The sequence below is a fragment of the Micrasema longulum genome, unplaced genomic scaffold (genome assembly GCF_059751315.1).
Source record: "Micrasema longulum isolate JH-2025_06_02 unplaced genomic scaffold, ASM5975131v1 h1tg000248l, whole genome shotgun sequence".
Taxonomy (NCBI): domain Eukaryota; kingdom Metazoa; phylum Arthropoda; class Insecta; order Trichoptera; family Brachycentridae; genus Micrasema; species Micrasema longulum.
The window spans coordinates 75,393-363,750 of NW_028277453.1; the positions used below are offsets into that span (position 1 = coordinate 75,393).

A 288,358-nucleotide genomic window follows, 5' to 3' on the forward strand; every position below is an offset into this window, starting at 1 on the left:
AAAAGAGAAATAATGAAAATTGGACCTTGGATTAAACAACTTTGTTGTAGACATTTGACCGACATTATCTTCACAACATCAAATATTATTTAACATGATATAAAAATATCCGTTTTATGTAAAATAAAATTTGTTTTTTATTTTCAGTTTAAAGTTCGTTGATTCAATTACTCTTATTAAATGACCCTTTACTTATCTACTCTGTTGTGTCAATCAATATTTCCGAGTGCACAATAAAATTTTAGAGAAATTAACAGATTGCTTTTTTTTACCTTACATTTGTGTTATGATTTTTTTTTTCTCATCAAGCAACATTATGCGGCGACGTCACGAATGCGCGTGGCAAAAGTAGGGCATAGTGGGGGAATTATTGGACACAGTCCGATACATTCAAATATGATTCTACGCTCCTTCTGGACTATTCTTAATTCTATGCCATAGACCTAATTAGTTTGTATTTCCAACTTTTAAAAATTATTCGCTATAGTATGCTTAAATTTTGAAGAACTCTGGTGAAAAAATAATATTTTCATGCAGTACTTGTAAATCAGGAAATAAATTTTAAATACGTTTACGATTTTATTTGACATTTGAAATATATTTTTATTAAAAATCTGGATTGTATACCTACATGAGTGTATTTTTATAAAAGGATCATTGTTACATTTCCTTACATCCTGCCCGTGTCCTGAGAAGGACGTGTATATTGTATATCTACCTTCAGTTGCGCCATTGTGTTTCGTCTGTAAGGATCGAAACACGACGGCGGGAAATTTGAATTTCAAATGGATCGTCATTTCCGCGGGAAAACGACACCGGGTGGCTCAAAATGGCGCCTACGGAAAAATAAACTTCTCTACCATATCTAAATTCACAGATTTCCGGAACCGTCTAACGAACCCAAACTTTAACTGGTAATTGGAAAGATTGTAGCGGAAAAAATCGCACCCCCAGAGTACCTATGCTGTCGTGAGTCTAAATTTGACTGTTTTGAGTTATGTTTTTTGTTAACAATGTTTTAAGTATGTCCAAATGTTAGTACGCAGGCGAGGTTTGTTCTAGGGGGTTATAAAGATTTGAATTAATTTCAACATTTTTTTTTCCTCTCTGTTGCAAAAACTTTCAATCTATTATGTTGTCGGTGTCCAGGCGGATTAAGAACACAATTCTATGTGTGTCGAACCGAAATCGAACCGGAATCCTGAACGAGTGTTTTCGAGTCGATGGCTGCTCTCAGGTAAAAATCCTGAATATACAAATCGTGTGGAGATAAGTCTGCCTTGTTGTATATAGTGTGGGCTCGCTAGCCTAGAATTCTCGGGGACCTGGATTCGAATCCTGCAATATTACAATGTTCCTGGACTGGCACATGAAGCGTAAGGCTGACCACCTTACCCTAATTAAACAGATACTCGGTAAAAACCGCATTTGCTTTTTGATTGCAAAATTTGGAGCGGACAAGGATTATGATAATGGTGAGTAAAAGCCAGTTGCATAAAAAAAAAAAAAGTAATTGTGAAAAATTAAAGTTGAAGGCGGACAAAAGGGTTTGCACGAAAAAGTGAAATAGAACTACGCATTTTGCACATTTTGTCAAAAAATTAGGAGTTATTAATATATTAAAACAGACATGAACTTTACGAATTTACTATTATGCTCAATGTTTGTTTTTGTAAATTTTATTGATAATTTTAAGTTGCCGGAATTTCACTCGTCCATGCACTTTGTAGCTGCAAGACGATTAGTAATCTAGCTTCAATAGGTAAATGTTTTCAACAATCAAATATCCAAATCTAGTAAATGAGTTCTAGAATCCCAACCGTCCATGCGCTTTGTAGCTGCAAGACGTGGTGGGATATTTATTTATCGTACAGCGCCCTTGAGGTGATTTTCACAAAAACGGCGCTGTATAAATTATCCAAATATATATATATGAAGAACATTTAATGGAAGAGAATTTAGAAGTCTAGGCATTTACACGGCTTAAGACGTGTCATTGACTGGTTTACGTGACCACTTTACACACTGTGTAACATTTACCATTCTGTCTATATTTGAACATCTTTATTCTTACAATTCTTCCATCTGTCGATTTTTGTGAAGTTAACGAGCTGAAACGCTTATTGACGCGGGTAAGATTCTGGCCGAAGATTTAAGTAATGACATACTTGAAAATCTTTTCCTAGTAAATAGTTTCTACCGTTACGTACTAAAAGGCTAAAAGTGTTCCCCATAAAAGATTTCACAAGTGACTTAGCAATTTATATAACTTATCACTTTAGAAGTATCATTAAGTTTAAGTTCCGCTGTCAACTACACTCTGGAACCGGCCAATACACCACATTTCTAGGTTAAGTTATCATATTGAGGTCACTAATCCGTCTGTATTATCACAACAATGCTTTCTGTCTGAAAGTGCTACCGTTGTAGGTGGAATTCTGTAATAAAAGCTGGCAATACTACTCCGAAGGAAGATAAGGGGAAATATAGAAACGTAGAAACATGGAAAGAATATGAAACTAGAGAAAGAAAGGATATGACGTAGAACCATAATGGATATCTCGCTAAATAAACCGATTTCTTTATATCCAGGGGGGCTATTCTGAACCTTCTAGCGGGGATGGAGAAGAAAAAATTAAGGATTTTTATTATTTGCATGTGACTTCACCAATCAATCAATACCGTCGCATGAAACCAAATACGATGATTTTTTATAAATTTTATTTTATTTTAAAACATAAATTATGAAGAATTAGTACTTTGGCGGAGCTTTCGCTAAAAGCAATATATTCTAGACATAAAGAAAAGAAACTGGTCAAAAGAAGAGTTGGTCAAAATTTTTTACTAAAAAACGAAAATATGTATCAAAAAGATAAACGCATAAAATGTATATTTGGAGAACTAACTAATTAGCTGGTTATACAATAATAATAATAAAACATTTCTTCTTTTTTATTATTATTGTTTTATATTTTTTCTACTGACTGGTTTCAAAGCTTCACCAAGTTTCTTTATTAAAGTATAATTTAATAATGAATCTTCATTTGAGATAAATTTCATTAAACATTATTGCGGCCAAAAGCATAACCAAAAAAACTTAATTAGGTTGAATTGATAAAACCATACAAGTTTTTTTGGGTTTTTTCAACTAATTTAAAATGTCGAACAATGAAATATCAATTATAATTTTAGGCGTTGCCAAGTATGTGAAATAATTCAGTCAGATAAATCTCTTCACAACAATAAAGGTTTTGGCTCTTTAACTTGACTAAAATCAACAAATGGAAGAATTGAAAAAATGTGGATCTTCAAACAAAGGCAAAATGGTGAATGTTACACAGTGTGTAAATGGCCACTTAACTTTACAATTTTTTTTCCCATTCCATAATTTTTCTTTACTGCCTTATACAGAATTGAATTTTGTGACTTCGACTCTTATCTAAATAGGAGTCTGATTTTTAACTTAACAAGCATCAGCGGACGAAGAAATTGAAGGAATGTAGATGTTCAAATGTGGGCGGTATGGTGAATGTTACCTAGTGTGTAAGATGGCCGCTTAAGCCAGTCAATGACAGGTTGTAGGCCCTGTAGATGCCTGGACTTCTATATTACCTTATCTAAAATGTTTTTCATCTCTGTTTCAATATTGGCGGCTCCCAGGGAGTTGAATCCAGTCCTTGTCGACAAAAATTTGGACAAACTCGAAATATTATTGGTAAAGATATATTCATGGATATAATTGTATTCGTATGTAAAATACCTTAAATCAATATTATTACTCAATGTGAAAAGGGAATTAAGAGGAAAAGGAATGGAGGAGAGATTAAGAAAGAGAAAGGAGATTTTTCTTTAGACGTTATTTAAACAGAGATACGGCACTAGTGGATGGTAGATAATTCCACAGTCGAGTCACATCAACACTATTGAGATAGAGAAGAAAGAGGAATTGTGGATGGGTATTAAGAGGGTGCTTTGAGAGTTAGAACAAAGAGGTAAACTCTAAACTAATAAGCGTAAAATTTTTACGTAGGTTTATTAGAGCGTTAGGACTATGAAGTACAGTGAATGGAAGTGACAAGGAGTGATAGTCTTTCCGCTATCTAATTTTGAGCCATTTCAGTTGCCTACGAAAATCAGAAATGTGGGCATATTTCCTAAGACTAAAAATATACCATATATTCTGAAGTCCTGATTTACCTTGATGATGATTTTCAAGCATACACTCACAAGTTAACGTTTCTGGCTAATATATTATTACGTTTATATTATATCTATATAGGACATTCTACCAGATATTTGGAAAACAGTTTAAGGATTTCTAAATAATGTTTATTTTAGACATACATACCATCATATCGGCCTTTTTTGTACAAAAGATGTAAAATTTACTAATATTTATGTTTTTGTTGATATTTCTTGATAAAACTCCATAGTTAATGATTATGATAAAATAATAAATAAACTTATCAATGAAACTACTTGGTTTAATTTTACTTTGTATTGTAAAATATACGCTTGTAGGTTTGTAGAGAAACGAATTTAACGCCTTGACATTAGTAATGTTGATCATTCATTAACTAATTAGAATATTTAGTTATGTTATGCCAATTGATCAATGATTGATTGAATCCAAACAGATTTTAGTCAAGTGGGATTATTATCACGATCAAAATGATGTGGGAAAGCACTCGACGCGTGAGTCAATACAACGTGTACACAATACGCATAATGGATGACTAAAATATAATATAAATCAATACAATTCCTGTTTAAGTGGACCAGTTCCCACAGGATTTCGGGTAGTATCCTATTTGATCTCCGATCCTAATTGAAACTCAAGAGCCGAGGGATTGACATTTCTCAAAGCAAATTATGAAACTGGTATCGTATTTACATTGACATTATTATATTAAGCTACGAAAATAACTTTAATTTGTGGATACATGTATACATATGGCTAGCAACTTATTAATTTGCTTAAATAAAAACGCTGTCTTTCCGTTTGGAAATCTTGAAATTTATTGCATGACCTTTATACGGACTTACTATTTGGTATAACTATAACAAAATGGCGGCTTACTTCACCGGGGCCAATATTCAAATGGAGGAACTGAACAGCGCGTATTCGGCGATACCAACGCAAGAAACCCAATATTATAATAAATCCAGTGAGCAATACAAGAAACCAAATATAATAATAAATCAGTTCTTAATTAGTCTTAATAAAAACCCAACCAAAGACTAAGGATATATATTAATTGATTTGATGTTTATTTTGTAGAACTCCATGTTTAAACTTATAAAAAAATCAAACACTGATTTGAGTCTACTGAACACTTTATTTCATTTTTACAAATATAAAAACAAACATTTCGTGACAATTGTTTCGCCTTAAAAGGGCATTTTCAAACGAATGTGAAGATTAAATGGATTGAATTATAATATTGATTTAAGTTATACAATTCAAGGTACTAAAGTAACATATAAAAATAATCTTATGAACCATACCATGTACATCAACATAATTGCGGGGAAAACCAATAGTTAAGGGAAAGGCTAAGTGTTTAATAGGTAATGGGGAATTTAGGTATTTATATTTGAATTTCGGAAAAAAATTATAACATAGTAAGTATTTATTGACATACATGAATGTATTGTAAGATAACTAAGGCTATCTTTACCTCATTAAAATGTCATTATATTTCATTCTAAGGCGCGTAAGAGTATGTTAATTTTTATTAAGTAAGAGTTAAACCTATATTGATGTAACTCCCTTCAAGTAAAACAATACGAAATGGCTCTTAATGCGTTCTCCATAACATAAGTACCGGCTTAAACCCTAAAGATAAATATGTGTATATAAAAATTTAAGAAATACGGATGTCTAAAGGGTTAGTTATACAGAACGTAATTTCTTTCGACTAGGAAATAATAGGTAATAAAAGACCAATAAATTTAGAGACATCCATATTCACTTCTTTAACAGGTTCTCTCTACTATTTAAATATTCAACGACCATCATTAATTCGTATTCGCAATGCAGACTTTCTTTAAAATGGTTTCAGGATTTATCTCATTTATGTTTTACAATAATTCGCTCCTCGAGAGTAAGCCCGTAGTATGCGCAAATAGTGTAGTTCAAAAATAGAGGCGTTTGAAAATTTCACTTGGCTTGAAAAGATGGGTTTTTTAAATACCCCTTTTTTTGTGCGTCAATGTTTTAATTTAAACTTACTTCTCTTTTACACTTCAAGTTTGTGACAAATGTGATTATTTTGCATTTAAACCTCAAAAATGAGATATTTACACACTAGTTTAACACTCACGTTGAGAATGAATGGAAAAATAATCATAATACTTGCAAATTAATGTATGAGAATTTAGTGTCTTGCTTTTCCTCTACTAACTGAACTAAAGCCGTGTAATTTAATAATCGCGTAAAGCCCCTTACTTGTTTGAAAGCTTCTTGTCATCTATTACCATAATATAAGCTGTTCGTTCATCTCCTTATCACACCTGTGCTCCTGGAAAATGATGTGCATACACAACCATGGCAGAGAAGACATTATTTTTTAAAAATGTAGTTGGTTTAATATAATTATTATTTTCCTATCTGCACCCAGTGGTGAATTAGGCACTACATTTACAGTCGAATTGAAGCGCCTCAGTATCATTTTTATTAAATGGGAGGTAAGACTATCAATCTTACGTTTAGGTGTCAGTTCAGGAACAATTATTTACTGCAGTTTTAAACCACATTTAAAACCAGTATTTTACATCCAAACCGACAGAAAATGAACCCATGACTTCTAGCATTGTCGTGTTAACCACTGCTACACAACGAGTTGAACTTATCTCCACTCGATTATGTATACCTGAGAGAAGCTAGGATGTACGAGTAATGAAAAACACAGTAGTTATCCGTGTGAAAAAGAAACAAATCTCTATAGCTCGATCACAAATAACTATCAACGTGCTGAAAAACATGCTAACCATTTGAGCGATCACAATGAACAATAATGAATATGCTTAAGTTATCGCAGTCATAAGTCAACGCGTGTGTAACCTCTAATCAACGCTCGTGTTGGTTTGTTTTTTGTTTTCCTCGTAAATAAATACAGTTCATTTGCAAAAAATCGGCGTTTACTATGAAAAATAATGCAATATATTGCATTTGCAAAATAGGAAAGAGTATCTAATACAAAAATCTCTTAGATGTGCTTCATCTCTGTTGTAATATGTTAATCTAAACAGCTCCCAAGGAGTTGAATTCAGTCCTTGTCTACAAAAATTTGGACAAAGTCAAAATATTGTTGATAAATCCACTTGGTCCATGAAGAAGTTTAGAAATTGAAAAAATTATATTTTCAGGCGTTGCCTAGTATGTAGGTAAAATAATTCACTTAGATAAATCTCACCCGCATAAATAAAGGTTTCAGCTCTTTAACTTCATAAACATCAACAGATGAAAGAATCAAAGGAATGTTCAAATGTGGACAGAATGGTGAATGTTACACAGTGTGTAAAGTGGCCACATAAACCAGCCATTGACAGGTCATAAGCCCTGTAGATGCCTAGACTTCTACATTACCTTCTCTTAAATGTTCTTCATCTCTGTTGTAATATGTAAATAATACAATAAAGTCGCACGGTATCACCCAAAAAAGAAACATAATGCAAATATTATTTTTTTAAATGATTAATTATTTTTTTCAATTTATAAAGTCTTGAGGTTTTAATGTTGGTTTTAAAGGACTCGTTAAATTTTTCCAGTGTCATAACCTTCATTTCATACAACACAATCATTGAGTTATTGGTGATTATCATAGTCGAGTAAATTATTGAAAAAATGATGATTACCTACAATAATAGTTACTTTCACCACTTCTGTTACAGACTATCAGCTTTGAACAAAGGTCTTGTTAATTTTAAATTAAGGACTCCCAAGTTATCAAAGGTGGACTGGATGAGACGATAGTATTTGTGAATTCTGTTTGCTGAGCAATATTAATTTTACAAAGGTGGTGATCGCTTTTATAATTAGGATTTTGAATAACTAATAAAGCGATGTTTTCGTATTAATGCCCTAAGGTCGTTTGAGTTTATTTTATAGAACAAGATATTTAAGGTAACAATGCCATTTGTTTAAGTTGTATTGCTTGCTTATGATTTACCCAAATATATCAATTTTAGAAGCCATTTTTAATAACTCACTAGTAGAAAACGTGTTTTATTATAAAAAAAAGGTGCAGTGTCGAGGTTGATGAAGAATAAAGTTATTTGTGTGAAATACACAGTTACCCATGCGCTCTGTAGCCGCAGGACATTTAATCTAGATTATTTTGTAAACTATTATTTATAAATTAAAAACACTTCTTGTGCATTTTTTTGCGCAATGTAAATGGAGGTAGATTTTTAAACAACCGTGCGCTATGTACGTGCAAGACGTTTTGTTTGAACCGGGTTGTGGTCTAGTGGTAGTATGGTGAACTCACGGGCCAAAGGTACGAGGGTCAAATCGCACCTTACTACAACTCGATTTCCATTTTTCCAGCACAAGTTATTTACGACTTATAGGAATTGGTCTGAAATTTTTAATATTTTAGTAAATGATAAGAACTCAAGTATTTCTCTTTTAAAAAAAAAAGTATAAATATATATCTCTTATATTTATTGTGATTACAACTTTATCTTCATCCCAACCTTCTACGAGCTCTGTAGCTACAAGACGTGTTGGGATGCTTATTACACAGCACCCTTCAGGTGATATTCACAAAAATTGCGTTTTATAAATTATCCTAAATGAATAAACAACCAAAACATGTAAAATAACGATGCTTCAGCATGTTTGCTGCCGGTTGCTATATCTTGAAATCTATTCTATCATTCTAGAAATCCTAAAATTCCAAAATCATTCTTTAAATCCTAGAATTCCACTCTCCTATGCGCCTTGTAGCTGCTCAACGCGACGCGACGATTGGTAATCTAGCTTCCATACGTAAATGTTATAAACTATAAAATACTTTTATTTTGTAAATTGTGTCTGGGATTCTTACCTTCTATGCGCTTAGTATCTGCAAGACGTGTTGTCATCTTACTCTTTTTTTTTTTTTTTTTTTTTAAATTTTATTTCGTTAATACACTGAACGTCACTGTCAGTTTTAAAAATGTGTAAACGGGTGCTAGATTTCGTACCGTCTATGCGCTTTGTAGCTGCAAGACGAGCTGCGATATTTATTTCTTTTACAGCGCCTTTGAGGTGATCTTCATAAAAATGGCGCTTTATAAAATTATTCAATTATATATAAATATATAAATGGTAACACTGTCCAAACAAAGCGTCAAGAAACTGACACAAAGAGTCATAGAAAGAGCTATGTTAGGGATAAACTTGAAAAATAGATATATATGTAGTAGAATTTTATTTTTTCTGTAGATATGAATTTAAATTTTCGATTTACTTTGTTTTATTTTTTATCTTGTTTTGATTTGGTACATTTATGAGCAGACACTATTTATATATGTGTTTAATTGTTTTTCTTATATTTAAAATATATTCAAGTAAATTTCTATTCTTTAATATGAATTATATTATTTTACTCTATTTTCTTACTTTAAAAAAAATTATTTCTTTAAACTATTTTTTATGTTTATTATTTTATATGAATACAGTATTATGTCTGTACTCTTTCTATTTGATTATTAATTGAAACTTATGTCTGAGTACCCGATGACAAACTATAATTGAATACAATATTTGAGTTTGTCCAAATGTTTGTACACAAAAGACTGGATTTCACCCCTTTGGGAGTCATTAAGATTAATAAATTACAACAGGGATGGAGAATACCTTAAATAAAGGAATATTGAAGTCTAGGCATTTACAGGGCTTATGACCTGTCATTGGCTGGTTTAAGTGGCCACTTTGTTACACATATTCCCTTATTTAAGGTATTCTCCATCCCTGTTGTAATTTGTTAATATTATTGAATAGTTTATCGGGACAAAATATATTTTAATACTTTGTTTTCTTTATAATGTATTAATATTGTCATAATGTGTATATTTTATTGAATAAAGACTCAATGAAAAAAAAACAAGAGATGAGAAGATGACATTCACCGCATAGCTATCATAAAATGGCAATGGGTAGGCCGCGTAGCCAGAAGCTTGGACGAGAAACGGGAAAAAAGCCTTTTGACTTGGGAGACCTCTAACAATAAATATAAGTTAGGGGCGGTCACAACTAAAAAACATAGACTGTTATGTCGAAGTGACCTGGATACAGTCTGCAAAGAACAAGACGTCATTGAGGAGAATGGAGAAGGCCTTTGTCCAGGAGTGGATGGAAACAGGCTAAGAAAGAAAAAGTTTTTTTTTTTTCATTCGTTTATTTTTCCATTATTTACATCGAAATATAATTACGAAAATACATTTTGGAAAAATACATCTTAAAATTAAGCTACAACATAAATTGGAAAAAATGCCCACAAAGACTTTAGCGTCTGAGCGCGGGCCATTCCTTTTTTAATTATAAAAAGTTTATAGCATACAAACATGGTATGACATGACCATGAAAAGAAAAGAAAAGAAAAAGAAAAGAAAAACCAAGCTCACATATGCTGATATTACGAAAACATGATTTATTTACAGTATGCATTTTTTTTTTCTTCAAAGAATGTGATTTAATGTTTTGTGGTTCCTTAGTTAAATTGCATTCGATCGAGTTGTACCATCCGCACGTGTACAATCATTGCGTTATTTAAAAAGTACGAAGATATGTAATTTGTAAGTGTACTGTATTAAATACTGCTTTAGAATCTACTGCTATTGTGTCATAAAACGACAAATGACATTGTTTTAAAATGAGTAAACTATGCCGATTCCAAATGCAGCTATTAACGAAAAGTAGAATGCTAACTTCAACAAAGAACAGAGATGAAAAAGCTTCTAAAATTAAGTCAGAGCTCGACATCGCTTGATTTTTCGATGCCGAACAAAACAAGCTACACGTAAGCCGGCTGTTTATAATTTGGAAAAAAGAGAAAAGCCAAATTCATCTGAGCAACGAAACGCGTGACATTTTACGACTTTGGATATTACGACAAATAATAATTATTTAACTCTCGACGCTGCCGAAATCCACTGTTTTAAAATTCCCCTTTCATATGTTTGAACCGTGTTTATGTTTCTTTTAATTATTTTTTATGATTAGTCGAATGCATTATCCGAATGGAGCAATTTTTAATGGTAGGTAGTTAAAAAGTTAAATATTATGCCATGAAATTTGTTTTATAATGATGTATTCTAATGAAATACAAAGGCTTAGTAATCGAAATATATTTCTGGGCTTTTAAAAAATAATATAAAATTAGTGTTGGAATTGTAATAAATGTTTAAACCAATCGTTAAATTGTGTTGCTTTATTTTACATCACCTTTTTTATTGTAGGCCGTTTTAGTGCGTTTTAAAGAATATTTAGTTTTTCATAGCTGAAATCATTAAAGTTATAATATGATCCTTTTTTAAATACATATACGTGTATCATCCACAACTTAGTTTACTTTAAAAGCCAACACCACTTACCTTAAATTGATATATTAATATGTTATCATTTTTCATTTATTATGTATTTTTACTTACCACAAAAGATAGATATAAAATATACAAAAAACAAGCTCTCAAAATTCTAACCCTCCGTCACTAAACATATTTTTAAGTGAGTTTCACAAATAATTAGTCTGACCACTTAATAAATTACAATAATATCTATGAGTCTGACAGACTAAGGAATCAAAATTTCAAAACTAATTATTTGAAAAGTGTATGTTAAAAAGTGTGTAGTGAAATTCACCTGTAAATTGTTCTAACGCGATCTAGGGTAATAATTTGCACACATTGCAAACTGAAACGGAGTTTTCGCCAAATATGGCCTAGCAACAGAAGTGACACTATATATTTTGTGCTTTTGGTAAGAACAAAACTGTCCAAATTTATTGCAACAGAGAGGGGAAACATTATTGAGAAGGGAATATGGAAGTCTAGGCATTTACAGGGCTTATGAACTGTCATTGGCTGGTTTAAGTGGCCACTTTACACACTGTGTAACATTCACCATTCTGCCCACGTTTAAACATCCACATTTCCTCAACTCTTCCCTCTGTTGACTTTTGTGAAGTAAAGAAGCTGAAACCTTTATTATGTGGGTGAGATTCATCCGGCGGAACCAAATCAAGGTCATAAGCCTTGTAAATGCATAGACTTCCATATTCCCTTCTCAATAATGTTTTCCCTCTCAGTTGCAATAAATTTAAACATTAATAACTCCCTAGGGAGGAAATTTAGCCAATCTGCAAGCATTTGGACATACTCAAACATTGTTGACAAAACTGTTTGACTACATTTGAGGCGAAACAACTTGAATTTTCACGATATCTTCAATACTGGATTCGATATTCCTCCTCAAAGTTAGAGTATTTAAACTATCCCCAATCATGGCTAATAAGGGAATCAGCCAATTTTTTTGAAAATATTTTACGTTTTAAAGTTTTTTGTCTTTGCCTTACCATATAAGATACATAAATCATTCTAATTTGCTCATTTATTGAGGTACTGATCATGTACATCGAGAACACACTTCGGAGGTATGTAGTCTATCAGACTAGTGATCTAAGGTTAAGCCTTTAGTTTATTTGATATAAGAGTTATAATGCTGAATTTCCACTTGAAAATCAAGGTCTAGATATAAGCTTAAATTCGTAATCGAGATAAGCCACGGCGGAAGTGATATTCTGAGAAGAGCGAAAACGTTAACGCTGGAAGATAAAATAATAATGTCTAAAATATAGCATCCACGTGCCGCGACTTAACATAATAACGCATCGAAATGGGGAAGTCTAGCTCAGAATAAGCTCGTCAGAAAACAGTTACATAAATTCCGCATTTACGAGCACTATGAAACGTAAATTTTTGTATTGTTTAATATTCATTGTTTAATTTTTCTTTTTCGAATAGAGATACTCGTTTATAAATCTAATAAGGGCCAGTACAACCGAATAACTAAAATTAAATTTAGTTACTGGTGGGAAATTAAAGAAAAAGGTTAGTGGGTAAAAACAAGGTATTCTTAACAAATTACAACAGGGATGGAGAACGTTTTAAAGAAGGGAAGATGGAAGTCTAGGCATTTACAGAGCTTGAAAGGCACCTGAAAACAATTTTTCAATTCTTAAACTTTTTGGACCAGTTGGTTTTATAGCAATATTTTGAGTTTGTCTTAATGTTTGAAGACAAAATACTGGATTTCACCCCCTAGGGAGTCATTTAGATTAACAAATTACAACAGGGATTCGTCTACATACATTTGGACAAACTCAAAATATTGTAACAAAGTATTTTTGATGTAATTTCAATTTTGTATTTGTAACCACAAAATTACTTCTTCTAATTTATTTTTGTAATTTAAATCCATTTGCATTTTGTAATGGAATCACTGGCCTTGCAATTGTTATTTATTTCAAGAAAAAGAGATGGGAAATTCGATACATACAATCAATACTAATGAAATTGCGGGAACTTGTCAAAATCACATCCCAAATTGAATGACATGTGTCACCTTCATTTTATTAATTGATTAGCTATTTGGTAATGCGATGTGACTTAATTCTTTATATAGCTTCTATATATGCGCCTATGCATTATAATTTGACAAACGTATTAATTTACACAAGACGTAGATATAATAAACGACAAATAAAAATGTAATAAAAAGCTTAACAATAGTTATTTCATTGGCAAATTCAATTAATTTGGTAATATATTTTTTTGAGACGGCTGACAAATAAAAACAAACAAACCATCACATCGTTTCCCCGTGGGTTTAGGCAGAAAATAAAGGTGAAATCACCAAATTAAATATTATACAAGGCAGTAAAAAAATATGATATGAGAAAATACATTTACGAAGAAAATATGACAAAATTCAAGCTAAAAGGTGAAGATATGTGTTAAACAATTTATAAATGAAATATAATATGTACATTTTAGACCACATATAAGAATGTGTTTATTATTATTATTATTGTGGATATAACTTATAAAGCGCAATTTTCGTAATATAATACCTTAAGGGCGCTTTACATAGTGATTCTATTGTTAAATAAATTTAATTGAAGCTTTTAAATTTGTAATTTAACTAAAACAATTTATTTTGTTGTCACGTGCTACGGATTTATTCGATTGATTTTATTTCAAGATTAACAATAAAAATAATTAAAACGTCACGCTAGAGACTATATTTACACAGGGCTGCTATTCGGAATGTTGTCTATTGAGTTTTTTATTTGCTGATTGATTTTTATTGCATGCGAATACACTTTGCTTGCTATATGGCATCACCGATGACTAAACGCGGAATAAATACGAACGATGATATTCCTTTAGAACATCCATCATCATCATTTCCTTTCCACGCCTGATGGTGCATAAGGCACTGCATCGCTAGACCAATTGCAGCGTATCTTGATATTTTTTGTTACATGAAGGCAAGATAGTCAATTAATCAAGGTTACGCTTCAGATACTAGTCCAGGGGCTATGAAATATTCTAGTGTAAAAACAACGTTTAAAATAAATATTTAATATCAACCACGTCAGGAATCGAATCCGAGACCTCTTTTATGGTCGGCAAACGCGCAGACCATTACACTACGAGGCCGACAACGGAAAAATTATGAAAATCACTGTGACCCAAATCATTACACTTAATTAAGTTGAATTGACTAAACCAAATTCGTTTTTCTCCCGTTTTTTAAACAGTTTCATACATCACTTGACGTTAAATCATCAGTGTGGCCATATATGAAGCAAAGCGTAGTCGCATGCAAAAAAAAAACACAAATTAATCACTCTCTACGGGGTAGATAATATTCAGAATAGCAGCCCAGGTGTCGCTTTCTCTACATTTAAACATGTTTTTATCAACCACGTTTATCTGTCTTCCTTTCTTCCTGTATCCATTATTCGCACCATAAATTATACTCGTATTAGACGTTCTTTCGAATAAAAAAAGTTGCGCACTTTTACACAATATGTGCAAAAATTTAAACAAAATGAAATCCCGCTTTTTTCTTATACTGTAAGGGCAGCTTTTTGGAAAAGGGGAAGATACACAATTCATTTATATGTAATTATTATGGACTAGAGTTGGACACATCAAGAAAGAATAATACGTACATCGCTATAATCGTTACAAAGCTATTTCCAGTACCTGTTTTGAAAAAATCCATAAGACATAAAAATGTCGATGTCATAAAAGTCATAAAAGAAAACAAAAAATAAAACAAACAAGGAATCATTAAAATACTTCTTCATATTTTTACTCTCTTCCGCTGTATCCATCCGGCTACTAATGACTTCTCATTTTACTATTCCTAATGATTCTGACGTGTGGTTAACTGCTGTAAGTTGTCAGGATAATATTTATCAAATTTAATTGTATTAATTATTATAACGCTTTCATAAAACGAAACTTGTATGTAAATAAATTTAAAAAATTACTTCATACCGAAGTAAAAAAATGTTTACAAGTTTTTTTTATAAAGTGAGACAGTTCATTTTGGACATTTTTTACAATTTATTTGAAATCAAGTCATCTTTCATGTCATTTACTTTAGAATTCACATCCTTTAATGCACAAAACTCTTAAAGTTTTAATTTTTTTTTTTTTTTTTTCAACTATTGGTATATTTATTTCTTCAAAATATTATAAATAATCCCACTTCGCCTGTTTATCTGAGTGAGCTCTTATATCCTTTGTCACAACATGGACTATGACTTCGTTCTAGTAACGAGAGAATTTTTTTACTCTATCACCGCTCTAATTTTCTTACCTCCTCTTTCACAGTTATAGCTGCTCAATTGTAGAATAATCTACCCACAAATGTTAGAGACGCCCCTTCTTTATTTACATTTAAATCTTGATTGAAATGTCACAATCGAAATATTTGAGTTGTTCCTTTCTACTTCTTATTTCTTTTCCATCTCCTCTCTTCTCTTCATAGTATGGTCTTTTTTTTCATGTTGTTTTTTTTTGTTAATTTTTATTCTTTATTTTGAATTAAATTTTAAGATTCAGTATAATTCCTTAGAATATGTCCATGTACTTGTAATTTTCTCAAACTTAACGGTTTAGGTAGGTAGGAAGAAATTTTTTTTTTTTTAGAAATTACCGTAAGACAATATGCCCGCCCTCATATGTGTATATATTGTAAATGTATATTATGGGTTAAATAAATATTTAACAAGCCCCTTCATTTATTTAAAAATAAATAACGACTCATTCTATCTGGCTGCGATACACGCCCACTTGCTTTTTAATGAAGCACACGCTTACACACACCTGAACACTTACTCTCACACAGATACACAAAACCACACCCTTTTACATAATATATATACATACGCATGTACACATTTAAGAATGTATGAATGTATAATTTAATATGAATGATTATTATTTCTAAACTTCGCTGATCTGTCTTTCAACCTTATCTTTATTATGTAATTTAACCGTTGTTGACTGTATGTTTCAATAAAATAAATTAATAAATAACCACAAATATTGAAAGGACAAGATGAGTAAAATATGTCGTTCGTCGTTAGACTAAATAATGATAAAGAAATTGACTAAATATATTGTTCATTCAGTTAAGCTAGGGTTTCCTAGGACAGCGGTGCCCGTATTTTAACGGCCGTAGTGAACGGTGATGCAGTGGACAGCCGTCGTAACGGTGACTAAAGTGTGGTTTTCTAGGAAAACGGTGTTATCAACACCATTTAACACCGTTTTCCTAGGAAACCACTCTCTAGTCGACGTTACGACGGCTGTCTACTGCATCACCGTTCACTACGGCTGTTCATACTATCAAATAGACAGTAGACCTATTAATACACATAAATGCACTCTGAGCCCTTAAAAATGATGACACTTGACTGATGTCCAACGTCGTCAACGATTTAGTCGTTCTTCGACCGCCGTGCCGGCCGGGTGTGACGTGAGCTTCACGTTTAGAATGTGTAATGATTTTACTTTTCATTTAGAAGTATTCGTTTGTAAATGATTGACAAAGCTTTAAATAATTCATATCTAAATACAAGAATTATTTATTTTAAATGTCAAATTACGCCTAGATGGACAAAAAAGAAGCCAATCCTTCTCACTAGGTTGCACTTATTATATTATTTTAGCATTCGGTAATATTTCATAAAAAGTAATAATGGATAGAAATTAAACATTTTTTAAAAAATATTTAAATACAAACTTTTTTACACACTCAAAGTGGTTATACTCTTAGTTTGTGTAGTGTTTGCATTCTCGTCAAATGCATCCCCGGTGCAAATAAACTCAGTAATTATAGGTGGGTTTTTAAAATATTTTAGTCCATAGGGCGCGTCTATGTGTATTTATATTTTATATTTCAAATTGGAATAATTGGTCGTTAGATAAATTTATTGAAATGTATGAAAAAACGAGAAGCTTAAAATGCGTTATCATTAAAAATAATGTTTACTTCGGTGTCAAAAAAATAAAAAAAGAGTCAGTAAGTTAGTAAGTCAAAGAAAGACACAAAAGAAAAGCTGATCGTTAACTTTTCAGATTTGAATATATTCAAATTATCAATGGAACGGGCTGTCATTGGGGAGAGTGTTGCCATGATTCCAGAACGTTCTGATTTGCAAACAAATTTACGCGGGAAAGAAATCCAATTTAAAACATGTCGCATTAAAAACGTGTCCGCGCTTCTCTACGCGAGGGTCGATAAATATTTGCAAGGATGATTGTTTTTTTACGCCATTGCGAAAATAACAAAGCTTTCCCGAGGAGGGTAAAAGTGAAATCGGGGGAAAGAATGAATCAAAATATAAATATATGCATGTACTTTGAATGTAAGCGATGAAAATCCCTTTGGACGTTTCTTAAAAGCTTTTCATGCAGCTATATTTTATGTCATTTTTTTATGAGCATTTCTCACACTCCATAAATCTCGGGTCTAAAACGTCATTTTTTCGTCAATTTGTTTAGATACTTCACTATGTGTTTTATTAATTTATTTGTTTATACACACAATCAATAGCACAAAAAAAACACTGACCAAATTTGTTTGTTCTAGGAATAGGCCCAGTATACGAAAGGTTTGGAAAGCCAGAATGATTGTTATGACTAAAGTTGCAATTAGATTCTCTAAGGCCATAATTTTTTAAATATTTTATTTTATTTTAAAAGGTAATTCAACAAAGATACATACTAGAAAACATACAATTTAAAGCATTCGTCAATACAATTTTACATGCATATATATCTTCAATTATAGAATTACACAAAATAGATTTATATATTAAGATGTAATACATATTCTAAAATATTTGTTTTATGCAGGATACAATGCAATAAAAAATAAGTTGTACGTGTGAACTTATTAAATAGGATTTATTCCTAAGAGATTATTCACAAAAGCTGAGAGAATATCATGAAAAATGACAATTTTATTGTTCCGGCAGTATATATTATATTCCCGACACATGCGGACCATAGGTGTGTGGTATTGTAGCATTATTTGAAAACAAAGGCAGATTAAATATTTCCCGATGTCTGAGTGTTCTCAATCTCAAACCCGCATCTTTTTGTATTTTATTTAGGTGGTTAGTATATACTTTATAGTTTAATATTTTTTACAGAAATTTAATATCGAAAACAACGCGGCGTTTTAGTGGATAATTTAAATAAAAAGGGTTAGAAATTGCTCGTTATTTGAATTTGAACGTAGGTTAAAAATTTGGAACTTATACAAATGGTACTTTAAGAAATTTAAAAAAATAAATATTTTTTTTAACATAAAGAAAGAAGATTAGGACTAGGGTGGGCCGCACTCAGCAAATTATCTAATATTTCGAAATCTAGAAGTATCCCCAATACACCTGAAGAAAAAAATTGTTCGAAGCATGCATACTCCCTACGCTCACCTATGGGTTCAAAATATCTTCCATTGATAAAATAATCCTACATTAACTTAAGGTGATACAAAAACCGATGGGAAAAAAATATTAAACATCTCCGACGAATCAGTGGATCAAGGAAAGTACCAAAATTACGGAAGTGGGACAAATAATTGCGCAACTGAAGTGAAATTGGGCGGGTCATGTTTCTCGGATGTCAGAGTGATAGACTGGAGGATAAAAACAGGACGCAGAGGCATAAGGAGACCCCAGACAAGATGGGCCGACATCATCAGAAAAGTTGAAAGTTCAAAGTGGCAAAGGATGGCAGCTGAGAGGGAATTGCGGAGGTCCAAACGATAGATAAACGATTGAAAATAAAATATTAAAATTAGACAACTTAGAAATCTTAGAAATTAAAAAAGCGATTCATAATAAGAAAACAATAATTAAAACCAAATAAACAATATTTCTTTTAGTCCTCTCCTGTCTTACTTCGAAAATAATGATATCAGATTACCACCCGTGTAAGAGAAAAAAAAAACACTTGATTTATTGGGTCCACGTGTAGTATTTAGTGAACATGATAGAAATAAAATAAAAAGGAATCAATTCATTAGTTACGTAAACCTTGACAAATAAGCTTGTTTGCTTTGAAACCGGTCGGTGAAAAATAAAAATTAGTGGTTAAAAACAAAGTTGTTTTATTTATTTTATTATGAAGTTTATAAGTTTGATATTTTGGGAGATTTGCGTATTTTCCATTAAAGTTATCTAGACGCGAAACGACATAAGCATTTACAAGAGCTTTAGTTGCATCTATAGGAATATTTCTCCGCACGGATTTGATCTGTCGGAGATGGAAGAAACCAGCACTTACCGTTTTATTGACCTGAGTATGAAGAGAAAGATCTGAATCTAAACATACAAGTCTTCTTACACACCTCTCATTGAAAGATATCCTAAATTATTTCATCGTCATCATTAAACCCTTATCCTCACCTGATGATGCATAGGGCACTACACTAGAACACTAAATTCAGAGTTTGTCGATTATCTGTTACATAACGGTAAGGTCATCAGTCACCACAAAAATTTCATTTCGACTCTACCAGGGATCGAACCCCGGACCTCAAGTGTGGATTATTATACATAGCTACGAATATACATGTAATAAAAATACGACATACAAGTGGACCATATTTCGTTATAAAATATTAATTCCGTGAAGATTCAGCTTTGTACAGAGAATGTAAACAGTTTTCAGCAGAGTAACTATTTATGTGAATTTATGTTAGAGTAAAAATGATGCTACAGTATTGTGTGAATTAATGCGAACACAGGCGGATGTATCTTAAATTTACTTTTTTAAAGAAAAGACGTATTTTTCGGTGTTATTCAATAGGATATTCTCGTATGTCAACACGCCTGAATTGATCCTTCAATCACCTTAACGTTTACTATTTAATACATTTTAAGCAATCAAGCCTTTAGCTTTAGCCCTAAGATTTTAGGCGAGACACCAGTTAAATGAAAAAGATCCATCTCAATGTTCTTGAAATAGCTCAACAAATTCTCGATAACATTTAATGATACTACATCATACTGGACGGTAAGTACAATTATTTATTTATTCATTAAAATATTTATATTACAATAATAATATTAATAACGTATCCCAAACTTTATAAGGCCAAGAGTCCTGTGTTGAGTTGGAATATAAAAAAAATTCCCTTGGCGAAACAAACATTTATACAAAGAGGGCCCGTACGCATGGCAGTAAAAAAATAAAATAAGCTTTCCGATAAAATTCAGGAAAAAAAATGCAGGAGTGTTAAAAGTGTTTCTAATAAATAAATGTTTCTATACTATAAATGAATATTTAGAAGATGCAATCGAATATATTAAATTGTATTAAATATAATAAATGGAAGCAACAGACACAATAAGATTGTATAATGTAATAGCTGTTTGTGTTTTTTAAACTTTTTTATTAACTTGCATATTCAAATGTTTATTTTATTCTTTGATTTTTATTTTTTATATTAATATTTATTGCATTTTTATTTAGTTTTGGTTAGACTGTAAGAAACTGCTTGTGGCAATAAGTTCGCCATTTATACCTTTGTTATTATTTTTGTATGTATGAAATTGTTTATTGTGGTTAATAAAGATTTATTATTATTAATATATATACAAAATAACGTAGAGTGGATGAATGTACATTATTAAACAAACAAACAAACATTTGGAATATTCAAATATTGTAATAAAACCAACAGGTCCAAGAAGAAGATTAAAAATTAGAAAATTGTTTTCAGGCGTTACTTAGTATGTGATATAATTCAGTCAGATGAATCTTTTCACAACAATAAAGATGTCAGGTCTTTAACTTCACTAATATCAACAAATAGAAGAATGAAATAAATGTGGATATTCAAACATAAAATAGTCAGTGTGTAAAGTGGCTACTAAAACCAGCCAATGACAGGTCATCGGGTTATGAATCGGGTTGTGGTCCCGTGGCTAGTGTCTCGGACTCACGGATCAAAGGTTCGTGGTTCGAATCCCACTCTACCCTAACTTGATTCCCATTTTCTAAAAGTGATTTTTGATTTTTGAAAATTAGATATTTGCGATAATTATTAGAACGCAAATATTTCTTTTATAAAAAAAATATTAAAAAAATAAGCCCTAAATGCCTGGACTTCTTTATTCCTTTCATTAATGTGTTCTCTTTCCCTGATGTAATTTGTTACACAAACAAACATTTGGCAACTAAACCTTGGTTTAAAAGAAAATTCATTACAGATGTTCACGTTATTTCGCACAATACTGCATTAAGCCATGAAACTAATACTTTCACTGCAGGACGTACAGCCATGGGAAATTGTGAAACTTAAATTAACATTTCGTGGTGCGGAGATTTATGGCAAAAGATGCAGAATTTCGCACATAAATATAATGCATACGATTTACATCTTTAATAAGGGGATGATTTATTAGACTGCCGTATCTCTTGAAAACGCAAAGCAGAAGACAGATGAGAAACGTAATCAGTAAACATTAAAATCATAATTTCAATTAAATTTCATTATCTGTGTCCAGGTAGACAAAGAATACAGTTCTGTAAGTACAATAGAACCAGAGCCCTGGACATGTGTTTTCGACTCAAAGATTCTTTCGGGTAAAAATCTTCAAAAGGAAAATCGAGTAGACACCAGTGGCGAGCGGTGATTTATTTTAAAGGTAATCTACAAAAAATGATAATTTATTTTTACGTACATTTATGTATTTCTGTCGGCCTCGTGGTGTAATGGTCAGCGCGTTAGCCTGCCATGCAAGAGGTTTCGGGTTTAATTCCTTACATGGTTGATGTGATTTAAAAAAATAAATAATTTGTTAATAAATTTCATAAAAGATACATGTTTTAAAAAAATTCTAAACAGATCTACTTTTATACATCTAGTAAATGTTATCATTGTAACTTTTCAAAAAAAGAGACTAACTCTTGTGCTTGGAGAGTGACTGAAATATTTATTTAAAAGGGTGTTTTCACACTAGGATATTTCATAGTCCATGGACTGGTACCTGAAGCATAAGACTGGTCGTATTATCTTCATGTAACAAAAATGGTCAAGATAAGCTGCGATTGGTGTAACAATGCAGTGTCCTATACACCATTAGGTGCGGAAAAGGAATGATGATGATGATGATGATGATGATGACAAATATGTACATAATACGCATGTAATATAGAAGATGAAGATGCCCATTAGAGGGTGAAAGCGCTAATTGGTCAAAATAAATAAGCGGAAGTGTACCAAGTATTTTTTAATTAATAAATTATATGCAAATATTAGTTATTACACCATTACAATGGAATTAAATCAAGAATTGTCAGTTAATAATTTAAATAAAAAACCAAATGTTTTAGTTTTAAATTATCATCCCTTATATTCCTTATGTAATGTTGCTACATAGTATATTGTGTAGTGTTCAAAAACGATGGAGATATTTTTTGACAAATTAGTATGGATGTCTAGGCATTTACAGGGATTACGACCTGTCATTGACTAGTTTTACTCTTTGAAGCACTGTGGTATAAAAAACGTACCATATTATGTTTAATGAAACTGTGTTACAAAGAGTTAAGTGACGTCACAATTATACTCTGCCATTTTTTAAATGTCTGCATAAAAATAGATCCAGATGCTCAAATTAATGGTCGGTAAAAATGAAAACAACGGTTATAAATGGAATGACATTAAGCAAACAAACAAACCAACACGTCGTTTCTCCGCAGGGTAAGAAATATGATATTATGCCACTTTAATATATGTGCAGACCCCGCTTCTTCTACATCGATACATCTCTCATGCATGTACGACGATTATTCGGACTTTCGAATTGTCTACCTTCGAGTCTTAGATGAATCTGATCATGCAAAGCACTAATAATTACCAAGTCTCTTACGGCGTACAAGAAGATCTAAACCTTTTATCAGCTTCTCGAATCGCGCTGACTGCATATTATTGGGAATATACATAAATTTAAATTGAGCCGGGGGGTTAAAGTGCACAAATAAATATTTAAGCTTGTGCCTTAGTCAATTCGTAGTGCGCCCCCCTTACTAGACAGGGAGTAGGAACTGAAATGTGTGTGCGGCACGAGCAAGGGGATTGCAGCCGCAGGGCATACCTGTCCCATCGCAATGGAATATAAATTTAATTATTTCAACAAAGCGCATTTGACAAAAGACTTGAAACGCACAATACCGTCTACGCAGAAAACGTTATTACGGTAGCTTTGTAATCATTTCATATTTCAAACTAAGAATTATTTTACGAAATAATCATCATCATTACGTGACCACAACTTCCAGGCCGCATACAATACGTAAATACCTGACGCGTTATCTATTCGGGATGCTTCGGTATCTTTCGGATATACATTTCCCATTCGGGATATTTCAGAATCCTCGGTTGCTCGTTATTAGTTAGCTTTGTTCCATTTCGTAACGCCACTAAATCGCCCCTAAGTAGCGCCTGCTAACGTCACACAACATAAACATTCTCGTTTTCATTGTAGTATCATGGCTACGCCATAAATGTCTTATAACTATTTTTTTCACATCTAAGCATGATTTTCATTCTTTATTTTAATTCTTATTAATTACTTATACATTTATTTTTTTCATTTTTAATATTATTTTCATTTGTGAATAATAATTAAAAACTTTTAAATGACTTTTTTTTACTTTAATTTTAATTTTTAAACCACTAACATTTAAGTTTTTTTTTCCTTCACTTTTTGGTACTTTTATTGATAACTTTACATATAAATATTATACAATATGGAAACTTCACTAATCCACTAGAGATAAGTCTAATTGTGTAAAATATAAAACTATGTAACCGTACTGTGTGTTTCCTGAATAAAAGAAAATAAATTAAAGAAAATTGAAATAAATAAAAATTACAGAATTTGTTTTGATTCGATTATTACTATCGCCATCCGACACGTTAGCTATTTCATAATTTTATTGAATATTTCATTTACAGAATTGATTAAAACTCGATTTTGAAAGGTTTCATCCTTATTAACATACCTTATTAGAAACCATAGTTCATAGGATACTGTGTTGGACCACTAAATGCAGTGTATCTCAATCATCTGTTAGATGAATGTAAGGTCAAGATATCCAGTCGAGTGCCGGGATTATGAACGCTATCTAATTTACCCAATTATTTTGTTTCTGGGGATATTTTCAGCGAATTGTAGGTACTTGTAAATAACTCACTCTTAAAAAAACAGGAATCAAGTTGAGGTAGAGTGGAGTTTGAACCTTGGACTTCTGATCCGTGAGTCCGCGACACTAGCCATGGGACCACAACCCGATTCATAACCCGATGACCTAATAATTTTACTTTGTAGATAATTTTTTTAATAAATGTTTACTTTCCTTTGAAATACGGGCCCAGAGATATTAAAATATTTTTGGATGTTAGACCACCTTTAAAACAAATATTTCTAGTCGACCTAGTCAGAAATCCGACTCTGAATCTCAAGCATAGAGCATGGTAGCGTGAGCACTATACAAGACGGACTTATGTGTCTCCACTTGTTTTTTTTTTACAATTTCACCTGAAAAAAGCCATTAAGTCCAGATCAATTGCTTTGAAGAAATATATATCATATCTACTGCAATCGATAAAACGTACTAAATTTCTTACAAAAGTGAAGGTAAACATTTTTGAAAAGATAACATGTGTGTCACTTCACACATTGTGGCCAATTTAATCAGCTAATGACAGGCATAAGCCCTGTAAATACCTAGACTTCCTATGAAAATTAAAGAACATTAAAAAACTTTGTTATTTGTGTTAATTTTTTTTTATTCTTTTACAACTTAAGATAACTATCCATTTATATGCATAAAACTAAGATAAGTGGATAAAACCCCTCAGCTCTAAGTTTCACAGATTAATTTGTTTATTCTTTGTTCCTGTTAAATGCATACCAAAATAAAACAGAGACGAGTTTGAGTTTGAGTTTGGGTATCGTTTATTGTCTTGTTAACCTAAATAATAAGTTATGCAATGCTACCTTCGTTTAGTTTTTTTATATTTTACTTTTTGTGCTGTTACATGTTCACTTAATGGCCATACTTACTAGTTCTTTGCTCAATGTATTATTATTGTGTTTTTTTAATTATTTTTTATTATTAATTTTTTTTAATCATTCTTATGTTGTTGAAATTCTATTTGTCGATGCGTTTTGAAGCTGCAAGACTTTTTGTGATGTTAGCTATCATATTATTTTTATCATATTACGTAAATGTTATCAACTATCAAATATCTAAATTTATTAAATGGGGTCTAGAATTTCAACCGTTCAGTAGCTGCAAGACTTGTTGTTATCTAACTTCTAATTTTATAAATTTTCTTTTTATTTCGTTTTTAAAATATCACTTAAACTCTAAACTTCATTGTCAAATATTTTTTTAAAAATAAAAATGTAAATAAGGGCTAGATTTCTTATTGTCCATGCGCTCTGTAGCTGCAAGACGTTCTGTTATCTAGCTCATATATATCATAATTGGAGACGAGGAACTAGAATCCCAACCGTCTATGAGCTCTGTAGCTGCAAGACGTGTTGGGATATTTATTTATTGTACAGCGCCCTTGAGGTGATTTTCACAAAAATTGCGCCATATAAATTATCCAAACATTATTATTATTAAATTCTATGACATTGTGAAAAATATTCTGTGTTTACTATATTAGTTTTATATCACCCATCGATGGGAGGAGTGCTCTCCCAAAACTCTAGTAATCCAGCCTGTCTACAAACATTTGTCCATACTCAAAGCATTTTTGATAGTAAAAAAACACTTAAAAAACTTTTAAAAAAATAGTTTTTTCAATTTGTCCGATATATATAGACGATTGCAAAGCTAAAATGGTTAATTGTCTTGAATGCATTAAAGCTGGTTGTTTGAGCAATCCCCTATTAACCGGAGTAATAGCATAATCCACCTCGTTTCAAAGTTAATTGATTTCCCCGTTTAGGAGTAAAGAGTGAGTTTCAACAAGACTTGGGTTATTCAAAGTACTCTTTGTTTCTTAAACTATTATCTCAGTTCACAGATGCTGCGTCATTGAACGCGAATTTCAATTTCACTCGGATGGGGAAATCATGAAGTCTGAAGAGAGCTTCCTTCATCTGACATTTGCATGGTCTGATTTAAATCATATTTTCCAAACACAAACGAATATTTTTCAAAAAACACTTATGTCGTTTTGTATTCACATATCTTGTAATATGGAAAAAGACTCTAAAAAACACGTGGTTCCAGTTATGTTCAGTTTGTTGCCAACCGGTCTTAGAAATAGTATATAATATATGGATTTTTATTTAATTTTTTATTTGCTATTTCTATATTCCTAGCATTTATCAAATTTTAAATAACTTTTATTTTAATACCTATAATGTACTTAACACAAATAAACAAACAAACAAACAAACCATCACGCCGTCTCCGCGTAGGGGTTAGGAGAGGATAGAACACCACATCACTCTATCTTTGCATACATATCTCGCTTCCTCTGCATTCATTCATCTTCTCATGCACGCACGCCGATTATTCCTACTCTTGAAATGTCCTTCTTCAAGTATTTGATGGACTTGATCGTGCCATCTCTTTCTCGGTCTTCCTCGTTTTCTGCATCCATCAACATTCGCATCGTGGATCCTTTTAGCCGTTCTTTTGCTGTCCATTCGCTCTACATGTCCAAACCAACGCAGCACCCCTTTCTTGATTATGTCGGTAATGCATGTCACAGCGTTACACAGTTCACGGATCTCGACATTTATGCACCTAGCATACATCATTTTACCACACATTTGCCTGAGAGATCTTATTTCGACAGCATTTAACGTACTTTCATCATCATTTTTCTAATTCCATATTTCGCTCCCATACATTAGAGTCGGCACTAGAACTCCATTGAGAACTGCTAGTTTAGCCTCCTGCGATAAACATTTGTTTGCCAAAGTATTTCATCAACAGCTTTACATTGACTGTTTTTATAAATTTAGTTTATATATATTCTTATTTTATTTATATATGTACATAAATAAATAAACAACACCTATGCTTAAAATAAATCATATTTTAGCTATTGTGATCTCACGAGAATCGAACCCGGAACCCGTGCGAGAAGAAAGCATCTTAAGGCATGTGGGCACTACACCACGGAGTGCAAATAATATATTGGTTTTAATTATTACAAACACATAAATATTCATTTGTTTCTGCATAAACAAACATTGGGCCAATTCGTTTTAGAAAATTTGATTTATCAGTTTATTTATCCGTTTTTTTACACTACAACAGGCCAGAAGACCTAACTACAATAGTAAATTACACCACAAAACACTCAGGCTTTGTAGTGAATCGAACCCGGAGCCTTCTATGCATGAGTCAAGCGTCTTAGCCATTACACTACGGAGGCCGCACAGCAAAATTCCAAGAGAACTGATGGCATTAATTTTTAAGTTCTACGGGAATATGAATGTAAAAATTATTTTCTTACGCGCGGTAAAAATTAAAACATTTAATTTTATTGCAAAGTTTCTCTAAAACGAATAAAAAAAACAATAAAAATGAACTTCTTTAAATAAGGTTACAAGTTCTTTTAAATCGTAATGGTGTAATAACTTATATTTACATATAAGTTATCAATTTAAAATTACTTGGTACACTTCTTCTTCTTCTTCAGCCTTATTCTATCCACTGCTGGATAAAGGCCTCTTCCAAACGTCTTTATTCCTTCCTATCACCCGCTTTCATCATCCACGTTTTACCGGCAATAGAGGCAATGTCGTCGACCCATCTTTTCTGTGGCCTTCCAACACTTCTTTTGTTTGCCCATGGTCTCCACTTTATTATTCTGGGTGTCCATCTGCCATCATTTTGTCTCGCCAAGTGCCCTGCCCACTGCCATTTCAATTTCACTGCACGATCCATGATATCTACGACTCCGGTTCGGCGCCTTATTTGTTCATTTCTTATTCTGTCTCTTAGACATACACCGAGCATTTGTCTTTCAACGGATTGTTGCGTGCATTTTAATTTCTTGCTACTTTTTTGTGTTATAGACTTTGTACACTTCCACGTATTTATTTGACCAATTAGCGCTTTCACCCTCTTATGGGCATTTTTAGACTGGTGAATATTATACAGTGTAAGGATAATTTATATAAAACTAAATATTATAGTTGAAAGAGATACAATACGCAATATTTCAATGGAACAGAGTAAGACAAATTATTGAAAATTATTGTAATTACTGTAAAATTATTGTACTTTAGAGAAGATTCTAGTATATGAAAAATATTTAATGTTTTATTACAATGTACAGGGTCCAACTAAGGGGGCTAATAAGGGTGAGTTTTTTAATCTGCTGATTTATTAAAATTCTATCGCTATTATTTTTTTATTCTATTTATTTCTAATCTATATAACTTTTGACCGTTATGTTCTACATGTAAAATTTTTATGTTTTTTATTATTTTAAATCAACCAATGATCGAATATTGTGAAAGATTTCCGGTTTTCGTGAAAGAGAACTAGTGATGTCGCCCGCGGAGTAATTAAAAATGAAAATACCTTTAAAAAATCACAGCGATGATAAAACGATACATATTTTTTTCGCATAGTTTGGTGATCACTGAACTTTTTCGTTACAAGACAGAACACCGGGGGTTAAGAAAAATCACATTTAATTTTTTAAATTTCACCGGGAATCAAGTCCGGAACCCTCTGAGCGTGAAGCAAACGTCTAAGTCATTACACTCGCCTTTGTTTGTTTGTACTATATGACTAAAAGATACATTTTATTACTGTATGACAACGTATGCTAATGGATACACTAAGGACAAGAGACATTAAGAAAACGAAAGCATTATTTAATTCAAAACCTTTTTAATCTTATACAAATATTAACCTGTTTAATTAACTTAAATAACGCATGAGAATACAAGCAGATGTGGGTGCATCTTTATCTGTGAGACTTCAAATATCTTATATACATCTTTAGCTTATGTGAGGCTTGTGTCAGGAACATTGCGGAGACTAACTGCCTCCTTAGGGGGTGGAATAATTTCCTACCCCCGAGAGGACTAACCCAATGCCTGCGAAGTTTAATGGCCGAATCGAATTGCAACGATAATTTCCATGTATGGAGAAATAAGATCCCTTATGCACGAAACTGTGGTAAGCTTGAGTTAGAAGGAAAGAAATGTGTATCTGTGTTGTCAAGACTTATAAATGGAATATCATTTTGTTATATTCATTTATCAACAAGTATATTCTGATTTGGATAACATGAAATTATTTCAATAAATCACAGATAGTGGCATCAATTGAAAAAATGAAAATATACATTAACTTTTTGCGAAAAAAAACCATGACTTGAAAACACGAATTTCTCGTGAGAAAATTTAAAAATTGACATAATATATACCTATTTTAATAAATATTTTAAATACTTGATGCAAACAACCAGTATAACGATACATAAAATATACATTTTTTAATGTTATTATATAAAAACAGAATAAATACTTACATAAAAACAATCCAAGCTGTGAATATTAAATAACAAAAAAAATACAGTTTTATTGAATTACTTAAACAAGGCACCCAAGCATCTTTGCACCAACAAGCCACAAAAAGCAGCTTGGTGGGATTTAGTTTTTTCAAATGTTATTCCACATTTGCTCTGTTTGAAAATGTACGTTTAAATGCTAAATAATAACAATGAAAATTGGCAAAAGAAAAAAAAAGAAATTCTTTTTCTGCACGATATAATTGAGTGTCAAAGAAAACTGGCTTATATTCATTATTTTGGTAGAGCCAACAAACTGCCGAACGTGACATGTGACATGAATAAAAAATATGATAAATAAAACGATGCAAACAAACGAACCATCGCGCCGTTTCCCCGTAAGGATACGCAGAGAGGATAGAACGCCATATTACTCTGTCTTTGTATACGGTTCCCGCTTCCTCTACATTCATACATCTACTCGCGCATGCGCGCCGATTATTCTGACTTAAGACATGTCCATCTTCAATTATTTGTTGAATTTGGTCATGCGACGTCATTCTCAGTCTTCCTCTATTTCTTCATCCCTCAACATTCGCATCGTAAATCTTTTTGGCCGTTCTTCTGCTGTCCATTCGCTCTACATGTCCAAACCAACGCAGAGCTCATTCCATGATTTTGACGATAATGCTTATCTCAACCATACATGATGTACGGATCTCGATATTTGGGCATCTATCTACATAGTTTTACCACACATTGCCTGAGAGATGCTATTTCGACATCGTTCAACCTACTTTCATCCCTGTTACAAATTTATATATATAATTATATGTCAATGAATTTCTAAGTATTAGTAGGTAAATAACATGTCTACATTCTAACTTTTTTTTAACAAATTAACACTCGGGCCTTTTCGGAAATGAAAACCTTAAGCACGTGCTTTTTCTTCTTCTTCTTCAGTCTTATTCTCTCCACTGCTGGATGGCGGCGTCTTCCAAACGTTTCCTTTCCTTCCTATCCCCGCTTTCATCATCAATGTTTTACCGGCAATAGAGGCGATGTAATCGATTCATCTTTTCTGTGGCCTTCCAAAACATCTATTGTTTGCCCATGGTCTCCACATTATTCTGGGTGTCCGCCTGCCATCGTTTTCCCTCGCTGAGTGTCCTGCCCACTTTAATTTCAATTATGCTGCACGATCCACGATATCCACGACTCCGTTTCATTTTTTACTCTGTCTCTTAGACACACACCGAGCATCTGTCTTTCCATGGATCGTTGCGTGCATTTTAATTTCTGGCTACTTTTTTATGTTACAGACATGGTTTCTAGTCCGTATGTTGTCACCGTCAATATGCACGATTCATATACTTGTCTTTTAAAGCATAAGCACGTGATACGAATAAATAAATATGTATTTGGGAGAAAGCTATAAGCATGATGTTTTACTAAATAAATTCATTTAAAAAAGAAAAAAAAAATTAACAGTCGATTGTGAACATTTTATTTAGTATGTACTGTCATTTTTTTTAAAGAGGAATAACCCGCTTAGCCTTTATATTGAGACTTGTCAGCAAGGATAGAGGTGATATGAGAGAAGGTAATGAAAACTACACCATAACACCCAGACCAATTGAGAAAAAAATCTTTCTTGCAACTGGCGGGAATCGAACCCGCGACGCAAATTTCACAGTTGGCCGTCTAACCAACTGCGCCACGGCGTCTGTCCATTCTGTTCATAATTATGAGAACTACGGTTCATATCATAAACAAAGCAATATTTAAATAAATAAATTAATGACATTAAATTTTGGAACCTTACAAATAATCTTGCAGGTTGAACGTTCTGTGGGTACCTCGCATAATATGAGGGTAATTACGATTAACGACCGTCACGTTGGCATCGTTCGAATCGGCACATTAAAGGTTTAAAATTTCCAACATTAAAATATTTTAAGTGTCAGACGAAAGAAAAAGTTGAAAATTAAAACTCTTTAAAGAATTTAATATACAGAAACATTGTATAGGAAAAAAAACTAAATATTATTTAACAATACTTTGGGTATGTCCAAATGTTCGCAGACAGGCTGGATTTCCTCCCTAGGGAGTTGTTCAGATCTTAATAAATATGTACATTTCCCTTCCCCTCCTTATCCTCTCTTCAAGCATTCTTGTCCTAATCCCGCCCAATTTACAGAAACTTAATGTTCGTAAAATAAATATTTTAAAAATATTTGATTATTGAAAAATATTTACGAGTACATGAAAATAACATTTTTATATGTACAAACTTATATGGATTTGTTTGATTTGTAATATATGTTCTTTACTAACTTTGTATACTTTGTGGAAATCTGTTATTAGTTCTGAGTTTATACACTATATCTGTTTGTTTACTATAAATATGTATGTAGAACTGTTGATTTCCCAAATAAAATAAATGAATAAGTTTATTGCAACAGAGGGAAAACATTTATGAGAAGCGAAAATGGAAGTCTACTGCAAAGAAACAAAGTAAGTTTATAACCCTTATAACTAAATATAGCCCAACAATATATGAGCCAAAAAACTTTTCTTAGCCAAGCAAAATATATAAAACGCTTTCAAGAACGAAGGAAGTAGTAAATCTAGAACTAAGAGAGATAAGGTCGTTAACATCACATGCTACGCAGACGGTGCATGACAATGCAGACATGAAAATTCCTGATGATTTGAACGTATAAAAGTTAAAATATTTTTTTATTAATTCTTTTGTCTGAGCACCCAATGACAAACTGTCGTTTTATAATATTTCGAGTTTTTCCAAAGTGTTGAGAAAAACTGGATTAGAGAGTTATTATCATTATTTTCAGCATTTCCTTTTCCGCACCTAATGGTGCATAGGGCACTGCATTAGTACACCAACCGTATCGTATCACGCAGCGTATCTTGATCATTTTTGTTACATGAAGGAAAGATGGTCATTTTTGATCATTTTTGTTACAGGGACTATGAGATATTCTAGTGTAAAAGCACCCCTTTAAATAATATTTCTTATCGACCATGTCGGGAATCGAACTTGAGACCTCTTGCGTGTGTATTTTGTATTTGTAACATTTATTGTTTAAAGCTAAAAAATATGTAATAATAAATTATTTGAAAAAATAAATGTGGATGAACCATTGTGTGAATGTAAAAAAGTTTTAGTTAAAAATCATTTCAAATGTGTCAAACTGTGCCTGTCATTAAAATGTCTGTACAATAATTGAAAACATAATGGGACCTATGTAGGCTAGCCACGTGTGAAACGTTACTCCTAAGGGTAGGAAACAATTACCCCCATATACCTCAAGGGTGAGAACGTTAAGGGATGAAAAGAAACATAAGGACTGTCATAAGAATAACAAATTGCCACGTGCGAAAATTTGCACTTTAGCATCTGGGACGAAAGACTTTTATTGCGTTGACTGTCATTCAAAATTAATAAACAATTATATTTGTTTAATCAACAATTCTACTAATAAACAATACATTTGCAACCACTTTAAGTTCAGTCATACGTCGACCGGTTTCGAGGTTATCTCTTCATCATCGGGACTTGAACTAACTTAATTACTAGCGTTTCCATTTATACTGAGAATATTGCACGAAAGAAACAGGAGAATGAAAGAAAGAGACAGAAAAATTATAAAATCAATTATAACGGGATCAACGGGACTCGAAGTAAAATTTTATTGATAATTTATGATAAGGAGTTTTCTTGGTTAATGGCTGAACTTACTTTTAATCTTTCTATATTGTCTAAACGAAGACCATTTTTATTAATATGTCAAATTTCTTCAACCGTTTCTTAATTAAAATAACGGTTTTCGGATATAAAATGATTTGAAAAGTCTGAGAAGTTTTTATTGCTGAGACATTTTTTTATTTTTTTTAGTTCTAATTTTAAATTTAAGTTATTCTAGTAGAAAAATTTGAGCAATTTCATCAAATTAATTAATAAATTCAGGAATAATTCAATTCAACATCCTTATTTTAACAATTGTTATTATGAGTATAAAATGCTGGCCTAATAATGTTTCATACCATATTTTTTAATTTGAATAGTCCTAATGATGAGGAAGTTATTTCGAAACGTAACTCTAAGGTTAAAGTGGTTTATGCAAATTTATAAATTAGTATGTGCAAAACGTCATACCATTAAGTGAAAAATGTTTTTGCTGTTGAAAAAAAATACTAGTTGTTTATAAAAATCTGAAGGGTTCGTAATTTTCATTATTTATAGAACATTTTGAGCTCTGCGCCGATTTGGATATGTAGAGCGAATGGACAGCGAAAGAACGGCTAAGAATATTTACAATGCGAATGTTGATGGATGCAGAAATAGAGGAAGACCGAGAAAGACATGACATGACCAAATCCAACAAATATTTGAAGATAGTCGGAATAATCGGCGCGCGTGCATGAGAAGATGTATGAATGTAGAGGAAGCGAGATATGTAAGCAAAGATAGAGTGTTGTGGCGTTCTATCCTCTCTGCCTACCCTTTCGGGGAAACAGCGTGATGGTTTGTTTGTTGTTTTGTACAATAATTATATTACCATATTGATGGCTTCTTGCCAAAAAGCAGCTTTTTCGCCAATATTATTAAAATGTTTTTTTTTAAAAAACGTTTAATATTATGGGACAGTTGAAATTCAGCAATTTGAAATCCCCGTATATACAATCGTGTCAACTTTTCTTGAAATCCAACCCGGTATCTCAAGCATGATAGCCAAACGCGCTAACCAGTACATTACGAGGCGGACGTTTTACACTCGACCTGAATTCTATTTCGCAAACCGTTTTTTTTTTATTTAAATTTAATTTTATCAAGGGTTAAAAAGATTTATGATGCGAATTTCGATGGATGCAAAAATCGAAGGAGACCGAGGAAGACTTGGTATGAACAAATCCAAAAATAGGGATGGACACGTAAAGTCGGAATAATCGGCGGCCGTGCATGAGAAGATGTGTGAATGTTGATGAAGCGAGATACGTATGAAAAAACAGAGTGATATAGCATATGGCGTTCTATTCTCTCTGCCTACCGTTTTTTCGGCGTTTTGGTTTGCTTGTTAGTATTTTATTCCATTTCTTTCCTGGATCCCCTTCCCGTCTCCTTCCAAACTCGTAACCTGATCCAAGATTTTTCTACATATGTGTATATCAAAAATATTATTATGATAAACATATATCATCTATGTAGATATTTATTTGCCCACTAAAAAAATAGCTGTAATTCGAAAATAAATATGAACAAGTATTTTTTTCTGTTTACGTACAAGTTTTGAACAATTTACTTTTAAGATATTCTGTTCTTTGGGTAATTGAATTAATTCTGTTCTTTGGTGGTTTGCTGGTAGATATTGCTTTTAGCAATAAGCCCGCCAAAGTGCGTTTATTTATGTACATTAAGTTTAAAGAAATATAAATAATTAAGTAAAGTAGTTTATTTTTCATTCGACAAGACAGAATCAAAATATTTATTTTATAATCCTGTTATATTTTACATGTTACGTAATGTTATTTTGATGTATTAGAACAGTAATATAACCCTTTCGTACCAGAGAATCTCCCTCTAGTAATTATAGCACGTTCACGACCACCAGCAAGCCACGAATCCATTCTATCTGCGTTTGGTAAAGGAAGGGTGATTAATTATCTGACATATTAAAAATTCTCCCGCGCTTTTAGCCCGGAAGCTTTTGAAATACGACGCTACGCGGCGCTCATCAGTTCCAATAAAAGAAAAAGCATTTCAAAAATGGAATACGCGTGCTATAGCGTATGAGTCATACTCTAACTGACAGAAGTCATTTTGAAATGTCGTCGTTCTGTATTATTATTTCGAAAAAATTCTAGAACCACTTTGAAATAAACTTCTAGTCTAATTGGAATAAATTGTGATCACGGTGATTAATTTAATGGCAATTCATCATATATTAAAATTCCCTTCAAAATTTATTTCATACAATACAGTTGATTTTAATGTGTAATGTTTTTTATTTTCTTTTATTGAGGAAACATACTGTACAATTACATAGTTTTATAGAATATGCAGTTAGACTTAAGTTAGAAAAAAAAAACGTAAACGGAAGTAGTTTAAAAATTAATATCAAAGTAATCTTGTTTTTAATGTTTGTATATCTACTACTAACGTATTTACATAAATGGAAATAACATAAGAGTAATTAAAAGGTAAGAATTAAATTTAATAGGAATAAAAAAACATCCATAAATGCAACAAAAAAAACATTTAAAAAAATGTGAAACATGCGTACGTACATATTTTAAGGGATTTAAAGAAGAAACAATGAGAATAAACTTTAAAAGAAATAAAAGACAATAATTTTAAGTTAATTTATTTTAAATCTTTAAAAATGATGACACATTATAGTAAGAAAAGTAGAATTTAATTTTTAGAAGCAATTCTAAAAGTAATTAAAGCTAGTTTAAAAGTATAAAAACATGTCAAGCGTAGCTGAGAAAAAAGATGTATACTTCCACGTCTAAATTTAATTGTGCTGTTGTTTTGTGTCAAATTAATGGATAATATAGCTACACAATATAATATGTCACAAAATTACGTCGTTTGAGTTGATTTCATATATGAGAGTTGTTGTATCACACAAAACCACATAAAAAATAGCAATTTATAGTAAACAAACATTATATTATGTACCTACTATGTAGGTACAGGTAATTGATATTTTTTTATAGCTTACCTCTAAATAAAATCACCGTTTGCGACTGATAAGTTGGAATGTACTATGAAAATATTATTTGAATTTGTAAATCACGTGCGCTTGAACATTTTCTGCGATAATTTTAAGAATATTTATAGATTATTATTTCCAAATATTCAAAGGATGCAAATTATAGCATATACTTATAGCAAAACAAAAATATACTTAAAATAATGATTTAACTGCTACTTTATCCCTTTCAAATACTTTTCGTGTCCACTAATTTGCCAAGTGTAAAACGGCTTTATGTCAGGGCGGGGCGGTTCTAACTTAAATATTTATTCAAAATAACTTAATTTTGTATAGATGCAGTACACCGGCAGCTTAAAATCAAAATAAAGTACGAGAAAAAATATTTGATAATCTTCCAGAAATCTAAAAATTAATCCCAAATATTAACATTTCAATTAAAATAAAAAATCGCACATGAGACTTGCCTTGTTCTGAACTCCATACAACAGAAAATTATGTTTCTTGTAGAAAATAATATCTCAATTTCAAGGAAGTTTTTAGAAAATAAATAAATACGTAAAACGCAGAGAGAGGTTTTTTTCGGTCGGTTTTACTCGTGCAGTAATGGTAAGTGCGTTCGCCTACCATGCAAGAGGTCTCGGGTTCAATTCCCGACATGGTTGATATGGAATATTTATTTGAAAGGGTGTTTTTTCACACTAGAATAGTGTAAAAACATAGTCCCTAGACTGGTACCTGAGGCGTAAGACTGATCATCTTACCTTCATATAACAAAATTGATCGAGATACGCTGCAATTGGTGTACCGATGCAGTGTCCTATGCACCATTAAGCGCGGAAAGGGAATGATGATGAGAATAAGAGAAGTAGAAACGATATTATAATTTTAAAACCTTACGTAATTTTATTCCTATTCTGTAAAATAAAAATAAAAACCTTTGTATTTTTATTCATATTTATATGTTATTTGATTAAATAGGTAGTATCCTGTGACTCTCTTTAATGCAGCTATATCCTCGATGTTTGAGTATGTCCAAATGCTTGCAGACTGGCTGGATTTCCTTCCTAGGGAGTTGGAGCTCATTTACTTCACAAAAGTCAAAAGATGGAAGAGTTGAAGAAATGTGGATCTTTTAATATAGGCAGAATGGCGAATGTTACACAATGTGTAAAGTGGCCACTTAAACCAGCCAACGATAGGTCATAGGCCCTGTTAATGTCTAGACTTCCATATTCTCTTCTTAAAAATGTTTTCCCTGTTGCAAAAAAAATAATCTCAACAGGTCCCTAGGGAGGAAACCCAGCCTGTCTGCACGCATTTGGACATACTCAAAACATTGTTAAACAAATATTATTTAACTTTTCGTATAAATTTTGAAATAATTCCGTTTTATTAAATTGTATCATGTCTAATTGATTTTGTTGCAAATTCTTATAAATCAGTCAATATTATTTACGTTGAACATTGTTATGAAATAAAAACTTAGATTTTTATACATAAGTATTCTTTGTTTATACTTTTCGTACAAAGTTTTGAGTATTGTGTCAAGAGGGCAATTTCTTTTTAAAATTCTTCTTGCATCTCGCCTTATGTAAGTTTATTTGTATACGAAGGATACTCCAGACTTGAGACAATATAGGAAACAGCTGTTCAAGCGTAATATTGTTACTTGTTACAAGATAATCTTTTTCTCGGAAAATGTGTATGATACGAGCCCGTTTAGAATTTGATTAAAAAGTAAAATAATGAAGTTAAGTAATAAAAAATGATAGAAAGAATTTCTTTGCTGTGGCAATTTTGACGATGTTGACACTATTTTTTTTATTTCAAATATGTTTTCTACCACCAAAAGCCTACTTGGCTCTTCTTAAACCTAAGTTGCCTCTTCTTTAAATCTGCGGACTCGCGCCGATAAGAGGCAAAAAAAATAAAAAAATGCTCAGTGGAACAAAATGTTTATCACATTGTATACGTAGATATTCGTACTGTAGGGTACTTGAGCTCTTGGTATATATCGATGTACCTACCTCAAAACTTAAAGATGAAGGGTCGGTAGTGTATCTTCGCAATCGCTCGGAAAAAATATCTTCAACGTTACCATCACAATGAAGGTAAATCACTTTAGTGCTTAGACATGTGTATCGTCGCAGCTTTAGGACGAAAACGACTAAAATCTAAACTTTTCGGGAAATTGCAATAGAAGAATGTAAATTGTAACTGAATCAGGTTGTGGTCCTGTGGCCAGTGTCTCGGACTCACGGACCAATGGTCCGTGGTTCGAATCCCACTCTACTCCAACTTTATTTCCATTTTCAAATAGTGAGTTATTTACAACTCGTTGAAAATGGCCCTAAAAATTAAATATTTGGGTAAATCATAAGAACGCAAATATTTATTTATTTCATCGAAAAAAAAATTGTAACTTTCGTATTCTTTTATCTTTTTCGAAGTAAGAACCAAATTTTGGGTAAAAAATTATACCGATGGCTTTTAGCAATAAATATACTTTTTTTTACAAATTCTACAAATTTTTACTAGTTTAAACAAGACATTTAATTAATGAGTCATTATAAGAATGAAAAAAAACAAAAAAAAGCACTTTGATAAATAAGATGATTTTTATTAGGTCGGATCAGGTCACCAAACACATGTTTTTATTTATTCACAAAATGACATAAACGTAAATAAATCACTAAGATTATCGATAATTGAAATAATAAAATGACATCAAATTAAATAAGGCACTAAGATTATCGGTAAGTCAGAAAGAATCAATCACAAAGCCAAATTGGTCGTTTTAATATTTTAAAAAATAAAGTAAACATTCCATTAGTATCAGAATAAAATCCTCTCAACCGGTTTTCAGTCACTACATGTTTGTCTGCGTTGCGTCCTTCACACAGCAATGTAAACATATCACTTATTGCGTCGCTTCCGTACTGACACGGAATCTAAATTCCCCGAGTAGTAAAGAAACCGGTGTAACGGTTTTGTCCTATTCCCACCCGAATGTTGCGTTTTTAATGCAGAAAGATGGATAGTGTTCATTGAAGTCGTTTTATGATCTAAGTAATTTTTTAGTTGAGTCGTTTTCGTCCTACAAGTGCGACGTGGCCCTTCGTAGATATCGATGTACCTACCCAAAACTTGAAGATAAAGGGACGGTAGAGTATATTTGTAATCACTCGGGAGAATTTATCTTCAACTATACCATCATAGTGAAGGTATGACTTCCTTATCTTCGGATTGTAATTGCCCTTCCGGTTTTATTTATTTCATAGGCAGAACTGTATTTTTTATCCATCCGAATAAACAATAAATATTAAATACACGGTCACTCATTACGCCGTTTCTACCGGAAGGGATAAGCGGAGTTTCCTTCCAACTATCTTAACAATATGCAATAACTGTCTGGAATATTTTAATAACCGGCATGTTGCGATTTACGGCAGTGGAGATTTCCAACCATTTCCAACAATTTCCAACCAAAGTTTTCCTTCTCGCGAGGGGAGTTGAGCGAAACTGCTTTATGGTAATTGGTCTGGATGGAAAAATAAAAGTTTAAATATGGAAAACTTAACCGTCCCATCGTCAGGACTAAGGGTTAGTGGGGTGGGTGGGGGAAGGGGTAAAATTTACGATCAACACGCGCAGTGTAAAAATAGACAGAATGTCTCTCGAACTTTGAGAGACTATTTTTTTAAAGATTTACCGCCATTCCTCTAGTTTTACAGATTTCTCTTACATGTTGGTATTACAGCAATTTATTTCTAATTCAAAAAGGTACTGCGATATTTATTTAATTATTTTTTTCATTAGGTAGGTACGAGTGTATACAAAGAACTATATTGTGCACTCATTTAGTTTATTCTATCATTTATTGAATCGTTAATAACTTTTCTTAATTAATATTAATTTCCAACATTTTTTTGTTTTGTTTTATCGATAAATTTTGTAAAAAATTAGATTCTGTTATTTTAATGATAACCTTAACACGTTCACTGCCAGCCTAAAATATTGAAATCTAAAAAAAAAACGTGTTATTAGCAAATTGGCTCGAAGATCAAATAAGAAAAAAAAAATAAGGCCAAAAACATTGTAAATATTTTAGTGGAAAAACGTAAAAATAATAACTCCGCCAATAGGCGTTGGCCTGTGGATTAAAATCTGCTTTGTTAATTTATACTATTTGTTTAATGTTCCAATTATTATCGTTTTCTATTCATTTTAATTTATTTTATTACTTCAATGGTAAATGTTGAACTAATTTTAAATTGTAAATTTATTTAGAACGTTGTTTTCACACTAGAATATTTCATACTCCCTGGACTGGCACCTAAAGCGTAAGACTTGTCATCGCTCCTTCATATTACAAAAATGATAAAGATATGCTAATACTTACTATTATGATAAACGCTCAAGAAATCCTTGTTATTGCTGCACAAATAATAAATATATTTTTTTTTTAATTTTTCATTGATAAACCCTTACGGGTAACACACATTTGACGGAATATTTTTACATTTAAAACTCACATTCTACTGTTAATAATAATATTTTTAACATCTTTTGTAAAGGTTGTCTGAGTCTTTTGTTTAGTTTTGTCTGGTAGTTTATTGTATGATTTCATTCCATAGTTTATTAGTATTTTCTCGTTTTAAAATATTGTATGTGATATTTTTTTGATATTCTCGTATTGTGTTCATGTTTACTAGTTTTTTTCAAGTTTTAATTCTTCGTCTACAATTACATCAGTGGCTAATTTATGAATAAATTTTAAGGATTCTAGTTTAAAGAGTTCAGTTACATTTAATTGTTTAGTTCGTTTAAAAAGTTCTTTAGTTGCTGTTAGATAGGGTAGGTCATATGCTAACTTTAATATTTTATTTTGCTGTCTTTGTAGTCTGTTTATGTCATTTTGATTTCCTGTTCCCCATAGTAGTTGCATATAACATAGGCTTTACATAGGCTTCATACATTTTTTTTCCTTTATTGGAACAAAGTTTTTGATTAAATAAAAAGACTCTATAAAGTCGCCACTTTGCGAATTAAATTGTTGATATAAATTGTCCATGTCAATTGTTTGTCTATTGTTAGTCCTAAGTATTTAACATGTTATATAAGTTTTTTTTACGAGACAAATGCTGTGTTTACATATAATTGATAGGCAACATCTAAACATAACAAGTTGTGATTATTATACCAAAGTCTTATGTATTGTTTGTGAACCATAATAAATAAAATAAATAAATAAAACTCATTATAATGTACATATACCCACATTTGATCTGAGCAGACATAACATGAGTAAGGTCTATAAATGAGTAAGATAGCGTTTTATGGTTCATTGTTTGCCACATACGAAGATGCAATTTGAAAATTAATTACCGCAGAGTACAATTAAACACCGAACTTAATTAAATTTTATTATTTTAGTCCATATCTTGGTTCTCAAATGACTAGCAACGAACCGCGTGGAAGATACTCGCAATACAAAACATTTTTACCCTGCTTTAAGTCCGGGCGGAATTAAAAATACGTTATACGTGTTAAATATAACCTGAACCTTTGACGAGAGTTTTTTGATTTCATAACAAGTACTTGTTTTTAGCAATATTTGTGTACGAATTAATTAAAATCAGTACAAGTCCTCATTAGGAAAGGAAAATTAAGAAACAGGAAAGGTGGAGAGATAAAAGAAGAGATAGGACATGTTTCTCTGGGCGTGGTTTAAACAAAGCTACTGTAGAAAACCTTTTGAGCGGCGAATTCATGATTTTTTTGTTCCTACAACAGGGCTTAACTATGTGTTTATTTTAATTTTATGCTCACATGTTTAAATATTTACTAAAGCAATTTACATTTATATATACAATAGGTATAAAATTAAGAATAGTCCAGAAGGAGCGTAGAATCATATTTGAATACATCGAACTGTGTCCAAAAAACCCCCCACTATGCCCAACTTTCAGCGCGCGCATTTGTGATTTCGCCGTGTAATGTTGCACGATGGGAAAAAATACAATCATAACACATGTAAGGTAAAAAAAAAAAAAAAAGCAATCTGTTTGTTTCTCTAAATTTTTTTTGCGCACGCGGAAATATTGATTGACACAACAGAGTAGATAGGTAAAGGGTAATTTAATAGAAGTAATTGAATTAATGAACTTTGAATTTAAAATATAAAACTAATTTTATTCTACATAAAACTGATATTTTCATAGCATGTTTAATAATATTTGATGTTTTAAAGATAATGTCGGTCAAATGTCCACCACAGAGCTGTTAAATACAAGGTCTAATTTTCATTAGTTCTCTCATTAGATTAGAAATGTACGCTAAAAAAATTTACTACCCTGGCAACACTAACGGAATGTCCATTTTGATATATTCGACAACCTGACAGATGGAAAAATGATTGAATTTTTAAGTAATGCATTTGCTACTTACACATGCATTTGCTAATTACACATGAAATGTGATCCCACCCTGTTTCTTGGCGATCCAAGCAGTATTTCTACACTTTAAAAGGACACAAAACGGCATAGTTGAATTCAAATCAGGAGTTGCGTACTGAGCGACGTCTACAAAGAAACGAATGGGTCAAAACGTAAAACTATTCATTTATGAGTAGTTAAGTCGCCTTTTTTTTATGCTCGAATGCGATTTCCGGACTTTTCTTAATTCTATGACAATAGGTTAAATAAGTACATAGCATTCAAACATATTTTTTAAATATTAGTGAGTAATTTAAACTGCCTAACTAAAGATAGATTCCCCTTTTTTAAGACGGAAATTTATTTTTTTTAGAATCTGTAGTTTTTAACATTAATATTATCCACTATTTTTTTTAATCCTTTTTGTTAGTTTTCCCATTTTGATTGATTTTCAAAAACAAATTAGATTAACACATAATGTAAAATAACAAATATTAAATTTAAAAATTTGAAAAATGGTCATAAATTTGAATAAAATTGTATAGTAATAAATTAGGTAAAGGTTTATCCCAACGAATCACAACAGTCCAAAAACTGCGTACGCGCATCTCACTGAGGCCGACTTGACTACTTATAAATGAGTAGTTTTACGTTTTAGCCATTAGATACTCTGTAGACGTCACTTAGTTCGCAATTGCCGATATAAATTCAATTATGCCCTGTTGTGTCGTTTTTAAGGATCAAAATACTGCTGCGATCAAAAGAGAATAGGGTGGGATCACATTTCATGTGTAAGAATTGAATTAACAAATAATATTATTTAACAATTCGATTATTTTACCATCTGTCAGATTCTTAAATAAAAATTAGGTAGACATTTTGTTAGTATTGCCAGGGTAGTCGAATTTTTTACACGGTTTTCTATTAATAAGCTTTAGTATAGTATTAAACGGTGTTCATTTGCTTACTTACTCAATGAATATTTAATGATTTTATTACGTTTGCCTTGTGAAAGTACCTATTTTTTTTATAGTCTAGTCGGTAAAATAGTTTTAACAACATTACGCGGTCATTTCACGTATGCGCGCAGGCGGGATGTCAAGTAGAGGGAGGACTTTTAGACACAGTACGATGTATACAAACTTGGTTCTACGCGCCTTATGGTATATTATAATTCTATGTTTCATTCATAGCATATCAAAATTCAGACTTAAAATTAGGGCACATGTGTAACATTATTTACAAATGAGATTTATGTTTACAAAATATTATTATTATAATTTCATTATGTGTGCCGTTTCTCTATAATACTTCGTTTTAATGTAATATTTTTTACATTTCTAATGAAATAATTTAATATTGCTAACGCTTTGAGGAGTACAATCCAGTCAATGTGTACAAATATCTGGATAAACTCAAAATGTTGTTGATTATGTAGTATCCTTTTTTTTCAAATCCGTACCGTTCCTTGTCCCTTTTTTAACACTCCTGCCTTTTCGTCCCCGTCATAATATTTATTATGGCCGGCGGAATTTGACGCAAAGTGCAACTGAGTGGCAGCCGCATTATGCATGCAAATTGAGGCTTTTGTAGTGATCGTGGCTTAGTCGTGAGCAATTACCATTCACAACAAGAGAGCTGTTGATTACACAGAGGAGGAGAGAACGTAACACGACACAGGTGGGGTTGCTCGAATTAGATAAGTGAAGAGAAAAGAAAAAATACAAATAAATCAAATTTTAAACTCACGAATCAGAAGACCGAGATTCTCACTCCGCTAATATCATAACTTTATTTATAAAAACGAAGAAACTTTTTCAACTTATTCGTTCATATAGAAATAATAAAAATAATAAGGTATATATAAAAATAACACATAATTGTTAAACACACTTGTTAAAACTAACTGAGAGAAGAAAAATTATAGATATACTGAATTTATTTAAGATTGTCAACTTTACATGGGACTGCCCAAATCTATTAGCGCTCATTAACTTCAAGGTACCTGAACGAATGACTCGTCAAGTACCTCCGTTTAGTTGCAACAATTCACGTACCGTATACTTGTATAATGCTATTCTGAATCGACTCCATGTTCTCGGCAATAACTATTCCGACGTTGCTGGTATTTTTCACTTAAAGTATGGCTTATATAAATTAACGCTATTCAATCATTTCAAAGATGATGAACGTAATTTACATTTTTTAGATTATAGTGCTTTCTATGTTTACTTTTGTATGGGTACTATTGTGTACCATATTTACGTGTATACTTATTTTTTTAATTACTTTAATTGTCATTATTATTATTATATTTTATTTTTTTTTTGATATAAAATAATTTTACTGTATTTAATATACTTATATTTTGTACCTTTTAAAGAAAAATATACATAAATTATTTTCCTTTTAAAATGTTAGTTGCACACATTGTTTAATTATTTTTATATCTTAATATGTTTTTTTTATACAAAACTGCTGTGTTATATATTTAGTATTTATGTAAAATAATACTTTTATATTTCATTTTTAAGTTTTTACATTATATTATCTTTTTAAGGTAAAAGGCACTACGGGCCGTGTATGTTAATAAATAAATTCATAATATCCAGAGAATAATATGTTTAAAAAGTAAGAGAATCAAGATTCTCTTACAAGTAACGAAAAACTCCCCCAGAGACGTAAAAAATGACAATGTCAAAAGTAATACTGTTCAACATAGAGATAGCCCTTTCAACAGGCATAAACATTGGAAGGTTGGTCCTGTATATTGGAATGTGAAACAGTCTATGCTGACGCTGTCTAAGTTAATTATTCGGAATATAAAAGCTAATGCTCCGCATAATTTCAGGGTTGTCAATAATACCGCGCAACAATCGAAAGAAGTGCGTAGTTAAATATACATTAATTCCGGTCTTCAAACTGCTGTAACTAAGCATACCATGGAGGAACTCAGTGGGATAAAGCCATGGATAATATCCGCACTCCCTCATGTAGGGAAATCGAAAAAAAATCTTCTGAACCCTCTCCACCATAAACGAGTACTTCAACTCACACGGTCCCCAAATCATCGAGCCACTCTCGAGTCTACTTCGCACCAACGAGTTATATAGAATTCTCGGTACTCGTGTATTACCAAAAACCCTAGCAGTACGCAAGACGAACCCTAACATCTTCAACGACGTACTACAAACTGTTTCGATCTGATCATGAAGTGTCAGGAAACTCACAAAAGTGATGCCTAGATCTTTAATCTTCGAAGTCCGCATGAGATTCTGGTCATTCATTCCATAGATGAAGAAAAGCGTTTTGTGGGCCCCGGTGAAAGAAATAACTGAGCATTTTTTAATATTAAACAATAATTTATTTCGTCTTCTCCATTTAGATACGTTTATTATATACGCCTGGAGAGCGCGAAAATCATTCAAAGTTTTAACCCTCAAAAACAGCTTCAAGTCATCCGCGAATAATAAAAAACGCGAATTGACTACAACCTTTTAAATATCACTTTAAATGTTCATGCAAATATATTTATTTTCGTACACAGATATCGGATTTTCTTTATAGGCAGTCGAAGATAACTCTGTAACTAACTACCCATTGTAATCGGGACCCAGATCGGCCTACCTTCCATTTTCCTTTGACAATTAATTTGTAAAAAACAACCAACGGTAAATTAAAACGTGGTTAAGGTGGTAATTTCGCAGACGTCCAATACTCGAAATGCAAATCGGCTTCTTTTTTCTAGTACAGTTGTTGCAGAAAAGCTTGCAAAAATATGTTTTTTTTACACAAAAACTCAATACAAAATAAAAAACAATAAATTTTAATTTCTTACCTATTTATATGCTGCGTCTGTTTATTTTCGGGGTTCAAAATCTGAAAAATAAAGCACGTGATTAGCATCAATAATGTGACGATATTTTCGTGATTACGTAAGCATAATTTAATGAACCTTTTCATATTTGCAACACACAACATTCAAGACGCTATTTATCATTATGTGTTGGTAAATATAAATAGTACGAGACTTAAAAAATTGAATTACAGAAACTTTGAGGATAGTTGGAAGAAAAACTTAAAACAAAATACTTATTTTTTATTATTATTATTTATTTATTAACGGACATTGTCCATGTATACAATTTATAGGGTTTAAATATTACAATAAAAGAATAGTTTAAAACATGAAAAAAAAAAAGAAGCATTGACAAACATAAGGGACATCGAGACAAGATCTGGACTATTTATTTAGTACTCGTTTAAATCGTTGTAAACTTGAACCAAAAAAGTCCAGATCTTGTCTTGAGTTAACAATACGACAAAGACATTGGAGAATTAAGGCCATAGTTTGTTCTATGCTGATCGATGAACAGTACTTCATTGTTTCTCAATCTACGAGTCGGAATATAGAATTTTACTTGTCCCAGTAATGATGGAACATCGATTATACCATGTAGTATGCCGAACATATATATAGAGTCAATATTAGTTCTACGTTTTTGTAGACTAGAAATATTTAACATTGACTCTATTTTAGCATAAGAATAATTATCTCTCTCTAGTCCGAGCATCCACGCTATTTTTCGAAGCAAGCGATGTTGGACTGATTCAATGCGATTTATGCGATTGACATAGAATGGAGACCAGACCACGGAGGCACATTCTAGAAGAGGGCGAACAGTTGAGCACAAAGAGTTTTGATTGTACGGACATTAGTAAAATCAGAGGATATTCTGTTAATGAAGCCAAGTAATTTCAGTGATTTATTTACTGTATTATCTATATGCTCGTTGTATGTCAGTTTATAGTCCAAAACAACTCCTAAATCTCTGATGGACTTAACTACATCAATTTGTGAGTTTTCTAATAGGTACTCGAAGAAAATTGGTTGTTTTGTTTTATGAAATGATATTATTTTGCATTTTTTAATATATAGTTCTAATTTATTGACTTTACACCATCGGTTAAAAGAGTTCATGTCTGAATAAAGAATAAAGCAGTCTTGTAAAGTTTGAATTATTTTAAGAATTTGGTTGTCGTCCGCGAAGAGCCATAAACGAGAGTAAGAGAATGATTTAGCAACATCATTAATAAACAAATTGAAAAGCAGGGCTGCCAAATGAGCACACTTATTTAATTAGTCCTTGCTATGGTTACGAGTTATAAAAAAAAATATTCTTCTCAATAAAACGTTTTCACGTGTATCGTCATTTAGTTTGATTATTTCGGGTTGCTGAGGGCAACGTAATATTTGCTACATATAACATGCGGTAAGTAAGGCAATAACGTGTATTTTTTTATGTAAGGCACAGATTTTAGTCCGGTCCAAGGGGAAAAACAGTAAAATAAAAAAACAAACTTTGCAATATATATCGTTTTTTGTGTAATTCCGTGTGGGTTCGATTTGTTCCGACGTTCGCTAGCTTTGCAGGAGCAAACTTCAGGAAACAAATGGGTGGTGTGCAGAAAACCATGATTTTTTCATAAACTAGGAGTTTGTACCGTGTCGCAGTTGGCAGTAGGTACACATTCGATAGGTTAAGATTATTATTATTATTTTCCACACAAACAGAGTTTATCCTAAAGATAGCGCCTATTATTATTATTATTGATAACTTATATAGCGCCATTTTCATAATAAAATACCTCAAGGGCGCTTTGCATAGTGATTCTATTGTTAAATTAATTTAATTGAAGCTTTTAAATTTGTAATTTTATTAAAACAATTTATTTTGTCGTCACGTGCTACGGATTTATTCAAATGATTTAGAAAACAAGTGGGTTTTAAGTTTTTTCCGAAACATCACTTCACTTTCACAGCCTCGCACCGACCTCGACCGCAAATGCGCGTTCACTAAATTTAGTGCGCTGTTTGCGTAGAGGTATAATAACTTTTCCTCTCACCGTAGACATAGCTGATCTAAGCGTGAGACGCCTGTCAGCTAGTTCATCTGGAATGCATAGTTCCCTTAGATATTCCGGAACAGAGTTGTGCAGTGACTTATACATAAGCCAATAGAGTTTGTATTCGACCCTAGCCAGTGTAGTTTCCGAAGTAGTGGATTGATATGACTGAACTTAGAGATTCCGAAAATACTCCTACAACTGTACCGGAACGTCGGAACGAATCGAACCCACACGGGGTCACCCAAAGAAGACAAAACATGTTGATAATTGTGAGTGTGATAATCTGAGCACCAATTTAACATAACATTATACGTAAAATTTATCAAACACATAATTTATTTATTTATTTCACATAATACTTTTTTTTTTCTTTTCCATTTTGCGTCTTAGGTATTTGTTACGTTTTTCTTTATTTTCGTTCACGTTTATTCCTGTGGAATATAAGACGATCACTTTCCCAAACACATTAACTGACATAATATGCATATGAGCCAACAGCCCTTAAACCGAAATAGGGCCTCAGGGCGGAAACAGAGAGCAGAAGGGGGTAGTTATACGTTATACGGGATAGGCAGTACACAGCGACAGTAAATAACCGATGATAATATAACTAATTTACTTCACCACCCGAGCCCTCTCTTGGTCCTTGGAAAATTGTTGAAATTCTGGGCTTTAAAAATGAAATGAAATTACGTAGACTAGTCGCAGTTTTGAAAATAAAATGATTAAAGAAACCGATTTTTATAACTTAAGCACATACAACGTGGGTTTTCAATACAATATCTTTCCTTTCACGGAGCTGCGAATTTTTATTTTATTTATTTTTATACAAATATAGATTTTCCTCAGTCGACGATATGAGTAATAAATTAATTAATTGTATGGAAATTACATTATTAATTCGTTTTTACAGGTTTAATATACCGACGCCGACGGTAGAAAGGCAAAATTCAAGATGCGACACGTAGCCAACTCTTCACAAAGGAGCCAATATATGTTTTTTTTGTATTCAAAAAGATGTGGGAATCATACCAATATAAAAGGTTTATCAGAGATTTAAAAAATGTATAAAATAAAAAAATAAAAAACTTGGCTCTTCTGTAAAGTTGCTACATGTCACTTAGGAAAATTTGCCTTTCCACTGTAGTTATATAATTATTTTTATACAGCCACTTTGTATTTGTATACCACTTTTCTATGTCTACCGTTTTTGAGACGTACCCGTCTCTTCGTTAAAACACCAACTAAACCTAATCGGGTTGTGATCCCGTGGCTAGCGTTGTGGACTCACAGATCAGAGGTCCGAGGTTCGAACCCCACTCTACCCCAACTAAATTTCCATTTTCAAATAGTGAGTTATTTACAACTCGTTGAAAATAGACATCAAAATTGAAATATTTGGGTAAATTACAAGAATGCTAATATTTCTATCTTTAAAAAAAACAAACAAACAAAACTATGACAAACAATAAATCACCTAATTATTTTTGTTATTACAATCTCATTAAATAATATAAGTTTTCTCGATTCTGTTTTTATTGAGATACTAACCATATGGCTGCCACTTTGGTGGTCTTAACTGATGAGAAAATTTGATTCAATTCATGCAGAAATGTGACAAAATTTTAAAAGTAATATTGCATGATTACTAAGATTGAATTTCATGTGCAAAAAAGTAGATAAAAAACGTTAGCATTTTTATGATTTACATGAATATCTCAATTTTGGGGCCATTTTAAAATAAAAGGGAAGCCTGCAAAACTGCCATGGGACCATATTCCTAATTCAAATCAAGACGCTTGACTCTCCCACGGAAGGTTCCGGGTTCGATTCCCGGTGAGAACACAAAAATTCAAATGCGATTTTCCTCGACCTTGGTTGTTCTTGTAATTCATTACTGTAATTGGGCCTGTTTGTTTGGTTTAGGTGGCCACACGGTGCGAAAGTGGTCACTTAAACCAGCCGATGACAGGTCTTAAGCCCTGTAAATGCCTAGACTTCCGTATTCCCTTCTCAAAAATGTATTTCCTTTCTGTAGTAACAAATTTACACACAGTGTGACCACTTAAACCAGCAAATGACAGGTCATAAGCCTTGTAAATGCCTTGACTTACGTATTCTTTTCTCAAAAATATTTTTCCTCTGTGTCGTTACAAATTTAGATTTGAATAACTCCATAGGTAGGAAATCCAGCCTGCCTGCAAACATTTGGACGCACTCGTAATATTATGGACGAATATTATTATTATATTAAAATCAAAGAGACTAAGCGACATTCTACTCTTTCGTTTAACGTTCATTCAACGAACGGCCTAGCCATTCAGTTGATGCATTGCCTCTTTTTCAGCTTTCAAAGGCAAAATCTGGAGGCACGATGCAGAAGCCTAGGTGAGGATCTACGCAACATCCCATCGGTGATATGTAATAAAGAACTCACACGATATTGAGTATCATACATGGTCAATATAGTGCAGGCAATTGATAAAATAAACCAAAGTAGGGAAGAAAATGCCGAACACTCCTCTAGTGGAACGGAAGGCCTGTTGACTACTGCCAACAGGCCAGCTTCTCCTGAAAAGTTTCAAGTGGTTTCCTCTCCACATGAGCAAATGCTGAGAAGTTCCCGATTGGTCCACATAAGTATATCCCTCCTGATCCTAACAGTTTAGATAAATTTAAAGAAATTTCCTTGCTAAAAAATCCACCTTTTTATATATAAACCTTGTATATTATAAGCAACGTCAATAATAAAGCAACTCCCATATTAAAAAAATTTTAAAAAGCCCCGATGAACGAAGAATAAAACATTTACGGTTTATTTTTTGCTGTACTAAACAGATTGAAGATTTTAAAACCTATTAATATGCCCATGACAAAGTTCATCATTTTGCTTAAAACCGCACGTAAATCGGTCCAATTTAGTATATCGAGGACATACGAACATTGCCTTTTATATGTAAAGATTGAAATAAAAAAGATTTTTTTTTTTTTAAAAAGCCATTCAGTTGAATGCCGGCATTTAATTAATCGTTTAGAGGATAGGTGGAGTGCGCTGATATTTGGCAGCGACATACATAACGTTGTTCTTGTAGTTACAGTTTAATGGCTATATGTAATAGACATAACACTGCAAGTGTTGAATGTTCTTGGAGAAGTAACTTCAAACATTAGTACTAATTATACAGAATAGCATAACTTCCGGCAGATAAACCAAATAGTTACTCCTTTACAAGCTTTATTACTCAAAACATCCCTAAAATATCATCCCTCACAATAATAACAGTAAATATAATCTACAGAATTACAAATCTTAAAAATTATGTTTCCAGATATCGCTGGCCCAAAGCAACAGTGAGACAAACAAGAAACTTTTGATTTTGACCTACACGTGCAGTTATGTTAATAAATAAATGTTTTTAAATAATAAAACATCGATGTTAGAAATTGAACCTTTGTGAAAATACAGTATTCATAATTAACTTCAAATCATTTAATTCAGCAGACTCTTTGAACACCTCAAAGTCCGATTATCTCAGAATATGTTCTTTGGAGATAATATTATCAATAATAATAATAATATCTGGCTGATTTATATAGCGCCATTTTTGTAAAAAATTACCTCAAGGACGCTTTACAATTGTATATCTAAACTTACATTCTAACTAAATTGAAATGATATATTATATATCCAGATTTAAAATTAAGGGTATGATAGTTTAAAGAAGTGGGATTTTAGTTGGGATCTGAACTGACTGTTGCTTTGGGCTAGTGATATACACAGCTTTTCAGGGCCAGACCGCAAAACTTCAGAGGAACATTCCTTATAGTAAGCTTTAAAAAAAAAATCCAACGTCATTAAAAAAAAAAAAAAATGTTATCTCAAAATATAGTAAATCCTTAATTTCTCGGAAAAGCAGTTCCTTCACAAACCTCTACCCCTCCCCTACCCAGTCGCTTCCCTTGTCATCTTCTGGTGCGCATCGCTTTGTTAGTCAAATACGTTTTTATCTAAAAAAAAAATTAGGAGGGGAAGGGTAGAGGTTTGCGGAAAAGATGCTAGTCCTAGAAATTAAAGATTTACTCCATTTTGAGATTATAAAAAAATATTTAAAAAAAAAAACTTTTTAGAAATATTTTATAAGGATTTTTTAATAGCTTACTGTGAGGAATGTTCCTCTAAAGTTTCGCGGTCTGGCCCTGAAAAACCGTGTATGTAATACTATGTATGTAATACTTTGACACATCTACTTGTAAACGAAGATGGATTGTGGTCTCGTGAATAGTGTCGAGGTCTCCGGATCCGGAGGTCCCAGGTTCGACCCCCGCTTTACCATAAGATGTTTCCAATTTTAATTTTAACAATGAATTATGAATAATTTTCAGCAACCGCGTCGAATCAAATAACTATTATTGACTGATTTCAAATCCGGATAATCTTTACAACAGCAATAAAAAAAACAAGTCGAGCAAAAAAATGCATAAAAAATAGAGTAGATAGTTTGTAGACATTGAAAATCGTGTTTTTATTATTGAGATTTCATACATTTGGATACGATTTGAAAATTAGTCTTGCGTTAGAAAAATACCTGCACATTTTCTTTAGGATGAAGGTGGTCAGAGAACATAATTTAATTAATTTCTAGTGAAAATTTACGAAAAGCAAATTATCTTATTTATTTTTGAAGCTTGTAAATTATATTTTGGATAATTTTATACCGATTTGGTAGAACGTCCGTAAGCTCTGATTAAGCTTTGACATAAAGCGGAAGTTTCCATAGTGCGGTTACGCCTAACCAATTCATTTATTTGAACCTTTTTCGGCTTTTCGGAATGAATTTAAATACATTTTGAAGGGTGAGTGATTTTAACACGTCCCTTGAGAGTTTTTTCATTTCACCTTTTTTGATACTCATAGTTTTAGCATTGATGTCTGATTTGAATTTCAAATGTTTCGACGCTTTATAAACAAGCCGAACGATATTCTGGGCAGTTTATATGAGAGTACATTACTCCTACTTTGAATTTTCGGTTCAAAGAGACTTTTCAACCTTTGCGTCAAAAGCTTTATTTTAGGTGAAAAGCGTTGAATTTTATAAACAATATTTTTTAAACAGATTTTACAAGAATGCTTTTTAATTCCTCAGCGCATTATGCAAACTTGTTATTTAACGAACACTGTACTTCATATTGCTTTTTTTTTATTTTTTAATGAAATTTCAGTGAAATGAATTGAAGTATACCTAGCATGTATTAATTTAGAACCAGATCAGGTTTATCTTCAATTTACGAGGGTTGAAATTAAATTTTAAATGTCACGTATTGGACTAACTTATTGATAAGTAATCTTTTATTATTTTTAGTACTAAATACAGCCCAGCACCGAAAACAGAAAAATAATTCTGTGACGCTTGAATATTTTTTTTACCGTCTGTTAATACGTTTACAAGTTTGATTATAATGCTTTCACACTTATATACATATTATGGAAGACGGGAAGAACAGGGAAGTAAAAGATTTTATAAGTCAAATAAATAAGTGGAAGTGTACCAAGTATTGAAAATTTATAACGTGTATTCAAATACACGTTATTATATAATCACAATGGAATTCCATCAAGAATTGTCAACAAACATCCTAAATTGGTTTGTAGGATGTTAAAAAAATTAAGATCGAATTTAAAGCTAAAACGTCGTGAAGAGTGACTTAAAAACATACCCTACAAGCGATCTAAAAATAATTATTAAACTAATCGGACGATGCGGTTACATAAATATGTAAGCTTATTTTACTAGCAATATTTTGAGTTTGTCCAAATTTTTGTAGACAAGGACTGGATTCAACTCCCTGGGAAGCTGTTTATATTAACATATTACAACAGAGAAGAAAAACATTTAAGAGAAGGTAATATAGAAGTCCAGGCATCTACAGGGCTTATGACCTGTCAATGGCTGGTTTAAGTGGCCACTTTACGCACTGTGTAACATTCACCATTCTGCCTATATTTGAACATCTATATTCCTTCAATTCTTCCATCTGTTGATGTTTGTGAAGTTAAAGAACTGAAACCTTTATTTATGCTGGTGAGATTCATCTAATTGAATTATTTCACCTACATACTAGGCAACGCCTGAAAATGTTATTTTTTCAATTTTCTTCATCTCTGTTGTAATATGTTAATATAAACAGCTCCTCAGGGAGTTGAATCCAGTCCTTGTCTACAAAAATTTGGACAAACTCAAAATATTGTTGATAAATTACCTGGTCCATGAAGAAGTATAGAAATGGAAAAAATAACATTTTCAGGCGTTGCCTAGTATGTAGGTGAAATAATTCAATTAGAAGAATCTCACCAGCATAAATAAAGGTTTCAGCTCTTTAATTTCACAAACATCAACAGATGGAAGAATTGAAGGATTATAGATGTTCAAATATAAGCAGAATGGTGAATGTTACACAGCGTGTAAAGTGGCCACTTAAACCAGCCATTGACAGGTCATAAGCCCTGTCGATGCCTAGACTTCTATATTACCTTCTCTTAAATGTTCTTCATCTCTGTTGTAATATGTAAATTATTTTATTAGTATTCTATCCTTTTGGCTCTTTTTTTTTCTTCAATGTTGGAATAATTTACACGCTTATTGAAAGTCAATATATATATATATATGAATAAACAAAACAACACAAAGAGATGGTCCAGTTTCAATAAATAAATACACATTCTAAAAATAATCAAATAAAACAATATTCTCAGTTCCATATAATGCTGTCTTCCATGAGGCCTTTTTTAGAAGTACGCCTTTTATAAAAAAAAAAAATATTGTCCGTCATGATTGAGAAATTGTCGGGTATTCTATTGTAGAAGCGTACGCAGTGCCCCACAAACGATGGGCTTACCTCACTTGGCTTTAATTTCGGGACTACTAATTTGTCTTTACTTCTTGTATTTTAATTACGTTTATCATCTTTTTTTTTAAAGAGACATATATTTTTACGCACAAACTTAATATTCTCATAAATTTACTGACATAATGTTTATTTTTTTAAAAAGCTTTTTTAATTTTTTTTTCGATAACTGTACGTAAAATATGTTTCTTTCATTAAATATTTTTTTCACATATTAAACATTTTATATACGCTGTACAATATGCCCATGTAATTTACGTATTTTATTTCTAAAACTCAACTTTTCTCGCTCACTATGTTCTAATACTGCATTCCTACCATTCTCTTTCTAATTGAGAGGGAAAAGGTTATTCGTGTATTCTAAATTTGGACCAAATTAACTTAAAACAAAAAACGGTTCATTGCTAAGTCGTATGACATGACAAGTACAACTTATGGTTAATTACTCTGGATAATATATAAACAGAAGAATTTTACCGAAATAAAAACCGATACCTTTAATTGAAAGAGAGTAAAATAAAATGTTCCATAATAATGAAAAAACCAATATAATATTCAGCCCAAAAAATAACTCTTGAAATCTAAAAGATATCAGTATTTCTGTATTAGACAAGCATCATATTATGATTTTAAATATTTGAATTTAGCTAGCATCAAATTTTGGTACAGTTCTTGTTAATAAATGATAAATACATGATAATGATGTAATAACTTATAATTACATATAAGTTATTAATTTTAAAAAATCTTGGTTCACTTCCACTTCAGGCTTTTAAAAAGTTTTGTAATCATTTCGGCGAATTGATCATGTCCAATCAATTTAATCCCAGTCAGTGAAGAATTCACTTCCCTCTCTTCTCAATCCAATGAAGTACATATGATGATCTTCTGGATTACTTTCTTTCAGCACTAAGATGCTAAGGCTACCAGATTTCAGAGAGCTCCTTCGGGCAGCTTTTCTCGTTTGACAATGAGCAAATTTTCCGTGTATGTGGTGACCGCCAAGGAGACATGTCCTCAGATGCGGTGTGCGGTATGTGGTGGGCAAGCTGGTACACTTCCACTTATTTATTTTGACTTTTGTTCCATTAAATTATTGCGTATTGTATCTTTTTCAACTTATTTTTAAATGAACCTACACTTAAGATAATATTTAGTTTTATATAAATTATCCTTACACTGTATAATATTCACCAGTCTGAAAATGCCTATTAAAAGGTGAAAGCGCTAATTGGTCAAAATAAATAAGTGGAAGTGTACCAAGTATTTTTTAAATTTATAACTTAAATGTAAATAAAAGTTATTACAGTATTACAATGGAATTCCATCAAGAATTGTTAATAAATAATTTCAATGAAATAATAAATAATAACACAAAATACTATTGCAACATATAGTACTTGAGTAAACCACCAAACATATGCCAAAAAATAACGTCAAGATCAAAAAAAGCGTCATAGACATTTTCTTATTTAGTAAAAAATTATTACAGGTACAATTATTAGAATATCTTTACAAGTCGAGAATGACGTTAAAAATATAAAAAATAATATTCACGATTATAATGGTGTAACTCACAATGTATATTATTTCACACAATGTATATAATGAATAGTATTCAAAAGTAGTTTTCATTTATGATTTTCGGGTTTAAACATGACAACATACAAAACGGCTCGCAGATGGGATCACGTCACGCGTTATGATCGCCGACTGCGCTTCTAATTAACATTGCGTACAAGTTTGGTGCCAAAACGACATACGTGCCGTTTTCCGGTAGGCAATTTAAAACAGGCATATTTTAAACCATTTTAAAAAATTTATCCGACGTCGCACGAAAAAAATATTTGTACAGTGGCTATCGTATTTTTTTGTTTATTTTTTTAAAAAAGGGGACCATTTTGTGACATTTTTGTCTCATAGACAAAATGATGCGAGTAAAAAAAAACTGGTTAAATACGCCTTTGATTTTAGTTCTTTTAGTTTTTTTACTTAGTTTATTGAAACTTTTACTCGTACCTACAATACTAAGACAATAAATAATAGTATTGGTGGCTGGCTTCTCGGGAGCCAAACTTTTAATAAGTTTATATTTCTTATTCAACTTTTTGTATGTAATGTAGATAAATTGCACATCGTTTATTTTATTGCTAAATGGAAATGTCTTCCAACCAACCAATAAAATAAAAATATATTTTTTAAATTTAATTTACAGAACGTATTCAATAGAAAATAAAAAAAAACTATATTTGTAAATAAATTACATTTAATCAAAACTATTACTCAATGGGAAAAGGGAATAAAGAGGAAAGGGAGATAGATAAAGGAAGAGAAAGGAGATTTTTCTTCAGACGTGATTTAAACAGAGATACCGTATTAACAAGTGGATGGGAAATGATGCCACGGTCGAGCCGCATGAACACCATATGAGTTAGAGAAGAAAGAGGAATTGTGAGTGGGTATTAAGAGGGTGTTTTAAGAATAAGAACGAAGAGGTAAACCATGAACTGATAAGCGTTCGTTTAATAAAATATTCTTTTAGTGAAATGGAGAAATACGTAAGAGCGCAAAATGCATAGCGCGTGGTAGGTATATATCTACAGTTACATAGATCTGAATACAGCGATTAATTCAGTATATATAGCATAGAAAAATAATCACAAATAATAAAAATTTAAACTACTTAATAAAAACCCTAAAAGTAGCCATCGAGTCAAAAACCCTTATCCAGGGTTATGGTTCCATTTGACAGACAGAATCGTATTTTCCCTCCGTCTGGACGAAGACTTCTTATTTGTTTCCATATCCGCTCGTAAGTGGAGCATGTGGACATTACCAGTTGCCTCCAGGAGATCCAATTGTCAGCCAGCACTCTCGCCTCCTCCCACGTCAAGCCAGAGCCCCTTAGTTCCTTCAAATAAAGTCGACAGATCGTCATCGACGGCTTTCCAGGACGGCACGAACCCGCAGGCTTAAAAAACATGCAACTTGAATTTAGGATCTCCTGAGGCATGCGTAGTACGTGTCCAAGCCAGGTCCATTGCTGCATCCCGAAGATGCTCATTATAAGAGGCTACTGCGTCCGTACTTGGACTTCAATGTGAGTTATAAAATCAAACCACCTTATGCACAATAATCTCATCAAGCGCTTACTCTTAAAACTCAGAAGGTTGGTGTTCTGAGCTTTAGTAAGGTTCTAAGATTCGCACCTATATAAGAGGTACTGGCATTATACAAGAATTGAATATAGTCATTTCTGCCTTAGAACGGGGACTGCCTTAGAACGGGGAAGCTATCCCTAGTTAGGCAGTTTAGATGAACCAACAGCAAAAATAAAAAATATGTATGCTTACTGTTACTACTGAATTAATTTGTTGTATAAATAATTACTTGTATATTGCTGTAATAAATATGTAAAATAATAAAAAAACAAAATAAATAAAAAAATAAATTTGTGAGTTTCAGACAACACGCATTATGTTAAAAGTTGCACCAGCAATTCCTAGGCGGGTTGCGAACTCTTTGTGCATGCTTCCGTTCTCAGTTATGTGAACTCCCAAGTATTTAAAGATGTCAACTTTCTCAATCTTCTGCCCATTATTAAAGAAAGGCTGATTGGGTCAGGACAGGATTTGTCCCACATTATCTGAGTTTTTTTGGTGTTAACATTAATACCCAGTCTAATAGAGTTTTCCCGCAGTTTGACAACAATTTCCTGAAAATTACCGACGGACTTGTCAATAAGAACCGCATCGTCTGCATACTCCAAGTAAGACAACATTGGGGAGGAGGGTTCACTTCTATACCTCGATCAGGTGGTATTGATTTGCATAAGATAAAATCCAATTTAAAGTACACACATGGACACAGACAGAAAAACAATATAAAAATTAAAACAATTTACATAAATCTAAAAAATGGTTTTTAATGCGGAAAATATGTTTACTTGAATATGCAAATGTCAACTCAACAAAAAACGACGGCCTAATCCCGTCAACCCTCGTCCAAAACTACCGAGATGGGTATTGTAACAATACGAAAACAAAAAGACCCATTTAAGACTATGAACTAAAAATGTCAACTGTCATAAAATGTTCCAAGCTAAACGTTTGAGTCCCGAAATGCTTTGGATAGCTACAATTCCCCTTCTAAAATATGTCAACTCTCTTTTGCAAAGTGAAGGGCATGAGCGGTACCTTATTACGAAGGATCATATTTGTGAAACAACGTTTTCTTTTCATAAGGGCCGGGAATATATTGAGTGTCATAAATGGCTGGAGGGTGAAATTGCATTTCTCAAAGATAGTGTATTTCTTACTCGAGGCTAGTTTTTCCCCTTCCGTTTATAAAAATAACATATTTATTTTTAGTTGTACTGCATAAATTTTTATTTTATTTTTTTATTGTATAAAATATTTATTTAAATTATGAACACGTTGATTTTCATTCTGGATAGGCACCTGAAGCGTAAGACCGATCACCTTACTTTAATGCAACAGATGGAAACTATGTTGCATTTGGTTTATCAATCCAGTGCTCTAAGCACCACTGGGTCCAAAAAGGGGGATGATGATGATAATAAATTAGATTAATTTACAATTTTTAATATAAAAGTAGTTAAAATGTATATTTTGAACGGGCACAACATGATTATTTATTGTCTTTTTCGATAATACGGTTTTTTTTGTATAATTATTATTTGTCAAATATTTCAACTTTTGGGGCCATTTTCAACGTCAAAAACTCACTATTAAAAATTGTGGCAGAGCAGGGATCGAACCTCGGACCTTTGATACGTAAGTCCGATTACGGAACCAAATCTCTGTTCAGAAATTGGTGGATTTTTACGAAAGTCTTTAACGTACATTTTAATTGTTTGGATAATTCGATATCAGATGCTTTTTAACAAATTTATGTTTCATTACAGCAGTTTAAAAAAAATAAAAATATTATGAAAATTTTATACAAAAAACAAAGCAGGTAATTTTATCGCTACAAAACTAATGATAATGGTGAAAAATGTGTTTCGTGTATAAAAACAAAAAGGTATTAAAATTACGAAATTCTAAACGTGCATTTGTAAGTCTATAAATAATTTAAGTTCTTGGCCTTAGTGGCGAGCGTTTGCGGCGTGGCGCGGGCGCGGTACGGGGGTCTCGCCGCACACGCGCGCTTACTATGGACACTACACACGTTTACCATACGTTTGAGTTTACTGCGCCTGCGCCGGCCAAGACCTTCTCATTAGAAGCAAAACGATATTAAAAAAAATATATATTTAGAAAACATAGTCATATATATTTCATATTAAAAACAAAGATTTAAAGACCAACAAAATTTTCATAAATTTAGTAAAAGTAATAATTAAATGTGACATAAAAAAAAATAAGAAAAAAATAATCGTTAACTTTTACGTTTTCCCCTGATATATTAATTTTGCATTTTTATTAGCAAGCAACAGAAATAAATACCTACAAATTCAAACATAAGTCAACAATAATGTGAGTTTGTCCAAATGTTTGTAGACAAGGACTGGATTCAACTCCCTGGGGAGCTGTTTATATTAACATATTACAACAGAGATACAGAACATTTAAGAGAAGGTAATATAGAAGTCTAGGCATCTACAGGGCTTATGACCTGTCAATGGCTGGTTCAAGTGGCCACTTTACACACTGTGTAACATTCACCATTCTGCCCGTATTTGAACATCTATATACCTTCAATTCTTTCATCTGTTGATGTTTGTGAAGTTAAAGAGCTGAAATCTTTATTTATGCGAGTGAGATTCATCTAATTGAATTATTTCACCTACATACTAGGCATCGCCAGAAAATGTTATTTCTTCAATTTCTATACTTCTTCATGGACCAGGTGGATTTATCAACAATATTTGGTGAATAGTGAATGTTACACAGTGCGTAAAGTGGCCACTTAAACCAGCCATTGACAGGTCATAAGCTCTGTAGATGCCTAGACTTCTATATTACCTTCTCTTAAATGTTCTTCGTCTCTGTTGTAATGGCGGCCTCCGTGGTGCAGTGGTCAAGATGCTTGACTCACACACGGAAGGTTCCGGGTTCGATTCCCGGAGAGAACACAAAAAAAAATTGTGATTTTTCACAAGCCTGGGTGTTCTATGATGTAATTCGCCACTGTAATTAGGCCTCCTGGCCTATTGTGGTGCAAAAAATGTGTAATTGCTGATAAGACGTTTAAAAAAATATATATATAGATATCAAACATAAGTACTTGAAAAAGAATCAATTATATAATAAACACGTGTGTTTACTTTTAGTACGTTTCAAAAAGATTGCAGCGTCGCGAAAAATTGAACAAAATACGTATTTTGTATTGAAAAACTGTGCCTTTAATATAATAAAGCGGGAAATATGATATCTATGGGGTTGTATTATGTGAGTAATTAAATTTTACGGTGCATTGCACACAGTTTGTATGCATTTCTGAGGCTTGTTTCTAAGGGAACAACGAAGTTAAGTGTTGAGAGCGATGTAAAAACTCGCATCAACTCACCCAATGGTGATTGGATAATTTCAAGTTTTTATACCCATAGTCACACAGTATTGTTTTACTAATAGAAAAAACTATTTTTACAAACATGGCGGGTAAATTTTTATGGTCACTGGTTTTTTTTATATTCATAATGTTTTTTGGTAAACCCGTATAGGTAAAATACATAGTTTACTTTAAAGGTAAAACAAGAGGTAAAAACGTTAAATCAAATTAATTTTACAAAGATCTACACAAAAAACATCACACGTATTTTTTTAAACATGTTTTCACAGAGAAGCATTTTATTAGTAGGGTTTTTTTTATTTTATCCTTTTTTATTCAGAAAACATACAGTTATACAATTTCTTATTTTTTCATCATTCATTTGAGCATGACATTATTATAATACTAGCGTCATTCTTATAATAATAGTGTTTCCGTGTACCTGGTCGACATACCCTTGAGGTGATTTTCACAAAAATGGCGCTATATAAATTATCCAACTATATATATATACCTGCCACAGATCTCCTTTTTGCTCTGCAAGTTCTAGGACCAACTATCACATGCACTCGCCTATTCCTAGGCTCTACATATATGGCAGTATGAGGACAAGGCTGATATATTTGGTTCTGGACTTGATAATTATAAAACGAGTGTGATTTCTTTTTTACTCTCGCAATATTATTTTTAAACTTTTCTTTATTTTTGAAAATGTTTTCCTTTTTTGTTTTTTCATATTTATGTATTTATTTCGTTAATATTTTTGGCTGCTTATGTGTATTTATTGTATTTATTTATTTATTGTTATAGTTATGCAATTTTTTGTTATGTATTTATTTATGTTTTTTTTTAAATATTTATGATCAATATATGTTTAAGACAATTTGTGCTCTTTATGTAAAAAAATAAAATAAATAAATAATACTGTTCTCTCCGGTCACGCAGATATTTTTCATCTCTCCTATATGAAATATAGAAGATTCATTATAGTCAGTACACCTGTTTAATTATACGATGTCAGTAATTATGTTTGTATTCATATGCTCAATATAATATTTTGTATCTTTTACATTATTTTATAGAACTTTTTTCTTTACTTATTCTTTAAATTTAAATTTATCTTATTTCTATTTACTTTATTTTTTTTATTTATAAATAAATGTATTTTTATTTTATTTATAACAATTTTTTATTGTTAAATTGCTTTTATTTTGATGCTGATAATGTACTTGATAATCAATAGCTTACATCACTGTGGAAAATTTATATTGACTATTTTCACAATTTTCGTTAATATCACGATATTCTTATTTTCTGTAAACAATATATGTAAAAACTGATGTTTTTTTCCCAAATGAAAACAAATAAAAAGTATTAAAAATAACGATTTTCTAACATAAAAAGACCAATGAAGTTTTCGTAAATTATGCAAAAGATGTAAACATTAAATGTGACAAAAAAATAATAAATAAGAGACTCAAGTGAGAAAAGAATCATTGTTAACATTTGCGTTTTCCATTGAAGTTTTAATTGGTAATAAATAAAAATACCAAATGTACACTCCGAGACATCCATGCACACACACATGAACGCACATATAAAACATACACAAACACATACATTACATGCGGTACATACACAGATATATTGTGTACTAACTATTCAGTGGGTACATATACATAGCATAAAACACTCAAGATGTACACTCAGCAACTATCCTAAATAATCAACTTCATGAAGAAATTTTCTGTATAAATGCAACGTACAGTTAAAAATCTCAACATCAATACCGAGTCCATTAAAATTGTTACAGATACGTCTAATGTCTTATAGAACATAATATTTATTAATTATCCAAGCGGTTTTTGACCTCAGAACAACCGTGTTTGTAAATGTATCACGTCTGAAACCACTGACAATATTTTAAATAGGTACAAATCATTTCGTCAATTACAAGGTTTAACCCTCGAGGAATATTATCGAGATTAACAAATATATTTCATTATCAATATTTAATATGTTCATATACAAGTATTCAACTATTCTGATTTGACTAGTATTTACTGAGCTATTATATTGTAAGCTATCGGGAAATCAACCCTTCACCCTGGTATCGTATGCGAATATGTTATATATCTGCAATCTACACACTGTTTAGTAATACGTAGACATTATGTAGCTACACGGTGACCGTAAGTTATGCGCTGGCTCAGGCGGGTCAAGCGTGCAATCCCTTGTCCCTGGGGGAGATAAGCTGCTGTGCATTGAATCAGAATAAACAAGCGCCATTTTGCTTTTAGAATTACTATAAAAACTTTAATAATGTTCGATACTAAATAAAGTTTGACTGAATCAACACCTATTCCCCTCTATAGATGCGAATCGCGGCACCTTATCATCATCATCATAAGGTCGACAGCCTTGGGTGGGCCTTGGCTGAATTCAAGAGTCTCCACTACTCTTGCCGATCTGTTGCCCAGAAGGGCAAGAGAAGAAAAAGAATCTCTAATCTCTAGAGAAGAATCTCTAGTTCTTCACTTCCAACATTGTCGTATCTGCACTGATGCAGTCCAACTATCTCATTTTGGATCTTCCTGGTCTTCGTCGTCCTTATGTCGCAAAGAGAGTTTAGCGTTTTATGGAGTTTTTATCGTCCATTCATATAATATGGCCAGCTCACCTCAAGCGCCCCACCTTGTTGATTACATCTGGCGCTCCTTAGGTTTCATACAGCTCCCTTATATAGCGACGACGCTAATGGTTGTTTTCTCTCACAGGGTCATAGAAAACTCTGAGGAGTCTTCTTTCGAGAGTTGCAATGGTTCCCTTAATATTTTTTGTCATAACCCAGGTTTCGAAAGGAATATGTCAGGATTGGTTTGCTCAGAGTTTTGTTTAGTATTATCTTAGTATTTTTTTGTATTAGTTTAGACAGTAATTCTTGTTGGCAGCCATTACTCTCCTGATTTCTTTTTGTGCATTGTTATCACTGGTAACTGAGGAACCTGGGTATGTAAAAGCAAATTATGACACCTCATTAGGGCCCAAACAGAAAAATACTGAGTTGTGAGAAAAGATGACTCAGAAGAATCTTGGGTGTGCGGTGGTAAGACTTTGTACGGAATGAAATAATAAGGACTATGGGGACCAGAGAGTGAGGGTATGAATGTTCCTGTCTATGCGCGTGGTGCCCAATGAATCTATATAAGAGCATGCAACACGTCACTCGCCCTTCTCTGCCTCCACCAGCATTCAGATCGACGACAATCCTTTACTCTCTGGTCCCCACAATAGCAAACTCCGGTTACAACTGTCATCAAGCGAAAGCGACACGGTTGGCTGGGCCATATGCGTCACTGCGCGGCACTACACGGCGCGTCGCAGCAACAGGAAATATAATAATGTTTGAGAAAACATTTTTGAGAAGGGAATATGGACGTCTAGGCAAAGAAGAAGTATAAAAATTGGAAAATTGTTTTCAGGCGTTGCCTAGTAGGTGATTTGGTTCAGCCGGGTGAATTTCACCCACGTGATAAAGGTTTCAGCTCTTTAACTTCACAAAATTCAACAGATCGAAGAGTTGAGGAAATGTGGATCTTTTAATATGGGCAGAATGGTGAATTTTACACAGTGTGTAAAGTGGCCACTTAAACCAGCCAATGACAGGTTATAAGCCCTGTAAATGCCTAGACGTCCATAATCCCTTCTCAAAAACGTTTTCCCTCTCTTTTGAAATAAATTTGAAAAGGAAATATGTTTTGGATTAAAAAAACAGCACTACAGCTGCGCTACATTGCTCGGCACTCCATACAAATTTCGCGTAGCAAAGCGCCCCTGAGGTAGTATATTACGAAAATGGAGCTATATAAGTTATCCATAATTATTATTACTATAGTGCAGTGACGATATAGTGCGGTTTAACCTTGACCAGGCTTGCCTTTACAAGTCATCAGGTCCTCGACGTCCTGAACGTCCGCTGCTGACTGTTCGTCGGCAGTTCATATCAGAACTATGGGACGCGAACCTGACTTGACTTGACTTTGGAAAATGCGTAAGAACGGGCGGATATGGAATGATGATGATGGTAAATTAACCTCTTCCGTTTTTCTATATCGTCCGATGGGCCGATTTGCTAATATTTTGCAATGTTTATTTATTTATTTAACACTTTATATACATATATACATTTATATACATATATACTTTATATACATTTATATACATATACATAAAGAGAGACATTTACCCAAGCGTCAACCACAACCATAATACAAGATACTCTAATAGGGATCTGATACTAAGTGAAGGGGTCAACACTGTTCTGGCATCGAGACAACACTATAACGTAGGCAAAAAGGTTCATAACCTTTTGCCAGAATCGTGGAAAGACGGGAGTGTTGTCAAGTTACGGAAGGTGTTGACCTCGCTCTTTCATGACATTGGTCGTAGGGAGTCAGAAAAGTTGATGCATGCCACGTATTGGAGAACCTTACTGGATGTCAAAAATAAAATATAAAAAATAAGGAATAATTTTAAAAATATATATTTATAGATGACAACCATGAAGTTTCGCATAAATAAATTGTCTATGTTTTTATGAATGTATGTATTGTGTATGCGCATGGATGTATGTACGTGTGTGCGTATGTACATGTGTATATATGTATGTGTATATTTATATATACATGTGTGTATATATGTGTATGTCTGTATGTATATGAATCAAAATGTGTATCCGAATAAGTTTATATTTTGTTTGTCTGTGCTCTATATTAATTTGTTAAGTATTATAATATATTAAAATGTAATTGCCTAGCTTGGAACGGGGTATGTACCCTTGTTAGCTGGGCAAAGTGAATATGGAATTGTATTCTGATAAAGAGTGTGAATAAATAAATAAATAAAAATAAATAAATATACAATATATATACAAATCAGGGCAGGCATATTGCCTTAAGGCAATTTTTTCCTACCTACCCAAACCGTTCAGTTTGAGAAAATTACAAATACATGTACATGGACATATTGAATCTTACAATTTTATACATTTTTATATTTTATAATTTTATAGTATTTTTACAAGTACATGGACATATTGAATCTTACAATTTTATACAAAAATTAAAAACAAAGATTGACAAAATAAAAACATATAAAAAAATTAACACTATACTATGAAGAGAGGAGAGGGGATGGGAAGGAAAGAAGAAGGATAAAGGAACAATTCAAATATTTGGATTAAATGTAAATAAAGAAGGGGCGTCTCTAAAATTAGTGGGTAGATTATTCCACAATCGAGCGGCTACTACTGTGAAAGAGGAGGCAATAAAATTATAGCGATGACCAGGTATTAAAATGGTTCTCTCATTACAAGAACGAAGAGATAGTTCGTGTTGTGAAAGAGGTTGGAAGAGCTCCTTCAGATAAACAGGCGAAGTGGAATTATTTAAAATATTGTGAAGAAGTGATAGAATGTGAATGTTTCTTCTATGCCCGATACTGAGCCAGTGTAGTTGCGAGAGATACTCGGTTATGTGGTCGAATTTGCGAAGATTAAAGATGTAACGAATAAAAATATTCTGCAATCGTTCTAACTTATCAAGGTAATAATAATAACACTTTATTATCCATCAAGGACTTTGTACCCATTAACTAAAACTTTAAAGATACTGTAATTACATATTTGCAATTATTTTACGGCCAACATATGAACATTATTCAAATGGTATTGACATCAAGTAACGTTTAGTCCCGCCCGTATTGCATATTAAAATTTGCAGAAGATTCTCTGCACGAGCGAGGAATAATAATTGATTAAATAAAAAAAAATATAAAATTACTCATGTCATGCATTGAAACTTGTTTTCTCAATTTTACATAAAGTGGCATGGTGGGATTTTGATATTACGTGTAGTATTTCGTATTTTCTTTACGACCTGTCTTAAATAGAAAACTCACAAACTACTCGATTCACTGATTTGATTTTTAAAAGAAAATTAATACACATCCAGCAGTTTGATAGCAGGTGAAGCATTATTATTTAAAATTGAACTGTGTTATGAATTAAAAACATATTTAAATTTATTTCAACAGAGAGGGAAAACATTTTTGAGAAGGGAATATGGAAGTCTAGGCAATTACAGGGCTTATGACCTGTCATTGGCTGGTTTAAGTGGCCTTTTTACACACTGTGTAACATTCACCATTCTGCTCATGTTTAAACTATCACATTTCCTCAACTCTTCCATCTGTTGTCTTTAAAAAAATAATTTAAAAAATGGAAGAGTTGAGGAAACGTGGAAGTTCAAATATGGGCAGAATGGTGAATGTTAAACAGTGTGTAAAGTGGCCACTTAAACCAGCCAACAACAGGTCATAAGCCCTGTAAATGCCTAGACTTCCATATTCCCTTCTCAAAAGTATTTCCCTCTCTGTTAAAATAAATTTAAATATGAATAACTGCCTAGGGAGGAAATCCAGCCGGTCTGCAAGCATTTGGACATACTCAAACATTGTTAAAAACATATTGTTTGACCTAAGCAAACTATTGTTATTATGTATTGGACGGATTTTACGTCGCATCAGAGAATTTCCAATTTTCAAATTCCCTAATTTCTGAATGTATTTATTAATAGAACCAACATGCTCATCTTTCTTTCTCGATTCTCCAGACCAAAAAGATGTCTATGTGGAGCAGAGAAAACAAACCATACATATGTGTTTTCATCAAATCAATTATTTTTGTACTTTAAAGGAAATAGTTAAGCGGCCCGAGTTCTGAGCCCTCGGGGATTCCTGTAGAAATTCCTTGTTAATTATGTGATTTCTGGTATGTTTGAACTAAACCACGTATATTCCTAATTGAAAAAGCCATAAATTTTCTTGAAGCATTAAAAAAAACACTTTGATCTAAAGCGAATGCAAAATCACAATAAAAAAATATTTTAGCATATTGAGAAGCTTTTGTCGGCCTCGTAGTGTAATGGTCAGCGCATTTGCTACCACACAAGAGGTCTCAAGTTCGATTCCTGATATGGTTGGCATAAAATGTTTATTTAAAAAGGTATTTTTACACTTGAATATTTCGTAGTCCCTGGACTGGTACCTGAAGACTGATCATCTTGCCCTCTTATAACAAAAATGATCAAGATACGCTGCTATTGTGTGCCAACGCAGTGCCCTATGCGCCATTAGATGCGAAAAGGGAATGATGATATGATATTTAGATGAATCTTGTTCAAATTTTAAGAGCGATATTGAAAATGACTACAATATAAATATGATTAGTATTTATACGTATCTACAATTATTGAATATAATAATAATGTCAAGGATAATTTTAAATATAAATGGGGTGTTTTTGTAAAAATAAACTAAAAAAAGCTCGCTTTTTCTAAATTTGTAAAAGCGAATAATTAAATAATTTAAACAAAATTTCGATAAACATAATATTGTTTTTGGAGTTCTACGGAGCAATATCTCACCATAAAAGCCAAATAATTCATATTAATCCTAATATATTCATATAATATGGTACCAAAGCCAACGGAGCGTGCGGTGTGTATTTAACATATGGGGATGTGGGATGTATTACATATGGGAAAATATTTATTGGTTTAGCAAAATATATCATCTCCTTGCAGTGGTAAAGGGCAGATTACAGTGGCGGTTCTCCGTGAAAACAAATATTCCGCGAGTGTATAAAATTTTAAATAACAATTATAAAAAAGTTTGTAATTTACCTGAATGTTAAAATTTTAGATCTCTCGCTTCCAATCTGTCTGTGTTGAAGTATAGTAAATAGCCGATATTTTTTAAGAATTGTGATCTCACAAGGAATGTAACTTTAAGCCCACATGCGAGAGGCAAGAGCCTTACACACTAAATGGCGCCTTTTAATTTGACTTTGCATTGATGATGCGAAGTTGCTGATATTTTTTAGCGCAAAGTATAGTTAATATAAATCAACTAAATTTAATCATTTCAAAGATGGTGAAAAGTAATTTACATTTGTTAGATGATTGTAATTTCTGTATTTACTTTTGTTCCGGTACTGTATTTACGTGTATACTTCATTTTTCTATTGTTTGAATTATTTTATTTTTTTATTATTTTTCGTTTGGGATTACAAAGAATTTTTTGGTCTTTGTATTTAATATATATTAATTATATTTTATACCTCTTAAAAAATTTTTAAAAATCCTTTTTTCTTTTAAATTTTATATGCACACATTGCTTAATTTTTTTTCGTTTATTATAATCTTTGTTATATTTTTTTATAATTTATGTAACATAATACTTTTTTTCGCATTATATTGAATTGTATATATTTTATTAAATACATTTTTTGTAAAGTAAAAGGTACTGCGTGGCGTGTATATTAATAAATAAATAAATAATAATAATTTAAACGATAAACAAGTACACACAGGTGTTTAAATTAAAGAATTATAACATTATTACTTATTATTATTTTTGCACCACAACAGGCCAAGAGGCCCAATTACAGTGGTGTATTACATCACAAAACACAAAGGCTTGAGAAAAATCACATTTAATTTTTGTGTTCTCACCGGGAATCGAACCCGGAACCTTCCATGTGAGAGTCAAGTGTCTTGACCACTACACCACGGAGGCCGCCAACATTTACATTTAATATCAATTATTTTTTTATTTGATTTATATTGTTTATTGACAATTCTTGATGGAATTCCATTGTAATGATGTAATTGGCGCTTTCACCCTCTAATGGGCATGTTCAGACCGGTAAACAGTGTACTTAATTATTATTTTTAATTAGTTACATATATTTATTTATTTATTTATTTACAGTCCCATGAACCTTGTACATAATAACAATAAATCCAGTGGAAAAAAATATAACAAAAAATAACATTAAAAAAAAAAAGAACAAAAACATCGAGAAAAGTATACAATGGTAAACAGTATTTATATATAAAAAAAAAATATTACATCTGTGACAAATATAAATATTTATATTTATAAATATATATAAAAAAGGTAAACAAAAGAAAATATCAGATTTTAAAAAAGAGAAAGAGAAGAGAAAAAAGAAAGTGCTTTAAAAGGAAAGTTAAAAAGTTTACTTCATTGTTTACATAAATATTAATATTCAACAACAATAAATTTAAAAAAATAATTATACACGCAAGAGTAAAGAGTTTAAACAAAAGTGAAAAACTAATCATTATTTGAATTTTTCATTGTTAATTCTTTTTCAAAACACAATATTTAAATATAAGTTATTACATCATCACTAATTTAATTTTAAGTATTATAGCGTGTTCACTATTATTTACTAGTGTTTTTCCATGCTGGTGAACCCTTGTACGCTACTGATAAGATTGGTTTATTTCTACTCACCCAACCGCTGAAACCCGTTCGCGAACATTTGCTGCGGTAGGTATAGAGAAATGCTGTTAATATTACTAGCTTAACCGACAACAGTCTTTATAATAGTAACTATGTATATTATAATGCACGTACTTCCGTTTTCAATTTGGCTTAATACAGATATTGAAATTCGTTCAAGGAAATAATTACTAGAAAACCTTCCGAGAATAATGCTCACCTCAATGGGACATAATACGAGCACTAAACTATTTGAGATATCGTTGAATGCTAAAAGACTTGATTTTCCAGATTATTTTTCTTGCTGTTCTATTCATTCAATAAATTTGTTTGGTTTCTTATGATCTTTTTGTCGGCTGCCAACTTATATAGGTGAGTCGTAGTACGAGAGGATCTTCAAAAGTAATCTACCTAGCTCTGATAGATGCGTAGTGTGGGGTTGAGCAGGCTGTTGCAAGCTGCGACATGTCTTGTCGCGTCAAGCAACTTCAGTTTAGTTCAGTCGCGCGTAAGCTCTTGGAATAATTGGTTGCTGAGAGCATCAAGGTGCGGTAAAAATGGATAAAACGAGTTTAAAGCATTGTGCCGTCATTTAATTTTTAGTACAGGAAGGGAATGGACCAAAGCAAATAATTGAGCGTATGATCGCAGCATACGGTGACTCTTCACCTTCTTATTATTACACAGAAAATATTGGTCCAAGCAGTTTAAGTGGGGTCGTGAGTCCATTGAAGATGACCCGCGCAGTGGAAGGCTGGTTGAAGCAACATCGCCCGAAATAGTGGCAAAAATATCTGACTTCTTCCTAATAAAATAATTAAAACAACGGTACAAAGATGCAGCCCTGACGAAATCCGATGGTGACCTCAAACCGTTAATTCTAGTCTGGCATTCGCTGTTCGAATGACAAGCTTTGGAAATCACGGCTAGTTTTATAGACACTCAATATACTTTCATTTTATTCTGGTGTTTGTCTGTGCGGACTTTCAAACGCTTTTTTAAATGCATTTATGACTCATTATCTTCTTGTTTTGCATCTTAAGCAAGATGTTTTATTCGAAAAGGGAATTTAAATGTTTACGCATTTACAGGTCTTGAGACGATTACTTTATTCATAAATAACGTGATTGAAAATGGAAAACAAGTTATGTTACTAGTTTCGAACCTCAGGCCTACTGATCTGGAATATATTATAACACTTTTAATCAACAAGAATTTGTTACAACTATATTTTCATTCAAAGCACCACTGTTATGACATATGTTTTCTAAGTTCTACGAGCTCCAACTAATAAAAGGATCTTATAATATCATCATAAAAATACATCAGTCTTTAAAATATCATCGCCGTTCAAACTTTAATTCCCATGGTGGCGAGTAAAAACACGAACAAATTCCTAATTAATAAGTCTTCTTATATTAGTGAGGGTGCGGGTGGTCGAATAAAAAAATTAAGCCCCACGCGTGACGAGCGCCTAGCATCCCCATCCTTACCTACCCCGTACGTCAAGCCCCATAGACAGATGGTTTCGTTGTCACCATGGAAACACCCCATGGATTGAGGGGGTGGAAATATTCATTCTCATAGCTAAACCATAGACCGAAACGTCATTGTGATGGTGTCAGCGGGTCGTTTATTGTTTTTTTTTGCGTTGTTAATGAATCATAATATTATGTTTGATGTACATCATATTTCAAATTAGAGTCAGCTTAATTGCCTTTAAAAATTGCCTAGACCTTGAGAGTTGAGTATTTTTCTGCTGCCATCGTATTTATTATATCATTATACTGAATTAGAGGCTGGAACATAAATTAAGACTTGTTTTTGGTTGGCCGTATTTTAAAAAATCGGTAGGTATTTCTTATATTTTAAACACCTTTTTATACACCTTTTAAAATATTTATATGTAATAAATTTATGTAAGCATATAATTTATTTGAATTATTATCGAAATCTCGTCTTTGACAAAAAATACGAGGTACAAGAATAAAGTTTGCCACCACATACCGCACGCCGCATCTGAGGACTTAAGTCTCCTGGGCGAAGCCCACATACAAAGAGAAATTACACGCTGCCGAACGAGAAAAACTCCCCGAAGGTGCTCTCTGTAATCTTGTAGCCTTAGCATCTTTGTGCTTAAATAAGGATATTCGAAGTACATAATATGTACATCATTGGACGTGATGTAAGGGTAGTATTAAAAAATAAGACCAATTATATGAACATTTTGAACATCTCAAAAGTTAAATCTACATAATGTTTTAATATTATGTTTATCGACAATAAAAATTCTTGATCAATATTTTACAAGTTCATGAAATTTATTTGATAATTTTGATGCAAAATTTCACAGTTTCATTTATTTATTGAGCAATGAGCGCTTCCGATCTGTCGTTGGCCGATGTAAGTGATCACTTTACACGCTGTGTATAATTCATAATCGGATTTTGAGTATTATTCGATTAAAATCTATAACCTACTTCCACTATCTATTAAAACAATTAGTACCGAGAAAATGTTCAAAAAGGGTATAAAAAATGGATAGTGAAGCTAGGTAGAAGTAAAATGGATTGTTTCATTTGCCCAAACCAATATTGAATCAACTGCTCCACAAATGTATAGCTTAAGTTATGTTTTTGTTTTTTCATTGTGCAATGTGTAATGTAAATAATTTAGATGTACATAAATTAATTATTAACATAAATACGTAGTGTTTAAAACTGTCTGAACATTTTGTTAATTATTTATGTTTATTAAAGCTTTGTTTATTATCAAATGTAAAAGTATCTTTAAAAAATTATTCACCTTATTTTTATTATAATTCATAGTTTAAAATGGAAAAAAATATGAATTAATAAATAAATCAAATAAAATACACACACCTTATGTTTGTGATTTCCACAATTTTCAGAAGTTGTATATTATAACCAATCAAAGCAGGAATGTTTTCACACTATTAGATACGTCGTAAAAAGCGACATATGTTGAATTTTCTTTCGTAAATTTCTGGAAATGCGAAATTCACATTAATATAATGTCTGCCTCTGTTCAGATATCGGTGTCTTTAGGAGTATTTTCGATGGAGGAAGTATCCTGGTGCTAGGGCGTGGTAAAACAGACTTCTTTAAAGTAGGGTAGTTATATTAAGATTTTAAACGGTGTGTGCTGAGCATATTGATGGGAATAAATGCCTTCACGATCTTTCTAGACCTCTCTGGAATTCCGAATTGGAAAAAGAAAAATCCGTGTAGCCCTTCCTAGCTTCGCCCCTAAAATGTACACCGAACATACGGCATAGAATATTTTCACGTAAGTTTTAAATGCATTTTTATTCTGTGCACGGGTGGATGAAAAATTTCTGGTTGTATTTCACACAGTTTTGAGTGTGAAATAGCAAAACTTCTGAATAAGAAAATCGAGTGAAAATAAGTCCAACTCAGAGTATAGTGATTGACAAGCTTGCATACCATCCTTGAGGTCCTGGTTTCGATCTCTGCAAGGATGGACGTGAAATTAAAGTTTTTAAAGGTGGCTTAAACTGCCATTTTTTTTGTACTTAGACTGGCACCTGAAGCATAGAAATAATAGCCCAGTTTTCATGTAACAGATGATCGAAATACGCAGCATTTTGTTTTGCAATACAGTGCTCAGGGTGCGGAAGGAAATAATGATGATTTAAACCTGCAGTGGTCGCGCGGGAAACATATGTCACCCACTAGCATAAAAAATAGAATATCTCGAAATCAATGTGGGTGTGTAACTTAAAACTCCGTGTACTCGTATATCATAAAAAAATTAATGAGGTTCTGTGCTCGGGTGCATGTACATAACAACCTGTCGGAACTTTTCAGCACGTCCACAAACAGTGACGCTGCGGCTACATCTTGTACACACCTCGTATTTAAAAAAGAACATCCGTGTTTACTGCAAATGTACATATGTAAGCCGCGCCACCTGTTACGTAAGCATTTTCACAATCTTATATGTGTGTCTTAGATGTTTATATTCTAAAATTAAATGTAAAGAGTACATCTGTAAAAAATACTAGGTTATATAGATTGTAAATCGGCTAAAATAAGTGTAAATATTGAACAGTTAGAATATTATTAATTAGGATAGTAAATGTTCAATAGTGATAAATAATGTTAGAATAAGTATATATGTAAATATTGCGTTGTAAATATATATTAGACTTTTTTATCATAGAACTAAATAAAATAAATAATTTTAAAAAAATATTCATTGTTTGACGTTACATAATGATTGCATATTGTACAATATACATTTTGTAATTAATGTAGACGTAAATTATTATTCATAAATAACACTTTATGTGCAGTGACACCGTGGATAAAAGATAAAAAGCTAAAATCGAACCATGACTTCGTGAATCGGACAACGAGGGACGTTATTTAGAGGATTCGAGGTCTGATGATGAGCAGAATTTTCTCGAAGAATAGGATTTTCAATCCAAATCAATGCAAGAAGCCGATGACGCAGGTAAAGTAAACTCAGCTAGTGCCGATAGGCAATTTTTATACGGCCGTCGACAGTACCTTTTGACCAAAGAACGCATCATCAAAAAGAGGAAACACTCTTTGACGTATTATTATTATTCTGGATAATTTACACAGCGCCATTTTCGTGAAAATCACCTCAAGGGCGCTGCATAATAAACATTCCAACAAGTCTTACAGATACAGAGCGCATTGGTGTTTGGGATTCAGTTCCCCGTTTTACATAAAATTTTAGTAACATACAGAACTTACGTTGCAAAACGTCTTGCAGCAGCAGAGCGCACGGATGGTTAGAAATCTAGCCCTCATTTACATTTTACGAATAAAGTGACTTCCGTGTTTTAACAGATAAATTCTAGATTACTTCATACCCTGCAGCTACAGAGCGAACGGATAGTTTCAAATCTAGACTCTATTTTTACAAAATAAAAAAATGAAACAGATTTGTTTTTAACCACTTTTTTTCTTTATACCAAAGTTTTCTACCAAAATTTAAAAGCTATACAAGCCTCTTTATCAAGGTATACTTAACTAATAAATTCTAACCTATTTTATTATCGCAGTATTATGGTACAGATATGGAACTAATAAATAAAGTCTTTTTGTCTTTTAAGGAGGGGAAGCGTAATTTGAGATGAATACGCTCAAAACTAGACAGGAGTGGACTAAAAGAAATATTGTTCATTTGGTTTTTTATTATTTTTTTCTTAACACTAAAAAAACTATTTTTTTTAATGAAAAGTTTATGTTAGAAGATTGCTACTGAGAATTTTATATTGTTTAGTTAGTTAATTTATATAATATTAAAGCTTATATTACCAAACGTCTTGCGGCAACTAAGCGCATGGACGGACGAAATTCTAGCAAGCAAAGAATGATTTTTTTAAATTAGGTACATTGCGCAAAGTAATAAGTTTAGCAATTGTACTCGTAAATAGACGTTTGCACGAAAAGTATACAGTAAGAGAAATTAAACAAAAAGGGGCATTCCTTAACATAATTTATTGTTAGAAACATCAAAATATACTTTCTTTACTAAACGAAGAAGCGTTTCTGATCTGTCTTTCCTCTTCGAAAATTTAAACAATTTCGTCGAGAGTCCATATCTCTTAGAACGTATTTTAATCAATTGTCCCGTAAAATCAACACAAGTTAATTTTTTTAATAATCAATTCCACAAAATAAATTATGTTTAAAGCTCGTAGATTTATCGTAGCTGCCCCAAATTAAACTAACTTTGTCCCCATTTAGACATTTTAAAGGGAAAATTTTGTGACTTAAAAAAAAATCTTTTTGAAACACTGTAAAATGAAACATTTGTCAGTGAGTAGTAAGTTTATGTTCCTTTAATCATGTTCATGTTACTTTCATATCAAACGTTTGAATCGGTCAACTATATTATGAAATCCCTCTCCTTCACTCCTCCACTCTATTTCCTCATCTCTAAACCTTCTTACGTGCTCTTTTTTCTCTTGTCTTATATATTATATATATATTAAAAGATAAGAGAAAAAAAACAAAGATGTTACTACAGTATGTCTGTTTAAATGGCGTCTGAAGAAACATCTCCTTTTTCTTCCTAAATCTCTCCTCCTTTATTTTTTTTCCGTTTTTCCATTGAGTAATGGTAATTTAAGGTAATTTATACACAAATACATTTATTTTCTTGAATTATAAAAATAAAACTTTTATTTTATTGGTTGGTTGGAAGAAATTGCCCTTTGACAATAAGCCCGCTGATGTACAATTAACATTATGTACAAAAAGTTAAATAAATAAAATATATTATTTTTTCTCATTACTGTGTAATATGTTCTCTTATTATATTTGTAAAAAACTTTAACTGAATGAATGAACTATTTTTTTACATTTTATATTCTCACACATAATGACAACTGTTATTTTTCCTAAATAAATAAAAGCGATGATCAATAAGAGTGACTATTGGAAGTGGTCCAGCGTCCGATACCCTTTGATCATTTTTAGTCACAAATCAGCGTCTAAAAATGTATTATTGTAATAATTATGGTAAGATACAAAAAAATATTGTAATTTAATTTCAGTTACGAATAAAATATCGTTATAATTTCTATTTCAAAAAAATATGTGCTTATGCGTTTCATTTAAATATCCCAAAATTTAATTGGTGACATATTATGTATCTCGCGCGACCATAGGGTTAATTATATGTCTGCAAGCATTTGGACATACTCAAAACATTGTTTAGTTATATGTCATTGACCTGAAATATTTTATTTGTTTTCGAACATTATTGCAATACGTGTATATTGTTGTGCCTGTATAAAATGGAAGGAGACCATTGTTATGTTAAAATGCAGCCGAAATTAAGGGCAAACCCTATAATGCACAGCAAATTAATCTCGTGTAAACATTCGTAGGATTACCGTGCCACAAAATGCACACCGTATTTAGGAAAAAGAGGATACGTTTCTACCCTTTGACCCTTTCGGATTAAATTGTCACGACCATTGGATGACTTCACCGGGTTCAGACATCCCCAGCCTTGAAGGGGTGGAATTAAAACTTAACCCCAAAATCGGAAACCCTACCAAGGATTATTGAAAGTAAAATGAATTACATAAGGAAAAGCTCCTTATTCTGATAAAAGTAAGTATGTTTACAGGATAACTTTTGCAATTTAAGGATATAAATAAGCCCAAATATTATTATGAAGTAAATTGTATTTTCATACAACGAAAAGAAGATGTATAAAGTAATATTAAATTTGAATATATCAAAAATACAGGTAACAATTTTTTTATTTGACGAATGAAAATCATATTTCCATTTAAATTTTAAATAACATTTTCGAATTATTTCTTATTTTATTAACAGTTCAATGATATTTGATAATATATTTTATATTTAACAAGGAAAAGACAAAAATTTAAAAAAATATGTATAAAAACATAAAATGATTCATATTTATTGCAACAGATAAAAAAATAGGGAAGGCAAGGCATTTACAGGGCTTATGAAGAGTAATTTTAAAGGGGCAACTTTACATCTGCATACCATTCAACATTATGCCTTTCGGTTATATTTTGTGAAGTAAAAGATATGCATCCTTTTTCGATGTGGGTGAGATGAATGGTCAAACAAAGGGGGAAGAATAAAAGTTGAACAGTGCGTAAAATGGCCCCAAACTAATGACAGGTCATAAGCCCTGTACATTTTTGGACATCCGTACTCCCTTTTCTAAAATGTTTTCCTAATTGCTTTTAATGAAGATTTCTGTTGTTTATTGTTTAAAAATACAACACTAAAGTGTCTCTCTCTTTGGTCACATAAAAGCTCCCTAGGGGTGCACCTATAATATCCAGACTTATCTAAAAACATTAAGACCCATTTAAAATACTGTCGATAAACTTCCTGAAAGTATCCTGACGAGGAGACGCGTACATCTTAATAGTGATATACGTAGAAAAGTCGTTAAGTGTTTATGCATAAATATTTACTAAGCAATGCTTTAAGTATGTTAAAATATTTGTAGATAGGCCGGATTTCTATTCTCTACGGATGAGTTATAGACACAACAGAAAATGATATAAAGTATGGTAAAATGTGTATAAAGTATGAGAAAAAGTTTATGATTCTATAAGCGAGTGTAATTTTGAACGAATGAATAAATGTAATATATTATTTTGTAAGTAAAAATGTGCTTGAGTTAATGTTCGATTGGCAACTGAGGCTATTTTTAAATTGTTGTAATAAAAAAACGATCGTTTATATTATGTGTATTATAACATCCCACACAAATCCTTTTGCTTTGAAAATTGAATCCCCATTTGCATATAAATACTCAAGATATTTCTATTTGATCTTTCTTAATGGATGTATGTTTACGACACGGTGCAAATTGTTCAAAGTGACACCTTTTCCCGCTTTTCTAACGTTTTTCCTGCAATGTCGGTCTCGTGGCATTTCCCAGTCCTCATTAAGATGTATTCTACAACCTTCATTCGACTACGTGACTTTATACTCAGATTCCCGTGCCGAGAAGCCTTAAACCCTTTACAATTCCTTTTTGTGAGAATTTTCACACTTATTTTGTGTGTATGTTTTGTAACTTAAATTAAATATACAGCCGGAATTGTAATTTTCTTCAGAGAAAACAAATCTTTAAAAGCAATTTGTTTAAAAAATGGAAAATTAGATATCTTTAGATTCTGGGTTAAAAATTACAACAAAAACATTTATGTTGAAATGCTTTGATTACACTTATTTAATTATTAACTTTATATATAATACACACTGCCTTTTACCTCCCAAAAAAAACGTAAAGTGGAACTAAATATTTCAAATAAGTACGAAGAAAACGAAAACAAAAAGTTTTCGTAAACATATAGCAGTTTCTAAATCGATAAGTGTATTTGAAACACAAAAAGTAAGAACAAATAAAAAAAAACGTATTTCTTGAAAAATGTTAGTAGGTAGATTGAACAAAAAAATGTTCAGAGCATAAAAGTTTTTTTCTTTCTTTTATTAAATGTAAAAAATAACAATCCTATCAAATAAACATAAATACACACACAAAAAGTACATGTAAAAACTTATTAAATTAATTAAGTATCAAATATCCGTATCATGGTACACAAGAACCGTTTTTTCTTTTATGTAATGTGAAAAGTTAAAACATACATAAATAAATTTTGTATAAGCACGTACTTTATTGTAATTTCTTTTGGAATAAAAATAATCCGTCGTTTTAAATAATTTTCTCTAATATAAATTATTGCTTCATCGTCATCATTCCCTTCCCGCACTTAATGATTCATAGGTATTGGTATACTTATCGCAGCGTGTCTCTATCTTTTTTTTGTTGGATAAAGGTACGCTAATCAGTCTTACGCCTCTTAATCAATATCTCATGCCAACCATTTAGGGAATCGAACCCAAGACCTCTTGCATGGTAGGCGAACGCGCTGACCACTTCACCACGACGCCGACAATTATTTCACATATGACTTTTATTCCGATTTCGTGTTTTAAATTATTAGTAGTTCCATACAAAAAAAATAAGACATATCAATTATTTATAAATATTTAATAAACTAGAATGAAATTAAATGATTGAATAAAAATAAAGAAGAGAAAAAAAAGTAAATAGTAAAATAATCCTACTCATTTTTTTTTTTGAAAGAGAGAAGATAAATTTAAAAGTAATTTTTAATATGCAAGTACATTTCGAGTAAAATTCACCCCATAAATGATATTTCATCAGAAGCCCCCTGATATACATTTTTCGCTACCAAATTTTTGTGTGATAATTCTAGGAACTGACCCTCTATTTAAGGAACCAATCTCTCTACTATTAGTATTATTGGACTAGAATTATTCAGAACGTGCTCTTAAACGTATTCTGGGAATTAGCAAAATAGGATTGTAATATCCGAACGTGTGAATCAGCACTAAACTTTGCACATAGAACCATTTAAAAGATAATGAAACTTCCTACAAGCGCTTGTAATTGGAAAATTGAAGGGTTGGCGCCCTTTTATTTTCCCAATGTAGTAAAAAAATGAAACGAGTGAAAATGACACTCAATAAAATCATCAAAAATATTTTCAGAATGCCCGAATCTTTGCAGATTGGATTGAATCTTTCAGAAAGTTTATCAAGAAAGATAAAAACAAACAAAAAACATTTTTTTAAGAAGGAAGTATGAAAGTTTAATATAATATCTAGATCTATTCGCCGAGTTAATGATATTGGATGTAAGACAATTGTTTGTGAGGTGCCTACTACTTAAATTTTATGATAAATTAAGTGAGGTCAAAAGAACCTTACAAAATATAAACACTCGATCAAATTAACTGTATTGTCCCATTTGTATCAACCGCTTTTGGTAAAAAGCAATACAATGTAATTGCTCCAAAAATATTTAATGATTTATTGCCAATTATAAAAGACTCAAAATGTAAAACAAATTTTAAAATAAAAATAACTCTACATATAAAAAGTGTGGTGAGAGTTTTTTTTGAAAAATATATGTAAATCAAAAAATGTAGTACTTAATATAGTTGGTACACATATTATTTATATTTTTATGTATTTCATTGCTTTATATTTTTTTATTATAAATTATACTATATTATTTATGTTTAAGTGACATGTATTCTTGGCACATATATATACTTTATATTTGTATAATAATGATTTTTTATTTCTTACATTTGATTAGCTGGGCATTTATAATTAAGTAGTTTTTCTTTTTTATGTTAATGTTTTATAAGTATAGGACTACGTATGCTCTGAAGATAGAAAATCTCCATCTTAGAACAGCTTGTGCCACGTTAGATGGAGACTATCATAAACAGAGAACACTCCGTTTTCATTTTACATTAATTGGGTTTATATAAATTCCCTGTTATTAAGTACGTATATTATTTTTTTGCAATAATTTTTTTAATAAATAATAAATAAATAGGGAGCATGCTTTATACATATTACACTGTATCTTTAGTGGTTCGTGTCTTGGCGGATGAAGAATCCAGCTCTGTGCGTGAAATAAAACCTTAATCATGGTGGAGTGTTCTGTATTATTTGTCATCATCATCAGCCATTTCTTGTCCAATGGTGAACATAGGTCAACCTTGCCCGAGACCTGCCGACAGTTCTTCTGCCTGTTCTGGGTCACCATTCCAGCACTTTTATCTTTTCCAGTACGTGGTTCTGGCTATAAGACCATCCCAGCTGGTTGACAACCCTGTGAACCACATTGGTGACCTTTGATCTCGCTCTTCTCCATGTGTTGGTTCTTCCGTCTCTCAACGAAGTACTTAGCACTCTCCTTTCCAAAGATCATTGTGTCACTAATAATTTGTGTGTCAGGACATAGAGAACACCAGCATCAAAAAATTTATTCTTTAAGTAATGTAGGCACTTCAGAGACTTCCAAGACTTTCGAAACAAAACCCACTAACTAACTAACTAACTAACCATCACGCCATTTCCCCGGAGGGGTAGGCAGAGAGGATAGAACGCCACACCACTCTGTCCTGGCACACTTCCTTTGCTTCCTTCACATTCATACATCTTCTCATGCACGCACGTCGATTATTCCGACTTTTCACATGACCACTTTCAAGAATTTGTTGTACTTGATCATGCCATGTCTTTCTCGGCCTTCCTCGACTTCTACAACCAGACACATTCGCATCATAAATCTTTTTAGCCGTTCTTTCATCATTCATTCGCTCCACATGACCGAACCATCGCAAAAGACCTTTCTTAATTTTGTCGATAATGCTTAACTAAGCCTTGCATTCTGCTCTAATCTCGACATTAGGGCACCTATCATACATTGTTTTTCCGCACATTCGCCCGAGGGATCGCATTTCAACAGCATTCAGTCTACTTTCGTCCCTTTTTTTCCAACTCCATGCTTCGCTTCCATACATTAGGGTTGGTACCAGAACTCCATTATGAACTGCTAATTTAGCCTCTTGCGATAGACACTTATTTGCTACGACAGACTTTAAGGCACCATTAACTCTGTTACCGGCACTAACCCTCCTTTCAATATCCTTGTCCATATTTCCATCTCTAGTAAACATACTACCCAGATATACAAATTCTTCGACCTGTTTCAAACTATCTCCATTTACTACAATCTTACATTCAGTCATAGTTACATTTCTTTCAAAGACCATGACGTTCGACTTTTGCACATTCATTAGCAAATCACTCTCCTTGCACACTTCGTAAACCTTTGTAACCAAAACCCAACTTATTTACAAAATTCTCGAAACTCTAGATGTTCAAATAATTTAACTTTACACAGATGCAATATAACTGCAGCTTTAAATCATTATTCATATGTTGGAAAAAAACTTAAATAATCTTACAGAAATCTCAAAATCAATACCAAATATTAAAACATTTTACTTTAAAAACACATGAGACCCACCCTAGCCTGAACTCCATACGATGGAAAATTGTGTATCTTTTAGAATATAATATTTGAATTCAGGGAATCTGTTTAAGATGATAAAAAAATGTTTTTTTTTTTTACATATATGGATAGATACCATATATGTATATATATATGTGCTAAACGAACTCCCTCTATAAACACTAGTTTTCACTCTATTAGAAAGGTTGAAACTTTATTATTAATTATGTATGCCAACCACTTAATTTTTTATTATTTTTTTTTTTCTTGCACCACAACAGGCCATTGGGCCTAATTACAGTAGTGAATTCCATCACAGAAAACCCAGGCTTGAGAAAAATCACATTATATTTTTTTGTGTTCTCACCGGGAATCGAACCCGGAACCTTCCGCATGTGAGTCAAGCGTCTTGACCACTACATCACGGAGGGAGGATTTTATACTTATTTTGTCGAGAATTTTTTTTAATAAATATAAAAAAGCGCTTTCAATGATTTGTCCATTTACATGATAAGTGTGCATCACTCATTACTTTAGTTTTTGAAACATTCACGTTCTAGCCCAATTAATCTATTTATATTTTTTTTCCACAACAGGTAAGGATGCCCAATAACAGTGATCTCACAAAACTCCCAGACTGAAGAAACGTCCCTTTTTTATGTTCTCACCTTGAATCGATCCCAGAACCTTTCACACGTAAGGCAAACGTCTAAGCCATTACACCACGTTTGTTCGTTTGTATTATATGACTTTGAAAAAATCTTGTCTTAGCCATTACACCACGCAGGCCGTTGAAAGACTTTAGACTCCATGGCTTTTCTTTGGTAAAAATCCTGATGAAAGAAATTGAATGGGAATAAGTGCACTTCGTAGTGTAGGTATGTAGTGGCTGGTGATTTCTCCCACCATGATTGGAACCCCGGGTATTGATTCCTGGCAGGGTCGTCGTGACATACTTGTTTTAAAAGTAGTTCCACAGTGCAATATTTCACTTTTAAAAGCACAAACAGAAGATCTAGATACGATGCATTTTGTGTTTCAATGTTGTGTCATGTCGTCATGTGCAATAATGAGTGCAGATAAGGAGAAAATAATAGAGATTATAAATGATAATTTAAACAAAGGAAGGATTAGTCTTTCACATAAGAAGAAAACATAAAAAAAGTCTGTCAATAATGAAAAAAATAACATATTATTATTATTACTATGGATGACTTATTTAGCGCCATTTTCGTAATATTTTACCTCAAGAACGCTTTACATAGTGATTCTATAGATAAACAAATCTAATTGAAGCTTTTAAATTTGTAATTTAATTCAAACAATTAGTTTTGTTGTCACATGCTACAGATTTATTCAAATAATTTAGAGAACAAGTGGGTTTTTACTTTTTTCCAAAACATCAATTTACTTTCACAGCCTCGCACCTCTGCTGGAAGAACATTCAATGCCATAGGGCCTACGACCGCAAATGCGCGTTCACTAAATTTAGTGTATGATAACTTTTTCTCTCGCCATAGACGTAGCTGATCTAAGCGTAAGACGCCTGTCAGCTAGTTCATCTAAAATGCATAGTTCCCTTAGATATTCCGGAGCAGAGTTGTGCAGTGATTTATACAGCCAACAGAGTTTGTATTCGACCCTCTGTGGAAAACGTAGCCAGTGTAATTACCGAGTGATATGACTGAACTTAGAGATTTCGAAAATAAGTCTCGCTGCAGCATTCAATACAGACTGTAGGCGAGTCATTCTGTTCATTGGTAGACCTGCATAGATACCATGAAAATAATCGACTCTAGACACTACAAACGCATTTATTAATTGACGGGCGGCATCAACCGGCAAATTTTTGGGTATGCATTTAATTTGTCTCAGCTGGTAGAAGCATAAACTTATCGTTCTATTAATTTGAGCGTCAAGAGAAAGGTCAGAATTAAGTAAAACTCCCAGTAGTTTAATAGTGGGTAAAGCGGTACTTCCTACATTGGGTAGGGCCGTATTCTGGATCAAATTCTGTCGTTTGGCTGAAGCCACCCATAGTTGTTCCGTTTTTGATGGTTTATCTGTTTTCAGCCATCCAGTTTCTTTTTTTCTCGATGCATCCATCAATTAAGTTGACAAGCACACTTCTCTCGCCTGGTTTGCAATAAAAATTAATCTGTGTATAATCTGCGTAGCAATGAGACCACAATCCACATTCTATGATAATGTTCCCTATATCTTTAGAGTATATAGGCATCAAAATAAATGTAACACGGTGTGGAATATGACCACTTAAACCAGCCAATGACAAGCTCTGTGAATGCCTAGACTTCCATATTCCCTTCTCAAAATGTATTCTATTCTCGCTGCAATAAATTTAAGTTTCCTTAAAATGTCGGTATTGTTCGCAAAACTTAACAAGAAACAAAATGCTCCTCGATATTGTGCGTATGCAAATTAATTAACGTGTAGATACTTGGATTAAAGTTCGCCATTAGCGGTTAGCATTTTGCGAATCTGAACTTCCGGCACGAAGAGAAAGCTTCGCGAAGCTCATCTTTCAGGCTGTTAACATGGTACGCCTGTCAGATGTTAATAAAGTTACGTACAAGCTCTGAGATTAATTGTCATGCTATTTTGCGTTTGGAGCACGCAACGCTTTGGCAAACTACAACATAGATACGAGTATGTATGGATTAACTTTGAAGTACTAGACTGACGCGTCATGGGTCCCGGGAGTATCATTAAATTTGCAACCCTTGTATGTTTGACAGGGTAAGAAAGAAAACATTAACAGAAACATTTAGCAATAATAATAATAGTTGATTGTGTGAATTTTTAGATATAACATGCGGCGCATTTAAAATTAAAATAATGTTTAAAAAGTAAAACAATGAATAGATAATTATTCATTATTCTCTCCTCTCTCTCTCCTCTCTCTCTCTCTCCTCTCTCCTCTCTCCTCTCTCCTCTCTCCCTCTCCTCTCTCCTCTCTCCTCTCTCCTCTCTCCTCTCTCCTCTCTCCTCTCTCCTCTCTCCTCTCTCCTCTCTCCTCTCTCCTCTCTCCTCTCTCCCTCTTCCTCTCTCCTCTCTCCTCTCTCCTCTCTCCTCTCTCCTCTCTCCTCTCTCCTCTCTCCTCTCTCCTCTCTCCTCTCTCCTCTCTCCTCCTCTCCTCTCTCCTCTCTCCTCTCTCCTCTCTCTCCTCTCTCCTCTCTCCTCTCTCCTCTCTCCTCTCTCCTCTCTCTCCTCTCTCCTCTCTCCTCTCTCCTCTCTCCTCTCTCCTCTCTCCTCTCTCTCTCTTCTCTCCTCTCTCCTCTCTCCTCTCTCCTCTCTCCTCTCTCCTCTCTCCTCTCCTCTCTCCTCTCTCCTCTCTCCTCTCTCCTCTCTCCTCTCTCCCTCTCTCTCTCTCTCTCTCTCCTCTCTCTCTCTCCTCTCTCTTCTCAAATAAACAATTATGCACAGTTTACCATAATATTTGACATTATTGTTTTAAACGTAAGACTGATCACCTTACCTTTATGTAACAAAAATGATCAATGAACACTACGATTGGTATACCAATGCAGTGCCCTATACACCATTAGACGAGGAAAGGGAATAATGATGATGATGGTAAATGTTTATGCTAAAATAAATAAAATAATTGTTACTTTTTATAAATCACCACCACCGTACATATATATCTTCCAAAAAATATATATCTGTGAAGAGCGCCCAGCGCACAGCCCGTTACGATAAAACTCTCTCCTCTAGACAAAAAAATACATATTTTACATATTTAACCCAGGTCAGCTTTTTTAGTACTAAAACAAGCCAGCAGATTACAAACAACATTTAAAAATTTTCTATTTGGAAACTAGTATTTCGAACATTATTTCCGAAGGACTATTTTTCTTTGATAGGATACCGTTGACATATTATGTATCACATAGGACATTTGGCGTTCGCAGAGGTCGTTTTTGGTATTATTAATTTTTAAATGATTTAGCCAGTGCTCAGTGTTGACAGTTACTGCTGAATGTCATTGTGTTTTTAGTTAATAAACGTTTGTACAAGTATTGTATTAAAATAGTGTATAATAAAGCTACGCTTATCGCGTAGTTAATAATAATGGTTATTTGAGTTGACTTTCACAGAACCACGACAAAATAGTAATTAATAATTATATTTCTTACATATTATGTACTTATATGTAGAAACAAATCATTGATATTTTTTTTTAGATTACCTATAAAATAAATCACGGCTCGCCAATGGTATTTTGTGGGGTCGGAACGTATGGATCTGTTAAGATTATAGCATCCCATCCTCAGGAGACAAGACAGCATGCAGGGAAATTATTATGTGTGGAATTACGTATGGTGAAATCCTTTTAGGGCTTAGAGGAAAAATTACGCGCCTGTACTAATGAGGTAACGAGGAAGGGATAAATGTGGTTAAAGGATTTCAGAACGGTAAACTTCCCTACAGAATTACAAGCAAAAGCATCGAATATCAGATGTAAAATACAACCTACTTCAACTCACTAATTCTGTGACTTAGATCTAGAAGGGCTAATGTCAGATTTCATATTTTACGTGCCACCATTTTTAAGGGGGTTGATGTCAATTAAAAACTTTCACATTAAAAAAAAAAGTTTAAACTATTTTATATACGCATAATATTTATTATCAAAAGCGTCAGGCGTCAAATGACACAAAATTGACAAAATCCTGTGATATAACGATTTACGACATTGGCCCTTATTTTAATTTTATTTTATTCAGAAAACATACAGCCATACATAAAAAGTATTTGAAACAACGATTTTCCAACATAACAAGACCAATTAAGTTTTTATAAATTATAAACATGAAATGTGACAAAAAATTAATGAATAAGAAACTCAAGTGAAAAAATAATAATTGTTATCATTTGCGTTTTCCATGGAGGTTATCATTAGTAAAAAATTAAAATACCGAATGCACACCCCGAGCCATCCACGCACACACATGAACGCACATATAAAACATACACAAACATATAGCTTGCATGCGGCACATATACATAGCATAGACCACTCAAGATGTACATTCAGCAACTATCCCAAATAATCAACTCAAATTTTCTGTATAAATGCAACGTGCAGTTAAAAATGTCTACATCAATACTGAGTCCATTATAATTTCTACAGGTACCTCTAATGTATGAATTCCAGGTATAATTGTTTTTAAAAGTTTGTATGTAAAAGAGGGAATTTAATCGGTACATGGTAAAAACGAAAAACTTTGAACGACGTCACTAGTTTATATGAATCAACCAATGATAAGAAAGTTGTAGAAGATTTCCGTTTTACTTACCGTCCACGGACCAATCGGCAGAACTGACCAAGAAGAAACGGAAGAGAACTTGAAACGTCACATGCGGAGTAACTTTAGAAATACTAAACATTAAAAAATCAAAGCGCTCATAAGACGATACATAAAAATGATTTTAAATGTTAGGGTTTACTTTTACAGTAAACTAGTGGACCTGACAGACGTTGTCCTGCCTGAACGTTGGCTTGTCTGCTATTAGCTGGTTAAGCAAACGCAAAATCTCTAAAAATTCGAATTTTTAAAAACTATATACTAAGTGACATTTGACATTGAGATCGCAGCGCCATCTACCGGGTTCAATTGTAAAGTTATACTATCCAGGGACCCACACAAACACACAAAAAAAATTCCATCAAAATCGGTCCAGCCGTTTAGGGTTCAGTGACGCACACGCGAACAGAAGAATTATATATATAACCAGATAAATAAAGAAATAATAAGAATATGCGTTATTTATTTATGCCTTTTTTGAGCTACTAATTTAGCTCGCAGGTATTATTTTTATTATATTGATCGATTTGGTTTTTATTTTGTAGAACTCAATATTTAAACTTATAATTAGAAATCAAACTCTGATTTGAGTCTACTGAACACTTTATTTTATTTTATTTTTACAAATATAAACATATGAAAATAAAAACTTCGTGACAATTGCTTATTTGTCGCGTAATTAATAGATGAATCATGTTACAATTGCATTTATATATTTTGATAAGAAATTCTTCAAAATAGAAATATTGTATAATAATACATTTATGTTTATATAAATTTCCTCATAATATTTCAATCATGTTTTAAAATTAAAATGAACAGCAACCTATTATAATATTATTGATATTTTTTCGACTACAATTATCTAAATTTACAAAACTATAAAGCTTCATTAGTTATCTCACAATCCATACTTGTATGTCAATAAATACTTACTTTGTTATATTTTCCCCGAAATTCAAATATAAATATCCAAATTCCCCATTACCTATTAAACACTTAGCCTCACCCTTAACCATTGGTTTTTCCCTCAATTATGATTAATGTACATGCTATAGTTCATAAGATTATTTTTATTTTCTACTAAGTACCTTGAATTATATAAGTATATAAGGACATTCAATCCAAATAATCTTCACATTCGTTTGAAAATACCCTTATAAGGCGAAACAATATTTGTAAAAATAAAATAAAGTGTTCAGTAGACTCAAATCCGTGTTTGATTTCTAATTATAAGTTTAAAATTATTTTTATTGGTCAGTTTTGGTAATTTAATAAATCGAAGTTAGTAAAGTGTTAAGGAAATGTTAAGACAAGCCTATTAATAAAATCATTTCCAGTTAGTGGATATTTATATTTATCTGGCCGTAACTCGTTGGCATCTGCTACATCTGAATACGTTTTGGATGCAAAAACATTATCAAAATTAATGTATTAGAACGCTGATTTAAAACCACAGCGAGCAGGTGATCGAGGCAAGGCTCTATACGTACAATGATCTATCTGTTTCAACTTTGTTTAGGAGCCAGGTGTTCTGAGGTTTGGATAAATGTAAATCAATACGGGTAGATACAGGGCGATTAGACAATATCGGAAAGATTTATTAACATTTAAAAGGTAGAAAACTTTACGTCTACAATAATACTGATAACATATTATACTGGCAGTACTTATTTATTTCTTTATTTTAAAAATGTATTTATTTACTTGAATGCAATTTATTACACATAATTTCAGATATAATTCTTGACTCCATGGGATTAAAAGTCCTATGTTGAGTTAGGACGAGCAATTTTGTGACACAGACACATGAGTATATCATCACAAATATTATATAGGACATATTTTAATTTATTTCAACAGAGAGGGAAAACATTTTTGAGAGGGTAATATGGAAGTCTGGCATTTACAGGGCTTATGACCTGTCATTGGCTGGTTTACGTGGCGACTTTACACACTGTGTAACATTCACCATTCTGCCTATGTTTAAACATCCACATTTCCTCAACTCTTCCATCTGTTGACTTTTGTGAAGTAAAGGTAGTTTTTCATGATATATATATATATATATACAGTTTTTTGTTCACTTTGCCTAGCTGTGTGAAACAGTACTTATGATTTTCCTGTTGTTTTACTGTAGAATGTTTTATTATTTAAACTTTCTACTGAATATGCTGTATAATTTTTACGTTAATTTTTGAAATATAAATCTTGTCAAATTTTTGGTTTAATTTTTTTTTATAAGTCTTGGGTATAAGGAAATTCATGTGTTAAAAAAAAAATATATATTTAGCCAAATATGTTAATATTATAAATGTTTGTAAAAGGCAGATTTGCCGTTTATGTTTATAAAATAAAATAAAATAAAATAGCTGAAACTTTTATCACGTGGGTGAGATTCATCCGGCTGAACCAAATCACCTACTATTATATTTTCCAATTTTTATACTTCTTCTTTTACCAGGTAGTAATTCAACAATGTTTGAGTATGTCCAAATGTTTGCAGACTGGCTGGACTTCCTCCCTAGGGAGTTATTCATATTTAAATTCATTTCAACAGAGAGGGAAAACATTTTTGAGAAGAAATTATGGAAGTCTGGCATTTACATGGCTTATGACCTGTCATTGGCTGGCAGCTCTTTTACTTCACAAAAGTCAACAGATGGAAGAGTTGGGGAAATGTGGATGTTCAAACTAATGCAGAATGGTGAATGTTACACAGTGTGTAAAGTGGCCACTAAAATCAGCCAATGACAGGTCATAAGCCCTGTAAATGCCAGACTTCCATATTCCCTTCTCAAAAATGTTTTCCCTCTCTGTTGAAATAAATTAAAATATAATTATTTTTTGGCAGCATCCTTACTGATAATATTCACCGCACGCGCCTGCCGTTCACTCTGCTCCCGGTACTCACCCTCCTTTCAACATCTTTCTGTCGTCCCATGCCTAGTGAACGTACTTCCCAGAAATTTCACAATTAAAAACGATATAACATTATTATTACCGTTGTGATTTTTCTTTAAAAAAATACTGTAAAAAATATTTGAGTCACCGATTTTTACACAATTTATTGGTTGGTGCATGGTACCCATTCGTAAGGTGGCTTTTTTACTAACACCTTGTACATATTGCGCTGTCACTACGTGACTATTTGGTATTGCTTTGTGGAGATTTTTTATATTTATTTTGTTTTGTCAGATATGGCGGAAGGACGTTCAGATTAGACGCCTGCTGTTTCCTGTCTACTGGCCATTTGTCGATTGACCATTTAGACATTAAGATGCACGGTGCATTTCATATAACTCTAAGTTTGGACTCAGCCTTTATAATAATTGTAGATACTTTACACGCGCGACAGAAAAGTCTATAAAATGATCATGGATCCCCATTGTATTGTTCAATACAAACCAAGTCTAAGCGTACAAGTTTTTATCGTTATTTTACCCCTTATCCACACCTGATACCTTCAATGGGAACTACTCATGTACACCAAATATAGCGCATTTAGATTATTCATTACATGAAAGTACGCTCTCTCAGGACCCGATTACAAGTCAACAAAGTTATATTCGATTTAGATAATTTATATAGCGCCATTTTTATTATTCATTACATGAAAGTACGCTCTCTCAGGACCCGATTACAAGTCAACAAAGTTATATTCGATTATATATATAATTGGATAATTTATATAGCGCCATTTTTGTTATTCACTATATGAAAGTACGCTCTCTCAGGACCCGATTACAAGTCAAGAAAGTTATATTCGATTATATATATAATTGGATAATTTATATAGCGCCATTTTTGTTATTCATTATATGAAAGTACGCTCTCTCAGGACCCGATTACAAGTCAACAAAGTTATATTCGATTATGTATATAATTGGATAATTTATATAGCGCCATTTTTGTTATTCATTACATGAAAGTACGCTCTCTCAGGACCCGATTACAAGTCAACAAAGTTATATTCGATTATGTATATAATTGGATAATTTATATAGCGCCATTTTTGTTATTCATTACATGAAAGTACGCTCTCTCAGGACCCGATTACAAGTCAACAAAGTTATATTCGATTATGTATATAATTGGATAATTTAAATAGCGCCATTTTTATTATTCATTACGTGAAAGTACGCTCTCTCAGGACCCAATTACAAGTCAACAAAGTTATATTCGATTATATATAATAGGATAATTTATATAGCGCCATTTTTGTGAAAATCACCTCAAGGGCGCTGTACAATCAATAAATATCCCAGTACGTCTTGCAGCTACAGAGCGCATGGACGGTTGGGATTCTTGTTCCTCGTCTCTAATTATGATATACAGGAGCTAGATTACAGGACGTCTTGCAGCTACAGAGCGCATAGACAGTTAGAAATTTAGCTCCCATTTACACATTTTGAAAATTGACAAATAAATTTAGTGTATTAATGATACTTAAAAAATAAAATAATATTAATAATAATGAGGAGTAAGATTACGACACGTCTTACAGCTACTAAGCGTATAGGCGATTGGAATTCTAGACCCCATTTACAAAATTTAAGTATTTTTAAGTTGATATATGAAAGCTAGATAACCAATCGTCGTGCAGCTACAAAGCGCATGGACGAGTGGAATTCTAGTAAAGTTAAAATGATATCAATAAATTTACAAAAAATAGAGCTAGTAGTAAATTTGTCAAGTGTTCATGCCAAGAAGTAAGCAATAAAAAACTAAATAAATAAAACACTGTTTCAACTCCATGGTTAACAAAGGGAGATAGGTGTCGTCCATTAAGTACATTTGTTTTTGTAGTCGAATGTACATATTTGTATAAAAAATATTTAGTATCTTCGGCGATAGTTTGTTATTTAAGATATTTTAAATAAAAAATCCTGCATTAAAATCGATTTGACTAGATCACTGGATTGGTAGACCGACCGCAGCGTATCTTGATAATTTCTGTTACATGAAGGTAAGATGATCAGTCTTATGCTTCGGGTGCCACTTCAGGGACTATGAAATATTATGGTGTAAAAACACCTTGTCAAATGAATTTTTTGAGTCAACCATGTCAGGAATCGAACCCGAGACCTCTTGGATGGTAGGTACACGCGATGACCACTACACCACGAGATCGACACTTTTTTACTTTTTCACATAATTTATTTAACTTTTGGTGCATAATGTTATTTGTACATTGGCGGGCTAATCGCCAAATGGCAATTTCTTCCAACCAACCAATTAAATTTTAGTTTTATTTTTATAATTCAAGTTACAGAACATACGCAATAGAAAAAAAAGACTTAAAAGCTAAAGATATATGAAAATAAAAATAAACATATTTGTTTATAAATTACCTTAAATTAAAACTGAGAAAAAGGAAAAAAGAGGAAAGAGGAAAGGAAGATAGATTAAGGAAGAGAAATGAGATGTTTCTTCAGACGTGATTTAAACAGAGATAATGTAGCAACATTTTTGATGGTGGATGGGAGATGATTCCACAGTCGAGCCGCATGGACACTATATGAGTTAGAGAAGAAAGAGGAATTGTGGATGGGTATTAAGTGCCTTGAGAACGAAGAGGTAAACCATGAACTGATAAGCGTTGAAATTTTTCACGCAGGTATATAGGAGCGTTAGGACTATGAAGTACATTGAACAGAAGTGAGAGCGAGTGATAGTCTCTCCGCTGTCTAATTTTGAGCCATTTTAGTTGCCTGCGATAATCAGAAATTTGGTTATATTACCTAAGACCAAAAATGTACCTTATGCATGTATTCTGAAGTCGTTCAAGTTTATCGAGTTGTTCACAGCTTAAATCAGTCATGGAAACATCAGCGTAATCTAGAATGGGTAGTAGTAAATATTTAATTCTTTACGGCATTTCTGCCATGTATGTACAATAGTGCATTTAGTATTAATGTGTAAGAATTTTTACAACCTTCTAAGTGAGTGTAGACTGAAAAATATTTTGCGGCTTAATTCATTATTATGATCTCGCCAGCATAGATGTTCATCTATTAGTACTCCTAGATTTTTTACGGATTTCCTGTATTGAATATTGGTACCATTGACATTAAGAGGATTAAGTGAAGATAGTTTACTAATCAATCTTTGACTACCTGCAAACATAATTTGTGTTTTAGATGGATTTATAAGTAAACCATTTAACTTTATAGAGAATTGAAAATAACTCTTTGTAAATGGGGTTATGTGGCAGTCAAATTACAAGAGATTTTGTCAATTAAAATCACCTTATAAACTAATATTTCAATTCGACATGGCAGGTTAACCTGAGTTACTGATAACCAATATACACTGGCCCTCGTTTCTTTTTACTAAGAGTAGCCATATTGCCAAAAACACTGAAGTAAAAAACTTTAAAGGGTATGATTAAAACTTGATATATAATATCCCTTATAACTTAAGCCACAAAGAATCATTATTTTGTTTTTTATTTTATTTATGAATACGAATATTCTTAAATTAAATTAACGTTGACAAGCTATTTAAGCATTTTCATGTAGATGACATAAATCAAAAGCCAGAATTATTTTATTCAACAATAATCTACAGATTATTAGTAAATAATGAGATAAAACAATGTCGATGAAAAAAGTTTCAAAACAATATTTGATTCATGTTTTACAAAAGTTAGTAGTTCAGTAATTAATGTGGTCAAAACATAAAAAAAATCAGCTGTAGAGTTATCTATTGGTAAATAAAATTGGTTAATTTATTAGTTCAATTATTCTATTTGGACTTGTTCAAAAACTAGATCTCTCTACGAACGGAAGCTGAGTCTCATTGATAATAAGCTTTATTTTATCTCAATCCACTTCCATTACACACACGCCACATTCCACACTACATTCCACTTACCACACTCCACACACCACACTCCTCACACCGCACTCAAAACACAAATATGTAATATCATCTGTATTCTCATTGTATCTTGTTATCCTTATCTCGTTAAAAAATGTGTATTGTACATATAGTGTGGTATGTATGTAATTGGTGCTGGATAATATTTTTAATATAAAAAATACTACATCAATATAACACTGTGTGCACAGCAATAATTATAAATAAACATGAACCAAATATAATTAAACACTTTTAGAGGAGGGTAAAAACATAACAGGATCATCGGTTGATAGAAAAGTGACTTTTTTTCGATTTTTACTTGAATAATTGGTGTTTGCTTGAGTAAAGCACAAAAATGCGAATGAAACACAATACATTATTAAAAAAACATACGGTACTTAGATAGGTACGGTAAATAGATGTACCCAAAGGAAAAAATATGGGAGTCACATTTAACAAAATGTTCTAGAAACCGATTTCCAAAACACGATAACTTTTGAAGCAAATGAGATAATTTCAAAATATAAAAAACTTTCAATGTAAAATAATGATTATTTCGATACTAAAAGTACTGTCCATCACGTGCCCTACGAAAGCACTCAACCTTTCGAATACCTAGCGTTAATACGAACTATTGTCAGATTTTGTTTTTACACAGATCATGTTCCACTTTTAACAGCTTTTTTAACCATTTAGATATCATTTAGGCGGCCTCCGTGGTGTAGTGGTCAAGACGCTTGACTCACACACGCAAGGTTCCGGGTTCGATTCCCGGTGAGAACACAAAAATTAAATGTGATTTTTCTCAAGCCTGGGTGTTCTGTGATGTAATTCACCACTGTAATTGGGCTTCCTGGCCTGTTGTGGTGCAAAAAAAAAAAAAAAAAAGTTACAATTATTCAAAAACAGTGTATCGAAAACTTTTGAATAAAACTCCCGTTAATCCATTTTTCACTTACATCACTTCACACTATATACAATATTGTTATTTTTAATCCAATTTCTCAACTGAAATTTTTGTTACTGATAATATTGCTTTAATGAAATTTCATCAACTACCTTTGGTTTAAAATATTCTCCTTATATTGCTTTTTCAAATTTTAAAGATTATTTGCTATACATGTTATTGTTTCTTTTTTCTCTGCTGCATTAACGTGTTTTCATACTTTTAAACTACTTTTCATTACTTATATTGTATATGAATATAAAATCAATATATTTCTGCTTTTACTTTAATGTGTCATCATTTTTGAAGATGTTTAATTGACTTAAATTTACTGTCTTATATTTCATTTAAAGATTCTTCTCATAGGTTCTTTGAATCTTACTTTTACAATTTTTTTTTCTTCATTTTTAATATAATTTATATTTGTTAATACTAACTACAAACTTTCAAATACTTTTTTTAATTTGATTTTAATTTTTAAACAACTTCCATTTGTTTTATTTTCCTTCTCTTTTTTGTACTTATTATACAAACAAACAAACCATCACGCCGTTTCTCCGTAGGGGTAGGCAGAGAGGATAGAACGCCATAACACTCTATCTTGGCATACAGACCTCGCTTCCTCTACATTCATACATCTTCTCATGCACGCACGCCGATTATTCCTACTTTTGACATGTCCATCTTCAAGTATTTGATGGACTTGATCGTGCCATGTCTTTCTAGGGCTTCCTCGTTTTCTGCATCCATCAACATTTGCATCGTAGATCCTTTTAGCCGTTCTTTCGCTGTCCATTCGCTCTACATTTCCAAACCAACGCAGCGCCCCTTTCTTGATTCTGTCAATAATGCATGTCTCAGCCTTACACACTTCACGGATCTCGACATTTGTGCACCTATCATACATCGTTTTACCACACATTCGCCTGAGGGATCGCATTTCGACAGCATACAACCTACTTTCATCATCATTTTTCCAATTCCATACTTCGCTCCCATACACAACTCCGTTGTGAACTGCTACTCGTAGTTTGGCCTCCTGCGATAAACATTTGTTTGCCAAAGTAGATTTTAGTGCACCGTTCACCCTGTTCCCGGCACCCACCCTCCTTTCAATATCTTTCTCGGCCTTTCCGTCCCTAGTAAACATACTTCTCAGGTACACAAATTCTTCTACCTGATTCAGAATATCTCCGTTCACGCTGATTATTATTATTGTCAAAAAGAAATAGTTCATCGATAACCTTGAAATAATTATAATATAATATAAAAACTTCACTGGTCCATTAGAGTTAAGTCTAACTGTGTAAAATATAAAACTATGTAACCGTACCGGAACTGTGTTTCCTGAATAAAAGAAAATAAAAAAATAAAAAAGCGTATCTGGGAGTACTGATGTTTTTGTATTAAAACAAAATAGGCTTTAGTTTTTATTTCAATTAAAAAAGGCATTTTCATGATGAAAGTGGACTTTGGTACATTAAATAGCTTCTTTAGATAATATCTGCATTTTTTATTTCAAAACGACAAAAAATGTATTCTCGTGTTTTATGATTTAAAGCAGGTTCACTCGCAAACGAGTGGAGGCGTATAAAAAAAAAAAAAAGGTAGGTACAGATATTATCTAAGCTCCACATATTTTTTGCCGAAATTGATTGTCTTTACTGTATTGGAATACTTAAATGTAATTGGAATCTTTTGATGTTACGTAATATGGAACAGATAATTAAATTTCACCTGAACATGTGTAGAAATTTTTAAGTAATAGCGCTTTCAGACCATGGAACAATATTCTCAAAGGCGAACATCCAATAACGATTTTGTTGGTAATATGAAACACCGCTTATGGTATTCGTAACGGGATATCAAAGGAACTTGCGAATACTTAATATAACTCACAATATAAACACAATTTGCAAGCAAACATATAAGGTCTTCTAAAATACAAAGAATTTCTAATAATGTTCAATTTGCCTTCATATTGCCTAAATGAATCATTGACGCAGTGTTGCGTATAATCAGTACACTATAACCTATAAATCACTTAATATGTTTTATAAATACAAACTAAGCCAAGTGTTTTTTTTTTTACAAAGGGATAGCCAAAGAGCTGTCAAGTGTCAAGTGCTACTTTTCATTGTGAAAAAATCACTCACTCCCTCGGAAAAAATCTTAGTAGAAAAAAGGGTAATGTTTTAAACGAATAACGATGCTACGTCGTCATAGAATAACGGACCGTCGTATTTTTTTCACAGCAATAATTGGAGAACCGACAATCGATCAGGCTACTTTTTATCCCGAAAAAAATGTATCATTCCGTTCGAAAAAATTCTTATTGTCAAACTAAAAAACTAATTAAGTTGCTGATTTCTTCCTAATATCACGCGCGCGAAGCCGTGGGTAAAAAGCCGTTTAAATATAAAATATTTCGAAACAATATCAATAAAAAAGGAGATCATTTTCACATACAAATGATTTAATGATTTTGTATAACATTACACGTATTCTTAAAATAATTAAGCGTGAAGAGTAAAAACCTGTTGGTCAGATTCTTGTGATATCGTGCTGTGGACGGGACCAAACGACAACTTTTAACATAATTTATTTCTGATAATAAATACGAAAACTGTGACCCAGTTTTTTATCAACAATGTAGTGAATCAAACTTGAATTACTGGCCAACTTTCAAGGTTTATGTTTTATTTATACGCCGAACTTGGTTGTAACGAGCATCAGAGTAAATCTTATTCAAAATTTAGGTACATATGCATTTATTTCTCAATTTTAAAATGTACGGAGGTTCTTCGTTTCAGGTCCCGACTAGCTAGGTTTTTGGGCAGGACTTTCTTTTTTACAGATGTTTTTTCTTCAAATGATGCTTTGAAAATATAAAAAAATTAAAATAATATCAAAAAATGAAAGCAAATCAAAATTAGAGAACATACCGATAATAGTAAAAATTGAAGAAATATACCATTTGTAATTTAAAAATCAAACATATATGTAACTTCTAATAACAATAATGAAATTAAAACAAATATAACAATCGGGTTGTGGTCCCGTGGCTAGTGTTGCGGACTCACGGGCCAGAGGCCCGAGGTTCAAACCCCACTCTACCCCAACTTGATTTCCATTTTCTAATAGTGAGTTTTTTATAACTCGTTGAAAATGGCCAACAAATCTGAAATATTTGGGTAAATTATAGGAACGCTAAGATTTCTTTTTTTTCAAACAAAAAAAATCGAATTAAAACAAGTATAATATATCGTACCATTATACATTATAAATAAATGTATTTTCTTATTTTAAATGGACTTAATAAGTCCGTAATTAAAGAAATAAATATATGTACTACATAATATTTCATAAAAATGAGAGTAAAATATTTTTTTATAATTGTTTAATTTTGATGATAATATATATAAAACAATTTTTTTTTCACCGACCGGTTTCAGAGCAAACAAGCTTCTTCGTCAAGGTTTACGTAAGTAATGATTTATTACCTATTTTTTCCATGTTTACTAAATACTACACGTGGAGCCAAAAATTAGTGGTTAAAAACAAAGTTTTTCTATTTATTTTATCATAATAAATAACCACAAAGTCAGTGCTTTAAATAAAAAAAAATTAAATTGTTTATTTGACCAACGAGCGCTTTCGCTTAAAAATCAAACAGAACTAGAACGTCACTGAGCGGCACTCGATACAAAATTTGGCCGCGCAACGCCGCTGAAGTGCAGTGACGCTCTAATGTGGTTTAACCCTCAGTAAGCATGTTCAGGGCTAGTTTCAACAAATAGGTTTTGTTTAAAATATTCAAGTGTGTAAGCGAAAATTCTTGGTGGAAGTTTGTTGAAATTTGTTGTAGAAATAAGATACGAATTTGTGGATATACGTATCACTCGTATTTTATTTATATAATACAAGCATAACTACTACTTATTCAAGATTACGCTGATGTTTAGACGACTGATTCAAACTGTGAGCAACTCGATAAACTTGATCGACTTTAGAATACATGCATAAGATATATTTTTGGTCTTAGGAAATATGACCACATTTCGTGGGCAACTGAAATGGCTCAAAATACCGGAGAGAATATCACTCCCCCTCTTCTGTTTACTAAACTTCAGTCTTATCTAATTTATTGTACAGCGCCCTTCAGGTGATTTTATCAAAACTGGCGCTGTTTAAATTATTCACAATAATAATATTAATAATAATCCTAACGCTCCTATAAACCTTCGTAAAAAATTTCAACAATTATCAGACGATGGTTTACATGTTCGTTCTTACTCCCAAAGCGACCCATCCATTTTCGAGAAAATTTGCCTTACAATAAAATGTCCTAACTTTTATAGCATGCAACAAAACATTTTTCGTATCCAGTAAATGACCATTGGTTAATAAAACACAATATAATAAGAATTGATACATGTGTCCAGTCAAAAAAATTTAACACTAGAAACTATGACGAAAGCAGTGAGCGGACACATCTCAAATGATAAGTAAGAAACAAATCTATCAGTTTTGAACTGTGAGTTGTCAAAAGGTAATAGTACGTCATCCCGTCATTGTTCTGAGATTGATAGTGTTTTTATAAGGAAAGGTGTGGTAAGTGCATTATTTGATGCTATTTCTTATGCAACTCTTTGATTATATCCATATTCTAATGTGTTGGGGTGTTTTATAATGTTATAGTATAATTAAATCTGACTGTTATTTTTACTGGGGTAGTAGTGGTCATTCACTGGTGATTCTGCTATTTTTTTAGAGTAATATGAATTATAATTGTACTACTCGTATTTCAATAAAAACGTGTAAATATTTAGAAAAGTTAATGTGTTTTTTATTGTTTTCTTTTATTTTGTACGCTTAAATAATGAAATTTATACCTTTTATGTGGATTTCGCTACAAGCTGAACCTTAAACGGTCATTCATTGGTGCTTTGACCCTACAATCGATGCACACAAATATTGTATTATCGACACATTAGGCCGGTCATATAAGAGTTTTAATATACACATATATATATTTTATTTATTAAAAGAAAACAACAAGCATTGTGACAAAAAAATACAATATTTATAAATAAACCAAAATTATGGGCCAATTATAGTTTTCTGAATACATGGTTTTTCAGGGTCAGACCGCGAAATTTCAGAGGAATATTCCTCCTTAAAAAAAATCCTTATAAAAGTTTTTCAAAACGTCATTTTCATTTTTTTTTAATATGACCTCTAAATGGAGTAAATCTTTAATTTCTCAGACTAGCATACCTTCCGTAATCCCCTACCCATCTCCGACAAAAAAAAATTGCGATAAAAACGCATTTGACCAACGAAGCGCTACGCACCAGAAGCGGACAAGGGAAGCGGCTGGGTAGGAGAGGGGTGGGGGTTTGTCGAGGGACTTCTTACCCGAGAAATTAAGGATTCACTACATTTTGAGATTATTTTTTTTTTTAAATGACTTTTTGGAAAAATTTATAAAGATTTTTTTTAAGCTTACCATGAGGAATTTCCTCTGAAGTTTTGCGGTCTGGCCCTAAAAACCGTGTATATAAGTAAATACAATGTAAAAAAATAATTAAAAAGCGTACCCGTGAAAAGCCTAAAATTTAACAATAATTATGGGAAAGAACGTATAGAATTTTTTTTGTTGACTTCTAAAAAAATCCTTTCATCATAATATGAATGATTGTTGGTCGTCCAACCATTAAAAATAATTGTTAATCTTGTGAAAGCTTCACATTGAACGGTAGTTACTATAAGCCTCGTTGACTCTTGACTGTGTGCCAACAGCTTGTAACTTTGTACTAAAAATCCTTCTTACCATTGTGTTCACAAGTCGGAAGTTGTTTCGCTCGAAAAGTTTGCAGGTAACTTCACTTTGCGCCTCGTTAACAACTCTACGGTAACTATACTTCTTTAATTGGAAATCCTTAGCTTAGTTGACATTTATAATTTTAAGCTTAGGCTTTTATACCGCTTACCGCTCGAGCACGTTCAGAAAGAAAAACACCATTATGAAAAAAATCGAAATGGTCAGGTCATATAACTAATCAGATTTGAGCTTGGAATATAATGAGTGGTTTAATATGTACACAAGTTTAAATTTTGTATAAGAAAAAAATTAAACCAATCATAGTAGATTTCATCTAATATTTATTAAGTTCCTGCGCGCGCTTACAAATACCATGCATAATTTATAAATACCAACGGTGCTATTCTGAACCGCTCTCGCGACCGTAGAAAACACTTTTATCTCGCTTATTTTGTACGTAAATACGCGAGATTTAAGTATTTTCTACGGCCGCTAGAGCGTTTGGAATATTACCCCAAGAAGTTCAGCGATTTAAAAAAAATTAAACCAACCGATTATTTTTTTTTAAAATTATGTATCGCATTATCAGAGCTATAATTTTTTTTAACTTTGCGTTTCTAATTTTGAAATTTTGAAATGACTCCGACTGAGACGTCTCAAGTTCTCTTCCGCTTCTTCTCGGTCAGTTCTGCTGATTGGTCCGTTGACGGTAAGTCCATGCAAAAAAACTGCTTGTGAAGTTTGGCGGGAATTAAATAATTGTTCAAAAGAATGCTTATATAAAAATTTTCAATATTTTTTTTTATTTTTAAAAGAGACCTGAAATCTTTCGAAGCTCTCTTACCATTGGTTAATTTATATGAACTAATGACGTCATTCAGATTAGTTCGTTTTTATTTTTTTAAATTCGTACATTTTCATAAAACTTGCCGTACTGCTCTGATTTTACCGCGCGTAAAATTCGTTTGGGAGATTTCACTATTTTATTTAATCCAATACATATTATACTGCTGCAATGAATAAATAAATTAATAATATTGACAGGAAACAAATCAATATTCAAGCAGCAAACACATAAGCAAGCAAATAGGTATAATATTACATAGATATTATAAATACAGTGAACGCATTTTTTGAAATACTTTCTGCAAGTGTAGTGCGTTGCACATTCTTCACAGATTTTTCGGGTGCACTTTCGTGTACATGAACCGGACGCAGTAATTGAATATGAAATATAACTTTTGGAATATTTTATTTTTATATCAATCTTACGCATACAATTATGATACGATACATAAGATACAATTATCTTCAATTGATTTTGACGGTCAATCAACTTAATATATTTCGCTGTTGTTTTGGCAAAATTCGGTTAAGTTTATTTCATTGTATTTTTGCTCTCAAAGTTGTGGTATATTTTTTTTAATTTTTGAGATTTTTTTTATATTTTTTATAAAAATAAATATATGCGTTCTTATGATTTCCCCAAAATTTAATTTTGATGGTCATTTTCAAAGAGTTGAAAATAACTCACTATTAGAAAATGGGAATCAAGTTGGGTAGAGTGGGATTCGAACCACGGACCTTTGGTCCTTGAGTCCGAGAGCCACAAGACCACAACCCGAATCAAATGCCTTTAAAAATCGTTAAAAAAATTAAAAGCACACGCCCTTTTTTACAGAAATGTTTTTATTTTTATCTTTTAACAATAATATTTTGTTTTTAAACATTTGATTTCTGAAATACAGTCCGTATCAGTCATCATTAAAATTTAAAGATTTTGTTTTTATCGCTTTTTATTAAAACATATTATATATAAATTATAAAAACTAATTTTGCAAAAATACATCGTTTTTATGAGTACCGCTGTACCTAAGTTTAAATTTCAATGACTCGGTCAAAAGGTATATAATATTTTAGTTTTATGCAACTTTTAAGTACATTTTTATCAGATATACCATGGAAAATGACTGTTTTTTTCTATTTTTATGGCCTATTTTTTTATTTTATAGAGTCTTTATTCAATAAAGTACACACATTAATACAATATTAATACATTATAAAAAGGAAAAAAAGTACTAAAATATATGTTGTCCGGATAAACTTAATATCAAATAATAGTTTGTCATCGGGTGCTCAGACATTAGTTTTTATTAATAATCAAATAAAAGACTACAGACATAATACTGTATACATTAAAAATAATAAACATATATTATTTTATTTTTGATGCTTTGAAAAATTAAAAATATTATTAAGAAGATAGAAAAGAAAAAACTCGACAAAACCAGGTAAAATAGTTTAATTTATTTTTATTTTATGTAGGAAAATATAGAAAAATAATACAATTAAAATAAAAGAATATTCATTTACTTTAATATATTTCAAACATAGGTTAAAACATATGTACATACATAAATAGTGGGTTTTCATATATGTAATCAAAACAAAATAAAAAATACAACAAAGTGAATTAGAAATTTTAACTCATATCTACAAAAAAAAATAATCAAAGGTACCTATTAAAATTAGGAAAGAAATAAAAGAAAAGGTTAACTTAAGAAAATAACAAATATTCAATTATTGTGGACCGGATTTTGAAAGAACGACGCGGCGATTGAAAATGGCAAAATCGTATTATTACCTTACTTTTTAATAGACAACTGACATAAATGCACTTTTATGCAGAGTCGAAAAAAATGTTTAAAAACATTTGCAATGATTCCGCTTTAAAGTATTTTTTTAAATAAACCATTAATCAATTAATTATTTAATCAGAATTAATACAAAAAACTTGCTGATGTAATGACTGTACTCTATGAATATATGTGTTTTATAATAGTAATATTATATGAGCAATAAATTGTGTTCAATCCCAGTGTTTAATTTAATTTTGCCTTCGACGTCGGCATTTCTTATACTAAATGGACAAATAAAACAAAACGAATCCTTAAGGGGCGTTTTTATGGTCAAAGAGTAAAAAAGAAATCCTTGCAATTCAGCCCTTCAAAAGAAGCAAACAATCTGAGCCCTGCATGCGTGTATCGCAGAAAAAAAGGTCGAGACGACAGGTGTGCAATGTAGCAGGTATCTGCCTGATTCTCCGAAACCCAAACACATGAGATTCCTACCTGTAAAGTATAATTTAAAACCATAAGGTAACGCGTCACATTTACGGCGGATAATTCGGTTTATTTAGGACATTCAAAAAATGATCACGTGGTCAAGTAATTTTGCATTTCCGGCTTTTATAATAATGGTGCGCACATTAAGTTATTATTAAAAAGATCTTTAATGTTACAAGCGAATTTATTTATTTATTCATAGTTTTTGTCTTACAAACTATAATAAATAATAAAAATAACGTGACCTCACTGGGGTTACCTGAGCCGAGGACACTTAACAATATACTTTGTTTTTAATATTTTTACATTTAAGAATAAACAAAGAAGACTAACTTAATAAACAGAAATAATTAACAAAATGTTCAGACAGTTTCAAACACTACATATTTATGTTTATAATTATGTCAATCTATATTATTTAAATTACGAAACGCACAATGAAAGAACAAAAACCTAACATAAGCTAACTTGTGGAGTAGTTGATTCAATATTGGTTTGGGAGAAATCCTACAATATTTTGGACACATCGCTATGAGAGAACCAGACGGCCTCAAAAAGCTCGCTGTGATGGGCGGAGCGGAGGGAAGATGATCCAGATGTCGCTTACCTACCCGATGGAGCGACTTAATAAAATCTACGCTGGGGTCTCCGGTGACTGATACTCTTCGCTCTGCCCAGAACAGAGCTTACTGGAGGCAGACCATAAGAATATTGATTAAGTGCTGCCGCCATCCTCAATCATGAGAGCAAGGACGAAAGAAAGATAAAATATCTCCCATTTTGGTCGAATATGTTCACGTTCAGACATGGTGGTGTTCGCATCCCCTTTAGCTCAGGATTTAGTTTATGTATTTTTTTGTAAATACTAAGTATACTGCGGTGATGGTAAAGGTGAAGGTGTATTTTACTATTCGCATGTTGGTGTAGTGAGTGTAATGACGAAGAGACGGGTACGTCTCGAAACCGGTAGACATAAAAAGTCAGTAAGTGCTTATATACTTATATTTACTAACATCAACATTTCGGAATTGTTTTTTTTTTCTTTTCTCTTTTACACTTTAAAAAATAGTTGTTACGTACTGAATTTACATTTTCTATACTGGCAACAGTGGCAACTCATATAAGACTGTAAATATTCCTTTCCTTCCCAAATCCTTTCTTTTTCAAATTCTTGTGCTTCTACCGTCCTGTGAGCAAGTCACGTGTGAAAAGTTGCCTCTCTGATAAATCTTTATCATATACTGCGTCAGCATATTCGTACAAAGTGAAGTTTAGTGTTATATAAACAGCTAAATTATACAGTGCATCAACATCTACACGATGTCGGTATCCGTGCTGCAGCAATAGTAAAATGCCTCATATAAGAAACAATCGGATGAACTTTTAAAATGATTAACAATTTCCATACACTTCACTAAAACTCTAACTTCCTCTGTTATCAGTGCTCAGGCATTGAGGTGGGCATTGAGCACTGATAACAGACTGACTAAACAATAGTTTACATAAAATTTTTAAAACAGAGTCTCGACTGATAATAATTAATCGTTAAAATTAAATTCATTCATTTACCTTACAAAATATGTTAATTATAAAGATAACACGGGAGTCTTGGCTTTTACAGGGCTAATGAGCAGTTATTAGCCTGTTTGGGCATTTACAAACGTGCAACCATTCCGCACATGTTCAAAAATCCATACTTCTCCAACTCTTTTCTTTGTAAATATTATCGAAATCAACGAGTTAATTTCTGTGGGAGTGGATGGGTCATTTGTGGTTTGGCTTAGTTTGCATGCATTAATTTCTGTTTTGTTTTTGTTATTATGTAACTTATTTTATGATCAATTAATTTTATATATCCGTAATAATGTTTTAAAATAAAGTACACGTTCTCTAGCCACTATACCAAGTTCCAACATCATGCATAAATACAATATCTTGTGATTGCAACAGGAAACAAATATAATTTGCCGGAAAAAGCCAGAGGCATTTGCGCAAAGTGAACTAGGTATGTGAATAAGAACTTACCAATAATTGAGTCCATGTAACCAATTCTTTTGAATCTGAAAATAAATCAAAAAGATTAATATTTGGGGTGGTGTTAATGGGTTTAAAAAGTATTATAAAATTTATTACCTAAATATATGCATTTTTTATAGAAATAATGACGAGTGATGCTTATATCTAAAAAATTGGAATGACCAGTGAATGGTTTTATCGCTTTTGCGACGTCTTCGAGACTGGACTTCTTTTTTTATTTCAATCTTTACATACAAAAGGCAATGTTCGTATGACCTCGATATACTAAATTGGACCGATTTACGTGCGGTTTTAAGCAAAATGATGAACTTTGTCATGGGCATATTAATAGCTTTTAAAATCTTCAATCTGTTAAGTACAACAAAAAATAAACCGTAAATGTTTTATTCTTCATTCGTCGGGGCTGCATTCAATGAGAATGCATGTACAAAAAAATGGAAGGATGTTGTTTTTTGTGTATAAAAAAAAAAAATGTTTTTGAATGTTTACAAAAAACATCATCTTTATTTTTTTAAATAAATAAATTGCATTGAACATTTTTTACCACGAATTTTCACTAACAACTTGAATACTTTACTAATAAATAACTTGATACCTATTATACATTATGAATACAAGTTATTAGAAAAAAAAATATTAAGGTAATTTATTAATGTATTTTTCAACAGCCTGTGCAGTGTGCACTGTACACAGTAGCAATTTGCTGTCAGTTTGAACATTAAAAACACGCTTTAAGCTTAAAAACAACCTTAATGCCAGACACCTTTTCACAAATACATGCAGAGTATGATAATGTATTACTTTGTATAGTATAAAACTCGTGAACGCTATATTGGTTACCATATTTTTTATGCAATCAGCAAACATAGGGATTTTATAATAAAAAATAAATAAAAAGGTCACAAAAAATATCGGTGGCAGTTATGGAGGGAACAAATCAAATTATAATGAAGATGTGTTTGAAAAAGAAAACGATAATAAAAAATACCACTAATTATTTCAGTGTGCGTTGCAAAATAACGTGTAAGTTAATATTGACACACTTCTTGTAAAGCGCATTCATTTTTCTGTTTAAAATGGTTCACCATATTTTATGATATAATTGTCGATGGTAAAAAGAGATTTTTTTTCTGATTTCGCATAAAATAGCTCTGACGTTTATTTTATTTATTTTATTTTATTTTATTAGGGAAATCAACAGTTCTACGTGCATATTTTTAGGAAACAAACAGATATAGTGTATAAACTCAGAACTAATAACAGATTTCCACATAGTATACAAAGTTAGTAAAGAAAATATATTACATATCAAATAAATACATACAATTTATACATATAAAAATGTTATTTTCATGTACTCAATCAAAGATTTTTTAAATATTTATTTTAAGAACATTAAGTTACTGTAAATTGGGCGGGATAAGGACAAAAATGCTTGAAGAGAGGATAAGGAGGGGAGGGGAGATGTACATAATTATTATTATAATGTCTACTAAGTTACATAATGCATTTTTAGTGTAAATTTTAAATCTGACAGAGTGATGTTTGTGTAATCTATATTTTTAAATTTTGTATTGTACATTGAAAAAGTCCTACGAAAAAAAGCATTTTTAACATACGATGTTTTACTTATTGGTATATGAAACAGGTGGTACCGTCTACAAATCCTGGCTGGCACATGTATTGTTATTAAACCAAGCAGCTCTGTACAGTCAACCATTCCTGTCATAATTTTGTAAAGCAGTAGTTAGTCCGCACACACTCTGCGGTATTGTAGAGAAATAATTCCATGGAAGGTGGAGGCAGTGAGAGTAGATACATAAGAAATACCGGTTTTGTTTTGTTTTTTTTATAAACATTTTAATACAAATTGAGTTATGTTCGTGGAATAAATAGGCATCATACTGTCTTAAAATAATTATTAGAACTCCACAAAATACAGTAAGATTATTTTTTCTTATTTTTGAGGACGGAAAATTTTTCAAGCAAATTCTTGAAAAGTCGTCCATATTTTTTGTGTTTATTCATTTATATAAATAAAAATGATAAAACGACTTTGCTTTTAAACACTTATTTATTTTACAATTAACATTTTGAGTTTGTCCAAATGTTTGTAGACGAAATTCTGGATTTCACCCCCTAGAAAGCTATTAAGATTTACAAATTACAACAAGGGATGGTGAATATTTTAGAGAAGAACATCGGCAAAATGGTGAAAGTTATACAGAGTTTAAATTGGTCACTTAAACCAGTCAATGACATGTCATAAGCCCTGTAAATGTCTATAATACCTTCTCTAAAATATTCTCCACCCCTTACTTTAATTTGTTTGAAGGTGGAGGCAGTGAGTGTAGATACATAAAAAAAAAAATACCGGTTTTGTATTTAAGGTACTTTTTACTCGCGTTTTTCAATAATATTATTTTTGAAATCAGTAAACCCAACTTTCACTAACATTAATCAAAGTTGGTCGGAAATCCCGTTTCATTGCATTCAGTATTAAATCTTCCCGAGCCAAGATAAGCCAGGTGTAAATCGAAGCCTAACTGAAGATTTACCTTTGCCCTCCGGTGCACGAATTAATAAATACGATTAATAAAAATTATTTAAGGATACTTTCTATAGTAAAACGGGTATATTTTTAATAATGCCTTTTTTAAATAACCTTTATTACATCCATGTGCCTCATATTTATATTTTCCATTCAAACAAAACGGTTATGAAATAAATCCTAATGGATTGGTGTACATATATTATATTGTGGACCAGAGAGTGAGAGACGAGGATGTGTTGTTGTCTATGGCCGTAGTGCCCAATGGACCAACATAAGGGCGCGTAACACGTCACTCGCCCTTCTCTGTCTTCACCAGTATTCAAATTCACTCTAAAATATTATTTGTTTAATCTTTGTATTTTCGTGTGTAATAAACCAAAAGTTGTAAATAACTTAAATTATTTTATTTATTTATTCCTTAAGGTTAAATCCGTTAAATCAATCAAATCCATTTAAGCATATGTTTAACATAAATAAAAAATAGCTACTAGCAAGTAGAGTTTAATAATAATACCTCGACAGTATAAATGCATTTTATTATTTAATACAGTTGCATGGCGGCCTCCGTGGTGCAGCGGTCAAGATGCTTGATTTACGCACGGAAGGTTCCGGTTTCGATTCCCGGTGAGAACGCAGAAAAAAATATTGGGATTTTTCTCAAGCCTATGGGTTCTGTGTTGTAATTCACCACTGTAATTGGGATTCCTGGCCTGTTGTTCTAAGAACTACTTATAAATGAGTAGTTTTACGTTTTGGCCATTAGTTTATCTGTAGATGTCGCTTAGTACGCAATTTAAATTCAATTACGCCTTGTTGTGTCGTCTGTAAGTGTCAAAATACTGCTGGGATTTAAATGGAATACGGTGGGATCGTAGCGAATACACAAATAATATTATTTTAGAATTCGATTATTTTACTATATTTGTCAGATTGTTAAATAAAACAAGGTAGACATTTTGTTAGTATTGCCTGGGTAATCAATTTTTTTACCCGGCTTTCTATTGATAAACCTAGGTATAATATAAAACTGAACTAATTAACTAAATTACTAAATAATTATTGAATTATTTTTTTTACATTTCCCTAAAATAATGGCGGTTTTTTTAATAGTCCAGTCAGTAAAATATTTTTTGTGGTAAAACATAAGATAACTTTTTTTTATTTTTTTTTATTTGAATTATAATAATAAATTCTTCGCTGTCTGGTAACATTACGCGGCAACTTCACGCATGCGCGCAGGCGGGAAGTCAGATTTTTGGACAGAGGATAATGTATGCAAACATAATGTAATTGTATCAACCGCCTTTGGTAAAAAGCAATATACTGTTATTGCTCTAAAAATATTTAATAATTTATTGCCAAATATAAAAGACTCGAAACGTAAAACAAATTTTAAAATTAAAATAACTTCACATATAAATTTTTCAATTTCAAAAAAAAAAAAAAAAATTCAAAAAAAAGCGAGATTTTTTCGAAAAATATATGTAGATCAAAAAACGTAGTATTTTATATAATTGGTACACATATTATTTATATTTTTATAAATTTCATGACTTTATATTTGGTTTTAATTATATATTATTTATGTTTAAGTAACATGTATTCTTGGCACATATATATACTTTATATTTGTATAATAACGATGTTTACTTCCTTACACTTGATTAGCTAGGCATTTATAATTAAGTAGTTTTAGTTTTTTTTATTGTTATTGTTATATTGGTATAGAACTACTTATGCTCTAAAAGATAAAAAATCTTCATCTTAGAACAGGCTGAGCCATGTTAAATGGAGACTATTATAAACAGAGAACAATCCGTTTTCATTAGTTTTATATAGATTCTCTGTTATTAAATATGTATACTAATTTGTTTGTAATAAATTTATAAAACGAAATAATTTACGCGCCTTCTGGTATATTGTAATTTTATGCTCAAAAATGAGTAAACGTAAGAACTCGTCTCCACCATAAAATAAACACTTTTTGTGTGTTTTTTTTTTCTTAAAATGAACGCATTACATTTATTTATTTTTAAACATTTTAGTTAGAATGGTCTATTATGTCGACATAAATCCGGCCTTTTAGTCCTATTTAAAATTCTCAACTCACTCTTTGATGAGCCTGAACTACTGAACTCAATAAAATTAAATACCCCAACTAGGCAAACCTTAGGCAAAACTTACTCTTTCATACCGATAACCATAGAACTAACTATGATTTTCATTCCCCTATGCCCAGAATTTTTAGGTCTGCCAACAAACATCCCAAGTCCTGATTTCTTTGATAACAAGTCTTCTTTCAAACGATCACTGAATCAAATTCAATTATAAACACCTCTCTCCCGATTCCACCCTCACAAAGTCTACTATAAACCATTGAGTCTTTCTACTTGTTTTATATCATTTTCTATGTATAAATGTGTCCATAAAAATGCCCATTATGTATAAATAAATTTTTAAAAATAATTACTGTAGCAGATCTAAATACTGTAGCACCCACCCTAATATGAATAAAAGCAATACTCTTTCTTCTACTTCTTTTTTTTCTTACTATCAAACGTTTGTGTGTCCTAATAAAAAATGTTTTTAAATTCTGGCTCCCAATGGTTTTGTTACCAGTAGTAATAAAATATTAGGCAAATATTGAAATTATGTTTTTTTAAATGAAGTTCCACCGACAAGCCATATAAATTAGCTTGGTGAATGTAATAATAAAAAATCCTTCATGTATTTTCTGTGGCTTTATTGTTTGTTTTAAATATATAAATTATGATGGGATTATATTTAATTTTTCAGGGTGTACTTTTGACATTTTCGAATCGTGAGAAACGAGCATGAAACGTAAAGAATGGTGACAAAATATTCGTTTGTGTGGTGAAATAAATGCTTAAATTTAAATATTATTAATGACGGTTCCAAAATGAATGTTTAATTGGATAATTCGCTGGGAAACGACTGCAGCCTACTTGTAGAATGATTGTATGATACAATTATTAATTGCGACTGGTTTTATCAAGGAAAAGAAAAACTTACATGCCTTCAAGTTCACCAATTGCTCGTTTAATTAAACATACATTGTAAGCTTATGAAAGTACGTTCTGAACAAAATATGTTGAAAAGATAATATTTTTTATAAAAGAACAAATTTATATTTCAGTTGATTCGTGTTGGGAATATATCATAGGCTTTCTTTTACGTTGAATCTAATGACTAAAAGTTGCTTTTAATTGTCAAATATCTCCATATTATTTTTATTTATATATTCTTTTTACTTTTTATGTTTTGTAACTTATATATTTTACACTTTTATTATTATGAGCATTTACATTATTTTCTTTTAATTATAAATGGTGTATTTGTTAATTTATATTTGTGCTTCAATTTTTATTATTACCGGTTTTTTTCTAATTCACATTAATGTTTTATTTTTATAATTTCTAATGGAATATTTTCTAATTTATATTTATGATTCAATTTTTATTATTGTGTGTAAGTTTTTTAATTTGTATTTATGTTTAATTTTTTTGATTATTAATGGTATATATTTTCATTTATATTTATGCTGCATTTTTTAAATCTATTTTGAATTTTTTGAAATTATAATTATTATTTGAATTTTTAAGAATCATTTAAAGAAATGAAAAAAAATACGCGTAAAAAGAAGGTCCTTCTAAAACACAGGAATATCCTAGCCAGTAGCTAGTCGGGACCTCAAACAAAGAACCTCGGTACATTTTAAAACTGTGAAATAAATTAGTAAATAAATATCCTGAAATCGAATTTTTATCATATTTTGCAAACCTACTGTTTATTATTGCTCTTTCCTCGCGTGGTGGCACATAGGACACTGCATTGTAAAGCCAAATGATTCTTCAGAATCAACCGATGATAGTGTTGTGATAAATTTCCAGTTTACAAGAAGCCAATTCACTAATCAGCAGAACTCACCGAAGAGAACTTGTGACGTCACGCGTGAAGTAATTTCAAAATTCCGAAAAACCGCAGTGCTGATAACACGATACATATTTTTTTTTAAATTATTTTAGCTGAGTTTGATAGTCCGTTAACAAATGAAAAAAAAAGAAAACCTCGGAACTTCCTTATTTCAATTATTTTTTTCACGTTCTACCTAATTATTCCAAACTTTACCTGCGCATTAAGATAAATGGATTTAAATAATAATTATAAATGTTCGTTTTTGAAAACTGTTGAAAACCTTTATTCAAAACATTTTGTGAGTGTTAATTAAAATCTACGCGTATGATGGAAATGATGTGGGATAAAATTAATTAAATTGAAAATTTAATAATTATTTTGACGTTTTGGCCGTTGATAAAGGTATATTTTAATTGTAAAATTATCTTATTCAGTCTTCATTAATAGAATTAGTATCACATTAATTCAGAAAGCTGAGATAACAAATGACCATTTGATTTGGCAGCTAGAAACTGTTGCAATTTTTATTTCGTGTCTGGACAGATAAAGAATACAAATGCATTGAAGAGAATCAGAATCCTGGTCGAGCGTTTTCGACTCGATGACTACTATCAGGTAAACATTTAAAAAATCGAGTTGGGACAAGGCGACCTCGTAGTGTAATGTTTGGCTCATTCGCCTACCATTCTTGAGCTCCCCGGATCTATTCTTGACAGGATCAAGTGAAATGTTTGTTTTAATTGTAGTTTATTACTACAATATTTTGATATAAATTTGTTGCAACAGAGCGAATACATTTTTGAGAAGGGAAAAAATGTTTACTTCGCAACAGATGGAAAAGTTGAGGAAATATGGATGTTTAAACATAGATAGAATGATTAATGTTAAACAGTGTGTAAAGTGGCCACTTGAACCAGCTAACAACAGGTCATAAGCCCTGTAAATGCCTAGACTTCTATATCCCCTTCTCAAAAGGATTTTCTCTCTGTTGCGACATATTTATAGCTGAATAACTCTAAATAACTGATTTGAATAACTCACAAATAGACGCATGCAAAAATAAGTAAAATATTGCAGCAATGTTTTGAGTATGTTCAAATGTTTGCAGACTGGCTGGATTTCCTTCCTAGGGAGTTATTCAGATTTAAATTAGTTGCAACAGAGGGAAAACCCGTATGAGAAGGAATATAGGAGTCTAGGCATTTACATGGCTTATTTATTTATTTATTTATTTATATACGGCATTTCTGCCATTTACATATATGTGGTATAAAGAGTGCTTAGAAATAAAAAGATTAAAAATAAAAAAAATCGAGTATGAAATATTAATATACTCGTACTGTACACATTGTTAATTACTTGAAATACATACATATTTTAAAGAAATTATACAATAACAAAATACATTAATCAATCAAATTATAACTATTCCAACCCAATCTTCTGAAGATGATTTGCTCTTTTTGATAAAAATATGTTGGTCACTTTATTTTTTAAGTTAGGCAGAGATAAACTAAATATTTCAAAATGTGATGCATATTCATTCCCGGTATTCTGTAATTTAACAATAGGTGAGTTATATTGAGCTACCGTTCGAGAATTTTGACAATAAAATATTGTAGATGTTCTGCTTAATCTATGTAGGTGGTACATAGAATGAAATCAATTTCAGTAGATCAGGGGTATCAAACATTGGTTTTATTATTTTATATAAAGTCATAAGATCGGTCGATGTTCTTCGTTCTTGCAATTTAGTTCATTTAAGAGAGTCTAAAATTTTGTTATAATTTAATTGATTAGTAGAAAAACCCATCTTAAAATTAATATATCTAAGAAATTTATTCTGAATTCTCTCAATAGAATCTGAGAAAGTGATTTGATAAGGTGACCATATTGGAGAATTATAATCTAGTTGGCTTCTAACAAGAGATGTGTAAAGATATTTTAATGTGTTTATATTATTAAAATCTTTTCCGGTTCTAAGTACAAATCCTAATAATTTTACAGCTTTGTTAGATATTTTAATAATGTGCTCTTTAAATAATAATTTTGAATCGAACAAAACACCCAGATCGCTCACGGTAGAAACATCAGTAATTTTAATTTGATTTAACATGTAATTAAATAGAATCGGATATTTTATTTTATGGAATCTCATAGCTTGACTTTGCTTATATTGAGTTGTAATTTATTTTGTTGGCACCAGATGTTTAATTTGGACAAATTATGGGACAAAATGTTACAATCGTTAATGTGTTTTATCTCTTTGAATATTTTCATATCATCTGCAAATATGAGTACATGTACATTATCAAATATATCAATTACATCATTTATAAATATTAAAAACAACACTGGACCAAGATGCGAGCCTTGAGGTACTCCACTAACTGATTTAAATTTATATGATAATATATCATTTATTTTCACTGACAGGTTTCTATCGAACAAATATGTTTTAAACCAATTTAGTAAATTACCTTTAATTCCAGATCGTTCTAATTTGTTAATTAGAATTATGACCGGTCTTGTTATGAAACCGATCGGCAGATTAAATTTAGGAAGCGATTTTACGCTGGTGTATTTTTTTACGAAGAGTAAGATATTATACGAAGATGAACATAACAGGAGTGGGAATAATCGGCGTGCGTGCATGAGAAGTTGTATGAATGTAGAAGAAGCGAGATAAAAATACAGAGGATCTAGCGTTCTATCCTCTTTGCCTACCCCTACGGGGAAGAGGCGTAATGGTTTGTTGGTTTGTTTTGTTAGTTTATTTATTTATTGAAATATGTTTTTTTTAGTAGATAAAATTATTAACGCTAAGTAAAATAACGCACATGAGCTAGTATCGTTTTCTTAATCATACAATACGAGCTTAAAACACATTCATTTAAAAATAAAAGTGCAAAATAATAAAACCTTCTTAAATGACAGCTATGAGGAAGTGATCACATTCAACTCTTTGTATAAAAGATTTCCATAAAAGCGTAACATTGGTTGTGTAAACCTTTGCGAAGATTTTGACGTGTCACATCCTGAATTCCCAGGATTACAGAGATAACCCTTTGAAAGTTTACAGCCTGTGAAATGGGTCAGCATCACCTAGAGGAAATCTATATAAAGTAAACGTTACGAAATTCCTTCTCAAATGACCTAAACGTGTTATAAAAACCCGAGTTCTCGGTTGTAAAAGAAATGGCATGTTCATTGATGAGCTTTTATGCAATATACTAGTTTTTTTTTCAGTTTGATGGCACAAATTGTTCTATTCATAAAAACAAATTTGGCGAAATCATCGTTATATTAAACACGTAGATTCTACTTTTTTTTAAATTGAAACATATTACACGTGTAAAGTACAGTCATAAGACATTAATACAGAAGAAAAAAATTTATGAGTAAATACTAAAATCCCACTCAGCAAATTTTTGTGACTGGTCGGTTAAGATCTCTCAATGCAAAATTAATCATATTTAAAAATAAATATCAATAAAAGTTATAGTAATAAACTACTACTACTACTACTACTACCATCACACCATTTCCCCGTAGGGGTAGGCAGAGAGAATGGACCGCCACATACGTCTATCCTGGCATACATTCCTAGCTTCTTCCACATTCATACATCTTGTCATACATGCCCTTCAGTTCTGTCTGCTTTTGATATGACCAGACTTAATATTTTGGTTTATCTGATCATGCCACGTCTTCCTTGGTCGTCCTCGTCTTGCGTTACCGTTCATTTTCGCCATAGATACTTGTTTTATCATTCTTTCATCGTCCATTTGTTCTACGAGACCAAACCATCTCAGTTGTGTAAAATAAAGAGTTGTAAAAATGACACTAAATATGTAAGGTCAGGTCCCTAGACAGGTAGCTTTTGCCAATATGGGACCCCACTTAATCAACCAATTTTATGAAAAAATAAATTATCTGTTTATTGGATAAAACAAACGAATAAATACCAAAACGTGGAGACCCGTAAATTGTATTCCTCAGCAGGGATTTTCCATTTCAGAATTCATTTATGTTTTTTGTCAATAAAATACTTGATGAATAAATAATAAAATAATCTATATCTGTCCACTAAAAACCAGCTATAATTTGAAAGTAAATATTTGTATGTACATTCAAAACAATTAAAAGTACAAATTTTGACCAATATATCTTTTGACCTGTCTGTATTTGGTTGACTATGGTACAAATTGCTTTGAGCAATAAGACTGCTAAAGTGTGTATATTTTGTAACTTTATGTTTGAAATAAATAAAGAAGAGATTAAGGAAGAGAAGGGAGATTTATTTTACAACCGTAGTGTACGAGTATCACTTTACGGGTTGATTGACCCATTACGTAATGCAAAATAAAAAAAGGCAGAATAACATTGCGAATGGCAAGTTGATGAGTAGAAAGCAGATAACTGCTGAACTACCGATATGAACTGCCGTGTTCAGCAAGAGAATTGCCCTATTAATGAGTGAAATCTGACTTACATCCGTATGGCTTCTGGGTACGTAAAACAGTGCATGAGATCTCGCTCTAGTATTATAATTGCTGGAAACATACAAACTGATCGTTTTCAGTTTATTTGGATTATGTACAATTTTAAAAATCAGCTCATAGAAATGTTTCCCAAGAAAAATATGACGACGAGATTCGAGAGGGTTGTCATTCTGCATACCCGCTAGAAATAATGTTGGACACAAGAATCGATAAAATCTTTAAGATACGAGTATCGATAAAACCGTTTTTGAACCTTCTCTATTTTAAGGATGTAGTTCGATTCAGAAAAGTCCCAAACTATGGAACAGTATTCTAGATTGATTTGGTGTTTGTTTTCTAGAACTCCATATTTAAACTTATAATATAATAAATCAAACACTGATTTGAGCCTACTGAATACTTTGTTTTATATTTATAAAAATAAAATAAAGTGTTTAGTAGACTCAAATCAGTGTTTTTTTTTTTTTTTTAGAGTCTTTATTCAATAAAATATACATATTATTACATTATAATACATTATAAAGAAAACAAAGTATTAAGATATATTTTGTCCCGATAAACTATTCAATAATAGTTTGTCATCGGGTGCTCAGACATTAGTTTTAATTAATAATCAAATAAGAAGAGTACAGACATAATACTGTATACGTATAAAATAATAAACATAAAAATAGTTTAAACATTTTTTTTTTTTTTTTTAAGTAAGAAAATAGAGTAAAATAATACAATTAAAATTAAAGAATAGTAATTTACTTAAATATATTTTAAATATAAGAAAGAAAAAAAAAATAATAGACACATATATAAATAGTGTGTGCTCATAAATGTAATCAAAACAAGATAAGAAAATAAATTAAACAAGGTAAAGTAAATCTAGAATTTCAATTCATATCTACAGAAAAAAAATATAAAAAAATAGTAAGAAAATTAAAAGTACATATTAAAATTAAGATCTAACATTTTACATTTGTAAATGAAATAAGAAAGTAAGAAAGTAATAAAAGAAAAGAAAAGGTTAACCCAAGAAAATAACAAAAATGTAATTAATGAGGGATATTTTTTTTTTTTTTTCAAAAAATGTATGTATGTAAAAAAATAATAATAAGTAAAGAATATTAAAAAATTTAAAAAATGTATTACATAAATACTACATAAATAATAAATCAATATAGGAACGTTTTATCTACTAACCACTTACGTAATAGAAACTTAATTTTATTTTTACTATGACATGTTTTCATGTCAAGTGGCAACAAATTAAATACTTTTGGAACAATATAATCCAACGTACGTTGTCCATATTTATTTTTAAATTTTGGTACTACTAGGCCATCAACAGATGTAAATCTTGTTAGATAGCTGTGTTCTAATTTATTTTTATATATCGAGCTGAACATCTGTTGGATAATAATTTTGCTCCATAAAATACCCTTAACTGGTAAAACATTTAATTTATCATACATAAATGGGGTATTATTCCTCTGATTGTATACATAATTGGGTGCAATCAATTTGACAAGTGCATTTTGAACATTTTGTACATATTTAATGTTTGTTGAACAAGAATGTCCCCAAGCAGTGATCCCGTATCTTATTATAGATTCTCCCAGAGACAAATATACTAATCTTAGTGTGGAGAGAGGAACTAAAAACTTTAATTTGTGTAGTTGACTAACTACAGATCTTAACCGTTTGCATGTTTTCATAACATGAATATTCCACTTAAAAAAGTTATCAATAGTTAAACCTAAATAAACATATTCATTCACAATTTTTAATCTATCGCATAAGCAAGCTCTATCAAAGGTAGAGTTATGAAGGCATTCAAAATTATGAGTTTTTACAATAGGTAACATATTTGTTTTGGCGTGTGGCGATCTAACATGCATTAATTGACTTTTTTTGGCATTTATTAAAAGACCCGCATCATGACACCAAATTTGTAAAATATTAAAGTCATCCTGCAACATTTCAGTACATTTATTAATATCACTATGCGAAACAACTAGAGCAGTATCGTCTGCATAAACAAAGTGTTTAACATGTGAAAAAATATTTTTAATGAATGATACATATATTATATACAATATGGGTCCTAATATGGAACCCTGGGGGACACCTGCTTTGATATTTCTATTACTGCTTTGTGCACTATCGATACTTACGGACATTGTTCTATTAGTTAGGTAGTTTTTGAAGAGGTTAAGTAATGGTCCTCTTATTCCGATTATATTTAAACATTTTAATAGTTTACAATGATCTATAGTATCAAAAGCCTTAGAAAAATCAATAAACAATATTAATACATGTTTTCTATTATTTAGTTCATTATTAACATAATTAGCAAAACTTTGGAGAAGAGTTTCAGTACTCTTCTTTTTTTGAAAACCGTGTTGGTTAATATCAATTATTCCAAAAAGTTCGAGATATTTTGTTAATTTTAATAATACATATTTTTCAAAGATCTTTTCAAGAGCAGGTAGAATACTAATAGGTCTATAATTTCCTAATAATGAATGATCACCTCCTTTGTATATTGGTCTAATTATACTGCATTTTAATTTCAATGGAATTTCGCCCTGAGATATAATTTTATTTATTAAATGCGTTACAATCGGTCCTAGAATATCAATATGTTTTTTAATATCAACCATTCTGATTAGATCAGCTCCTGGTGCTTTCGAGTTTTTCATTAGCCTTATGATATTAACGATTTCAAATAGTTTAGCTTGAGGTAAGTATAGACTGTGGGGGAGCTCTTCAGATATTGATTTATCAATTTTCTTGTCACAGATGTGTAACATTTGAGACACATTTTCAGAGAAATACTCGGCAAAATCATTCGAGACCTTTTCAACGTTATCATCATTGTTAACAAAGTACCTTTTAATAACTTCATCACAGTTTGTTTTAGATTTTCTGCCCAATATTCTGTTACATTCGTCCCATGTCTTTTTAACATCATTGAAACAATTTTGAAATTTCATATTGTAATGTGCGATCTTAAATTTGTTAATTTTTTTATTTAGATTGTTTCGTAACCTTTTATATTCCTTTTCGTAATATTTATTGCCAGGAGAGCTTTTCCATTTCTTAAATAATACGTCTCTAAATTTTATATCATTCAATATTTCACCATTCATCCAATCTTTAACAGCGCGAGGTCTGGTTTTATTCTTATATGAAACTAAAACTAAACTATCCTTATATATATTCGCAAAATTCTCACTAATTTTATTGTATAATGCGTTGACATCATTTTCCCCTAGGAGGGCATGCCAGTCATATTTTGTAATGTGTCTATCTACACACTTCTGTGACAGTATGTACGTTGGTTTACTTTTGGCAGCATTTAGATAGTTATTATTTGCGGCAAATTGAAAACTAATCGCTGTCGTATAATGATCAGCTACCATGTATTCGCATACACAGGCACGTATGTTTGCGGAGAACGCCTCTCGCCGCATACAACCTTCCTTTTTTGGAATATATCTCAAGTATATGTGGTCTATACATGAGATAGTAATTCCATTTCTAACTATCGCTTCCCTTGTGACGTCGGAAATACATTTTACTAAAAAGTTATCAGTCATTATGTTTTCATATGAGATAGTCATCGGATCAAATTCATTCAAAAGATTTAAATTAATATCTCCTAAGAACAATAAGTTTTCATTTATATTTATACTATCTTTGAGGAATAGTGAGATTTCATTTAAGAACCCCTGTTTGTTTAGATTTGGGGGTCTATATATTGCCAGGATATGTACATTGCTTTTATTAGGTAAAGTCAAAGTCCCAAATACATTTTCGAAAAAAGTGGTTTGTAATGTTTTTTTATTAAAATTTAACCTCTTACTAATATATAGCATTATTCCGCCACCCTGCTTATTAGTTCTGCAAAAATTGAAAGAATTATACTCTGATATATTATAAAAACAGGTTTCATGTTCCTTGATCGAAGTTTCACATAGCATTAGAACATCAATAAACTGTAAGCAGTTCTTGAAATATGCATAGAATATATCCCAATATTTACATATTGAGCGAATATTAATTTCTTATATTATAAGTATTCTAGTATGCTGCGAACTAGAGTATCTTACAATGTGTGAATTGCAGTAGTACTAAACATTATTATGAAAATAAAACCTTGTTATTACTGTTACACAATTTTTATTATTTTACTAGAACACTGCTAGAGTTTCGGGAGAGCATCCTCCCATCGACGGGTGATATAAAACTAATCTAGTCAATACAGAATATTGTTTACTGTGTCATTATTTAATCTGTATTAAAACAAACGAATTTATCAGTTACATCTAAAGCAGGGTGGTTATTCACTTATCCAAGGTGGATATCTGCACATATATGGATAGTTATTTAAAGTACAGATACGGAAACATGATCAATGAGGGAACTACTAATCAAAGTTGTATTTTTATAATAATTTATAATGAAGTGTTACGAAGTGAATGACGATTCGATTACTAATATGAAGTAGCATTATAGAAATATCGAGAGTTTCGTAGAACATATTCAAGCATATTAATAGATTTATCTACAACACTAGTAATATGGGATTTATACGTGGAATTTGATTCAAAAATAATACCAAGATTTTTAATTTTGTGGTTGCGAGGTTAAAGTACATTATTCATGTTGTAAGGAAATAGAGATCTTTCTTTGGAGCGAGTATACAAGATTACACAGCATTATGAAATGCTAAAAAGTAATTTATTAGATAGGTACAGGCCAATACAATAAATTACTCAAATCATTTTGGAGGATAGATGAGTCCTCAGCACTTTTATTTATTTAATTTACAAAAACAAACAGTTGACAATGATAAAATAACATAAAAAATATACGTTTTAAGGATAGACCAGCGAAGTTTCTTAATAAAAATCATACATATTAAATTGTGGTACAACAAAAGGGTGTGTTTATGTGTATTTGTAAGAGAGTAAGTGTGTAGGTGTGTTTGTGTGTATGTAAAAGTGAGTGTTCAGGTGTGTGTAAGTGTGAGCATCATTAAATATCAAGTGAGATCGTTTCGCAGCCAGAAAGAATCAGTCTTATTTTTATAAAAATAAATTAAGGAGCGTGTTAAATATATCAATAGATGAAAAAAAAAAGCATCATAGTTACAGCGAGAACGATAGAGGAAAGAGTGTTGTGCATAGTTAGTGCTACAGACTGGCAGATGAAATAAATACTTATTTCTTGTCACGCGAAAGGGGACATTAAGGTTTATTTTGGAGAGTAGGTTAAAAGAGTCTACTTTATTATATAATAATGTTTTTCTAATCCCATTTTTTTTTGCACCACAACAGGCCAGGAGGCCCAATTACAGTGGTGAATTACATTACAAAACAACCAGGCTTGAGAAAAATCACATTTTTAATTTTTGTGTTCTCACCGGAAATCGAACCCGGAACCTTCTGTGGGTGAGTCAAGCGTCTTGACCACTACACCACGGAGGCCGCCAATATAAATAGCATAATTCAGATACAGTGCGTCTATTTTCAGGGGTAAAAAATCCATTTTGTTTAGGAAATTGGCTGTAAGTGCAAAGCGTTTTATCTTTATATATATAAAATTCCTCTGTATGTGTGATGTCACCGAACTCCTCCTAAATGGCTTAACCGATTTACGTGCGTTTTTCAGAGAAATATAGATCTTTGCGCTGTGCGTGTTCGTTGATATTAAAATCTTCAATCTAATATGTAAAAGAGAAGTAAGGAGCATAAATATATTATTCATGGATCTACCAGGGTTGCATTCGAGGAGAATGCATTTACAAAAGAAATGGAAAGATGTTACTATTTTGTCTATAAAAAAGTTTGTTTTTGAAATTTTACAAACAGCATTTGTTTTTTGTGGATCTCAATCAGATTTTTTTCTTAAGTTCGTTAAAATTACTACCCATTTCATTTATTTCTTTTTACTGGATTTTTGGTACCACTAAAATAATATTAAATTCAATTCATTTAAAAAAATTGTATTCCTAGATAAGTACACCCCTCTGTTGGTGAGAAGACCGGAGTTTGAAGAATGCAAAAAGAATGCCATATTTGAAAAAATATTTATTTTATGTTTTGGAATTCAACCATAAACAAGTACCTACTTAAATTCAAGATTAACAATTTTTAGTTTTGGAATTTAATCACAAACAAGTACCTAGGTACATACATAAAAATCTTTTTCCATGCTAATAGCAGGCAAGCCAACGCGCATCGTTTGGGCAGGACAACGTCTGACGGGTCCGCTAGTTGTTAACATAATCTAGGTTTTTAAAAATTTTCAATCGTTTCTATGTTTGTTAAGTTTTTTTTATATTGATATTAAAATCTTGAAATCATCAGCAAAAAAGATAAGGTAGTCGAAGGTTTTGATAGAGTCAACAATATCATTTATAAATCGAAGACGAAGGCCCAAGACCATTATACATATACACTTTAAAAATCAGCTCATGGAAATGTTTCTCAAGCAAAATCCAGCATTTCTGCTAGAAATAATGATGGACACAAGAATGGATAATTATTATAAGCATGGCAAAAACCGCGTTTGAACCTTCTCTATTTCAAGGATGTGGTTTGACTAAGAAGGGTCCCAAATTATGGAACAGTACCTACCTACTCTAGTATGCTGTGGACAAGTGTATCGTACAATGTGCGAATCGTATTAAAAGTATCTAAAGTTGTTTCTTCAAACGTGATATCATTTATCTGCGTAATTAAAAAGCCATTTCAAGGAAAACGTATATCACGATGCAATTTATCAACAAAAACTCAAACAAAACGCACTCAGGCATTTATGTAATCATTAATTTAATCGTTGAAGCATCTTCGTTTTGCCATTTTGACCGTTACAGATATCAAAAACAAAAACATGCATTCCAATTAAATGGTCGAAATCTTTTGATACAAGGTGCTTTAAATTTATACACATTGCGACTTTGGGCTAACAAATTGAAGAGCTTAAATGAAAAGATGTCCGTTTCCAGTTATTTTATATTTTTTATAAGAAAAAAAAGAACATTTTACTGTCGGATATGATAACTTTTTAGAAAAAAAAAAATGAAATTCAAAGTCTTTAAAGTTTAAAGAAACTAAGGCCGGGTTGTTTGATCATTTGGTCAATACAACGGTAAGTGCTGGTTTCTTCCATCTCCGACAGATCAAATCCGTGCGGAGAAATATTCCTATAGATGCAACTAAAGCTCTTGTAAATGCTTATGTCGTTTCGCGTCTAGATTACTGTAATGGAATATACGCAAATCACCAAAAATATCAAACTAATAAACTTCAATCTTTTTTTAATGCAGCAGCAAGGCTTATTACGGGAGTAAAAAAATATTCTCACATCCCACAACATCTTCGAGATTTGCACTGGTTAAAAAGCCCAGAAAAAATTAAATACAAGCTGTGCTGGACAGTATTCAAATTCCTTCATGAAATGGCTCCAAAATACCTATCGGACCTTTGTTTTAGGGAAAATACATGTCAAAGAAAATCTACTCTAAGGTCAGCATTTGATTCAGGAAGAGGAAAACTTGTTGAAATCCGGCGCTCCCCAAACGCTAGATTTGGAGATCGTGCTTTTGGCGCCGCCGGCCCCTCTGCGTGGAACCAATTGCCTTCAAACTTACGATTCATCGACAGTCCCAGTCAGTTCAGATCCCAACTAAAGTCCCACTTCTTTAAACTATCATACCCTCAATTTTAAATCTGGAAATATAATTTATCACTTAAGTTTAGTTAGAATGTAAGTTTAGATAAACAATTTTAAAGCGCTCTTGAGGTGATTTTTTACAAAAATGGCGCTATATAAATCAGCCAAATATTATTATTATTATAGTAGAAAATCAAAAGTGATAGTGCAATTTTGAAAAACAAAATTGCTATCGGATTTAATTGTATTATTTTTATTTTATTTTATTAAAAAAACATACGGTCATACATAATAAGTATTAAAAATAACGATTTTTTTTAAATAAAAAGACCAGCTTAGTTTTTATAAACTTTGCCAAAGAATAATTGTTAACATTTGCGTTTTCCATGGAGGTTATCATTGGTAAAAAATAAAAATACCAAATGCCAGAAATTTCATAAAATATATTTCAATTTTCTAACAGGCTTTATCTGAACTTAATCGTACATTTGGGTACGTACGCAAACTGTGGAATTTAGTACTCAAGATAATTATTCTATCGCTTCCGGGATGAGCTGGTAAAACATTTTTTTAAAGGAAAATAACCCGCTAAGCTCCAATTTTAGAGGCTTGTCAGCAGGTGAAAGAGACGGGATATGGAAGGAAATTATGAAAAACAAGTCAACACTTACATAACCAATTAAGAAAATAATATTTCTTGGATTTATATCTTGTAACTGGCGGGAATCGAACACGCGGCGCCAGTGATATGAAATACGATGTCCACTATTTTAAAAAAAAAAATATTTTGTAATAACAAAGTCAAGAACACACTAACGAAAACAAGCATCGCTTTGTGAAGTCAAATAAAGGTACACAAATTTATAAAATATTAATGCAGGTATTCATTTAGATGCCAATAAAGATTTTGTATCAATTTAATTAAATATTTGATGAAGTACATAAAATGTCGCAAGCAAGAATTGCATGCAAATTGTTAACTGAAATTCAAACTTAAACCAACATTTTAAACAAAACTTGTTTTACAGTAAAGAACACTAAAACTCACCATCATTCCTTTTCCGCACCTAATGGTGCATGGGGCACTACATCGGTACACCAATCGCAGCGTATTTTGATCGTTTTTTGTTACATGAAGCTAAGATCATCAATCTTAAGCTTCAGGTACCAGTCCAGGGATTATATGTTCTAGTGTGAAGACACATTTAAATAAATATTTCATATAAACCATATCGGGAATCAAACCCGAGATCTCTTGCTTGGTAGGCAAACGCGCTGACTATTAAAATATTTATTATTACCTAACAATGTTTCTTAAAAATGATCTGGGCTCATCTTGAAGAACGGAATACAGAGAAATTTTTTTTCGTTTGTTACGAGCGTGGCATAATTTTTTTTTTACACTTTCCACGCAAACTAAAAGATCAGTAAAACCCAATTTTTCTCCTGCAATTAACTACTTATGTTCTAATTATAAGTTAAAGTGAATTCATGTTGTTTTTTGTGGTTTCAATAAATTAAAAAATAATTTATTTGTTCCCTGCACATAGGGGTTTTTAAAAATCGAAGTGGTCAACATTTCAAGAAAAAAGCAAGTAAAAAATATTGTTCATTTTTCTAAAAAAAACAACGATACCATCGCACCCGAGACTTCTCGCATGGTAGGCAAACGCGTTGACCATTACACAACGATGCCGACAAAATTCGTTCATGTTTTAAGAACTTTTTTTGTTAACTTTTTAATGTTATAAGCTCGATATCAATACTTTGGAAGTAGACACATTTGGTTGTAAGCCCAGGGTAGAATTTACAGTAGCGTTGATCTTATCTTATACTAATGTGAAGATTGGCCACACGCGACGTCTGGGGTTAGATGCACTTGATGGAATGTTGTATTGCAAGGGTTAAAAAACTTTAATTATTATCTTCAATCTAAGGCATGAAGACTTGATACCTCAGTGTTTTCGTCTAATGGTTTTTTATAACGGTCATATTTGAGGACATATACTCGTACATTGCAAAATACAAATTCAAGACGTAGATATTATAAAAATAAAAAATACATAAATAGACTATTGTCAAAGTAGTACGTGTTAAGTAAAAAACCGCTTTTATCGATACTATTCCTAGCCGATTACCTTTCGTTCCCATCCTTCCTTTGACCCATCCTTATGGTACCTACCTAACATCAAGATAAAAGATATTCAAAATTAGAAGATTCGGATTTAGAACAAAAACAAAACGACATTTTTGACTTCCCATAAAATCGGAAAAAAGGGGATGGAATCGTCGCGCGTCGTGGAAAACATTGTTATATTTTAAAGTTCATTTTGTGATCCAGTGCCAGAAATTGAAGAACATTCAGATCATATTAAAGGTTTCCAATCCATTCCATGTTCCTAATCCTTTCTCAAATATTTCATAATCACAAAACTGAATGAAATTCGTTTTTCATTTACAGTCCGCCTTTTCGTTAACAGTACGAGAATCCCGCTTTGTAAAACCACTTCGAATACATAGAACAGATCAACATCCAGGGCGATGTTGCTCAGCATAGCAGTACTGCCGTCATAAGAAAGAAGGACGTTTCTACATAAAACAAAAAACGGAGAAAATAAATATTTTGTAACTCGGAGACTGAAAAGTTCGCTGTGTGAAAAATACTACAAAAATTAAGTATATTATTATGCGACAGTATGTATTATGGTTTGCCCTAACGGAATATACATATTAATTTTAATAAACTTTAAAATTAACATTTTTATTTTCTTTTTAGTAAAAAAAAAATTCAAGAAAATATGTTATACTTCAATGAAAAGACGTTTCTGGCTAGAAACATCCATTTTTATTTAACAATTAAGTAAACGTCTTTCTTGTTTAGTGTTAATATGCTAATTGATTCTACTCAACTAAATAAAATAGACGTTACTGGCCATTTACTGTTTTTCAAACTAGTAACGCCGACCTAATAATTAATTAACTTCGAAATTACCAGCAGATCTCAAATTTTATTGAAAACAAGTAGGTACATTCATTTCAGATGTTTTTAAAAACAAAAGGGAAGAAACAATAAGTATTTTAATCAGTCTTTAATAATTATATAAGTCAGAACAGCCTTTTCTATTTAGTAATCTTCAAGACTTTTTAGAGTTTAATCTCATTTATTAGCGAAAATAATAGGGTTGTGGTTATTTTAGAAAGATTTTTATGGTTGGTTGTATCATTTATATAACGCCATTTTTGTGGAAATCACCTCAAGGGCGCTGTACAAAAAATAAATATCCCAGCACGTCATGCAGCTACAAAGCGCATGGACGGTAAGAAATCCAGCCCCTATTTACGTATTTTATTTTATTTTATTTGACAATTAGGTTTTAAGTTTAAGAAATAATTTAAAAAACGAAATAAAAAACAAATTTATAAAAATATAAGTTAGACAACAAGTCTTGCAGCTACTGAGCGCATGGACGGTTGAAATTCTAGACCCTATTTACTAAATTAAGATTTTTGATAGTTGATATAATCATGATACAACATCACAAAAAGTCTTGCAGCTACAAAGCGCATCGGCGAGTGGAATTTTAGCAACTTCAGAATAATTTTAAAAAGTTTACAATAGAATAAAAAAACACAGTAATAATACATCGAGCAAGAAACTAAGTATGGCAATTAAGTAAATATACAGCGCAAGAAGTAAACGATAAAAAACCAAGCAAAAATAGCATTCTTAAATTATTATTAAGTTTAACAAGATGATAGACGATTTAGGTATGCAGTTTACAGGGTCTTTGTCCTTTTCCTAGTACATAACTGTAAAAACAGCAGGTTGGTCCTGTATATTGGAATATGAAACAATTTATGCTGACGCTGTCTTAGGTAATAATCCGGAACATACAAACCAATGCTCTTCATAACCCCAGTATTATCAACCACAGCGCGAAAATCGATAAAAATGTGTAGTTAAATACCTATTCCTTCTAGTCTCTAAACTGTTGTAGCCATGCATACCCTGAACAAACTCAGTGGGGTAGAGCCAAGGATAATACCCGCACTCTCTCATGTAGAGATATTTCAGAAACTTATTTTGGATTTTCTCTATCAGAGAATGCTTTTCTAGAAGTTCATGTGGCCCCCAATCATCGAGCCACTTTCGATTATACTTAGCATCCAGGAGTTGTAAAGAGTTTTCAGTACGCAGGTGTTTTCGAAAACCCTGGCAGTGCGCAGAACAAACCCTAACATATTCAATGATTGCCTCTATGTGATCATAAAATGTCAGGGTACTTTTGAATCAAACGCCCAGATTCCTAACATTCAATGTTCATAGCAAATGCAGTGCCCTATGCACCACTGAATGCAGATAGGGAAATGATGATGATTAATTTGAGCGATTATTATTTACGAATGCGAAATGTGAACCATTGCGCATTGATACAAACATGAAATTAATTTACCTTTTACTAGATAACTTCATGCATTATGTAAATTTTATGATGTTTATTTTCTATCAAAACAGCGTTTTCATCCCTTAATGCAAATCAGGGGTGAATGTTACTTTAAATAAATCATATTCTGCTTTTTAAAACACCTTCCCTTAGGTTCATAGCTGAAAAAAATCCCATGTAATAGACCTGTTTTAATTCATTAATATTTCCTTTTGTATATTTTTTTACAAATTGCCTAATTAATTTTATTGTTCCAGGAAGCAATGAATATATTTCTTTTTTTCCTCTTGATATAATGGTTCCCTGTCGTACAAAAGTATGCGAATATTTTATAACACAAATGAAAAAATATATTAAAAATAACATATTACGTCAAAGATAAAAAAAAAAAAAAAAATGGAAGTCTAGGCATTTACAAGGCTTATGATCTGACATTGGCTGATGCAAGTGGCCACTTTACACACTGTGTAACATTCACCTTTATGCGCCTTTAAACATCCAGTTTTCTCTTTTTCACATGTTGATTTTTGTGAAGTTAAAGAGCTGAAACCTTTATTAGAGCGGATATGATTCATCTGTCTGAATTAATTCATTATTAATTATTAAGATAATTTGTATTAATTCGCTTAAAAGGTAAAAATAATAATTTGGCGCGATCTAGTTTAAGTATAATATTTCATTATGAAGGCCATTTTTAACGAGTTGTAAATAACCCACTATAAGAAAATGGGAATCAAGTTGGGGTAGAGTGGGATTCGAACCACGGACCTTTGAGCCGTGAATCCAAGACACTAGCCACGAGACCACGATCCGATTCAAAAACTCTTTCTAAATAAAAAAAAATGGGTTAGTTACAGGACGCGGAAAACGGTACAGAGAAACGTCGATTTTGTGGAATTTAGTTAGATTCGATCAGTCAGCGTTCAGCTGTCTTTTTCGCACAATATCGGGGAGGCATCTGTGAGAGAGTGACTGAGTAAATAATGTTCAAATGCCCATTCATAAAATTTATCTGACACCACCTATGTATATGCGCTCTGTAGCAGCAAGACGTGCTGTAATCCAGTTATTATCTGTTATTAAATTCTAAGTTAATTGGAAACGAGGAACTAAAATTCCAACCAGCCATTCACTGTGTATCTGTAGTAGGACATGTCGGTATACCAGGGGCTAATCGTCCAATTAAGCGATTATGCATAGCTTGCCTTTATATATTTGACTTTCGATAATGTTTTATAGTAGCTTTGTTTATGGGAAAATAAATAAAATAATTGATATTTATTATAAATCACCACCATCGTTCATATCTTCCTGCAAATAAAAAATATATATAAAGTGCGCTAAGCCCCCAGCCGGTTCTTAGTGAACGAAGAAACAATTTGATTGCCTCAGGTTACTCCACCTTTAACCCAGTCACGGTTTTTTAGTACTTAAACAAGCTTGCAGACCATTAATATTGTTTAAAGATTTTCTGTTTGGAAACTAGTATTTCGAACATTATTCCTAAGTGACTATTTTTCTTTGATAGGATACCGTTGACAAAGTATGAGTCACAAAGGAAATGTGGCGTTCAAAGTGGCCGTATTTGGCATTATTAATTTTAAAAGGAATTTGCCAGTGCTCAGCGTTGACATTTCAATCATAATGAAAATATCTAATAAACTTTTGTACAAATATTATATTAAAATAGTTAAAAATAAAGCTCAGCATATCACGAAGTTAATAATAACTGTTGCTTGAGTTGATTTTCACAGAACTACAGAAAAAAATAGCCATTTATTACTTACATATATATATTATGTACTTACATTTGGTACAAATTAATAAATTCTTGTATGTAGGTACAAATTAATGAACATTTTTTGTAGATAACCTATAAAAAAAACCACTACTCGCCTCTGTTGTATACTAACTGTACAGCGCCCTTAAGAGGATTTTCACAAAAAAGCTGTATAAATTATCCATAATAATACTTTGCAATCTAGAAGAACTTCTCTTCCTCCACAAAATACTCGATAACAATTTAGATTGCCCTCAACTCATTGAGAAAATTTAAATTCGAATCCTAAACACACAACTCGGCTGCAATAATCACGAAGAAATTCAGTGCTATTGGAAATTGGACACGAAAGATGTTTTCTTACGAGCGGTAAAAAATAAATTATTGAATTGAACGGTGAATTTTATTGAAAATGTTTAAAAATAATTTCAGTAAAAACGAACTTCGTTGAACGACGTCACTAGTTCTTCGGAATCAACCAATGAGTGTTGTGATAGATTCCAGGTACCCGGGAAGCAATTATTATTATTATTATGGATAACTTATATAGCGCCATTTTCGTAATATAATACCTCAAGAGCGCTTTACATAGTGATTCTATAGATAAACAAATCTAATTTTTAAATTTATTTCAACAGAGAGGGAAAAAGTTTTCGAGAAATTTGGAAGTCTAGGCATTTACAGGGCTTATGACCTGTCATTGGCTGGTTTAAGTGGCCACTTTACACACTGTGTAACATTCATCATTCTGCCCATGTTTGAACATCCACATTTCCTCAACTCTTCCATCTGTTGACTTTTGTGAAGTGAAAGAGCTGAAACCTTTATCACGTGGGTGAGATTCATCCGGCTGAACCAAATCACCTACTAGGCAACGCCTGGAAACAATTTTCCAATAATTTTTATTAAAATAATGTATTTTCTTGTCACATGCTTCTTTATTCAAATGATTTAGAGAACAAGTGGGTTTTAAGTTTTTTCCGAAACACTTTTTTTCACTTTCACAGCCTCGCACCTCTGCTGGGAGAGCATTCCATGCTATAGGGCCTGCGACCGCAAATGCGCGTTCACTAAATTTAGGGCGCTGTTTGCGTAGAGGTATAATAACTTTTCCTCTCGCCGTAGACGTAGCTGATTTAAGCGTGACACGCCTGTCAGCTAGTTCATCTGAAATGCAAAGTTCCCTTAGATATTTCGGAGCAGAGTTGTGCAGTGATTTATACATAAGCCAACAGAGTTTCTATGCAACTCACCAATCAGCAGAACTTGTGAAGTCACGGGCTGAGTAATTTCAGAATATATGTTTTATATATATGAACAACCACAGTGAAAATTTTATAGGTATAATGGTAAATATCTCATAATTAATTTAATTAACATTTAAAAAAATTGTATGTTTTAATAATTTACGAAATTGAAAAAAAACTTTTGTAAAACATTTTCCGTCTCTGCTGAGATGTCTACAGCATCTTTTAACATTCTTGTTTGTCGTATTATATTATATACCAGGAAACATATGAAGTATTCCATAGCATTCTCTCAAGTCCCGTTATCACAAAACTCGTACAACGAGAATCCGAAAAACAACCTGCTTTTGTTAATTACTTTTGCTCAAATTGGGCCCATGGCTTCAGTTGGGCACAAATAATAATGTTATTCAATTTTCAGAACTTGGCTTCAACGAATAATAACAAGCTAACAAATGGAAGGGTTCTTTGTGAAGGTTGTAAGATGCAGACGTAAGCCTAATGTGAAATAATTATATTAATTTGTTATTATGTAATTATAAAGAAACAAAATAAAGGACGGGCGGAAAGCGGAAAAGGATGAATACGCTTTATTAGGACAGTGTAAGGCTTGAGTTGGATCTGACATGCACACATTTTGTTGTTTGTTTGAGATATTTAAATATGAATTTTAAGCTTGCGAAAAACAATATTTAAAACGATTCCTAAGTGGTGAAATGACTCATTCATTTTATATTTATTAAAGAAATATTTGCGTTTTTATGATCTACTAAAATATTTCGATTTTATGGCTATTTCCAAGGAGTTGTAAATAACTCATATTAGAAAATGAGAATCAAGTTGAGATCGAGTGAGATTCGAACTTCGGACATCTTAATTGTGAGTCCGCAACACTAGCCACGGGACCACAACCTAATCTAAATTCCATTATGGCTTTTACGTCATGATTCAGACATATGGTATACATAAATAAAAATACAAATTACTATAAATAAATAAAAAACAATGGTGAAAATGTAATTATTCATCAAATTCGTAATTAATTATTCATTCCAGGACACAGGACTTTATTATCAGCAGAGATGTATAAAAAAAAATATTTATCACAGTTTTAATTTGCAAGCCACTGAATGCGAGTAATCAGGAAGTTCAGTGGTTTTTTTTTTTTAAATTTTTTTATGTAATGTTTTATCAGCGCTATGTTTTTTTTTAGTTTTGTATTTCTGAAATTACTCCGCGTGAGGCGTCTCAATTTCTCTCCGGCTTCTTCTTGGTCAGTTTTGCTAAATGGTGCGTTGACTTTCCGAAAACCGGAAATCTTTCACAACTCTCTTATTATTGGATCCGCCACGCTTCAAAATGAAACGCTCATTCTAAGCTGAAAAAAAACATTTTGTAATAAGTGTATTTGATCTATCACGCCTAGGTTAATAATATGTCCGATTCCTATATTACACATTTTAATCGCGGGAACTCTGCGGCGTCCGCACTACCAGCGCTTGGAATGTACCACGGTTATCTGTTAATAATAATGATTTTCAATAAAAAAATATAATTTCATTCAAAGATATAATTTTACATAGATATATTATTTAGTGTTAGTAATTAATAGTAAAAGATTTTGAATTTGAACAAAAAATGTAAACGTTTAGATTGATTTGCTTAACCAGCTGTACCGTACTAATATAATATCAAAACTATAATTAAAGTACTGTAGGATATATATAAATATATATTTGGATAATTTATATAGCACCGTTTTTGTGAAAATCACCTCAAGGGCGCTGTACAGTAAATAAATATCCCAGCACGTCTTGCAGCTACAGAGCGCATGGACGGTTAGGATTCTTGTTTCTCGTCTCCAGTTATGATACATAGGAGCTAGATTACACGTCTTGCAGCTACAGAGTGCATGGACAATAAGAAATCTAGCCCCTATTTACATTTCTGTTTTTTTGTTTGACAATGGAGTTTAGAGTTTTAGTGATATTTTAAAAAAACAAATAAAATTCAAATTTATAAAAATAGAAGTTAGATTACAACAAGTCTTGCAGCTACTGAGCGCATGGACGGACATAGACATAAAATCATTTCGCCGCAGTGATCGCCAACGTCCGGGGGACCTGAAAGGCACCGCAAGAAGAAGAAGAACAAGAACACAGACAGGAGGCCTGGAGAGGTTTTGTGGATACCATATGCTTCACCTTAGAAGCGAATTGGATGGATAAAATGAGTAAGCCTGATTAATAGTATGGGTCCAGTCTCTAGTCCGACCGTAGTATTAGTTGACGTGTTCTAGCATTAGATTCTAGTTACTCTGTTACCAAAGCGAACTCCTACAAACATACTAATGGTTATACGTGTATTTTTCGATAAGCTTATTTATGATAAATTTTGTTATATTATGCAATTTTATAGAAACCGCTATTTTGAAAGATAGTAATCTAGAACTCTCCATCATAAATCTCGCCATTACGCGAACACCTTCGCAAACTTAAATAATTTAAAATAAAGCCTCATAACGCAAATTCCCCAGTCTGTTCATTCGACGATTTTTTTCGCATTTAATTCACTTAAGTCCTTTTTGCTTGGTGTCCTGCTGTCGGGCAACGTTTTAGTTTAGCTGAGGTAGTTATATGCCAGGATTATGTGCTAGTTTACGATCGCCGATAGTACTGTGGCGTGGTGCAGAATCAGAAATAACCTACGTGCCAAAGGATAATAGCCAGCCACGGTAACAATGAAAAAAAAACACGTAGAGTAGCGTAAAACTAGACAAAAAACATGTAGAAAATATGAGAAATCGGCTAAAATGCGGTACAAAAATATCTCCTTGTGCTCGTACGTTTTGAAATTCAAACTTTACATTTTTTACGATCTCTTGAAAACGCAACGGCGCACCGTCGGTCGCGTCGAAAGCGTTATCTTATTTTTTTAAATATTTTTATTTTGGATATAACGCCATTTTTGTGAAAATCACTTCTAGTGTGCTGTACTATCAATATTCCAACATGTCTTGCAGCTACAAATTGCATGGACGGTTGGGATTCTAGTTCCTCGTCGTTATATTTTTTTAAATAACAAAAATGATTACAGCACGTCTTTGATATACAAAACGCACGAACGGTAAGAAATCTAGAACACGAATTATTTTGAAAATATCATTTCAAATGCTTTTGTTTCTTAAAAATAGTCGTTTACAAATAAGCACTAGCTTGCAACATGCCTTGCAGCTACAGAGCGCAAGGAATATTGGAGGTTTAGACCCAATTTAAGAAACTTAGGAGGATATGCGTGGCTGTGAATTTTTATAAATAGGTATTGGAACTATCTCGCAAATGCCTCTTCGATACTGTGCAAAAAGACAACTGCACGTCGTACTGATTATGCATAACTAAACTCGACAAAATCGACGTTTCGATGTCCCGTATTTCTCTCTTTAAAACGGATCCGATTTGGAAGTTCTTTTTTAAAGAAAGATTTTAGGAATGACATTTTCTGTGTCAATATTTTTCGCAATTTTGAAAAATATTTATCATTTTTTGCGATACCGTACATCCGAAGACAGCAGAAAAAAATTGGCGCTATTATGTGTTTTTGGATGGTCCTAGTTCCCAAAATAATCAATTTATTAAAAAAGTAAAACGATAGCGACATGCACAATAGTAAATATATGTGTGTTACAAATCACTACCATAGTGCCATAATCCAGGGAGAAAATACGGGGAAAACCTTTTGCATGAAACAAAATCAGACCGCATTTCCTCTTAAGAAGTTTCTCTTGTGTTTTAAAGTTATTTAAGAAGTTTGCATAAATTTCTCGAGTAAAGAATCACGTTTTATCTAAATCACGCCCTAGATAGATATAACTCCCATTTTAAGCTCTTTACATGAAATGTTTAAATGTAAAAGTACAGCTTATTCAAAATACAATAGTCTTTGGCAATATTTTAAATACATATTTTTTTAGAACAAAACCTAGTAACATGAAGATGAAGATTTTCGCTTATTTATTTATGTGCTTTGATAAATCAGTCTCATTTACATATATAGTTGGATAACTTATATAGCGCAATTTTTGTGAAAATCACCTCAAGGGCGCTGTACAATTAATAAATATCCCAGTACGTCTTGCAGCTACAGAGCGCATGGACGGTTGGGATTCTAGTTCCTCGTTTTCAATTAAGATCAATAAAAAATTATAACAGATAGGAGCTAGATTACAGGACGTCTTGCAGCTACAGAGCGCATAGACAGTTAGAAATTTAGCCCCCATTTACACATTTTAAAAATTGACAAATAAATTTAGTGTATTAATGATACTAAAAAAATATATTATACAATATATTATACAATCATTCTTAGACAATTTTACACTATTGTACACTTATTGTCCTTATTAATCATGTGATATTTACACTGTTATTTTGTATTTATACTATTATAATTATTTACGTTTCGCGACGTATTACTCTGCTGCGCAATCACATATTTGAATTTCACCGGTGTAAATATGGAAAATATTCCAAAACTAATATTTTTTTTGTTTTTTTTTAATTCACTGCAACAGAGAGCAAAAACATTTTTGAGAAGGGAATATTTAGTGTGTCTAGAAATTTACAGGGCTTATGACCTGTCACTGGCTGGTTTAAGTGGCCACTTTACACACTGTGTAACATTCACCTGTAAATCCCTAGACTTCTAAGTTACCTTCTCAAAAATGTTTTTCCTGTCTGTTGCAGTAAATTTAAATATGAAAAACTCCCTAGAGGAGGAAATCCAGCCAGTCTGCAAGCATTTGGACATACTCAAACATTGTATTTATTTATTATTTATCATGCTATTTATTGCATTTAGCCCGCGTTCGGCAAGCCAAATGTCAAGAAGAGCAGTCATTGTAATTTTATTTTCACCTTTTGTATGAGATACTCCTTACTATTTTGCAAATGTAAAATATTGTGTTAATTTTAATAGTAAACGCCGATTTTTCGCCAGTGAACTGTATTTATTTACGAGGAAAACAAAAAAAAACGAACCGAGCGTTGACTTGGAGATTACACGCGTTGACTTATGACTGCGATAACTTAAGCATGTTCATTATTGTTCGTTGTGATCGCTCAAATCCGTAGCATGTTTTTAAGCACATCGGTAGTTATTTGTGATTAAGCTACTGGTTGTTTTTAGGAGAACATAGAATTGACCTGATCGGACCAATACCTCATTTTTCCGAAATCGCGGACTGGCTTCTTTCTGCATAACTACATCAATTCTGCATAAAAAAATAAATGAAAATTCATTTTTTACTAAACATATTGATATATTTTATATTTTGCTAGTCATAAATAACTTTGTAAAAATTGAGAATTTCTGTGTCCAGAAGGATAAAGAATGAATAGTGTTTTCAGCTCGATGGATGGAAATCAAGTATGGTTAAGTTAGCCTAGCGTCGTTGTAATTGTCGCGTTCTCCCAGCATGCTTGAGGTCCCGGGTTCGATTCCTGACAGGGTTGATATGAAATATTTGAACAAAAGGTGATTTACCACTGCAACACTTCACTACCATGGACTGGTACCTGAAGCGTAAGACTGATTACTTTACTTTCATGTGACAGGTGATCGAGGTACGCTACATTTCGTGTTTCAGTGCAGTGTCATTTGCACCAGCGCGTTCGGATGGAGGCAAATTACGATGATGATGAGATAGCTAACATTTAAAAAAAAATATATTTCAAATTAAATCAACGCCGATATTCCTTTAATTAAATATTAATTGATGTAAATCAGAGAAAATCTGTAATCGACAGATAAAGTGGCAGGCGATGCAAAAAACCTGGAAAAAGGTTAATTGCTAATAAATCAAAACGAGCCTTTCTGTTTGATGATAATTAATAAGGATTTCTACCAATTAAGCTCGAATCAGAATCTTACAACTGCCACACCGATTTAATTAACGTGTTGATTAATTCGCTTGAAACTTTTACCTTTTTGACGCAATACTGACATAAAAGGCTCAATAATATTTTATTTCTTCTCTTGAAAAAATACCAGTAAATAAGATAGGAGTAGAAAAAAACATAATTGTATTTATGTTTTTGCGAAAAAATGTCGGTATCAAATCATTTAGTTATTTCAAAGTTTATCGTGTATATTTTACCTACTAATGTTACATAGTTTGTTCATAAATTTCAATAAACCACTTTAATTTTTCATTACACGTCGACTAATTTCGAGGTTATTTCCTAATCATCAAATATTTTTTAATTTTTTTTGATTTTTGCTAATAGTTGTCTAATTTCATGATATAAATTTAAAAAATAACTAGGAAAACAATGTTTTTACGAAATTATTACAACAGAGATGAAGACCGTTTTAAAGAAGGTAATATATAAGTTTAGGCATCTACAGGGCTTATGACCTGTCATTGGCTGGTTTAAGTGGCCACTTTACACACTGTTTAACATTCACCATTCTGCTCAAATTCGAACATCTACATTCCTGCAATTCTTTCATTTATGCGGGTGAGATTCATCTGATTGAATTATTTCACCTATATATTAGGCAATTTCTATACTTTTACATGGACCAAGTGGATTTATCAACAATATTTAGAGTGTGTCTCAAAATTGAAAAAGTATAAAAAATTAAAATTAAAAATTTCAGGCGTTGCCTAGTAGGTTGGTAATATAATTCAATCAGATGAATCTCACCCGTATAAATAAAGGTTTCAGCTCTTTAACTTCAAAGACATTAACAGGTGAAAGATTTGCAGGAATAAATATGTTCAAATATGGGTACAATGGTGAATGTTACACAGTGTGTAAAGTAGCCGCTTATACCAGCCAATGACAGGTCATAAGCCCCGTAGATGCCTAGACTTCTATATTACCTTCTCTCAAATGTTCTTCATCTCTGTTGTATTATATAAATATAAACAGCTTCCTGGGGAGTTGAATCCAGTCCTTGTCAATAAAAATGTTTTTATTGATTTTATTGAACAATATTTCCTTATGTTCGCTCCGGTCGTGTTTTAATGACAGAATCCCCCTCACTCCACACCTTTCATCTTTACAAGAACAACATGAAAAAAAGACTAAAATTGTTAGCTCTATACATCTAGATTTAATATTTTGTAGACACTGTTAAAATAAAATAGGAAAATGTTCATTAGTCAATTATACCTTGATAAAAAAATACCAGTGAAAAAAAAAGTTGACAAATTAAAGTAAGGGGTGGAGAATATTTTAGAGAAGGTAATATAGGCATTTACAGGGCTTATGACATGTCATTGACTGGTTTAAGTGGCCACTTTAAACTCTGGATAACTTTCACCATTTTGCCTATGTTCTTCTCTAAAATATTCACCATCACTTGTTGTAATTTGTAAATCTTAATAACTTTCTAGGGGGTGAAATCCAGAATTTCGTCTAAAAACATTTGGACAAACTCAAAATGTTAAGTGTAAAAAAATAAGTTTTTAAAAGCAAAGTCGTTTTATCATTTTTATTTTTATAAATGAATAAACACAAAAAATATGGACGACTTTTTAAGAATTTGCTTGAATGATTTTCGCCCTCAAAAATAAGAAAAAATAATCTTACTGTATTTTGTGGAGTTCTAATAATTATTTTAAGACAGTATGATGCCTATTTATTCCATTAACATAACTCAATTTGTATTAAAATGTTTATAAAAAAAACAAAACAAAACAAAACCGGTATTTCTTATGTATCTACTCTCACTGCCTCCACCTTCCATGGAATCATTTCTCTACAATACCGCAGAGTGTGTGCGGACCAACTACTGTTTTCCAAATTATGACAGAAATGGTTGACTGTACAAAGCTGCTTGGTTTAATAACAATACATTTGCCAGCCAGGGTTTGTAGACGGTACCACCTGTTTCATGTACCAATAAGTAAAACATCGTATGTTAAAAATGCTTTTTTTCGTAGGACTTTTTCATTGTACAATACAAAATTTAAAAATATAGATTACACAAACATCACTCTGTCAGATTTAAAATTTACACTAAAAATGCATTATGTAACTTAGTAGACATTATAATAATAATTATGTACATCTCCCCTCCCCTCCTTATCCTCTCTTCAAGCATTCTTGTCCTAATCCCGCCCAATTTACAGTAACTTAATGTTCTTAAATAAATAAAAAAAAATATTTGATTATTGAGCACATGAAAATAACATTTTTAAATGTATAAATTGTATGTATTTCTTTGGTATGTAACATATTTTCTTTACTAACTTTGTATACTATGTGGAAATCTGTTATTAGTTCTGAGTTTATACACTGTATATGTTTGTTTACTAAAAATATGTATGTAGAACTGTTGATTTTTCCCAAATAAAATAAAATAAAATAAAATAACTCAGTTACGCCTTTTTGATAGATGGACGACTATTCATCTACTTGACGTTCCGTTTTGCAGGTTTATAATCAAACCAAACAATATGTACAAAGTAAAATCAAACACAATATCTTTATAATAAAATAAAAATGACAACTTTGTTTTGAAACACTTTTTTTTCCCACCGACCAGTTTCAGAGCAAACAAGTTTCATTCTCGAGGTTTAGGTAACTAATAAATTCTTTTCAATTTTATTTTCATAATAAGAAAAAAATAATTAATAACCACGTGAATAATATTTATTTTAGTCCTCTCCAAATTCGAACGTATTCATCTTAAATTACCACCCTTTTAAGAAAAAAAAAGCACTTGATTTATTAGCTCTAACGTGTATAGGTAGTATTTAGTAAATATGGATAAAATAAAATTGGAAAGAATTCATAAGTTAAGTAAATCTTGAGAAAGAAGCTTGTTTGCTTTGAAACAGGTCGGAGGAAAAATAAAAAATAAATAATTTTTTAAAAATTAGTGTTTTTTTTTTAAAGGAATAACCAGCTTAGTCTCCATTTTTAAGCTTGTCAGCAGGTTGGAAAGAGGAGATATGGAAGGTGGTAACGAAAAATACACCACAACAACCAGATCAATTGAGAAAAAAAAATTCTCGGATTTTTTTCTTGCATCTGGCGGTAATCGAACCAGCGACGCCAGTTTCACAGTTGGCCTCTAACCAACTGCGCCACGGCGCCTGTCAAAAAACAAAGTTGTTTTTATTTATTTTATCATAATGAATAACCACAAAGTTAGGGCTTTAAGTATAAAATTTTGAATATCTTTACTTTCACTTTTAGTGCTCGTTTTTAAAATTGTAAAAAACGGACCCAACTCATGTTAACACCTAATAAAGTAAAACAATGTAAACAATCCCCTGAATATTAAAATATTTCATATGGTTTCTTAGACTACTGAATCTCATTTATGTTCGTTGAATTATTTCTTCGTGTCTGCTTTTATATGATTCGGAAAATATTTACAACATTTGCGAAAGTTCTCGTATAATATTTACCAGCATAAATTATCCCGGAGCACGTGTTAACTTTATTATTTACGTTATGGTTCATAAAAAGAAAAACGAGCGTCAATAAAACTATTCGGGAAACACATTAATGTTCTGTTATTATAATCTGTACGCTAATAGAACAAGACCGAACAAAGGGTAATAACATTTGGCGTTAGAGACAAAATATTTTATTTATTTAAGTAAATCATATTCCTCTATCGAAGATTAGCTATTTAAATATTTATTTTTAATGTAAATAAAATAACATGTTTCTTTTTGTGGTATGACTTTGTTTATATTACTTCATTTCATGTTTAAAAGAAATCTTTGCGTTTTTACGTTTACCCAAATTAAAATTTCATTTTGAGGCCATTTCCAACGAGTTGTAAATAACTCACCATTTGAAAATTGGAATCGGCCTCCGTGGTGTAGTGGTCAAGACGCTTGACTCGCGCACGGAAGGTTCCGGGTTCGATTCCCGGTGAGAACACAAAAATTAAAATGTGATTTTTCTCAAGCCTGGTTGTTCTGTAATGTAATTCACCACTGTAATTGGGCCTCCTGGCCTGTTGTGGTGCAAAAAAAATGAATGAAATGAAATCAAATTGAGGTAGAGTAGGGTTCGAACCTCAAACCTCTGATCCGTGAGTCTGCAACAGCCACTGGACTAAAACCCGATTCGAATAATTGCAATAAAAAATATTTATTTACCAAAATACATACGATGTTATGGCGGATTTATTGCCGCAATCAATTTCTTACAGTCTGACGAAAAATAAATAAAATATAATAATTATAAATACAATAATTTATCTTGACCTTTTATAAATTTTCAAAATACTTATTCATTAATAATATAATGACATTTATTTATTAAGAATACTTTTAAGACTCTTACAAAAAAATTGATATAAGTGATTTCCTTTCAATATTTTTTTGTTTATCATTTCTTTTACAGCCATGCATATGGGCCCTATTTGAATTAACGTTTTTTTGGCTAACACAATTTCCTATTTACTTTTGTTTCAAGTGTTGTGAACGTGGCTATTTTCCTATTTACAAAAATATTCAGGTCTTGAGCTTACAATAAAAAAAAGTTGTTTGGTTTAAATTATTTATTGACAATGATTGATGGAATTCCATTGGTAATATTAATTAAAAAATACTTGGTACAATTCCACTTATTTGTTTGACCAATTAGCGCTTTCACCCTCTAATGAGCATCTTCAGACTGGTGAATATTATACAGTGTAAGAATAATTTATATAAAACTAAATATTATCTAAAGTGTAGGTACATTTAAAAAATAAGTTGAAAGAGATACAATACGCAATATTTTAATGGAACAGAGTGGGACACATTATTGAAACATGTGTGGCGGTGTACTGTAAGAGATGATTATATTCTATGAAAAACATTTATTGTTTTATTACAATGTACAGGGTCGAACTAAAGGAACTAATAAGGGTGAGTTTTTGAAAGCGCTTATCGGTCAAACAGATAGGTGGAAATGTACCAAGTATTTTCAAATTAATAACTTATATGTAAATATAAGTTATTACATCAAAACAATGTTGCATTATATAAATACCAGTCAATGTTGATAAATTAGGTTTGATAAAAAATTGAACTGGATGTTGTAACTTGCAAAATCAATCGGAGGCAATAGTTTTGACGATTTTAGCATTCAGAGCATTCTAGGTTTATAGACGGAAGATAAAATTGACGAAGCAGATTTGGTGGAAATGGCTCTAGAAGTTCAAATCGACTTCGAGGAGTAAAACAGTGATGGTGATTGTGAAATAAAATAATTTACTCAAATTACAAAAAGGCCTAAAACCCATTTTTTTTTTAAATGAAGACATTGAATCTGCTAAAAGAAGTCAAAAATCAAAAGGGAGCTGGACTTTTGCCTGTTTACATACTAGCAAATCTACAACGACCTTCTCAGGAACAGTAAGCAAATCAAGCGTAAATGATAAAAAATATTCAAAAAGTGATTATGATGCTGGACGATGGTTGGATGATGGAAGATGGTGGTACTCGACGTCCTGGACGTCCACTGCTGACTGTTCATCGGCAGTTTATGTCAGACCTTCGGGACGAGAACCTGACTTGGGAGTACGCAAGGGAGTTGGCAGCCGATAGAGATGCATGGAGGCTCTTAGTGGATACCATATGCTCTATCTAGGAAGCGGACATGGAATGATGATCAAGATGATATAAGATGATATTATCATTTTACCGATTTTTTTTTTACGTTTAGTTGTGTCGAGCAGTGACGAGAAAGAAAATCATTGAATCAAGATTTAACCAATTGAAAAGGATACTTTTTACGATTTGACACATAAATACAGTATTTATTAATTTAATTTTCAATAACAAAAAAACTGTTTTAATTTGTTTGGAACCTAACCCTGTTGATTTCTGTGTCAATGTTTCGGAACAATGTCCTATCCTACAAATTGCTGTTTACACGTGAACAAAAAGGTCGGATCCTGGAACAGAACAATATTGTATTGTTATTGTCCACGTGGAAAAGCTACTTAATAATCTGTTGCATTTAACACAAACTACTAAGTCCAGTGTAAACTTCAATACTAATTTCATGTATAAACATCTAAGTACTCGTACATGACACTTTCTTCGAATGTTGAAAAAATTACAAAAAAGCGTCAACTTTTGTTGGTATTCTGCAAAGAAATGTGATTTGATTTTATGACAGCGTATGGTAAGTATTTAAAAATGAGTTGTTTTTACATTATCTTTTATTTCATCTTTCAAAGATTGGCAGGTGTCGCGGGCGGTTTGCAAAAATAGTACAGCAAAACGGAATCACGATCGGCGATCGATAACTGAAACACATCGCGCCACGAACAGATTTTAATTCCGAATAATGGAGGTAAATATGTTATAATTACAGAGGAGGAACTCGGAATATGAGGGTTACCACCTGCATACTGTGAACGGAATACATAATAAGCAGGTCGGTGCTCATCCAAACAGGATGGTTATAAATAATCTTGCAAATGCATCCAAATTCAAAAAATTGCGCGCAGACCATATCGCATAAAGACCTATAAATAAAAAGAGTGAAGAGCTTATATATAAAACAATAATTGCCACACATTGGGACTATTGCTTTACCATATTGTATTTGGTCAACGAGGGAGCCTTAAAGAAGTTTGAAATACTCCAAAACAGAGCAATCTAAGGAAAAAACAATATAATAAAGTTGAACTAATGAGAAAAGATTTAATTGGATGAAAATAAAACAAAGTGTTTAATAATCTTATGCCAAAATGTTTTATAAGTGAAGTCGTATTAAATAAAAATGTAAAAAACTATGGAAATAGAAACAGGAATAGGATAAGGCTCCCCCCATAAGGAAAAAACAAAATCTCATCTAGCTAAATGTATAAACAATTAAAATTGATGATAAGATACCTGAAAGTATGAAGAAAAAAAACTGACTGACTTAATAAAAAGGTGTAATGTTTATTGTCATAATGTAGATTTATAAATCAGTTTAATATAGTAACCTGTAATATCATTATTTCAATCAGATACCTATCGGATCTGTCGCACACGAATAATTCAAAGGGTCCATTTTTTGTATGATTTCTTCCAGTATCTCCCTGTATCAGATTTCATCTGCTTATTCGGGGCCCATTACTATCCACACAATTTAGCACCGTCTAGCTAGAGCTTGGCTTTCGCCAAACAACGTCTAGTAACATTTATTTTTTATTTTAAGGAGATTATTTAAACTATCTTCCTTTCAATGCGGGATAATTTTTTAAAAATATATATTTATAACATAATAGGACAAACACGTAATTTTAATTAGGTTTTGTTGAAAAAAAATGGGTCATCTTAATGCGATATTAAAAACTCTTTAAAAACGAAAAATCATTTAACAAATATTGCAACGACGAATTGTGAATATTAGTTTGAAATACAAAAATTTAATATTGACCAATAAAAGGAAATAAAATTGTTTAAAATATATCAAAGGTAAATTTCGTTTCTCGAGCGAACGAAGAAATCATCCCAATATTTTCTGTAAAGGTAGGCAGAGAGAATAAAACGCCACACTAATATGTCTTAGCATACAGGCCTCGCTTCCTATACATTCATTTATCTTCTTAAGCACACTCGACGATTATTTCAACTTTTGAATTGTTTATATGTCCATTTTCAAGCATATGTTAAATTTGGTCATGCTATGCCTTTCTCGGTCTTCCGCGTATTCTGCATCCATCAACATTCGCATTGTACATGATATTAACCGTTCTTTCGCTGTCTATTCGCTCCAACGCAGTATGAATTTCTTAATTTAATCGATAATACTTATGATAATAATAAAACAAAAACTGTAAGAAATTAATCAATTCTTTTGATTTAGCGTCACCGTTTGTGTACAACAGGGACTCCGTTAAATATGATTATTATAAAGTTCGAGACTTACATGGTTTGTACGAATTATTTTTAATATAATTGCTAAAAACATGAAAAAATCATCAGATTACGCTCGCAACGCAAAAGAGAAGACCGACCCTAGCGAAACTCGGAGAAGTACTGGCAGCTACCGACGTTTGGCGGAAGTTCTGACAACTTTGCTATTCGCATGTGTTACGCGTGAAATTGTATCTCTCGCTCCCGAATCTATATCCGTACCTGGATACCTATGTACCCGAAGTATCGAGAGTGAGACATAGAAAATGTGTGAGACAATTGTACATTTGGTATTCTTTTACTTCATACACCGCGACATGCGAAACATTGGTAAATTTTAAATTACATAGGTGATTTGTTTACGATTTCTAATAATAGGCTTTTTCTGTGCCCAATAAGTATTTACCATTTATTAACTGATACGTTAATGTACGACTGTGTAATACCAAATATTAAACCCAGCATTTATTATATTTATAGAGATATTGCATACATAAAATGCTATGAATACTGGCTACACATCACCGGAAAAGAAGGGTTTAATGCAGCGTGAAATATTTTTTAACCAATTAAGGATAATTTATTATGTAAATAAAACACGAGTGATACTTTAATCCACAAATTTGGAATATCCAGTGACCGGTTTCATCGCTTTCGCGATATCTTCGAGACTGGTATCTTTATTAAAGGAAACCGGTCACTGGATATTCCAAATTTGTGGATTAAAGTATCACTCGTGTTTTATTTACATTATAAATTACAATGAATTTCCATCAAGAATTTTCACTTACAAACTTATATGTTTTAATTAAGGATAACATTGACATGTAATAAATTGCTGTTTATAATTAATTCATAGTCAATATATGTATCCCCAGATACAGTTATCATTATTTAAAAGATTAAAAAATAAAAGCAAAGATACTCACTCGTTTTACAAAATTGTTTTTTCTTTTGTTTAGTCCCAATTCAAAAGATCCTGTAAAAAATTAAAAGAAAATTAGATATATTACATGGTTGTACCTAGGGTAAAAATGTTTATCTAAATAAAAAAAATAGAAAACTAATGCCGATGACGCAGTCCTCCTAGCTGACAGCGAAGAGGAACTGCAATCCTTGGTTACAAAGGTTTACGAAGTGTGCAAGGAGAGTGATTTGCTAATGAATGTGCAAAAGTCGAATGCGAAAGTCGTCATGGTCTTTGAAAGAAATGTAACTATGACTGAATGTAAGATTGTAGTAAATGGAGATAGTTTGAAACAGGTCGAAGAATTTGTATATCTGGGTAGTATGTTTACTAGAGATGGAAATATGGACAAGGATATTGAAAGGAGGGTTAGTGCCGGTAACAGAGTTAATGGTGCCTTAAAGTCTGTCGTAGCAAATAAGTGTCTATCGCAAGAGGCTAAATTAGCAGTTCATAATGGAGTTCTGGTACCAACCCTAATGTATGGAAGCGAAGCATGGAGTTGGAAAAAAAGGGACGAAAGTAGACTGAATGCTGTTGAAATGCGATCCCTCAGGCGAATGTGCGGAAAAACAATGTATGATAGGTGCCCTAATGTCGAAATTAGAGCAGAATGCAAGGCTGAGTTAAGCATTATCGACAAAATTAAGAAAGGTCTTTTGCGATGATTCGGTCATGTGGAGCGAATAAATGATGAAAGAACGGCTAAAAAGATTTATGATGCGAATGTGTCTGGTTGTAGAAGTCGAGAAAGGCCGAGAAAGACATGGCATGATCAAGTACAACAAATTCTTGAAAGTGGTCATGTGAAAAGTCGGAATAATCGACGTGCGTGCATGAGAAGATGTATGAATGTGAAGGAAGCAAAGGAAGTGTGCCAGGACAGAGTGGTGTGGCGTTCTATCCTCTCTGCCTACCCCTCCGGGGAAATAGCGTGATGGTTAGTTAGTTAGTTAGAAAACTAATATTAACTACTGGTGGATTTTTTCAATCTGGCGCTTTCGCAATACTTACACAAACGCATTGTGTAGTATCTGTGGATATGCGTGACATAGACACCTAATGCTTTGTTAGTTGCTTATGATATGGTAATAAAATATACACAGAATGCTTCTGCGTTCGTCTGAATTTCGGTGCGATTCTTAATACTAAAAATATAATAATATGTATTCGATGTATATGTATTAAGGCATGGATTTAAAACATTTGTTTATAAATACATATATTCTTTTAATCAAATGATGTATCTATAGGTCGATTATCTAGTGCTAGCGCTTTCGCAAAACTTGCACAAAAACATTTTAAATGTACAGAATTTAGATTTATAAACCTTGATATTATAGTAAATGTTTTTAAAAATCTCTTTTGGTCACATAAGAAAATTTCATATATTTATTTATTTTAAAACAAGTATGTTTTTTATTTATTTTTATGTGTTTATTTTAATAATAGTTAATATAGTGTTATTAAAATACACAATACAAATTATATTGGAAAAAAATATGTATACACACTAACTGATAAAGATAGCAAATTTGGTTAAAATTTATAAAGCCTTTTTTTAAAAATCAACATTCTAACTAACTAACTAACTAACCATCACGCCATTTCCCCGGAGGGGTAGGCAGAGAGGATAGAACGCCACACCACTCTGTCCTGGCACACTTCCTTTGCTTCCTTCACATTCATACATCTTCTCATGCACGCACGTCGATTATTCCGACTTTTCACATGACCACTTTCAAGAATTTGTTGTACTTGATCATGCCATGTCTTTCTCGGCCTTCCTCGACTTCTACAACCAGACACATTCGCATCATAAATCTTTTTAGCCGTTCTTTCATCATTCATTCGCTCCACATGACCGAACCGAAAAGACCTTTCTTAATTTTGTCGACATTCTGTAGATTATAAATGCGTTTGTGTGAGTTTTGCGAACGCGCCAGCTTTAATTAAACGGCCAGAGTGAATTCGAATGTTTAATAACCCTTTTTAATGTGTAAGTGCGGCCACATTGGTGAGCGATTGCGACGCAGCGCGCGGCAAAATACAGCAATATAAAAATAACAAACATGACCAACTTTTGTTTTACTTAAAAATACAATCTCAAATCCTAAGAACTATTTTATCTAAAAACTGTAATAGAGGTGACGAAATTAATAACTTTGTACATCTTCAACAAACATACCTATTTCACGATATTTTTTTTGCTGCATTATGCATTACTCGTATAAAAAAAATCCAAAATATGACAAGTAACATTTTAATTCATTTGTCGTTTCACAATTTGACAAACGAGCTATTCAAAATAAACCAGGGTACTTATTATGAAGGGAAGTTAAAATTTATCTTCAATTTTATCTACCAAGTAAAATTAAGTTGTGCAAAAAAACACAGATCGGGTTGTGGTCCTGTGGCTAGTGTCTCGGACTCACGAACCAAAGTTCCGTAGTTCGAATCCCACTTTACCCCAACTTGATTTCATTTTCTAATAGTGAGTTACTTACAACTCGTTGAAAATGGCCCTCTAAATCAAATATTTGGGTAAATCATAAGAACGCAAGTATTTAATTTATTTTTAAAATAAAAAAAAAGTTTTTAGTATATAAAATAAAATATGTTTACATTTTTTTCCTAAACATGTTCAATTACCGGTTACCGACGAAGATACTTTGAATTTTCATACAATTACACACACTTTCGTTCATAAATATCGATATTAGTTTTACCGTCTCAGTATATACCGATGAAGATAGCCGTTCATAATCGCGGCCCAGATTATCTAATTTATATGGACTGTAATAATACGACAACTCTTTAGCACTGTCTACCCTTTCGGGCTTTTAAGACTTAAACCAAATATCTTTATCGATTTAACTTTCATTAAAATGTTATTAAGGGTAGCACCGCCGTGTAATGAATCCCTTATAATTTGTTAATCATATTCTTGACTGATTTGAGTCACATTAAGGAATGTTTAGTCTTCAATAAAATACAGCAACCCTCGGTAAAATTACATTACGAAATAATAAATTGTAACGAGGGTTAATTTTTGATCGTAAATAAATTAGATTTTTTAATTTTAAAGCGTTTTAAACTTAAAACCACTCGAACTCTTAGAAATCATTCTGCATAATAATAAAAATATAATAATAAATGTATAAAAGATCAATAAATGTAAATAAGTATGAAAAATATTTTTTGTAATTAAAAATACATTATATAATAATAACGACTTTCACAAACATAGTCACAAATTACGGCGCAAGAAAATAGGAATCAAGTTGCGGCAGGGCGGTAGATATTTATTTACTCATCGAAATATTTATCTTTTTGTAATTTTGTCATTGGAAATAAACAAAAATACGTAATGATTTGAATTTCCTACATATTTCAAATAAGATTTAATCTTCAGTTAATATTTAAAATTGGTTATCATCTAGCGGAAGAGACATTGCAGGAGACTGCTGGGAGACGTTTTTTTTTTCATTCTTTAAATACACAATATTACAACGAAATACAATTTTATAAATTAATTTAATTCTTACTTATATTTTTTTTAATTCAAACTACCTACATTGAGTTGAGACTTGTCACAATACATTTATATTAAAAATCAATAGTTTTTTACATATCTGTGTAAAAAGTATATTCTTAAACAATTTTTTGTGTAAAATATATAAACATGCATGTATAATATATATTCGCATATATAATATATACTCGTAAATATAAAACAAAACTAAAATTGTTAGGTGTCTTCCTTGGCGCGGGTTTTCCCAGTGAGGAAATACATAGTAAATTCAATTATCTTATGTATTCTTGTGAAGTAGTAAATAAATTAAATAAGTAAATAAATAATAACGTTTCCCATTACGAAAAAAAAAACAATTATTGTGTACATAAAGGCGAGTGACGTTTTACAATTATGTGTTTTCTATATTTTATTTCCAAACATTACAACTACTACTACCATCACGCCATTTCACGCGTCTGCCTCTGAAGTACAGATATAAATAACACGAAGGTAAATAATATCTCGAGAATAATATTATGTTCAAAAAGTAAGAGAATCTTGTAACGAAAACTCCCTTAGAGACGTGAATAATGTCAATGTACAAATACAAAGTAATATTGTTCAACATAGAGATAGCCCTTCCAACAGGCATAACCATTGGCAGGTTTGTCCTGTATATTGGAATGCGAAACAGTCTATGCTGACGCTGTCTAAGTATCCGAAACATAAAAGCTAATACTCCGCATAATTTCATTTTTGTAAACTTCGCATAGAGTTTAATTCGGTTTAAATATGGAAAAGCGACCATAGAAACTTATACCTGCAATTTATGTGGTATAACGCTGGAATAAGCACGCGATCTGTCAAAAGTCATATTTTTCAGTAATCAAAATGGATAGTTCATCAGTTTTTTTTTCAATTTTGAACAATTTCGAAGTCCTGCGACCTTCTCAAAGCGATGCAAGTGATTTTTAATTATTTATTTAAATAATATCTGAAATGTTATGTGTTTTAATTAATTGTGATAAAAAAAGAAACACGAATAAACTTTAGAATTTGTTTTTAACTTCTCCTCTTCTTCCTAATTTTGATTTCTTTTTCTAACGGTTTTCTCCGTGTTCTCGATTACACTGACAGTAGACTATATTTGACTTTGACGTTTGTTTGTGTTGTTATAAAATTTACTGCGCACGCGCACATATCAGTGTCGTCTGTATAAAAAAAATTAGCATGGAATAATCTGTGAATTGTTATTCTATGTTATAAATATTTTTATTAGTAAGCTTATTTTTATATCGGTTATAAATAATTAAACCGGGTATAGTTATTTCTTAATAATAAAACTGGTATAAGGAAATCTAATAAATATGTTGTATATCAACTCAACATATAGTTTTTGCTCTCGGTAGAGTTTAGGATACGAGGGCGGTTACCATTTAATGTACTTTTGTAATAACTAAAAAAAGGAAACATGAATTTCTATAGAGGCTTTAAGTCATATATACTTTATTTTAATTCAACGTCTGCGTGTGTTTTTTAAATAACGTAAAAGTGACAAAATGTTTCGAATTAGCATATTTAAATTAAGTTTGGCGAAAAAAACTATAATTGAATGAAAAGCTTAGGATGCTTCGAGCATGGACCGTTCCAAGTGTTAGAAAAAATCCTTAAGTGGATTTTGTTTCTGGAAATGGCGTCAGCATTATTATTTGATATTATCTTTATTGCTTGGCTGAAATTTCAAAGAAAAAAGGTTTAAAACGGGGGGAAACTTCCCAAAAAAAATATTGAAGACTTCTATGCTAATCAAAATAAATTATTAATTTTACTACACGTACCTACAATATACTTTGATTATTATGATTTTTTTTTTTAAATTGTTAATTAAATATTTCTAAAAGATTGGTGTATGATACCGTTTGTTGCAAGAAATTGTTGAAGAAAAAATAGTGATGTTGGGTTTTTTTTTAATGTGGAGACGAATGAACGAAATAAGTCAAAATTATAAATGCAATTATTGATCAATTTTAATTACAAATACCGCAGTAAAGCGTGTTTTTAAAGTAATGAATAAACGTCATAATGTCGTAACAGGCAGAATTAAGTTTACGTGAAATCAGAAATGTTTATTGCAAGAGACAAAATAAGCAATTTACAATGGAGTCCTGGTCCCGACCCTGATATATGGGGGCGATGTATGGATTTGGAAAAATGGGGATAAAGTAGGCAGAATGCTGTCGAAATGCCATCTCTCGGGCGAATGTGTGGTAAAAAAATGTACGATAGATACACAAATGTCGAGATCCGTACATTATGTAAGGCGTTATCGACAAAATCACGAAAGAAGCTCTGCATTGGTTTGGACATGTACAGCGAATGAACGGCTAAAAATATTTCCAATGCGAATGTTTATGGATGCAGAAATAGAGGAAGACAGAGAAAGACATGTCATGATCAAATCCAACAAATACTGATGGACATGTTAAAAGTCGGAACAATCGGCGCCCGAGCATGATAAGATGTATGAATGTAGAGGAAGCGAGATGCAAGGATAGAGTGATGTGGCGTTCTATCCTCTCTGCCTACCCTTACTGGTAAACGGCGTGATGGTTTGTTTGTTTCTTTTGTATATACGTTAATATGGTACACAATAGTACCCATATAAATTAAACATAGAAAGCACTATAATCTAACAAATGTAAACTACCGTTTGCCATCTTTGAAATGATTAAAAAGAGTTGATTTACATAAACTATACTTAATGCTTAAAATATCAGCAACGTCAGAATAGTTATTGCCGGGTACAATTTATTAACAGTGTTAATATATTTAATACGTTTGATTATTGTTGTATAATGGGCCTTACTAATTTGATTTCCTTATACCAGGTTAATATTAGGAAAAAATTATACCTGGTGTAACTATTGATAACCGATATAAAAAAAAGCTTACTAATAAAAATATTTATTACCTAGAATAACAATTCACAGGTTATTTCATGCTTAATTATTTTAAACAGTCAACACTGATATGTGCGCGTGCGCAGTAAATTTTATAACAACACAAACAAACGTCAAAGTCAAATCGAGACTACTGTCAGTGTAATCGAGAACATGGAGAAAACCGTTATAAAAATAAATCTAAATTAGGAAGAAGAAGAGAAGTTAAAAACGAATTTTATAGTTTATTCGTGTTTCTTTTTTATCACAATTAATCAAAACACATACAAACATATAACATTTCACAGATATTATTTAAACAAATAATTAAAAATCACTTAAATCGCATTGAGAAGGTCGCAGGACTTCAAAATAGCTTAAAATTGAAAAAAAAACTCATAAACTATCCATTTTGATTATCGAAAAATGTGACTTTTGACAGATCGCGTGCTTATTCCAGCGTTATACCACATAATGTGCAGGTATAAGTTTTATGGTCGCTATCCCAGATTTAAACCTAGTTTAACTCTATACGAGGTTCATAAGTAATACTTTTTGCTATACCATCATTATTCTACCACTATTCTCAAGCTTACCTTGATACCCGATTTCTAAATAAGGCCCAATATTTTCTAAGTAATATATCATTTATTTGAAGGGTTTTCTATTAAACTTAGTTTTATTAAGTATTCAAATATTTAATGTTTTATAAAAAAAACATGCATTTGATTATGAATAGATCTTTTTATTTTATCTACTGGATTTTCGGTTGATTGAGCTAGCAACTTTACCTGTAGGGTGTGTTGTTCACCGCTCTTGAGGTAATTATCACTAAAATTGTGCTATGTAAATCATTAATAATTAATTTTGTTATTCCTTGTGGCTACCAGAAAAATATTGTCTGGAAGCTCTTACGCTCGTTTTTAATTCAAGATTAGTCGTAATTACATTCTGGATTAAAAATTCCTGTCACAACATGAATTAAAACTCACGACGAGTAGAAATATTCTGACATTTACAGTTCCCGCGTCGAGAATCAAGAGACAGTTCTGCCAAAATTTCAAAGGCGAGATTAAAACCGTAATCCTTAGCAGGCCCAAAAAAATAGGGGCATTAGGCGTATTCGCCCATATGGCGCGCATTCCTTGCCAAACCCGAAGCGATGCGATGCTACGAAAAGGGTCATATTATTTACTATTTTATATATTTTGTCCGTGCTTGATGGTTTGTTTAGTATGCTTAATTATCTGACTACATTTACTTTGTTTAAATTTTAAAATCAACATAATATGAAATTATATATTTTTATGACATAACGTTCCTTTATTGATTTATTATTTTTGCAAAACATTTTTTATCTCTCATTGAATACATTTTTGTTATTTTCTTAGGTTAACCTTTTCTTTTATTTCTTTCTTATTTTATTAACATTTTTTTAGATCTTTATTTTAATAGGTACTTTTAATTATTTAATTATATTTATTTTTTTCTAGATATGAATTAAAATTTTCGATTTACTTTGTTTTATTTTTTATCTTGTTTTGATTAAATTTATGAGCACACACTATTTATATACGTGTTTATATTTTTTCCTATATTCAAAATGTATCCAAGTAAATGGCTATCCTAATTTAACTCTATTTTATTACTTTCAAAAAATTATTTCTTTCAACCATTTTTATCTGGTTTTGTTGAGTTTTTTCTTCTTAATATTTTTTTTCAAAAAATCAAAAACAAAATAATATATTTAATTATTTTTTTTATTATGTAAAAAAAGTCAAGTTTATACAGCCGATATCGCCAGATTTTTGAGTTTTTCACCGCCAAAAATGATGTTTTATTAGTATTGCGTTCCTACCTACGCGACGCGAAGTATGAATAAATTTTTGAAGCAAAATGCATTTTGGACCAAACCGGGTTATGATCCCGTGGCCAGTGTCACTCACTAATTAGAGATCTGAGGTTCGAACTCTTTTTTTTTTTAAACAAAGCACACAAAAAATTCAGATTCCCTTATAACATTTCTTCGAGGAAATAAATTAAAAAAAAAAAAAAAACAATAAGGCGTTTAGCATTGCTTACAATTTAATGTGGTCTTCTCATACAAGGTAGGCAAAAGCGCGAACCAGTAATGTAAGCACCTAAGTACCTTCATTTAGTTTAGTGAAAGCACTTTGTAATCTAATTATACAATATGATTATGACAAATAAACTTGCAAGAATAATATTATGCAATAAATTTTCAAAAAATAATAATATTTACTCGGCATATGACCTGCTGTTTTAGATTATCAAATTAAAGACTGTGAAATTTACCATTTTGTGTGTATTTAACCTTTTTAGTATTATTGATACCGCATAAAAGTCCCGTTTTTGTCAAAAAAATAACAAGGGCTTTACTAATATTGATTTTTATTTGACATAAAATTTAAAGTTAACTTTGTAATAAAATGCTTATTTTTACATCACATGATTCAGATTTATTCAAACTATTATAGTTTTGCACTTCTGCTGGGAGAGCATTCCATGTTATAGGGCTTACGACCGCTAATATTTCGCGATCACCGAAATTAGTAGGTTGGTTGCGTGCAGGTATAATAACTTTTTCCGTTGATGTAAGATCCTAGTTCATCTGAAATGCTTAGTTCTTTAAGATATTCCGGAGCAGAGTTGTGCAATAACTTATATAGAAACCAATAACGTTTATATTCCACAGACTGTCGACCTTATTTCATTAATTTCCAAACACTTAAATTAATTTTATTTCCTAATTGGGTACGCAGAAATTGTATGCATTATCTCTACAAAGTATCTCCTTCATGATTGAAATATTATTTGGCTACCTTTTTTTCACAAGCAACATCTGCCGTTGGTTTTGAAGACCTAAATATGAGTAGGTGCGGTTTATCCCATACAACACATGTCGTCGAAATAATAAATCTACTAACAGTTTTTTCTACAATATGAAAGATGGCTAGGGTTTGGGTCAAACTCAGGTAAAGCTTTTCAAAAGATGCTTGAAACAGTATTTACATAAAATATCTAGCAGTTTATTTATTTATTTACACCTTTTATCAAAAATAGAACTTTAAGTTCACTTTGCCCAGCTGACAAGGGTACGTACCCCGTTCCAAGCTAGGCAATTACATTCTTATATATGATAATAGTTAACAAATTAATAGAGAGAAAAGACTAATAAAATATAAACTTACTCGTATACACATTTTGATACATATACATACAGACACACATACACATAAATACACATAAACACACATATATATGTATATAAATACACATATATACACATGTACATACACACACACGTACATAGTCACTGCACAACTCTGCTCCAAAATATCTAAGGGAACTATGCATTCCAGATGAACTAGCTGACAGGCGTCTTACGCTTAGATCACCTGCGTCTGCGGCGAGAGGAAAGGTTATTATACCTCTACGCAAACAGCGCACTAAATTTAGTGAACGCGCATTTGCAGTCGCAGGCCCTTATGGATGGAATGGAAATAGCATAGAAAGCTCTCCCAGCGGAGGTGCGACGCTGTGAAAGCGAGGTGATGTTTCGGAAAAAACTTAAAACCCACTTGTTCTCTAAATCATTTTAATAAATCCGTAGCATGTGACAACAAAATAAATTGTTTTAAGTAAATTACAAATTTAAAAGCTTCAATTAAATTGATTTAACAATAGAATCACTATGTAAAGCGCCCTTGAGGTATTTTATTACGAAAATGGCGCTATATAAGTTATCCATAATAATAATAATAATAATAATACACCCATGCGCATACACATACACACATTCATAAAACATAGACAATTTATTTATAATGCGAGACTTTATGATTGCCATCGGTAGATATATTTTTTTTATTTATTCTTTATTTTCATATTTAATTTTCGACATCTAGTAAGAATCTCCAATATGTTAACGAATATGCATAATAAATTTTATTTTTGCGCTATTTTGTTCATTTTTAATGTTTGTAGGGTGGGTGCTATAGTAATTGGACATTCTAAATCTAATGGTAAAAAATAAATAAATGTAATGCGTTCATTTTAAGAGAAAACACAAAAAAGCGTTTTTTTTATGATGGAGATAAATTCTTAGGTTTACTTGTTTTTTACCATTAGATTTAGAGTGTCCAATTACTATAGCACTCACCCCATATATAATTTGTTTACAATGGAAATTATAAAATTTATAGAAGCAACAGCAGTTTTCAGATTAGAAATGCATAAAAAAGTGTAGCATGCGCGGTCCGGTCTGTTCATAGATTGAATTATTATTATGGATAACTTATACAGCGCAATTTTCGTAATGTAAGGGCGCTTTACAAAGTGATTGAATAAATAAATAAATTTGATTTTAACCTTTTTCATTTGTAATTTAAGATACAAAATTTACTTTGATTTCACGTGGTACGGATTTATTCAAATGATTTTGAGAAAAGGCGGGGTTTAAGATTTTTCCCAAACATCACTTCACTCTCAGTTTCCAACAGGAACCAATGCTAGACTTCTGAGCAATCAGTATCTATTTTTTTTCAAGGGCGCTTTACAATTGTATACCTAAACTTACATTCTAACTAAACTAAACTGAAATTTTATATTTTCAGATTTAAAATTAAGGGTATGATAGTCTAAAGAAGTGGGATTTTAGTTGGGATCCGAACTGACTGGGACTGTCGATGATTCGTACGTTTGAAGGTAATTGGTTCCAGGCAGAGGGGGCGGCAACGGCAAAAGCACGATCTCCGAATCTAGTGTTTGGGGAGCGCCGGATTTCGATAAGTTTTCCTCTTCCTGAATCAAATGCTGACCTAATAGTAGATTTTCTTTGATATGTATTTCCCCTAATACAAAGGTCCGATTGGTATTTTGGAGCCATTTCATGAAGGGATTTGAATACTGTCCAGCAAAGCTTGTATTTTATTATCACTGGGTTTTTTAACCAGTGCAAATCGAGAAGATGTTGATACGATGGTATTGTAATATTAAACTATGAAATATTAGCGTTTTATGCTGAAATTATGTCCAAAAAATGCTTTTTTAATTATTTCAATGAACTTTATTCGATTCACTATGTAAGTAGTAGGCACATATTTTACCGATGTAGCTAGTACCAAGGAATTAATTCCCTAATCGAAGACCTCACGCTTCTATAGTACATTCAAATTAAAAAAACAAACCCATTATGACGGACAACAAATACGTATATGAAACATGACAAAGACAAAAAAACAATACTTCTACTACCAAAATCACAGACAGAGGCAATATGTAGGGACAATGTACTGCCATCCAAACTTTACGATCAGTTGTATGGAGACTTCGGTAAATAAAAAAACATTGCGTACAAAACTGTAGGGCAGAAAATGATAGACAAACAGACTAAAAAAAAAAGCTAAAGAATATGTTTCATACGTCATAGAATAAATATATTAAAATTCTTGTTATTATTTTTGTAATCTGTTATGGTTGGATTTATTGAAAAATAAATACAAAAGCGGACAAACTTATTATTCAACCTTTTCAATATTATTATTAGTACTGCTGATTTTATTTTATTTATATTTTACCCGATTTTTATGCTCACTTTAAGTCAATTTAATTTTAGTTTATTTAATTTTTGTTCCCATTTTATTTTATGATGTATAAGTGCACTTTATTTTATTTGGGAAATAGTTACAGCGTCAACATTTTTGCGGCTAATAGTTAATACAATAAAATATATAAGGCATTGACTAGAAAAGTTTCCGCTTTTCAGTACCTAACTAGTTATCAAATAAAGTTCATAAGAAAAAAACATTTGGGAATATACATTATGTTTCAGCGTCAAATTTACCGAGAATCGAACCCGATACCTTAGGTATGACTAGAAACATTCTAACTACTACTCCACAAGGCGGCTGAGTTAATGTGGTATTATTATATTTATTTAATTATTCACAAGAACACCTTATATGATTGAATTAACAATGTATTCCTCACAGGAAAAACCCATGCCGAAGAAGACATTTTACAATGACTAACTTCAGCCCAACGGGAAATTGGATACAAAAATGTTTTCTTGCGCGCGGTAACAATTAGAGCATTAAATTGTATGGCAAAATTATTCGAAAATGTACGAAAAAATATTAAATAATTTATTAATAAAAACGTACTACTTTGAACGACGTAACTGGCATATGAAACAAGCGATTCGAAGAAAGATGTGAAATATATCCGATTTGCTTAAAGTAAACAGGCATCGTGGCGCAGTTAGTTAGACGGCCGACTGTGAAACTGGCGTCGCGGGTTTGATTACCGCAAGTTGCAAGAAAAAAAATCATGAAATATTTTTTTCTCCATTTGTCTGGATGTTGTGGTGAATTGTTTATTACCTGCTTCCATATCCCCTCTTTCCCACCTGCTGACAAGCCTAAAATAGAGGCTTAGCGGTTTATTCTTTTGAAAAAAAAAACAAAAAAAACGGACCAATCAGCAGGAACTGTCAGAGAACAAACGGAAGAGAACCTCTGACATCACACGCGGAGTTATTTTAGAAATACTAATTTTCAAAAATCAAAGCGCTGATAATACGGTATATTATTTTTTTTCTTTTTAATTGGCTGAAAAAAACCACTGAATTTCCCAATTCTAGTTTGGTTTGATTTATATAATTTATTTATCAATTTTGGAGTATGGTATAATCGGATGGGGTGGTGCGAGTAACACAGTTCTAAATAGTGTATTTGTTGCACAAAAATCCATGATAAAAATATTTTAGAGTCCCGATACAGACTGAAGAAATATTCCACAAATCACATCTCATGACACCAGAGCAATTATACGCTAAAATAATACTCGCTTACAGATTGAAAAACTATTCTTACTCAAATGAAAGACAAAACCCCAACAATACAACACATACAAATAGTACAATCACTAGATCCTCAACACAAAGACAGCTTTAACAACTACAAACTTATACCACTTTCGGACAAAGGGAGTATTATGCAATTAAAATCTATAACCTACTTCTAATGTCTATTAAAACAATAAAAAAATGAGAAAATGTTTAAAAATACTATAGAGTAATGGATAGTGGAGCTGGGTAGACGTAAAATGGATTGTTTGATTTGCCCAAACCAATATTAAATAAACTGCTCCACAAATGTATAGTTATTCAATGTTATGTTTTTGTTCTTTTATTGTACGTTTTATAATTATTATTTTTTTTCTTTCAAAATTACACGAGTTTAAATATTAATGAACTTATTAAGGCTTTTTAGGCTATGCCCGTGTCAAGCCATAATAATTAACAATTAAAATACATGGTAAAATTTATGAGATTAAATTATAATGACATATGTTGCAATAGAATAACAATCTAGAAAAAATGTATAAGTAATAAATTATAAAATTCCAAAGAATCCAATGCAAAAAAGATAAATAAAAATAATTTAAAAAATATAAATTATACGAATTAAGAATCACACATAATCAAATATAAAAAATAATGGTATCATTAAAATCAACAAAATAATAGTAAAATATAGTAGTATTAAAAAAAACAAAATAAGAATATCATTGAAATCAACTACAACAAATAGGAGTAATAAATAATATGCCAAATAATAGTACGTACTAAATTAAATAATACAAAAATACATCATGAAAAAACATAAAAATATCAAGAAATATAAAAAGCAAATAAAAGTAAAAATATGGAAGGTAAGCAGATTTGTAAATTTTTGCTAAATGCTAATCTCGAACTTTAAAAAAATTTACAACCTCGTCCCTATCGATGTGCAGCAACCGATTGCAAACATTTTTCTTAAATACATTGACACTTGTGGAGTTCTTTATGGCTGCCGGAAGTTGATTAAAAAAATTCGGAGCCATAAACCTACGAGTATATACGAAGTGTTTAAAACTGTTTGAATATTTTGTTAATTATCTCTGTATATTAAGTCTTTTTTGTTTATTTTAACACGTAAAAATATTTTTAAAAAGTATATTGTTTAGTGGCCTCAGCACGGGTAACTCCACCCCAGTGAGGTCACATTCTTTTTATTATTAATCTTTGTTTATAATGGAAAAAAATGAATAAATAAATAAATGTATTTTCAACACAAAGTACTTATTATCTTTGTAAACAGAGTTATCCAAAAATTGCACCATCAATTTATTATCTAGTTTAACTAACTATTTACTATCCAAATGAAAGTTATTCTGGTTATCATAAACTTACTTAACTAAACAAAGTTAATCAACTTGGTCTTCTCACCATAACACAATTAAAACTTGAACAATGTAGTAGATACTCGTGCAGTAGATAGAAGATCGAGAAGCGACTAAACTGGACGAAAACTGTATCATAATGTTAACTCGGCGCTCTCAGCCGTCCCAGCACAAATCCTGACAATGGGACACAGACAGTGAAAATTCTAGTGACCGACCGAAACAATATTTTCAGCCGAAACTCAATTAAGTCAAATAATGTTTTTCAGTGCACTTTTTTATTTTTTAAATTTATTTGCATAATGCACGCATGTAATGAGTATTCAATGACATATACTACGATCTATCCCTATCAAACTTTGCGTACAAATATTAGAGTACAGTAGACCTCCAACAATCGGAACTCCGACAGCCCAAATCGCTTTATCCGAATCGCTTTCAGAATTTCAGAAAAAAAAATTAAAACGGAAACGTACTGAGATTCGCAAAATAACGATTTGGCTGCCCGAAAACGGATGATGACAGTCAAACAGCTTACATTGGCCGAAATGTTCTGCAAGCAATGACTGTGAACAGTAGGTACGGTTCGTACATACTGTACTAATGCACAGCACTTGTAACTAGGCTTACATGTAAAAGAGTTGCCTTTTCATTCGAACTTTCAATTAAAAGCTAATTTTTCTTTTTCAATCATTCATTTTTATTTTTAACATACATACAGTAATTAATTAAAATAGACCTATTTTAAGGAAAAAATCAAATTATACGATTTTTTTACTATCTGAATGGGGATTAATTCGAATAACTTGAGTTCGACCGTATTTATGTACATATAAAGTGGGCTGATGATGTATGAAGTTTTTATTTTTTTGGACATCAAAGTGAAAGGGGTCTAAAAAGTTGCATTCTGGATCAAATTAAACGAAAAAAATATTCTATAATAATTTTGCCCCTCAACCGAGGTTTGAAGATTATAACTGTCTAAATATGATCAATATTGATAAAATATTTTTTGTTTAGTAAATATATTATTTAATCACATTGCAAATTCGAACAAGTTTTAAAACTACCGAAATTAAAAAAGTTCATACTTCGCGGAACTGATTCCGTTGAGCGCCTGGCTAATATTGACGAAAACCATAACTCATTAAACAATGCCACCCATTTATTACAAAACAAAGTGCAACTCACGCCCTTAGATGCTTATTTAATAAGGTTTAATACACATTATAAAATTTAATTGGACTTATTTTCTTATTTTAATACAAAATGACAGCCAGTTTAGCGCAAATAATTGACTTTTTCGAAAACTACAAGTTCTGGTTGAGAGCCAAATCTAGTATCAAATTTTGTTTGTTGATATTTTTTGCATTCCGAGGAATCCAAAAGGCAACTTTTTAGACCTCTTTCATTTCAAAATTCGGAAAAAAAAATATCGGCCCACCCTAATGTACAACCGCTTCGCATGTAATTAGGAGTGGTTTTGTAAAGCTAAACAATCACTCACGTGAGCAGTAAGTCCTACAAGCTAACTTTTATAGATACTCGTTACTTACTTGTACTAAGTCACTGGAACATGAATATTCATATCACTCATTGTTCAGTTACTCGACCGCACCTACTAAGCTGACGTTACTGTTGTCAACAAAACAAGAGCGTAGAAAATAAAATATTACTTCACATACGATACGCATATACGAGTACGTACTGGTTATACTGCCTCGCAATTCCTAAACCGCCGTAACTCGAAAAATCCACTTTAGAGAAAAACGCAAAAAACTTCTTGACCAAGAAAATCGCAATGATAAAAACTTGGCTAGGCTATAATGATGACAATCAGTTGTCAGAAAAAGGCGTTTCATATAACAATACTTTGAGTGTGTCGATATTTTCGTAGACAAGGACTGGATTCAGCTCCCTAAAGAGCTTTTAATAGTAACATATTACAACAGAGATGAACTTCATTTCTGTTGTAATATGTTAACGTTTCATATAAGTGATTAAAAAAAGAAAAGAGGACTTTTTCAATTTTCAATTCGTATCAGTTTTGCGGACAAACAGTTTCTTCAAAATCAGTTAAAATGCAGAATTAAAACTTGGCACTGCAAAAAAATCTAATTTTCGTAATTCAACAATGTTTTGAGTATGTTCAAATGTTTGCAGACTGGCTGGATTTCCTTCCTAGGGAGTTATTCAGATCTTGATTTGTCGCAACGGAGGGGAAACCGTTTTGAGAAGGAAATATGGAAGTCTAGACATTTACATGGCTTAAAACCTGTCGTTGGCTGGTTTAAGTGGTAGTTGATAAAAGAAGAAGTATAAAAAAAGAACTTTGTTTTCAGGCGATGCCCAGTAAGTGAATTGGTTTAGCTCGATGAATCTCACCCACACAAGGTTTCAGGTATGTTACTTCACAAAAGTCAACAGAGGAAGAGTTGAGGAAATGTGAATATTTAAACATATGCAGAATGGTGAATGTTACACAGAAAATAGCCACTTAAACCAGCCAACGGTCGACAGACAGGTAAACTGTAAATCCCAAGACTTCTATATTTCCTTCTCAAAAATGTTTTTCTTCAGTTGCAACAAATTTAGACTTAAATACCCGTATGCAGAGACAAAATTTAAGGTGAGGAAAGTACACTCTGATCTCATATGCTGAGAATAACCCGAAAGTGAAGACAATAGAATGTACTAACCTCACCTTAAGGTTTGTCTCTGCACACGGGTATAAGTAATTATCACAGAATAAAATGAAACATTTTGTAATATTTACTGCGTTTAAGGTCGTTTTTGGGGAAAATAATTAATAAACAGAGTATGTATACGCTTTTAAGTATAAGTAGTTTGAATGAAAACACACGTTATAATGCATTTTTTTAAATAAAGACGTAACCTTTATTTTTACAAATAAAAATATTGAAAAAAAGGACGCTAAAAATACTTTTAAAAACAAACCATTCTAGTTAGTATTTCAATTATTTGTGAGCTAAAACAAGGGAAAGGTATTTTTTTATAACTTTCCAGCTATCGTAGCGAAAAAAGAGTTTTATACACGTATAGCTTATTAAATGCTTATTGTCAAAATGTGAGTTACAACGGTTTAGGCTCTGCGTGGCAGTTTATGCATAGTAAATTATAAAATGACAACAAATCCTGTATCTTATCTTTATCCTTTAATGCACATACCTACTTCTTATTTTCATTATTTTTTTGGGAAAATTATTTTTTTAAAAAATATAAAAACTCTTTGTTTTAAATAATTTATTTTATTACCGACTGGTTTCTGAGCTACTATGCGCTCCTTCATCAAGGAATAATTTACAAATGAATGGTAAATTGAACCTTGATAACGGAGCGCGCTTTTTTACACGTTGCAAAAGTTAGAGCATTTAATTGTACTTCGAAGATTCAGCAAGATGGATGAAAAAAAATGGCTTTAATAAAGGCGAAATATTTTCAATGACATCACGGGTTCTTGTAAATCAACCAATGATAGAGTATGGTTATAAATTTCCGGTGCACGGAAGCCAATTCATCAATCAACAGAACTCACGTGGAGAACTTGTAACGTCACAGGCGGAGTAATTTCAAAATCACAGCGGTGATAATACAATGCATAAAAATAGTTTTAAAAAAAATGGCTTAGTTTAATAGTCTATTAACAAATATATGTTTTTTAAAATCACTGAACTTCCTCATTGAAAAACTGTTGTCTTAAAAACACTTAACGCGTCGCTAAAGAAATCAATGTTTCTCATTGGATCTTTGTGTAACTTTTTATGCGGTCTACAGATGCGAAAAAAGGGTGTTTTTTTTATATTTTAAGAAAAACAATAAACTTTTTTTTTTTAATCTTTTCCTTGGTTACGTATTTTAAAAAGAAAATAAAATGATTATATTACTACCATCACCTATATAAGTTTTTTTTTTTTTTAATATTTTGTAGGTATATTTGATATTATCTACATGGGTATTTATTATACCTACATATGAGGATACTACTTGCAACCCCGGCAAAATCCAAAAGCTGAAAAAAGTGAGATATTAATTGGAACTTATTCAAAATACAATTTTTTACAATAGTTTTAGTTAAAATACTGCTTTGTTTGTAAGAACTTGACTTTTAAATTGTCGTGTTGGTTGCAAACATGCTTGAGTATTGTAAAGTTGGAAAGTATAATTTAAATTTATTATTTCACTACTGTTTCTTGACATAATCATGCTTATGTAATCACTGTTGACGTGTAAAATATTTACTGATTCTAATAAAAAATTGAAGTTTAAAAAAGTTGAAGTTAAGTATTTTATCAGTTTATTGCGATTTGCTCAAAATAAAGAAAGATAGATTTAGCCGGGTTTGCGAATAGTAGGTACTACGTATAATATTCTTTATTTGATGTAAATAGCGTGCGAAGGCTGTGTTTAACACGCTTAATTTAATACTCATGAATTGTTTGAATTACCGAACTCGACATGAATTATATATGAAAATCGTTTGAAAGCAAACGCGATTGACGAAATTAATTTAAGGTGCCTTATAATCAGATCACTTAATAAAGCGGTACTTAATGAAAGGTTGATTTTAACATTTGTACTATACATATATGTCGTTTTCAACAGAGAATTTGACAATTTAGGAATAATTAAAACTTTTGTCAAAGAGAGTATCGTCGGTTTACTGGAAAAACCCTCTAAATGTCAAAATTTGAGATAACGAGTTATAAATGCAATATTTATTCGATCAAATTTAAGTAATATCAATTGTAAGGACTTAAGCATATTACAACAGAGATGAAGAACATTTTAGAACAGTTAATATAGAAGTCTAGGCATCTACAGGGCTTATGACCTGTCATTGGCTGGTTTAAGGGGCCACTTTACACACTGTGTAACATTCACCATTCACCATTCTGCCCATATTTGAACCGCTGTATTCCTTCAATTCTTTCATTTGTTGATGTTTATGAAGTTGAAGAGTTGAAACCTTTATTTATGCGGGTGAGATTCATCTAATTGAATTATTTCACGTACATACTGGGCAACGCCTGAAAATTTTATTTTTTTTAAATTTCTTCACTTCTTCATGAACAAGCTGGATTTATCAACAATATTTTGAGTTTGTCCAAATTTTTGTAGATAAGGACTGGATTCAACTCCCTGGGTAGCAGTTAACATTAACAAATTACAACAGAGATGAAGAATAGGAATATAGATGTTCAAATATGGGCAGAATGGTGAATGTTACACAGTGTGTAAAATGGCCACTTAAACCAGCCAATGACTGGTGATAAGCCCTTCTATGATTTTCTCTAAAATGTTCTTCATCTCTGTGTAATATGCTAATATTAACTGCTCCCCGGGGAGTTGAATCCAGTCCTTGTCTACAAAAATTTAGACAAACTCAAAATATTGTTTATTTATAAGGACGACTAAAATTCACTACAAAACATAAAAAAAACAACTGTAAGCCAGCTGTCAAAGTCAAAAATAAACTTTTTTGTGTAATGCTGATTAGCGACGTATACGAAAAAATAGAGACCTACAAAGGTTCTTGTAATTAAAAAAAATTCCGCCGCTTTTGTGTTTCGGCAGGAGAGTATTTTTTTTTTGATTCTGTACATTTTAAAGAACACCCGGCCTGAAAGGGTTCATTCGTTTCAATTCACTTATCCACGGGACTTGTCTCCTAAACTTGCTCGATTTACATCTTGAAATTTTTATCTTACAGTAGCCATCGAGTCGAAAACACTCGCCCAGGTCTCTAATTTAATTTCACTAACAAGCCGTTTTCTTTATAAACCGAAACTCTGACAAATTTCATATAAAGCTGGACGTAAACAGTCGACATTTGAAAATATCCAATTTATACAAGATATTTTGAAATTAAATTAATTACTGTTTTGATAACCGGTTTCGTTGCAAAGCCAAGGTTAGAAGGGGAATTAACGAAGTCAAAATAATTCCCATGTACGTAATCTCGAAATCGTCGGGACGTATAAAACAATTCATAAATAATTCATTCGTTCCCACGGAGGAGTGGCGAATGTTCGGTAATGACTTCAAATAGTTACGAAAATCCTTGGAGGAACAACTATGCCAATTTCAAATTGAAATTACCATCGTAAGTTGAATTCCAAATTTATTTCTGAAATTCAATCGGAATTAAATGAAACTTAGTAGTTGAGTAAAACATTTGCAATAAATTAAACTCTCCATTAAACAAATTGTCTCATAAAGGATAAAACACGGAAAGCCAATTTTTGACGTTTTGAAGTTAAAAATGCGGAAATTATCGCAATAAGCTACATATTTGACTCACCGAAGTCCACTTTCGTCATGAAAATGCTTTTTAACTTCAAATAAAAATCTGGAGTCCACTTTGTTTTAATGTTAACAGCATCAGTACCTACTTAAATTTATTTCAACAGAGAGGGAAAACATTTTTGAGAAAGGAATATGGCCCAGGCACTTATAGGGCTTATGACCTGCCATTGGCTGGTTAAAGTGGCCATTTTACACACTGTGTAACATTCACCATTCTGCCCATGTTTAAACGTCCACATTTCCTAAACTCTTCCATCATGTAAATAAACAAAAAACATCGTCCACAAAACGTGTAGTATTTAGTAAACATGATAAAAATAAAAAAAGGAATCAATTCATTAGTTACGTAAATCTTGACGAAGAAGCTTGTTTGCTTTGAAACCGGTCAGTGGAAAATAAAAATTAGTGGTTAAAAACAAAGTTGTTTTATTTATTTAAAAAAAATAATTCATTCATTTAAATAAGTTCCTATTTTCCTAGTTTCATAATTTGAATAAGATCGTTTGAGAACAAAAGTCTAATAATAAGGCAGTTTAATGTGAATAAATTTTCAATATAATTTTGTATAAACGCGTTTCGTTTTGCAGATAAGACTTCTTCAGCAAGCGCTATCTTTGATCTCCATGGGAATTAGGGGAACGCTGAGGGATTATTACGTTGGTGAATTTGCAAAGTTCACGTGATATGTGCCCATTAATAATTCGTGAGCAATAGTAAAGCTTTTTAAGTTATTACATTTATGCCTAATATTATGTTATTGAAGGTTAATGTAATGTATTTATTTTAGGTAGTTATACAAATGCAATTTGAACACTTAGTTATACCTTAACTAATAAACAATATACATGTGAAAATAATTTCAAAAACAAAACATTATTATAAAATCATTACGCTTTCCGATGACACTCTATCTACCTATCTTAAATAGTTATTTGTGTAAAATAGAACCTAAATCCTAAACGCTACAGCGCGATTGGAGTTTCAATGCTGTGATTTATGACATCTCCTTTCTCTTCCTTAATCTCTCCTTCTTTCCTTTTTCCCATTGAGTAATAGTTTTGATTTAAGGTAATTTATAAACGAATACGCTTATTTCTATTTTTATATATCTTTAGCTTTTAGGTCTGTTTTTTCTTTTGAATATGTTCTGTAACTTGAATTATACAAATAAAACTTTTATTTTATTGGTTGGTTGGAAGAAATTGCCATTTGGTAATGAGCCCGCTAATGTACAAATAACATTATGTACAAAAAGTTAAATGGATAAAATAAATTTATGCACTATTCGCAATGATAATAGGTACAAGTTAAAAAAATGATTTAACCTTTTTTAGCCCAGCTGTTCATACAAACAAACACAAGTTTAAGTAAATATATTACAACAGAGATGAAGAACATTTTATAGGAAGGAATATGAAGTCTGCGCATTTACAAAGTTTATTTTTGATATGTTTATTTAACTATTTGAACATAATTTAAATTATACATTGGCAGGCTTATTGCCAAATGCCAATTTCTTCCAAACCAACCAGGTGTTATTTATATAATTTAAGTTTCAAAGCGCTTTTAAATGATTTTTTTTAAATGAGATACAGAAAAATAGAAATAGGAATATTTATATGTGTGTTTTAACTTAAATCAATGCTGGGACTCAATGGGAATGAGGAATAAAAACAAACAAACAAACAAACAAACCATCACGCCGTTTCCCCGTAAGGGTAGGCAGAGAGGATAGAACGCCACAACACTCTATCTTTGCATACAGATCTCGCTTCCTCTACATTCATACATCTTCTCATGCACGCGCGCCGATTATTCCGACTTTTGACATGTCCATCTTTAAGTATTTGTTGGATTTGGTCATGCCATGTCTTTCTCGGTCTTCCTCTATTTCTGCATCCATCAACATTCGCATTGTAAATATTCTTAGCCGTTCTCTCGCTGTCCATTCGTTCTACATGTCCAAACCAGCGCAGAGCTCCTTTCTTGATTTTGTCGATAATGCTTGTCTCAGCCTTACATAATGTACGGATCTCAACATTTGTGCATCTATCGTACATAGTTTTACCACACATTCGCCTGAGAGATCGCATTTCGACAGCATTCAGCTTACTTTCATCCCTGTTTTTCCAAGTCCATACTTCGCTCCCATACATCAGGGATGGGACCAGGACTCCGTTGTGAACTGCCAATTTTGCCTCTTGTGACAACCATTTATTTGCCAAGGTCGATTTAAGTGCACCGTTCACTCTGTTCCCGGCACTCACCCTCCTTTCAATATCTTTCTCAGTCATTCCATCCCTAGTGAACATACTTCCCAGATACACAAATTCCTCTACTTGTTTTAGTGTAACTCCATTCACAGTGATTTCACATTTAGTCATACTTTCATTTCTTTCAAAAACCATCACATTCGATTTATCGACATTCATCAGCAAATCGCTCCTCTTGCATACATCGTAGACCTTTGTTACCAAGAATTGCAGTTGCTCTTTGTTATTAGCAAGGAGTACAGCATCGTCAGCATACAAAAGACAATTGAATTTTAAATCACCCATTTTTGCTCCCATTCTTAAGCCTTTCAGTTCTTTCATGCAGTTATCGATATACACGTTGAAAAGCCATGGTGACATAACACATCCCTGCTTCACTCCTTTATGAATGTCAAACCACGATGTGTATGATCCATTTACCCTAACACATGCTGTGCTGTCTTTATACAGAGAAGCAATAGCACGTGTTAGATTTTAGTTAGGAATAAAAGGGAAAGAAGAAAAAGGTATAGATTAAGGAAGAGAATTGAGATATTTCTTGAGACGTGATTTAAACAGAGATACAGTCGAGACATATTTGATACTGGATGGGAGATGATTCCACAGTTGAGCCGCATGGACAGTTAATGAGTGAGAGAAGAAAAAGGAATTTTAGATGGGATTTAAAAGGGTACTTTTAGAATAAGAACGAAGAGGCAAACCAGGAACTGATGAGCGTTCATTTTTTTCACGGAGGTATATAAGAGCGTCAGGACTATGAAGTACAACGAACAAAAGTGAGAGGAAGTGATAGTCTTTCCGCTGTCTGATTTTGAGCCATTTCAGTTGCCTAGGATAATTAAATATGAGGTCATATTTTCTCTGACTAAAAATATACCAAATTCATGCGTTCTAAAGTCGTATAAGTTTATCGAGTAGTTTACATATTTTTTTTAATAAAAATAAATATTTGCGTTCTTATGATTTACCCAAATATTTAATTTTGAAGGCCATTCTCAACGAGTTGTAAATAACTTTTAGAAAATGGAATCAAGTTGGGGTAAAGTGGGATTCGAACCACGGAACTTTGGTCCGTGAGTCCGAGACACTAGCCACAGGACCACAACCCGATATTAAATCAGTCATGGAAACATCAGCGTAATCTAGTTTATGGCCTGTCATTGGCTGGCTTAATTTTGTGGTCAAATATTGAATAAAATATTGGACCACGAAGTTAATGCCTTAAATATTATGGGCACTAGCAATACTCAACACTTGCGATACCAAGTGCCAGGCCTACCAATTCAACAACGCGAAACCAGCAGGTACTAAGCGAGATTCGGACTCTCTTCTCCCGGCACTGATTTCAGTTGCTTTGAAACAACTTTCAACATTCAACGTAAATTCAATTTTATGTCACGGTTAAGTTCAGCTCGTACTATCGGCATTTACTTTGCTGTATTTTTTATTTGTACAGTCAATAAGGTTTGTTCCAGATAAACATGTAAGTGAAACCTTTGTACATATTGAATACACGCAACCTCGTAACAAAATTTGTGATAAGTCGAAATTCCACATTTCACTACAATATAATCATATTATAAAATTTGCATGCGTACTACCGTACCGACCGATATTCAAAAGCACATTGTTTATTTTTTAATTTTTATTTATTGCAACAGAGATAAAAAAAACATTTCAAGAAAATAATATAGCAGTCTAGGCATAAACAAGGCTTATGACATATCATTGGCTGGTTTAAGCGGCCATTTTAAACACTACGTAATATTCTTGATGAATTCAATGGCTTGTCACAAGCCCAGTAAATGCGTAGACTTCCATATTGCTTTCCCGAAAATGTTATTCCTCTCTGTTGCAATAAATTTCATTTCTCTCTCTAGATAACTCTTCAGGGAGAGAAAACAGCCTTGTCTGCAAACATTTGAGCATACTCGAAGTTTATTTTCTAATTACTCGTAGGCAAACGCGCCGACTACTTCATTATGAGGCAGACATGTTTCCACTCGATTCCCTAAATCAGGATATTTGCATAAGAGTAGCTATAAAGTCGAAAACACTCGTCCAGGGTTCTGATTACACACAGATCCACCTGAATAAGAAATATTTACTGCAATTAAAAAAAAAACCGAAAAGTATAATAAATGAAAAATATACGTCAAAATAAACTTCGCATATTTTATTTTCATTTCATGTAAAAAATACGAACGTTTCTGTTTGTAATTTCTTATTTACAGACTTGAAAATGATAAATTCGTCTGATTTGAAGAAAATCTTGAGAAAACTCGACTCATTACGTGAAAATCTAATAAAATGATTCATTGAGTCGAAAGGAAACGTCGAAATAGGGAAACGCGGAAAAATGAGCGCGTACATTAAATTTAACCTTCACCAGGGACGAGAAAAAGCCTTTATCTTCATACAGCTTAGTATAAATAAACCTTTATAAGATTTTCTTTAAATGCATTGAGGGGGATTTACGAAGCCAAAACAAAATCTTATGAGAATTTAAGAGATAAAAGAAACCCACATTAATAAATTAATCTTTACTTTGGGGATATTTCCTAGGTACATACTATTTTGCCAAAAGGTTTTTTTGAATTAGTGCATTATAAATATTTTTAATTTGCTGCGGTGAATGGTGAATTCTACTCAATGTGTAAAGTAGTCACAAAAACTAGACAATGACTGGTGAATTCCAAGACTTCCAGGTTCCTTTATCGGAAATGTCATCCATCTCTGTTGTAATATATTGACTCTAAAAAGACTGTGCTAAAAAATCTCTCTAATATATATCTCTGCCGTAACGTCGTGTTACATTAAACAAAATACAAGATTTTTAAAATACAGGTATTAAAAAATATTTTTAAAATAAATAAAATATAAAAACAACAATATTACTTATTTTTTGTTTTAAAAAATAAGAGAGATATATTTAGTCTCGTATCCTTTTAGACTCTTGTGACATAAAAATCACACAAAAGTTAATATTTATTTTACAAATATTTAGATAAACTTATAATATTTTTTAATACGTCAATAGTTATATAATATAAAATACACAATGTGTAACATACACCATTCAGCCTATGTTTGTAAAGTGGCCACTTGAACCAGCCAATGACAGGTCATAAGCCCTGTTAATGCCTAGACTCCCATATTCCCTTCTCAAAAATGTTTTCCCTCTCTGTTGCAACAAATTTAAATATGAACAACTCCCTACGGAGAAGATCCAGCCAGTCTGCAAAAGCATTTGGACATACTTAAAATATTTTTTATATCCGTTAGAACTGAACTTCCTCGTAGATGTTCTTAGTTTAATTTATCCAAATAAAGCAATGATTGAATTACAGTTAATAAATGATCTCAAATCTGTGGGTTTTTCAATCTTTGCGGTTGAATAAGCATCCAAACAATATCGCGGCTTTCGAATCGCGTCAAGCTTATTCAAATCGTGGATAGATTTAGTAAGTATTCTCATAAAACAAAGCGCGCGAACTGTTTGAATGGTTTCTGTGACTAAACGAACGTCATGCCGGTTTTATGACGGTATTTACTGCTTTTCTCTTTACTGTCTGTTCATTCACGATTCTGGTAATTTCTGAGACTAAAATGTAAACATCCGCGGCTGAAGCACTAAAAAAGTCAATCGCTCGTGAATTTCCGCGTCCAACGTGCGGTTAGAGCTCCCAAAATGGCGGCACAAAATGATGTACGTATAAACAATAAATTATATTAAAATAAAATAAATAAAACAACTGTTTTTAACCACTCACTTTTTATTATTATTTTTTCCACCGACCGGTTTCGAGGCAAACAAGCTTCATCGTCAAGGTTTACGTAACTAATGAATTAATTCTCATATTATTTTTATCATGTTTACTAAATACTACACGTGGACCCAATAAATCAAGTCTTTTTTTCCTTACAAGGGTGGTAATTTGATATCAATATTTTCGAAGCTAGACAGGAGAGGACTAAAAGAAAAATTGATTATTTGGTTATTAATTATTTTTTTCTTATTATGGATCCCTATTTTAATTTCTAAGTTGTCTAATTTTAATATTTTATTTTTCTATTGCCCATAAACATTCCGCATTCCATTCAACAATATAAAGGTTAATCAACGTTTCACTAGATGATGCTAATTTAGTCTTATACTATAATGAATGAACCAATGTATTAACATACTAAAAATACAAATAAATGTTATAAATGATCAGAAATTACTTAGAGAAAGTAGATTCTTTAGGCTTGCGTTGAACATTTGACGTTTGGATTTGCATCCGTCTGCCTCTGAGGTACAGATATATTGTATCATTTATAGAATCGGAATTAACTGGATATTATTATATTATATATTGGATCTGTGAAGTCTACGAAGTTTGGTACTAGATCTTTACAATACATAGGTTTCAAGGAATTTAATAAATTGCCACAAAAATTTAAAGTACCTATTTCAAAATATAGAAACAGGACGTGCGAATTGAAGAATTATTTTTTCCAGAAGTACTTTGAATAAATAATGTTAGTTTATAGAGAATGCGCATCTTGAACATATACCTTTTAATATTTCACCGTTTTTGCTTGTATATGTAATTTTTAATACTATTTAAATGTTATTTGTGTTTTTTTCTTTTTATATACTTTTTTTGGCTTGTATACATAATTTCAATTTTTTCAACGTTTTTGATAAAAAAAATTAACCTGTATTGGGTGTGCGCATATTTTGTTAATTAAAAAAAAATGATTTTATTTTGTACTAGTTCAGTATGTATATATACATCCATGTAATTTTTAAACTTTTTCAATTTTCTTTCCCAGATTGCATAATGTAAACATTATTTTGAATTTATTTCCATGCCTAGTATTCTGTTTATTCTGTTATTTTCAAGTATTTTTCATACCCTTTTTAATTTGTAGTATATCATAATTTTAATTTTTCTGCTTTTGTTAAATAATATTATAGTTTAAAATTTAAAAACGTCTCTAAAAAAATTATTATCTGTATGTCCCTAAATGAGTTTTTTTTTAAAAAAACTCCTTGGGAATATTGTATATAATTATGTATAATATGTTTTCAATATAATAATAAAAAAATAATAAAAAAATAAAAAAACTATGTGGAATAACATGATTACATTTTTTAGATAAAATTATTTTTTATGCGACCCCTTAGACTTCTATATAATTTCAGAAAATACAGACCTTTCTATAAAGTTTTGTCCTTAGAAATGCCAAGATCTTTTCTAACACTCAGATTATGAGGACATTGTATAATTCCTTAGTAAGAAGTCGTTTGGAGTTTAGTTCCATTATTTGGTCGCCACGTGAGGTTCGATTTGATGGTGGAGAGAGTGCAGAAAAAAATTCTGCGCTATCTGTACCTAAAAGAGTGTGTATCCTTGGCTCTTCCCAACCGACTTTTTACTGGGAATGCTAGGCTATCAGTCATTATGGAGGAGGAGGGACGTTCATTTGGGTGTTCACTTTTTCCAGGTGATCGGCGGTCGCATACATAACTCAGAAATTCTGATGGATGTAGGTCTGTTCGTACCTGATAACTATCTTCGACAAAGACAGCATCGATTGTTTTACCTACCACGATGCAGAACCAACCTGCCAATGGTTGGTAGAGCAATCTTGCTACTTAATCGCATCGCCTCGGATGTCGACATATTTCACGACAGTGGGCCTTCCCTTAGGAAAGCACTTTCTAACTTTTAATTTTTCTTTTTACATTTTGTTATATTATTTTAATAACATAACTATCTACTGTAATTTGTGATTTTTTAGTGTATTTAGAATGAATTGGGTTTCTTTTCTGTAATATTTTAAATATCCGAATAAATAAATGAAATGAAAAATACAGGCGTAGTTATAAACTTGATTTTTAAACGTCTTCTAACTACACATTTAAACGGAAAGAGCTGTTCTTTCTAAAATTTTGTAGTAATGCTCTAAAAAAATTAAAGTGGTCACATAATAAAGAGTTCATTTAATAATTTTAAGAATATATTTGTATATTTTACAAGTCGTAATTTCTATGGTGCCTAACGAATAATAAAGGATTTCCTGAAAAGCTTTTGACTAAAAATCTCAGTAAAAAGTACCCTTTAAGGCGCTCAAACCCATCCGAACGAATGTGAAAATCCATCTAATGAAATTTCCCACGCGCTACATTGTGGGGGTATTGAAACAAAAGGTCGTAATTTTATTGCAAAAGTAAACAACCCACACAAGGCATATTTTAAGGTTGTAAAGAAGGATGTATCTTCTCGTATAGCGATGTGCATTACCAATTGATAGAGATAATCGGTTTTTAATTATCAACAATCGAAATTAAACGACAGACGCCGTGGCGCAGTTGGTTAGACGGCCAACTGTGAAACTGGCGTCGTGGGTTCGATTCCCGCCAGTTGGAAGAAAAAAATTAAAAAAATGTTTTCTTACGCTTAGGTGCCAATCCAGGAACAGAGAAATATTTCAGGGTGAAACCCCTTTTTGAACAAATATTTCGTGTCGACCTTCCCAGGGCGCGTCTCACGATGGGAAATTAACGTTTACCTTCAATTTTATGTACAGTAAACGAGTAAAACGAAGTTTATTGTATGAAAAATAGAAAACGTATGCAATTTCTTTTCTAAACATGTTCAGTTACAGGTTACCGAAGAAGATAACTTAAATGTTTATATAAATATACACATTTTCGTAGATAAATATCATATTTTAAGATTTTACTTTAGACAGGCGCCGTGGCGCAGTTAATAAAATATTATTTTCACAATTGGTCTGAGTGTTGTGGTGTATTTTTCATTACCTCCTTCCATATCCCGTCTATCCCACCTGCTGACAAGCCTCTAAATAGAGACTGGGCGGGATATGTATCGAAGAAGATAGCGTTAGAAATCGCGGCCCAGGAATCGAATCCGGGACCTTAAGCATAGAATACGAACGCGCCAACTACATCACTAAGAGTCGGACTTTCCTCCACTCCGTTTCCTTTTACAAGATTATTACCTGGGAGTTGTCATCGAGTTAGAAATACTCGTCCAGGATTCTGGTTTTATTTCGAACACAGAACTGTATTCTCCATCCGCCCGAACACAGACTAAAATTGCATAAACTTTGCTAAATAACGTAATTTGATGATAATAATCGATAGCAATAACATTCGAAAATAGTACCTACGTAATGTTTCAATTTCAATCAAAGTTCAATCATCGATAGTGAATAACCATTGGGTGGCTGATTTCACATAAGTCTACATATAATATTACATTGGATATATCTCACTAATTAAAAAAAATAAATTAAGTCACATTTTTCCAAAATTTTGAAGAGAAAAATTTTTTTGACGAAAATCACACTCACGAAGGATGGGACACTAAAAATAAATATAATATGCTTTAACTCATTAAAAAAGCATTATATCAACTCATTAGTTAAACCGAAATTTTTTTATTAATAATCCATAACATTTTTTTTTTCAATTTACTTTTATATAATATTGAATTCTCTATCCTTACCTCTATTTTATATGAATACATTGAACTACTTAAAAAAGATACCAGTCTCGAAAGATGTCGCGAAAGCGAAAAAACCGGCCACTGGATATTCCAAATTTGTGGATTAAAGTATCAATAGTCTTTTATTTCTATAATAAAGTATGAATACATGTTAAAATGTTACCTATATTCAAAAATATATCGTCCTTTAGTTAAAGTAACACGATATTACACCACCGTTTTGCGAAGGAATTTTTTTGCAAAGACTTTTAAGCGGGTAGGCGGCCTTCCTTTTTTTCGTAAAAACGTAGTCCTGTATTTTTTCTCTGGATTATGGCACTGGAGTAATAATATTTTACACACTAGATATTTACCATTGGTGAGTCCATCGTTTTGTTTTTTTTTATAAATTGTTTCCTATGGGAGATAGGATTATTTAAAAACACAAGAAAGCGCCGAGTTTATCCGCCATCTTCAGACGTACAGTACACATATATGATAAATAATTTTTAAAAACGGAAAAGTACCAATCCAGAAAATTTTATTTATATTCTCTTTTTAAAAAAACGTCAAAATTGGTTCAGTTTCGAGGTGCGGAAAATGGAACAGTGAAACGTCGATTTTGTCGATTTCAGTTTGGCAGAATCAGTCCGTCGCGTCGTGCAGTTGTCTTTTTTGCACCGTATCGGGAAGGCAGTTGCGAGAGAGTGACGAAAAGACAAGTTTCCGTCGAAGTTCTTAGCTACTGCCTATCTTCTTAAGATATAAATATCGTAAATTTAGACTAACGGGTTGTGTGGAAGATAATCGGTTATATTCATAACCGATTACCGAATTCACAGAACCAATGAATCATTACTGTCAAATATTTTACGTCACTGTTTTGGTCCGCAGAGGCCCTTTTAAGGACCCCAGGAAATCCAATTTACATCATCTATTTGTGATGCGACGGAAATGCGGATTGAAGTGTTGTGTAAATATTGGTTGGGATTTGCGCCAAAGGACAGGCGAGACAAAGGAACGGATGTGGAATTTAATATAACTGAACCTCGCCTGATTATACACGTACATTATGAGAGAATTAAGTAATTTGGAATGTTATTGAACGCCGATACTAAATAATTCACTAGACTATGATTCAAATAGTCCTATTAACAATAGATGAACATCGCTTCCAAGAACTTTATATTATCTTCATAGAATGTTTGCGTAACGTAAACTAAAAATTGTTAGATTAAATAAAAAATTATGTTTATAATAACAAATGGTTTGGATTAAAAAGCTTCTTACCCTATCCAGAAACCGTGAAATATTACAGTAAATATCAACCCTTTTTATACTTACGTAGTTCATGTCAACTTCGTCGAGAATTCGAGACTTCATGAGCGTATGAAGACGCGCTATCCACTAAACCGTTTACTAGATTTATACATTTTTCTATCAAAAAAAGCCATGTACCGTGTACAAGATATTTTCAAAGATAACATAAATGTTATTGCGTGGTAATACCTTCGTAAAAACTATGTTTCCTCCCTTTTCCGCCTTGACACACATTTATTGGAATTTACCAAAGCTTCGAGTATTTTGCGCTTAGTCATCGTATTAAATTCTTTCACGAATATATCATATGTCTTATATCTAAGTATAGATGAAGCATTGTATTTCATAATATCGCAGAAATACTTACCTTGTCGTGAAAAATGTAGGTACAAACAAGGTAAAGTGGTTCCAAAAAATTACAATTAAAATGTTAAAAAACAATTTAGTAAAAGTAAAATTGTTTTTAGCATTATTGCTTTTTTTACGACAGGGAAATTCCACCATTAATCATCTCAGAATTTACGAGGAAGTTCAGTTGTTTTTTTGATTTGTTAATAGACTATTAGACTATGCCAATATTTTTCTTAAATTATTTGCCGTGTTATCAGTATTTTTTACAGTTTTGTATTTCTGAAATTAAACCGCGTGTGACGTTTCAAGTTCTCTTCCGCTTCTTCCCGTTCAGTTCTGCCGATTGATCCGTTGACGGTAAGTAAATAGGACATCTTGCAAAACTCTCTTATTATTGGTTGATTCATATGAACTAGTGACGTCTTTTTAAGCTAACTTTTTAGCCATAATTCAAAGATGGTTTTTAAATAGTGCTTCGAATTAATTGTATTAAATTATTTTATTTATTCATAGCTGTACGTCGTCGGGTTTCTGGTTTTGGTAAATACACAATGAGACTGATTCATAACTGCCATCAAAAAATCTTTGTTCAAAAAGTTGTACTTTATAAATACAAAAAGTAATAAAAAAATTGTATTTAAAGCCTATAATAAAAAATAAAAAAATAAATAAAAAATAAATATTAAAAAAAAAATAAAACTTATAATCGAATAGCAAGGAAGAGATGGAAATGTTCTTACAGTTGAATTTTATTCAGTGATCGCATGAAATAAGATAACTCGTTATCAAAGAAATCAAGTCTGGGATATTTGATGGCCGACCTAAAAATTCTCGGCAAGGCGGAATGAAAACCATAAAGATCTGTGATTTTCACCATGAAAATGTAGTTTTTTGTTGGGATTTGTTTTTTGTTGCTCGTAGTTCAGGCGCATCAAGGCGTGAATTGAGGATTTTTGATAGTAATACCACACTACCAAATCGGATTTATTTCGATGATATTTTCACTTAAATACAAAATTATTAAACTAGCTCCTTTCGCACAATCTTTTGAAATAAGAAAATCTATTAAATTGTTTAAACAGTATAATTAAGAAGTTTATAAAATACATGTGTAGGTACTAAAAAAATTGACGTTAAGGAGCATAAAAAAGAAAATATTTAAAAGCGAATAAATAACATATTTTATTCATATTTAAATTTATTTCAATAGAGAGGGAAAACATTTTTGAGAAGGGAATATGGAAGTCTAGGAATTCACAGGGCTTATGACCTGTCATTGGCTGGTTTAAGTGGCCACTTTACAGACTGTGTAGGACATTTTCAAACAAACTAACCAGACGAAACGCGTCACAATATACCCTTTGTGTATTTTATAAAAAATGAAGTAGAATTATAATCCAATAAACTTGTTTAATTTTGGATACATTACCAAATTAAATATGGAATTCTACCAATTGTCTGCATACACAATAAATAACAAATAATAATTCGAAAAAGTGTTTTGGTCAACGCAGCACTTTTCAAGTTTTTTCATTTTTTTAAATAAAATCTACAAGATATTTAAATATGGAATCGAACATCGATAAATATCTCCCTGCAGTTTTTTTTAAGGTCTACCTAAGATATCATGAAGATGTATTATACGTATTATCTTTAAGCAGTGTATCTTGTAAAAAAATGCAAAAATTGGAACACCCATCGATTTAGGAGAGTGATTTGTAACCTATGGCACGCGTGACACACCGATAAATTTTGTGTGACACACATCGCTTAAGGAAAATCAACTTAAACAAAAACGAGAATTCTTTGTTTACTAGGCTTAATTCGTTTCTCTTTCATTTACTCAACATCATCATTCTGCCCTAAGACACCGCATTTGAAAACTATAGAAGGACCAATTTAATAGGTCACATTTGACATTTGTCGGTTTTAGCTTCATAGTGAGATGACCTGCTTAAAAAATCGATTAAAGCGAATGAATTGATTTGGACTTCAATCATAATATATGTGAATTGAATTCAGTTACTATGAAAAAGTACTTATAGGTACTGTTATTTTATTTAAAAAATCATAAGTTGAATCCCTGTCCCATCATTATTTTCTATCTTAAATTTAAGGAACAAAATAAGATAAGTACATAATTTAACAAAAATTTCAACATCCGATTTTTCTGGGTAACATTTCTAGTGTTTAAAAAGAAAAAGGGTTCACTGATGCAACATTGTAATGACGTTTAGAACAGAAAATTTTTATTTTGTTTAGAATGGTTTAATAGTGAAAGTAAATCGTAAAATTACCTTCTTTGATCATTATTACAATAAATATGTAATTGTAATTGGAAAAAGTTAAGCAATTGTGCAGTTTTAAATTCGAAAAAATAAATTATATTTTATTACCGCTCTTACGGGTTATGTTGTTGAATTTTGATGAAGTGTCAATGTGACCTATTAAATTTGAACTACTGTAAATGCAACTTATTGAAATTATGTGTTGTATGAAGGCAAGGATATCAGTTTTACGCTTTAGGTTTCAGTCCAGGAACACTTAAATGTTGCAGTTATAACAATCTTTGAAATGAATACATATTTGGACATATTTCCAGGGGGACTTTGATAATTCGGAGATAACTTTCCTTCTAGGAAGTGTCGAAGGGAAAGGTCTCGTGGACGTCAATCGACAAGATGGATCGGCTTGGTCACTGAATTATCAAAACTTACAATAACAGATGCATGTAGAGCAGATGGTTCCAGATGGAGGGAGACTGTCCACAAACGAGCTATGCCTGGAATCAAGCGCGATCACCATCCTTAGACATGAAGAGAGAGAAAAATAATATTTCATGTCCACCCTGCCATGAATCGAACTTCAAGAATGATATATGAACACGCCGACCACTGCACAGCATAGCGGATTTATTGATTTTCTTATTATGGATTTTACCCGATAGCGGCTTTTGAGTCAAAAATACTCGTCCAAGATTCTGGTTTTATTTTACTCACAGAACTGTATTCTACATTCGCCTGAACTCAATTAATTTACTAAAGCTGCAAAAAATAAAAATATTCCTAGATATATCACGGCACTCGAATCAAGCCAGGTTTTTCTAGAATTTTGACACACCGACCTAAAAAGGTTACCCATTACTGATCTTCTATAGCAGAATACATTGACTTTGGCGTTGAAAAATAGCGCAAATTTCTCGGTGCGCTCTCTATGAATATAAAACTTTCCTTGATATTAATAGGAAAAGAGGGTGACTTAAGTAAATAGAGACGCAAGTTCGGTTCCTGTGCCATCAATCTCTCCTCAAGCATCTTGGAAGCTCCATGAGGGTGGAATATTGGAGTAGCGATGATTTAAGATTTTCTGTGCGTGCTTTTACGGAGAGCATTTCCCTCTACCATTTATAAGTACAACCTCTATGGAACTTTTTTAGATTTTGCAACAACCCTTGCAATATCTCGCTGAATACGATTTAAGATTTGTTTTAAATACATATTTTTTATTTATTTCTAAATTTAAAAATCCCGTTATGGTTAAGAAATATTATAAGATCAATTTATGTTATGTCTCTAATAATTAATGTATTAATAATTGTTATATCTCGTTCTTTAATGTAATTGTTCAAGATGTAAGGTAAATCGTTGCAAGCTATTTTTCGAAAAGTCATTTTTTGTAAAATAGTATTTATTTAGAAAAAAATCTTAAATGATAATATAATAAAATATCAAATCAGCCATTGACAGGTCAAAAGCCCTAAAAATATGTAGACTTCCATATTACCTTCTTTAAAAATTTTCTCCACTCCGTTGCAATAGTATTCAGTTTTGCTGACTCCCTTGGGAGTGAAATCTAGCCGTGTCTACAGACATCTGGACATACTCAAAATATTGTTGATAAACTTACTTTTTTTTAAAAATATATGTGAAATCTAACCAGATGAATCTCACCCGTATCAAAAAAGGTTTCAGCTCTTTTTTTCTCTGGTCAACTAATAGAAGAGTTGCGGAAATATGGATTTACAAACATAGGCAGAATTGTGAATGCAACATAGTATGTAAAGTGGCCGTTATGAAGGAAAAAAAATCAAAATTCAAACTGAAGGCTAAGAAATATGTGTTTTATAATTTATAAATTGCATCCGCTTTATTTTCAATCTCAAAAAGTATGACTATGTATCACATTTTCGCTCCGAACTTAAGTGACTTCATTTTTATCAGCGCATAAACTTTTTATCTCTCTCACTTCTTTATAATATTCTTCACAACCCTTGCGCTCCAAAATATCTTGCTGAGAATTTCATTTACCTTTGTGATCATGATCTTTCTCTTCTCGGGAGAGAACACTTTCCATTCCTCGTCATAGCGCATCATTTTTCAGCTATTCTTTTTCCGTCCAAGCTGCTAGACTTTGGAATGAGCTACCTCTTCATATTAAAAATGCACTTTCTCTAGCCACCTTCAAGAAACGCCCGAAACATTATTATATATCCCTAGAATCCTGAACTCCTTGAGTTTTTGCTGCTTTTTTTTCTCAAATATTTTTTGTATCCCTTTTTTTTTCTTGGTTCCTCTTCCTCTCTTTTTCCAAACTCATTATCTGATCCTACATTCCTCATCATTTAATATGTAAAACATAATGAACTTTTTTATTTTTTAATTAATGTTAATATGTGCAAGCCTTATCTCCTAATAAAAAAAAGCTGTTATTTTTAATTAATTGGGTTTTTTAAATATTTATTTTAACGTATGTATGTATCTTTTGATACGTGTTAATGTTTTTTTAGTACAAAATTTTGACCAATATCTTCGTTGGACCAGTCTGTTTTTTGTTTGGCTGGAAGATATTGCTGTTAGCATTGTCCGCCAAAGTTCTTTGTGCTTGAAGTTTGAAATAAATTAAATATACGTAAATGCCGTATATTGAGATTGAAAATAAAATATAAAATAAATAAAAATTAACCCAATTAAGTTCAAAAGAAAACTAGATTTCTGGACACATTAATCTTCCCATCAGCATCAATACCGTAAAATGTTTCTAGTGCTGTGGGTGTTTTCTGCAAATGAGGAACTTCAGCCCTACGGGAAATGGGATACAAAAAATGTTTTCTTGCGCGGGGTAAAAAATAGAGCATTAAGTTGAACAAGTTTTCTGAGTTTGCTGACCATATCCTAACAAATAGTCACTCATTCAACTTTGAAGATAGCATCGAAATTCTTCATACAAAAACAGGCCATGTACTTGATTATTTTGAAATATTGGAGATTAGAAAGGCTGTAAATAAAAATGTTAATATTATTAATAATCAAATAAATCTTAGTAATAGTCCCATTTTAAACATGTTCCCTCTCCCTTCAATCCACACACAAACCCCCTCTCTTCTCTACCCCCGTAGCCACGCCCACTCTACCTTCACTGTGAAAAATGTATATATGTTATGTTAGTTTGTAATTACCCCTGAAGAAGGCATAGTATTGCCGAAACTAGCTGGTTGTCAAATTATAAAAAATAAAAGTGGTACATAAGAACAAAGTGATTTTATTTTATTTGAATATGCTAAATGAATTGAACTGAATAAATGAATTGAATTGAATTGAATTGAATCTCATTTTTTCAAAATTGTGGACTGGCTGCTTTCTGCATCACATAAAACTATTTTTTTGTACTGTATTCGGGGAGTTAGTTATCTGCGAGAAAGTGACGGAAAAACTAAACTCAAATACATATTTATCTAACCACTCTTCTCGCATATCCTCTAAAGCCCATAGTATTCTGTTCTGACTGTAGGTCTCACTATTGTACTTAGATTTATGTTGCGTTACCCGAAGAAACACAAGCTTCAGCTTAGCTCGGGTTTTATTTGAGGCAGAAAGTTCACAGACCACTAAAGTTCCAGAATAGATTAGTTACGGAGTACATTGACGTTTATTTTTTTAATGCTATAGTTAATACAGAGTGACATTAACTTCCTAACTAATTTGTGCGCTCAAACATTAACTTGTTATGGAATGGTAAAAGTAAGAGACATTAAAAAAAAAACACTGCCAATAAGTAATTATTGTTTCGCCGCTTACTTTATGGAATGATAAAATGGAGAATATTATATTTGTTTGGATAATTTGTATAGCGCCATTTTTGTGAAAATCACCTCTAGGGCGCGGTACAATAAATAAATATCCCAGCACGTCTTGCAGCTACAGAGCACATAGACGGTTGGGACTCCAGTTTCTCGTCTCCAATTATGATATATAGGAGCTAGATAACAGCACGTCTTGCAGCTACAGAGCGCACGGACAGTAAGAAATCTAGCCCTGATTTACATTTTTTTATTTTTTTTTTATTTGACAATGAAGTTTAGAGTTTAAGTGATATTTCAAAAAACGAAATAAAAAGCAAAATTAAAAAAATGGAAGTTAGATAACAAGTCTTGCAGCTTCTGAGCGCATGGACGGTTGAAATTCTAGACCCCATTTACTAAATTTAGATATTTGAAAGTTGATAACATTCACAAATTCAAAAATTTTAAACTTAATATTCCCGTTGACCAAATCGACTACAACTTCCTATCAAATAATTTAAAATTGTCTTCTCTCTCGAATAGGAGAATCTTAACCGATTTAATAAACCTATATAAAATTGTAAATGGCGCGCTGGACAGCCCTGATTTAACGCGACTGGTCAATATTAAAATACCTTCCCGTCGCACACGAAATAAGTCGGTGTTTGTCGAGGTGTCCAGCGGGCACAACTACTATGTAAATTCACCTATAGCTAGACTTCATCGCCTTGGTAATGAATATGGCGATGTTGATATATTTCGTTACTCATTGAGCATATTCAAGACCAAAGTACTACAGGCGACCGACGCGACTGAGTCTAGTCAATAAATCCTCGATCGTATTTATGTATGCTTAAAAGTTGGCCCGTGTTATGTTTTATATTTTTAGTTTATAAAACCCTTTTCAGTTTTCAGTTTTCAACATTTTAAATAACTTCACTTTAAAGTTTAGTTTACCGGTGTAAAATTTAAAAAAAAAAATATATATAATCATGTTTTATTTGAATCCTGTTATGCCTTATATTATAAACATAATATAATGTATGTATTATGTCTTAATAGTGTATTATGTTAACTATGTAACTTTATTTTTAAATATTAATAATATTTTTTTTAATTTTTATATTTGAAAAAATGTTAATTATGTTTAATGTGTAACTTATTCTTATTATTTAGTATGTATAATGTAAAAGCCCCATGGGCGTCAACAGAAAGAAAAATAATTTTAAAAAAAATAATATGATAAATATAATATGATAGCTAACATCACAAAAAGTCTTGCAGCTACGAAACGCATCGACGAATGAAATTCCAACAACGTAAGAATGATTTAAAAAAGTTAACAATTAAAAATAATATTTAAAAAACACAGTAATAATACATCGAGCAAAGAACTAGTAAGAATGGCAATTAAGTGAACATGTAGCAGCACAAAAAGTAAAATATAAAAAACTAAACAAAGATAGCATTCCTTAACTTAGTATTAAGGTTAACAAGACGATAGACGATACTTGAACTCGAAGGGTCCCTGTTTTATTTTGGTATGCGGTTTACAGGATCTATTGTCCTTTTCTTAGTAAATAACTGTAAAAACATTTGGTTCACATTTGGCTGTTCCCTGGGAGATGATAGTAAATGCGCATCTGTATGCGTGGTGTAGATACCAAGTACAATTTATTATTCAAAAATCAAAATATTATTTTATATAAGGCCAGATACAATGAGAAAGTTAAATATATATATATATTTTTTTTTTAATAGACTACTAAACCGAGAGAATTTTTATTATTATCAGCGCTATGATTTTTGTACAAGTTTCGTACATCTGAAATTACTTAACGTACCTCTTCCTTTTCTTCTCGATGAGTTTTGCTGATTCTTCAGTTGACTTACCAGAAACCGGAAGTCCATCACAACTCTCTTATCATTGGTTGATTAGGATGAACTAGTGACGTCTTGTAAAGTATTCGTATTCATTTAAACATTTTTCTAATTGCGTTTTCAGGAAATTTTGTCGTACAATTTAACTGTAATTTTTATCGCGCGTAAGATTAAATTTTTACACCTAATTTCCCGTAGGACTTAACTTCCTTATTAGATACAATTACTGGATAAATAAATTACAACTGAGATGGAGAAAATCTTAGAGAAGGATACATGGAAGTCAAGGCATTTACAGGGTTAATAACCTGTCATTGGCTGGCTTGGGTGGCCACTTTACACACTGAGTAACATTTAGGATTTTTCGATGTTTGAACATCTCCATTTCTTTAATTTTTCCATTTGTTGATTAACATAAAAAATATTTTTTAATTTGTACTTTCGAATTCCCGCAAAAACGGTCATTCCATTGGCCACGCCCTTAATACGTCACGATTCATGTTTATTTGTTCCTCACCATTTAAATTTGATTTGAACATTATCACGAATCTTGACGTCACAACTACAAAAGCCAAACATGTCGCGTTTTTCTAGCAACGTATTTTAATAAATCTTCTTTGTTACATTTGTGGAAAACATTTTTCCGCAGTAACAATATTGATTTCGAAAATACAATTAATTATTCTAAATCCATTTCATATACTTTTATCGGTAATTGTAGTATGTAATATTTTCCTATACACTTTTTCCAAATCAGGATATTCTTCCACCAAAACATTAATGACAAAAAAATATTTAAAATACTGCCGATTGTTAAATAATTTTTCCTCTGCTTTTTCAGACAATTATTGCGAAACGTATTTATAAGCGTTTTTTAGACACAGCTGAAAATATATAACGCATTTTTTTAGGGCAATGTGGTTAAGATCAAAACTTGATTAATGGAATGAGATTCTATATTTATTACTTTTACTACTTATCTACATGCATACGTTATGTACGCACGTCTTAAGTATTTAAAGACTCACATTAAATTACTGGTACACAACTATAACTGTTGACGGGGTCTACGTTCATGGCGCACGGAAAGAATGCGGTAGTGTTGTGACTCTGCTCGGTTGAGTTTCAATAAAAAAGTATATTATATTTGCATGGTATCTTCACGATTTGATGATTATTGTGTCTAACGATAATATATTATTAACTTTGGTAAATTACGCGAAATAGAATTTTATTATTTATTCACATTTTTTTTAAACATTTTAGTTCACCTCTTATTCCATATCAAGGTTTTACAGACAGAATGCATTAAGTCACTAAAACAAGTTCCGAGATAATCGCATTTAACACTTTTGTATTCTTTCAACGCATTATTTCTTGCAAAATTTTCTTTAATTTTTTTTAAGCTTTGAAACAGTAATCTTTATTTTAGGCGTAGCATAAAATTTAAAATCAACCTCTTGAACCTATATTCAAAAATATTTTAAATACATAAAGACTTTTGACTTAATCCATTCTGTCAGTAAAGCCTCGATATATCACTTTTTTTATTAAACCAAAAAAATCCTGCATAGGCGTAGCCTGGGTGAAAATACTAAATCTAAAATATATTATGAAATCTATGGTGTAAAGGTGAAAAAATGACATATAAAATGAAAATGGAAAGTTACATTCAGGTTTTTTTTTTAATACCTAACTTAAATATATTTTAGTAGAAAATTAGAGAATTAGAAATAAAAAATGAAAAATAGAAGTAGAGACAAAAAAATATAAAATTATGAAAAAACAAAAGCAACAAAATTATCGTTTTCTGTTGCGTTTTTAAAGTAGGATTTAGAAAATCTAGGGGCAAGGAGATTTTCGTGCCTCTGTCCAAGTGATAATTTAGAAAATGGAATCTGCATTTTTGATTTTTTCTTTGAACGGCGGTTTGAGTTTTGAGAAAACAAGTGCTTACAATTTACAATACATTTTAGACATTGTAAACAAAACATCTATCTTAAATAATAATTTCTTGTGTGTGTGTTTGTGCACGTGTGTATATTTGTGAGATTTTTGCTTGTTTTAATTTTTTCATTTAAAGACATCTTTAAATTTATTGTTATCGTTTTTTCTTGAATAGCATTATTAAAACTAAGCGTTTTTTTTTTTTATTTCTTCTGACTATATGTTTAATTATTATTAATGGGTTGGATTCAATAAAATACTTAAAATTTTATAGATTCATGACAAAATAAGATAAAATCATATTTTGAATTGAGTTATTTATTTATTTATAACAAATACCCATTAGTGCTATACTTTAAAAATTACATAAATTATCAATGTTTTCAGTCATTTGTTGCCACTGTATTTGTATCAACTTATGATGGAAGGAGTGACATCCCGAAACTATTTTCTTTTGATAGAATATACTAGTGTTGCATTGACAAAATTTTTAATATTGTAAATAACGGCTGGAAAATGGGAATCGATTTATGGTAGAGTAGCGTTCGAACTTTGGACCACTGATCCAAACACAATTCGCGAACACTTCTACAGGACCAAAATCCAATATTAATAATGTATTTAGGAAGTTGTTGACTAAATTACTTTAAAGTACGAAACATTTTAAGGAACAGACATATGCCCAAGCAATAAATATTTTAAGATAGTGTATTCTAAGTGAAAATAAACGTGTAGTGTAGGCGTGACATTAGACGCTTACGTTTAAGCTCCCCATACACGTACAAGTTGTGTATAGACGTTTCACGTCAACGGGATGGTAGGGGTTATTATGTTTAATAATACATTGTCTGTAAGAAAGGGTTAAACACACTTGAAGCATATAAACCGGATTTAGTCTACGGTATCAAGCGTAAATTCTTGTTTTTAGGAAATTAGTTTAAAAAACAATCATTTTTTATGAATCTAAAGATTAGGTATTCAATTTGTAACAAAAGACGCAACAGCGTTTTTCGCAATAAAAAAAGATGCTACAACGTAATTCGTAATACAAAAGACGCTACAATGTAAATCGTAATACAAAAAGACTCTACAACATAATTCGTAATTCAAGATATGCAAGAATACTCGTACATACGTTTAAGAATATTTTGTATTAAGAATAACAACATTTACCTATTATTATAAATTAAAAAATCAATTATTTCATTAATAAAAATAAACAAAATTTAAATACCTCCATACTTACGTTAAATATAAACGCATCGTTTTGCGTTTAGATTACTGTAATGGAATATACGCAAATCTCCCAAAATGCATAAATAACTAATAAATTTTAATCTGTTTTCAATGCAGCAGCGAGGCTTATTACGAGAGCAAAAAAATATTCTTACATCTCACATCTTCGAGATTTGCACTGGTTTAAAAGTCCAGAGATAATATTATACAAATTTTTCTGGACAGTTTTAAAATCCCTTCATCAAATGGCTCCAAGATACCTATCGGACCTCTGTATTAAGGAAAATACATATCAAAGAAAATCTACTCTTAGGTCAGCATTTGATTCAGGCTGAGGAAAACTTATCGAAATCTGACGCTCCCCAAACACTAGATTCGGAGATCGTGCTTTTGCCGTTGCCAACCCCTCTGCCTGGAACCAATTGCCTTCAAACTTACGAATCATCTACAGTCTTAGTCAGTTCAGATCCCAACTAAATTCTCCCTTCTTTAGTTTATCATTCCCTTAATTTTAAATATTTGTAACTTTATCATAGTTGGAATGTAAGTTTACGAATTCAATCGTACAGCGCAATTGAGGTGATTTTTCATAAAAATGGCGATACATAAATCAGCCAAATATTATTAAAACGTTTACCAATTAATCATTATTTAACCAAATAACACTTATGAAACCAGCAGCCGGAAACCTGAAAATCTACTTTATGTGTCATTACCCTGAAAATACTGAGCGTTGAATTTCCCATATTAGATCAAGTCAGGGTTAATCTAGCTCTCACGATATGCGGAAGAGGGAGGGAATTCAAATCGATTTAAGGGTAGAAACGTGATAGAAATGGAATATAAACATTCACTTACTACTGAATGAAGAAACCGCGTACACAAAATCGAGATGGATACGCACAACCATAGTACAGTTAACGGTCCAACCCACGCGATGTTAGAACGATATGTTTTCTTAGTCTCGTTGTTTTAACGGGACCTTGGGACAATTTACGTCGAGATCAAATTATTAAATTGACATGTTTTTTAGCTTTGTTTAAAAATCGTTTAGCTTTACTAGGTATTTATCTCTCAACATTCGTGTCTGGCTAGTGAAGAACAAAGTTTCGTATGCGAAATGGATCCAAATAGATCGCGAAATGAGCGCTTTCGATTCGACACCTACTTTTGGTTAAAATTCTGGAAAATGAAATCAGATGGAGATAAGTCTGCCTCGTCTAATGGAAAGGGCGTTTGCATACCTTGGTGAGGTTTTCGGTTCGATTTCTGTCAAGGTCAGATGAAAATATTTGCCTAAAGACTAGTTTTAAACTTTTCATTTGTTTTATGAATAATTAGAACATTAACTTAACTAATGTGAACATATTACAACAGAGATGAAGACAATTTTAGAAAAGGTAATATAGACGTCTAGGCATCTACAGGGCTTATGACTTGTCATTGACTGGTTTTAATGGCCACTTTACATACGGTGTAACATTCACTATTCTGCCCATATTTTTTTAATATATTTTTTTATTTATTAGGGATATCAACAGTAATACATGTAAAAAAAATATAACAAATAAAATATACAGAAAATAAAGCCAATTACAGATATCCACAGAAATACATTAAATACACGTACAATACATACTAGTGTGTTTGTGTGAGTGTAAGTGTGTGAGAGGGTGGGTGAGTGGGTGTTATATTAGAACGAGGGTAGACATGTGTGTAAATATTATTGCACAAGTGTCGAAAATATGATGTTATTTTTTTACAATCAAATTGATCAATAAGGGGAAAGTTCAAATTATATTCACGAGCAAAACGTATAAGTGGAGAGTTCTGAACATAATTCGTCCGAACTGCTGGTACATGAAATAGAGAGCTCGACGTGTGACGGGTGCGGTAGCCAGGGAAACAACGTCTTAAACATCTTTATTCTTTCAATTATTTCAACTGTTGATATTTGTGAAGTTAAAGGGCTAAAACTTTTATTTATGCGGTGAGATTCATCTAATTTAATTATTTCACCTACCTACTAGGCAACGGTTGAAAAAAAAAATTTTTTCAATTTCTATACTTCTTCGTGGACCAGGTGGATTTATCAACATTGAAGTAATATAGACGTTCAAATATGGGCAGAATGGTGAATATTACACAGTGTGTAAAGTGGCCACTTAAACCAGCCAATGACATAGCCCTGTAGATGCCTAGACTTCTATATCACCTTCTCTAAAATGTTCTTCATATCTGTTGTAATATGTTAATGTTAACAGCTTCCCAGGGAGTTGAATTCAGTCCTTGTCTACACAAATTTTGACAAACTCAAAATATTTTTTTTAACTAATGTGGTTATTCACTATAAAAATACAAATAAAAAAACATTTTTTCAATCACTAATTTTCGGTAATTAAACAAATAAAATGTGGTTAAACAATAAAGTGCTTTTATTTTTATAGGACTTTAACGTTTAATATTGTTAATTTAATATTTTTTATATAAATATTATGGGACAAAGCTTTTCTACTAACCCGCGATGGACACGTCCCAGAGAATCAGATATATAATACATTAATTTATTATATTTTTATATCAATTACACATTGATTTTAATGGTTTTATTGTATTGATGTAACTACACATTTATAATAACGCATTTCGAGATAAAAATTAAAATAATAAAAAAATCTTTAAAAAAAGTGTGCACAGTTAAGTAAAGTGTCTTGGAATGTCGTATAGTTTTTAATGTGTTAGAGTCTGTCGATAAACCAAATAAACTTGATTATTTCGTTTATATTTTTACGCATAAACGAAATGTATTAAACATTTAAATGGACAATGAATAAATTTTAGTTAAAACATTAACGGTTTCTACGCCAGTTTCACAATAATATAATAAACATATTAATTTAATGTTTTTTTTAGTAGCGCTCAAAAAAAAATTTAGGAGGATAAATGAAAATCTAACAAAACCCCGATCCGGATTATGCAATCTACAGCGGGACCACAATAATATGTGTGACCGTTTGTTAATTTCAATTAAATTATTAACTCGGACAGGTGAGTAATTTAATTAAGGCTATTACGCAATCTTCATTACAAAAATACGTGTCTCTTTGATACCGGTGTCCGACAATCACGCCGTAGTGGCGGATAATTTAATTTCTAGGCAGTATATCACAAAGTTCTGTCCCTTTATAGAAGAAGTAATCGGATTTAATTCACAAAGGCCACGGCAACGTGGACATAGAGTGGAGAACCATAGCGCCAATAAGCTCTTTGGGGGAGTAATAAATATTAATCATAGTCTGAATCTGAAGTACATTATGCTTCAGAAAATGCTCTCGGTTCGGTATTCACAGACACCTTTTAAGCGGTTACTGAATCAACAATTTATTCTTTGAGCGGCGTCACATTTTCGCCAAACATTTTTCTGATTATTAGAAACATCACTTCGCGTCATGCCAACAGAAGCAATATTACTGTAATGAACTGTTTATTTTATTCAAATAATTAGAAAATAATTACATTAATTATTCTTCATACTTTTAGCTGTTCGCGGACGACAACAAAACTCTTTAAATAATTCAAACTTAAGACTGTTTTCTTCTTCAATCAGACATGAACTCTTTTAATGAATGGTGTTAAGTCAATGGATTTAACCTAAATATTAAAAATACAAAACAAAAGAAAAACAAAAGATTTCCTCCAAGTACCTAATAAAAAACTAAAAAAAGGTATAATCGATGTGCAATCATCACTTTGACAAGTAAAATTCCATATTCCGACTCGTAGGTTGAGAAGCAATGAAGAACTGTTCATCGATCAGCATAGAACAAACTATGGCCTTAATTCTCCAATGACTCGATCCGTATTTGTCGTATTGTTAACTCAAGACAAGATCTGGACTTTTATGATTTCAACAATGTTTTTAACTATTCTTATATTATAAGATTAATGCCCTACGAATTATGGAAATGGACAATTTGTCAATTAATAAATAACTACGAATTATGGAAATGGACAATTTGTCAATTAATAAATAAATAGATTATCTAGGGAGATTTAAATTCCCTAGACATAAATGCAGGAACTACATAAAACTAAACTATCTAAATATTTAAATTGTTCCTTTATCCTTCTTTTTTCCTTCCCATCCCCTCTCCTCTCTGTTAATTTTTTACATACTTTGTTAATCTTTGTTTTTAATTTTTATATAAAATTGTAAGATTCAATATGTCCGTGTATTTGTAATTTTCTCTTTTAAAACTGAACGGTTTGTGTAGGTAGGAAATCCCCTATCTGTATATAAATTGTATATATGTAAAGTTTTAAATAAATAAAATAAAATCTCACAAAAGTGTCTATCATCTATCATGCTTCTTGCGCCTGTTGTAGACATTTTTTACAAAAAAAAACATGTAATAATCCCAGATAAAATAAGCTAAATAATATTCTCAATGCATTAACCCACAAAGTAATTAAATTATCACACTATTTCAATCGAACTTTGGAATGTTTCGAAACACTAACGTCGCTTGCCTCCATAGAAATTAATATTGGAGTATTCACGCACAAGGCCAAGATGCTTTTAATCGGATCCCCATCATCTCTGTTCATATTGTCGAGATTTTTGTTAATCTCGAACCGGTAATCTTAGGGACATCGAAAAAAAGTCCGAATAAAGTTATGAAACCCGATTGGCGAATGAAGCAATCGAGATTTACAATATCACAACATCGACATTAAAGCAAAGACTGCGACACGGTGCAAAAGTATATAGCAACGTGATAATGAACGCTGTAATGCGGAACGTCAGAAAATATTGCAAACGACTACGGCGTACATTACCTATACATAGTAATTTATAAAATATTTACAACTTGAGGACTAAATACCTATAAGTAAATAACTATAATTTTAACTTATTTATATAGTTTATTTACAAGTAATTATTCTATCAAATCCCAAAAGTAACACTCCCAGCATACCAGAAGTCAAACTAGAGGATGGGTCATGGGGTCAATCACAAACTCTGAATTCGGGCAAAGAAATTTCAGGTTTCTGGGCCCCAAAATATTCAATTTGTTACCCAAAGGTTGCAAAACCATGACCCGGATTCAATTTAACAAATTTGTAAAAAATCGGTTACTGGATTTTTGGTCGAGAAAAATCGGAAAATTTACTTGAAATAAATTTCTAATTAATTAATATTGTATAACTGTATAGTATATTAACAAGTAGATAGTAATGTTATTGTTTATTTTTGCATAAAAATGTCTGCCTTAATATAGGTTGTACCTAGTTAGGCAGACTAGACATTATCCAGAGAAATCTATAACCTAAGTGTTTATGTAGTAGATAAAGTTATTGTTATTTTTGTTAATAAACTTTGATTATTATTATTATTCTCTTATTATTAATTAAAATAGATCAAGTCAAAGAAGGAATGGTGTGTTAGTAATAACACATTGAAAAAAAGAGTCGCACAGAGACATGCATATTTTGTAGCCCCAAAAATGTTTAATTCTTTTTTTACTGATAACATTTCATTGATTCCAAACTTTCAAAATGTTCCTTCTTTTAAACAACACGCACTATCCTGGATTCAAACTAAAGATATAATCTCAATTTTTCTATGACATATTTTGTTGCCCTTTAATAATAAGGAATATTTTTATGTTTTTTTTAAATATTTTTTTATTTCCTTTTTTAATTACTATAAAAAAATTACCATCTAATCTATTACGGAATGTTTTATTTTTTCTTTCTTATGTTACACAAAAATATTATAACTGTCCATTATTTATTATAGGAGCAAAAAATAATTAACATTTTCTTGAATGAACAGACCATGCCTTTGTGGGATTTTTTTGTGTACTATTTTTACTATTAATATGTATTTCATTGATATGTAATTATGGTTTATTTTTTTAATATGTTTATTGTAAAAAACAAAAAAAAAACAAAAAAAACAAAAAAAACAAAAAAAAACTTAACCCGGAGAGCTTTGAATGAGAAAACAAACATGGCAGTTTGCTTAGGAGCACCTGCTTTTATTGTTTTTAATTTCTTCCCAATTTTTTTCAGGCTAACTTCATGGTTATTTGTTAGTTGGTGCATTTTCATCATTAGGAGCTTTTGTGAATATGGAAGTATGCAGAGCTAATGGTCCGTTAAAGATGAAGCATTTAGCCAGAACACAGATTTTTTCTCAGTGGTGCTGTTTTATACGAAGATAAGGAGCATAGTTGATGTTTCGTAACTTCCTACTAGTACTACTGGCGTCGGGACTCTCCAGCCAAATTATACCCATTAAAAATATGAATTTAACTGTGCACTTAAATAAATGTATAATCAAAGCGATATTATGAAATAACTTATGTAAATTCACCACTTTCCGATACATTCAAAGCGTGAATGATATATTTTTAATGAAATGTACTAGTATTTGCTAATCAGCAGAAATAGTAAAATATGTACATTTACTACTAAATTTGTTGCAAAAGATAGAGAAAACAATTTTGAAAAGGGAATATGGAAGTCTGGGCATTTCCAGGGCTTATGACTTCTCGTTGACTGGTTTAAGTGGCCATTGTAGACACTGTGTAACATTCATCATCCTCCCTATGTTTAAAAATCCACATTTCCTCTACTCTTCCATCTGTTGACTTTTGTGAAGTAAAAGAGCTGAAACCTTTATCACGTGAGTGAGATTCATCTGGCTGAACCATTTCAAAGAGTAAAATAAAATAAAATAAATTAAAATGTAACAAAACACTACAAAATAAAAACTAATAATAAAAAAAATAAATTTAAATTTAAATAAAATAAAATATTCATCATTATCTTCAGTTCCTTTCGCACTTAATGGCGTATAGGACACTGCATTGGTATACAGATCGCAACGTATCTTGATCATTTTGTTACACAAAGGTAAGATGATCAGTCTAACGCTTCGGGTACTAGTCCAGGAACTATGAAATATCCTAGTGTGAAAAAACCTTTTTAAATAAACATTTCATACCAACCATGTAGGGATTCGAACCCGAGACTTCTTGCATGGTAGGCAAACGCGCTGACCATTACACCACAAAATACATAAAGTTAATTCAAAAGGTTTAATTTATATAAATTTAATTAACGTTTTTTTTAAATACACTCGTCCAAATATTAATTATAAATTCAAAATAAAATTTTGTAAATTTTTCATGACGTTTTCACATTTTCAGAGTATATACTATCTTCTTTAAATATTTGTTGTTTGCGTACGTGAACCTGTATTTTTATGAATGTGCAAATAAAACATAAAAAATAACTAAATAAATCAAATTTATATAAATTTACAGCCGTCACCATAAAAACACGGAAAAAAAGAGTTGTTTTACTGACTTAAGATTGCACTTCATTTTACAATTTTTTTCATTGTCTATATTTTTAATTGATTATTATTATTATTATTATGGATAACTTATATAGCGCCATTTTCGTAATAAAATACCTGTAACTTGCACCTGTAGATAGCACCCTCTTTAATTATTATTATTTTCATTGTCACGATGCGCGTGGGACTAAATGTTCACGTAGGATATTTATTTATTGTACAGCGCCCTTGAGGTGATTTTCACAAAAATGGCGCTAGATAAATTATCCAAACATTATTAGCAGTAATATTTCATTTCCTCCCCTTCTCCCAATGGACATTAATTCAATGAGTATATACAAGTCGGGATTATTTGGACAGTCAATATGCTAATTTCGCTGCCCGATATGCAAAATTACTTGCATTTCATAAAACGGCATAAGTTTTTTTGATTTACGATTGGGAAAATACATTTTGACACAACGCTGGATTAAAATCGTCATATAATTTTAAATGCTTAACAAATAAATTATAACTGACATGGTGTAGGATTAACGATATTATTATTTCTTGTTGTTATTGCAAAACCATTATAATACGTAATTTGTATGTGATGTTTAAGGTGTTTATCGATAACTGCATGAAAGAACTGAAAGGCTTAAGAATGGGACCAAAAATGGGTAATTTAAATGTCAATTGTCTTTTGTATGCTGACGATGCCGTGCTTCTTGCTAACATTTTCGTTCAACGTGTATATCGATAACTGCATGAAAAAACTGAAAGGCTTAAGAATGGGAGCAAAAATGGGTGAGTGTCAATTGTCTTTTGTATACTGACCATGCCGTGCTTCTTGCTAACAACAAAGAGAAACTGCCATTCTTGGTAACAAAAATCTACGATGTATGCAAGAGAAACGATTTGCTGATGAATGTCGATAAATCGAATGTGATGGTTTTTGAAAGCAATAAAAGTATGACTAAATGTGAAATCACTGTGAATGGAGTTATACAAAAACAAGTAGAGGAATTTGTGTATCTGGGAAGTATGTTTACTTGGGATGGAATTACTGATAAAGATACTGAAAGGATAGTGAGTGCCGGGAACAGAGTGAACAGTGCACTTAAATCAACCTTGGCAGATAAATGTTTGTCGCAAGAGGCAAAATCAGCAGTTCACAACGGAGTCCTGGTCCCGACCCTGATGCATGGGAGCGAAGTACGGACTTAAAAAAACAGAGATGAAAGTAGGATGAATGCTGTCGAAATGCGATCTCTCAGGCGAATGTGTGGTAAAACTATGTACGATAGATGCACAAATGTTGAGATCCGTACATTATGTAAGGCTGAGACAAGTATTATCGACAAAACTAAGAAAGGAGCTCTGTACAACGATAAAGGTTTCTGCTCTTTAAATTCACTAAAATCAACAGACGGAAGAATTCAAGAAATATGGATGTTCAAACATGGCAAAATGGTGATTGTTACACAGTTGTAAAGTGACCACTTAAATCAGCTGACGACAGGTTATATGCCCTGTAATTGCCTAAACTTCCATATGCCCTTCTCTAGAATGATCTACATCTCTGTTGTAATTTGTAAATATAATATTTTTTTTACTCTGCAGTATTTCATTGACCCTTTTGAATTAAAAATTGTAAAAAAAAGTAATATTTCCCTATTTCAGGTTTAGACGAAGTCATTGTGATAGCGTTTGTCCAAAAAATTATAGACATGTTCTGGATTTAAACCCCTTAAGAGTAGGTACTATGGTTTCTTCATGTATTGGGTTTAGAAAAACTCATTTAAAATATTCCATTAACAAAGGGGAGAGTAAAATTTCACTGGAAGCTATTTACCAGTTGTAATAACGAAGAGAGTAGCTAAATCAACAAAAATTTCGGCACCCTTGATCGACACATTAATACACATTTATTTATTTATTGTACCCCACAATTTTTGACGCTGTATAAGGGTGAACTTTTATGCTGTAGGGGTTGCTCCTTGATTTATTGATCGTAGTAACCGAAATGAAGGGTCCTAAATATGTACTTATTGTTATAGATATCAAAGATGAGTCATATGGTTTTACTAGTAATCATTTGAAGCTAAGTTTCAACAAATTTGATTTAAATTTGTTATTTTTAATTTTTAATACTACTGCTACTACAACTACCATTACGCCATTTCCCCGTTGGGGTGGGCAGAGAGAATAGACAGCCACACACGTCTATCCTGGCATACATTCCAAGCCTCTTCCACATTCATACATCTTGCCATGCATGCCCTTCGGTTCTTTCTGCTTTTGATATTACCAGACTCAAGATTTTGGTTTATCTGATCATGCCACGTTCTTCTTGGTTGTCCTTGTCTCACGTTACCGTTCATTTTCCCCACGTATACTTATTTTACCATTCTTTCGTCGTCCATTTGTTTTACATGACCAAACCATCTCAGAGACCCTTTCTTTATCTTATAAATTATTTTTGACTCAGATTTATACTCTCGTCTAATCTCATCATTCGTAACCCTGTCATTCATTTATTTCCTACACATTCGTCTAAGAGATCGCATTTCAACCACGTTTATTCACAAATTGACATTTTATACCTAAGAATTATTCTCTCTAACAGTTATTTTGATATTTGCTTTTATAAAATATATAAAATAAAAATAAAAGAAAATAACACAAAGTTTTGTCGGTTTTTTTCCAAATTTAAAAATGACCACCAAAAGTAAAAATAATTAATAAAGATTATACGTTATTCGAAAGCAAAAATTCTTTTCTACAAGATGTTGTGTATGCTTTCACGTTACATTTATTATTTTATTTGATTGCAAGCCTTCAAAATGGAAAGTCAAGTTGACGGAAGTAAGCATTTTCGACACATCCTTCTGTTTGCGTTAAATCGAGGAAATAATGCTTCCAAAGCTACGCACAATATTTGCGCAGTGAACGATAAAAATTATTTACTATTTGTTAAATAATGAAGGAGAATACTTTCGGTTTAATTTTTTTTGTGTGTCCTCTTGTACTCCTAATTTCTTGTACACAATTTATGTTAACACCCAATATTTTCTCTAGATTAATAAAAAAATAGGTCAATTTTTAAAAAAATAACTAAGTTTATCAACGACATATTTTTTTAAATAATATTTTTTAGAAACCTGCTAATTTTTTTACAAACAAACAAACAACTAATGGTTGGATCTATATTTTTTTGCAACCACTATGCTGAATGTTTACAGTGGTATGAGCATGTTAGTGTCATAAGTGTCCTGACGAAGAGAGAGGTACGTTTCGAAACAGGTAGGCATAGAAAACTCGGTAAAGCTAGGGTTTCCTAGGACAGCGGTGCCCGTATTTTAACGGCCGTAGTGAACGGCGATGCGGTGGATAGCTGTCGTAACGTCGACTAGAGAGTGGTTTCCTAGGGAAACGGTGTAAATTGGTGTTGATAACACCGTTTTCCTAGGAAACCACTCTCTAGTCGACGTTACGACAGCTATCCACCGCATCGCCGTTCACTACGGCCGTTAAAATACGGGCACCGCTGTCCTAGGAAACCCTAGCTTAAGTGGTTATTATGCAATTATTTACTAACATTGATGTACAATAACTACTTTTCTTAATATTATACTAAAAATAAAAAATATTTTTTAACGTTCTGCAAATTTAAATGACCTATGAAAACATTTTAATAACAAATTTTATAATAAATTTAATGATACTGAAGGTATGAAAATATCCTGGAAATTTAATAAAACTCTGTACAGGCAGATTAGTTATTTGACGGAGGCTCCCATGAGAAAAGATTTTTCATAATAAAATTTTCACCAACCCACTCGTTCGCTTAAAGTTTTTCATCACAAGCGAAATTGAGAATACCTGTATTGGAGTCAAAAATTTACTGACGGATTTCCATGGGGCGTTGTGTAATTTATAATCAGATATTTACAACAACAAACCATCACGCCGTTTTCCCGTAAGGGTAGGCATAAAAGATAAAACGCCACATCACTCTATCTTTGCATGCATATCTCACTTCCTCTGCATTCATACATCTTCTCATGCACGCGCGCCGATTATTCAGACTTTTGACATGTCCATCTTTAAGTATTTTTTGGATTTGGTCATGCCATGTCTTTCTCGGTCTTTCTCGGTCTTTCTCTATTTCTACATCCATCAACATACGCATTGTAAATATTCTTAGCCGTTCTCTCGCTGTCCATTCGCTCTACATGTCCCAAACCAACGCAGAGCTCCTTTCTTGATCTTGTCGATAATGCCTGTCTCAGCCTTACATAATGTACGGATCTCAACATTTGTGCATCTATCGTGCATAGTTTTACCACACATTCGCCTGAAAGATCGCATTTCGACAGCATTCAGCCTACTTTTATCCCTGTTTTTCCAATTCCGTACTACACTCTCTTACATCAGGGTCGGGACCAGGACTCCGTTGTGAACTGCTAATTTTGTCTTTTGGGACAAACATTTATTTGCCAAGGTTGATTTAAGAGCACCGTTCACTCTGTTTCCGGCACTCACCCTCCTTTCAATATCTTTCTCAGTTTATTCCATCCCTAGTAAACATACTTCCCAGATACACAAATTCCTCTACTCGTTTTACTATAACTCCATTCACAGTGACTTCGCATTTAGTCATACTTTCATTTCTTTCAAAAACCATCACATTCGATTTATCGACATTCGTCAGCAAATTGCTTCTCTTGCATAAATCGTACACTTTTGTTACTAAGAATTGCAGTTCCTCTTTGTTGTTAGCAAGAAGCACGGCATTGTCAGCATACAAAAGACAATTGACACTCACCCATTTTTGATCAAATTCTTAAGCCTTTCAGTTCTTTCATGCAGTTATCGATATACACGTTGAACAGCCATGGTGACATCACACGTCCCTGTTTCACTCCTCAGATATTTATGTTTATATAATACGCATAAACATATAATGAGGAAGGTCAATGTCTTTTTTTTATTATTAAACTAAGCCAAAAAAAGGGTATTTTATAAATATTCTATTATCAGCGCTATGTCAGAGGTTCTTCACTGTCGGTAAGCAAACCGGATATTCTTCACAGCTCTCATATCATTGGCTGGTCAAAGAAGTGCGTTTTTGTTATTTTCTTCGTACATTTTCAAGAAACTTTTCCGTACAATTTAATGCTCTAATTTTTGCTGCGCGCAAGAAAACGTTTTTTGTATCCAATTTCCCGTAGGGCTGAAGTTCCTCATTAAATAAAGTTAATTGAATCTGTGACTTGGGTTTAAAAAGGCCAACAACGGATTGGATTTTTTTCTTGCTAACATTTTGAAGAGAATTAAAAAACATACATTTTTGACAATTTTAAATACACACACATGCGTGGTAGTATATTTTTATTGAAAATTGTTTAAAACACCTCGGGACAGTTTATTATAGGTGTAAAATTACTCTCCCGTAATGTTGTGATTTACGACATTGGCCTTTTTAGACCCAAGCCACAGATATAAAAGAATATTGCAATATTTTGAGTTTGTCCTAATGTTTGTAAACAAAATAATGGATTTCACCCCCTAGGGAATCTTCAACTGGTCCAAGAAGTTTAAAAATTGGAAAATGTTTGCAGGCGTTGCCTAGCATGTGAAATAATTCCATCAGATGAATCTCTTCACAACAATAAAGGTTTCAGCTCTTTAACTGCACTAAAATCAACAGATGGAAGAATTGAAGACGTATGGATGTTAGAACATAGGCAAAAGGGTAAATGTTACGCAGTGTGTAGGGTGGCTACTTAAACCAGCCAATGACAGCTCATAAGCCCTGTAAATGCCTTGACTTCCATATTCCCTTATCAAAAATGTTCTCCTTTTCTGTTGTAGTTTGTTGATAGTAAAAAAATATAATTTTATTGTAACATTACACTCAAAATCAAGAAAGGTCTGCTTATTTGACTAAAAGAATTACAATTTTGGGCGTGTGCCATTATACAGATAATTTTTTACGTATAAGGTACAAAATTGGGTCCGTTTTTTTTCAATTTTAAAGATAAACACTAAGAATAAAACAAAATGGTAAAGATTATACGCCATTCGAAAGAAATTTTTCTGCTCCACAAGATGCTGAGTTTACTTTTAGGTTAATTTTTATTTTTCATTATTATTACAAGCCTTAAATATGTAATTTAAGTTGTTCCTTTATCTTTCTTCTTTCCTTCTCATCCGCTCTCCACTCTTCATAGTATATGGTTATTTTTATTTTTTTTGGTTTTCTTTAATCTTTGTTATAAATGTTGTATAAAATCATAAGATTCAATATGTCCATGTACTTGTAATTTTCTCAAACTGAACGGTTTGAGTAGGTAGGAAGAAATTGCTTTAAGGCAATATGCCCGCCCTTATATGTATATATATTGTATATGTATATCAACAACAACAACATTAAATTTCCGCACTTAATGGTGCACTGCATCGGTACACAAATCGCAGCGTATCTTGATCATTTTCGTAACGTGATGATAAGATGTACAGTCTTACGCTTCAGGTTATATACAGTTCAGGGACTTGGAAATATTTTTGTGTGAAAACACCCTTTTTAAATGAATATTTCATTATAGCCATGTCGGAAATCAAACCCTAAACCTCTTGCATGGTAGGCAAACGCGCTGACTATTACACCACGAGGCAGACATATATATGTCAATAGTGTTAACTAAATAATCTTTATTTATAAAAATGCACAATCAATCGATACAAAATCGTAATATATTTTCGGATGTGACGCCAAACTCGATCCTTTGTTCTCCTTCGAGTTCCACGCATGCGCCAGTTGGCGCATTATTATTGGTCGCCCCTAGCGGTGGATCACGGAAGTTGTACGCGTGGCGCTAATATTCAAATATTAGCTCACAATAGTGTATAATGTGTAAAATAAATAAATAAATGCCACGCAGATAAAAAGGAGAAAAAAGCTTCCAAAGGCGCTCGGTAAATTTGCGCAGTGTACGGTGAAGATGCTATACATTATTAAATAGTTTGTTTATTTTTTTTGTCGTGGCCTCTTGCTCTCTTCATTTGGAAATAAAAAGGACACAATTTACGTTAACGTCCAAACAAGTAAATCAAGGTTTTTTACCTTGATTTTTATATATATAATATTAGGCGCATGTGCAATTAGTGATTAGCTATCATGTCGCCTCAAACCCAATACTCCCATGAACTAAAATTATATTATATATAATTCGAAGAATACAGATTAAGTATAATGTCAATTTTACTGACATCGATAAATTACATTGTAAATACCATATTTTTATCGGATCTGTTAAAGACATTTTCAATTCATCTCCTGCTTGACTTTTAACATTTAATTTGACTTTTTATTTTATCATCCAATTTTAAAATTTTTATTTTAACTCTCAATTTTAGTATGTAATTTTATTTTTTAATTTAAACTTTTAACTTCAATTTTAATAATTAATTTTACTATTGATTTCAACTCTTAATTTATACTCCTTCATATGTACATCTTCTACTTGCATCGAATGAATTATTGTTGGTTGTGAATTTTTACAAAGAAAGCAGAGAGAGAAAGAAGAAAGTAGAGTTGGAGCTATACAATGTCTTCTCCCTTTTATGTACTTTTTATTCAATATTCATAATTTTTCTTTTTTAGAATTCAATATTTTTTTCCCTCTCCTCCTGCATTCATTAGTGTGAAATCTGTAATTGGTCTTACTTTTTTTGATTGTTCTTTTGTACCTTGTATTTATATAAAGACTGTATGCTTTCCTTAATAAAATAATAAATATTCTACCCGGTAAATTTCAGATAATTAATAAAAGGATACACTGTAGATTTTACGTATATAAACAAAGACACACTATACATAGCATGTATATTGATTCCCAGATATGGCAAACGTTTGTGGTTTTCCTTAACTAGTTTACGGATGTATACCTAATACAATTATTACACTTCATTACTCTTTTCCGTAGTTAATGTCGTTATTTCCGAGCAAGAAAATTATTGATTTCCATTAGGGCTAAAGCTTCTTCGAAAAGCCACCTTAACGTAATTTACGGTAGGAAAACTTAACTTTTCCTGCATAAATGAGAAATTGGAGTATAAAAACCAAAATTTAGAATTTGAACGTAAATATTAAAAATGCTTGCAGACTGGCTGGATTTTCTCCCTAGGAAGTTGTTCTTATTTAAATTTGTTGCAAAAGAGAGGGAAAACATTTTCGAGAAGAGAATATGGGAGTCTTGGCATTAACAGGGCTTATGACCTGTCATTGGCTAGTGATAAATTCATGCTTCTACCTGCTGAGACAAATTGAATGCTTGTGCAAAAAATTGCCGGTTGATGCCGACCGTCAATTGATAAATGCGTTTGTAGTGTCTAGAGTCGATTATTGTAATGGCATCTATGCAGGTCTATCAATGAACAAAATGACTCGCGTACAATCTGTTTTGAATGCCGCAGCGAGACTTATTTTCGGAATCTCTAAGTTCAGTCATATCACTCCACTACTTCGGGAATTACACTGGTTACGTTTTCCACAGAGGGTCGAATACAAACTCTGTTGGCTTATGTATAAATCACTGCACAACTCTGCTTCGGAATATCTAAGAAAACTGTGCATTCCAGATGAACCAGCTGATAGGCGTCTTACGCTTAGATCAGCTACGTCTACAGCGAGAGGAAAAGTTATTATACCTCTACGCAAACAGCGCACTAAATTTAGTGAGCCCGCATTTGCGGTCGCAGGCCCTACGGCATGGAATGTTCTCACAGCAGAGGTGCGAGGCTGTGAAAGTGAAGTGATGTTTCGGAAAAAAATTAAAACCCCCTTGTTCTCTAGATCATTTGAATAAATCCGTAGCATGTGACAACAAAATTAATTGTTTTAATTAAATTACAAATTCAAAATCATCATCATCATCATTATCATCATCAGTGGTGCTACAACCCGTTGTGGGCCCTGGCCTCCTCTAGAATTTGTCTCCATTCGTCCCTGCACCCCGCGGCTCTTCTCCAGTTATCCTTCTTCCACATTATCCAGCCATCTTAATTTTGGTCTGCCTCTGCTTCGTCTGCCTTCCGGAGTGGTATAAAGAATATTTTTTGGGGTACGGTTATCATGCATTCTGTGCACATGGCCCGACCATTGTAATCTTCTTATGTTGATGAATCGTGCAGTGTTGGGTTCGCCATACAGTGCCTCTAATTCGTGATTGAACCGTCTCCTCCACACTCCGTTTTGGTTGACAGCACCAAATATCTTCCTTAATATTTTTCTTTTAAATACTAATACCATATTTGAGGGTACTACTTGCAAACCCAGCGAAATCCATCTTTCTTTATTTTGAGCAAGTCACAAAAAACTGATACAATACTTAACTTCAACTTTTTTTTCAAACTTATTTTTTTAATTATAATTAGTAAATATTTTATGCGTAACCAGTGCTGACATAAGCATGATTATGTCAAGAAACAGTATTGAAATAAAAAAAAATATATATACATTACCAACTTTGCAATACTCAAGTAGAGGTTGCCGTAAAACAAAAGATTTTGTCTTATCGGTCAAGATGGCACACAAAATGGAAATTTTTCAAGTTGATCACGAAAATCAATTTATTTTTTATTAGTTTTATGCGTTGTCGGCCTCGTCGGTAATGGTCAGTGCGTTTGCCTACCATGCCAGAGGTCTCGGGTTCGATTACCGACATGGTTGATATAAAATATTTATTCAACAGGGTGTTTTAACACTATAATATGTCATAGTCCCTGGACTGGTACCTTAAGCGTAAGACTGATCATCTTACCTTCATGTAACGAAAATGATCAAGATACGCTGCGATTGGTGCACCAATGCAGTGCCCTATGCACCATTAGGTGAAGAAAAGGAATTGTGATGATGAGTGATTCGTTAAGTATTTTGTTTATATATATGTAGGTACTATTGAAATAAATAATTAAATTTGTGATAAGATAATACGGAAGTCTAAGCATGTACAGGGTTGATGGCCCATCGTCTAGTTTGTGTGGCCATTTTACACACGATGTAACATTTACCATTCTGCCTACGTTTGGACATTCATACTTCTTCAATTATTCTACGTGTTGATTTTTGTAAAATTAATGATCTAAAACTATAATTGATATTGATGCGGTGAAAAGTTTAGTTTTTCTGATTGAATTATTTCACCCACATACTAGACAACGCAACGTCAGAAAATAGTCTTTAATTTTAATACTTCTTGCACAAGTCGATTTTATCAATAACAAAGACTAGATTTCACCTTCTAGGGAGTTATTAAGATAAGCATATTACGATAGAGGTAGGTGAATGTTACACAGCGTACAAAGTAAACATTAACCAGTCTATAACAGGTCATAAGCCCTGTAAATGCCAAGATCTACATTATAATCTTTAAAATGTTTTCTACTTCTTGTAATAAATTTCAATTGAGACATAACTCGTTCAAAATGGATTTGTTTACATTCGATACGTTTCATAAATATTAATGTCGAATTATTAAAGAAGGAACAGGTGTGATCTTGACACCAATATTAGTAAAAAGTTATGTTTAGTTATCCAAAACATTGAGTAGATTTAAGTACATAATTATGATTGAATTATTTTTCTCAAGAGAAAATTCATTTGTGATTTTTTTCTTCCAATTAATAATACATATTATATTAATTTCTTCACTTTTAGAAAATAAATAAAATACATTTTAGTCACGTAGAACGAATGGACGACGAGAGAATGGTAAAACAAGTATATATGGCAAAAATGAACGGCAACGTTAGACGAGGACGACCAAGGAAGACGTGGCATGATCAGATAAACCAAAATCTTAAGTCTGGTCATGTCAAAAGCAGACAGAACCGAAGGGCATGTATGACAAGATGTATGAATGTGGAAGAGGCTAGGATTATATGCCAGGATAGACGTGTGTGGCGGTCCATTCTCTCTGCCTACCCCTACGGGGAAATGGCGTGATGGTAGTAGTAGTAGTAGTAGCATAATACATTATTTTTAATATTCTTAACGAGTTTAACACAAAATACTGATTTTGGGACAATATGCATAACTAAGACAATTTTTTTGATTTTTTCAAAGGTACATGTTTTTAAAAATTCTATCCAGATCTACTTTTATACATCTAGTAAATGTTATCACTGTAACTCTCCAAAAAAAGATCCTAACTCTTGTGCTTGGAGAGTGACTTACACTGTTGTAGTTGTTTATTTATAAAAGTTTATATAATTTTAAATATACGAGTACATGGGAAAATAAATAAAAACATAGGATATATAAAGAAAAAAACATAATATTATAAAAATAACTAATATTAACTTCAAAACTACAAACCAAAAATTATAATATTATTTATATCACTACAGAGATGGGTAGAATTTTTGTTTCAAGATTATGGATATTCGAGCTTTACAGGGCTTATGACCTGTCATAGGTTGGGTTCAAGTGGCCACTTTTAACAGAACCCAACCTATGACAGGTCATAAGCCCTGTAAACGCTCGAATATTCATAATCTTGAAACAAAATTCTACCCATCTCTGTAGTGATATAAATAATAATATACCTACTCCCCCTTGGGATAAAAAACCCAGAATTGTGTGTGTATAAATATGTAAATATATATACATACCAAAAATAATATTGTGCAAAAATTATAATTTTGAAACATAAAATTGATAATCAACAAATTCTTTATTTTAAATTACTAATGAAATGTGACATACCTAAATTATTACATAAATATTTTTAAAACCCATATAACATGGGAATTTTTTTTATATCCGTATGGAGTTCAGTGTTCATTTATTACTGGTAAAAATCGAGGGGTTAGTTATGGCCACCATGAGCGATAAATGTTGTTAATCCTGTGGTTTTTTCATCAAAACACATACAATAAATTGGATGATGTCCAAAAGGATCAAACAAATTCTCCATAAACCGTTTTATGGGAGAGAAACAGTATGCTATGTATACAGAACAATAAAACATGATTGTTGGATATAAGTACTTTTGTTTTACGATTATTAACTTCATTCTATTTTTTACTATGAAAATTAAAGGCCTTGTTTTAAAAATCTCAAATGTCACAAATCATCCATTTTTTACAAAAGAGTTTAAGCAAAAAAATATGATTTTACCATGCATTTTATATATTTTAATGAAATAAAATCAGAGATAAACTTTTAGTTTACCGTATAGAATTTTAAAAAATTGTAAATTTGTACGTTTATTTAAATATTAAATGAAGCGTGCCATTAACTTTTTTTAAGCAATATTTGGACCTTTGTGGATTCTTGTGTAAACTAAACAAAAATTAATATGAATAGAATGTAACATAAATAGGGGTTTTTCAGTAACTTGTATAGTAGTGCACTCTCCATTTCTAGAATTGTTTAAAAAATCTATAAACACTGCTATAAATGTATATAACTGTCAAACGAGTGACAGTGACGCTACACAGTGAAAGAAATGCTAACTAAGGGATATTTTATGTTCATTCAAACACATTGATGCGGACAATTGCTGTTTCTAAACAAATTGCTTTGGACAATTGCTGTTTCTAAACAAATTGCTTTGGACAATTGCTATTTTACCGAAAACACTTTATTTTTAATAGTGATTTTTTTAGAAATATTTGGAAGGAACGATCGTATGGACTCATAGCTCATAGACAGGGAATAATAAAAATTAATAATATCACTTTGGGAAATTTTGAACATTTGGTGTTTATAAAACGAAGTCTTCAATAATACTCAATGAATTATAATTGAATGTAGTTATGTAGAAAGCGGCCAGTCCACAATTTTGACAAAACGGGATATTGATGTTATCGGGTGCAGTAAGGTCAATTCTATGTTTTGCTAAAAACAGCCAGACCACTTTCATTCAAAAAACTGTATTAATCACCTTCTGAAAATGGTGTCAATCACAAAATGGCATTTCTCAATTCGCAGAAAACACCCACAGCACTAGAAAAATCTTATAGCACTTTAAAAATCATTCAAACTGGTCAAATAAATAATAAGATTCTTGTTTGTAATATTAAAAACAAACTTATGTATTCATTGTTTATCATTACGCAAAGTCAAAAACATTCCAACTAATATGTAGATTTGATAATTCACTCTTTTCACAAAAGTGCTATTATCTCAGTTTCACTTTTCTATAGCTGGATGCTCTCTGCATAACCACGCTAAATTATGTTTCAAGTACAAGCAAATAACTCGGAAAGATTGAGTAACGTGTGCGTTTTTATGTTTTGGGGGTAGGTTACCGAATCACATATCGTTTTTAAATATTTTTTTTTACTTATTTTTTTTGCTTTTTTTACAATATACATAAGAGGTAAAACAGAGTATTCAAAAAATAAACCATAATTACATATCAATGAAATACATATTAATAGTAAAAATAGTACACAAAAAAATCCCACAAAGGCATGGCGTGTTCATGGGTATGCAAGAAAATGTTAATGAATTTTTGCTCCTATAATAAATAGACAGTTAAGCTATTTTTGTGTAACATAAGAAAGAAAAAATAAAATATTCTGTAAAAGCTTCTACGGTTTTTTTTGTTGTAATTAAAAAGGGAATTTTTTTTTTTAAAAAACATAAGAATATTGAGGGCAACAACATATGTCATAGAAAAAAAAGTTCATATCTTTAGTTTGAATTCAGGATATTGCGTGTTTTTTAAAAGAGGGAAAATTTTAAAAGTTTGGAATCAATGAAATGTTATCAGTAAAAAAGGAATTAAAGATGTTTGGGCCTATAAAATATGCATGTCTCTGTGCGAGCCTCGTTTTACATGTGGTATTTCATAATTAAAGACATAATTAAAATCTATTGACTTCATTAAAATCAGCAGATGGAAGAATTGAAAAAGGTAGATGCTCAAACATAGGCGAAATTGCAAATTGCAAATTCAACATAGTGTGTAAAGTGGCCACTGAAACCAGTCAATGACAGGCATAAGCCCTGCAAATGCTAAGACTTCAATTTTTCCTTCTCTAAAATGTTCTCCATCTCGGTTGTAATTTGCTAACTTTAAACTCAATTACATACCCCAATAAATACAAGCGTACTTCGCTTTATGTTTATTTGAAAAATCGAATCCCGTTTACGAGTTCTATACAAATTCTCATCTCTTAGTTCCTACTGCGTATGTATGAGTTTCCATGAACAACGTAAAACGTATCCCTAGGAATACAATTGGGGGGAAAACTTTATAGGAATCCCTTTTCATCTGTCCTTTTACAGCTTTGTATAGAGCTATACTATTTTTACAAACCGTAATAATAACGGACCTTTCAACCATTTTATTTTCCTACCATTACAAAAATCGAAAGATAAATAACATGTATACAAACTATGTCAATTTTTACAATATCCCGAATCTGATTTTTGAAGGTTGTCATGAAATATACGAGTAATACAAATATTCTTGGAGATCTTTCATTTCAAATAATCATTTTTAATTGTCAACGTACTAACTATATTAAAACAGAGATGAAGAACATTTAAGAGAAGTTAATATAGAAGTCTTAATAATTTTAATGTAATAAATAAATCATTTAACATAGATTTATTTGCAAATAATCTTAATGACGTACGGCGTTTGCTTTCGAAATAATTCGTAGTATTTTTTCTTTTCTTTTGAATTTACATATAATTACTACTCATTTTATGTTCGAGAATCTTTTTTAACTCACTGTGATGCTACTTGTGAAAACCTGTAATTGGCTTATTTGTTATTTGTTTTGTAATATATATAAAAGATAATTATAGCTGTTGGTTATCCAAATAAATAAAATAAAATAAAATAAAGTCTAGGCATCTATAGAGCTTATGACCTGTCAATGGCTGGTTTGAGTGGCCAGTTTACACACTGTGTAACATTCACCATTCTGCCCATATTTGAACATATATATTCCTTCAATTCTTTCATCTGTTGTTCAATGTTCAAATATTGTTGATAAATGCACCTGGTCTATGAATAAGTACAGAAATTGAAAAAATAAATTTTTCAGGCGTTGCCTAGTATGTAGGTGAAATAATTCAATTACATGAATCTCACCCGCATAATTAAAGGTTTCAGCTCTTTAACTCCACAAACATCAACAGATGAAAGAAAGAAAAAAAAGAAAGAAGAAGAGCACAACTTCACCTATATGTAGGTAAAGTTATACTTCTAAGAAAAAGCTATAGGTTTTTCACTATTTTTTTTATAACGTATTTGTAGTAGGTACATCATAATTAAATAAAAGTGTAATTATTTTTGATTAAATATAGAATATATAAAAATATGTAAAGAAAAAATTAAAAAGTGAAGTAATTGGTATAACTTCTCAGGTATTTGTGATAGAATGACGACTGTTTTAGTCAAATATGCAAAACGAAATTCACTGACTGTGTCCATGATTCAAAATCGATAAATTTTGAGTAACAACAGTCTTCTACTCAGTGTGCGAATTATATGTTTAAAAAGCCAGGCCAGACTTTTATGCAAAAAACAGTAATAATAAAATAATCTTCTTTTAAAAATTTAATGATGACAAAATTTCATGAAAATGAATGTCACTTCATAAATTCAGAGTTTGTATGAGGTTTCATTCAATATTAGATCTGACTGTCGTTAAAATTACGTGTTTTTTTTCTGTAAAATAAAAAAACAAATGCATGCGTTATTTATCATTTGCTATGGTAAAAAACATTCTAACTGTAGTGTATATTTGATTTTTCACTCTTTTCACAAATGTGCTATTATCTCAGTTCCACTTTTCTATGGCTGGCTGCCTTTTGCATAACTACGTTCAATTTAAGAACTATGTGCTACTTCAAACATACTAGTAAAAATTGCAACAAAAACATAGATGATTAATAGGGAAAGCAATTAATCAGACCAGCTGCAATTATTAGTATAACCTAATTACAGATCTAAACTACAGCTTCGGAATACCTAGGAATAATATAACATGCTATTATTGTGAGCTAGCTATTATAGCAAACACTGGGAGAGAGAGTACTGATGAATGACAAGTATCGGCACAGCTGCTGACGGTACCACGACAAAAGAACTACTATAGAGATAGAACAATGGGGAGTGTAGTACCAAAACTGTACAATTTAATACCAGCTAAAAATCGTGAGGAAAAAAACGAGAAAAAGGAAAAAAAAAATTAAAAAAATAGTCAAAAAATTATTAAAAACAGTAAGTGAAACTGAAGTGTTCATATAATCATATTTTATTCTTCATTTATTACTAAACTATGAGCTTACTTGTAATTTTTAAAAAAAATGTTATGTAACCCGCACACAAGCTTCGGATTTGCGGGAACAAAAATACAATTGTGTTTGTTACTGATTTGTTAAAAAAAAAAAACTTTTATATATATATGTATATAACTACACTATGATAATAAAAAAATATAGTTTAAAACTTGAGAGGTCAACATAGCAAACACCGACATAATAATATTTTCAACTATATAAACAGTGTTTAAGGGTAAGCAATTAACTGTCGTTAATTAGCGGTTTCATTGGTTAGTGGAGTATTTTGTATTGTTGATTGTATCCAATCATCCAACTGGCTACAGAATCAATAAATTCAATTACCCAAGTAGAACTTCAGAAAGCAGGGGAGGTGGAGAAACACGTGTAAGCACATAATTCAATGTCCTTAATTACAACTTAAAATATTAGAAATCAAACACTGATTTGAATCTACTGAACACTTTTTTTTTATTTTTACAAATATAAAAACAAAAATTACCTATTAAACACTTAGCCTTGCGCTTAACTATTGGGTTTTTCCTCAAGTATGATTAATGTACATGCTTTAGTTCATAAGATTACTTTTATTTTCTACTTAAGTACCTTGAATTATATAACTATATAAGGACATTCAATCCATCTAATCTTCACACTCGTTTGAAAATGCTCTAACAAGGCGAAACAATTGTCACGAAATTTTCGTTTTTATATTTTTTATATTTGTGAAAATAAAATAAAGTGTTCAGTAGACTCAAATCACTGTTTGATTTCTAATATTTTAAGTTTAAATATGGAGTTCTACAAAATAAACACCAAATCAATCAATAATATCCTAAATTACATTCAATAGATTTTCTTTATATTTCATCTATTTATAATTTTTTATCTTAGGGAATAACCAGAAACCATATATACAACACCATACAATGAGGAAGTTCAGTGTTTTAAAAAAATAAATTGTTCATAGACTGATAAACTAAGCCAAATTAACATTTTTGATTTCCATTTATCGTATTATCAGCGCTAGGAATTTTCAAAGTTTTGTATTTCTGAAATTACTCCGCGTGTGACGTCTCAAGTTCTCTTCCGCTTCTTCTCGGCCAGCTCTGCCAATTGGTTCATTGACGGTTAGTAGACTGGAAATCTTTCATGGCTCTCTTTTCATTAGTTGATTCGTATGAAGTTATGACGTCGCGCGTCGTTTAAAGTAGTTCGTTTTTATTGAAATATTTTTTGTACATTTTCGAGAAACTTTGTCGTATGCTTTTTACGCTCTGATTTTTACCGCGGATAAAAAAACTTTTTTCTTAATCCAATTTCCCGTAAGGTTAAAGTTCCTCAATATGTAATGTTATAACAAAACATAAATACAATTTAATATCAAATATGAGCGTTTCACAGACTTAGCAAATATTTACCTGAAGCACAAATAAGTCATAATGAAGGAAAACAGAACTTCAGCATATTTTGAAACCATTACATTATTAGACTGCAGGCCCCAGGGGAAAGGCTTCTCAATTACATTGAGTACTCCTTTTCATATTGCCTCACCGTTTTCCTAACATTTCTTGCTCTTCCAGTGAAAGATCTTGCCAACCTTCTAGCGAAGGAAGATGTTCGATAGCTATTTTCAAGTAATCGGAACATATTATATTACTTACATTTGATACAGAAAATACAACACAACGTAATATTTATTAAATAACAAAACGAAAGTGGGGCGTTTTTAAGGTGGTGATATTTTGGTTTTAACTCGTTTATATACGCACGTCAACATTATTCTCTACCTTCCGTTACAAAAATAAGAGTTACTAGATACTCCACCCTGATGCTGCAAAAAAATAAAAAAATAAATACAACCTTCGGTCAAAGAGGATTGGCCTATTCCTCGGTTAAAGTGTACAATTTTCTTCCATTATCCATAAGGACAATTAGTTAGTTCTAACAATATAAAATTGCTATTATGAAATAGATAGTGGAGGTGGGTTGCACACGGATCGATGAGTGGATCAAGCGAAATAGGTCAAATGTGTGTACTGTTTATGAAATTTGCTATATTGGTCTATATAAATTGGTTATGTTTTTTATGATTATTTTAGTTCATATTGTTTGTTATGTTAATAATCATTAGGTTTATTGGATTAATTACGTATTTTGTTATTATTATGTTAACTTTGTTAAATAGCTAATTAAAGGCACGTTTCACATTTTGTAAAATGTTTCCCTCGGCACGGGACACCCCAGTGAGAAAACGTTATTCTGTATAAAAAAAGATAAGCATAAATAAATAAAATGAATATGTCTATACGAGTAACTCAGGAGCCACTAACCCCCATTCTTGTCTACGCTTATTCCCAAATCCCCCATTTTAATTGTTTTATCTATTATGCTATCTGGTCCCCTGTTTATAAATAGGATATTAATAGAATCGAGAGTGTTAAAAAAAAATCCTGAAACGAGTAGAATATAAATTTTATTTGCATTTTCCTTATTATATAGCTTCTTTAAAATTTCATAACCTTGATTCATTAGCACACAGAAGAGATATTTCCGATCAGATCCTGCTTTTAAAAATTGTAAATAATAAATTTGATTCCCCAGAAATAATTCATCTACTTGCTTACCGTGTCCCCTCCAGACCAACTAGACTCTCTGATATTTTCTATATTCGTAATATTTAAACTAATCATCGGAAACATTCTAGGATCCCTCGTATATGTGAAGCATTTAACAAGAAATTTAATAGTCTTGATATATTTAACACTCCATATAATAGGTATAGAAGAGAACTAATAGACTTGATTCAGAATAACAGAGAATAGACGTTTTGTCTCTTTTCTTGCTCGTAATCATTAAATCAAATGCAATTTTCCACTCCTACTTTCCTTCAATCATTCTTCACCACTCCTTATCAATTTCCTTCTAATCTTTCCCACTATCTCCTTGTTTTGTCCATATTTCTTTAATTTTTTTATTTTAATAAATAGTATATCTATTATTTATATGGTTTAAACATTTAACAGTCGTCGCTTTATTGCAGTATAATTTAGTGAATAGATATAATTGGATGGCAGGCCCTACTATGTACATTTTTTACAGCTTTTGTTTATATTTATTTAACCTGCACATCTGTTTGTATTCGAAATAAATAAAATATATATATATATATATTTTTTTAGAAGTGCATCAGATGATTCGTCGGATTGAGGAGTTAAAAACACATAATATAGATTTTTTTTTCAGCGAGATGTCTTTTTGACCTTTGAATGTTCTTGTTTTACTGTCAGTATTTTTTTTTGATGTTTCGATGTTTTGTGTGTTTATCGATTCAATGACATTCGAGAGAACATCTTATCATCAACTCTAATGTATGGGAGCGAAGTATGGAAATGGAAAATAATGATGATAGTAGGTTAAGTGCTGTCGAAATGCGATCCCTCGGGCGAACGTGTGGTAAAACGATGCATGATAGGTGCACAAATGTCGAGATCCGTAGACTATGTAAGGCTGAGACATGCATTACCGACAGAATCAATAAAGGGGTGCTGCGTTGGTTTGGACATGTAGAGCGAATGGACAGCGAAAGAACGACTAAAAGGATCTACGATGCGAATGTTGATGTGTGCAGAAAACGAGGAAGATTGAGAAAGATCAAGTCCATCAAATACTTGAAGATAGACATGTCAAGAGTAGGAATAATCGGCGTGCGTGCATGAGAAGATTTATGAACGTAAAGGAAACGAGGTCTGTATGTAAAGACAGAGTGATATGGCGTTCTATTTGTTCTGCCTACCCCTACGGGGAAATGGCGTGATGGTTTGTTTGTTTGTTTGACTGGTCTACTAATATTATATATCTTGTATTGTAACACGTCAATGTATTTCCAATTGTCTGTCATCGTTCCTTTAAAATAAATAAATAATAATATAAGTAACAAATATTACTGTCAGTTGTGGCTTTATTACGTCATCGTACATATGCGGTGATCAAATATGTAGGTACGTAATTTGTTTGCATTTGATTCGGAATAGTAGGTCGTTGGATAAACGCATAAAAACATTTATTTAAATAAATTTTAACAGAAATAGAAAACCTATTTGAGGAAAACGAAAAATCTGAAAATTTATGTACGGGGTTGAGTCGTCATTGGCTGGTTTGAGAGATCACATTTCTTTTACCTTTTCAGATACGCTTTCCGTATCTGTTGTAATGTATGTCGATCTCTCTGTTGGAACGTCAAGAAGACAAAAGTGAGCATTTTTGACACCCCTTTCTGTCAATATTTCTAATAATATATACCTTTAAGTTACGGGAGTCACATTTTTTTTTTTACACGAAAAAGAAATATTTGCGTTCTTATAATTTACGTAAGTATTTAATTTTGAGGCCATTTTCAACGAGGTGTAAATAACTCTATTAGAAAATGGAAATCAAGTTAGGGTAGAGTGGGATTCGAACCACGGACCTTTGATCCGTGAGTCCGAGACACTAGCCACGGGGCCACAACCCGATTCATTGAATGAAATGTTCAGGAAAAAAGATTTCGTGATTGGGCGATTTTCAAAACATGATAACTTTTGAACCCAACAAAATCATTTAAAAAATATATATGTATATTATTTTCATAATAAAAGTACATATTAAAATAACGTATCAGAGACTACTCATGTTTTCTTATATAAAAAAAAAAGGTGGATATTCATTTCAGTTGAAAAAAGCATTTTTACGACTAAAGTGGACGTCGGTATTTTATTCACGTATAAAATAACTTATTGCGATTATTTCTGCATTTTTATCTTCAAAACGGCAAAAAGTGGGCTACCGTCTTTTATCCTCTAATGTAGATATATCCTCCTTCATAATTCCATAATAAATTAGTCAAAAGGTAAATGAAACTTTTTCTTTCATTTTAAAAATAATAAAGGTCTATGAAATACTATCCAGTAAAAAAAAATTTTTTTGTTTGTTATTAGTAACATGAAATATATTTTTTAATTTGTAATTTTGAATTCCCGCAAAAACGGTGATTCCACTGGCCACGCCCCTAATACGTCGTGATTCATGTTTATTTGTTTCTGGCCATTGAAATTTGTTTTGGAACATTATCACGAATCTTGACGTCACAACTGCCAAGGCCAAACACGTCGCGTTTTTCTACTACGTTCTACGTTTTTTATTCAATTTCTTTTTTACATTTATGTATGAAAACATTGCTTCACAATATCCATATTGATCTCGAAAATACAATTAATTATTCTAAATCCATTTCATATAGTTGTATCGGTATTCGTAGTATGTGATATTTCCCTATTATGTATTTTCCTTATTCACCTTATTTGTTTACTCCTCTATTCTCTCGATTGGACACGAACAGAAGCAGGTGTCGAAAATGCTCATTTTCGTCTATATGACATTCCATTTTGAAGGCTTGTAATCAATTAAAATAATTTATATAACGTTAAAGCTAAAAAAATATCTTGTAAATCAGAAAATTTCGTGTTTCTTTTGGTGCTCATTTTTAAATTTGAAAAAAAACTGACACAATTTATGCTAACGCCTCATTAATTAAATTAAATTAATTATGGATAACTTATATAGCGCCATTTTCGTAATAAAATACCTCAAGGGCGCTTTACATGGTGATTCTATTGTTAAGTTAATTTAATTGAAGCTTTTAAATTTGTAATTTAATTAAAATAATTTATTTTGTTGTCACGTGCTACGGATTTATATCATCATAGGCATGAGTTGTTCTATCCTCCTCTGCCTATCCCCTAGGAGAAACAGCGTGATATTTCGTTTGTTTAAATAAATGGACAAAAATTTCAGATCACATTATTTTGATTCCGATGATTTATGTAAATACATTGTCAATAAATAATTATAACTAAATTTGTTGAAACATATTCTCTAATGATTACGAGTAATACCGTATGACTAATCTTTGATATCTATAATAATAAATAAAGTATAAAAAAAGAAGAAAAAAGTTAACAGGGCCAGTTACTGCCCTGTTGATTAAGTTTATAGTTTTGTATAACTTTAAAACTCTATTTTAACAATACATAATATGAATTTCGCACTTACGCTTATTATTATTCTTAAGAGGCGATATTTGCAAAGAGCAAACACACTTGTATAAAATGTATGCATATCTTTTGTTTGGCAAGTACATTGTTTTAATTCCAGCTAAATCAGTTCTTTGTTCCGTATTTAGCACACATTACACACTAAGGCTTATTTCAGACGGAACGTACATCCACACGGCACGGTAAAATTAACTGGGGTGGATTGATTTATTGTATTTTTTTCAATTTTTAACCAGTTCACCATGAAGCCTACTAGGTTTCCTTTTGCAAGATATTCATCTGAGAGGAGCAATCGAGTCAAAAATGCTCGTCCGGGGTTCTGGTTATAATTTACAAACAGAACTGTATTCTTCGTATCGCCTGGACACAGGAATTTTGGCACAAGACAAGACAATCAATCTACTAAATACATTTTTTAAATCAATCCACGCCAATGTTATTTATTTAAACATTTCATATACTCGTACATATAAGGCTTTACTCATAAACTCGGCGTAAAGTGACGCCTAAATATAGTGGTATATATTTTTTTTATCAATATTCCTACAGAGATGAGGTAGAATTTTTTCAAATTCAGGATTATCGATATTCGAGCGTTTACAGGGCTTATGACCTGTCATTGGCTGGGTTGAGTGGCCATAGTGGTATAATTTGGATGGAAATACCATCCTTATTCTACCACTACAATAAGGATGGTATTCCTTTCCAAAAAATACCACTTACTATACTTGAAGTGTAACTTTATGCCAAGTTTATGAGTAAGGCCCATACAGTTATTTTTTTTTATTTCACATAAAACTTTTTTTTTCTATATAAGCACCTCACTAGGCACAACTTGTGTCGAGGCATTCATTTACATTATTTTAATTTAATGTTCTAGTACATGATAAATATAATATAATATAATAATAACACTGCGTTGATAAACATAAAACATAAATAGCAGACATGCAACAATAATTTTAATAACTTTTAATATTTTAACGTTTTTGCTTGTATATGTAATTTTTAATACTATTGAAATGTTAATTGTGGTTTTTTATACTTTTTTAGCTTGTATGCGTAATTTTAATACGTTTTTGATAAGAAAAATTAACCTGTATTGTGCGCATATTTTGTTAATTAAAAACGATAATTTTATTTTGTACTAGTTCAGTTTGTATATATACATACATGTAATTTTTAAACTTTTTATATTTTTTAAATTTTCTTTCCCAGATTGCATAATGTATACATCATTTTGAATTTATTTCCTTGCCTAGTGTTATGTTTATTTTGTTATTTTTAAGTATTTTTCATACCCTTTTTAATTTGTAGTATATCATAATTTTAATTTTTCTGCTTTTGTAAATAATATTATAGTTTAAAATATAAAAACGTCTTTAAATAAATTTGTTATCTGTTTGTCCCTAAATGAGTTTTTTTTAAAAAACTCCTTGGGAATATTGTATATAATTATGTATAATATGTTTTCAATTAAAAAAAATAAAAAAAATAAAAAAAATCCGATTTCAAATAGACTACTGTTTTGGTGAAGAGACCATCTCAAGGACGTTTTCAGGACCCAAATCCAGAAGCCATTTTTTAACAAATAAATTAAATTGCTGTTTATTTGTATTCAATTTCAAATCAACAGGTAGAGTGTTGTAAATTTTGGTAGCAAGGTACATGTGACTCCTCTGACCAAACGATGTTGTCATTTTAGATGGCACAAATAGCTGTCTCTTTTTTTATCTTGTTTCATAGATTGTATGATATTTACTGCCACCATTTTTATGTGTGTGAACGAGACATATAGATCGGAAATACATAATATTGCCTTCTGGCAATTTCTTCGTACCTACCCAAACCGTTTTATTTGAGAAAAAAAGTAGTATATGCACATAGTATATTGTAGATAGGATTATTGAAAAAAAGTTTGATTATCAAAGTTTTTTTTAAAAAAAGGTTAAGTTATTAGTTATTATTGTCATGTATTAATTACAATAATCAATCTACTGTTTACAGGGTGTTTTTTAAACCCTGTCACATCTGAAACCACAATGATCAGTATGGACAAGAAGACATTTTGGCATATTTAAAAAAATATTTAGGACAAAGAATTTTTTTTAAATAAAATATTTAAAATAAAAATGGTTGCCTACTTCTGCAGGGGAGAAGTAAGAGGAGCGCGACGCAGTATCAGACTCCCCCCTTCCCCTCCTCGTTTCTGCCCTGCTGAAGTAAGCAACCATTTGCTTTTTTTGATATATCAAAAAAAAATCGTTTGTAAAAAAATATTTTAATGTGCCAATATGTCTTCTTGCTCATAATGATCATCGTGGTTTCGGATTTAGCGGGGTTTAATGAACACCCTGTATTTGTATACTGCAAATAAACAAATTTGTATATTTCTTTGTATTTTTTTTTAACCAGAATAGGCCAGAAGGCCTAATAACAGTGATGAATTACAGCACAGAACACCCACTGTTTGAGAAAAATCTAGTAAATATGAGAAAGAAAGAGGAGAACGGAAAAACTCAAATATTCTGATAGTTATATTTCAATCGTGTTTTAAATGTAAATGATGACTCGGACAGAGTGGGTACGTTTTTACCGTGCCGCATAGGTGTGAACTAACTGTATGAAATAAGCTAATCCTAAGCATTAATTATGTAACCTTAAATATTTGCGCTACTTGTTTTTCGGTAGATACACAGATTTAGTACTACAGAGGTGGGGAACATTTTAAAGAAGGGTCGTAAGCCATGTAAATGCCTATACTTCATCATTCACTTCGATGAAATGTTTTTTAGTTCTGTTGTAATTTGTTAATCTTGAACCCTAGGAGGTTAAATCTTGTCCAGGTCTTCAAAAATTGGAACAAACACCAAATATTGAAAATGTTTTTTCACATGATAAATGAGGTTCAAATACGATATCTTGGACGAATGTGTGGGAAATCGATGTATGACAGGTATACGAATGATGGAACAAGACGAAAGTGCAAATCTGAGGCATGTATAATTGATAAGATTAAGAAAGGGTATCTGAGATAGTTTGGTCATGTATAACTAATGGATGACGAAAGCATAGTAAAACATATATATTTATGGCAAGAATGAACGGTAACATGGGACGAGGACGACCATGGAAGACGTAGCATGATCAAATAAACCAAAACCTTATGTTTGGTCATGTGAAAAGCAGACACAACAGAAGTGGATAGGTATGCATGTGGAAGAAGCTCGAAATGTACGTCAGATGTATGTAGATATCTATTTATTTTAAAACATTTAAGTTTGTAAGTGAAAATTCTTGATGGAAGTTCATTGTAATTTATTATATAAATAAAACACGAGTGATACATTAACCGGTCACTGGATATTCCAAATTTGTGGATTAAAGTATCACTCGTGTTTTATTTATATAATAAATCTATTTATTTTATTTATTGTGTAATCGCACTGCTGTGATTATTTCTGTAAAACTTTTTATCGTAAAAGGTTCCTTGAACCGTTAATATAAAAATAAATTGCTTTATAAACTTGAAAGTAAAAAAGCATCACCAATATCGTTTTGCGTAGTGAAATATTTTTTTTTACTGCTAAATATTTTTTACTGCTCATTGCTTTAATGTATCAAACGTTTCGAAATTTCCTGTTTCTACAGGAAATTTCGAAACGTATAAAAATACTCGTACCACATATTTAACACGGTTTGTGATTTTTAACAAAAAAAATCTTTTTGCTGGGAAGTATATTAGTAAAAGTAAATATATACATTATTAAAACATAATATGCACCATGTTTTCTGGGAAAAAATAATCGTAGACGATCAATATTGCACCTTTTCACCTTGGCCTTTGCGTGTTTAGCGATTAGCAGTTGGCTTAACGCGGGAATAGCGTGTCATTTGAAAACATTTTGGAGGGAAAAACGCTAAAAGCTATTCGTAGGTTGATCTACAACCGAACTATACTATCATAATAAACAAACCATCACGCCGTTTCCCCGTAAAGGTAGGCAGAAAGACGAGAACGCCACTGTCTTTGTATTCACACCTCACATTCTCTACGTTCATACATCTTCTCAGGCGCGCGCGCCGATTATTCCGACTTTTGACATGTCCATCTACAAGTATTTGTTGGATTTGGTCATGCCGTGTCTCTCACGGTCGTCCTTGATTCTGGATCCATCAACTGAATGAATCTTTTTCGCGGTCCATTCGCTCTACATGTCCAAAGCAACGTAAAACTCTTTTCTTTATTTTGTCGGTGATGCTTATGACTTACATTAAGTACGTATCTCGATATTTGCGCTCCAATAGGATATAGTTTTACCACACATTTGCATTTCGATAATATTCCACCAACTTTCATCCTTGTTTTTCCTGTACCATACTTCGCTCTCATGGATAAGTGTCGGCACCAGGACTTCATTGTTGTAATATATAAGGCAAAATTTTTGTTTCCAAATATTTTGCACAAATATCCGCCCGAATCTGATTATTATCCTTAAAACAGCGTAAATCTACTGTTAATATATTTTTGATAACCATAATACACGTTACGCGTATAATGATGGTTTAGTAACCAAAAGTATGCAATAAGTATGGTAATAGAAGTCTCAAAAATTTAGTACCTAGCATTTTTAATTTATTGCCGAAAGAACTTAAATTTAACTCACATTGTAACAAGAGCAAAATAAGAAAGTGACTACTCAATCAAAAGTTTATATTTGAAGCTTATGTGCAAATATTTTAATTTTTCATATGTTTCTTGTATTTAAAATATAAATTTATTTATTATTATTAGTATCTACATGTATATATTGGTCTTTCCGGCTGTTATAATATATCTGTTATTCATCGTTTTAATAATGTCAATAATATTATGAAAGTTAGTATAAATATAATCTTCATTAAGAAGCTACAGAAAGTGTGGCTTGGTGGGATTTTAGTTTTAGTAAAAATATAACAATGAGGAAGTTTAGTGGTTTTTTTTGTTGTTTGTTAATAGACTATTAAACTAAGTCAAAAATTATTTTTTTCAATTTTTATATATCGCAGCATCAGCGCTACGATTCTTTATGTTTTGTATTTCTGAAATAACTCCGCGTGTAACGACCGAGGGTCATTTCCGCTTATTCTCATTCAGTTCTTCCCATTGGTCCAGAAGCGACAAGCAGACCGAAAATCTTCCATAGCTCTCAGATCATAGGCTCATTCACATGAACCAGTGACGGCATTCAAAGTAGTGCGTTTTTATCGAAATATTTTTTATCATTTTTTCCGTACATTTTCAAGAAACTTTGCGTTTATAGAAACTTCTCCAAGTATGCTTGGTGAAGAGGAAACTACGGAAAACTCATTCAAGAGAATCCGGACTATTGATGGACATCAATAATAATATTTATTTTATTTTTGGGAAAAATCACCTCAAGGGCGCTTTACAATTTTATACGTAAACTTACCTTCTAACTAAACTTCATTATTTTCAATTAGTAATTTATTTATAAATATTTAGTATTACATCAAGAATTACATTGTTTCACCACACATTCGCCTGAGAGATCGCATTTCGACAGCATTCAGCCTTCTTTCGTCACTGTTTTTATAATTACACACTTCGCTGCTAAACATAAGGGTCGGCACCAGAACTCCATTTTGAACTGCTTGTTTCGCCTTCTGTGGCCGAACGTTATCTATGTCTTTTGAAATATATTTTCTCGTGCAGTTATTTAAACATATATTTACTTCTGCATTAAAAACTTATGTTATTTCAATACCTATCAAAAATATAACACAAGAGAAGAAACTACACAACGTATTATTTTTTTATAAACTTACATTAGTAATTACAAGCAAAATATAATATTTCAATGTATTGAAGCGTACGACTGCAAATCTTGCCTTCATTATTATATTTAGATAATTATAAATAGCGCCATTTTTGTGAAAATCACCTCAACGGCGCTGTACAAAAAATAAATATCCCAGCACGTCTTGCAGCTACAGAGCGCATACACTATTGGGATTCTAGTTCCTCTTTTCCATTTATGATATATTTCAATTATAAGAAATAGGAGCTAGATTACAGCACGTCTTGCAGCTACAAAGCGCATGGACGTTAAGTAATCTAGCCCCCATTTACATTAGGTTTTAATTTGACAGTGAGGGCTATGTATAGCGTGTGAGCTCGCCAATATATGACAGTAAAAAAAATATTGTCTTTGAATTTCCTAGAGTTTTAACCATCGAAAAAAAAGAAGATTGCAAATAAAATCAACAGACAATGGAAATTTGATGTGTATTATTTTAATAGATTGTTTATAACAGAAAAATACATGGAGAAATATGCATGTTTTTTTGTAATAAAAACAGTCTAGTAAATTCAAATAAATAAAAATACGCTTTATATTAACAATATTAATTAAAATGCAAAAATAACATTGAATACTTGAAAAATAAATATTACTGAGTGTTACAAACATAATTTAAAAAACGGATAGCGATTGAAAGTAAAAACTATCTTTAGTTTAATTCTTATAGCGATAAATACATAAACATTATAAAACAGGAGTTATACAAATACAAAAATAATATTGTAACTAGGCGGCTACCTACACGATTAAATTTCGAAACACCACGCAATTTCTTATCTCGGCTACGCTATGTAAAATGAAAAAAAAAATTTAAATTAATAATTTCATCACGTCATGAAGTCGCCCCTGGGTAGCGCCTGCTAACGTCAATCAACAAAAACATCCTCGTTTTAATTACAATATTTCGGCTACGCCATGAATCTCTTTTTTAAAATAATTTCTCACGTCACAAAGTCGCCCCTGGGTAGCGCCTGCTAACGTCAATCAACAAAAACATCCTCGTTTTTATAACAGTATTTCGGCTACGCCATGAATTTCTTATAAAAAATGTCAAAACGTCACAAAGCCACTCTCTGAGTGTCGCTACTGACATCATTTACAAAAACATAATTATTTGTGCTTTTTTCAGGTACGCAACATTTTTTTTAAATACTCCTACCTAACCGATAAAATACTATTAGTAATTAAACCAAGGTGTGCTTTAAAGTTCCGTATGGCCAAATAATATTATTTATTATTAGAATATTATTGACATGTAGTTCAAGCATTGCTGCATTCACGTTGCTTTACTTCTGAGAGCTCAACTGCTATGTTTTTCTATGGTTATGTTAATGTCATCTGTCATGTATTGGCGAGCTCACAGGCTATACTTACGCCGACAGTGAAGTTTAGTGTTTGAATGATATGAAAACATATTTATTAAAAAACTCATTTTAAAAAAATAGCAGTTAGATTATAACAAGTCTTGCAGCTACTGAGCGCATGGACTGTTGAAGTTCTAGACCCCATTTACAAAAGTTAAGTATTTAATGGTAGATAAAATTTACATATTGAAGCAAGATTACCAATCGTCTTGCAGCTACAAAGCGCATGGACGAGTTGAATTCTAGCAACTTAAAATTGTACCAGTAAATTAACAAAAAAAAAACATTGAGTCAAGTAGATAATTTGTCAAGTGTTTATGCAAAAAAGAAAACAAAAAAGATTTAAAAAAATGAAAAAACATTAACAATAATTCATGTAACAAACGAGCAATATATTATACTGTAGTACCATTACCATTAGGAGTACCATTAAAGTGCATTATGCACCATTGATTGAAGGAAAAAAAAATAAGAGTATAAAAAAACAAAATAATTGTTATTTCACATAATATTAAACATGAACCATTTTAAAACTTGATTTTTAACCTTAATTATTGCCATTACGATAAAAGAAAATCCCTATTTATTTTAATTACATAAATACAGCAATCATAATTAAAATAATGTACTTACATTAATTTGGGTCGTAAAAAATAGCACCAAGTTTTTTCGTTCACTCATAAACAAAGTTTTGCACTTTACCGGAAATAATACATAAAATAATAACAAAAAACACTTTATATGTTTGTAGTAGGTACTTATTTTATCAACACAAAAACACTTCAGCACTAAAAATTGTTTTAAAAAACTAGCAACACTAATTGTCAAAAATAATTGTTTGCACAGATACAATTCGTAGACGCATTCAAATTGTTCGAATTCGGAATCTTCGAAAAAATCGGCGCAGAACACAATAACAACTATACCGGCCGGCAAACGAGCCGCGAATGCGAGGATTTGCCGAAAGGCGCCAAAGGACCATGCGCGATCTAAATCTGCCGCACCGACAGAGTAAAATCATCTAGCTAAATATTACCGTAAGGCAACGGGTGCAAACCCATCGTACCAATAAAATATATTTATTTGTCGTTTGGATGGATTTTGTTACTCGGGTTTGGCTGCTGCACTGCGGTTGCTCAGTGCGGGCTTTCATTTCGGTCAAATAAAAAAAAACATGAGTGCAGTGCACGCAAGTGGAGAATTTACATTTTCTTTTGTTTATTTGGGATGTTTGAGTACTTAGTGCTTACCTACTAAAATAATTGACAACATTATCTAAAATAGAACTATATATTATATTTGTCAACATATTAAAAAATTTTCACACAATTAAGTAAGGGATGTGTTTTAAAAATATTATTAATAGACTTACTACCTACTAATTTTGTTATTATTCCAATCGTTTTTAACTTGGACTGTTTTCCCTTTAATAAATTTTTTTGACAAGGAAAAAACTCCCCTACGTTGCCCCACTATTGCCGCGCGCATGCGTGAAGTCGCTGCGTAATGTTGCCAGATCGCGAAAAATATTATCATAAGTAACACAAATGTAAGAAAAAAGCAATTTGTTAATTTCTCTAAAATTTTATTCTACACGCGGAAACCGTGATCGGCACAACAGAGTAGATAAGTAAAGAGTCATTAAATATGAGTAATTTAATAATTGAACTTAAAATGTTAAATTAATTTTATTTTACATAAAATGGATATTTATATGCCATTTTAAATAATATTTGATGTTTTAAAGATAATGGCTGTCAAATGTTCACCACGGCGTTGTTTACTCCGAGAGGTCCAATTTTCGTTAGTTCTCTCATTAGATTAGCAAAGTATCATAAAAAACTTGACTACCCTGGCAACACTAATAAAATGTAGTTTGTTATCTTTGACAATCTGACAGATAGAAAAATTATTCAATTTTTAAGTTATGCATTTGCTACTTACACATACATTTTCTACTTACACATGAAATATGATCCCATCCCGTTTCTTTAAGATCTCAGCAGTATTACACTTTAAAACGACACACCACGGCATAGTTGAATTCAAATCGGGAATTGCACACTGAGCGACGCGTCGCGACGTCTACAAAGAAACTAATGGGTCAAAACGTAAAACTACTCTTCTAAGAGTAATCTAGTCGTCTTCTGTTGATGCGCGTGTACGGTTTCTATGCTGGCCTATTCTAAATTCTATGGTTTCATTCAATATTTTTTTAATATTGTATTTAATTTCAATTTTATATAATAATATTTTCATTAGTGTTTTGAGTTTGTCCATTTTTTTGTCAACAGAGACTGGATTTCAATAGGGAGTTACAACAGAGACGCAGATTATATTAAATGATGGAATGTGGAATGGTTTATGACCTGTCATGGTTTGTCTATACGGCCACTTTACACACTGCGGTACATTAATCATCCTGCTTATGTTTGAACATCCGTATTCTTCAATTCTTCCATTCGTTGAATTTTGTGATTCATCTGATTTAATTACATCACCCGCATAAACCCAGTTAATGCTTTGACTTCCACATTCCATTCTCTAAAATGTTCTCTGGATCTCCGCTTTATTATATATTAGTCAATAAAAATAAGTTTTTATTAAATGCTTATGTAATTATTTTATTTTATTTATTTATTCACAGTACTTAATTTTACATTTTTTGAGACTACTCCATAAAACCAAACTCCTGTGTTAAGTTGGGAAGAATAATTAACTACAACAAGATGTCACTTGTAGTTAATTATTCTTCCCAACTTAACACAGGAGTTTGGTTTTATGGAGTAGTCTCAAAAAATGTAAACATTAAGTACTGTGAAGAAAACAAAAAAATTAAAAGGTGATTTTTCTGCCCAGGTCCAGATCTCAAGCCCAGATGTTCTGTGCTGTAATTCAGCACTGTAATTAGGCTTCCTGGCCAGTTGTGGTGCAGACAAAAAATAATATGAAATGAAAACAAAATAAAATAGTAAAAAATATCGCATGGCACATGAATATAAAAGAATTAATTTAATAAATTGATATTTTGGTAAGTAATTTTTTTTTAATCTGTCTGATACAAACTTTTAAAATTTAGCAATAAATCACATAAATCACTTTTCACAACCGCACTCAGAACCTTCAACAATAATATTAAAATGTCTTGTAAACTGAATGTACCATTTATAAAAAAAAACTACCCACCTTCAATCCAATAGTATTCTATAGGCATCCTAACAAAATATTCGATTTGCTATTTCAAAAGATTCCTTTGTGTCCATTAGTAGAGAAAAAAAACTCCTATTATGAGTGCCTACTACCCACCTAAGATTTCAAATTGAAATGCGAGTGGTAACACTGTATTAATAAGAAACTTTAAAAATGTTTCGGTTCGGAGGCAAAAATTATTTGATCGGTATTTTAATTTTGTTTTTAAAAAACCTTTCCAATTCATGAGTCTCAAACTCTTTCTTATTGCTTATTAAACAACTAAAAAAATGTGTTTAAACGGTAATTAAAATAGTATGTTTTATTTATTTTTGTGTGATGTCACCATGGCTGTTCTACGTGTATATCGATAACTACATGAAAAAACTGAAAGGCTTAAGAATGGGAGCAAAAATGGGTGAGTGTCAATTGTCTTTTGTATGCTGACGATGCCGTGCTTCTTGCTAACAACAAAGAGAAACTGCCATTATCATTTTATGTTATTCTTGTACATATAATGTTGTTGTCTATTGTTTTTGTTTATAATGCTATTCCTTTCTGTTTGTGTTGTTATTATGATATTATTAGCTAGTTTTTGACCGATGTTATCATGTTTTGATATAAGGCCCATACATATATTACTGAGTTGTCAGTGTTAATCAAAGACGTTTAATGAAATAGACACGCTACAAACACGAAGAAAATGACATTTTAATTCGTGGGTAATTGCCTTCCTTGGCTTTATTTTCTAACGGACTTTCAATGTATTTATGCGGGACGATATGTAGAAATATGCTGTCGTGTGTGATGAATAAATGCTTTAATAAGCGTTTTTTTACTATTTGTTAATGGACTGTTTAACTAAGCCATTTTTAAAAAAAAAATATGTTTCGTATTACCAGCGCTATATTTTTTTTTAATTTTGTATTTTTGGGACTGCTCTGCGTGTGACTGCTCTCTGTGTTCTTTTCTTCTTGGTTAGTTTTGCCGATTTTTCAGTTAACTTACCGTCAACCGGAAATTTATCACAACTCTCTTACTGCTGGTTGATTCAATTTTTATTGAAGTATTTTTCATTACTTTTTTCATACATTTTCAAGAAACTTTGCCATACACTTTGATGCTCTAATTTTTACCGCTTGTACAATTAACCCGTGAATTATAAACATGTCTACTAACAAGAGGAAGTATCTCTCAATTCGTGAAAAAGTGGCAATTATTCGTGAAATCGAACGTGGCGCGAAAAATATGGAATTGTGTACAAAGTTTTCGCTATCTTCATCCAATGTGTCAATATTGTGTAAAAGTAAGGATATTTATATGTCTGCATTTGAAAAGAATATCACGGTCACAAAAAAAATTTAAAAGTGCGATCGTACTAATGTCGATGACGCATTGCTCCAATGGCTTTGTGCCCGAAGAAACGCAGGATTTTCCATCAATGTACCTTATTTATTTGTTTACTTAGTGACAATGTGCAATAGCAATTGTATAAAAAAACATTTCTCCGGTATAACGAGTAACGTTTATAACGAGCAAATTCAATCGGTCCCATCTTCCTCGTAGTAACCAAGTTTAACTGTAATTCAAATCGGTTTTTTATTTAGTCTATGGTCTAAGTTTAATAAATATTAATTATGTTAGTTTAACTTGGCGCTATTTGTTGATTCTCTCACATTAGATTTTCTAAAGCCTGAAGGACCCAAAAAAATATGTACCCAAAAATGACAGCTGCATTTACCCAAAATCTCTGATGCGTTTTGTGTATCAAGCTCTCAGAAAATCTTCGTTCAATCTAATACATCTATGTAACAAGGAATAAACAAACCGATCTAGCTTGTATACTTTAAAGGGCGTTGTTTCGATCCTTGCGAGAAAGCTCTGAAGCTTCCTGAATTGTTTAAAGTATTGAAGTTTTTTTTTTATTTTTAACACGTGCAGCACCTTGCTTTTTGTATTGATCTGTTTCATTTGACCATATGAAATTTCAATCGTATAATACGATTTCTGTTGAATCTTTAATTTAAAGACAGTAAATGCACAACGAGGTTTTAGTCCCAATTTTCATGTATGGAGGTGAAACTGGCAGAGAAAGGATGAAAGCAGAGTGAATGCGGTTAAAATGCGGTCGCTTAGACAAATGTGTAGGAAATCAATTTACATGTATGACAAGGTTACGAATGATAAAATCAGGCGAGAGTGCAAATCTGAGATAGGTGAAATTGGTAAGATCAAGAAATGGTCACTAAGATGGTTTGGTCATGTAGAATGAATGGACAATAAAAGAATGATTAATATGTAATAAATAATGCTAACGTGTAATTAGGATAAGATTTCTATTTTATTTATTCATATAAATCAACATTACAAAATGGAATTCATACATATAGAAATAATTAAAATAATTACGTAAAATTAGGTCTAAATAAAAAAAACTTATAAGTATATATGATATCCAGAGGACAATATGTTAAAAAAGTAAAAGAATCTTGTAACGAAAAAGTCCCTCAGAGATGAGAAAAATGTCAATGTCCAAAGTAATATTGTTCAACATAGAGATAGCCCTTCCAACGGGCATAACCATTGGCAGGTTGGTCCTGTATATTGGAACGTGAAACAGTCTATGCTGACGCTGTCTAAGATAATTATCCGGACCATAAAAGCTAATACTCCGTATAATTTCAGGGTTGTCAATAATACCGCGCAACAATCTAAAGAAGTGCGTAGTTCAATACACATTCCTTCTGGTCTTCAAACTGCTGTAACCGAGCATACCCTGGAGGAACTCAGTGGGATAAAGCCATGAATAATAAGCTAGGAATGTTTGTCAAAATAGACGTGTATGGCGGTTCAACCTCTCTGTCTACCTCTGTAGTAGTAGTAATATTCTAGATGTATTTATACAAAATCTTTTTTTTTCGTGTTCCTATCAACTTTAAAGTTTATATCAATCAAGATTCATTTTGCAATTGCAAGTTTATAAGTATAATTGACAATGTATTAATAACTATGAAATAAGACAAAGTAAAGGCGAATTTCTTATTTTTCCCATCTGCTTCAAAGTGCAGCCTGTGGACATTACAAGACGCCTCGGGGCCATCAAGACACCCCATCGCCGGCCAGCAATCTCGCCTCCTCCGTAGACAATCCCGCGGCCCTTAGTCCCACCGAATAAAGCAGAAAAATCGTCATCGACGGCATCCTAAGGCGGCGGGAGCCCGCGGGTGTAAAAAAGAGGCAATTTGGGTTAAGGCACTTCTGAAGCATCGGCAGCACGAGTCAAACCCAGGTCCACCGCCCCACCCTCAAAACGCTTGTTATAGGAAACCGCTGCGTCCATTCTTGGGTTAAGTTAATCTATATTTCCTATAAATTCATGAAAACGTTGATAATTAATTTAGAGTGAGCTTTTCTCGTTTATTAATTATTATCTCGATAACTACTTACCACGGATTGTTTTGTATTTTTTAAGTAAACCTTAACACATAAGAAAAAAAATCACGTATTTTGGAATATTATATCATTTTAAAATTAATGTTTTATCCGTCAGAATCTTCGAAAATGACGAAATATCGAGTACCCTTGAGACAAAAATATAGAAGATTCATTTTAGAGAAAGGGTTGTAATGTAATTAGATCACTAAGCAAAACATATATACTTTTAATAAGATGAAAAGACAGTGATTATCAGGCGATTTGTATATATTTTTTATCATTTGAATCGGGTTGTGGTCCCGCGGCTAGTGTCTCGGACTCACTGATCAAATTAAAGGTCCGTGGTTCGAATCCCACTCTACCCTAACTTTATTCCCATTTTGTAATAGTGAGTCATTTACAACTCGTTGAAAATGGCCCTCAAAATTAATTATTTGTTATCATAACAACGCAAATATTTATTCTTTAAAAAATCCTAATAGTTACTTCGGTTAACCTAAAGTTATCACACAGTGACTCGAGGTAGTTTTTTTCACACAGTATGTTAAAGATTGAATTCATAATATTGTTAATTGGATCGGCATTTACTTCGTAACACTTCATTATAAATTATTATGAAAATAAAACTTTGTTATTAGTGTTGCACAATTTAATTCTTTTACAAGAACACTACTACAGTTTCGGGAGAGCAATCGTCCTATCGACGGGTGATATAAAAACTCTTAAAAATTTATATCACCCGTCGATGGGAGGAGTACTCTCCCGAAACTGTAGTAGCGTTCTTGTAAAAGAATAAAAATTGTGTAACATTAATAACAAAGTTTTATTTTCATAATGATTGAATTCATTCTTAAATCTTTGGTACTCTGTTTCTTCCCGTAAACTAATGAAAAGTTTCCTTCCGAAACCTCTTTTCCCGTTTGGCAGTTACTGTTTTAGGTTTAGGTCTTGTATAAATACGGTTTTTCTACTTTATGTGAAAGTTTGATTTATTATTAAATAACGGACCATTGTTAATTTATAAGGGTATACCAGATACGAGTTCATTACAAATTAAAGAAACAAAACAATAAACAACAGGGCTTTGACAAAACATTCAACGACAAAAAAACAAGATCTTGACTATTTTATTCGGTGCTCGTTCAAATCGTGGTAGACTCAAACCGAAAGGGTCCAGATCTTGTCTTGGTTAAGTTTACAATACGACCAAAACGGGACATTGGTGCATTCAGGTCATAATTCTGTGCTTACACGGAAAAGGGACTTAAGTCTGTGAGGTGTAATTTTACAACATGGCTGTTTTACTTATCGACAGCTAGAGCCTCGGTGATTTTTTATTAATTACAAAAAATATTACTTAAAATTTTCAACTTAAATGCTTAAATATATTTTAGTAGAGTATTTTCTACGATATTTCATATTTATTTCTTAAAAAAATTGCGTATTTATATTTATTTACGACATGTGCCTTTTTTCCTTGTTATTTTTTCCTCCATACCACAATCGATTTGGCATTAAGTGCACTTAGGCCTAAATTTGTATATACATTTTATTTTATCATAGATACAATTTTATGTTCACTTTGCCCAGCTAACGAGGAGTTGAAAATTTGAGTTATATTTCCACTAAACACTCATTTTTTCTACATTTCTACTTATCTTTTCTTTCTCAAACTCACTTTCAACTATGTTGGAGGCTCAAAGGATATTGGCACTTTCTCCTGAAATTTCAGCCCTTTGCTGTCTTACTGATATTACTACTACTACTACTACTACTACTACCATCACGCCATTTCCCGTAGGGGTAGGCAGAGAGAATAGACCGCCAAACACGTCTATCCTGGCATACATTTTTGGCTTTATCCTCATTCATACATCTTGTCATGCACGCCCTTCGGTTCTGCCTGCTTTTGACATGACCGGACTTAAGATTTTGGTTCATCTGATCATGTCACGCCTTTCTTGGTCGTCTTCGTCCCACGTTACCATTCATTTCCGCCACATTTACCTGTTTTACCATTTTTTCGTCATCCATTCGTTCTACGTGACCAAACAATCTCAGAGACTCTTCCTAAATTTTAACAATTACACCTGACTCAGATTTACTCTCTCGCCTGATTTCATCATTTGTAAACCTGTCATGCGTTGATTTCCCATACATTCGTCTAAGAGATCGCATTTCAACCGCGTTCACTCAGCTGTCATCCTTCCTCTGCTCTTACATATATTTTAAAGATATTATGTATCATTACTTAATCTCACTGAACCTTTTACGGTTTTTTTTCATCACGTTATTAAGGCGATATTTTTTTTTGCTCTAGACATCTTCGTCACGACGTTATCTTGGATTTTTTCCTCTTATAACAGGAAAAATTCGACAACGATCATACTACGCAGGCGGACGATTCAGGTTTGACGTTGACATCGACCAGAAATAAAATTAGTGCCGTTCTACAATATCATAAATTCATATTATTGCGTTGCACTGCGGGCACAAGTCGACTTGTGCCCGTATTCCATGTTATAAATTTGATCAAAATATGTATAAGAAGGCACGACTCGAGTCAGGTTTATTTCTTTGATACTATTTTACAAATATCGGCTTTAGAAATATAGTTTTTTTGCGATTTCAGTTAAAATTAGGCAGCCGGAAACAACATGACAGCGTTTTTTTCGAATATCGTGTGGTGAACTCGCATAACGTTGTTTTGCGCTGCTTTTTTCTGTACAGGTTTGTTCTCTGGAGCGGTTAAGGCTGGGATGCAATTCAAAGGATGTTAGCATGTAGATATGGATGGACCGTGTTACTACAGGGCCTCTCAAATAAATACAAACATAAATTCATTAAAATATTTTTGTATTTATGAGTGTTTTCGACTCGATGGCTACTTTCATATAAAAATCCTAAAAAAGGAAAACGAGTGGAGATAAAACCGTCTCGTAGAGTAGTTATTGGCGCATTCACTAACCGTGCTTGAGGTCCCAGGTTCGATTCCTGGTAGGGTATTTTTTTTTTTTTTTTCAAATGTTTTTTTCAATTAATTTATTTATTTTTTACATATTTATTACAGCAATTTACAAGTAATTATTTATACAACAAATTAATTAAGTAGTAAAAGTAAACATTTATATTTTTTATTTTTGCCGTTGGTTTATCTAAACAAATAAAAAATAGTCTTAAATCAAAGTCCTGCTGAGTTGCATACATACAACTCGTCAGCAGGTTCTTATAAATTGCTTCGATTATCCATACTTAACCTACATTAAAAATAATTTTACTTGAAAAATATTATATATTACATACCTATTACATTATCAAAAATTAAAAACTAATACAAAAAACTTTTTTCTATTAACCATAATTTGAGCAAACGTCTCACTCCTGTATTTAACTCAGTATTTTTAATATTGTTTGGTAACATGTTAAATATTATAGGTATACTGTATAGCAGTGTCCTTTTGCCATATTTATTGCAATATCTAGGAACAGCTAGCCATTCCTTACTAGTAAACCTGGTTTTGATATCATGTACCAACTTGTGTTTATACTCGGAGTGCGACGCATGCTGATAAATTAATTTGTACCAAAGTAGAGCCCTAATAGATCATTTATTTACAGATTTATACATCAATGAAATTAAAATATTGTGTCTCTGGCCGACTCTGGCGGTATACATCTTTATGTAGTAGCAATTTGATCATAGAATTTTGCAAAGTTTGAATTAAATTCAAATTAGTTTCACTTGATAACCCTAAGGAAGTTAAAGCGTATCGTATAATTGATTCAGAAAGAGATAAATAAATAATTCGTTAAGTATTAACAGGGACATAATATTGAAATAAATACATTATATTTCTTATTGTTCTTAATCGCTTGCACAATTTTCTAATATGTACATCCCATTTAAAATTACAATCTATAGTTAAACCTAAATAAACATACTGTTCAATATTTTCAATACGGTTGCATAATATCACTATGGATACATGCATAGTTGTGTGATAAAATTGACGGTGTTGTGTGAGTTTTATAGTTCGGTGATCGTATGTGCATAAATGTTTCATTTGAGATAATTATTAAACCTGCGTCATGGGACCATTTTTGCAGGTTTAAAGTAATTTATTGATTGATTTGGTGTTTATTTTGTAGAACTCCATATTTAAACTTATAATTAGAAATCAAACACTGCTTTGAGTCTACTGAACACTTTATTTTATTTTTACAAATATAAACATATAAAAATAAAAACTTCGTGACAATTGTTTCGCCTTATTAGGGCATTTTCAAACGAATGTGAAGATTATTAGGCGAATAATAAGGCGAAACAATTGTCACGAAGTTTTTATTTTTATATGTTTATATTTGTAAAAATAAAATAAAGTGTTCAGTAGACTCGAATCAGTGTTTGATTTCTAATTATAAGGTTAAAGTATTTTATTTAATTAAGTTTCACTGCAATGTTTATCTATCTTTGGACAGTTCATGTGTCAGTCCAGGGAAAGTAAAATATTGCAGTTTTAAACCACTTTTAAAACAAATCATTTACGTCGACTCAACCAGGAATCGAGCCTGGTACCTCAAGCATGGTAGGCGAATGCCAACCATTACACTGAATACCGTACGCAACTACACTGGCTCAGTATCAGGCATAGAAGAAACATTCACGTTCTTTCACTTCTTTACAATATTAAAAATAATCCCACTCCGCCTGTTCTGGTTCTATTTCACACATAAATCTGTATTCTTTGTCGACACGGACACGGAAAATGGACATAATTATTCATTTATTATTTCGTTTGAGAAAGTTGAACATCCCTTAAAGCCCTTGGTAAAATCTCCGTTCAAATCGACAGGTGTTTCTTTACTTCGTGTATAGGCGTAATAGGGCGTTAACACAATATCATTAAAATTTCCTGATATTTGGTCGCGATAAAAATATGGTTAAAAAACATGTAATAGGTAGGTACATGATATAATATTTTAATTATTTTATTTTATTTTATTTTATTTGGGATTTTTACAGCTATTACGTAAACAAAATAATTAGAAAAATCTTAACAATACTAAAGCCAATTAAAAAAATCCACTGTAAATATAATGACACATAATATATAAGAAAAGAAGTTTAGTAATTGTATTTGTGTGACGTTTGTATTCATGTGTATGTGAATGTGTGTATGCGTGAATGAATGAGAGAGAGGATACATGTGCGTATGGGAATGAATGAGGGAGAGGGTGCGTGTGTATGGGTGCGTAAGTATGAAAATAATATATTTGCTTAAAACTTGTAAATTGTATTAAAGATGGTACAATAAAGAGCTTAGTAAAAAGTTAGAAACCTTTTTGTTAAAATTCAAATGACGAAATGATATAAATTGTTTTTTTTTTTTTTATTTTTTTTAAGTATGTTAAATTTCAAAACCGTATTCTGAAAAAAAAAAGCATTTCATTTTTTAAATTTAACTGATACACATCGAATGAATAATGGGCGACGAGTCCTATACAATACGGTAGGTAACCACAAAATGCAGTAAATACGAAATAATGACAACAATAAAATAAGGTTTGACAATACGCGAACGTTGATTCAAAACGAACACACAAATGCATATTATACGCACCTACATAATATATAAATAAGAATAACATATAAGTTTAATAGAATAGTTTAATACATTGATATCTTGTGCAAAATTCGTGTCGAGAAATTAATTTATCACCAACATAGAATTACTACTTATAATAATGTTATTATTTTTGTAAATATTTCTCGATAAATCATCATAGTTATTAATTTTAATACAAAATATTCGTTAAACTGATAAAACGCCGCGTTGTTTTCGACATAAAAATTCTGTATAAAATATTAAACTATAAAGTAGATACTAACTTTCTAAATAAAATACAAATAAATGCGGGATTGAGAACACTCAGACATCGGGAAATATTTAAACTGCCTTTGTTTTCAAATAATGCTACATACCACACACCTATGGACCACATGTGTCGGGAATATTATATATACTGCCAAAACAATAAAATTGACATTTTTCATGATACTCTCTCAGCTTTTGCGAATAATCTCTTAGGAATAAATCCCATTCAATAAGTCACACGTCCAACTTATTTTTCATTGCATTGTATTCTGTATAAAAAAATAAAATAAAAATATTCAAAGATATGTATTATATCTTAATAAATAAATCTATTTTGTGTAATTCTATAATTATTGAACATTTATATGCATGTAAAATTGTATCGATTAATTATTTTAAATTGTATGTATTCGAGAATGTATCTTTGTTGAATTACCTAATAAAATAAATAAATCAACTACTTGGTTTAGTCATACAATTTTATTTTTTGACCAACGAGCGCAAAAGATCAGTCTTGACAACGTTTACTTTGCGTCAGTTAAACCAAAAAAAGTTCATGTTAAAGGCATGGTTTTATTTTACATTTTTTAAGCAGCTCATTTAATATCCCTATTTTTTCTGCATACCCCATACCCATTCCGTTTAAACAGCATGATGGTTTGTGTGTTTTAATACGTCTAATAAGAGATTATAATATTTTTTTAACAGTACCTTTGTAACGCCAAACACAATAAAAGTAGGTACCTACCTACTTACATAATTGAAATGTAACAATAGTATGAATGAATAATCAGTGCGAAATAAAAGTTTACCCTTGTTAATTTTAAGTGTTTTGTATATATCCTTTGTCTGGTGTGTTGCTAATTCTAGAAACCAAGTAGGTATAGACCTTATAGTCATATCATAACGTTTCTGTCAAGCAAAGATTTTATTTTAGAAGCCCTGTATTCGTAATGCAGCAACTGGAAGTGTAGCACAGAAAATATTATTTCCAGACAAAGAATATTCGTTTGAATAGTTTGGTCTTATTTGTGTGCTTTCGTAAATATGTCATACTTTGGTAAAATGCCTCAATAAAGAAAAGACGTTTCTGTTTAATAATGCATTACAATAATATTATTATGTGCAACTTGAGAAAAATAATATCGGAAAAATAGACTAGAAATTTAATTTGATTGCAGAGTCATCTAGTGGTTAAAAATATTATCAATTTTATGTCGATAATAAAGCATGTGATTATTTCATTTTAGTACGTATTTACGAACCCAGATGACCGCTCTCATTCCATTTTTGAACATAAAAAAATATTGTCCATTCAAATAATCAATATAAAATAAATATTAAATAAATTGTTAAATATAATTCCATTTGTACATTAATAATAATAATACATTATTATGACACATCTATTATTTGTATTTTTTTAAATGAAGACAAAATAGACCTGACTAGAGGCGCCACAAACCGATCTTAACATTTCCTTGAAAACTGACTATCTCATTCAGTTTTTGACTTTCCTGTAAAGTGCGGAAAAAGGAGGCAAGTAATGTAAAAACAACCACTATAATTTATTATCAATAAAATGGCACTATTTTTATATTTGATATAGATTAGTCTAGTTTCGCACCTTTCGGTTGCTGTTATACTTAGGTTTGGATATAAGATAATGTACGGAAAACAGCTGTGTTATAAAATTTTCTATTCACACTTCAAAAATGTTACAAGCGCCAAACTGGTCGAACTGACAGTTGTTGATCGTTGAAACGAAAACATAATCGTAAAATATTAGTTATCTTGTTCATTTCAATATTGGTTTATCTTCCGTCAACATTTGATCCAAAATAATATAGAAATCATCTGTGGTGTCATTGGACTTCATTCACAATAAGGTGGTTTACGATTTTTCTATTTAGCTTTAAACCGTGAGATTACCTACACATTATTGAAATAGATTTCGTTCTAATTTGTTTCCCTTCATATTCGTTTCAAGTTCCGAGGTTTCTTCATCAAAAATACGGTTAATCAGGTCACCTTGAGCATCAAATTATAACATCGAAAACGGTTATTATTTACTTTTACTTTATTCATTCTCGTTTCAATGCTGCAATAATTAACATTATTTATGGAGTAATATACGCATGTTTTCTTTGGAAGTGTTAGCATAACCTATAGCAGTGTATTCCAACCTATATCAGAGATAGGTAGACTTCTGTGATAAAAGTCTTACTCTTTTAAAATGTGAGACAAGAGTCTTGTATTTGTAATATAACGATACGTTATTTTGTTGCAGGGACAGGTAATATAACAATTTCATTTAAAAAAAAACTTAAAACATCTTTATTCGTAATCAAACGTTTTTTCCCCCTTGTTAAATGTTGAGTAGTTTAGTTTATTTTCTAAATACTTAGCACGGCATCAACAGCCAACTACTTATAGTAAATTATACTAAAAACTGCTTATTTAACAATACAATATTAATATTTATGTTTTTTATGATACTTCTTGATAAAACTCCATAGTTAATGATTTTGATAAAATTATTAATAATGTTATCAATAAAACTTCTTGGTTTAGTTTTACTTTTTTATTATTTTGACCAACAAAAATTAGATTTCAGAAATAATGTTTCATTCTCAAGTAGGACTGAGTCAGGTAATTTTCACAAAGTTCAAAATCTCGCAACTCGGCGTACCATGTTGGATATGAGCTTTCTATACAAAATTGTTAATAACGTAATTAATAGCCCAGAAATTGTTAGAGGCATTTCATATCGAGTCCCTGTCCGTAGAACTCGTCAATCTGTACTCTTCGACATTCCTAACTCAATGACTAATTATTTAAAAAATAGCACTCTACGAAGAATACAGATTACCTATAATGACAGTTTTAGTGACATCGACATACTACATTGTAAATACCATATTTTTATCAGATCAGTTAAAGACATTTTAAATTTATCTCCTGCTTGACTTTTAACTTTTAATTTGATTTTTAATTTTGTCTTTCAATTTTAACTTTTAATTTAAACTTTTAACTTAATTTTAATTTAAACTTTTAATTTTTACTTTTACTTTTAATTTTAAACATTTGATTTCAATTCTTAATTTATACTTACCTACATCTACTACCTGCATCGAATAATTTATTGTTGATTGTGATTTTTTACAATTAAATTGAAATGTTCATGGAAGCAGAGAGAGAGGGAGGAAAGTAGAGTAGCTTTACAATGTCTTCTCCTTTTTATGAACTTTTTATGTAATATTTTTATTTTTACTTTTTTAGAATTAAATTATTTTTCCCCTCTCCTCCTGCATTCATTAGTGTGAAATCTGTAATTGGTCTTACTTTTTAAAATTGTTCTTTTGTACCTTGTTTTATATAAAGACTGTATGATTTCATTAATAAATAAATAAATAAAATAAACAAGCGCTCTCGCCTAAGTAGGCATCTTCAAGACTGGTAAATTGTTTACGTTGACACCATTTATACTATTTCTAACATATTTTGGAGATAAGGAGATCAAATAAGTATTTTAACAGGGACAGAAATATATACCATTAGTTTGCTAAACAGGTCGTTTTTGGGAGTTATCAGACCGAAATTGGGATTAAGCAAATATGTTAGAAATAGCATAAAAGCTGTAAATGTTGTAATCAAATTAACAAGTCTTGAAGATGCCTACTTAGGCGAAAGCACTCGTTGGTCAAAATAATAAAAAAGTAAAACTAAACCTAGAAGTTTTATTGATAACTTTATTTATAATTTTATAAAAATCGGGTTGTAGTCCTGTGGCTAGTGTCTCGGGCTCACGGACCAAAGGTCCGTGGTTCGAATCCCACTCGACCCCAACTTGATTCCATTTTCTAATAATGAGTTATTTACAACTCGTTAAAAATGGCCCTCAATATTAAATATTTGGGTAAATATTATGCTTGTGGTAAATATTGGAGATGAAACCGATATCCGATAACTATCTATTATTTCTATAGAAATCCATAAGTTTACTAATCTTATTTAAAATCCATAAGTTTTTTATTCACTTATGGGATTGTTATAATTGCTCTGTAAGATAACATTTGATGTTTTTGTTGTAGATTACAAAAATTGTGATGAAACAGTGAGAAAGCAATTAAATGAAAGACTATACAGCATTGTCTTATACCATGGACCGCGAAACAGATGAAAATGTTATTTTCCAACAAACAGAATTATTCACCAGCAGTTTCAGTGTGATGGATGAAATCAGAAAACAAGAAAAATTATGTGATGTTATACTTAAGGTAACTTTATTTGATTTATTTACACCCAACAGGCATCTTCAAGACAAACAACAAACCATCACACCATTTCTCTGTGGTAGGGAGGGGGGGGGGGGGGGGGGGCAGGGAGGATAGAATGCCACTTAAGTCTGTCTGCAAACAGACCTCGCTTCTCCTACGATTCTTCCATTTTTGCCTTGTCCATCTTCGAGTATTTATTGAATTTAGTCATGCCACATCTTTCTCGTTTTCTGTGCTGGCAAGTAATTTTAAAACATTTTTCTGCGCTAAATGAGTATTTAAAAAAAATACTTGCCAGGTTAGTGTGATACATTTTTTTGCAGTATGAAGAGTCAAAGTTGACAGGTAAACTATTTTTAACTCATGAATCGGGCTCTAATATGTATATATACGTAAATGTAATTTTAAAACTTTTTATATTTTTTAATTTTTCTTTCCCAGATTGCATAATGTATACATAATTTTGAATTTATTTCCATGCCTAGTATTATGTTAATTTTGTTATTTTTAAGTATTTTTCATCCCCTTTTTAATTTGTAGTATATCATAATTTTAATTTTTCCGCTTTTGTAAATAATATTATAGTTTAAAATATAAAAACGTCTTTAAATAAATATTGTTATCTGTATGTCCCTAAATGAGTTTTTTTTTTAAACTCCTTGGGAATATTGTATATAATTATGTATAATATGTTTTCAATTTAATAAAAAAAATATTTTTCAAAATATTATTTTGGACTGCGATCAACGGTAGGGTTATTCAGAATTGCATAACATAAATAAGAATCCTAGAATATGGAAAGTGGCACACGAGATGCTGATCTAGGGTATAGATTTTCATGAAATCTATAAAAGTGCCAATATCTGAAAAACTTGATGATTTTTCACCTGAAATAATGTTCATATTCTGGTGTGTCATGAATGGCATATCAACCCTCGGAGAGAATATGTCGAGTTTTGGGACTTATATATACCATATACCATGATGTATAATATATACCACGACGTTGAAGATATTAATAATGATGTATAGGTAAATTTATTCTACTTAAGGCCACGAATATTATTGAGATTTGGGTGTTGGTAATATGTCTGTATACATTTCTGAAGGGTACTAGTGTGTGTTCATCGAACTTGTAGGCCCAATTTACACGCATCGTCGAAATCCACACGGCATGGTAAAATTTGGGTGGACTGACATTATTATATTATTTAGTATTTAAAAACAAAAATCATGGGCTACTCTTAAGTGAAAATCCAGCGAAAGGAAATCAAGTGGAAATTAGTCGCCCTATTGCGTTTGCTTGGCATTAAATATATAAACGTAGTTAAAAAATAATTAGAACACCATAAATAATATCAGTCCACCCTATGTTACATTATTTACCAGGTGGATTTTTACCGTGATGTGAAATAAGACATATTTTCAGGTATAACTTATGACAAGATTAATGTGTTTCTAACGCAGGTATAGAATGATATTTTTTTTATGTTTATTTTGTTTAATTTATTGAGAGATACAATGGCATGTTAAACTCTGAATTATTTATTTAAATAGCAAATGGTTCTCCTGCTGTATCAATTCAGGTAAATTTAGGTGAATTCCGGTGCCGAATTGCGATAAATAACATATTTAACAAGTATTTTTGTGTATGAATTTGAAATATAAAACATGTTTAAAAATACATAATAATGGTTAAAGCTAAATGATATATCCATTGTGATTTATATATATCCATTTATTTATAAATCGGCTGTTTCACAATCGTCGCGTATTTGTCGAAAAGATCAAGTGCTTTCGTTCACCATTTTTAAGACTCAATATAAAATAACAGAAAATATATTTTAAGCATCATTCTATGTAATTATTAATTATTTGTGAAATCAGTCAATCATTATTTAGAAGTGTGCTTTTAGATATTCTATAAATACTCAAATATTATTCTTCCATCAAGTGTATGTTCTGTTTGATTTTGTTTCTACTCGTTTACCCAGTTGGGCCCAAAAATAATAGGGCCACTGAGCAAATAGTAAAATCAATTTTGACAGGCGCCGTGGCGCAGTTGGTTAGACTGCCAACTGCGAAACTGGCATCGCGAGTTCGATTCCCGCCAGTTACAAGAAACAATTCAAGAAATATTTTTTTCTCAATTGGTCTGGGTGTTATGGGGTATTTTTCATAACCTCCTTCCATATTTCCTCTTTCCCACCTGCTGACAAGCCTCTTAATAGAGGCTTAGCGAGTTAATCCTTTAAAAATAAAAAATAAATAAATAAGTAATCCATCCCATGCACTAAAAATTTCCAACCAAAAATCTCAATTTTACAAAACTTGCTTTTGGATCCAACAGTAAGAACAGGAATGGAAAATAATTCATTCGAGTAAGTATTAATTTATATAAAAACAAAAAGTAGGCAACGATTTTAAGAGCACATATCTGTGAACATACAATTGTTTTTAAATATTGTTCACATTTATAAAAAATACAAAAATTATGTTGTTCTTAGGAATATATAAAAAAATATTTCCAAATTAACACAAAACATTTCCAACAAAAAAACATTGAAAATTCACTCTTCATAAATATTTTATGTTAACTTCATGCATGGCAGTCAAACGCACTAACCAGTTTACGAAAATTGGATATAAAAACGTTGTATTTTTGTATAAAAAATAAAATATTTGAATTAAATATAACTTGACAGAAAAGTAACACTGTATTAAATCTATACATCTGTGTGAGTACTGTGATGGGCTCAACTTAGGCTGCATTACCTATACATCATTGATTGATAAGCATGGCGTGTGTTTTTCAGGTCGGTGATAGCTCCATACCGGCTCATAGGATTGTTTTGGCATCCACTATTCCATATTTCCATGGAATGTTTACTAATGATATGGTAGAGAGTACAATGAAAGAGATTACAATGAAGGATATTGATCCATGGTAAGCATTAAACTCATTGTCGGCTTATGTACATAATATTTTGATAACATGTATGTGTACAAGGTCATTACACTTAAATTTCTTATTGAATTATTGCAATAATCATTACATTGACACAAAATGTGTTTTGCTTGTTGGAATTGTGTTTTAACGTATGTTTGTATTATGAAAAAAAAAAATATTTTGTTACTTTTTTATTTTATTATTTATTTCTTAAGTTAGCTCATATTACAATACATAGTATATAAAGTAATATTTACACTTATTTTACTTACATATCTATTTACATCATTTTACGGGACACAACATTTATTTTTAAATTCATTCAAACTTTTTTCATTCTTCATACATTCAGGCATCTCTTCATACATTTTAAAACCTTTATACATAATACAATTTAGAAATTCTGTTTTTTTTTTTAATGGCAGCCTTATTCTATCCTAATTTCTAGTAATATAATTATGGAAATTTTTATTTACCACTATCTTATTAATGAAGTATTAGGGCATTTGATTGTTTGAGAATGTAAATATAAAAACAAGCATATTATATATCAGTCTCTTTTTTATTGTTATCCAATCAAGATCTTCTCGCATTTTTTCTATTTTATTAAACCTACTTTTCATTCATTATTTTTTTTATTGTCTCCTATAAAGATATCATTTTGTGATATTCATTGTATTCCAATTAAGGCGACTATGTTATTAAAAAATTACATTTTTCAGCGCCTTAGAGAACCTTGTCAACTTCGCATACACTGGACGTGTTAAAATCAATTTCTCCAATGTACAGTCTCTTATGGTTGGATCTGCATACCTTCAGCTTAATGAAGTAAGAGATGGCTGTGCTGATTTTTTAAAACACAGGTTAGCTATTTTTCTTTTTTTTTTTAAACGTAAATAAGGAGGTGAAAGACTTTTGGTAAATATTATTTTTAACCCTTGTGTGGCTGTCACGTGAGTCCACCCACAAAGGTCTCTTATTTTTTTAAATAATGAAGCCATATTTTACTATAACAGGCTTACTCATATGATTATTTTTATAAATTATGGAAAATAGATTATTAAATGGTATATTTATTTAATTAAATATGTGTTAATTTTTTTTCAAATTCTTGTATTTAAAAACTTGTCATATTTTACTTAATGTAACACGACGTTACAGTACTGTCTCCAAAGGGACTTTTTAGCACAGTCTTTTGAGAGTTAAAGACAGCTTGTTAATTAAATCAGTCATATTTTTCTCTGTAAAAATCTTTCTCGAGCATACTAATGGGGACTTGTATAAGTTCTCAATGTTTCCCAGCAGATAGTGTTGCCTTTTTACACCGGGCAATACTACAGCTAACTTCATCGTGAAGCTCCACCATTAGGCTTGAAATGACGGCATATGTTATTCCGCCGAAGTGTAAACAAAATATTTTTTTGTAGCATTAAACATGGCGCATTTGTGCCAAAAAGCATTATTTTTTTTTAAAAATCTGCAGCTGAAGCACATAGAATTCCTATGGAGACTCACTGTGACTATGCTCTGTCAGAACTTCACTGAACATCATCATCATCTCGGCTTTGCGCCATGATCAGCTGGGTGTAGTATATTGTGAATTCCTCAAACTCAACAAAATCATCACGAGAGATCGCTGTCAACTACAATTGATGCATCCGTGCTGAGGATTGAAGGCAAATCGGCCACAATACGAAGAGAGTTACGACAAATTAATTTTGCAGCATGAAAATGCCCGTTTCGTCTACTTGACATTTCATTTTGAAGGTTTGTATTCAAACAAACTAATGTATGCAACGTAAAATCAAACACAATATCTTGTAGAGCAGAAATTTTTTGAATGACGCATAACCTTTACCGTTTTGTTACTAAATGTAATTAGTGTCCTGACAATGTGACGGGTATGTCTCGAAACCGTAGACATTGAAAAGTTGGTAAGTGGTTAAATACAAATGTTTACTAACTTTTATTTAGATAATGTTTTTGTTGCAGGTTTCACCCCCACATTGTGATTGGAATCCGCCAGTTTGCAGACACACTTGGCTGCACTGCTCTTGTGGAAGCATGTGACAAATTTATTGATAGTAATTTTTCTGAAATATCCATGTCTGACGAATACCTCAACATTAGTGTAGATGAATTGATGGAGATCATAAAACGAGATGAATTACATGTAGCTAGGTAATTTTTCTTGTGCATGTAATATAATATGATTTATTTATTTTATTTATTCATACAAAAATACATATTACTACAAACAAATTACAACGTACCCCTAACTGTATGAGACCAAGAGCCTTGTTTTGAATTGAGATACATTATTAAAGAATGCCAAAAATAAAAATTACTACAAAAACATAAATTTTAATAAACATCTGGACAAAACACAGTACTACTCATTGTAGCGAAGGACGCGTGTGTTTTGTTCGCTCCGTTTTTAAATTTAATAAAGTGTTCACTATGTCGAAGGATCTCAGTGAAGTGATGGCAGAACAGAGTAAACTAATTGCTCTGTTACTCTGCAGAGTTACATCAATTGAGGATAAGGTGAGCGTTGGATTTGGCGAGATTTTGGATGCTTTGAAATCTCTGCCTAAGCCGATCTCTACCGACTTGTGTAACGGCAACAATATGTCGCAGTCCGCGTCAGCCGACCGCGGCCCGCCCGGCTCGCCCGTCCTGCCTACTAACGTCGTTCCGGCACATCCTGATACGGCGGCGTTACTTGCAGACTGCGTCGCAGTGTCTACAGCGCGTACTTCTGCGCACTCCGGTCCTGCGCCGCCGCTGTCGGCGCGTGTAGCCGAGTCGACTATGGTACCTGCGCCGGTAATAAACGAGAAGCGCAAAATTAATACTCGCTCAGTTGGAAAAAAATCCACAAACGTAATGTCTGCGATCTCGCGGAAGGATAGCAGCGTACCGGAGCGACCGGGGAAGGTAATGACTGAGGTTGCCCCGATCCCCAGTTGTTCGTATTCACTACTTGTCACTGCTCCTGCCGCTGCCACTGCTCCTGTCGCTGCCACTGCTCTTGCCGCCGCCGCTGTTCCTGTTGCCACTGCTGTTGTAAATCCAGCAGTGACACCGCCATCTTCAACCCGCGACGCCACAGAGTGGAAAACAGTGAAAAATAAAAAACGTGTCTTCATTCGTGGTAGCATTGGAAGACGAACTGAGCAGGATTTAAAATTTTATCATTTTTATCCTTTTCACAAGGACACCACGAGTGAAGACATGTTAAAATATTTGAATTCTTTTGTAAGTACCGCTTCATTTAATATTGCAAAAATTAAAGCACGGGGTGATTATTCGTCGTTTAAAATCGGTATTCCAAAAGGAATAACGGACATAGTTTTGAAACCGGAAAATTGGCCACGCAAATCTTTTATTAAAGAGTGGGAAGACAAGCGAGATCCTCCGCGTCTTCCAAATATCAAATGACTCTTTCGTGATGCATCAAATAAAAAGCTGCATTTTTATTACCAGAATACTCGCGGTTTAAAGACGAAGTGTGTAGAGTTCTACAACAATGTCGCAGCTGGCGATCATGACGTCATCGCGTTAACCGAAACGTGGTTAAATGATACCGTCTTTGATTCCGAGATTTTTGATAGTAATTTTACAGTTGTGAGAAGAGACCGGTATGGCCACAGGCAGGGTGGGGGGTGTTTATTGGCAGTGAGAAATAGAGAAAACTTGCGAGTCGAGCGGTTTTCTATATTGGAAACTACCAATGAAGATCTTTGGGTAAAACTAACATACGCTCTCGAAATTACTTTTATTTGTGTACTTTACTTTCCTCCGGCGAGTGAGGCTAACACATATCGATTATTTTTCGACAGGGTTTTGTCCAGTTTAGATTTGTTTCAGAACAGAAGCGTCATTATATTGGGGGATTTCAACTTACCTTCAGCGAGCAACATTGAAGGTATAGAGGCTGATCTAACTTTTTTGTGCTCATTGTTGAAACTTTCCCAGTGTAATGATGTTTTGAATTCTAGAGATAGGATTCTGGACTTAATACTTGCCGGGAAAGAAGTTGATGTGTTTCGGTCATTGTCACCTCTAACAAGAGAAGACAATTATCATCCCGCGCTTGAATTTTGTATCAGTGTGTCGATTAATCGTCCCCATCGAACTGAAGTTCCCACGGAAGGCACAGTCAGTTGGAGAGGCTGGAACTTCAATAAGGGCAATTTTGACCAGCTATGCTTTTTAATGGCCAGTATCGACTGGAATGAGGTATACGACACATTGGATGTAAATGAGGCGGTGCAAAACTTTTATTGTATTGTTGAAGGAGTACTTGATTCTTGTTTTCCTAGAAGGTCTCGGACAACTGGAAGAAGGCGATATCCAAGGTGGTTTTCTGGGGCTATTATTAGGGATATTCAGGTTAAGCATTCCTTCCATAAAAGATGGAAAGCTGCGGGCTGTCAGAATGATTATGAAATGTTTGGTAGATTAAGATCTAGCGTTAAACGTGACATTCGATCAGCGTACCGGTCATTTATTTCCAATATGGAAAACAATATTCTCAAAAATACAAATTGTTTTTGGGATTTTATTAAATCTCAAAAGGCAAACGGCGGGAATATTGACACCATGACATGGGGTGATCGAACTGTTCGGGGCGCAGATATTGCGGAAGCGTTCGCAGGTCACTTCAAAAATGTATACAGTAGTGAACCTCCGCTTCTTGACGTTAACGCTGCTAAGCGGTGTACTACGCAAAACGGTGCACAATCTATTGTTATTCCAAATATCAATGAGAAAGACGTAGCTACGATCATAGATAGATTGAATAATACCAATTCTCTTGGCCCAGATTTTTTACCGACGTTCTTTTTTAAAGGATGCGTAGATTTTTTAAAGGGGCCGCTTTGTTTTTTATTTAATTTGTCATTAAATACAGGAGTCTTTCCAGAAATTTGGAAGATATCTAAAGTTACTCCTATACACAAGAGTGGCTCTAAGTCATCCGTAGAAAACTATAGACCTGTAGCTGTACTTTCAGCGCCAGCTAAGGTATTTGAAATTTTAATAAGTAAAATCATCGCTTCTCGAGTCGAGCCATTTATAATAGATGAACAGCATGGGTTCAGGAAGGGTCGCTCGGTTGAAACAAATTTAATGATATTTACAGACTATATTACGGCTGCATTAGATGCAGGACATCAGGTTGACTGTTCATATAATGACTTTGCCAAAGCCTTTGATACAGTCGATCATGATGTTATGTTAAACAAGCTGAGTGAGATCGGTTTCTCGGATGGAATGCTAAAATTAATGGCGAGCTACCTCCGAAACCGAAATCAATACGTTTCACATGGCTTGTTTGCATCAAAAATTTTTAATACTTACTCAGGTGTTCCCCAGGGATCCAACTTGGGTCCATTACTGTTCTCTATTTTTATCAATGATATTAAAAAAGTTGTAGTCAAATCGCGTTTTTTATTATTCGCGGATGACTTGAAACTATTTTTGAGGGTTAAAACTTTGGATGATTTTCGTTCTCTCCAAACGGATATATTAAACGTATCTGAATGGGGAAGACGAAATAAATTATTGTTCAATATTTCAAAATGCTCAGTTATGTCTTTCACCAGGGCCCACAAAACGCTATTCTTCCGCTATAGAATGAATGACCAGAATCTTTTGCGGATTGCGAAGGTTAAAGATCTAGGCATCACTTTTGTGAGTTCCCTGACATTTCATGATCAGATCGAAACAGTTTGTAGTAGTTCATTGAAGATGTTAGGATTCGTCTTGCGTACTGCTAGGGTTTTTGGTAGTACACGAGTACTGAGAAGTCTTTATAACTCGTTGGTGCGAAGTAGACTCGAGAGTGGCTCGATGATTTGGGGACCGTGTGAGTTGAAGTACTCTCTTATGGTGGAGAGGGTTCAGAAGAAATTTCTTCGGTTTCTCTACATGAGGGAGTGCGGATATTATCCATGGCTTTATCCCACTGAGTTTCTCCAGGGTATGCTTGGTTACAGCAGTTTGAAGACTAGAAGGAATGTGTATTTAACAACGCACTTCTTTCGATTGTTGCGCGGTATTATTGACAACCCTGAAATTATGCGGAGCATTAGCTTTTATGTTCCTGATAATTACCTTAGACAGCGTCAACATAGACTGTTTCACATTCCAATATACAGGACGCCAACTAGAGGACTCACCCCCTCTTAGTGGGTGTTCGGTGTATCAGTTGCGGGCGGAGGGTACGTGAGCGAGGGAGTTACCCCCCAACCTCTCAAACCACTTCGCTCCCGGGGTAGTGTCAGGTTTGTCCGGCTGCGGGCGGGGTTGCCGGGGACAGGTCGTCGGACCAGAACCGGTTATATTTCGTTCGCGGTTGTGAGGCTATATCCTCCTCGGGCTAGGGTTTAGTTTTTGCGGCTGCCCTCGGTTGGCGGGAAGGAATTTATTTTTCTTTTGGCCATTCTCGAGGTTTGGTAACGGGTTGGCGCGCAGGTGTCGAGTACCCACTCTAGTCCTGCAGTGACCAGCTTTCGCTTAGATTAGATTCACCGGTCCTCGTTAAGGTCGCATTCCTGGTCGACCACCTCAGCTGCTTGACCTGTTTTTACTAACAGGATCAAATCAGCGCAGGTGATTGGACGGTTTCCGTCGAGCGTTGTTTTACCTCACCCGGAATCTCCGAGTGAGGGTGTAGACACTCCGTCTCCAGCTTCCAGCTGAAGAGGGACGCCGACGTCCTTCCAGGTCCAATCCCGACCGCAAATCAGCAGCTGGGAATGTCGACGCCGGAGAGAAAGGCCATACGGCGACGCCTTCGCCTGCAAAGAACCCCTTCGAGACGTCAATTTTGACGCCTCGTTCTCCCCCTGTCATTATTAGATCGAAAAGCAGCCCGGAACTGAAGATCAAGAAGGACCAGCCGAAGAAAGGAAATCCCGTCATGGAAAAAAAGCCGAGCAACCAAGAAGCTGCAGCAACTGAAGAAATCGACTCGCCAGACCCAAGCCAAGGCAAAAGAGGCAATCCCGAAGACAGCCGATACAAAGGAGCCGACTCCCTCTTGTTCTGGGACAACGTCCCAAACAGCACCAAGGTCAAAGGTACCAACCCCTTCGACTTCGCTAATCGCTTCCCAGAGGACCCCCCCGCCCACTTCGAGCCAGAAAATAAGCCAAGAAAGTAAGTCAGAAGACATGCCTCTCGACGCCATGTCTTTGAACATGATAACCCTTTCGACCAAAGGCTTGCGCATGGTGGACCCTTTGAAAGGGAATATTACAAAAGAGACCCGCGAAGGCCTGATGAATCTGTTTACAGACATCATCGATTTGGCCTCCGCGATGTCCAGAAAATCCCAGCAGCAAGAGACGACTTATTTGAAAGAAAAAATCGCTCTGATGCAGAGAAGTGTCTTCGCCAATGCTCCATCTTCAGCCAGTCCGAAAAGCTATGCTTCCATGGCAGCATCAGGATCCTCCCATGCTGTCATCATCAGTTCTTCGGACAAATCCAAGACGAGCTCTGACATCATGGCTTCATTGAGACAGGATGTCAGACCATCCGTCTTGAAGGTCGGAGTAAGTGCCATGATTCCAGCTAAGGATAACAAGGTTATCATTAAGCTCCCAACGTCCAATGATGCCGAAACTATAAGGGCTGCTCTCCCAAGGTTGACCAAGGGAAACCTGGTCGCCAAGGAGGGCAAAAGGTTAATGCCGACAGTCCTGCTGAAAGGCATTGAAAAAGAAACCCACGATGAAGACCTGATCGAATACATTCTCCAGCAGAATGACTCGATCTTCGAGGCCGCGGGGGAAAACAAAGACGCTTTAAAGTTGCAAAGGTCATTCCGCAACAAGAACAGTGAGCGTTTGAGAAATGCCGTCCTACTTGTGAGCAAGGAGGTGAGAGAAGCCATGATCAGCCAAGGCCGAATCAGCATCGGTTATCAGAGGGTGCAGGTCGAAGACAGCTGCCCCTTAATGCAATGCTACAAATGCATGGGCTTTGGTCATTCTGTGGCAAGATGCCTGGAAAATAAAGACCGTTGCTTGCATTGTGCAGGAGACCACAAATCTATAACCTGCACCAAGAAGGACAAAGAAACCGATTATCGATGCTGGAACTGCATCAAGATGGCTAAGGGTAAAACCGAGGCATCTAAGCACAGGGCCAACGATAGGGAATGTCCCTATCGAATCAAAATGATGATGAGAACTATGGAGAGAGTCAATTATGGCTAGCTCCATTCTGACAACCACAACCGGGATCCATTCACACATCGCCGGCGCGACTAAAGTTATACAATGGAACCTGGGCCGCTGCAAAGCGGCACAAGAAGAAGCACTGGCCAACAGACGGGGGGCGGATATACTGCTGCTTCAGGAGCCTTACACGGGCAACACAGGCAAAATTAATGCATCGGGAATTACCGTCTATCAATCGGTAACATCATCGCAGCATGTCTGTAAAGCAGCGGTTATAATCTGCAAACCCAATTTAACTGGAATTCTGTTGAGTAAATACAGTGACTCTAATACAACGCTGGTTCAAATAACAACTGACGCCGGACCCATGGTAATCGGATCCATGTACGTGGAACCAACCTCGGATGTTGCTCCCGCACTAGATAAACTCAGGCTCCTGGGAGATGTTCCCATTCTCATAGGAGGTGATCTTAACGCCAAAAATGTGTGGTGGGGAAGCGCAAGAACGGACCGAAAGGGCGAAAAAGTTGCAGATTTCTTGTCTGAACTTAATTTGCACACCTTGAATGAAGGTAATCGGCCCACTTTCGAGGCCTTTCGCGGTCACCTCCACCTCAAGAGCGTTATTGACATAACATTCTGCTCTTCAAGTCTGATAGACACCGTCGACAGATGGAGAGTGGAGTCTAACAATAACCATCTTAGTGATCACAATCCTATATACTTCGAAATTTCAGCCAGAATATGGAACCCTACGGAAACCAAAACGGCCATTTATAACAACAAAAAGGCCAACTGGGAGAAATTTTCGAAAGAAGTTCGACGTAAATTAAAGGAACGTAAAATATCACAGATTTCTTTCTCCGAAGTAAGTAACTCGCTGGATTTGGAGAAGAAAATCATTTTGTTGATGGAAATTTTAGACGAATCGTGCAAAGCAAGTATACCAATCAGGAAACCCTTCAAAAGGCAACCCTGTCCTTGGTGGAACACTGAGCTCGATAAACTAAAGAAAGTTGCTAGGAAATGCAGGCACAGGCTTCAGAACTCAAGTTCTCTCCGTAGAGAGACTAAGACACTTCCTGAGTACCTCGAGGCTAAACAAGCCTACAAAATCGCCATTGAAAAAGCAAAAACGGAATCCTGGAAGAATTACTGCGGCTCTCAAAACAGAGAAACCGCCTGGTCTGCAATTCACAGAGTGCTGGTCAACCGGAAAAAGACTACTCCATTAGCGACGCTTAAGGATGGCAGCGAATACTTGGCTTCGGCTGAGGAAAGCGCTAGACGTCTATTGGAGAGGTTCTTTCCGGACGACAATACACAACAAGAGACTAGTGAGCAAATCGACATCAGGCGGATAGCAGAAATCATACCTTATACAGAAAGCGACCCGATATTTACGGCAGAGGAGATTGAGGATATAATATCAAATATTAATCCAGAAAAGGCGCCCGGTGAAGACCATTTCACCGCGGACATCTGCCTTCACTTCTTCAATGTGAACAGGTCTCTGGTACTGGGTATGTATAATGCATGTCTCAGAGTGAGCCACTTTCCATCTCAATGGAAAATAGCGAAGGTCATTGTCATACCCAAACCGGGAAAGGATGACCTTCAAGACATCAAGTCCTACAGACCGATCGGACTTATCTCGGTATTTGGCAAAGTACTAGAAAAGCTGATGATCAATCGGATCAACTGGCATTTTCATCGCAAAGGTAAGTTGAGTCAGAAACAATACGGATTTACACCCCAGAAATCAACAGAAGACGCTCTTAACGCATCAGTTAAGGTAATCAGGACTGCACTGCATGACAAGAAAATGATCATAGCGATCTCGCTCGACATAAGAGGAGCCTTTGATAACGCTTGGTGGCCATTTTTAATGTGCCAACTGAGCAATAAGAAGTGCCCTCGAAACTTGTTCATGTTGGTGAAGAGCTATCATCAACAAAGGAAAGTTGTATTGTCACACTTCGATGCCACTCTCGAAAAGGTAACGACCAAAGGATGCGTTCAGGGATCCTCCTGTGGACCGAGCTTCTGGAATTACATCTTAGATGATGTACTCCAGAAAGACTTGGGTGCGGGAGTCGAACTGAAGGCATTTGCGGACGACCTTCTCTTGACAGCCGTGGCAGACAATACAACAGAACTTGAGAGGATGACAGACAATGCGCTGAAGATTATCACAACATGGGGCTCAAAAGCTAAACTCCAATTCGCTGAAGACAAAACCAACGTGATGTTTATAACCAGAAGAAAGGACCGCCAGCCAACCATTCATATGAACGGAGTCCAGTTGAACTATGTGGACCACTTTAAGGTTTTGGGTCTTACCATAGATCGCAACCTAAATTGGTCCAAACACGTTGACGGTGTTTGTAAAAAAGCCGCAGGTATTACAAACAAACTCGTGAGAGCCGCCAAACCCACATGGGGTGCATCGCCGGAGGTTATGCAGCAAATATACGTAGGCGCTGTAGAGCCTCTGATTACGTACGCCTCAAGCGTGTGGGTGGACGCGGTCAACAGGAAAGTCAATCGGAAGAAATTGAACTCCATCCAACGACAAATAGCCATCAGGTCATGCAAGGGATACAGAACAATCTCCTTGGTATCAGCACAGGTTTTAAGTGGATTCATGCCACTCGATTTGAGAATCAGGGAGCTTGCAGAAGCATATGAGGTGAAGAAGAGCCTCACTTTGCAAGACTTGCCACAGGACAGATTTTACCAGGGAGTGGGAGACTATTTCTCACTTCCTCATCCGGCGGAGCGCTATCCGATAGATCACGGCTTTGATGATCAGGTTCTGCCTGGGACGGCGCAGGAAGAGTTGAGGATCTACACAGATGGCAGTCTCTTGGACGGCAAAGTGGGTGCAGCGTTTGTACCTTACGATGGCGTCAGAGAGCTGCCGTCGAGAAAGTTGAAACTCGGCGATTTCTGCTCCGTGTTTCAGGCGGAACTCTTTGCGATCAGAGAAGCCCTGGTCTATGTTTTGAAGAAACCACCAAACAGATGGAAGAAAATAACGATCCTGACAGATTGCAAATCTGGCGTCCATGCAATAACTGACCGAAATTCGGTCAACCCTATTGTAATGGACATTAGAACAGATATCCAGAAGCTTCGATGCAGACACCAGGACGTGTACATCGGCTGGATACGGGGACACTGCGGAATCCTTGGCAACGAAAAGGCTGACGAAAAGGCTCGGGAAGCTACACTCAAGAAGACAGCCCCCGATTTTGCCGATTTCCCGCTCAGTTTTGCCAAAAGGAAAATAAGAAGCAGAACCCTTCAAGTCTGGAACGATCGTTATTTAAGTGAACCTACCGGAAGTATAACTAAAATGTTTTTCCCTACCATTTTCCATGCCTTTGATTTCAGGAGAAAGCAGAATGCTGGCTACGAGCTCACCCAGATGCTTACGGGTCACGGTGGGTTTATGAGCTACCTGCATCGCTTCAAGATCTCCGAAATCGACAGCTGCCCATGCGACGATGAAACTCCTCAAGATGTCCCTCACCTGTTGATGCATTGCCCCCTTTTCAGCTTTCAAAGACAACAGCTGGAGGCGCGCTGCAGAAGCTTGGGTGAAGATCTATGCGACATCCCATCGGTGATAGGTAATAAAGAACTCACACGAGAGGTAGTATTATACATGATCAATATAGTGCAGGCTATTGGTAAAATAAACCAAAGTAGGGAAGAAAATGCCGAACACTCCTCTAGTGGAACGGAAGGCCTGTTGACTACTGCCAACAGGCCGGCTTCTCCTGAAGAGTTTTGAGTGGTTTCCTCTCCACATAAGCAAATGCTGAGAAGTTCCTGATTGGCCCACATTAGTATATCCCACCTGATCCCAACAGTTTAGATCAATTTAAAGAAATTTAATTGCAGAAAAATCCACTTTTGAAATATAAACCTTGTATATTATAAGCAAGGTAAATAATAAAGCAACTCCTATATAAAAAAAAAAAAAAAAAAATATACAGGACCAACCTGCCAATGGTTATGCCTGTTGGAAGGGCTATCTCTATGTTGAACAATATCACTTTGGACATTGACATTTTTCACGTCTCTGAGGGAGTTTTTCGTTACAAGATTCTCTTACTTTTTTAACATATTATTCTTTGGATATTATGTATACTAATGTGTTTTTTTTACATATACCTAATTTTACCTAATTATTTATACATGTATGAATTAAGATATTTTATTTTGTAATGTACATATATATGAATAAATAAATAAATAAATAAATAAATAAATAAATAAATAAAAAACAATATCGCTGTCTTTAAAATATATCAATAAATAAAATTGTCCTCGAATGAAGTGATAATTAAACTGCTTGACGTTTTATTTATTTTTTACAATGTTTTTATGTTTCAAATATAATAATGATGTTGCCTCCCTGGGGTTTTAAGATGTTTAATGATATAAACCTGGGTTCAAATTCTGGAGCATATTTTGAATTTTTAGACATCTTGAAAATCTTAGAAATTAAAAAAGCGATTCACAATATAAACATAACCAAATAAACTATATTTCCCATAATCCACTTCTGTCTAGTTTTAAAGATCGTATCCATCTCACATTACAATTCCCATCTTTACAAGAGCAATATGTTAAAAAGACTTGACTTATTAGCTCCGTATTATGTTTGATGTGCACAGATTATGTGTTCCCGCATGGGTATTTGAAGCAAACTTAGAAATCTCCACCAAAAACGGAAATTTAGTTGTTGATGCCAAAATAAACTGTACATTAAAACCTACTTATCTAAATAATAGCGTAATTCAAAACTGTCTCTAAATCGTGCAAAAACAGATTTCAATTATACTAATTGACACCGCAAACTTAGCATTCTCCATTGAGTGAGTGAAGCATAATTAGAAATCTCACAATTCTTTTTTCAAAGTTTTTCGCAAATATCTCAGTAACTCCTTCAATGGAGATTCCTAAGTTTGCTTCTAATACCCTGGTATATTTATTTGATAACATTTAGTAATCACTGTTAAAAATAAAATAGAATAAGATCATTAGTTAAGTATACCTCGATGAAGAAGCTTGTGTAGCTTTAAAACCGGCAGGTAGAAAAAAAAATGTGTTTAAAAACATTTATTTTATTTAATATTTAAATTAATTACTTTCCAGTGAAGAACAAGTTTTCGAAGCTGTGATTAAATGGGTCCGCCATGATTCTGAATGCAGATCACCCAACCTATACAAATTACTGTCCAGGGTTCGTCTTCCACTTCTAACCCCACATTACCTGGCCGACAGAGTGGCCACTGAAGAACTGGTCAGAATATCGCATCAGTGCAGGTAATCTATGCCCATTACAATCCATGAATTGACAGTAAATAATCCACTGATAGTGCTGACCACTAAATAATATATGTATGGAATTGTTCCTTTTGAAATTGTGTTCCTTTGCCACATATTCAATATTCACTACCCTTAAGGTATTATATTACGAAAAGGGCGCTATATAAGTTATACTTAATATTAATAATAAAAATATGTACGAGAATAATAAATTGTTATCTAGTTTCAAATTAAAATTCAACTTTGTATGTTTTTTTCTACATTAATTTAGTTTAGTTTCGATTTATTTCAACAGAGAGGGAAAAAGTTTTCGAGAAGAAATTTGGAAGTCTAGGCATTTACAGGGCTTATGACCTGTCATTGGCTGGTTTAAGTGGCCACTTTACACACTGTGTAACATTCACCATTCTGCCCATGTTTGAACATCCACATTTCCTCAACTCTTCCATCTGTTGACTTTTGTGAAGTGAAAGAGCTGAAACCTTTATCACGTGGGTTCATAAGCCCTGTAAATGCCTAGACTTCCAAATTTCTTCTCGAAAACTTTTTCCCTCTCTGTTGAAATAAATCTAAATATGAACAACTCCCTAGGGAGGAAATCCAGCCAGTCTGCAGGCATTTGGACATAATCAAACATTGTTGAATTACTACCTGGTAAAAGAAGAAGTATAAAAATTGGAAAATTGTTTCCAGGCGTTGCCTAGTAGGTGATTTGGTTCAGCCGGATGAATCTCACCCACGTGATAAAGGTTTCAGCTCTTTCACTTCACAAAAGTCAACAGATGGAAGAGTTGAGGAAATGTGGATGTTCAAACATGGGCAGAATGGTGAATGTTACACAGTGTGTAAAGTGGCCACTTAAACCAGCCAATGACAGGTCATAAGCCCTGTAAATGCCTAGACTTCCAAATTTCTTCCCGAAAACTTTTTCCCTCTCTGTTGAAATAAATCTAAATATGAACAACTCCCTAGGGAGGAAATCCAGCCAGTCTGCAGGCATTTGGACATAATCAAACATTGTTGAATTACTACCTGGTAAAAGAAGAAGTATAAAAATTGGAAAATTGTTTCCAGGCGTTGCCTAGTAGGTGATTTGGTTCAGCCGGATGAATCTCACCCACGTGATAAAGGTTTCAGCTCTTTCACTTCACAAAAGTCAACAGATGGAAGAGTTGAGGAAATGTGGATGTTCAAACATGGGCAGAATGGTGAATGTTACACAGTGTGTAAAGTGGCCACTTAAACCAGCCAATGACAGGTCATAAGCCCTGTAAATGCCTAGACTTCCAAATTTCTTCTCGAAAACTTTTTCCCTCTCTGTTGAAATAAATCTAAATATGAACAACTCCCTAGGGAGGAAATCCAGCCAGTCTGCAGGCATTTGGACATAATCAAACATTGTTAGTTTAGTTTCTTTTACTATTTACTTTTTATGCCGATGTATATTTAGAATAGTCAAACTTATTGGTACTTTGCTCGATTTATTTTTTTGTAAATTAAAAATCTTTTAATTGCTAGAATTTCATTTGTCCATGCGCTTTTGGCTGCAAGACATTTGGTAAAATAAGCTTTGAAATTACGTAAATTAACTAACTAAATATCGTTAACTTCACACTAGCACTCTTTTAACATAAACTTCAACTATAAAAAATAAGGTCTAGATTTCTAACTGTCCATGCGCTCAGTAGCTGCAAGACGTGTTGGGATGTTTATTGCACAGCACCCTTGAGGTGGTTTTCATGAAAATGGCACTATAGAAGTTTTCCAGAGTAAATAAATATGTACATACTTGAGTAACCCAATTTGAGTTTTATTCATATTAAATGACCAATATCAATTTGGATTTCTACTCCACGTTATACTGCAACTACATGTATTTCCTTTTAAATAACTAACACACATTTCATTTGCTTATCATGAAATAGCAATTAATAAATGTGTCATATTTATTAAGTAATTCCTGTATAAATTTACTGTTGCCATGAGAATTATGTATGCAATTTATTACTTTCTGACATTGAATGAACATAACTCATATGTAACGCCCATTTAGCTTTAAATTGGTGGGTTTTGCAATAATTTATGTTACATGTATATGATGTGTCTACCAGTAGGTGTTAATGAATTTTAATGGCTGTTTTAAAGATAAGGTTTGATTTCTATATGGTTTAATGAATTAGTTATTTGTAAATTTTACAAAACCTATCACTTTTTTATTGTTTCTCTTGATTTGAATCATAAATGAAATAAAAATAGCTCGAGGAATAATTTCAATGTTTTATCTCGTGATGTAGTAATTAGCATTTTTAGCTGTCATGAATGAGGTCTCGGGTTCGATTCCTGATAAAAAATATGTTAAAAGGTTTAAAAAAATATTTATATACTTAACACTAGATCCACAGTGTAAAACTGATCATTTTGCCTATACCTAACAAATAATTGAAATATACAATTTTTTTATTTTTATAAAAATTAAATATTAGTGTTCACATAATTTACCCAAATATTTCAATTTTGGCAGCCATTTTCAACGAGTTGTAAATAACTCACTATTAGAATATGGAAACCAAGTTAGGGCAGAGTGGAGTTTGAACCTCGGACCTCTGATCAGTGAGTCCTCAACACTAGCCACGGGACTACAACCCAATTCAATGATTGTTTTACCAATCCCTATACACCATTTTGAAAAGGGGAATAATAGTCATGATTTTTCCTGAATAGTTTTGACCTACACACTATAAACAAATAACTGTTTCTAAGAATGGTGGCATGGTTGCTCGAATTGTCTTCTTCCAAGTCGGTCCCTCAATGCTAATGATCATGACCACCATGAACACTTCTGATTAGTCTGTTCCACTCCAGTCTGTCCTCAGTCCGACGAATCGACACATCAAATTTTAGCCCCGTAGCCTCCTTTATTTGGTCAGTCCAACTATATGGGATTCTACCCCGGCTTCTCCTACCTTTAACTCGGCCAGACATTATTGCCTTTTCTAGATTGTCTGGCTCACGTCTAGAAATATGTCCAAACAAAGACTGTATCCTCCTCAAACACACCGCTGACAGACGAGTTGTAATATGGAGCTCTTCCAGTATCGATGCATTCGTCCTTCTGGCTGTCCAAGGCACACGCAGCAGCATTCTCCAACACCACATCTCGAATGGTTCGGTTCTCTTCCTCTCGTAGGCAAGCATTGTCCATGTTTCAGCCCCATATAGGAAAACGGAGAATACCAGGGCTTCTATCAACCGCTTTTTTGTGTTTATTGATATACCTCAATCTCGCCAAATCTTCTCCAAACAGTTCATTACTTCATTGGTCATTTGAATCCTGCGACCGATCTCAGGTCTAGAACTGCCATTGTTGGAAATAAGCGAGCTGAGGTACACAAAGTCATCTATCAGTTGAATAGAACAATCTCTTGTTGAATAGAACAATCTGTTTTCATTAGAGAAACGTAGAATGGAGATGGACCTTATATGCAATTTCAAAGTACTTAATGCCATAAGTAATGTCCCATCTCTGTCGCAATCAATCTCTTTTTACGTTCCCAACTGTGTCACCAGAAGTCAAAATTTGCTATTTATCAAATCGAAAGTCCAACTTTTGTTTTTATGTCCCAATGTCCTGAATGTGTAGATGAGTCAATTCGTCGCAAAACTTAGGAGTTCTTTGGGATAGATCTTCCTGCTTTTTGTGAATCTCTTCGCCACTAACACAGTGTGGGATGAAAAATGATTGGCATGGCTTAGTTTACAGGCTGTGTTTTTTTAATATACAGTATATATGATTTTATTGTCCTTGTTTGTCTTTGCTACATGTATTCATTATTATGGTGTTGTAATTGGTGTGGGCCGTAAATGTTAAGCTTTGAATGAAATGAAATTAAATTAAAAATCAAATGAAAGCAATACAATTAATGATATGAACAGTAAACATATAAACAGCTGACGGAGAATTTAGGTGCCTGTTGTTTTTGTTTTCAGAGATCTATTAGATGAAGCGAGGGATTACCACCTGATGCCCGAAAGGCAATTCCTAATTCAAGGAAACAGAGCTAAACCACGAACTGTTGTATGCGTTACAGGAGTCATCTATGCTGTTGGAGGACTAACTAAAACTGGTATAGTTTACTTCATTTTACTATCTGGCTAATTTCCAAGAATGAAAATGAATTATTTTGGACTAGATTCTATTATAATATATCTGTCCCTGAATTTTTTATCACCTTAAACTTTTAAAACATTTAATTTGAAAATGATGTTAACGATTTACCGGTCTTGGTTCATTGCTCAACGAATAAGTTTAAAAAAATGAAATTTGAAATTCGGTGGATCTTTGTATCAAAATTATAAATTTCAATTTGGTGGATTAATAGTTAAAAGTATGAAACAAATCATATTTTTAAAATCAACAACAGTGAAAAGTTATCCTCGATAATTATATATCAACATAGCCAATTTTATAAAAATTATTGCATCATTTTCTTAGTTACGTTAACATTTTTTTTTATTTTTAATATTCTGATTACGACTGTGGTTAGTAAAAAAAAATTACAGACTAGAGTAATAAATCTAAAGCAGAAGGATTTAATCAAAAATATTTTATGCATTTCCAAATATTTGTAGAAAAAAAAGGAACCTGATTAAAGTTTATCAAGATTTATACATATTACAAACATGAATAGAATGTTGAATGTTGCTGTGGATACAGCATTATTTTGCAAAAAACTTCTTCTCTCTGCCTCTTTCCAGTCTATTCTCGGGGCGGCCCTTCTGGTATGCGGTCTCCGAGTCTTTCTGTCTTGTATCATCTCACTGATCAGCTGCTCCTTTCTCAGATCCCTCTCAATATCGGTCCACCAGGTGGCTCGTGGACAACCTCAAGTTCATTCTGACACATTTTTGTTTTGAGGACCATCTGAGCATCTTCATTTCTGCAGGATGTATTTTCTGTTCATGCTTTTTCTTTGCGGTCCAGCGTTCTGATCCGTATAGCATTTACGGATGAATGGCCGTCTTGTATATTTTGCTTTTAGTTTTAAATGGGCATTTTTGGGTTGCACATCTGACGGTGCTCTCCATTTTATCCAAACTGTATTAATCCGGTTTATTACATCTTCATCTACGGATGCATCTGGCGTTACTACGGATCCGAAGCATGAAACAGTCGCTAAAAGAAAAAACGTACGGTATTAAATAATTTTCATCCCAATAAAATATTTAACATCAACTTAGTATTCAAACCAGAGGCGGTTCTTTATTATGTGCATAAGTGCAGTGCACTGCCAAGTAAAAAATTGTGTAAATAAATTAATAATTTTATTGATAGTAAAAATATGTTATAAGTAGGTAGAAATAAACAGGGATTTGTTGCAATATTATACTCGTAAACATCATAATATTCTATACTAGCGCCAAAAGATCTAGCGAAATCGACTCTAGCGGACGATTTTCTCATCTTGCCTACGCATGCGCAATCGTCCCAGTGCATATTCTGTTTTGCACAATCTTTTACCCTGAATTTGTAAGAACTATATAATATCTCCTAAAAACGTCATTTGAGCGAGACAGACAATGCTTCATACCGATGAATTGTGCGTTAGAGGGAGAAGATAATATACATATTAGGTACATTGCCGACGCATGCGCAGATTTGAAGTTCGTTTGGAATGTCACTTTGAACATGCATAATGACATGATATTAGTACAAATTTAGTTAACTATAACGTGCGTATTATGTTGGGTGCATTTAGCGTTTCTAGTTCCGATGCGCGGGCTGTCATACTAGTGCTCGTTTATCACGTCAGACCTATCATATTATTATAACATTATTGAACTGAATAATATACAAGTTGACAACATGTAAAAAAATGCACTGCCAATGTTTTCGGTCAGGAGCCGCCAGTGATTCAAACATTTTATTAAATGTTAGTAAAGAAGTAATTGTGTATAACCACTTACCGTGAGGATTTTTTGAATGCGACAAATTTAGATTCCACAAATTTGGGAATGGGGTTGTGTTTAAGGCAAGATTGATAAAAATAAGTATTAAAGAACCTGATTTTATATTTAGTTGTCACTTTTTTTATGATGTTTCATATTTTTTTTGTAATATTTATAATGTTGTAAGTGGTTATATACAATTATTTACTAGCTTATTATCGGCTGCTCGGGCATAAGTATAAATTATATAGAATAAAAGAGTATAGACTAATAACAAAGCTTTTAATAAATTTAAGGTTTTAGGTATAAAATTTCTATACAAAAAGAATTGTTTGCTTCAAAAACATAAAGATAAAATAAATAGTAGTATTTCTAGGTCACAAAACGTAAGTACGCGACCTAGAATAGGTGGTAATATCTTAATTCCTAAATTAAAAACAACTACTGCACAACATCATTATACTTACAGAGGAATATTTTTCTTTAATGAAATGAACAAAGATAGTAAAAAGTACAGTCGGGAATTCAATATATTTAAGAAAGAAGTGAAAAATTACATCTATAATTCTTCTTTATGTAACACTGATTGAAAACATCGTTTATATCTTTTTTGTAATTTATTTATGTTATCCTAAAAATATGATTAATTAAAATAAAATAAACTATTGTAAGACGTCACTCCCCATTATGTACACAAGAATTGTTTATTTATTTTACGTAGTGGGAAACTTTGATTAATGTAAAAAATTGTATTTAGTTGTAATATTGTATTTTTATTTGTTATTAATAAATAAAAAAAATAACACGATCATTCAAACCAGCCAAATATAGGTCACATACTCTGTAAACACTTCGACTTCTATATTCTTTTCACAAAAATGTTTTTTTTCTCTGCTGTAGTATCAAAATAATTGGTGTACAATATTTAGACATTACAAAATAAATATCCGCTTAATAATTTGTTACTTGTAACCCATTTTAGGTGATTCTCTTTCAACTGTAGAAGCATACTGCCCTTCGGTAGGACGATGGTGCCCTGCCGAGCCTATGTCTACCCTCCGGTCCAGAGTAGGAGTAGCAGCCCTGCGCGGGAGACTTTTCGCTCTAGGAGGGTATAACGGAGTCGAAAGGCTGGCTACCGTCGAGGCCTATGACCCACAGACCTCAAAATGGTCTAGAGTGGCTCCTATGAGTTGTAAGAGAAGGTATCTACCCGTATTTGCATACATACCAATTTTATCTTTTTGTTATGTTATTGGCATTAAAATTTTTTGACACACTCGATTACAAGTACACTGGAACCTCTTTTTACACTGGGGATATGTTCCATGCAGTACAGTGTAAAAAAGAAAAAATGGTTAATTGGTTTGGTTGTATGAAAATCATTTAGGGATTTAAAAAATTTTGATATTTTTTTGCTATTTGTTGTACCTTAATTTAATTAAAAAATATAACATGACATAAAAATACAGTAGGGCCTTGAAAATCCGGACAGGCACAATACAGGGCTTTGGCAGATTACCAAGGTGCCCGGATTGTGGTTTGCCATAATTTAATGGTTATAAAATGTGTACAGTAAAACTCCAACTATCCTGATAAATAAGTGCCCTACTTTATCCGGATAATTGGATTTAAAAAAAAAATTACTTCACATGTCCAGCAAAGTAATAAGAAATAAGATTATTCACTATCAGCCTTCCCTTGCCCATACTTCTCCACGCCTAGTTAGTAAAATGTAGGGAATTCCAAAAACGAATTGTATTATTTTTATTTTAAATTTTATCTTTGTGCGGTGTTATTTTAAAACCGCATAAAAAGAGGTTCCGATGTACCTTAAATACATCCACATTCTTGTTTCACGTCCAGACTACGCATTTTCGGAAACGGAGTAAGGGTTAGGTATTGGATTAAAGAATATCCTAATTAATATTTTTTTCTTTTCTTGATTCTGTTTTTCATTGCTTCGCTTATTTGTATTTTACTTCCCTTTCGTTCCTTAATTTATTATTTTCTTTCTTATGACTAAAGTCTAAAATCCATATATCGCCTCCTATCTCAATACTTCCTCTGGATTGTCTAGGAATAAACCACGCTGGATGCACATTAGTTGACAGTTTAGACTTAACTTTTTTAAAACATTTTAGTGCTGTGGGTGCTTGCGCTCTTGGAAATCACGTGTATGTCTGTGGTGGATATGATGGTTGCACATCACTAAACACTGTTGGTAAGTTGTTTCATGCATTTATTTGCTAATTACAAAAATAAAAATTAAGTTGCCTTAGTATTTTATAGAGCTAATTTATTTCAGTTTGTATCAGTCATTTATTGATAAAGTCGCACTCCTACCTAGGATTGTAGACACTGGATCAGAGACTTTGCTTTAGATTCCAATCTACTGAAACATGATTCAGTGACACTTGGCGTGACAATTTTTGGCATTATTCATATCTAGAAGGAATCGGCCAGTGCTCAGTGTTGCCAAGTTGAAATTTTTATCATAATGGGAATATGTCTACTGAATGTGATTGTTTTATTTTTTAACAAGCTTTTGTATAAGTGTTGTGTTAATGGAGAATATAGCTGCATTTATCTTAGAGTGTGATTTTTTTAGTTGATTTTATTATTGGTAATAATCTTATGTTATCAACAGCTGAAGTGGAAAGATGATGTTTTATCTCACAGAACTACAGAAAACAAAAACCACTTATAAATTACTTGAAAATGTAGGTACAATATGAACATTTTTTGTAGCTTACCTATAAACAAAAATTACCGCTTGCTACTAGGTCACAATTATTGGCAAAAAACAGTTTAAAATGTGACAATTGCTGTAATTTTTTTCAATGATTGTATGTAATAATACATTTTACATTAAATTAAAACTTACTTTATTTAATGTAAGAACCTAGTATCCCACAAATAAGGTTTTTAATCTTCATTTTGCTCTCCTGTAAAATTCATTACTTGTTGATGAGTCTGTTTTTGCCGTGCACCCTTCATATCTTTGAAACCTGTACAAAAATGTAATAATAATAATCGTGGTTTATTAACAAAAATTACAATTTCTTTATCTACTACATAAATACTTAGGTAATCCGATTTCTCTAGATTATATCTAGTCTGCCTAACTAGGTACAACCTGTTTTAAGGCAGACATTTTTATGCAAAAATAAACATAAAGTGTGTTTTATTTTAATCCTTTCTTTGCCAATGAGGAAGCTCATTGTTTTAGGAGATTGTATAGAAAAATGTTTTCTTACACTCAGTAAAAATTAGAGCATTTAATTGTATGGCGAGATTTCTCAAAAATGTATGAAAAAAATAGTTTTCATAAAAATGAACTATGTACTTTGAAACGTCATTGGTTCATATAAACACATTTTAGTAATAACCAATCGATTATAGCGTTGTTATGTTGTGATAGATTTCTAGTTTTGACGTTTAGCGGGTACAAATACGGGGTTCTACTTTTAAATGTAAAAAAAGTCTAATTTTGAAGTTTCGGCGTGAAGTGCAAAACTTTAAAAAATCATAATGATGATAATATGATACATAAAAAAGAATAATTCTTTTTGGCTCAGTTTGATAGTCAGTTAATATATATATATTTTTTTAAAACCACTAAACATCCTTATTTATTGCAGAGCGTTACTCTCCATCTACTGATATGTGGGAAGTGGCGGCTCCTATGAACCGCTTCAGGTCTGCGGGAGGTGTAGCGGCCCTGAATGGTTGTGTGTGGGCCCTCGGCGGACATGATGGCCTCTCCATATTCGATACTGTAGAGCGATACGATCCTCGGACACCATTTTGGGTCAAGCAGAAACCAATGCTTACAAGAAGGTAATTAGTTTTGATATAATTATATTAATGATAGATGTTTTATGTATTACGTAATAATTACTGTCCACAGATTTGTCTGTGTCCGAGAAAATTAATAATACAGTTCTTTGTGTGTAATATAACCGGTATTATAATATTTCATAGTCCCTGAACTGGTACCTGAAACGTAAGACTGATCATCTTACCTTCATGTAACCAAAATGATCAAGATACGCTGCGATTGGTGTACCAATGCAGAGCTCTATGCACCATTAGGTACGGAAAGGGAATGATGATGATGATGAAATGTTTTTAGACAAATTCTAGATTTTTTTACAGAATATAATGATTTGAACATTTCTAAAATACTGTTAAAATCATTTGGTTTAAATAAGTGAGGTTAATAAAATTTTCATTTAAACTTCTTACCATTGTCTATCTTGGAAACTTCGTCCATCAATTCGCTGTATTATTTCAAAAGCAATAAAAGGGTAAATTAATTGTTAATTGTTAAATTGCTTTCATTTTGATGCCGATAATGTACTTAATCAATAGTTTACATTACTGTGGAAAATTTATATTGACTGTGTTCACAATTTTCGTTAATATGTATATTCTTATTTTCTGTATACAATATATGTAAAAACTGTTGTTTTTTCCCAATTAAAAAAAAAAAAAAAAATCTTAATGGTTAATTCAACTATCCAAATTTTTGCCTACCCAGATAACGTCTGGCACGTATTCATCCGGATAATTGAGTTTTACTGTATAGGGAATTGAAAAATGCCATATGTCAATATGGAAGTCAACTACCTGTAGGCAGATGGTGAATGTTACACTGTGTGTGATCACTTAACGCACCTGATGACAGATCATGAGCTTTGTAAATGCCTAGACTTCTATATTCACAAAAGCCTAATCTCAGTTGAAGAAACGTCTTATATTTTAATTTAAAAAGTCCTACCAATAAATACTCTACAGACAGACTTTTAACAGAATTTCCAGTACTAGACATAAGGCAGCAAATTTACGACACTAGGCAAAGACAAAAAACAATACTTCTGCTACTAAAGAAAAAAACAAATTATGGACAAAGACATTATAATTTTCTGGCCCCTGAGCTATACAACTTTTTGAGTATGGACATATCGGTAAACAAAATTAAAAACAATGTTTTCAAATCTCTAGTCCATAAATGGATTACTAAAAGGACTAGACAGGAAGCTGAGGAATTAGTTTTATATATCAGAATATAATTTTTATTTCATAAAAGTCCTCTCTCATTCTATTCATGTAGATATGTTTTAAGATTTTTTTTAAATATTTTTAAATTTTTGCACCTGTAATATTTTGATGTGACTTGACAATTGATGTGAAAGTATGTACTATTATGAATAAAATAAATAATACACTGACACTCCGGAACATGCCTGTGGGCCAGTGGAGTGGCTATAAAGCAAATGTTATTGAATGTACCTATTGTATAAACATATTTTTTGTAAACTGTGTGTTTGTATTATGTATTGGATTAAATTAATTATTTTGTTTTCTATATAAGATAAATTTCAAAAGAAAGAAACACCCAAAGAACAACTCATTTAAGTCTAGCTATATACACCTATAATTCTCTTTTCTCATCATTCATCTTCAATTCTCTGTACAGGTGTCGTCTGGGTGTAGCAACATTAAATGGTAAACTTTACGTTTGTGGTGGGTATGACGGTTCTACCTTTCTCCAATCTGTTGAGGAGTACGATCCTGTGAACAACCAGTGGAGATACCTTGCACCGATGAACCTGATGAGGTCCCGAGTGGCTCTGGTAGCCAACATGGGAAAACTTTGGGCAATTGGAGGTCAGTATAAATTTGTATATACCGTATCCGTGCATAACAAATAATGCAATAATTGAAGATCCTAGTATCAATTTTGCACAATTGCCTTTTTTCAAAATGGGTTTTTCAATTGGTTATGATAGAAAAAACTATGTTTTAACAAAAAACTAATGATACATATCAAAAACGTAAATTTACTCACCATCTTTGGATCGAAAGTGGACATTCCACACATTATGGGAACTAAAGTCTCAGGGCGGCCATTATTTAATCATCTTTTGACAGTTCAAAATCAACCACTGAAGTGAGTGTCTTTGTCGTTTTTAGAGGTTAGTGAGAGTGTCTTCCGTCACAATTATTCACAGGTCACAGTGTCATCAGGAGCTTGCATAGCACTGACCCCCACTACTAAGAAGAGAGTGTCTTTGTCATTTTTAGAGTTAAGAGAGTGTTAATATGTAGTAAAAGTGTGGGATTCATAGTCCATTGATCGATGTTACACACACACATGCTAAATAATTTTACCTGAAATATAGTGTAAAGACTCTGACAAAAAAGTCAGCGTTTTCCATAGAATCCGATAATATTGCACATAAAGACGAGAGTGTCGTCTTGCAATACATTAACATCATCCCTACCACGGAGATATGAATAACATAGGAACGTGGTCTACAAAGAGACCACAGGGCGCAGTCAACGCCCAGTCAGTCAGTCAGCATCTGTCAGTCAGTCAGTCAGTATCAGTCAATCAGTGAGTCCCAGTGTAGCCAATTCAACACATCATCACCGTAACATTCGCGCGACATCATTTAATTAATTATTTATTCGCCATGTAATAAATACGCCCTAAACAGCGACCTCGTGTCTTCTGTCAATCTCTGACTGGGGTAGGAGCTCCACCAACCCTCAACAATCTAATTCTACAAAAGTATAAAATAAAAATGTTTTTCTATACACTGGACATAAACCCCCCTTTATCAATGTTTTATGAATCCCTATAGTAAACATCTTTTCAAAAACGGACACTTGCGGTTCCATGGGCTTCGAAAATGGACAATTCTCGAATTGTGTTTTTTTATTGAAATAATATTTATCTGAAATATGGGAAGTGCATAAAATAAATCTCTACCCATTTATTTTATGAAGGTATTAAAACATATTTCATATAGTTTCTTGTATATCAGATACAGAAATTCATCTCTACTGAAAATTATGAAAATGGTGTCCCACTTTGATACTAAGGCTCAACTCTGTTTGCGAAATAGAAGCAACACGCTTGCTAGTGTTTTTGATTTGATGACTACTAAGGTTGAAATGGTAAATTGAGTAAAGATAGGTTGGCCTTGTGTGCCTTGGGTTTGATTCCTCGCAAGATCAACATGAAATGTTTGTTCAAAAGGCTGTTTAAAATGCATTATTTCCCTGTCCCTAAACTGGCACCTAAAGCGAAAGATTGATCGCCTTACCTTCATTTAACAGATGATTAAGGTACACCGCATTTGGTGTACCAATGCAGTGCCCTATGCGTCACTAGGAGTGGATAGGGTAATGATGATGAAACAAAAAAATTCTATGTATTTAAATGGCTGTTAGACTCAACATGGTTCCCGGCACCACACACAACAAAAATGCAATAGCGTTACTAAAAACGAGTCGAAAATATACGTCTAGGGTCCTGGTTCTTTGCACAAAAAACTATGTTGTTCATCCGCCCGGATACGGATTTTTTATTAATATTATTTTTACCGTGTAACAATACATTTTTTGAATCAATATTTAAATTTTGTGGTTTTTTTTCAGGATACAATGGTGAAACGAACCTTAGTACAGTGGAAATGTACGATCCCCTAGTCGATTCCTGGTCATTTGTTGCTTCTATGTGTGCCCACGAGGGTGGAGTGGGTGTGGGTGTTTTGCCCACTCTGTAATCTGAACCATTATCCTTATTTAGACATTAATTTGGGAACAATTTTATGAAATTCTGCATTTAAAACACGAAGTCGTTTTGTTCACTGGTTTGATCAAAACGATCCATTATTGAAATTATTCCAACGTATTTATTTTATTTTCAATAACATTTTGACATTGATATCTGTCAATGACTTCATGTTTATGATAATTCACTTTTTTACATTTATAAATATGTACGTACATGTTATTAATTTTCCACTAGCTTATGTTGTGAACATATTCATTTTGGGATGGAATTTGAAACACTCATCTTAAAACGAAAATGATTTTTGATAAATTTACTTATTTTTTACGCATAAAAAAAATTCTTTTTAATTTTTTAATATCATTGATTATTTGCCTAAGATGGAATCAATATCACTGTTTGCCAATTTAAAATCAATGAATAAAAAATATTTATTCTCATTTTTTTAATTTCATCAACTGATTAAATCCTCTAAATCCTCCGAGATTTAGTTTCATAATTATCATATAATATGTTTTATAAAAACACCTTATTTTTTAATGTTTTTTGGTGAAAACCATTTACCCATTTACTAGATTTTTTTTTTCGAAATCTCATCCATTGAAACAATTTTAAGGAATCAAGATGGTTTCATGAGTATATAACTTTTTTGGAGGCAAACATTCAAAGCGATTTTTCTCAGTATCCAGTTTTTACCGGTATACCGGTGATATTAGGAAATAAATTAATTTAATAAAAAGTAATCTAGTCTTTTTTAAAAAAGCTGCCTGTATTATCTTTTTGTTCTACATTGTTTTTAAGTTTTTCAAAAACACAAATATTAATATATTTGTGTTTTTTTATTTGTCGTTTATTTGAAATGCGACAAAAATTTGAAATGTTAAATATTTCAAATATTGTCGGTTCTAACAGTGCTAATTTGACTAAAAGAAAATAGGTAAAAATCATTGTATATAATATCAATGTCGGCCTTGTGGTGTAGTGGTCAGCTCCTTTGCCTACGATGCAAGAAGTCTCGGTTTGATTGCCAGCATGGTTGACGTGAGGTATTTATTTAAAAAGGTCCGGTTTATAGTTGACTCAATACATGCCATAAATGTTAACCTTAAATCATGAATAATGCTGAACAGACTCGAATCTAATTAGTCTAGATCCTTTAATGTGCTATTATTGGAAGGCTTGGTGTATGTACAAGGCATAGCCAGAAAGTAAGTGTACTGAATTTTATTGGTTACAATTTTTTTTATTTAAACAAAAAAATTACGTGGTTACCGTAGTACATATGTAAAACTATTTTAAGACATAGTTGCCATTCCTCTCAATGCAGGTGGTGAAGCGGGGTATCAACTTTTTGGTGCCTTCCTTGAAGTAGTTTCTCGCCAACCCCTTCGTCCACTTCTCCACCTCCTCCTTTACCTCCTCGTTGGTTAAAAACCTTTTTCCACCCATGTGCAGCTTCAAGGAGGTAAAGAAATAGTAATCTGAAGGTGCTAGGTCAGGGAAATGCGCAGGATGGTTCAGGACATCCCATTTAAACGAGACGAGCAGTTCGTTCGTAGCGTTGGCCGTGTGTGGTCTGGCATTGTCGTGCAGCAGGCAGACTCCCTTTGTCAGCATGCCTCTCCTCTTGTTCTGAATCACTCTCCGCAATTTTTTAGGGTTTCATAGTATCTTGCATGGTCTCCCCTTGCATATATTCAATTGAAATTATGCCTTGACAGTCCCAAAACACTGATTTGCCTTGATTTCCTTGGCCGAAATTGTGGTTTTGAACTTTTTGGCGGAGGCTGAGGTGTGACGCCACTGTTTAGACTGCCTTTTGGTTTCAGGCGTGTAGTGTCCAACCCAAGTTTTATCTCCAGTAACGATGGAGTGGAGAAATTCACCTCAACCGAAGGTTTTCCCTTCCAAACGGATAACGAATGACGCCGCGTATTTCTCACTTGGCGGGAGATTGAATGGACATTTTTCACGAAATGTGTTGTCGCGTTGACACTTCTTAACGCACTAACCTCGAACCGGTCTCGTTGTGGAGGAGAAGGGTCAGGCTACACGGAAATGTAGCCAACATGTAAAAAATAAAATCCATCTGGTCATGAGAGCCTCAGTACACTTACTTTCCAGATACGCCTCGTATATTACAAAAACATTTAATCAAAGCATCTTAGATGAATGTGGCTTCAAATCCCGAATTTAGCTGCTGTTTTCGAGCAATAGAATTTTTTTTGTATTGTTAGTACCTATATTTTTCTTCTGTGTTCATTTTTCTTTGAGAAGATCTGTGATGTTTTCAAACCATGTTTGATTTTAATGTATTTTAAGTAATATATGCTTTGGGAAATCAATGGTTAAGGGGGTAGGTTAATCCTGTTAGTTTTTGTAAAATATATATTTATCGGAATCGATAATGTCTTTTTCCAATACTCAACATAATGCCAAATAATATCGTTTATTAACTGCTTATATAAAATTGTATTTTAAAAAATGTGCTTGAATGAAAATGTTTTATGTACATATTTTTAAAATTATTTTTCTATGTTATATATTTTTTAAAGTAAAATGGCAGATTATGTAAGGTTCTTTTGTTTACATTACGATGGTCCTTATGTATACTCCAATTTGCTGAATCCTCATTTAATTTACTGCGCAATGAGGGAACTTCAGCCCTACGGAAAATTGGAAACAATAAATGTTTTCTATTGTGCGGTAAAAGTTGGAGCATTAAATTGTACAACAAAGTCTCCTGAAAACGTACAAAAAAAATTGTCAAAAATATTTTTAAAAAAAGAACTACTTTTAAACGACGTCACTAGTTCATATGAATTATTCAATGATAAGAGAGTTACGGAAGGTTTACGGTTTACTTGCCGGACCAATGGGCAGAACTGATCGAGGATAAGCGGAAAAGAACCTCCTAAGTCACACGTGGAGTTGTTTCAGAAATACAAAACATTCAAAAATCGTAGTGCTGATAATACGATATATAAAATTTTTAAATACTACCCAACTTCCTTATTGTATATTAATTATTAACACATTTGCGGACACTTTTTTCTCATAGGATCCACTCATATAAACACATCGTAACTTGTCTCTTTTTCACTCGCGTAGGACAACATTTGACAAATGCATCTTGTTAAACAATCTTAGACACTTTCGCTGCAGACGGTTTTTTAAAGGGACAAAATATCTCCTACCATATTCTTACTTCAGTTTCATGTGGGCTATGCCACCTTTTTTTTTACCACCAATGTATTTTGGATTGATGACTTTAGCCGTCATTCCCTAAATGAGAAACACGATTTTGACGCCTATTTTTGGCATAACTGCGAACGAATGAAATAAAAACATGGGTTTGTCATTCTTTTATATATTTTTGTGACCGTCCTATACAAAATTGTTATCAAACTGATCTTAAACGCAGAAAAAAACAGTTTTTTTTATTTATCTAATATATTTTAACTATACGTAATGTACAGATTTTTTATTTCCAAAGTTTACTCCGAAGGAGCATTAAAAAAAAACATTACTTAAATGTTTACGAGTTATCAAATTTTGTTCTTCGAACACTTGATAATTTTAAGAAGTTAATATTTATGTTTACCAATGTTTGAGTATACCTAAGGACCATAAATTAATCTTGTACTGTGATATAAAATAATTTGATTAAATTGTTTGTATGCGGTATTTGTAGATCATAAAATAAAATGCTTGAAAATGTTACAATATTTGCTCAATATATTTTTAAAATCTGTTACTCTAACCCTAATATTAAAACAATACAAAGATGCATTTCTTGATCTTTGCAGCCCCTTCGTATTTTATAACAATGCATGTTTGGTGACAAATATTATTTCTCATCCACACGACACTTCTGATCACTACGGAATTCAAAATGAAGGCAAGTAAGGCATTCAAAATGAAGGCAGGTTTAACCATGAATTGAAATTTGGTACGCTTGTAACATGTCTATTTAATCCTGCATCATTTTTTAATAAATTTTGAAGTCGACGTGAGCAACATAAGCCCTACAGAAAATTGGATACAATAAATGTTTTCTTCCGCGCAGTAAAAATTGGAGCATTAAAGCTGCAAATTTTCCTGAAAATGTATGAAAAAAATAATAAAAAATATTTTTATAAAAACTAACTACTTTGAACGACGTCACTGGTTCATATGAATCAAACAATGATAAGAGACCTATGAAAGATATCCGGTTCGCTTGCCGTAAGCGGACCAATCTGTAGAACCGACAGAATAAGCGGAAGAGAACCTCTGAGGTCACAAGCAAAGTTATTTCAGAAATACAAGACATTCAAAAATCATATTGCTGATAATACGATATACAAAAATTGAAAAAAAGTTTTTTTGGCTTAGTTAAAGATTATATTTACGAACAAAAAAAAATTAAAAACCACTTAACTTCCTTATTCATTAAAATGTAAATTTTATCAAATTTCCCATAAACTTAAAATGGTGGAATGAGTTCATTCGGTTGTGGTCTAGTTGATAGAGTCGTGAACTTTGAATTTTTCAGAGGTTGGAGGCTGTTCCCTGCATTTACTTTATTCCTGTTTTCTATAACAATTTTATATGTATTCTTATAATTCCACTGTTAAACTTCACTTATTGGATTTAAAACTTGTTAAATTTGTATTATTTTAGTTTTAAGGCTAATAAAAACAATACCTAGGCATTATTTAATCATGTATGACATTTCTACTTATATTGAAATAAAAAATAAAAATGAATTGTTGTCTGGTTTTCTTTTTTTTAATTACCTGTTTTACGTTTTTCAAAGAAGAAACAAAAAAGTGTAAAACCTTAGAGTATATATGTATATACTCTAAGTGTAAAACTGAGGAAAGCTTTAAAGTGAAGAAATGAAAAATGAAAGTACGGAAAGAAAACGGAGTTTTAGTCCCAACACTTATGTGCGTAACTGGCAGAAGGATGATCGCGGTCGAAATGCGGTCTCTTAGACGAATGTGTAGGAAATGAATGTAAATGTATTATGACAGGGTTACGAATGATGAAATCAGGCGAGGGTGTAAATCTGAGTCAAATATGTATAATTGATAAAATCAAGAAAGGGTCTCTTGAGATTGTTTGGGCATGTAGAACGAATAGATGATGAAAAAATAGTAAAACAGGTATACATGTATATGGTGAGAATAAACGATAACGAGGGATGAGGACGACCAAGGAAAACGTGGCATGATCAGATAAACCAAAATTCTTCAAAGGGCATGTATGGCAAAATGTCTGAATGTGGAAGAAGCTTGGAATGTATGCCAGAATAGATGTGTGGCGGTTCGTTGTTTCTGCCTACCCCTACGGGGAAATGGCATGATGGTAGTAGTAGTAGACAGAAAGTATCTTTATTTTTATTAAATGTCATTGGAAGCCCCACATAACTTATAGTCCTTAAAATATAGCTTGATCAGAATGACAGCTGTCAAACTAATTTCATTAGTGATGGGAAATTCCGTTTTTAAGTTATTTCATGTAATCGTGAAACTCTGTTTCCGAAAATTGATATAAAAAACGCAAAAACAATAGTGTGTTTAAGTGTTCACCAAAAAATGAGACATTTATACTTTTTTCATGAACAACATCAAATGAATTATTTTTTTATTCGATCAATTTACATTGATCAATTTGTCCCATCTCTAACGTTTTTGCAAAATGATGTAACCTTGTAAGAACGTCGTTAATAATTAGGTTTATTTTAGTTTTCAAAGTTTTCACACGAAAAATCAGATACAAATGATTTTTCGTGTGTCAATATAAATAACTCCTTTGACGTAACTCCAAAGTTATGTCGTCACTTTTCCTGACAACTGTCATTCTAATCATGTTACATTTTAAGGGCTATAACAAAGAGCTGCCTGTCAATCTATTTTTAATAATATTTCAATTCGACTTTGCCTGGAACAGAACCCAGAACTTTGGCACGGTAGGTAATGCGCCAATCGGTAGGAAGACTAATCGCCACCCAATTTCCTTTTTGATGAGTGGTAGGTACCTAAATATTTATTTATTAATATACTCGGCACGCAGTGCCTTTTACCTTAAAAAGATACATACCGATTAAAAATAATATAAACATTTCAATATAATGTAAAAAACTTAAAATTAAATACAAAAGTATTATTTTACATAATTTTTTACTAAATATATATAACACAGGAGTTTTGTATAAAGAACATATTTAGATATAATTTATTTTTTTCTCGAAAAGGTACAAAATATAAGTATATTAAATACAATAAAATTCTTTTGTCTGAAAAAATTAAATAAATTAAAAACATGGTTTTAATAATGACAATTAAAGTAATTAAAAAAAAAGTATACACGTAAATATGGTACACAATAGTACCCATACAAAAGTAAACATAGAAAGCACTATAATCTAAAAAATGTAAATTACCGTTCATCATCTTTGAAATGATTAAATAGAGTTGATTTATATAAGCTATACTTTAAGTGAAAAATATCAGCAACGTTGGAATAGTTTTTGCCGAGTACATGGAGTCGATTCAGAATAGCATTATACGAGTATACGGTTCGCGAATTGTTGCAACTAAACGGGAGGTACTTATCAAAATACAATTGTTTTTTTTATTGAAATATAATGTCAACAATATTAAATAATAAGTTTGTCCAGATGTTTGTAGACATGGCTGGATTCCACAAGATTATCTTTATCCGCACCGCAGAGCAACTCAAACTATTGATTGAATCAACTGGTACAAGAATGAAGTATCAAAATTTTAGAATATTTTCAGTTTTTTTCTTACTATTTCACGTCCACCCTTCCAGGAATCTAAATCGGGACCTCGAGAGTGGAACGCAAATGCGCCCACCACAACTCAACGAGGCACTATCTCTCTACTCGATTCCTTTTTTCCTACCTAGGTTCCTACTTAAATTAAATATTTGAATATAAACCATTTTTAGTTTTAGAATTCAACCACAAACAATTATCTAGGTACCTACTTATCAATAAAAAGTATTTTTCCTAGATAAGAGCAGGCCAACCAACGTTCGGGCAGGACAACGTCTGTCGGGTCCGCTACTCTACTATAATTTGTGATCTATTACTGTATTTAGAATGAATTTGGTCTTCTTTCTGTAATGTTCTAAATATCTGAATAAACAAATGAAATAAAATAAATAAATAAATGAAATAAATAAAATAGCATTGTAATTTATTGGTTATTGTTCACAAGGACTTGTGACGTTTCAAAGGCGTACATTTTTATAAAATTGTTTTTACATTTTTTTTCCTGCATTTTCGAGAAACTTCGCGGTACAATTGAATGCTCTTATTTTTAAATGAAAACATTTTTGATATACAATTTCTCGTATCACTGAACTTCCTCTTTTTATCCATACACTATCCACATAACCGATATGCCCCAGATAGTTCTCCAACACACCATACGACGGAAATTTAATCCTACCATTAGCTTAAAATTCATGGAAAAGTAGTATTTATAACTCAATTTCAGCTATAGTTGCTCATCAGTCCAAAGCCTTTTTACCATCCATTTGCATTTTACCATGTCGATAAAATTTGTTTCATATAGACACATACAAATAACACTTTAATGAGAATACTGATAACCATTGTAATTATCTAATAAATCCCTAATGCATGGATAACTACACATTGTAAAATGTATTTTACTTATATTGTCATAATGATGCAACATTATCTACGTTTAATATTTGGGTACAAATAAGTTCCTAGTAATGAAATAACTAGATGATTATTATTGCGTAATCAAAACTACAAACTATTGATCGTGAATGAGGAAGTTCAGTGCTATCGGAAATTGAATATAAAACGTGTTTTCAAGCGTGGTAAAAATTAGAGCGTTAAATTGCGGCGAAGTTTCTTAAAAGTCTATGAAAAAACCATTTTGAATGACATCACTAGTTCTTCCGAATCAACCAACGACACACTTGTGATAGATTTCCGCTTTACGGGTAGCCAATTCGCCAATCAGCAGAACTCACCGAAAATAAATTGTAACGTCGCACGCAAAGTAATTTTAAAATTACACGACTTTAAAAAAATCACATTGCTGATGCTTCTTATTCTTCTTCACTTGTCTTAGATCCAGGATCTGTTTTTCAGTTCCTCGCTCCTAGGAAACTGATGACTAGCTAACCCTCCATCTTTTTGGTGATTTTTCTAGTGGACGTTGACCTGTGGGGATCTCGTTTGCAGCAACACGGGCTAGTTTTTCTTCTTCCATTGTATTTACATGATCACGCCAGAACTGATTCTTCTCCATACTCTATTGTACGATATCCTTCGTTTCGCGGGTTTGTCTTATGACATAGTCTCTAATTCTTTCCCTGAGGGTTCTTCTTGCAATGGATCTGAAGGTTTTCATCTCCGCTGTTCTCAGGAAGTTTTTTATTCTTGTTGTATCTGCTCTCGTTTCCATACTGTAATTCATTATTGGCCTAACGCGTGCCTTGCATATACAGACTTCACTATCTATCTCGTATTTTTTTATTTTTTTAAATATAAATATTTGCGTTCTTATGGTTTACCCAAATATTTCATTTTGAGGGCCATTTTCAACGAGTTGTAAATAACTCACTATTAGAAAATGGAATCGAGTTGGGGTAAAGTGGGAATCGAACCACGGAACTTTGGTCCGTGAGTCCGAGACACTAGCCACAGGACCACAACCGGACCACAACCGGACCACAACCCGATTTGCATATGTTTATTGCACCACACTACGTTTTTTATGCAACTAGCTGTTACAGAAGCTTTATTAGACTGCTCTCTTATTTCCGAGTATAAGTCGCTTTGGCTGGATATTTACACCTGGATACTAAATGTGGGGATACTTATTGTATTGGTTTATTCCTCGACGGCTAATTTGCAATGCTGTTAATACGGTAACAAATAAAAAGTATTAAGAAAACCACTGGACTTCCTCATTACACATCGTCAATTAAAAAAAACAGGTATGTTAAGAAAAAAACAGGTGTATGGCGAACCCAACATTGCACAATTTATAAAAATAAAAATGTTTTTAGTTTTATGAACTGTTAATATGCTAAAATGTTTTTCCCTACCATTTTCCATGCCTATGATTTCAGGAGAATGCAGAATGCTGGCTACGAGCTCACCCAGATGCTTACTGGTCATGGTGGGTTTATGAGCTACCTGCATCGCTTCAAGCTCTCCGAGATCGACAGCTGCCCATGCGACGATGAAACTCCTCAAGATGTTCCTCACCTGTTGATGCATTGCCCCCTTTTCAGCTTTCAAAGACAACAGCTGGAGGGGCGATGCAGAAGCTTGGGTAAAGATCGTAATAAATAACTCACACGAGAGGTAGTATTATACATGGTCAATATGGTGCAGGAAATTGGTAAAATAAACCAAAGTAGGGAAGAAAATGTCGAACACTCCTCTAGTGGAATGGTAGGCCTGTTGACTACTGCCAACAGGCCGGCTTCTCCTGAAGAGTTTTGAGTGGTTTCCTCTCCACATGAGCAAATGCTGAGAAGTTCCTAATTGGCCCAAATTAGTATATCCCTCCTGATCCCAACAGTTAAGATGAATTTAAAGAAATATAATTGCAGAAAAATCTACTTTGAAATACAAACCTTGTATATTATAAGCAAGGTAAATAATAAAGCAACTCCCATATAAAAATAAAAATAAATCATAAAAATAAGAAGATTACAATGGTTGGGCCATGTGCACAGAATAAATAATAATTATTGTACCCCCCCAAAAAGATTCTTTATACCACTCCCGAAAGCAGTCGAAGCAGAGGCAGACCAAAATCAAGATGGCTGGATAATGTGGAAAGTGAAATAAGAGCAATTAACTGAACACGAGCCGCAGTGTGCAGGGAGGAATGGAGACAGTTTCTGGAGGAGGCCAGGGCCCACAACGGGCCGTAGCGCCACTGATGAAGAAAATAAATAAAATCACGAATTTTTAGACCTAAAAGCCGCCAAAAGATTAAAACAATAAATTTTATCGTCGGTTTAATTTCAAAGATCGGTTTCATAAAAAAGTGGAATTGAAATTTTATTTTTTTTTAGTTTTGGTCGAAATTTCTTGCTTTATCTTACGTTTTTTATGCCACCAATTGTTTCCATTTTGGCGAAAACCTCAATTATTCAAATTAATTTAATTTTAGCTTAAAATTACTATAAAAACCGTAAATTTTGTTGTTTTCCTTGTTAAGTAACTTAATAACATATTTATTTTGTGGAAGTTCATTATCATCCAGCACCTGAAATAGTGCACAGGGTACTACATTGGAACGCCAAATGCGTCTTACTTCGATCATACGTTACATAAAGGTTAAGTGATCAGTCTTACTCTTCGGTACAGGTCCAGGAACAATGAAATATTTCAGTGTTTAATACCTTTAAAATAAATATTTCACGTCAACCTTGCCAAGAATCGAACGTTTCTATTTCGCAAAAAAAACTGTATTGTAAGATCACGAAAATAAATTTAATTTGGCGACCGGTTTTAGAACATACAATTCTTCGGTCGGGGTTTGAAAATAAATTAAAACTAAATGTTTGTTTCATTGTTTTTAGTTTATTTTCAAACCTTGACAAAGTAATAGTCGGTTCTGAAACCTATCGATTTATTAATGTTATTTGGTGATTTTAAATAAAATACATTTTATGTAATTAAATTTCGACTGAAAGAAGGATTCAAAGCAACCTGTTACGCATCTATTAAAACATTCAATAATATTCCAGGTGTGATCTGTAAATGCATTATTTGTCTCATTTCATGATATGACATGTTATCGACAGTTGTGAGATGTGCCATTTATAAAATTCATTGAAATAAGTTAGTTATTATTCTCTGCATTACACAAGCCACGCATATTTATGACAATAGTCGTCATTATGTCATTTTTCATACCGATTATCGAACTCAAATCAGTCACATAATACCCCTTAATAAAATCTAAAATTTAACTCTGCGCGCTGTGAGAATACCTATTTTTTTATATTGTAGTGAGAAATAAAATTACATACATATATTATCCGTATATAGGGCAAATATGTTTTTTTAATGTTTAAAAATATGTAGGGAAACACATGTTCCGCCGGACACTTTCCAGTTTTTGGTATGTGTATTTTTTTTCTTAAAAAAACTATAAGCTGTTTATTTTATGATGCATTATGATTGGTAGAATTGTGCAGGCGAAAATCAGGGATACCAGTTAAGCACGTTGATATGTTTGCTATTAATATTCTTTTTGTGAATGTTTTGTTTCTTATATTAAAAAAATGTCGCCTTAAAATAGGTTGCACCGATTTAGGCAGACTGTATTTTATTTTTCAGAGAAATTTGTTGAAACAAAACCGCAGTAGACAATAATGA

The 288,358-nt window shown here is 32.2% G+C and overlaps 1 protein-coding gene and 1 long non-coding RNA gene across 2 annotated transcripts; one reads left to right on the forward strand and one right to left on the reverse strand.

Moving 5' to 3' along the window:
• Positions 1–47,140: 47,140 nt before the first annotated feature.
• On the reverse strand, positions 47,141–231,061 carry LOC148283305 (uncharacterized). The gene is made up of 4 exons (XR_015821874.1): positions 230,774–231,061; positions 149,510–149,559; positions 108,546–108,580; positions 47,141–47,168 (listed from the first exon to the last, which is right to left on the reverse strand). It is a non-coding gene; the product is annotated as an uncharacterized LOC148283305 (long non-coding RNA).
• Positions 231,062–244,344: 13,283 nt separating this feature from the next.
• On the forward strand, positions 244,345–277,291 carry KLHL18 (Kelch like family member 18). The gene is made up of 12 exons (XM_088223683.1): positions 244,345–244,529; positions 246,735–246,920; positions 249,737–249,867; positions 250,593–250,733; positions 251,863–252,051; positions 263,241–263,411; positions 267,402–267,538; positions 270,343–270,565; positions 271,505–271,584; positions 273,005–273,203; positions 274,846–275,036; positions 276,816–277,291. The coding sequence occupies exons 2-12, from the start codon at positions 246,774–246,776 to the stop codon at positions 276,941–276,943; spliced, it is 1,737 nt and encodes a 578-aa protein (XP_088079809.1). The 5' UTR covers positions 244,345–244,529; positions 246,735–246,773; the 3' UTR covers positions 276,944–277,291.
• The last annotated feature ends 11,067 nt before the right edge of the window (positions 277,292–288,358 follow it).

Bases quoted from the DNA above. Each gene is read 5' to 3' on its own strand.
- KLHL18 (XM_088223683.1), top strand. From the start codon at position 246,774: ATGAAAGACTATACAGCATTGTCTTATACCATGGACCGCGAAACAGAT. The intron at 246,921-249,736 runs GTAACTTTATTT...TGTGTTTTTCAG, and splicing joins TATGTGATGTTATACTTAAG to GTCGGTGATAGCTCCATACC. The intron at 275,037-276,815 runs GTCAGTATAAAT...GTTTTTTTTCAG, and splicing joins AAAACTTTGGGCAATTGGAG to GATACAATGGTGAAACGAAC.